The 288,358-nt window shown below is 40.1% G+C and overlaps 1 protein-coding gene across 1 annotated transcript; it reads right to left on the bottom strand.

Moving 5' to 3' along the window:
- Window positions 1-16,762: 16,762 nt before the first annotated feature.
- Window positions 16,763-233,783, bottom strand: RGS6 (regulator of G protein signaling 6). Its single transcript, XM_036735239.1, is given in 18 exon segments — window positions 16,763-17,107; window positions 17,110-17,235; window positions 27,928-27,994; window positions 56,347-56,400; window positions 61,081-61,170; window positions 91,175-91,361; window positions 116,764-116,889; window positions 124,322-124,432; window positions 136,059-136,120; window positions 138,342-138,440; window positions 140,647-140,721; window positions 142,400-142,481; window positions 145,061-145,137; window positions 149,320-149,384; window positions 155,201-155,252; window positions 155,425-155,531; window positions 167,947-167,997; window positions 233,687-233,783. Coding segments are annotated over 18 exon segments (1,662 nt in total). The 5' UTR covers window positions 233,766-233,783; the 3' UTR covers window positions 16,763-16,955.
- Between the last annotated feature and the right edge of the window lie 54,575 nt (window positions 233,784-288,358).

Here is a 288,358-nt window from a genome sequence, read left to right on the forward strand (position 1 = left end):
CCCCCTTTATGGCCAGAGTGGATTAACCTGTTGAGATTTTTTATTTATGTCTGAACCCTACCAAAGAGCCCTTTGGAAATTGGAAAGTGCAGCCTTGGGAGATGAAGCAGAGTGGGATAGTGGAAAGAATACTAGTTTTGAAGTCGGAGGAGCTGAACTAGACTTTTCAATATGCTACCTGGTAACCTGGTGACTGTGGGCAAGTCCTTCTACCTCTCAGGTCTCAGTTTCTTCATCTGTAAAAATGGGTGGTTAGAATAGATGATCTTGGGTCCCTGCTAACTCCTAATTCCATGCTAATTTACCTACCACTTGGGCAACATTAATTCTCATTAATGAATTCTCTTTTTGAGATTAGCTTGGCTGCTAGTCGTCACAGAGGCTCAAGAGGAATGAGTTGCTCATTTCTTTGAGCAATTAAAATAAAATTATTTGTGTCTTCAGAATGAGCAAGACCTGGATTTAATTCCATACTTGCTGTGTGACCCTAGGGAAGTTCCTTAGTCTCTCAGTGTCCTAGTCACCTTTCACAATTGGTCATTAAACATTTATTAAATGCCTACTATGTGCCAGGCACCATATTAAGTGCTAGGGATGAAAAAAGGCAAAAGACAGTCAGATGGGAGAGACAACAAACAAACAGCTGTGTACAAATAAGCTCTAGACAGGATAAATTGGCAATAATCAACAGGGTAAAGGAACAAACTGCTGTGAGCCAGGATTCTCTGATATAATCCAAGGATTGTTTGAGTTAACATTACCTCTAGGTGGATACATCTGAAACCAGCTGTGGGCCCTTTGGGCAAGGAGTAGATGATGACCATTCGATGTTTGAGAGAGGAGGCTTCTAAGAGCTCATGGAATCTCCTTATGGGGTTGCTCTTATCTGAGGGTCACTGGATGCATTGTTAATAATTTAATCATTTGTCTGAACTCTTGGGCTCCAAATGATCCATTGTTTGGATTTGGAAGCCTTCTCGTGTTATTGACTGTGACCGATCTCGCTGCCAGGCCTGGTCACCAAAAGGGGGGAGGGGTAGAAATGTCCTTCTCTACTTCCTCAGAACCCACCAGGGTCCAAAGGAAGCAGGCTGTGACTCACCTTCCTAGGGTGCTGAGATCCAAAGGAACTCTATGGCCATGCATCACCCACTACTCAGCCACTTAGTCTCCAGTGTTTCTCATTGGCAAATGGATGAATTAATTTCATGTGGCTCACCAAACCTTGGTGTGCCTGGCCTTCAAGCTTCCCACGAGCTAAAGAGTATGTGTGTTAATAAGACCATCAATTTTCAGCTGGAAGGGACCTTAGAAGTCACTGAGTCTATCACCTTAATTTTTCAGATGGAGGCACAGGGAGGTTATAAAGCAGACTTACATTGCAAAATGTTCACACTGATTAATGATGTCTGCACATAAGTTCAGATATATCAACTGAGAAAACTTAACATGGGGCAGGTTGTAAGATCAGTGTGGTGCAGTGTGATGAAGGAGGACCTGGGTGAGAATCCTGGGTTGTCCTGTCTGGCTTTGGTTGTGCAATTAAGTCATTTAATCTCTATGGCCCTCAGTCTCCATATCTGTAAAATGAGGGCCTTGGACTCAATAGGCTTTAAGGTTCCTTCCAGTTCTAAATTGGTCAGCCTAGGATTTGGGCAGAGTGGTTTGGGTGGTTGTTTTGCTTTTCATTTTAGTGAGATCTTGGTAAGGAATTTTCTCTACCAATTCATATCTGCTTAATGGGCACCTTCTCTGCAACTAATAGGCAGGAAGAATTTCCTCTTCCTTCTTAAGAGTGGGGGAGTTAACTCCAACTGCCTAGGTTCTGCATCATAGCATCCTGGTCCATTACAGTTGATGTCAATCATGTAAAAACCAATAGTCCACTTTATAACATGTAGTTTTCTTCTGCCAATAGGACTAAAAGCAAATTTTAAAGCTATCTATCTAATCCTTCACTTGAATTTGGCACACAGAAACAAATAGCTTAATTGGACTCACTGCAATAACTTTCAGTCATTCTCCTGAGCTCTAGTTTTAAATAGTCAAAACCTTCCATTTTTTTTAACCTGGGATGAACAGTGAGGGGAAAGGAGAGGAGATTTAGTGGTGGACCCTGAAAATGAGCCTTAGATGGCACTTGGGGGAAAGGAGGTGGCTGCTGGAGAAAAAAATATTCTTTTGGAACACCCTGAGATTTTTATCCTGCTAAAAAGTGCAGCTCCTGAGGGGAAGATGCATGTGCCTCTGTGACAGATGGAGTTGAGCTGGGGAGAAAGGCACCCCTCCTCCCCACTCCCCCCGAGGAAGTGCCTTTTAAATTTTCCATCCTGGAACAAAGCCCCGACTTACTCATTCTGGTGGTAGCTCTGGTTCTGAAAGGTTCTATCTCATTTTGAGTGGAAGCTCTGACTTTCCCATCCTATTTCATACCTCTCTAAGGCTGCAATAGAGCAATGGTTTATTCTTCTTAGGTCTTTATTTACATGGAAGGAAGCCCTGAACAGCTGTGGGCCTAGCACTCCTGTGGAACCTCAGTTCTTAATCATAAACTGAGAGCTCCATTTACAGGCCAGACCATGAATAAGATCCTAATGGATATGGATGTTGAGAACAGAAATTGATTGCCCCTACAGGGCAAGGCCATCACACTCTGAGGGTATGACATTTTTGCTGCATGGGGTCACCGGGATAGGATAAAACAGGGTTGTCCCTGTAGGACCAGAGACAAGCACAGCAATGTCAGAATTAGGACATTGTGCTCTTGGAGAAATATTGCTTCTGTGGTCATCTTGTCGGAATATTTCTACAGATCTAATGCTAGTGCATTGAATTTGTTTCTGGACACTTTGGAAATCACTGGGGTTGTCTGCCTTTATCAGTTCACAAGAGCTTTCCCCTGTGTAACCCCTTCACTTCATCTAAGCCAATCTATTGGTCCTCCACATACACTAGGCACTTTTTTGTCCATCTTTTTTGTTGTGTCATTTTTTCAGTCATGTCTGACTCATTGTGATGCCATTTGGAGTTTTCTTAGCAAAGATACTGGAGTAATTTGCCATTTCCTTCTCCAGCTCATTTTATAGATGAGGAAACTGAGGTAAACAGTGAAATGACTTACCCAGGGTCACACAGCTAGTGAATGTCTGAGGCTCGATTTGAACTCAGGTCATGAAGATGAGTCTCCCCGACTCTAAGCCTGGTGCTCTAACCACTGTGCCACCTAACTGCTTCCTTTCTTGTCCATCTACCTTGACTCATACTGGCACATAGTTAGCGCTTAATAAATGCTTATTGACTGACTAGAATGCTCTCCATCCCCCTATAAGACACTACCCAACCTTTGAGAGCTGGCTCACCTCTCACCTCCTCCTTGAAGTCTTCCCTGATGACTCCAGCATATGTGGATCTCTGCCTCCCCCAACTCCTAACTGCTCAAACTGCTCAGTTACTGTAGGTGAGCATTTTCACAGACTGTCTCAGTGCACCATAGTGGAGAGAGCCCTGGGTTCAAAGCACACCTCTGACACTTCCTAGATGGGTATCCTTGCCATTCAATTGCCACCAGCCACTCTGCTTGGGTTAAACTCCAGTAGCATCATGGTGGGACCTTCATAGGATCATAGATTAGAACTAGAAGAAACCTTTGGAATCATAGAGTCCAACTTCCTTATGTTACAGATGAGGAAACTGAGGTATAGAGAGGTTAAGGGGTTTGCCCAGGCTCACATAGCTAGCAAGTCTTTGAGGTCAGAATGGCTTTCCATAAAGATTCTCCCTCTACTGGTTTTTGATGTTCTCCTATTGTGATGGATATAAACAATATCTACTGAGTGTAAATCTAATTATAGGCTTCAAAGATGCTAGTCGCCTTAAGAAGCACCATGTATGTAGAAATCCAAAGGCAGGAAGACCTGAATTCAAGCGCTGCCTCTCACACATACCATGAGGACCATGAGGAATAATCACTTAACCCTTCAATCTCTCAGACAACTTCTAAGATGATATATTACAGATGAATCACTCTTCTACATTGATGTGGGAATCAGAAGTTCCCTATGCTGAGGAAATCACATATGGGCCAAAAGTGTGTGTATGTGTGTGTATACATATGTGTGTGTATGTGTGTGTGTGTGTATGTGTATGTTTGTGTGTGTGTATGTGTATGTGTGTGTGTGTGTGTGTGTGTGTGTGTGTGTTAACAAGCCAAGAATCGACAGACAAGCAACAAAATGGACTGGTTGAATTTTATTGAGAGTAATAGGAAGGACCTAGGAAAAGAGTCTCTAGGGGGAGATGCTTATTAATCTGAGGGCACTTTGAGGATGAAGAAAGAAGTGTAATTCCATTTAAATGGATGTGTTTAAAGGATAGAGATAGGGACTGGATCTGTGATTTAGTACGTGGAACTCTTTGGTGAGGAGACTCTCTTCATAAATGCAGGTTAGCACATAGAGTCTTAGAGAGTTGCCAAGATCAGAAAAGTCATGTGACTTCCTCAGGGTCACAAAGCCTGTAGGTGTCAGGAATGGGACTTAAACCCACCTTGCTGGCTTCTAGGCAATCTCTCTATCCACTATATAATAATACTGCTCAGTAAGCAATAAGGAGGGAAACAACCTAATAAAAAAAATCAAGGGCAGGAAACACCCTCCAGTAGAGTTTTTCCAAAGCTGGAAAGGTCTAGGGCCTCAAGGCCACATGTGGCCCTCTAGGTCCTCAAGTGCAGCTCTTTGATTGAATCCAAACTTCGCAGAACAAACACCCTTAATAAAAGGGTTTGTTCTATAAAACTTGGACTCAGTCAAAATGCTGCACCCAAGGACCTAGAAGGCCACATGTGGCCTTGAGGCTGTACATTCCCCACCCCTGGTCTAAGGAAAAGGGGATTATTAGAGGTGGTGGGTAGAATCCTGAGGAACCACTAGATTAAAGTGATAAAAAGAGAATCCATTGGAAAATGAATACCGTCATTAGGGACCAGAAAAAAGGGAATGATTTTCCCCCAAAACTGGGGGCTAAGCGGCTGTTGATGATGTTAAGAGCCTGAGTACTAATCTGAGTAAGGTAGGGTTTGGCTAAGTTGTATGCCTGTAAATAAAGATTGATACCTATATTTGGTTTGTATCCTGAACCTTCTCATAGTAGCTTTGACTACCGTTGAACTGGCTGTGTTTGGTAGACTGATTGCCTGCTATTGACAGAGGCCTTGGGACCAGGTGGCATCTCAGTCAATTTAAAGAGGACGTCTTGACTTAACTCCTTCAATTTCTGGAAAGAAAAAGAATCAGAAAGTGAGAGGGTATAGGCCTCAGATAGATCTTCCCTTTGAGGATATCCTGGATGGTTTTGCTCCTCAGCTTTACTAGGACTCCAACCGAGACTAGAGACTCTCAAAGGAAGAAGGCAGCAACCAACACAAGCCATGGCCATATTGAATTGGGTTCATCCGTCTTCTAACCCAATCACGGAACATTCTGTCTCTGACAGTGGGACCTAAGAAGACATTGCATGCGGAAGCAGAGAGATTATTTTCGCTGCTGTTGCTCTTAGGGATGAGGGATCTTGCCCCAGAAATTCCTCTTTCCAAAATTAGCAGAAGGAAGGAGAATTGGTGAAACTAATTGTCAAGGAGGCTGGAGGCAGGTAAGTTGACTATTTGTGTGCCTGGGAAGGGAACAACTATCTAGACAAGCTCTGAATCAGACTCCAGATTTAAGGGAGAGTTTTCTAATTTAAACTAATAATCATGAGAACCAGTGCCTTTTAAGGAACCCAAAATACCAGCAGCTGTCAAGCGTTACCAGAGGAGGGTGTGACTTTTCTTTTGTCAATCTACAAGCCTTCTCTTTAGGTGCTTTTCAGGGGTGACATGCTGTGGTTCTCTCTCCATCCCCCTTACTATCTTTAGACTGAGATTCAGCCTTTGCTTTGAATGGGCTGAGACAATCTGTTGCTTGGAGAGGAGGTTAGCTCTTCTGAGACAGCCTGGATTGGGAGTCATTCCTTAAGTTAATAGCAGGAAGGGGTTTCTTTCTTTTAAGTATTGGGCTGAGTTCTGTCTAGGGAAACCAGAAAACACAACCCGCTTTTTTTTTTTTGCAGACAAGTAGGCCTAAGCAAGTGTAACCATGGTGATCTGGCCTGTGATTCTTAAAGGCCGGTCATAGGTAGAGATAGGATGGACAACTCTCCCTGGGGGAGTTGCCAAGAAATGGTTGACTAATCTAATTTTTTTTAACCATTTTGCTTGGCTGACATTTCTTCTCTTCCTTTCTTCCTTCTTTCTTCTTTCTCCCACTGGTATAGGTAACTCCTAATGAAAAGACTCCCCACACCAATGCAGATCATCATTTATTCTGCAACCTAATGTCCTAGACAGGGGTATGGAACCTGTGGCCTCGAGGCCACATGTGGCCCTCTAGGTCCTCAAGTGTGGCCCTTTGACGGAACCCAAAGGGATTTGTTTTGCGAAATTTGGATTCAGTCAAAAGGCCACACTTGAGGACCCAGAGGGTCACATGTGGTCTTGAGACTGCAGTTTCCCCACCTCTGCAAGAGTTACCTGGTGGCAATGAAAGGTCAAATGATTTGTCCAAGCTCACATGGCAGGTATGTATTAGAAGCATGAGCTGAACTCTGGTCTGCTCTATTCCAAGGCTGGTTCTATCTACAATACCATTTAACCTTGCTGTTATCTAGTGATATTTCTGTCACTACACTATTAAGAGGGTAAAAATGAAAGCTGTGCTATAGTATTAGGGGGCAGCTAGGTGGTGTCATAGATAGAATGCTGTCCCTGGAGTCAGGAGAATCTGACTTCAAATATGGCCTCAGACACTTACTAGCTATCTGATCCTAGGCAAGTCACTTAACCCCTGTTTGCCTCAGTTTCTTCATCTGTAAAATGACCCCAGGGGTCACAAAGAGTCAGACATGACTGTAACAACTGAATGACAGCTGAGAGGTGGGTATATAGAAGATAGGACTGCAGGCACAGGAAGAGTGGGACTGAATAGATCAGGAGGATGGGAAGTTTAATGAGGAATGAATTGACTCACCTAAAGATGTGGAAGATTAGTACTATGTCTCCCTCATTGTGTCAGCTGTGGAAAGGCTGTTGGGTTCAGGCTCAGAGGGTCTAGGTTTGAGTCTTGGCCCTATTTCTGAACAGTAAGAATGGCTCTTAGGGGGCAGCAAAGTGGTGCAGTGAGGAGAGGACTGGCCCTGGAGTCAGGAGGACCTGAGTTCAAATCCAGCCTCAGACACTTGACACACTTCCTAGCTGTGTGACCTTGGGCAAGTCACTTAACCCCAATTGCCCTGCCTTCCCCCTTCCAAAAAATGAATGGCTATTAGGGTGAGGAAACTTGGAGGGGGAAGAGAGAAGGAAGGATGGCTTGATTCAATTTGGGGTGAGAATAGGGTTTTCCTGTATTTCTATTTCTTCAAGGGAATACAGAGGGTGCTAGACAGTCATTAGAGTCCCCTTCAGCTTCTGATCCTTTGACTGATGTCTGTAAGTCAGGTACAATGACCAGATTCCATTGTTGGCATCAGTTATGAAGAATACATAGATTCTGTTGCAGGAAAAATGATGAGAAGGTAGGAAGGGGCCAGGTTGGGAAGAGCTTTAAATGCCAAACAGTACCTGCTGTTTAGTAAGAAAATCCCGAGTCATTAAACAAAATCTGAACTATGTTCGATATTCTGTTTAATATATTTTAGAAAGGTCTTCCCAAAATGATTATATATTTTTTAAAAGTTTCCTTCCTGAAGGAGGATAAGCTTCAGTCATTTGGAAAATCAACTTATGTAGAACAGTCTGATCACTAAAGATGAATTTCCTCGAGGGGCTTCAGTGAATAGAACACTGAATTTAGAGTCAAAACATCTGTTTTTGGAGCACCACTTCGACTACTTACTCCCCGTGTGAAGCTGGGCAATAAATAAATATCAACTCTCTGGGACTCAGTTTCCTCAACTGCAAATGAGTGGGTTTGACTAGATGATCCCTATGTTCATTGCCAGATGTAAACATCATGATGATGACAATGTTGATGATGATGCTGATGCTGCTAGTTGGCTTTTACATGGCACTTTGAAGTTTGCAAAGTGCTTTAGAAATATCTCATTTTTTCACAACCCTGGAAAAATAGACACTTATGCCCATTTTTAAATGAGCAGACTGAGGTAAATAGAGGTTAAGTGAATGGGTCAGGGGCCCATAGCTAATATTTGGAACAGGACTCGAACTTGGGTCTTCCCAACTCCAGAACCAGTTCTCTCTCTACTGTGTAGTCTCACTGCCTATGCAATAGAGTTATTCTGGTTAAATGATGCATTTGCTCTTTAATTTTTGTGTTGGAAAACTGTTTCTTCATCTTAGAAATGATTGGCACTTTCTCTTTCTTTTTTTCCATCTTGAAAAAAATGCTGATTGTTATATGGGATGGCTCTCTGGGAAGGAGGGAGGGATACAGGGGGAAATAGCAGTGATGTAAAAAAAACCAACCCCCAAACCAAAGATAGTTACTGGATCTACTTTTTGGTTAATCCATATTTCAGAGTGACATTATCTGGTACACACACATATCTTTGGAGGAAAAGAGACACAGAGTAATTTTTTTTGGCCAGGAATTAAATGTTTTTTTTTTTTTGCTAGGGAAATGGGCGGATGGACACATGTGTGCACTTGTGCTGTATTGTCAAACAATTTCAGAGCAGATACATCACAGAAATGTATATTCTGGTTTGTTTATAAAGGACTCAGAGGAATTTCCATAAAAAGAACTATTGAGAGAACTCAATATGTATTGTTTAGAGAAAATTGGAAAATGTAAAGTAACATGAAGGTTACATAATACAGAGGAAAAGAAGACTGGAACTGGAGCCAGGAGAGGAAGGTTGCAGTCATTAGCTGGAGATCAGAACTATGACAACTCTTTTGTCTTTTCTGGGATTCCATTTTGTCATCTATAAAATAGAGTTTTGGAGTGTATTTGCTAAGGTTCCTTTCAACTCTAATAGGCTACGTATGATTCCACGAAACACAGAGAGGCTCAGTTTATCTAAACAAAATCCAGATTGGTGTCTCTCATCATCCAACTCTGTTGCTTCAAGTCTTAAGATCTGTTTTCTCATCTGTAAAACAAGGAAGTTAGACCAGGTAGTCCCTGGATACAGACTCCTGATTCTGTGGTTGTACATAAAAGCCCACCTGCAGAATTCCACTGAAATAGACCTTAAGGAAAAAGATTAATTCATTATGAATAGTTGGAAAAATTAATTCAACATGGTTGGTTGGAGTTTTCAACCTGTAAGTTATGGCTGATCCATTTTGATTTTATCTCAGATCTGGGTTTTACTTCATGAAGCATAAAATGGAAATGAATGGGACTGTAGGATTACAAATATGGAAATTCATTTGGTTGACAGTATTAGGGAAAATGGCAATTCCTTATGGTGAGAGAATATTGTATTTATGAGGGAATCAGTCTCTTTCTTAAAAGAGAAGTGGGAATCTCTTTACTCCTTCTGCTGCATCCTCTATCAGTCAAGGTACAGGTGAAACCAAGAGCTCAATCAATATTTTATATGTCTCTCATATCAACTTACTTGGAAACCTGTTGGATCCCTACAGTAGAATGTAAGCTTCTTTAAGTCAGGACTTGTCACGTTTTTGTTTTTGTATTCCTAGTACTTAGTAGAGCGCCTTGCGTGTAGTTGGTGCCTAATAAATGCTTATTGATTGATCTGAACAAGAACAATGGGTCTAATTATGGAATGATTCCAGATAAGACTTATTTAAGGGGAAAAAAGTCTTCAATTCTGCATTAAATAGCTACTTAATCCTTGGGAACAAATGAGAACCTGGTCAGATCATGATGCACTTCAATTGTTAGGCATCTTGGTGAATGGCTGGCAAGACATTTAAGCAAGAACTTGTTAAATGAGGCACTTTAGCTTTCAAGGGGCTACTCCCTTCCCTTCTCATCTCCCCCCCTTCTCCCTGAAATATATAAATGGACTCTCCTTTCTAGTACTCAGTTTTCCTCTCTATCAGACACAACTTAAATCTATTTGTCAAGGCACAAGGTGGCCTACAGTGAGGGAACCTGGGCCTCACTGAGTGGAAGGGATTAAGGGACTACCTATCACAGGCAAAGAGAAATGTGTGCCTCCTAAATCAAAGAAGACCAAGGATATGGATCTGGAAGAAGGGTTATTGGAGATCTTCTAGTACAGGACTTCACATTCTTTTTGGTTCAATGGACTCCTTTGGCAGTCTGGTAAAGCCGTTTTCCTTAGAATACAGTTATCCCTCCCACATTGTAGGGGCTAGGGGTGCGGAACCCCTGTGATCTGGAAAAGTCATGTAAAATCCCCAAGGGTAGACCCTTCACCTTCATTTTCCTTTAGGAAATCATATAAGGACTTAGTCTTTTCTCATATGATGCCAGTCTACTGCAATGCCTTTTTTTTATAACAATCCTGCATTTCTGAGTTTCTAAACTTTTTCTGTGTCATCTGCTGGCTTTCATGTGTCATCTGCAGCTTCTGCAAAACTCCCCCAAAATTCCCATTTAGTTTCTTATTCCAACTGGTGATATATTGAAACCACGAAGGGGGAAAAGTTGCTATGTGGAAGGTATAACTGTAATGTATTTTTAAAAACTTCATAATTGAAGGAAATGATACATTTTAGTTAAAGGCTAATGAAAATAAATAAATATGAGAATAAATTTTTTTCCATCCAAATTAACAGACCCCCTGAAATCTGTGGACCCAGGTTAAGAGCCCCTGAACAAATCCAATCCCCTCATTTTATGGATAGGGAAACTGGGACCCAAAGAAATTAAATAATTTTCCCAAGGTTGCACAAGTAATAAGGAGGATTTGAACCCCAGCTCTCTGACTCCTTCCATTGTACTATGATTTCTTCTCAAAAGATAAAACATTTAAGGCCTCTCAGGGGAGACTGGCACCCCCCAATCATGGGCCCCAGAAATAAATTGATAAGAAATGCTCACTATATAACATTTGCACCAACATCTTAGGTTTTTTTTTTCGATGGCCTTCACTGCCTCCTAACTCCCCACTTCAGGCTTAACAGAAGGTGTGAGGTGAGACCTTGGCAAACTGACACCTTTTCCACAAGCCCCACGCCTGAGAGAGCTTGTCTTTTGAGACAAATCTCATCTGGCAGCCAGGCCTGCTCTGGGGCTCTGATGAATCAGGGATGTGTATTAATGTGGATGAGAGGATCCTCAGATAGTCCAGGGTCTGGGTTTGCAAATGCCTGAGTAACCCTAGCTCCCAAGGGCTGGATGGTAGCCAGGACTTACAGTGAGTTAAAGCCACTTTAATATGAGGTGGAAATGGCCACTTCTGCATGGTCCATGAGATTCATTTCCAGGGTCTCAATTTAATTCAGAGACTGAGCCTAATCCTTCGGCCCCCCAACCCATCGATGGCATTTAAATGCCTTGTGCCGTGAAAGGAAATGAAACTGCTAGCAATCGAAATTCCCATCAAATAAGAGTCCCTTCATCAGGACCTTATTCTTTCTGGGAGAGAGTTTTTCTCCCAAGATGGTAGACGTTCCTAGGAGCAGATTGATAGTGCTTTGTGAGCACCCCTTTGCCGCGTATTATTTTTACCTTTGGCAATAAAGTTTCTGCCAATATGGCATGTCCTTCATTAGAAGGCATCCCCTTCATTAATAAAGCAGATAGTCTTGAGATTTTTTTCAAGTCTTGCTTGTCTGATTCACAGGCAGTCTAATATCCCGAAGCCTGAGGCTTTAGTCAGTGATGAGACCGTCCATCACCCAGGAAGAGTGAACTCTCATTGCTCAATGCCCAGTTTACATCAGTGTTTAAGCCTATGACTTTATTCAAGGGCAGATCTGTGACATCTCCAACTACTCTTTTGGCTTAGTAGGTGGTCAGGTTTATGTCTGAGCATAAACAACCGGGAAAAGAAATCACCTAATCATGAAAACCTAGATATCTGAAGTCCCCAGTGACACACAGTACCTTCTTAAGAGAAACCAGGGCATCCCAGTGATTTAGAATTTCCAGGCTGCTGGGCACATGGCTTTTTTCCCCCTTTGTTTGTTTCAGGCGAAAGAAAACAGATAATTGGATGTGCGGGGGAATATTGTGTTTTGCTGGAGATAAATCACTGCCCAAGAAAGCTAGCTCCCCCACCCATCGAGTCATACAGAATTAGCTGGGTAGGCGGTGGGGTTAGAGTTGTTTATTTTCAGACCACACTAGCAAGTTTGGTTCTGGAGTCCAATTGCCCCCAAAGTCCATAATAATAAATTACTGAGAACCACATGCAGTACAGTGGAGACCATTCAGACATGTCCTTTTACCACACAGCAAAAAAAAGTAGAGTTTGTAATACTTGAATCTGACCTATGCTGCTGAGCCCTGGTGCCTCGCCTTCCACCATTTGTCTGCTTCCATGAAAATCTCCCCTGTAGCTTTCTCCAAGGCTTTCTGACTCTAGTAACCTGGCACTATTCCACTGTACTAACCTGTGCGACTTTATTGCTACAGAGTCTATTTTACTACATTAGGACCCTAGAACTGCCATCTGGTACTGTCCAACAATGCCTTGATACCACGTAGTGTTAACTTCTAGGTTGTGGGCATCGGCAACTCTTTGGCAGAATCACGGGTCGGGTAAATATTGCATTGTTTGTCTACTACTTGTCCATACTACAGACTGTGGTATTTATTGATGCTTGACTTCAACGTCAGTGCGCTTTTGAGGGGCTCATTACTACCCTTGCCTAGAGAACTTGAATACCATCTTAATTATCATTCACTGAAATGGCTCAGCGGGAACAGGAAGCTTTGTGAAACTTTGCTGGAAAGAGTGAGAGAGCTCAAAGTCTCTAGTCTGTTTCTAGCCTCCCTGCGTGGATCTCAGAAGTAGCTTTTGAAATCCATGCGTGTGAAGGGGGATGGGAGAGATGGATTAAAAAAGAAAGAAGGCAAAATAGCAAAGAAAGTAAGCGGGCGGCAGTTTCCTAGTGCATCAGCTAGGAGGTGAGGTAGTTTGAACATACCGAGTTTATTGACTAGGAAGAGCTCTATTGCCAGGGCAACTTTTGGGTTCCCTGGAGTACAAGCAGCATCTTGGAATCTCACTGGAAGGGCTCTAGTTTTGACAGAGAGAGCTCAGGATACTCCTAACACTCCCAGCCAATGGATGATACTGATTCTATTGACCTGTGGCTATGGGAAATCCATTCAGATCACCTGGTCCTACTTTGTTTCTGGTTCTCACCAACATCTGTTTAGCAGAACCAGAGGAGCACAGCTTTCTGGATTCCCAGAGAACCCTCCTCACCTTGCTAGCTCAGAGGAACATATTATCTGATGCCTTATGAATTCCTACTGATCCTTTAGAGCCCAACTCAAATATCTTCTCTTCTAGGAGTCTTCTCTGATTCCTTTTGTTGGAAATTACCTTTTCCCTTAGACCTCTCAAAGCATATTTTTTTATACCTCTAATGTGTTGATCATGAAATGTGTATTAGTTACTTCTGTGTGTGTCTTACTTATCCCTCTGCTAGACTATAAGATCCTTAAAAGTAGGGATCGTGTCTTATCTAAATGTATCTAAATTTGATACTTCCTCCAGTGTCTAATACAGTACTCTGTAGGTGGGAGCTAATTAATAAATGTCATTGTATTGTATTGATATTGGTATTGTATTGCCCTCCAATGGGATTTTTCTAGAAGAAATTAGGAATTTGCCTACTGGTAACCTATGCTTTTTCTACTTTCTTTCCATTGGAGAAAGGCAGTATAGGTATCCTTTTGTCCTAGAAATTCTGCCTCATGCACTGACATCCTGAGAATTTACTTTGCCTACTGGGTGGAGGTTGTTTCTCTTGACAGTGCCTCAGTATTCCATTCCATAGGAATACTTGTGGGGCACACCCTAGCATGGAGAAGAGTCTCTGGTTTAAAGTCTGGTCCCACTGAGTATGTTCAGTGTTGTCACAGAAGTTAGGGACGGAGGGTAGACAAAGGCAATAAGAAATTTGTTTTGATTCTGGTCTGGTGCTACCCTACAGGCCTCTGGGAATACACAGAGGTCAGGCTAGTGGAGGAACTGGCCCAAGGCTAGACACTCTGGATGTAGCACTCCTGTGTTCACTTTGTACCACATTCAGCAGTGGCAACCCATGCTCTGCCTTGCATCAGAATGCCTTTTGGAACCCTGCTCTATAGCTCAACAATCTTTAGTTCAGGGGAGGGGAGGAGGGATTTCTGTTATCTTCCCTGCCTTAGGAGGGGTAGGACATCCATCATAAGTTCACTTAAGGAACTCAAGCCCACTCACTTTGAGAATCTTGGTTGACCTTTCATCTACCTTCCTCTCCTTGGAGGTCTAAGGAGCTTTCTCAAATGTGCTGAGTTCACAAAGATCAGTGGCCGACTGTCCTTGACTGAGACTCCAGGACGTCTTGCGGGGCCCTGGCTAAGTTCAGCAATAACACCTGTGACCAAGAGGGAATCCCATCCATTCAATGGAGTTTTGATTTCAATAGGCAGCAGATAATTCCAATGACAACATGACCTCGAAAGCCCACTTTAGAGTCATGGAAAAGTGCCAGGAAACCCAAGCCATCTGGGGCTTGAGAAAGCCTACTGTAGTGCCCGTGCTCAGGGACCAGCTGTGGAGGACTTCACTGATTTACCCATAGCACCTCCCCTGTAAAGGCTTCCCCTTGTCCCTAGCAAGTTCTGTTTGCTCTTGATGGCCTATGAAGGCAGTGAAGGCAATGTGCTGTGCTTTGGGCCTGTGGGAACATGCTAGCTGGCTCTGTGGCTGAACTCAGAAATGGTTTAGTTGGATGTGAGAGCAAGCAGGGTGTGAAAAGCAGTAAGATGGGAGGGGGGTGTCAAAAGTCAAATGGGAGTATGTGCCTTAAGCAGTTCATGCACACAGAAGAATATAAGAAGGACCCTGTGGCCTTTCCCACAGTTAGGCTCAAGGACAGGGCATGCACTGTCTAAATTATTTGGAGTTGATCTCTATAAAGAAACTCCAAGGGACCCATTTTTGCTTCTGTATCCCAGACCCCAATGCCTGTAGTTTTGCTTTACTTGTTCTCTGATGCAGGGTATACCCTGGGTCCGTTGGATTGTTGGCCCCTTCTGGCGATCTGCTGTTGCCATCGCATGTGGGACAAGGTCTCATGTACTGTGGCCCAAGTTCATCCCCACTCCAGCCTAAGTTTATTTCTGTATATCTGCTCTCCAAGGTGCTCTGAGAATGTTTGTAATTATTGCATGATTTCCCACTAAGCCCACCAAATGGGAGCAAATATGCTTATTTCTCCATTTTGCAGGTAAGAGAAACTGAGGTACAGAAAGACTGGAAACTGGAAGCCTGCTGATGCCCATCACAGCTCAGCCATTGAAGATGGAAGGCTGGTACCCCTGGGATCTGACTGGATAAAATAAAATCCGTTACAGGGCACTGATTCAACAATTTGGGTCAGGAATGAAACAATTAACAAGTCAGGGTTGAGGGGTGGTAGGGGTAGTGGGGGTGGTGGGGGTGGTAGGGGCGGTGGTGGTGGTGTGAAGTCTGAATACATCCTTTGGTCACCACTACAAGATTGCATGTGCAAATCAAGAAATCACCAATGATAATTATTTTATTTCTATTGCTCTTTGTTTATAATATCTAAAGGGATGTAGCTGAAAATCAATCAGAGAGATAACTGAACAATTGACTTGGAAAAGCATAGTCTTATTGGGCTATAGATTTATCAATGGTCTTATCTGGGGGTCACTAGGGAGCAGTATCATTCTGGCAAATAGTAGCTTATGACAGGCATCCATGGGGGATAGGGATTGTGAAGAAATCTAGACCCAGTTTGTCCATGTTAGTTTGGTTTTCCCACCAAATAATTGGCATCATTTGGTTTGTTTCTCCAGTTCTTATGTGTGCAGCACAATATTGAGACGTATTGCATGGGTATTGCCAATTTCTTTCCCACTAGTGCTTTCTGGGCATGGCTGAGTCCTCATTGAGAGATTTGACCATACCCAACCCCGCTTGAGTGAGGGAGTTGTTGGCCAGTCAAATATCCAGTTGACTTCCCAAGACCGGGAGTCTTCTCCTCCTTTCGGCTTTCTCTTGGGTTGGTGAAACCTGGAGAACTCCAATATCCCCAGAGTTCCTTCCAGACCTCAGTCTTTGAATAAAGCGGGAGGGCACATACTTTGGAACAAGTGTAAGAAGTAAATGATAAAATGAAAAAAGTCTTCTTTCAGGCCTTAAATAACAAATCTATGGCTCTTCTTTATGCACTGATGCTTTCTCTGGAGAAGGAATCATGGGTGCTTTGATTTTCTCCATCCAGGAGACAACAACCATAGAGAAAGGCAATCAGAGCATTTTCTATAAGCATGTCTGAGAGGGAGTGAAGGGCTAGAGAGGGTGGGGGAAGGGAACCCCTAGAGTAGTTTCAGAGTGCAGAAGAAATGACTCATACTTGTTAGGTGGAAGCAGCTTCTGCTGACTATTTTCTTGTGCCTAGGGAGCCGAAGAGTGGGGATGGATGGAGACAGAAGGGTGGTTGTGACAGTAGCAGGCTGTACCTGTTACAGCTGTGGGTGTGCCAGAGAAAAGGGAGAATGGTACTTAATACTGATTGTGCTCAGTCTATCTCTCTTCTCTCTTCTTTCCCAAAAGGGAGGATATTTTGGACAGCAGTAGTAATAGTGATGGTCTTAATAGCAATGACAACAGGAAGAAGTAATAATTCATAGCAGGAAACCTTCAGCCCTGCAAAACCCTCCATTCACAGTGAGGCATTCTTCCCTTAATTCAGGTGAGAAGAAGCAAGGACCTCACAGAGAACTGAGGGTCATAACAAAGCTATACAGGTAAGAAAATGTTGATGTAAACTATAGAAAGTGGCATCTCTGCAGCTCTGCTGTTGGTTGCTGTTTCTCCTCTCCATTTTCTACCCCATCCAGTCGCAGGCAGGTTCTCCTTTCCTCACCCTCCCTTCTTCCCCTCATTCTTTTTCTTTCACAGTAACCAAATCGCCCCTTGACGTGAGTCTTTCTGCAGATGTGGAGCGGCGCCGCCCATCCACTTGGTCAGCGGCTCCCGTCTCAGCTGGCGGAACTGTCAGGAGGACTGCATCAGACCCGTGAGACGCTTGCCCACCAGTGACTTTCCCTGCAAGAAGGACAACCAACAAACATACACATATATACAGACAGACAGATAGACAGACAGGTGGGGGTCAGTTCCATACAGGCAACAGAAACAAATCATTCTGCCCACCACTTTCCAAGGGAGGGGCACTTTCACATGGGACTCCCCAAGTTTGGAAGGCTTAATGAGGAAGGTTCAGATCCATTGGGACACTGGATGGAGCTGGGTGAACCCAGCAGTAGTGATAGCCTAGGGATGGTGTCCTGAAATTGGTAGTGGAAGGGGGAGAAAATTAGGGCTGTACAGGATCTTACTTACCCATGAAAGGAGGCTCTTTAATTATCAAGTCAGAGTTTTTAATACCTGTGGACTGCCCTAGAACTTGATTTTAGTCAAGGTAACTAGATATGTTGGGAAGTACTGAGGCAGGGGAGGGCTGGATGAGGATGGGGATTATTGGGAAATTATAAATATCATATACATATTCTTAAAAAGCCCCAAACAGTAAGATGTGAACAGCCCCTTGGTATGAAGCACTAAGTAGAGGGTAGATGGATTAGAGCACTTTCCATGCAGCTGTGCATATACGGTTTGGTTCCAAGATGATGGTGGTAGCTCCCTCCTTGGAAGCCACAGATTTTTTTCCCCCAGCTGGTTGCGAAGAGACAATGAAGAATCACTAGGTGCAAAAAAACACTAGGAAGACAGAATGAATGTGGCCTGTAATCATGGCTCTTGTAATACTCAGAGGAGCATCGGCTGTCCTTTACCTAGAATGAATGCTGGTGAATTATTTGGCTACCCATTTGGTGATAGAGTTAGGGATATCCTCATATACCATAAACATTCCCAGTCTCAACTTGGCTTCTGCATAAGGACTGATCAAACTTTTTATACCAGACCCTGCCTAAATTAAAGAAAAAACAGCATCGATAAAACCAGGCCCAAGTGATGCTTCTAGGAGTACATGGGGCTGATTCAACTCAGACTCCTGAGTCACATGGCTTCAACTTTTCTGAATGAGTGTGAGGGCACAACTCCCAAGGTATACTCACAGGCAAGTCAGATATACCCAAAAAAAGACTGTTCTGATTGCAAATGCATAAGAAGTACTCAACAAGTGCAGCAATCAATTGGTCTGTATCTAAAAAATATACAACATTGGCTGTGCTCTTGTCAGCCCTAGGATGGTATGTCATCTATCTTGTTCTTCTACAGAGGCAAAAACCATTATAGATGCTCACAAGCTTCTCTGTATCTCCTTCAGTGGTTTGCCTACTGTTGGTATTGACCCTTCCTGAAACTCTACTTCCTTGTTCATTTTCCCCCTTACTCCACCATTTTGATGAGTAAATAAACCCCAATTCTTTTTCTTCTTCTCCCTGTTCTGCCAGTTGCCCCAGCATCAGGTTTTTGAATTTTCAGGTTATGCTAGGCTTAATCTATAGCAATAGAAACGTAAGGAGGGTATAAGCAGAGGTGTGCATGAACCAATTGTTAAATTTTCAGTGTGAGCATTTACACTTTGAAAATGAGTAAACCCTACAAATTAGAGCTTGAGTCATTGTTTTGTTGACTTCCTAGACTTAAGAACATGATAGAAGAACATGTTTACAATGCAGATTAGGCTTGAAAAGTGTTTCATGGGACAGCTAGGTGGTACAGTGTATAGAGCACTGGCCCTGGAATCAGTAGGGACCTGAGTTCAAATATGGCCTCAGACATTTACTAGCTGTGTGACCCTGGGCAAGTCACTTAACCCTGACTGCCTCAAAAAAAAGTGTTTCATGTGTCCTTCCACCCCCACCCCAGAGACCTGGATGTTAAATGTTTACCAGCATATTCTTGGATATGTGAAAGATTTTCCTAGATAGAATGCCCTATAAAGTCTAGAAGGCTATGAAATCTGCATCCTTAGAGGTTTTTAAGGATAGGATAGTTACTCAGCCTAGGGATAGTTTAAGTACTTTCTAGAGATGCTGAGACAAAGGGCAAACCAATCACCAATGGTTCCATATTGCCTTGTAGTCTGCTGATTGTTGAAGCAACTAAACACCTTTTCTTCCTTACTCTTCTTCTTCCTTCCTACTCCATCCACTGGCCCAGGGTTATAATCACACATCACATTCCCAAACAGATGTATTCTGGGAGTGCTCTACTTGGCATTTGGTTCTCCAATTTAACTGGCAGGTATGAAATAAAATCATAGATACTTAATAAAAGATAGATATCGATGAGTATTAATAGAGTAAGAAACATTGCAGCAGCAGTTCTGCTATTCTAAGGACTGAAAGAAGCTTGCTTCTGGATAATTTTAATAATAGCTAGCATTTATATAGCACTTTAAAGATTGTAAATCACTTTATAAATATTATCTCATTTGATCCTTAGGACATAACCCAGAGAGGTGCGTGCAATTATTATCCTCATTGAGGATAACTGCGGCAAGCAGAGTTCAAGTGACTTGCCCAGGGTTCAGTTAGTGTCTGGGGTATAAACTGAACTCGGGTCTTCCTAACTTCAGTTTCAGTGCTCTACAGGCTCAGGTTTTTAGGGTATACTACCAACTCTCCCCCCATCCCTTGTGATAAGTATATCTGAAATTCTAATTTTTAGAGTCCTTTCCTCAATATTTCTAGTTGTTTAATAAGACCTACAGCTAGCCCATCCCCTGAAGATAAGGTAAAGAGTAGCACCTAATGGAAGAGACCCCATGTTTGTTTTCAATAACCTACCATGGTGTCTCTGGCTACTTTTGCTTTGCCATCCTCCTCCCCTTCACTGACCCCACCCCAAGTTTAGCTATGTTGTTAAGCAACAACAATAACAAAAGCATAGCGTTTATAAGGGGCCAAATGTGCTGTGAATAGTAGCACCATCCACCTCAGCCCATTGGCCAATGTTGCCCGCAGATGGATGGAGCATCCTGAGGGGAGCACTTGCTGCTCATTCTGCCCACAGACATTGCTCAGGTGCCTGCCATAGGGTTTAAAGAAAGAAAGTAGGTCATTCAGCTTGTTCATTAGCTGTTTTCCCTCTAAAGGAATAAGATTCCTAAGGAGTTCACCAAGGATCAAAGCCACCTCTCACTAATGACAGCAGCCCCCTGCCTAGGAGAACCACCCGTGTTCAGACAAGCTGTCACCAAGATTCTGCTTGCAGAGTCACAGAGCTCCTTGTGATGAGCCATTTTCACTCTACAGGCAGCAAGAGGAGAGAACTTCCCAGCATGGCCTGTGACATTGCCACATACACCTTCTTCTCTCCCCTCCCCCATCCTAATTGTTTAGCATTAACAAAGTACAAACCCTAGAGTCAGAGGGGTACATCCTACACATGTCTGATGCTTGGATAGACACAGAAGCTTAGGGGTGGGGGTGAGGAAGGAAGGGAAGAATCTTTTTATAGGTCAGTCTGGAGCATCTCATGGTACCCAAAGCAATTCAGCCAGACCAGCCTAAGGGATCAGCTGAACTACCAATGGAGGCTAGCTAAGGAGGAAGACAGGGTGCCTCTAGCAGGTGATCTTGAAATGAAATGGAATACACTGATTAAAAGCTTAGATAGGTGAGGTAAGTTCCAGAGATATCATGTGACTACATCTTTGTGCATAGACAAAGTGGTTTTTTTTGCCTCCAATAGACTTGGTAAATGTTATTCAACAGTGTTCAGGAACCTTTAATTTCATGGCCCATGCGCTTTGTGCTATGTTCACCAATACCCATTTCATTCTTATCCTCATCTGACTGGTGCTCCACATGCTAGAGAGATCTCCTTGGTGTTATGGCTGTCTTGTCTTCATGGCTGGGGGGCCAGAAGGTCATGCAGTTCTTATATTTATTATCTTCTTTAAAGGCACACACACACAAAAGGAAGGATTCCCCTTTTGTGCAACATGTGTGTTTTTTTAAATCAACATGCTGTTTGACATGCTTTGATTCTGTTCATCTCACTTTCAGACATTAATTGACAAAGCATGCACTGGTCAGGTGACCTAGAGCTCCTGCTACTTACCTGAGGGCTTTTCACAGGGGGTAGGGTTCTATGGAAAACTGGAGGAGCAGATAGTGCTCCATGCGCTGTGGTATTATGCCCAGGATGTGACTGACCTCTGGCTCAGTGTGGCTTGGTAGGGAGGGATAGTTCAATTTAAATTGTTTAAAAGCAGGATGCAATCTTTGCCTGGGTCACTTCTTAGAAATTTGCACACACTCTTCTTTGTTTGGTTACTTGGTTTTATCTCAATTTGAGGATAAATTTTATTCTCTCTTTCTCTCTCTCCCTCCCCCTCCTGTTGATTTGGGCATCTATTCCAAGCTTCTAGGATCAGGAAAAGTGATTGCTTTTAATCCACCCCATCTGAAGCACTCTCCTCCTCCTGCTTCCCCTTCCCACTTCTCTTTCTCCCTTTTATTCTGCCCCATCAACTAAAATGACTTGGGAATCATACCATCCTCTTGTGCCACTGAAGTGTTTTTCACACTTGCTACTGAAAAATTTTCTTTGGCTGAAAACACAGTTTGAAAGGATGGGGAGGTTTTTTCCTTCCCTTTCTTCCTTATTTGTTTCAGCAAAAGAATGTGTTTGATTGAATCAACAAGTGACTTCAGCAGTCAGGAAGTTAGAAGCTCAGGGGGTGATTCTGTTATATAGTGGTAAGACATCCATGTATAGTAGTAAGACATTCAAATTTGCATTGGATTCCCACACGGCTTTGGAAGGATAGAAATCACCACAATGTCTGCAGAAGATAGCAAGAACAAAGAGGAAAAGTTAGATGACCTGGGAGAGCTGAGCTAAGGAGGAAAGACAAGGAAAAGAAGACAGTCTGTCACAATCTGAAGGGTGATTTGTGTGGTGGGTACTATCTCCTTTCTGATTCCCTCCACTGATGAGAGAAATATACTCAAATCGAAGCAGAAGGAATTTCCGTTATGACAGTAATTTCACATCAGTGAGCTATGGAATGGTTAAGGAAGTCAATTAAATTTTTTTCCTCAATGTTCTTTAAGACTTGGGGACACAAAGCAAAGATATGGGATACACTGGTTGGGTGACAATGGGCACGAAGCACTGAATGTTAAAATGCTGTTCAAAGTACCATAATAATTCCTAAAAGGAAAGGAAATGTTATTTTAGAGCTCTACAGTAAAATTATACCTCAGACTTTTTTTTTTGATAAGTTGGTTAGTCTTGCTGAACTTTTTTGCCCTCCTTTTAAAAATTCTTCACTATAAGGGATGGTTCTCTAGAAGAGGTAGGGGGAGTGATATAGTGGGAAAATTCAGGTGATATAAAAAACAAAAAAATAACAAAATTTATTTTTAAAAAGGCTTAAGAAGAGAGAGGATATTCCATTTGTTTGGGGTTGTTTATGAAAAAGTGACTGAGTTAGATGATCTATGGTGGTTCCATCTAGGCCTGTGACTAGAGGAGGACTACGTACATTTATTACTAAAAACAATATAACTATATCTTTCTATAACACTCTCTATATTTCAACGTACTTTCATATTGAATATATCATTCGATCATCCCAATATCTGAATTAAGTAGAGTAGATGTTGGGCGATACTGTTACTATTTTACCCATGAAGAGACTGAGGAAATGGATTGTGGCTTGTCAAAGGTCCCACAGAGCAGCCAGACTAGGACTTGGGTTTGGGGAGAACTGTGGGGAACTCTCTTTGAAGATTTGGTTGGGGGGTGTAATGGCAAGAAAAGTAGGACTTTCTGCTGTTTTTTCTTTTGGAGTGCTTCTCAGAACTAAGGCAATCAAGTGCCTTTGATTGAGACTTGCCTTTGATTGAATCGAGAGTCTTTGATGACCTGCTTAAGTCACAAGAAAGCCTAAATCACATGAGTTTGAGTCACATGGTTATGACGCCTTCTGACCCTGAAGAAGTGTATGTATACTCCGAAGTTAGCATTTTGTTTTGGGGCTCACTCTTTGGAAGAGACTCTAGGTAGCTGTTAAGGAGTCTCCTGGCTTTAGATGTTGTTTCTTTTCTCTCTCTCTCTCTCTCTCTCTCTGTCTCTCTCTCTCTCTGGTAACTATGTGTGTATTGCTATGGACAGACAGTTAGGAGCCCTGTCAGCTGATTTGTGTTATTTGCTGTTTGCATAATTTCAGCCTGTAACTTCTGTTCGTGTTTTCTCAGAAGTTCAGGGTGCTGACTTTTTCCCCTGAACCAAGTGAATGATATATGTATGTTTAATTAAAGTGAGATTGTTAACCCCTTAAAGGTGTTTTCCTTAGAAAAGCAGATCAAAGAACCTGTGCTAGCAGCCCTCCTATGTGTTGGTGTAATTGGCCTGATATTTCCACAGCACCTGCAAGCAGCATTGGGGGTATCTTATACTGAATCCCATATTTTTAGAAAAGGGGCTGCCTTTTCGAAGCATAGAGAGTCTTGATACTGGAGTAATGAGGAGACAGCAATTTGGCCAGTTTTCCTTTGGTCTAGATTTTGCTCCCTTACTTTTACCAAGTCATCTGATCTCTCAATATCTAATGAGAATTTTAATTTGTTTTTTGAAATTCTCTTTATTATATTTTTTTCCATAAGTAAATGTACTATAAACATAAAATAAGAGAAGCAAAAAAGGAAAGGCAAATTATACATGAAAAAAAGAGTTTTTAAATAATCCACTGAGGGAGGGGGAAGAAAATACTAATAAACAGAAAATCAAGAGATACAAACAAATTCACATAAATTAAAACCAAGTTGAAGTTACAGGGAATTATCTATTGTCAAAATAAAAATAATGGACATAATCCTTCAAAGAGTTTGGTTTGCTTGACTGAACTGACTATATAACAGACTATGTATATTCCTGGTTATGTATTATGACATTTGGCATGTTGCTTCTCTCCAGATCACTTCATTTTCTGAAAATTTCTCTCCCAAACCATATTGACAGGCCTATCAGAATATTAATTCGCATTCCACAGGTAACCTATCATTCACTCAACCTTCAGAATAGTTTTTCTCTTTAAATCACCCAAGACAGGCCTGTAAGAGCTTTCTTTGATCTGGTGAAGCTACAGGTTTCTTAAGGAAGACAGATGAAGGTCTTCAAGCAAGAACTGTCCTTTGGTGGGGAGGTAGACAGGTCTTGGTCCTAAGACATTTGATAACAATGAGCTTATCTTGGGGCAGGTCAGGATGCCTTACCTACTCTCTGAGGCATAAACTTTAGATAGCCAACACTCAGGCAGGTTCTGTTTGAAGTCTTCATCACATCCCTCCCACTCCTTATTGGAGACTGCCAAAGGAGGGGTAGGTACAATTATATAATGGCCATTGAGTGGTGGGGAAAGCAGAAGGATTCAATCTATTATGGCCCTGAGATAGAAGATTATTCACTCAGCATGTGTGTATTTAAAGGGGGGAAGGCAGGGGCAGGAGATGAGATTAATGAGTTAACTAACTAGACCAGTTAAATTGTGAAACACATTATTTACCATAATCAAATAGGTCAGTAGTTATGCACATCTATGTCTGGCTCTGTCACCTCAGAGGGAATCTGAGTGTCCTGAATACCATTGATTTCTGAGCCTGAACGGAAGGAAGGGAGAAACCTCATAATGCCTTGAAACTTAAACCTTGCTGAATCATCTCCCTGACTCTGTTATTTCCTAAGGAACCTAAGGAAGTTCTCATTGATGGTGTTTGTATTTCTACAACTTTTCTACTTTGTATAGGCTACAGTGGAGCCCTCTCCTTTCCTCTCTTCTTCCTCACAGTCAAGGCTACTCTTTTCAAAGGCTGACCCTCTGCGTCAGCTTTTGCCAGGGGGTAGGAGACTTCTTATCTACCTGGCTCCCAGGTGTGCCCAAAGAAATCTGGCAATTATGACTCCTATTTCTCTAGTGCTCTATAGTTTCCAGACTGGTGTCCTCACAACAAGGTAGCTGATGCATCATTATTCTAAATTCCGGTATGAAGAAACTGAGGCTGAGAAGAAGCTTGGCCAAGGCCACATGACTAGTAAGTGATAAAGCAGAGGCCACGGCCCGGATCTCCTAACTCCAAATCCACTGCTCTTCCATGTGAGGCCTCTCAATGAAAAAGGTAGGAAAGCCCTAAGCTGCAGCAAGAACCAGCAAGTTCCTTGAATATTTCACTTTCTTGGTAGTTCTTCTGACCCTGTTTTACCGGGTTGTTGTGTTTGTCCTTGGTTTTCGAAGGGGACCATGACATCAGGGAAATGATTCCTACTGGTCATCTACTATTTAAGTCTCTTTGCTCTTTTCTTTCATCAATAATAAATGACATTATATATTTGAAAGGATTAGCAAGTTGAGCATAGTAGATTTGCAGTTTCATGTACAGTCTTTTTTATTGTTCTATATTATATATACATTTATTATGTACTACATTTTATTGTGTACCATATTATGTTTTGTGTACTATATTATGGAAATGCTTGTTTTATTATGTATTAATGCAATAAAAATAAAAGGGAAAAAATGAAAAAAGAACCCCACCTGTGTTGGACTTAAAAAAAAAAAGAACAAATGGCATTGTCTTTCTCCTCTTCCCCTCCCCCCTTTTTTTGTGATAAAGCTCATCAAATTTGATAGCAATTAGTGTTGCTAATTTTTCGAATATGTTTTTCAAATATGATCTCACAACGACCCTGGAAGGTAGCTGTTATTATTATCCCTTTTTTACATATGAGGAAACCAAGGCAGACAAAAGTGAAGGTGGCTTGCCCAGGGTCACACAGCTAGTGTCTGAGGCTGGATTTGAAAACGCAGGTCTTCCTGACTCCAGGGCCAGTTTTCTAACAACTGTGCCACCCAGCTGCCCCTTGCAAAAGGACGCTACATTAAGCAGAAGGTCAGATAGCTCTTACCAGAGAACCTAATGAGACAAGGAAGGCACCCAATCTGGCAAAGGGCTTTAGTCATAGGCGACTTTTTATGGCAGGCTCTTCCTAAGTCCGGACTCCCCCTTCTAAGACTTACTCTGGCCCTGAAGGTTCAGTTCATCAGGACAGAGGTAGATACTGACACAATTCAGAAAACATGTCAGCGCTCTTCAATTGTGCTGCTAATGGTTATGGCTACAATACAGTGCTATCTGTTTTTCTCATCTAGGATGTTAGAGGAATTCCTGAACTGGGCTGTGGAAAAGATTGCAACTTGAATTCATTCATAAGGATAGGGATAGGGACCTGACCCATGATTTCGCTGGTATAGGGAATTCTTGATGAAGAAACATCTTTTATATTTGTGTGCAGATATGCATTCACAGAGAGTTGCCCAGAGCACTGAGACATTAAATGACTTGCCCAGGGTCATATGGTCATTCTGGGTCAGAACAGGGACTCAAGCTCTGAGGCAAGCTCACTCTTTTATTCTGTGTTGTCTCTCCTGAAACTTCCTATAAAAGATCAAAGAGGCAGCCACTTATCTTAGGGATCCTCAGCTCATTATGCAAGGTCTAGCAAGATGGAATTTTCTTAAAACCCAGTGGGATACTCTCCACCCGTGTGTGTGTGTGTGTGTGTGTGTGTGTGTGTGTGTGTGTGTGCGTGCGCGCGAGAGCGCCTCCTGGGTTTCTTGTTAGCCAGCCCTCCTGCAGCTTGTGCCTCCAAGAGCCAGAAGGGCCATATCCCAAGCAAAGGTTAAGGTCATCCTGCTGAAGCTCATTGGTGCAAACATATCTGGGGCAGGGCTCTCTCCCCTTCCTTATTTTTCCCACCCTGGAATGTGGGGGATCAGAATAAGATCAGTTTAGCATCTACCAGAACCATCCGCAGAAGCAGTAGAATAAGTATGGAGTAGGGGCTTCCTTAGAGTGGCATTTTGAAAGTTTTGCATTTTCAAAGCAAACTTAGTTGTCTAATTGGATGTTCTTTGTTGGTTTTGGTCATTCCCTACAAAGCCTTTCTAAAGAGCTGCCAAGAGTTTCTTTTGATTCCAAAGGGAAAAAGCAAGGAATCTCCAAAGCTCATTTTGCCAGCAATCCAGCAGTACGGGACAGGGACATTTATTTCCTAGAGTCCTTTCCTACTGAGATTCACCTGACAGAGGAGTCTTAAATCCTTAACAGAGCAATGGTAATGATGGGGGAAGATACGGGATTTAAAAGATATTCCATAAGTGGATGGACTTCTGCCTGACTTTGTTAGTGGAGTGGATGGGAAAGGTGCTAAGTGATCTCAGCACATTGTATTTTAGAAAGAGCAATGGATTTGGAACCTGAGAACCTGGCTCTGTTATTGTGTGACCTTGGACAAGTCCCTTAACCTCTGTTCTCAGGCTCTTCATGTGTAAAAAGAGGAGACTGGACTCTGAGGGCCTCCAAGGTTCCTTCCAGCTCTACATCTGTGCTCCTACGATGTGGTGAGCAGCTGAATTCTCAGGTCCTTTCCAGCTCTGAATTGGTGGTGCCTAGCTATGGACATCCTTTACTCATCTCCTGACAACAAGTATCCTGAATGAGAAGCTCACACCAAAGTCACTGTCTTGGATGTGAAGGTGGAGAAGTAGTCATCAGTGTCAACCAGGGCAGGAAGCTATGGTGAAACAGACCAAGACACAGAGGAATAAATGCGTGAGAAAACACATCTGTGGAAGCGGGGAGGGAAGAGAGGAGGCAACAGACTGAATGATCACTCTTTCTATTTCCAGAGCACCTTCCATCCAAAGGATCCCAAAGCACAGGACAGACCGTTAGAGACATAGGGATCACTCACCCGCTGCTGGAAGGTAGCCACCTCTGGGGTGAAACGCGGTAGCCAGTCTTATTCTGCGCCAGCAGCACTACGCAATTGGGTTTTTAGGAAGGGAAGTGAAGAATAACTTATCCAATGGCAACTGTGAATAGCTACTGTTCTAGAGGAGCCCCTACATTGATACCAATAGGCAGCAGGCATGCAAAACAATGCAACAGGTATTTACAGCACATAGAAGCAGCATATACAGGCGATGCTCATGCTGATATAGAGTATATGGTGTGCTCACTACCATACACTGTACATATAGGATGATAGCTCAACCGAGCACAGCAGGTGTCGCAAGCACATATATACATGCAATATGCAAATATTTGTCATAAACGCATGCAAATGAATACAGATGCATGCATTTGCATAAATGTTATGGGTAATCTGTATAAGCAATAACATGACCGATTATGTAGTTGAGGTGCAGGCACCCAGGATGCCAGTCACTGAAAAATAGCAGTTCTATATAATTTACTGTTGTTGTTCTGTCCTGTCTGACTTTTTCTGACCCCATTTGGGGTTTTCTTGGCAAAGATACTGGAGTTGTTTGTCATTTCCTTCTCCAGCTCATTTTACACACAAGGAAACTGAGGCAAACAGGTTAAGTGACTTGCTCAAGGTCACACAGGCAGTACGGGTCTAAGGGCAGATTTGAGCTCAGGTCTTCCTGACTCCAGACTCAGTGCTCTATCCACTATGCCACCTAGCTTCCCCAACCCTAGCTCCCCTGTCTGTGTTGTCCTCCTCCATTAGAACATAGGCTTCTTGAGGGTAGGTGCTCTCATGTTTATTTGTATCTATGTCCCCAGTCCTTAGCACAGTGCCTGACACATAGTAAGTGATTTGTGCTTCAATTATCTATCTATAATATGTCCCTAGAAGGACTTCATGGCTCGAACTTTCTCCTCCTTTGATCTTCTAGACTGGAGTGGCATTTACTCTTCATAATTTAACAACTGGTACTTTCTTTACCTCCTTAAAATGAAATAGGCCCACATGCCCACTAGTTTAAGGAATCAGATCTTAGAGACAAAGTTAGTCTTTGCAGCACTTTAGTCTGTCTTCTCCTAGGCTAGAACAAAAAACAGAGCTCAGTGGCAGCCTCAGTATCCTTCAAGAGACATGGGTCACTGGGGTGGAGACATGAACATATCCTGTTGTCTTCTTTTACCAACAAAAATGCTGCTTACAGAGCTGCTATAGCCAGCCAGGAAGAAAACTACAAGATGGCTCATGCTTTATTCATGACTTTTTGTTTTTAATTTAGAGACATTGTGAGGTAGATGAACAGGGACAAGGTCAGTGAAGAGGCTTGATGGACCTCAAGGTAGTGAATCGGCAGCAGCCAATTAGAATGTTTTCCCCAACATCCCACTGTTCAGTGAGGACAAGACAATTATAGCATAGGCCAGGGGTGGGGAACCTGTGGCCTCGAGGCCATGTGTGGCCTTCTAGGTTCTCAGGTGTGGCCTTTTGACTGAGTCCAAGTTTTACAGAACAAATCTTTTTATTAAGGGGATTTGTTCTGTGAAGTTTGGATTCAGTCAAAGGGCCACACTTGAGGACCTAGAGGGCCACAGGTTCCCCACCCCTGGCATAGACCATATTTTATTAAACACATCATGGTGTAGAAAGATCCAAGAAATAAACAGCTTGCTAGCCATGGATGTATTATGAGGGTCAGCTCACTGAGAGATTTAGAAATGAGGGAACCAGAGACTGGGCTAAATAGCCAATGTAGCGATCAGAGGTGACTGAGAAGTAATATAGCAGATACAAGAGGAGTCTAAGGTAGAATTGTCAAATATGCTCAACACTTCTGAGTGCACTGAACCAGATTAAAATGTAATTCAGAAATATTTAAAAAAATAAAAATACAACGAAACAGAAAATGTTAAGGTGGTTTTCTAATACGCCTGCAATAATTCTTACAGTATTTTCTGTTACTGAGGCATAGAAAGTATCCTTTCTGGTTGTTTTCCTTAGGAAAATACTGATACAGTGTAAGAAAATACATTTTACTCCCCTATACAGCAAACTAGTGGGATCAAAGATAATATCCCCTGTTTGGCTTTAAAAGCTGTTCATAATCTAGCCCCTTCCAACTTTTCCAGTCTTTGTACACCCTTCCATAAACTCAATGATCCAGTGATTCTGGTCTTCTTGGTATTCCTTGCACAAAACACTCCATCTTCCAACTTTGTGCACTTCATTGGCTGCCCTTCCAGGCCTGGAACTCTCTTCCCTCTTCATCTATGCTTTCCGGCTTCCTTCAAGTCCCAGCTAAAATCCCGCCTTCTATAGGAAGCCTTTTTCCTGATTCCCCTTAATACTAGCATCTGCTTATCCCAAATTTGTCATGTGAATATCTTACTTGTACATAGTTATTTCTATGTTCTTTTCTTAGACTGTGAGCTCCTTGAGGACAGGAACTGTTTTTGTCTTTCCATGTATCCCCAGCACTTAGCATAGTGCCTGGTACATTGTCCGTTTGGTCATGTCAGCAACTTTTCATGACTCTGTGGACCATACTGTCTATAGGTTTTCTTGGTTTGCCATTTCCTTCTCCAGTGGATAAAGCAAATAGGGGTTAAGTGACTTGCCTAGGGTCACACAGCTAGTAAGTCAGATTTGAACTCAGGTCTTTCAGACAGCAGAACCAGCACTCTATCCACTGAGCTACCTAGCTGCTTCCAAATGCCTGGTACATAGTACATAGGTACTTTCTAAGTACTTGTAGCTTTGCCTTGACTTGACCTTTGGGATCACAAATGATAAGAGATGAAGCTGTGCTATTACTTTTGTCTGGCATATGAGTGTGCCAGAGAGATCATATTACTCTCAAATAGCAGGATTAAAATCTCTACATATTTAGAAGCATACTGTACTGGGTCTATTCATTATCAGATAGAGTAGGACTTTTAATATTTCTCAACTTGGAATTTACAATGGCCTATAGGAAAGTTACGGGAAAACTAATTGCTGAAGATGTCTAATTTGGTATATATTTTGTATGATCTTCTCACAAGTTCTCAGCTTTATGTGTAAGATAAATGCCTCCTCATACCCAACTGCATGCATTTAATCACCCTCTTAATATTATTCAAGCAGTATTTTGGATGCTGGGCAGAAGGGGGCCATCCCTCTATGCCAGCCTCTCTCTGATTGATTTTTAATCCCTTTTCTTAAAAATATTTGCCTTTAGATACTCACTGCTTCTAAATATGGCATGACTAAACCTTCACTCCAGAAGATTTAGGGTCATGGTGGGAAATGGGTTTCCCCAACCCAATGAAAGAGTCTGAGAGTCCTTATGAACTCCTTTTCCTCCTCCTCCTCCTTCCTTCTTCCTTTCTTCTTCCTACATCCTCCTCTTCTTCCTCCTCCTCTTCTTTCTCCTTTTTTCTTCCTTTCTCTTTCTTTCTTTCTTTCTTTCTTTCTTTCTCTTTCTTTCTTCTTCTTCTTCTTCTTCTTCTTCTTCTTCTTCTTCTTCTTCTTCTTCTTCTTCTTCTTCTTCTTCTTCTTCTCCTCCTCCTCCTCCTCCTCCTCCTCCTCCTTCTCCTCCTCCTCCTCCTTCTTCTTCTTCTCCTCCTTCTTCTTCTCCTCCTCCTCCTCCTCCTCCTCCTCCTCCTCCTCCTCCTCCTCCTCCTCCTTCTCCTCCTCCTCCTCCTCCTCTGTCTCTTGTTTTTAGGAATGAAGAAATGCTGACAGAGTTGAAAGAATGTCTGAGAATATGGTAAAAAAAACCACCATACTGACTGGACTTTTAAAGTTTACCTTTCAAAATGTCTTATTAAAAGTTAGCTGACTTTACTGGGATTACCATGTTTAATAAGAAGCCTCAAAGACTTTAGGCATAAGGAATGAAAAGGGAAAATAGAAGCTTTAATAACCATAATTATGCAATCCCATGATTAGCTCAAAGCATTTTTGAAGAAGCCTGAGAGAAGAGGTAGTGTCATTTTCATCTGGATTGGTTCCTCCAGAAAGTTGCAAAGCGAATACGTGAAAAAGATGATTCTCTTCCATGCTCTGGTTTGTGCCAACCACTGGGCTAGGTAGGGGATGGGTTTCTAAGGCAAGGACTCATTAGTTGTAGAAGAAAGACTATAGCAAGCAGGGGGTCCCAGGATGGGCAGCCTCACATGGCTGAAGAACTAAAGGTATGTTCCACCTTAGCTCTTCTAAAATCTAAAATATTTACTGCTCCTAAATTGTTTACCTGATACCTGGTACTGGTAATGAGCCAAAAGACAAATGGCCTCTCTCTCTCCCAGAAGATTCATAAGAAAGAACCTTTTGTTCTTTACCTCCTGAGCCAGGCTACCCAAAGCCAGCAAGTGTCCACCCCTGACCACACCCTACCGATGCTGGCCACCCCACTGTAGTGCCTCTGCCTGAGCCTCCCCTGCCAAAAACAACAAAAATAATACAAAAACCCAACCCAAAAACGAAGGCTCCTGGGTTCTGGCTCAATGATCTCATTTTCGCTCTTGGAGGAGACAGTCCCACAGTTTAGAGCACAGCTCCAGCTGTGACTTTGAAAAAGGCATGGCTGACATCTGAAGACAGGACAATCTACTTCCCAAAACTGTCCCTCCTGCCTTGGTTGGACTGTTAAGGACCAAATGAGAAAATATTTGTAAAGTTCTTTGCAAACCTCAAAGAGTTCTTCAAATGCTAGCTAGTTATGGTTGGTATCGTTAGTATCCTTGCTGCTACTGTTATCTGGCTTCTCCTACTGTAAACAGGCATATATTAGAGAAGTAGTCCTTGAGGGTAATCCACATCTAACCCCAAATGCCAGCATTCCACCTTCAAATGATACAAATTAGTTTATAATACTTTAGTACAATATTGACAATTCATATGCTGAAACACAGTAGATTTCCTCAATAAATATTTTTGAATCACAAAATCCTAGCTTTAGAAAGGATCTAGGCTAGCTACATGGCGGGAATGCCTTCTCCAAGTAAGCACTTCTAGTGATAGGGACCTAGGTTTTGGAGGAAACTATTTCACTTCTGGGCAGTTCTCATTGTTACAAAATTCCTCCCTATTATTAGTCCTGTGAGACAGACTGAAAACTCCTTTGGTATTTAAATCTTAGAGTCTCCTGGGTCATTGAATTCCTCCAGGTCACATAGTGAGTATGTGTCAGAGTCAGGATTAGGAGCCAGGTCTACCAGACTCCAAGGCCTGCCTTTTATGCATTGTAGCACTCTGTCTCTGTCTTTGTATACAGAGAAGTTGACTTCCAAGTCACTTACACTTTCTGATCCTACTTTTACCCTCAGGAGGAAGGGAGAATAAGTCTAACTGTATTTTGATGTCAACTCTTCAGTATTTAAAAAAAAAAAACCATTCATGACCCAACAAGAGATAGAGAGCATTACAAAATGCAAAATGGATAATTTTGATTATGTCAAATTGAAATGTTTTTGTACAAAAAAAGCCAATGCAACAAGAATTAGGAGGGAAGCAGAAAATTGGGAGAAAATCTTTGCAACTAGTATCTCTGATAAAGGCCTCATCTCTAAAATATACAGGGAGCTAAGCCAAATATATAGGAATACAAGCCATTCCCCAATTGAGAAATGGTCAAAGGATATGAACAGACAGTTTTCAGAGGAAGAAATTAAAGCTATCTACAGGCATATGGAAAAATGCTCTGGATCGCTGCTGATTAGAGAAATGCAAATCAAAACAACTCTTAGATACCACATCTCTCCTGTCAGATTGGCTAAAATAACAAATCAGGAGAATGATAAATGCTGGAAAGGATGTGGGGAAATTGGAACATTGTTGCATTGCTGGTGGAGTTGTGAGCTGATCCAGCCATTTTGGAGGGCGGTGTGGAACTATGCCCAAAGGGCTATAGAAATGTTCATACCCTTTGACCCAGTAATACCACTTCTAGGGTTGTATCCCAAAGAAATCACGCAAGCGGGAAAAGGACCCATATGTACAAGAATATTTATAGCAGCTCTCTTTGTGGTAGCCAAGAATTGGAAAGCAAAGGGATGCCCATCAATTGGGGAATGGCTGAACAAGCTGTGGTATATGAAGGTGATGGAATACTATTGTGCCATAAGAAATGGGGATGATGCAGACTTCATAACAACCTGGAAAAACCTACACGACATAATGCTGAGTGAGCGGAGCAGAGCCAGGACAACGTTGTGCACAGCCACAGATATGTGGATTCCGTGAGGACCAACCCTGACATACTGCGCTTCTCTCAGCAACCTAAAGGGGCAAGGACAACTCCAGGGGACTCACGATGGAGAATGCTATCTTCATTCAGAGAAAGAACTGTGAAGTTTGAATACAGACTGAGGCACACTATATGCTCGCCTTTTCTGCTTCTCTTTTGTTTTTGTTTTTGGGGTTTTTTTTTTGTTTTTTTTTTTTTTGGTTCTGTTTCTTCTTTCTCATGATTCATTCCATTGGTCAAAATTCTTCTCCACGACTTGACTAGAGCATAAATTAATTCAATGCGAAGTTATACATGACAGTTATATGAGACTTCATGCCATCTTGGGGAGGGAGGGGGGAGGGAGGGGAGAAAAACTGGAACTCAAAACTATGTAGAACCGTGTGTGGTAAACTAAAAATAAATAAAGAAAAAAAAATTTTCAGAAAAAAAAAAGAAAAAAAAAAAGAAATATTTCCTAACTGTGGATGAGTGGTAGGGTGTGAAATAACAAGCCACACAGTATTAACAGTATCTTACTCTCCTCTTTTAGAAATAGTTCCCTGAAAAAAAAAAACCAGTTTCTAACTTCCACCACTGTCTCATTTCCTCTGGGCTAAGTATCCTCGGCAGGACACTCATCATCACCATAATGATAACTAGCATTTAAGTAAAGGTTGGGCAGCTAGGTGGCAAAGTGGATACAGTGAGGATCTTGGAGTCAGAAATCTGACCTCTGAAACTTGCTAGCTGTGTGACCCTGGCCAAGTCACTTAACCCTGTTTGCTTCAGTTTCCTCACCTATAAAATGAACTCGAGAAGGAAGTGGCAAACCACTCCAGGATCTTTGCCAAGAAAACCCCAAAGGGGTCATAAAGAGTTGGAGGTGACTGAATTTAACAACAGCAAAACTAAAGGTTGGTGAACATTTTACAAATATTACCTCAGTTTATCTTTATGACAACTCTGGGAGTTAGGTGCTATAATTGTTGTTATCATTATAATATAATACAGTGACTATTATTATTATAGATGCTTCAATTATCACCCCCATTTTATAGATAAAGAAACTAAGGCAGAAGTGAAGTGACTTAACCAGGATCACCCAGCTAGCAAGTGTCTGAGCCCAGGTTTTCCTGACACCAGGCCCAGTGCTCTATCCACCATGCCACCATCTTGCTTTGCCCTTTTAGATCGTATTAAGATGAGACCTCCATACTGAACATTGTGATACACACACACACACACACACACACACGCAATGTTGTAGGGGATGAAGGAGCATTATTCCCTTGTAGAGCACAAAGGAGGCATTACTTCCCTTGAGCTAGACACTATGTTTCTATCAGTGATAGCCCAGTATCACAGTAGCCTTATAACAAGCACACTGCTGTCTCATGCCGAGCATGTAATCAACTAAAACCTTGAGGTCTTTTTATATGAAATTGCCGTCAAGCCAGATACTCCCTATGCTGAACTCGCACAAATGATTTCTTGAACTCTGTTCAATTGCTCGGGATTTCTGTGTGGAGAAAGTGCTTAACAAACGTATGTTGAAATACAAAAAGAGAACTTTGCATTTTCCTGTTATAGTTTATCCCTCCGCCCCACTCTCCACTTTTTAGCTCGTTTGTTTGTTTGTACCCATTGGTTTCAGCTCATGGAGATTTTGAGTTTGGATTCTACTTCATCAGGGATGAGGGGAGTGAGGACTTAGAACTGGAAGGGGCCTCCCAGGTGATCTAGGTCTGAAGCAATGTGATGCAGAGGAACAGGTCCTAGATTTGATACCAGAGGACCTCAGTTTAAATCCAAGCCTTATCCTTTACAACTGCTTTGGCCCTCAGTTTCTTCTTCTGTTAAATTGGGGAATTGGATTGGATGACCTCTTAAGTTCCCTTCTGGCATAAAATTTATGATCTAACCTAACCTCATTTTGACAGATGAAGAAATTTAGAGAAACTAATTACCTTCCTCCAAGAGCACCCAGCTCACTGACCTTCCCAGTTTATGTCATCTACCTGGATTCTGTGTCATCTTCCAAGTCAGATTAAAAAGGCTGATTGATCCATGGAGAGAACCCTTTGGGATGATACTAGTGATCTCCTCCAAAGGTGTCAGGGATCCACTTGTCGACATTCAGCTTAGTCACATAAACCATACTAATGAAAGATTCACTGCTCCCTATACAGACACATAATCTGGTCTAGGTGGATGGGCCAGCACAATTTTCAGACTCTGGTCACTTGGACAGGAGGATTAACACATTATATCAGAGGCCTAGAAGGGAGGGTATTACTGGCCCTGTGCAAACTCACCCCCTCAGAGCACAGCACTATGCCACAGATGGCACAGATAGTTTCCACTGAGTGTTGCCAACATTGCAGTCAGCTTCTGCTTCAGGGTCATGTTACCCATATCAATATCCTTCAGCCCCACATAGTCATGCTCCCACTGCCTTTGTCCAAATATTTCAAAGAGATTGGACATCCATTTAATCTTTGAGCACCTCCTTCCCAGAAAGGGCCAGACGTACATATCACACTGTCTTGCCTTTCTTTCAGGAGATTATGGAGCGTTTGGAGGCCCTTTGGTCAATTTCCCAACATTCATCTTGGCCTCCAGTGTATTAACCTTCTGTCCAAATTTCCAAACTAGAACTCCTGGTGAGCAACCCTATACGCCTCTTAAGTTATTTTCCTGACCATGACGTAATTTTGTTTCAGAATACTACCTTTACTGAAATTCTTTCCTTCAGTTCCAGACCTCCTGCCTCCAAGGCCACTATTCTTCAACCATACCATCATGCCCATTTTTGACTTAATCAATCAAAAAATCGTTTAAGTGTTGACTATGTGCTGGGCATCATGCAAATAACAACAAAAATTGCAACGATGATTCACATCAACAAGATGCTTTAAAGTTTGCAAAGCACTTTTCTCACAAATCTGCAAGGCAGTGTATCATCTCCATTTTACAGATGGGGAAACTGAGGCTTAGGGAAGTTAAATGGCATGTCCAGGTCACACTGTTAAGTGTCAGAACTGGGACTCCAACCCAGGTTTCTTAGTCCCAAGCCTGGTGTTCACTTCATCCTTCCATACTGTCACATACTGTTTGTTTTATCCTGCTCTATATTATTACTTAATTGTAGTGTGGGTCTCGAGTCTTCAAGGAGAGTATTGAATTCCTTAGTCTTTTATGATCCTAGGTTTTGGTTTCAATCCTCGGTTCTGCTGATTAATAAATGTGTAGTGTTGGACAAGTTGTCTCCCTCCTCTTATTCTCAGGTTCCTCATCTTTAGATGAGGGGACTGGACTAGATCAATTACTTAGTATTTTTTTTAATTTAAAATTTTTTTCTTTTATTTTTAATTTATGGAATAAAACAAGCATTTCCTGTCAATCTACAATGCACAATTTGCTATTCCTTTCAAATATACAACAAAATGATTATGTAAATTTCTTTTTTCCTCCCCCTACCCCTAGAGATGACTACATAGGTGTATGTATGTATGTGTGTATATATATGTATATATATGTAAAATTATTCTATATATACTTCTATTTATCAGTTCTTTTTCTGGAAGCAGATAGCATCTTTTTTTCAAATGTCCTTTATAGTTAATTTGGGTATTTATAAGAGACAAAATAACTTATTTGCGATGGAATACTGAGCATTTTTAAAGTGCTTATTACCCGTCTGATACTTGACATACACATAGACCACAGTGAGATAATCCCAGTCCTTAAGGAGCTTGCATTCCAATATGGGCATATGACACAGTCCTAGATAAAGGAAGACTTTTAAAAATACCAAGCAAAGGAATTTGTATTTTACCCTAAGGACAATGGGGAATTACTGAGTCTTCTTGAGAAGGGGAGTGATACTTTAAGAATGTCAATTTGACAACTGTCTGGTGGATGGATTGAAGAGAAGAGAGGCCAGATGCCAGGAGGCTAATTAGGAAGGTATTGTAATAGTCTGAGAGAGAAATGATAAGGGTCTAGATGAGGGTGTTGGTGGTATGTGTGCATATAGGGTGATGTGGCTATTCCCATCCTCTTCCCACCTGCCCACTCCTTTTCACCACCAGTCATTTGATGAGAGTTAACCCTTCTCTCATTCCCATTTCACAACCTCTTGACATCACCCCTCATCACCTTTGCCTTTAATCTCTCATGAACATACGGCCCTTTTCCTCACAAAGGCAGCCCTTCTACACGTATAGCTGATCTCATCCCCTCCCCTCTTGTCCAGCAGATTTTACTTCACCATTACCTTTACTTTACAATCTTCAATCTTTCCCTATCCATTGACTCCTCCCCTGATGCCTACTAAGACACCCACATTGCCCCATCAGTAGATCCTCCAATCCCCCATTAGCTTTAATCTTCCTTTAAATCTCCTTCCCCTTTCAGCTAAATTCCTTGAAGAAGCTATTTACAATTGGAGTTTCTACTTCTTCTCTCTTCATTCTCTTCTAAATCCTATGGAATCAGGTTTCTGATACCATTAGAACTCCAAATGTTCTCTCCACAGTTAGCAGCGATACCTTAATGACTAAATCTAGTGGCCTTTCCTCCACTCTCATCCTGCTTGATCTATCAGGTACACTTGACAATGTTGACCAATTTCTCCTCCTGAATATTCCCTTTTCTTTGGGTTTTCATAAAACCTTCTCTCTCTTCATTCTCTTTCTGCCCACCTGACCATCCCTTCTCAGTCTTCATTGCTAGATTTTTATCCATGTCCCATCCCCCTCCCAGGCTCTGTTCTGGATTTTTTTCTCTTTTCTCTCTCCACTCTGTTCTTTGGCGACCTTATGTAATGGCAAGCAAAGTGGGACTTTTGCTATTTTTTTTCTTTTGGAGTGCTTCTCAGCACTAAGGCAATCAAGTGCCTTTGATTGAGTCTTGCCTTTGTCTGAATCAAGAGTCTTTGATTAAATCAAGAGTCTTTGATGGCCTGCTTAAGTCACAAGAAAGCCTAAGTCACATGAGTTTGAGTCACACGGTTGTGATGCCCTCTGTGGGCTGACCCTGAAGAAGTGTATATATACTCTGAGGTTAGCATTTTGCTTTGGGGCTCACTCATGGGAAGAGTGTTTGTGTGATGTAGCCAGATGAGACTCTGGTAACCATTAAGGAGCTCCCTGGCTTTGAAAACCCAGATGTTGGTGCTTCTCCCTCTGGTAACTATGTATGTAATGCTATAGTCAGACAGTTAGAAGCTTGTCTGTTGATTTATGTTATTTTCTCTGTAATTTCTGTTTGTATTTGCTCTAAAGTTCAGGGTGTTGACTTTTCCCCTGAACTAAGTGAATGATATGCATATGTTTCATTAAAGAGAGATTATAAACCAGTCTAAGTTGCTTTCCTTTAGAAAAGAAGATCAAAAAACTGTGCTAGCAGCCCTTCTGTGTGCTGGTGTTGTTGGTCTCACACATCCGCAGCAGCTGCTAGCAACATTAGTGCTACACCTTATCAGCCCATGTGTTCAGTTATCAACTCAATACTGTTGACTCTCAGATCTCTATACCCAACACTCACCTTGCTTCTGAGCTTCAGCTTGCATCACAAATTGCCACAGGACATTTTGTACTAGAAGTCCTACAGGCATCTCAAACTCGTTATATCCAAAACAAGACTTATTGTCTTTTCCCAAAAATATATCCCTCTTCAAAACTTCCCTATTACTATGGAAAGTATCATCCTTCCAGTTACCTCAGTGTAAAACTTGAATCCTCGCTCTTACTACCTCACATGGTGATGGTCTAATCAATTGCCAAATCTTCTTTCTATCTACCTTTCTATCTCTTATAAACCTCCTCTTATCTTGAATCATAGCAACTACCTTGCAATAACTTCCTAATTCATCTCCTGGATGCAAGCCTCTCCTCACTCCAATCTATTTTTCATAGAGCTCCAGAGTGATTTTCCTAAAGCACAGGTATGGCCGTTTCTTACCCTGCCCTTCCCCCCAATAAAGTTCAATAGCTCTTTGTTGTAGTTTTTGTTCAATTGTGTCTGACTCTTTATGACCCCATACCACTCCCAGCCTCTCGATCCTCCACTATCTCCTGAAGTCTGTCCAAACTCATGTTTGTTGCTTCCATGACACATCTATCCATCTCATCCTCTGCTGTTTCCTTCTTCCTTTAATCTTTCCAAACATCAGAATGTTTTCTAGTAAGTCCTGTTTTCTCATTATGTGGTCAAAGTATTTATGCTTCAGCTTCAGTATTTGTTATTCTGATGGACAGTCTGAATTAATTTCTCTAAGTATTGACTGATTTGATCTCCTTGCTGCTCAAGGGATTCTCAAAAGTCTTCTCTAGCACCTTTAAGAAAAATATAAATTCCTCTCTTTGGCAGGTAGCATGGCTTTTCACAACCTAGTCCCTTTCCATCTGTCCTGTCTTCTTAAACATTGCTCCCTGTCACACGATCTCCACTCATTATAATGAGATAACTTGACATTTCTCACACATGATGCTCTATTGTCCAACTCTGTACTGGCTATCCCCCAAGCCTGGAATATTCTCTTTTCTCACTCCCACCTGGGCAATCCCTGTTTCCTTTAAGACACAACTCAAGCCTGATCTTCTGCATGGGTCCTTTTCTATTTCCTCTCCTTCCCAAAGTTAATGGTATATTCTCCTACTTTGCACCTGTTTTTGTTTGGATCTTGTATATATCTATAATAATAACTAATAATAGCAATTATATAATACCTACTATGTGCCAGGCACTGTGCTAAACACTTTACAAATATTATATCATTTGATCTTCAGGACAACCCTGGGAGGCAAGTGCTATTATTATCCCCATTTTACAGATAAGGAAACTGAGGCAAACAGAAGTTAGAAGTTAAGAGACTTGCCCAAGGTCACACAACTAATGAGTGTCTAAGGCTAGATTTGAACTTGGGTCTTCCGGACTCCAGCCTAGACTCTATCCACTGGGCCATACCTAACTGCCTCTGTACCTATGTCTATATATGTGTATATCTATATCTATATATATACATACATGTGCGTGTGTTGTCTCCTTCGTTAGAACGTGAACTCCCTTAAGGCAGGGACTATTTGCTTTTATCTTTGTCTCCCCAGCACTTAGCACAGTGCCAAGTGCATAGTAGGCTCTTAATAAATGCTTATCAATTGACTGAACACTAGAGATGTTGAGAAGGTGGAATCAGGACTTAGCCACTGATCAGATATACAGTAGTGAAGTATTACTCCTAGGTCTAAGAAACTCAGGTGATGGGAAGAAGAGACGCTTTTATCAAAAACAGGAAAGCAAGAAGAGAGGACATACTAAGTTCCAATTTGAGATGTCTAGGGTCCATCCAGTTAGAGAGGTCCAAGAGTTAATTGGAAATGTGAGACTGGAGATCATAAGGGAGATGGGAGCTGGATATGTAGCCTTGGGAGTCATCTACATAGAACCGATAGTTGAATCCAGGAGAGTTGAGGAGATCCCCTAGAGGGAGATGGTTCCTAGAGTCCCTTCCAGCTCTGTTCCTTAGTCTTCAGTTGTGATGCTGAGCAGCTTTCCCCTTATCCTACTTTATCTTAAAATGAACAGCTGCTTTATCCCTTGGGTTTGTTCTTTTGGTCTGCCTGTGCCTTTACTTATACCTAGATACCTTCATTGCTCCTGCCCTTCCATTTGAGATCATAGTCTTATCTTCTCCTTAGCCCCCAATATAGCTTACATTCCTGTCCTCAATGAAGGTGGTAGTTATATTGCCTGATTTTCCGTTTCCTGCTTAGCTGCCTTGATATTGAATAGATCAGACTGAATCCTTATGTTCTTCATCTTTTTATGTATGTATGTATGTATGTATGTATGTATGTATGTATGTATGTGTGTGTATACTTCCCCCTCCCCCAAAGACCTCCCTAAGGATGAGGTAGAAACTCATGTCTTTTACAACCACAGCTTTTGTTTGTGAACAACATTTTTTTTTTTTTTTGCACAGGACTTGTAATTAGGAAGACCTGGGTTTAAATCTTGCTTAAGGTACTTACTAGTTGTGGGACCCTGGGCAAGCCATTAAATTTCTGAGTCTTTCCTCATTTGTAAAATAAAGAGAATGGACTTGATGACCTTTATAGGTCTAAATCTATATTCCTAGGATGCCAAACAGACGGAAAATCCTCCCTTCTCCCCACAGGAGCTACTAACACCATGACATATTCAAGGAGAAAGTCTCTCCTGAGATGAGTGAGGGAGGAAAATAGGTCATGGGTTATCTCTTTAAATAGATTCCCCCCACCTCATCTCCCCTCCCCCTCCCCCTCCCCCACCCCACCTCCTCCCACAAGCCTTTCTCTCCAAAACAACTGGCAGGATCTGTTTGGGAGTTTAGATCAGCTGCTGCCAACATACAGCTGTGCTTTTTGGCTCAGAGGGGTTGGATTTGTACTTGACTGCTCAGAAAATTAGGGCTGGGGAAAATACAGGCAAGGGACTTTAGAGTCACATGTGAAGGAGAAAGAGGGAATGGGCTAGTTAGGGGAGTAAATGTAGGTTTTGGGAGCTTCCCTCTCACAGAGGCTACGCTACCTTCATTTCTTGAATAATCTGGTTCCCCGACCCTTGAGGCTAATGTGTCGTCGTGTTTTCTCTTAGAGTGGACATGGTGGAAGGAGAGAACCGTTTGGCTGCCTCTCCACTGGCACAGGTTGCAGCATCAGTTGTGAGAGAGCTCCTCCTTTCAAGAGAGGGAATCACGGGATCAAGGGAATTAGAATCTTGGAGGATAACTCAGATCCTTTGGTTACTAATTCTGACTTCGCTGTTGACATCGTCCAGGTTGATTCAGCTTCTCTAGACTTCCCTTCATCTATTTCTAAAATGGATGCAGCAAAAAGCTAGTCCAAAGCTTCCTCTCCCCAAGAGGGAAACTAAACATGGGGGTGGGGGGCAGGGTTGGGAGGAACTATTATTGCTGAGGCTCTCAAATGCCCATATTCCATTCACTCTGATGGGTGATGGGCCCCTGGGAACCCAGGATGCATTGAGGCAGGAGGAAAATCATGTGGCAGTTCTGAATATGCCAAAGGCAACTCTTCCCAGATGGCTCTCCTTCAGCATGGCAGGGCATTCACAAGCTATGCTGCACATATCTTACTTCCCCAGTGAATACTGTGGGTGGCTGGGGACTAGAGTTGCGCAAGGGTAGGCAGAGTGGGCACTGACTCCTTTCTGGGAGCTATCGTCTGCAAACAAGCTGAGTTCCTTGGGGAAAGGGCTGTGCAAATCCCATATATTGCCATTTCTTTATGAATATATCTTTCAGCAATTCTGATTTCTCAGGCAGGGCAGCATTCTATCCATATTTTACTCCCTTGCCTTAAATTCTGGCAGAAACATGAAAATGCTGCACCATTATTATCACATGTCCAATTGGGCACTGGATGCCTTCTGAACTCTGATCATCCATCTTTGTTGTGGCTATAATCTACAACTTGAAAACAGAAAGATTAATGGAATCATAGAATATCTGAGTGGTAAGAAACCTTAAAGAACATCCTAGACTATACAGTTTAGTGAAAAATGCACTGAACTAGGTCAGGAGACCTAGGTTTCTGTCCTTGCTCTGACACTGGCTGTGTTGTCATGGTTAACTCTCTTCTGCCTGCCTCACAGGCTTGTCATGAGAAAAGTGCATCGCAAACCTGAAAGCGTTATATTCAATGTGCTTATGGTATTAATATTATCATTTAGTCCAACTCACCTACCTTAGAGATGAGAAAACTAAAAGAGAGATGGTGAAGTAGCTAGAGTGCTGGGCTGGAGTCAGGAAGATCTGAGTTCAAATTCAGCCTCAGACACTAGCACTGTGATCCTGGGATATCACTAACCTCTGCCTGCCTCAGTTTTCTTAATTGTAAAATGGAGCACCTACGTCCATTTTTTGGAGGGTTAAGTGACTTGCCCAGGGTCGCACAGCTAGTAAGTGTCTGAGGCTGTATTTGAACTCAGGTCTTCCTGACTCCAGAGCTGGTACTCTATCCACTGTGCCACCTAACTACCCCCCAGCCCAGATGAGATATGGACATCTCAGAATCTGTTTTCTACAGCAATAATAGAAAGAAATCATAAATTTCAATTTGAGGCTAGTGAAAATTGAGGTAATTTTTCCCCCAACCAAGTTTATAGATCCCCTGAAATCTATCCACAGAGTCCCTGAAATCCAAAGACCCTCTTAGGTTAAGAATCCCTTCTAGGAGATTCAAAAGAGTCCATGGAGAAATTCCTTGATGCCCATGGAGGGCAGCCCCATCACCAAAAAGAGACAGGAATGATCCATTTGGGACTGCCTTTGGAGGAAGGAGTTTCAAATAAAAATAATAGCATATAAATAATGCTTTAAGGTTTGTTTGCAAAGCACCTGGCATATTATTTCACCTGGTCCTCACAACAACCCATTATCCCTCGGACAACTGATAGTGGAAGAAAGAGAATTGTTTGTTTTTTTTCATTCGAGGCTCAGATATCTTCTAAGAAGTCTTCTATAACACCTACCCTCTAACCTCAACCCCTACTTCTTGTTCTCTCTCTCTCTCTCTCCTAATGACTTCATATTTATTTCTCCATGTGAAGGCATTCTACCTATTCCCCCCACCCCAAAATAGAATGCAAATTCCTTGGGGGAAGAGATGCCATTTTTTTTGTCTTTGGATCCCCTCAAATCCAGTCCAGTGCCCTGTTTAAAAAATGCTTGGATTGAAATGAATTGTTCTTGCATCGAGGGCCCTTTTCTTCCTCTTTCCCTGCATCTTGCCAGCCCCCTTTTACCCACTTCCATTTCTGGCTCAGCAGCTGGTATCGGCACCAGGGTCGAGTTCCTGTGCAGTCACTGAGGAAGGGGGTGGAATGAATCCGACCCTTTGCTCCCCTTAGTTCTCTCAGCACCTCTTCTCTCACTGAATGGGGACAGTGACACCTGGCTCTACTTGGCTTTCCTGCTCCTGCCACATTCCTTGGCATACTGGCCAAGACAGTCAGATGGATGGCTGTAAGGCAAAGAGTTCTTGTGGCCTGCAGTCTGGTCACAGCCCATTTTGGTCATTTAAACTCCAAAAAAAGACACTTAAGAAAAGAGAGTTATGATGTGATTCTGTAGGAGATGTGTCACCATCTCCCCCCTACCTCCCAGCTCACAGTCCCTGCTCATTCACCTGCTCCTCACAGCTAATAAAAAGGAAGCAAGCATTTAATAAGCACCTCCTGTATGCCAGGCATTGTGCCAAGCACTTTACAAATATTATCTCATGAAGGGAATATGCATATATATGTATATATGTTTATATATATCTATATGTGTGTGTATGTATGTATATATGTATGTGGGGGGGGAGAGAGAGAGAGAGAGAGAGAGAGAGAGAGAGAGAGAGAGAGAGAGTGGGCCCAGGGTGAGTTGAAGATGAAGGGAAGATATCTAAAAGAAATAAAATCAAATTAAGGAATGAGAGAGGAATATATTGAGAGAGGGAGAAAGGGAGAGATAGAATGGGGTAAATTATCTTGCCTAAAAGTGGCAAGAAAAAGCAGTTCTGTAGGAAGAGAAGAGAAGGCAGGAGAAGGGGAATGAGTGAATCTTGCTCTCATCAGATTTGGCCTGAGGAGGGAATACCATATATACTCAATTGGGTATCTTACCCCACAGGAAAGAAGGAGGAAGAAGCTAAAAAAGGGGGGATGATAGAAGGGAGGGCAGATGGGGGTGGAGGTAATCAAAAACAAACACTTTTGAAAAGGGAGGTCAAGGGAGAAAATTCAATAAAGGGGGACAGGTTAGGAAGGAGCAAAATATAGTTAGTCTTTGACAACATGAGTATTGTGGAAGGGTTATCCATGATGATACGCATGTGGCCTATGTTGAATTGCTTGCCTTCTTAGGGAGGGTGGGTGGGGAGGGAAGAGGGGAGAGAATTTGGAACTCAAAGTTTTAAAAACAGATGTTCAAAAACAAAAAAAAAAGTTTTTGCATGCAACTAGAAAATAAGATACACAGGCAATGGGGCGTAGAAATTTATCTTGCCCTACAAGGGAGGAAGGGAAGGGGGGATGGGAGGGGATGGGGGTGACAGAGGGGAGGGCTGACTGGGGAACAGGGCAACCAGAATATACGCCATCTTGGAGTGGGGGGGAGGGTAGAAATGGGGAGAAAATTTGTAATTCAAACTCTTGTGAAAATCAATGCTGAAAACTAAATATACTAAATAAAAAAAAAGTTAACCCCCCCCCCAAAAAAACCAAATATTATCTCATTTATTCTCAACCCTGGGAGGTAGGTGCTATTTTACACCCATTTTATACCAGGTAGGTCCTATTTTACAGTTGAAGAAACTGAGGTTAAGTGCCTTGCTCAGGGCCATACATCTAGTGAGAGAAGTTATTACTAATAACCAAATTTTAGGCGACAGCCAGGTTTTTTCCCTGTCCTATTCAAAACCCAATCTTTGAAGGACATTACTGATCTCTGCCAAAAATCCACCCCACTTAGATCATCTTATCTCAGGTGAATTCCTGCCCATTGTGTTCCACTCAAGGGAGTCTGGGTGTAGGCAGATCCTTTGTCTAGATTGCCCAAGGCTGGGGGTAGTCTGGGTGCTGAGATAGTCCCTTTGTCCAAGAGTGACAAGATGTCACTCTTAGCCCCTCGTTGGAGTGAGCCCACTTCCCACTTCCCATTCATTCTCTCATTAACTGTTAACCAATCAGAGTTGATTGGCACCCTCAGGAACAGCCACTCTCCCAAGGGCATATATAAACTGTGAGCCCCCTACCATGAGAGGTCTTTGGCATTTGAGAGTGCCACTGACCTGTTTTATTAATGGAATGCTAGCATCATTAATAAAATCACAAATTACCAAGAAACTATGTCTCTCGAACTTTTAAAATGTCACACGATAGTGATTGTTTGAGATGGGATTTGAACTCCAGTCTTCCTGACACCAAGCCCAGCCCTCTATCTACTACACCATCTAGCTACTTTTATAAAGATAAAGATAGGAGTTAGACCTGTGATTTCATTGGTATAGAGATGAAGTCCTTCACTAGGGTCTGAGAACTTTTTTATTTTGATTTTGATGACCATATTTCAATATAATTTGTTTCCTTTGCAACCTTCTGTATTTTATTTTATGCATTTAAAAGTATTATTGTGAGAAAGGGATCACAGGCTGCCAAAAGGGTCTATGACTCAAAAAATTGAGGAACCCTGTTATTGGCTGAAGAAACTCCCTCTACCAAAGCAAACTGCTACCTTCTTTGAAATATCTCTTAGAAAGTTGCCCAGAGCACCAAGAAGTAAAGTAAACTGCCCAGGGTAAGTAAAAAAGGTGGGATTTGAACTCACAGCACTGTCAGCACCAACCCCCTTTCCTGTTCCTTTACTCCACTTACTTCTATTATCTCTCTATATATCTTGCATGTACCTGGAAATCTGCATTTTGTCTCCCCCCATTAAAATGCAGCTTCTTGAGGGCAGGGACTATATTTGCTTTCATTTGTATCTCCCATTCTTAGCACAGTGTCAGGCACAAAGTAAGCATTTAACAATGCTTGTTGACTAATGTTACAACTAGCAATGTGAAAACCAGATTAGGGGCTTCTGTTCCTGGGCCTAATTAGTATTGCTAGAGATCCATCTCTCCTGTAAAATATATGAGGAAAGCTAAGCTCACTAGTTTATCTTGTTGGCATTCAGACCCATAGAATGCAAAACTTGGAGTGGGTTTTAGAGATGATGTAACCTCTAATTTAGAGATGCTCAAACCTCTAATTTTTCAAAGGAGGAAATTGAGGCCTAGTGACTTGACCAAGACCACACAATTTCATTACTGCCTAGGTGGTATTTCAACTATGGTCTCCGGACTCCTGAGTCCAGAGTTCTTTCTTTGACTCTATGCCGATCTGTCTCCCATGCTGCAGTCCCTAGTTTGGGATAAGGAAGCAAGAGGGTGAATATGTGTGTGAACATACATTCTTGGGTAAACCTACATGAATCTAATGGAATATCATTGTGCTGTAAGAAATGGCAAATGTGAGAAACAGAGAGAAGCATTAAAAGACCTTCATGAACTGATGTGGAGCAAAGAGAAGAGACAGGAAAACGATGTACACAATGACCATCACAATATGAGCGATAAAGAATCAAAAGTGAACGCTGGGAAATTTTAAAGAACAAGCATGGCTGGAAAGAAAAGGGAGGATGCTCCCAACCCAGCCCTTGGCAGTGGCGGGAGGTCCACAAGGGTTGCCCGTTACACGTGTTTTCAGACTTATTCAATGTGTCAATCGTGTTGATCCTTCTCTCTTTATCCCCCTCTCTCTTCCTCCTCGTCCTCTCTCTCTCCTTCTCCTCTTTCTCCTTTCTCTCCCTCCCTCTATCTCTCTCTGTCTCTCTTTTTCTCTCTCTCTGAGCTGGGATTTGAACTTATGGGCTCTGACATTAAATCCAGAACTTTTTTCTATGCTGCCTCATGATGAGGTTTTTTTTTTTAACCTGATAGCCTTATATAAATGTAATCTCTAGGGGACACTGTTTTTGTTTTTCAGTCATGTCCTACTCTTTGCGACTCCATTTAGAGTGTTCTTAGCAAAGATACTAGAGGGTTTGCCATTTCCTTCTCCAGCTCATTTTATAGATAAGGAAACTGAGGCAAACAGGGTGAAGTGACTTGCCCAGGGACATATAGCTAGTAAGTATCTGAGGCTGAATTTGAATTCATGAAGATGAGTCTTCCTGATTCCAAGCCGAGTACTCTATCCACTGCAGCCCCTAGCTGCCCCCATGGGATGGTGCTTTTAGCTGTTGACAAACTTCCTTCCCACTAGCCTCTATATCAGCCACAAATGCAGAAAGGCAGAAACTCTCACTTGGCATATTTCTCAGAGACAAATGCTCTCCTCCTTTCAAATATGCCTCTATAATAGGTGGCGCCCAATAATGTGAAAAGTTGGTGGTAATAAAATGCAGTGACCAGCCAGATGTTTCCGGCTGTGGCTTCTTTCTCTTGCTGAATGCTCTGGGTGAGAATCCCCAAACCTCCCTTTGAGCTAAGGCTCGACTGCAGAACTTAGAAAACAGTCAAAACATCCACTTGAGTTGATGCCAAGGTGCTGAGCTGACTTAACATTCTGCTGTGTAATAAAGTGTTTACTGTAATTGGCTTCACAGAGTCTCACAATGATGGTCTGGTCTGAAAGCTGCATTTTCCATGTCAATCTGAGCTGGGATTTCCACAAACTTTACAGATTCGACCTACCGAACCACAGCACACCCTCAGCTGAGTTTCGTTCTGACTTTGAAGGTTCTAGGTGACTTAGAATGAAACTTCAGATAAGCATGTGCTATTGGAAAGAGAGCTCAACCAATGTCACCTTGGCTAAGAGGATGATGGGTCACATTTCACACCCTACCACTACATCCTTGAATTGCTTCAAATTGAGTCTTTTTTTAAAGGCATCTTTAAACACTCAACAGAAATTCTCTCTCTTCTCAGGGCTTCCTGAGGATTTAGGGAGAATATTTTAATTTCTAAAACATTCTTTTGCAAAGTCTTTCCTTGGCAAATGAAAAAAAAAATTCCAAGGTTCCACTTTTGGGAGGGGGCAATTAGGATTTTTAGGATTTAACCTTAGTCTTGACCAGGCTCTAGATACTTGTGCCAACTGATCATATAACTCAGAATTCTTTATCAGTAATTAAAACCTTTTGTTTTCAGGGTTTTTTTAACTCCATAAAATGAGAAGATTGCAATAAGTGACTTCTAAGGTCCCTTTCAAGTTCTATGAAACCTAGTCTGACCTCAGGTCTGTGGGCTAGCATCTAACTACAAGGCTGAATTAGCTTTATTCTCTTGTTCTTGTTAGCTCTATGTCAACATAGACAGGCTATTTATACTTACAAATCCTTACCTTTTCTGCATGTGACCTGGGAATTACATTGAACCATCTCTTCAGTTCTTGTACGGCTATTTTTATTATTTTTCCATGTCTGTGATTTTATTTGTGGTGGGATTAATCAGACATCCCCCTTGATCCACTTGTTGTATAAAGTGAATCTGGGGGAGTGCCTCATCTGCTTTGCTAGATCAACCTTGTTATATATTGGTACAGGGAATTCTAGGTGAAGAAATTCCCTCTATCAATTATTCTGCAACCTCTAGCCTTAGAAAGCTGGTTGGAGGCAATGAGAAATTAAATGGGTTGTCCCAGTCAGTATATGTAACTGAACTGAAGTTTTCCTGATTCAGAGGGCAGGCTTTCTACCCACTAACCCTTGCTGCCTCTTCTGCTATTAACATTTGTAAGATTCTTTCATAAGTCTCAGATGAAATATTCATGCCACATTTCTCTTCTAACAATTTCTCACATTTGGGGTATTGGGCATCTAGAAAGTTGCTAGAAAATCGCAGATTATGTGGGCAGTTAGTTCCATGTTAATGAGACTGAAGTCTGGAATTCATTCCATTCCTGACTGAGCACTTGGATTTCCTGTTTCAGGATCACAGACTATATCTCTGACCCTGCCCACCTATCTATTAAAAATGTATTATGGGTTACAAGGAATCAACTCCAAGGCATCAACCCACTCAATGATACCATAGTCTACATAGAGTTTAAGGTATGTTTAAAAAAGAGGGGCGGGGCATCTTTAATAATTCCCTGTTGCCTGAGGAAGAAAGTTCAAACTCTTTTATCTTAGCATGGTGCCTGGCACATAGTAAGTAGGTGCTCAATAAATGTTTATTGGACTGAATTCGTATCCAATGCTCTCTTCAATCCTATGTCAATCTATCTTTTTAAAGCCTTATCTTTTATTCCAAATTCTAAAAGTTTAGAGGTTGGGGAAATATTTTGCTTTCAGAATGCCCCAAAATACACATGAAAGTTTTCCCAAATGGGCATTTCATATATTTGGCATGTGTCTGTTGCTTTTATATTCCAAATACTTTGTTACTTGAACATGGTGGCCTCTTGAAATAGAACCATTTTGAGGACAAAAAGACAAGCAGTAAAAGTTACTCGCATGAGTTACTCCTTCATTCAGTTCATTCAAAAAACATTTACTAAGAGATTACCTTGGGCAGAGAGGGCAGCTAGGTGGTACAGTGGATAGAGCACTGGGCTTGGAATCAGGAAGACTCATCTTCCTGAGTTCAAATCTGTCCTCAGACACTTAGTAGCTGTGTGATCCTGGGCAAGTTACTTAACCCTGTCTGCCTCAGTTTCCTTATCTGTAAAATGATCTGGAGAAGGAAATGGCAAACCACTCCAGTATCTTGGCCAAGAAAACCCCTAATGGAGTCACAAAGAATTGGACATGACTGAAACAACACAACATTGGGCAGAGAACTGTCCTAGGTGCTGGGGCAGAAACAAAGGTTGGATTGTCCTCATGGAATTTGAAGTTTAATAGGAGAAATAACTCTAACAGATAATTATAATATGTATGATTACATGAAAAGTGCATCAAAGTACCACTGATGGGCTAGAAGAGATCATTACAGATACAAGGAATTAGGAAAAGCTTCATGAAGGAGGGACCATTTGAACTAAACTTAAAAGGAGTAGAAATTCAACAGTTAAAAGCCAAAGAAGACACACTCCAGGTATAGTGAATAGTGTAAGCAAAGGCACAGAGACTACTGGTCAAGGCATCCTAGGAGAGTTTGGCTAGATCACAGAGGGAAGATATATAAGATAAGGCTGAAAAGGTAGGGTGGCATCAGCTTGTGGTAGGCACCGAATGTCAGGCAAGATCATGAACTTTAATCCCTAATCAAGGGAGAGATTTGAGGTTTTTAAGCAAGGGTATGATACATCCATATATATGCATATAGAAGGTTTTTATGTGATGGCATGAAGAATGGATTGGTTGGGAAAGAGGACAAGTTGAAAGCCCTCTTAGGAGAAAGAGTTCAGGGAGGCGGTAACAAAGACCAGTACTAGTGTGGGAGCTCTGGGGACAGATGTGACAGATGTTGCAGAAATGTCACTGGTAGGACTTGTTAAGTGATCAGAAACAAAGATAGATTCTGAAACCTAGGAAAAGGTCTTGGGGAGATTTGGGGTTGTTTGCTCAAGATACCAGGCCTCCTCTCTCATATCCTTATTCCTATCTTACCCATGTTAGGTGCCTCTGTAAAGATTGACCTTCTTTCAATTTGTACCTAAGAATCTAGGCTGCCTATTCATTCCATTTTGGACTTGGTTGTAAAATCCCTCAATGTCATCAATAGAGAGCCAATCTGTTCTGGAGGGAGAGATACTGTCTCCTGCCTCACCCCAAGTGTTCCAGTTAAGGGTGTGGGACTAAGTCTTATAGACCTTTGCCTTTTTTCCCTGCTGACCTGAACTCTTAAAATGTTCATATTCAAATAGTGGTTTAGATGATGATGGTGATGATGATGATGATGATGATGGTGATGATGATGATGATGATGGTGGTGGTGGTGGTGGTGGTGATGATGATGATGATGATGATGATGATGGTGGTGGTGATGGTGATGATGATGGTGGTGATGATGATGATGATGATGGTGGTGGTGGTGATGATGATGGTGGTGGTGGTGGTGATGATGATGATGATGGTGGTGATGGTGATGATGACGGTGATGATGATGATGGTGGTGGTGATGATGATGGTGGTGGTGATGATGATGGTGATGATGATGATGATGGTGGTGGTGGTGGTGATGATGATGATGATGGTGGTGGTGGTGATGATGATGATGGTGGTGGTGGTGGTGATGATGATGATGATGATGATGATGGTGGTGATGGTGATGATGATGGTGGTGATGATGATGATGATGATGATGGTGGTGGTGGTGATGATGATGATGATGATGATGATGATAACTAGCATTTATATGGTGCTTTAAAGTTTGTAAAATCCTTTGTATTTGATGAGGCAGTATGTCACCTCAAGTCTTACCTGTGACATGTACCAGCTGTGTAGTCCTACACAAATCACTTTTCCTTTCAGTGTTCTAGGCATCTCTCTAAGGTTACAGGTTGTATAAAAGGTATCTAGGTCTGCATTGGAAGAAATAATTTCCTTACCCAGGAATTCCTTATACGAAATTCAATCACAGGTCCATTCTTTCTCTGTCTTTCTTAGAATTCAGTATTTCATAGGATCATAGATTTGCTGTTGTTTGTCCTTCATTTTCAAAGAGGACCAATGACATCCCATGGTGATGTCTTGACTTGCATTTGAATTGGATTTAAGTGAGGCAGAGCTGCACAAAGTTGTCAGCCTCAATCTCTCTTCCAGAGTCATTGAAGTCCAGCGGGCAAGACAAAAGTTAGGATGACTGGCAATGGCCCGGGATACAATTGATGACTTGATATCTTCAATATCTGACCACGTTCCAAGTGTCCTGCAGTTCCTGCTTCAGCCACTTTCACAGCCATTGAAACAAATTATTCTTATCCACCCATTCTGTTGCAGGGGGATGTCTTTCCATGCTTGGGGTAGACATTCTCCTAACTCACCAATAGGTTTGAGGTCTGTTGACTCCCTTCAACCTGGTTTAGCCCATCTGCTGAGATGGTTTTACTGGGGTGTGGCCACTGTGCATGCTACAGCTTCTTGGAACCACAGATGAGAGTTGGATGAAAGGTGGACACCGAAGGTGGATGAGCAGCCCTGAAAAGGGCTCTGCAAGCCCTCACACATGAGGACTCCCCCAAGGACCTCACTGAAGACCCCAAATACCCCAGAATCTTAGAGTTAGAGCTCTAAAGGATTGTAGAGGTCACTGAATCCAAAACCCACCTCTTCCCACTTTGCAGATGAGTAAATTAAGCCACAGATGGGTTAAATATCTTGCTCAGGATCGTACAACCAGTAAGTGTATGTGCTGGGATTCAAACCCAGGTCCTCCTGACATTTTCCTCATAAGTTTGTGAGAAAGGTTTTACAAGAACTATTATTCTCATTTTACCTAGGAAGAAACTGAGGATCAGAAAAACTGGTTTTCCCAGATGCTGGGACAAAAACAAAGCTCAGACATGACACGGTCCCTGGCTTCACGACCGCTTCCTAAGGTCACACAACTTATATAGGTTTTTTTGAGATGAGACACAATCCGTATCTTCTGCCTCCACAGAATCAGTGATGATAATAACTAGAGCTAGGGTTTATATATTGCCTTAAAATTCACAAGGCACATTACCTCCATCATCTCCTTTGGTTCTCTGAACAACTCTGTGTGGTAGGTGCTAGTATTATCCCCATTTAAAAGGTGAGGAAATTGAGGCTTATTGAGGTTAAATGACTTGCCCAGGGTCACACAGTTAGTGAGTGCCTGAGGCAGGATTTGAACCTAAGTCTCCCTGTCTCTAAGTTCAGCTCTTTATCTGTATCGCAGAGCTGATCTTTCTAATATTACCATGTAACCTAAAGTGGGGAGCTGAATAAGAGGATGCATTTATGTGGAGTGGCGGTGAACTAGAGGGACTCTATATCTATGTGTCCCCCTATCTTATGAAAAAATGAGAGAGATAGAAAGCAGGAAAAGAGGATCAGATACCTTACCTTAAGTATTATCTATTAATTCTTTTGTTTACTCTTCATTCCATGTCAAGCAGTGTAGGAGAGGCAAATGTCTGGGTTGCATTCACCTCCAGCTTCTTAGAATTTAAACCAGAGGATCAAATAAGGACCATATCAGTATTTCCTGCAATGGTTGGGCTTTATAACACCTTTTATTTTTCAGACAGCTGGGGGAGTGGATAGAATACTGGGTCTGGAGCCGGGAAGACCTGAGTTCAAATCCAGCCTAAGGCTGTGTGGTTCTGAGCAAGTCACTTAACCTTGGTTTGCCTCTGTTTACTTAGCTATAAAATGGAGATGATCACAGCACCTACCTCTCAGAGCTGTTGTGAGGATCAAATGAGAAAATATTTGTAAAGTGCTTAGCACAGTGGTGGGCACATAGTAAACACATAATACATTTTTGTTTCCTTCTTTCCTTCCTTTCACAGGAAGAAGGAAAAGGACCATATCTTCCCTTAAGAAGGAGCACATCAAGTTCAGGGTCACTGATCCCGAATTTCAGTCTTGGTCCCTTCTAATTAGATTTGAGCAGTGCAAATGCAGTATTTTTCTGTCCAGGTTCTTGCTTCTGGTCATTTAGCAAATGACCTAATAAGACAAGTACCTTCTTGATACAGGACACAATGCCAAGTGTTGGCAAGAGACAGGATGGAAGGAGAAGTCATGATCCTTGATCACTTTCACTAACCTGGAAGACCTACCCACCTCTGATTCTTTCCCACACTACCATTTGAGCCTCTTGTGCTAGGTTGAACCCATCTATTTACATTATGGGTGTGTGAGTGAAAGGTGACCAATCTAGAGAGCCAAGTGGACTTCGCCATCCACTCTATTTTGAAAGTATAACAAGCGAAGCTGACCAATAAGCAACAGGCAGACTATCCCCTACTTCCCATAACGGTCAACGCTATTTGCTGTGCCCTCATCTCCCAGTCACTCTATGAAGAAGAAGAGGGATGTACTCTTGTTAAGAATTCATGCAAAACACTACGGTGGATGCACGCTAGATGACACTTTTCGAAGTCATGCGCCATTACTGCTCTATGTACACGTAGCAAAAGCAAGTAGCGACAGCAATGTCAACTTGGGACTGATCCCAGCTTTGCTGCCAGAGTTCACAGGGGGAATTTCAAGTTGTTGCTATTTTTTTCTTTTCTTTTCTTTTTTGTTGTGTATAGTTTGATTCTTATTAAATTTATAAATGAGCTATGACATTTGGCCAATAATTAACTTTTTTTTGTGCACGGAAATGACCTTTCTGGGTTATTGCAGAAAAGACATGAGCTACTGAGCTCGTAGAGGCATATGGATATTTCCATTCCTCTAAAAGCAAGGGCAGAAAGACCACACACCCAGGCCTGAAACTCAGTAGCTGTGCAGGCAGCTTTTGTAAACAAAATAATTTGCTCTTTTGCAAATCCATCCCTAGAAGAGAAGCTGCAAATAGGGTACAAGGGTGTTGGAGGCAAGAAAAGCACCAAACTCCACCCCAGCCCAAATTAAATCTCAAAACAACACAAAAACAAACAAAAAAACCAACTTAAAAACCAAACCAAAGAAAAGGTGGAGGGGGAAAAAAACCATCTGAACTTACCACACTGCGAGTGAACTTTTCTAGGGAAGTTCTACGACCTTGCTCATTTTCTGGCTTTGGGGGAAAAAAAATTGGGAGAAAAATACAGGGAAAAAAATCTTCAGCTTAGATGCAGTTTTCAAAGGGCAGCAAAAGTCAAAGAAAGAAGCCAAAAGAAAAGCAAAACCAAAACAACGACAACAAAAAACCAGGGGGGAAAAGCAGCCAATGCTGTTTGCAAGAGGAAACGGAAACTCTCAAAGGAAAATGTCACCAAATTCTTTGCCTGGAGGGGAGAAGGACTGAATATTTAATCTTTCTCCAGGTTTCATAGCCTTCCTTAAATGCATAAATCAGAAGCTACCAACCCTTCTCAGGTGAGGCCAAAGACCTGGTCAGCTTACTCTAGAACTCAGTTTTCCCATTATCCTTTGTTTATAAGATAAAGCAGGCTGCCATCTTGGACACCCCCCCCACCTCCCCCACTCCAAAACATTTCAGGCCAAGCACCTCAAGTAGAATTTTTTTTTTTCATCTCAGTGTAACATCAAGCAGAAAAGTGTCACAGCAAGAAGAAATCAGCCCAGTGGATTTTAGTAAAGAGCACCACAGAAAGCCTTTCTTTCCCTGTAGCAACATATCCTTCCCAGATACTCAGAAATCTGGGTTTTCCTCCACTCCTAATGACTTCTACTGAAGGGCTTCTATGTGAATCTACCACACTCCCACTGTGGCATGGCAGGAAGCAGTAGGCTGATCTTATCCATGCCCTTTTCTTAACAAAAGGATAGACTCTACCTTAAAGGGCCATCTTCAGCATTGTAATTAGAGTAGGCCAATGCAGGCTTTTCCCCCAGGGCCCTGATAATACTTGTAGTCTTTCTGCACTTTTAAAAAAATAGGGCTTAGCACCTAGTTAACAAAAATAATTAGTTAAAATTGGAAGCTACCAGATGCTTCTCTGTGAAGCAGATCCCAGATGATCTCTCATCCAGCCCACCACTTCCCCTTTTCCCTTCTGTGGCTTTCTTCCCCCAAGTGGTACCCCAAGCATCACTTAAGGGTGAATCTGATGCTGCTTGTTTTGGGTGTCATGGATGGTGACTCAGACCTGGGGGAAGAAATCCGCCAGCTCTGGGAACTGGGCCCTTTCATCCATGTGAGGAAAAGCTGCTGAAGCCTCCCTGTGGTCCTATGGAATATTCTGCTATGCCTAAACACTGCCACTGATTAATGTCCATCTAGTGTTCTGGAAACTGGCAAAGCATCACATGGGCCTCACTCAATGTTGCTTAAGCAACAAACCTGGAATGATGGGGATGGGGTTGGGGGCAGGGAGTAGAGGAAAGAAATTAGGAACAAAGACCAGGAAATCTCCATGCTCTGTGGGATGGATGGGTGTGCATGCTACCAGTGTGGAGGTACAGGTGTGTGTGTGTGTGTGCCTGTTGATTGAGCCCCTCTCTAGAATTTTCTGCCAGTATGATTCAGAAGAGTGTGGTCACAACCCATACAACTGCTAATTTGCCCTCAAGCTCACTTCCTGGGGCCTGTGTTTGAGGTAGCCTTACAAAGTAGAGGGAGGGAATTCTGAAAAAGGAAAGGAGAGGAGAGGAGAAGAGAGGAAAAGGAAAGGGAAAGGGAAAGGGAAAGGAGAGGAGGGGAAAGGGAAAGGAGAGGAGGGGAAAGGAAGGAGAGGAGAGAAGGCTAAAGGAGAGGAGAGGAGGGGAAAGGAGGGGAGGGGAGGGAAGGGAGGGAGGAAGGGAGGAAGAAAGAAATAAAGGAAGGAAGGAAGGAAGGAAGGGAGTGGGGAAGGAAGGAAGGAAGGAAAGAAGGAAGGAAGGAAGGAAGGAAGGAAGGAAGGAAGGAAGGAAGGAAGGAAGGAAGGAAGGAAGGAAAGAAGGGAGGGAGGGAGGGAGGAAGGAAAATGCTACCACACAAATAAAAAAAATTAAGGCAATGAAGAAGCCAGGTGTCTGTGGGTCTGCAGGATATAGTGACAGCCTAAGGAGTGGGCCAAGGACACTCATCTGCTTGCACTGCAGATGACACATACTGGCATACCGGGCCCCAGCATGGAAGCAAAGTCACTCAGCAGGAGGAAAAACAGATACTGGAAGGAAGTACACAAGTAAAACAGAGAAACAATAACAAGAAGACCATGGTTGAACATTCTTCCAACATGTAGGTAATGAAAACTGTATGCCCGACCCCAGATAACATGACAAGTCTCCTCCCCTTTGGGGTGACAGATAATTCAGCTTCAGGCTAGTGGCTCAAAGGAAGGATATACATTCAGCTCAGAAGAGAAAATTCCTAGTTCCTACTGCTAGTTTACTGCCTTGACCAACTTCTTATCCCTGGTCACTAAGTTGTTTATGCACAGAGAGGTTTGTTACACGCCCAACTCTCCAGACTTCCCTTGGGGAGGTGGAAAGGGCCTTGATTCGGAACAAAGCTCACTCCCCTGGTTAAGAGTTCTTGTTTCCCTGGGGAAGTCATAGTACTGTTATTTCATAAATCCTGGGAAGCATACTAAGAATGACTTGAATCCCTGGTCATCTGTCAATGCAGCCCAAGGTTACATTAACTTTTGGGGCTGCCATATTACATTGTTGACTCATGTTGAGTTTGCAGTCTACTAAGATTCCAGGATCTTTTTCAGAGGATCTGGCTTACCTCTCAAGGAACCTGTAGAGGATCAGAAAGACATGCCTACAAATGCTGTCAAGGGACTTTTCATAGGGATAACAATTGAGGAGGAAGACTTATGTATCGACTCCTTTTCTGGAATAAGTGACCCTTGTAAGGAGGTGTGTAGGATTTCCACCTCCATCCTCTTTTGGGTTCACGTGCTCCCCCCCCACATCTGCAGTTCCCTATGACATGAATGCTGTTACAGAGAGTGTGTATTTCCTACATTTGGCACAGATGCAGTGGATAAATCAGATCCACCGCAGGACATCCACTGGAAGTACAGAAGCCGAAAAAATAGTACAAATCTGGTCTTGTATAGGGCTTAATGCCATTGTTTTTGAATGTGACCATTTTCTGGACACTAAACGGCTTGTTTGAAAGAGCTATACACTAAAGGAAGACCTGGTGAAATGTGGTCATTATATTGTTATAGGCAATCCACAGGGAGGCCAAAAAGTTTCTTCTGTAAGCAAATAAATATTCTCCGATGAATTTACACGTTTAACCTGAGCATCTGGGAGTAACTTAGATGTTCTTTTTACCATTTCTCATGCCTTTAGTGGACAAACTTTCTCCCTTCCCATCCATATCTCTACTATGGCCCAAAGGAGTGTTTTATCTTTCCCTTTCTTAGCTTCCAAATAGGCTCAGATTAGCTTACTCTTCACTTACACAACTCTGGACTTCCCAGTAAACACACCAAGAAATGGTGATTATTTAGGAGATCCCAAGCCCACTAGGAACTCACTTTGACCTTCCCTGGTGAGAGCTGAATTAATTTGACCTCTCCCTTTATAATAACACTGAAAGAAAGGGCGTTGAAGGTATTTACAGGAAGCACTGCCTCCCTCTCTGCTTCTCTCTCTCCCTTTTCCAATCAGAACTTCTTTTAGGCTAGCAGGGATCCCCTGCAGCAAGGACACTGCCATACATACTGAAGAGGAGAAGGAAGGAAGAAAAACACGATCAAAGACCATGGAGTTATGTACCAAACAGTATATGGAGACAGTATAATAGAAACCCCACAAAGCAGCAGCCAGTGTCTTAAGCACGTACAAGGTGGGCTACACAGTTGAGAGGGATACCAGCAAATAGCAAGTTGATGGAAAACCAAGAGCTTCAGGAATAGGGTTCAGGAGGAGAAAGATGGAAAGAGAAAAGGTGGGGAGAAAATATTTGTTCTAAAGTGGCATGGAAGTAGACTTTGGTACAAGAGGGCACCACGCTTCATCATATGGAAGACACGGGACTATGCGGGAAAGTGTAGAAAGCATTTAAGCATAGCCTGATGAAAAACAAAGTCAATTCTTCTGCTTCCTCTCTTTCACCCCATCCACCCTTGCCCAGAGGACCATCTAGATTTCATTAGAGTTTATCTTTGTTACAGTCACCCTTCCCTCACCTGCATCTTTCAGGATTCCTGGCCCCCCAGTGGACTGCAGAGAATCATGGCTTAGTTTCAAAGAAGGAAAAAGCCAGGCAACTAGATTCTATGCAAGACTTAAAGGTTCTTCCGGGTTAAAATAAAAATGCTTCAGGTTTGGTGGGGGTGAGGAAAAGGGTCAGAGGGGATGTTATTGCTGTAAGGATGATGTGGGTCATGGAGCCAGCAGAATTTTCTAGGCAAAGAAAGTTGCCAGTCCAATTCCTTTACCATCAAATGGCCTCATTCACCTCCCTGTGAGAGTCAACAAGAGGCCAAACTCTGTATCAACTTCTCCTTCCTCTCTTCACTCATCTGCTGAATGGGATGCTGGGCTTTTATGACCAACACTGATTGCAACCTTTCATCTGTCCCCCTTTTCCCTCTGTGGGTAGCACATGCAGAATATGGGAACATGGACACAGTGGGAAGGATTTCATATCTTGGACCTTTGTGGTTAGGAAACAACCATTCTCATTCTTTCAACCAGAAAAAAGTAGCTGATAGGAGAGGAGAAGGAGGAAAAACAAACAGAAAGCTCAGGAAATAATAGTCTCATTTTTACACTCACAGCAAGCAGCAGGCAAGAATCAATAAGTGCTAAGAGAGGCAAGCCTATCTTTCCCCCCAAATACCTTCTTCTTTGCCTGTAGTAAGTCCTGGTAAGCATTAGACCGAAGAAACCTGGTATAGCTGTCACTCTTCATCAGCTTATAAATGTGCTCCTGGAAGAGGAGAGGAGGACAGGGAAGACATCAGAAAGAATTGTCATCTAATACCAATCAGAAATTACCAAACTAATTCAGTTAATTAAAAGATGTGGGGGCGGGGGGAGGGACAGGGGAAGATATGCTCAACTATACTAGCAGATGAGTACCTCGCATGATTTTTCAGCCAGAAAAATAAGTTTTCCTTCATAGAGTGAAAGCTCCTACTGGTCAAGGAAGTTGGATGTTATAAATGTTTTTTTTAATTCAATTTTATTTTACTTTCAGGCCCAAATTCTCCCTCTCACTTTTAACTCTCCTTCCACGTTGAGAAAACAAGTAAAATTAAACCCTTTAAAACATGTATTAAAGCAAATTCCCACATTAGCCATGTCCAAAACAAAAAGCAAAAAGAAAAATTTACCCTCCAAATCTATCACCACTCCATTTAAAGGTGGGTAGCATGATTCATCAGGGACAGCTAGATAGTATAGTGGGTACAGTGCCAGGCCTAGAGTCAAGAAGATTCATCTTAGTGAGTTCAAATCTGGCCTCAGACACTTACTATCTGTGTTACCCTGGGCAAGTCATTTAATCCTGCTTGCCTCAATTTCCTCATCTGTAAAATGAGCTGGAGAAGGAAATAACAAACCACTCCAATATCTTTTCCAAGAGAACCCCAAATAGGGTCACAAAGAGTTGGACAAATGAATAACAAAAGTATGCCTTATCATGAATCCTCTGGAATTGGGGTTGGTCATTGTGTTGAAGAGTCTTTTAAAGTTGTTTGTCTTTACAATATTGTTATTATGCAAATTTTTTCTCCTGATTCTGTTCGCTTCACTTTGCATCAGTGTCTACAAATCTTCCCAGGTTTCTCTGAAATCATTCCCTTCATTGTTCCTTACAGCACAATAGTATTTCATCACATTTGTATACTATAATTTGTTCAGTCACTCCCCAATTGACGAGTATTCTCTCAGTTTCTAATTTGTTGCTATCACAAAAAAGTATTACTATATATATGTTTATACATATGAGTCCTTTTCCTCTTTCTTTTATTTCTTTGGGGTATAGACTTAGTAGCAATATCATAAGGCTAAAGACTATACATACATACATAGTTTAATAACTTTTTTGGAATATCTCCAAATTGCTTTCCACAATGACTGGACCAAATTAATAGCTCTACCAATTCTATATTAATGTATCTGTTTTTCCACAGCCCCTCCAACCTTTGTCTTTTTCCTCTTTGTCATCTTTGCCAATTTGATGGGTGTGAAGAGGTGCTTCAGAGTTGTTTTAAGGTTTGTTGTTTATTTGTTCAGTTGTGTCCTACTCTTCTGACCCCATGGATGATAGCATAATAGGCCCTTTTATCTTCCAGTATCTTCCGGATTCTGTCCAACCTCATGTTTGTTGCTTCCATGATACTATCTATCCATCTCATCCTCTGCTGTCCCCTTCTTCTCTTGCCTTCTATCTTTCCCATCACCGGGGTCTTTTCCAATGAGTCCTGTCTTTTTGTTATGTGGCTAAATTATTTAAACTTCAGCTTCAGTATTTGACTTTTGAGTGAATAATCTGAGTTAATTTCTTTAAGTATTGATGGACTTGATCTCTGTTACCCAAGAGACACTCATAAGTCTTCTCCAGCACCACATTTTGAAAGCATCAATTCTGCAGTGCTCAACTTTCCTTAGGGTCCAACTCTCATACACATTACTACTGGAAAAACTATAACTTTGACTATGAGGACCTTTGTTGGCAAGGAAGTGTCTCTGCTTTTTAGTATGCTGTCCAGATTTGCCACAGCTTTCCTTCCAAGGTGGAAGTGTCTTCTAATTTCATGGCTACAGCCATCATCTGCAGTTATCTTTGAGCTTAAGAACATAAACTATGACACTGCTTCCATTTCTTATCCCTCTATTTGCAAAGAAATGATGGGTCTAATTGTAATGATCTTAGTTTTTTTTAATGTTAAGCTTCAGGCCAGCTTTCATACTCTCCTCTTTCAGCTCCATCAAGAGGCTTCTTAATTCTTCTTCACTTTCTACCATTAGAGTGGTATCATCTACATATCTGAGATTGTTGATATTTCTCCTGGCAACCTTGATTCTGACTTTTGATTTGTCCTGCCTGTCATCTAGCTTAATGTACTCTGCATATAAGTTAAATAAATAAGGTGATAATGTACAGTTTTGTTGTATTTTTCCCAATCTTAAACCAATCAGTTGTTCCATGTATGGTTCTCGCTCTTGTTTCTTAGCCTGCATACAGTTTCCTCAGGAGACAAGTAAGATGATCTGGTGCTCCCATCTCTTTGAGGACTTGCCACATTTTGGTGTGATCCATGAGGTTAAAGGCTTTAGTGTGAATGAAGCAAAAGTAGATTTTTTGCTGGAACTCCCCTGCTTTCTCCATAATCCAGTGAATACTGGCAATTTGGTCTCTAGTTCCTCTGCCTCCTGGAAAACCAGCATGCTCTTCTGGAAATCCTGAATATCTCTGAAGTCTAGCTTGCAAAATCTTAAGTATAATCCTGCTGGTATGTGAATTGAGTGCAATCATTTGGCAATTTGAACATTCTTTGGCTTTGCCCTTCTTTAGGATTGGGCCACAAAATGATCTTTTCCAATCCAGTGGCCACTGTTGGGTTTTTCAAATTTGTGGGCATATTGAGTGTAGCACTTCAACAGCATCATCTTTTAGGATTTTAAATAGCTCAGGTGGAATTCCAAAACCTCCACTAGCCTTATTGTTAGCAGTGCTTCCTAAGGCCCACTTGACTTTATTCTTCAGGATGTCTGGCTCTAGCTCAGTAACCACACCATCATGGTTATTGGTGATGTTATGATCTTTCTTATATAATTCTTCTGTATGTTCTTGTCACCTCTTCTTAGTCTCTTCTACTTCTGTTAAGTCCCTGCCATTTTTGTCTTGTATCATGTGCATGTTTTCATGAAACTGCCCCCTTGATATCCCTAATTTTCTTTTCTGTTTTTAATATTATTTTATTTTTCCCCAGTTACATGTCAAGAAAATTTTTAGCATTCATTTTTACAATATTTTGAGTTCCAAATTTTTCTCCATCCTTCTCTTCCCCTCTTCTGAAAATGGTAGGTAGTTTGATATAGTTTATACATGTTCTATCATGTAAAATTTTTCCATATTAGTCACAGTTGTGAAAGAAACAGATCAAAAGAAAAAAAAATGAGAAAGAATAAAGTGAAAAAAATATGCTTCGATCGCATTCAGAGTTGATCAATTCTTTATCTGGATATGGATAGCATTCTCTTTCATGAGCCCTTTGTACCTAGATCATTGAATTTCTGAGAAGAACCGAGTCATTCATAGTTGACCATCACACAATGTTGCTGATACTGTGTACAATGTTTTCCTGGTTCTGCTTATTTCACTTTGCATCAGTTTGTACATGTCTTTACCTGTCCATCATTTCTCATAGTATTCCATTATATTCATATACCATAGCTTACTCAGCCATTCCCTAATTGATGGGCATCCCCTCAATTTCTAATATTTTGCCACCATGAAAAAGGCTGCTATAAATATTTTTTGCAGATGTAGGTTCTTTCTACTTTTTTGTGATCTCTTTGGAATAGACCTAGTAGTGATATTGCTGGATCAAAGGGTATTCACAGTTTGGTTGCCATTTGGGCATAGTTCCAAATTGCTCTCCAGAATGGTTGGATTAGTTCGCAACTCCACCAATAGTGTATCAGTTCCCCAATTTTCTCACATCTCCAACATTTATCATTTTCCTTTTTTTTTTGTCATATTAGCCAGTCTTATAGGTATGAAGTGATATCTCAGAGTTGTTTTAATTTTCATTTCTCTAATCAAAAGTTATTTAGAGATCTTCTTCATATGCCTATATATAGCTTTGATTTCTTCATCTAAAAACTGCCTGTTCATATCTTTTGTCCATTTATCAATTGGGGAATGGCAAGTATTCTTATAATTTGACTCAGTTTGCTATATATTTGAGAAATGAAGCCTTTATCAGAGACCCTTGCTGTAAAGATTGTTTCCCAGCTTTCTGCTTTCCTTCTAATCTTGGTTGCATTGGTTTTGTTTGTACAAAAGCTTTTTAATTTAATATAATCAAAGTTATCTATATTTTGTAATACTCTTTTATCTCTACTTTTCTTGAAGAGATGTTTTGTTTTTTCCATCCTATTGTTTTTGTTTATCTCTTTACATTGCCTGTTTAAGAAAACCTTCTTATCTCTCCTTGCTATTCTCTGGAATTCTGCATTCATTTAGGTATATATTTCCCTTTATCCTTTCTCTTTCCCTTTCCTTTTTGCCTCAGCTATTTGTAATGCCTCATTAGACAGACATTTTGTTTTCTTGCTCTTCTTTTTCTTTGGATTTTTTTTTTGTTGCTGCCTCTTGTACAATATTATGAACCTCTGTTCATAGATCTTCAGACACTCTATCTATGAAATCTAATCCCTTAAATTTATTCATCACCTCCACTTCATATTCATAAGGGGTGCTCTTTAGGTCATACTTATACAGTCTGATGGTTTCCTCTACTTTCTTGAATTTAAGTCAGAATTTTGCAATAAGAAGCTCATGATCTGAGGCACAGTCAGTTCCAAGTCTTGTTTTAATTGACTGTATAAAACTTCTCCACCTCTGGTTGCAAAGCGTATAATCAACCTGGTTTCTATATTGACCATCTGGTGATGTCCATGTGTAGGGGTGCCTTTTGGGTTGTTGAAAATGAGTCTTTGCTGTGACCAGGGAGTTATCTTGATAAAACTCTATTATGCCCTGCCCTGCTTCATTTTTTTTTGTTTTTTTTCAATTATTTTTTGATTTCCTCCTTTAGCATTCCAATCCCCTATGATGAACATGACACCATTTTGGGGTGTTATTTCCAGAAGATGTTATAGGTCTTCATAGAACTGAGTAACTTTGGCCTCTTCAGCATGAGTGGTTAGAACATAGACTTATATTACTGTGATGTTGAATGGTTTATCTTGGATTCAAACACATAGCATTCTGTGGTTTTTAAGATTATCCTTCAGTACTGCTTTTCTCACCATTTTATTGACTATGAGGGCCATTTCATTTCTTCCAAGGGATTCTTGCCCACAGTAGTATATGTAGTGATCACCTAAATTATATTCACCCATTCCTATCCATTTGAGTTCACTGACACCCAAGATGTTGATGTTTAATCTTTCCATCTCCTATTTGATCATATCCAGCTTCCTTTGGTTCATAGATCTTACTACAGGTGCCTATGCAATATTGATCTTCGCAGAATTGCACTCTCCTTCCATCACCAGACACAACCGCAATTGAACTTCCTGTTGGCTTTGACCCAATCACTTCATTCTTGCTAGAGTTACTTGTAGCCATCTTAACGTTCTTCCTCGGTAGTGTGTTGTAGACCTCCAAGCTGAGTGGCTCATTTTTCCAGTGTCATATCTTTTATCATTTGGCAAAGATACTGGAGTGGTTTGCCACTTCCTTCTCCAGCAGATCACATTTTGTCAAAACTCTCCACTATGACCTGTCCATCTTGGGTAACCATGCACAGCATAGATCATAGTTTCATTGAGCTACACAAGCCCCTCCACCATAGCAGGAGTGAAGGTTTTTATATGTATTTCTCTAACTATTAGTGATTTAGAACATTTTTATATGACTATTAATAAGTTGGATTTCTTCCTCTGAAAAATATCTGTTAATATCCTTTGACCATTTCTTAGAAATGTTTTTCAGGGAGTTTGGTATTCACTGGTGATTATAGTTACCACCCTTATCATTATCATATGACTATATGGGTCTCCATATAAAAATTACATTTTTCTGCTACCAGTAAAGCAGAATCCACTAAATATAGAATCATAGGTCATAGATTTAGAGCTAGAAGGGATCTTAGAGCTTATCAAATCCAACTCCAAACTTTTGCAAATGTATCTATAGAAACTAAGGCAGAGAGAGGTTAAATGACTTGTCTGGGGACAAACAGCTAGTAAATGTTTGAGGCAGAATCTGAACCTAGGTCTTTCTGACTCCAAGTCCTGTGTCTTATCTACTATGTTATACCCCAAAGTCTAAAAACAGTTGTGTGGGTGTATTTGGGGATAGGGTAGTAATAGTTATGCATTAAAAAAAGAAAGAAAAAAGCATCAAAGAAAACATTAAATCTATCTATCATTTATCTATCTATCTATCTATCTATCTATCTATCTATCTATCTATCTATCTATGATAGATCAGAAGGAATTTCAGGAGACAAAGGCCAGCAGGGCAGTGTTGATGCTACTGTGTTAAATTTAATGTACACATGAAAAATAAGCTCCCTGCAATAGAGATTCACATTTCTGCATACAATCCTATTTTTCTGTTCTTTGTATACTGAAATGTTGATGATTAAGGTCATCACAAAAAAAGAAAATTTCTTTGAAGTCTAAAGATATTTGAAAAGTGGAGCTTTGTCACTTAGCTATTGCTTCCCTAGTTCACCTCCACAGTAGCTGCAGGGTCTGATGGAGTAGATCATAGCATCACTGAATCAGGAAGGTATTTTTGACCCAGTGGCTGCTATGGAAATGGTGTGCCACTCACAGGGGAGCCATTCTTCAGTAGGGTAAAGGGGATAAGGAGAGAAAGGAGAAAGCAAGAAAAGGCCTGGTAATATGTTGGCCCTCTACCCTGCCCCCCTCGCTCCCAAACACACCTAGTTTCCTGGTCAGTTTAACTCTTCTTGACATATAACCACATTTACAAAGCCCAAGGCTAGTAAAGATGGAGTTATAGGGAGGGAAGGGAGTGCATTCTGATGAGGGATACAAACAAGATGATGAGGGGACTGGAGAAAATGCCAATGATCAAACAGAAGAAATGTGGATGCTTAACTTGCAGAAGAAAAGACTTAGGAGATAAATGATAGCTATGTTCAAGTATTTGAAGGACTCATGTAGGAGAGTCAGTCAGTCAGTCAATAAGCATTTATTAAGTGCCTACTATATGCCAGACACTGTGTTAAGCACTGAGGATACAAAGAAAGGCAAAAGACAGTCCCTGCTATTGAGAAGTCAAGTAGGGGAGACAACATACAAAAAAACCAAAACAAAAATCACATACAAATAAGATACATACAGGATAAGTTGGAAACAATCAACAGAGGTAAAGCATTGGCCTTGAGAGGGATCAGGAAAGACTTCTTGAAGATGAGATTTTAGGTGGGTTTTTCTGTTTGGCCCCGAAGAGGACAGAACTAGAAGCAACAGGTAGACGGTGAAGAAGGTATGGACCTGGACTTAATGTGAGGAAAATTCGTTGTTGTTGTTGAGTCATTTCAGTCATGTCCCCTGCTTTATGACCCCATTTTTAGTGTTTTCTTGCAAAGACACTGGAGCTGTTTGCAATTTCCTTCTCCAGCTCATTTTACAGATGAGGAAACTGAGGCAAACAGGGTGAAGTGACTTGCCCAAGGTCACACAGCTAGTAAGTAAATGTCTGAGGCTAGATTTGAACTTATGAAGATGTCTTCTTGACTCCAGGCTCAGCACTCTATCCGCTGTACCACCTTGCTAGGAAGATATTTTCCAACACTTAGAATTATCCAAAAGTAAAATAGACTGTTTTTAGAAATAGTGAGTCCTCACTTTCTGAAGCTCATCAAACAGAGGTGGGCTAACAACTACTCCATGATTTCACAGAGGCGGTTCCTGTTTAAATATGAAGTTGGACTTGATGATCATGGAGGATCCTTGTCATTCTAAGATATTGGGATACTGGGATATGGTCTGGATTCATCAGTCCTTTTACTCAAGACTTGATTTCTGCCAATCACAGTGGGTATGGAAGGCTACTGGGTAGCAACTGTCACTATTTTGGAAAGAGCCTGTGGGTAGGAATGCATAGGTCTCTTGCTCCTTCCTTCCTGCAAATCACTTAACCTCTGTTTGCCTCAGTTTTCCCAACTAGAAAATGGGGACAATAACATCGCTGACTTCGCAGGGTTGTTGTGAGGATCAAAGGAGATAATATTTGTAAAAGTGCTCAGCACAGTGCCTGGCACAAGGTAGGTATGATACAAATGCTTATTCCCTCCCTTCTCCCTATCTCACCTGCTGGAATTGCTGGGGACATTCATGGGCTGAACCCATTACTGGTAGGCATATTAACCTGCTCTGTTTCTAACCTGGGCCAATTTACCCCTCCTTAGGCAACTCAGTGGTCCCTTGTCAGATGCTCCCAGGGGCCAACAAATTAATGTGGAACTCAATAATGCAATTGGTTTAGCCCACTGCAGCTCATAACGATGAACTCTAGAGATCTACCAGCCTCTGTCTCCCTGGTAGCCGGGATGACTGGCAAATGCAACTATGCTCAGCTTTTTGCCTGTTTCTTGAACATGAGAACACAGAATATGCAAGATGCCCCACCCAAACCCACATCTACACTCAAGAAGTGGGGGAGTTCTTTACATCTAGGGGTGTGTGTGTGTGTGTGTGTGTGTAGGGGATGTAATGAAGTAGGATGTGAATGTTTAAAACCATTAGAAAGCTTCTTATTGAAAAGAGTAGGCACCTGTTGTAATGGAGGAAAGGTGGATTTGCCACAGGTCAAGGACTAAAGAGTACTAAGCCATGCTAATAACCGTCCCCACCACCGGTTCTCCAAGGTAGAGAGGAAGTCATGCCCCGGTAGCGGCTGACAGTTACAGTGTAGGGAAGTGAACACTGATAAGATCTTCCACTACTATTTCCTTTTCTTAGGCTGAGGCCTTAATAATGAAAGGCTCATTTACTCAGAGGGGTAAAAGGGAATCCAAAAAGGATGCCGTCTGAGGGACGTGTGAGAGCTGAATCTAAGCTGCACCTGCTACAAATCAATGTTTTGCCTCAAGATCCTTCCTTCCTTTACAGATAAACAATCGTGACCCTCAGAGGAACAGGAGAAGGCAAGCAGCCAACTACCTGGGACCTTGGGAGGATGAGGCAAGGATGTCAGAGCAGCTGAACCATTTAAAAATAACTTTGCATCCTTATCTTTGCTTTGGAGACCAAAAACAGAGGGGGACTCATTTGCCCTGCTTCAATATATCCTCTTAGAAACCACTCAGATGGAGGATTGCATAGGAACCAAGAGTTCTCATTAAGATTCAGAAGGGCCATATTTTTCTTTCTGCAGGTGTAGCTGCCTCCCACCTTCTTTTCACTCCCATAAGCTTCCTGGCATAATATTGGAAGTTGCAGGAGTTTAAGAACTTATACCCAAGAGGAAGGCAATGCTACCCTTGGGTGACAAACTGGAGAGAGTGCTGGGCCTAGAATCAGTAAGTTCAATTGCAGCCTCAGACACTCACTAGCTGTGTGACCCTGGGCAAGTCACTTAACCTCTGCCTCAGTTTCCTCAACTGTAAAAATGGGGATAATAACAGCACCTAGCTCACAGGGTTGTTGTGAGAATCATATGAGATCACATTTGTAAAGTGCTTAGCACATTTCTGATACATAATAGATGCTTAACAAATGTTCCCTTCCCTTCTCCTCGAATCTCAGTTCAATGGATAGCCTCTGAGATTACTGCTAGATATAGTTTGATGAACCCATGATCATATACTTAATATCTGTGTCAACCCTTGTACAAGTCAATTAAGTTCTATAGGCCTCAGTTTCCTTATCTGTAAAATGAGGAGTTTGGGCTAGTTGGTTTCTGAGGTCCCTTCTAGCTCTAGGGCTAGGACCCTAGGATCCAACAACTCTTGTATGGATATTGTACAGGTACTTATCAGGCAGCCAGGTCATGAGGTGCATAGAGTGCTTGGACCAAAGTCAGATAGACTCTTCCTTGTGAACTCAAATCCAGCCACAGACGTTTACTAACTGTGTGACCCTGGGCAAGTCACTTAACTTTATTTGCCTCAGTTTCCTCATCTGTAAAATGAGCTGGAGAAGGAAATGGCAAACCGCTCTAGTATCTTTGCCAAGAAAACCCCAAATGGGGTCACGAAGAGTTGGACATGACTGAAATGACTGAACAACACGACACATTATCATTGTTAGTATACTCCAGAGTTGTTCTTGAATGAATTACTGGGACTCTTGTCCAACCTCCTTATTTTATTGAATAAGGGTCAGTCACAAGGTTTCATTAAGTAGCATCTGATACTGCCATTAAATGAAATAAAGGAAGTTAAAAGTGCTTTAGAAATTATAAAGCTCTAGACACAGGTAAGGTCATTATCGTTGCTACAGCTGGATTCTACCCTCTATGCTGACCCCTAAATTATACCCTCTAGAAGGGTGGCGCAGTGGATAGAGTGCCCAGCTTGAAGTCAGGAAGACTTATCTTCTTGAGTTCAAATCCAACCTCAGACGCTTCCTAGCTATGTGATCCTGGACAAATCCCTTAACCCTGTTTGCCTCAGTTTCCTCATCTGTAAAATGAGGAGAAAGGAGTGGCAAACCATTCTAGTATCTTTGCCAAGAAAACTCCAAATGAGGTCAAAAAGAGTTGGACATGACTGGACAACAGAAACAGCATCATCATTGCTAGAGGTAGGGGAGGGATCCATCTCCATAAAAAGAAGTAGGGAGTCTCCAGGGGACTGGCAATAGTTGTACTGTCTTGGTTGGCAACATTCATCCCCGTGAGTTAGTTACTTCTAGGTGAATGCTCTGTGGACAAAGTGCTGTTTGGAGTTCTCTACATGAGGCACAAAATCCTGAGCCCTTATCATCATCAGAATAGGCCATCCTCCTGGGAGGCTCCCGGGCTAGGAAGTCTGACCAAGATCATACTAACCATTAAAAATGGACATTTCTCTTTTACTGTCAAATGAACTTCATAATTCTCTTCTTAATATTCATTTTTACCTACCAATATGGGTTGTGATAGCAATAGCAGAACAGGCAGCTTGTGGCCCAGGGAGTAGAATGCTGGGCCTGGAATTAGGAAGACTTGAGTTCAAATACCACCCTAGACACTTATTAGTTGACGCAGGGTAAGTCGCTTAACCTTTGCCTGCCTTCATTTACTGAACTGTAAAGTGGAGACATAATAGTGCTTATCTCCCTGGGTTGTTGTGGGGGTCAAATGAAACGATATTTGTAAAGTATTTAACACAGTGCCTGGCTGGTATATGCCTGTAAGCAAACATGTTAAAGTATTTCATATTTGTGGGTTACTGTTGACTTATATCTTGAGGATGCCGAAGGCATCCAAGTCTCAGCAAGCTGATACACACATTCTCTTTCACTTGACGTTGTTACAAAATGTCTCTCTTTCGTGCACCCTCTGCCCTTCTTTTCAGCAGGAAGTCGACAGAATGTTTGACGATTCCTTGTACACATGGCATTTTTAGATAAGTCTAAATCCATTTTATATTTTATATAATATTGCAGAGTTAGGCTTATGAGTCATAAAACAAATCCCCGCCTCCCATCCCATCTTCACCAGCTACTGAAATAAATGAAACATGAAAAAAACATTTCAAAACAGTCTGATGACTTCTTTTCTTCTTATTAGAAAACCAGTATTTGGGGTGGAAGGGAGAGGGAGTGTTGATGGGGGATTAGGGGATGGCATTAGTTATGATTTTTAGGTTTCAGAATGTTAGAGTTGTAAGACAGTAGTATAAAATTTGAATAGAAGCAGGGGCCGCTAAACTGCCCATAATGCTCTGTTCAGGCTGCTGTCACTTAGAAAACCACACATTAACATTACCTATGTTCTATTGAATTTTTATTTTGACTTGCCTAAAGTCACTCATTAGGGATAAGAATCAATATTTGAACCTAGATCATCTGATCTAAGTAGATTATTCTTTCAACTGCATTCATTTATCATTTAACAGAAATCTTTTTTGTTTTCCTGAGAGAAATTTAATACATCTACTTAGATTTAGGGGATCAACTGACAATGTCCTCTCCACCCTAGAATAGCCATGAAGATATACTGGGATCCTAGGAAATAGTAAATAAGCTCTTGATTCTGACCTCCTATGAATCTTCTATGTGCTGGAAACCACATATATTCAGACCGGGGCAGAAGCAGAGAGTAATAGCAAAGTGGACAATTAATTCTCTACTATGTCACCGTTTGGCATCTTGACCAAATCTCAGAATGTCTTGCAATTAACAGCCCCATTTATTTCCATCCAGGAGTCATCATTTTGGGGAGAATATTGACCAGGTGGAGCATTTCTAGACAAGGGTGATTACGACATAAAGAAGACTGGAAACCACACCATATCAGAATCAGTTGAAGCAACAAGGAATGTTTAACCTGGAGAAGTGAAGACTTAGGGAGGAAATGATAGCTACCTCCAAGAATTTGAAGTACTGTTATGTGGAAGCAGGATTAGGCTTGTTTTTCTTGGCTCTAGATGATAAGAACAGGAGCAATGGATGGAAGTTACAGCCAGATAGATTTCTGTTTGATATAAGGGTATCACCAGGAGGGTCCTGGTTGCCCTAACAAGGTTAAAAGATGCCTTTTCCCTCCCTTTGGCAATATTTCTCTATTTGAGATCTGAATACCCTCAGTAACATCACCTTTGGAATTATAGGATCGTGGATTTAGAACTGGAAAGGATGTTAGACGTCACTGAGTCTAACTCCCTCAATTTACAGATGAGGAAACTGAGGCTGGAAGAGGTAAAATGATTTGTCCAGAGTCACAAAGTCAGCAAGTTTCTGAGGCAGGAACTTAACTCAGATTTCCCCTGACTCCAACCCCAGCACACTACCACTGTCCCACCTAGCTTAATTTGTTCCTATGTCCTTTATAGGTTACAAAGAGTACTTTGACCCTGAGTATCTGTTAGCTCACTGAGTTAGGTGGCACAATGGAGTCAGGAAGACCTGAGTTCAAATCTAGTCTCAGATACGTATTAGCTGTGTGACCCTGGGCAAGTAAGTCACTTAACCTTGATTTGTCTATAAAATCAGGATAATAACAGTACTACCTCCCAGCGTTGTTGTGAGATAACTGTAAAGTCCTTAACACAGTGCCTGGCACGTAGTATCCACTATATAAATTTGTTGTTCAGTCATTTTCATTCATGTTCTACTCTTTGTGACCCTATTTGGGATTTTCTTGGCAAAGATACTGGAATGGTTTGACATTTCCTTCTCCACCTAATATATATGTATGTGTGTATATACATATATAATACTATTATTATATTGTAATGTTATATATTAATATAATATGCCACATTATTATATAATATATGTATATATACATACATACACACATACATATGTGCTATAATTATTATTACATGGAAGATAATTGAGTCCTATCGTCTGAAGATGTTTGATCGAGTCATTTCTGGCCAGTCCTTGGATCTGGTCTTTAAGAAGAAACAGATCCAGAACTGGAGGATGGGCAGAGTACCAGGCTAAAGGGCACAGATCAGAGAAGATTTAGATCCCTGGGGATGGAAAGCCTGCTTATCTAAACATCTTCCTCCCAGGAATCCTCTTCCCCAGAGATAGAAATAGTAGACAGGTAGCGGCTGAAAGGTTAGAGAACCCGGAGGAAGGAAACAAACACTTATTAAGTGCCTACTATGTGCCAGGAATGGTGCTAAGTGCTTTACCAATATTGCCTTACTTGATCCTTGCAACAAGATGGGAGGTAAGTGTTATTATTATCTCAATTTTAGAGGTGAGCAAAGTGAGGCAAACAGAGGTTGTGTCTTGCCCTTATTCATATTGCTAGTCATTGTCTGAGACAGGATTAGAACTCAGGTCTTCCCAATTTCATGCCCAGAGAGCACTCTGTCTCTCTCTTAATATATGTGCGCATACATACATATTTGTGTGTATGTGTATACATACATAAATGATATAAATGTAGGAAAGAAGGAAACAAGCATTTATTAAGCCTTTACTATGCCACTTAGTTACTTATATGCCATATATGTGTATGCTGTTGATATGATGATAAAAATTAGCTCTCGATCCTCTATGGAATCATTAGGAACTTAAATACATCCATTATCTTGGTCCATGGATGGGAGCACTGGACTTGGAATCAGGAAGATTGAGTTCAAATTCAGGCTCAAACACTTCCTAACTGCGTGATCACTTAGCCCCTGCCTCAGTTTCCTCATCTGTAAAACGGTAATAATAATAGCACCTACCTCCCATGGGTTGGTATGAAGATTAAATGAAATATTTGCAAAGCGTCTTGCCAACCTTTAAGTGCTATGTAAATGCTAGCTAATATTATTGTTACAGTACGGAAATTGTTTTTATGGATAGAATGTACCACTAGGGGGAGATGTAATTGATTAATCGTCATTAATCTGCGTTCAGTTCAATATAATGGAAGTTTGCATGCTTTGAACATATTTACATCACTCTTCTAGGCAGAAATTGCTACAAAGATCACTGGTGATTTGCCTTCTAACCCAAACAAACGTTATAGGAGTTGACTTAGAAAAGTATTTTCTTTTTTCCCTGCTTGTAGGGTCACTGAATTTTGAGAAAAATCTGCATCCTGGAAACATTAAAGGACAGGGCCAAGAGAGAACTAACTATAGAATTTAATTCTTTGATTCAGGGTGCAGAAGAAGACATATTTTTTGGGTGTGGCCAATGCAAGAATTTATTTTCCTTGACTGCATACTTACCTAAAGACTAGTATTTTTCTATTTTTTTTCCAATAGGGGGAGGCATGAGCGGGAGGGAGAAAACATGGATTTTTGTTCATTGAAAAAATAAAATTTTTAATTGTAAAAAGAATTCAATTCCTTGAAGATGTTTGCTTGTAGAAGAAATAGTATAATAATCAGACCAAACTCATAAGCGAAAAAGAATTTTTTTTTTAAAAAGCATCCCTTTTTCTCCACCACTTGCTCCCTGTCTCACCTAATAAACTACCCACAAGATGAAATAAGAATCTGTCAGGGTAGCGGCATTCCTTATTAAAATATGCTTGGCTTGGGTGTATACCAGGAAATGCCCTCCAATTTAAAATTAATTTCAGGAAACATAATGTAGTCTTATGATACTGGTATACAATGGCCCCTGCCCCCACTGTGACAACAAAGATTAGTGGCCTTTGGGAGGCTGGAGAGATTTCCATTTGTTGGAGATCTGAGAAAAAAGGCACTTTGGAGTGTTTTTGGTTTAAGTAAATGATAGAAATTGTATGCTCAAATGAGGCCTCTTTTGAAAATCTGCATTTGGACATCATATTCAACAATGGGAAGCTGAGAGGCTCCACCAATACTTAAGGGAGACGGTGGCTTGTCAAGTTTTCTGAGTATTTCTTAGCTCATGCTCTACCACTGGTCTGAACAGCGTCTCCTTGGTTACTTCATGGAGCTAATGATGGCTGAGTACTAGAAATGATGTACTGTTACATGGAAAAAATGCTTGACCCCAGAATACTTGGTATGGAATGTATCTTTGCTTTCAAATAGGCTTCAATCCTGAGCAAAAAACCGCAACAAACCAACCAAACAAGCAAACAAAAAACAACGGACATCTTACTGTTCCTCCATTTATGTATATATTAGAGAAAGCTACAATTTAGGCCTCCATTGTCAATTAAGCAATTTTATTGAATATCTATGATGCCCAGTGCTCTCTGTAGCTGAGGAATTAAATAAGATGTAGAGAAAAGACCTTTGTCACTGAGGTGCTTTCAAACCCAAGTGAAGCAGGAAGATTAGGATGGGTTGGAGGCCCAAGATTGCAATCTCACCAATTGTTCTGTGTGTTTGAGACATGTTGGTAAAGCTGGTTGGGAAATCTTGGCAAGGAATGAGATGTCAAGAGAATGCCAGATCTTTTAAGGAACAACGAGTGAGAGTTAGGTTGGTTCCAGGTAGAATACACATATGTGTGTGTGTGTATATATGCGTGTGTCTATATATATATATATATACATATATATATATGTGTATATATATATACGCATATATATACATATATACACACATATACAGTGACTATAACAATATAAATGGAAAGGACAAAAAAGACCCAAATTCTACATAATGTAAGCTTAGTCTTGGAGAAAAGCTGCAATTCCATCATCTCAGAGATGAGAATGTGTGGGTATGGAATATTACATATAATCTTAGACATGGTCAATGTAGAGTGGCACAGTGCCCTAGACCTGTATTCAGGAAGACTGGAGTTCAAATCCAGCCTCAGACGCTTACTAGCTATGTGATTTTGGGCAAGTCACTTAAGCTCTGTTTGCCTCCATTTCCTCATCTGTAAAATGGGGGTGATAACTGCACTTATCTGAGGGCTGTTGTGAAGATCAAATTAGATAATAATTGTAGAGTGTTTATTTTCACACAGTGCCTGGCAAATATATATACTTACATAGCAAATGCTACATAAATGTTAGCTATTATTAATGATTTGTCTCTTTTAATCTTTGTTGTAAGAGCCAGATTGCTGGGTAATTGAGGAAATGAATGTAATGCAAAAAACAAGAGACATCGATAAAAATAAGATTATACTTCAAACATTTCTTTTCAAAGATGGGCCTTTGTTTCAGCGAGAAGCTTGGGGCCTTTAAAAGAACTTTACAATTTCCCAAAGGCAATCCAGGCAGCTCTCCTATTCACTTCTGGACCTCACTGTTCAATTTATTGAGTCTTATACATAGGAGCCAAAAAATATTTATTGATTAATTCCTCCCCATGGGCCCTCTTCCAAAGACATCCACAGCAGCATATTTTGGAAATGTTTCTTATTGAACAGAGGGGCATTCCTGGGAAATGTCTAGGCTACTATTTTCTTCTCCTCCATTAATTTTGCTTCTTGCATTCGTTTTTTACTTACTAAAAGCACTTTCAGGACTATCATTCAGACAACTCCATAAGGTACATGGATAAGGTATAATCATCCCCATTTCACGGAAGAGTACATTGAAGATCAGAAGAGGAAAGTTACTTGCCCACACAATGCTGTGTCTAGAACTTGGGGCTGCTGAATCCTAGAAGAAATCAGACTGAAGTCCCTGGCAACAAGCATGGGGCCCATGAAAGAGAAATATCATGTCCGAGAGCAGAGAGACTAAGTTGCAAACCATAGAACCTTAGAGAAGGTTGGATCTTGCCCCCACTTTTGCAGGGGTGGGGAACCTGCAGCCTGCAGGAGGCTACATGTGGCCTTGGGTGTGGCTTTTTGATTGAGCCCAAGTTTGTAGAACAAATCCTTTTATTAAAGGTTGTAATTAAGCAAGAAGTCTTTGGTTCAACAGATATTTCACTAGGCATTTAGAGCATTGCCCTAGGCATTGGAGGAAGTTATTATTTAGATTAGTCCTGAGATTTCATTAGTATGGGGAGTTCCCTATGAGGAAGTGCAGATCTACACCTATTCCCCAACTTATCATGTAAGAGCATGGCTGTGTTTCATGGGGCACTGAGAGGGTCACATAGCTGGCAGGTATCATAAGCAGGACTCCAAAAGAGGTCTATTCAATACAAAAGAAGATTATAAAGATTAAATCAGACATGACCCTGGCCTTCATAGAGTATACAATTTAAAGTGCTTAGAGGCTCTATTCGTCATTTGGAGATGGTCTACTGGAGTGAAGAGAATTTACTAAAGTTGGATGTTCTGGGGTGTGTGTGTGTGCGCGCGCGCGCGTGTGTGTGTGTGCATGCATGCACATGTGACTGCATGTATGTATATGCATGTGACTGCATGTGTTTATAAGGCTCTTTTCCTCATCATCACCTCCTTGATCCATATTTGGATCACAGGCAACCTAAGAATGTTATAATGGTCTGAAAAAATCAAATTCACCCTTTACTACATTTCTGTCCTACTCCACTTATTTCTGAACCCAATTTTCTTCCATTATTTTCCACTCATTCATGCATTCTTTTGGGGGACATCTCGGATAAGATCTCCTGAGAAGAGGAGTAATTCCTTTCAATAAAGCATCACCTTGTTCATATGCTATAGCTAAATATAATGTATGCAGACAGAAAAGGATCCAGCAGATATATGCATGGTGATTCTGTTTAGTTGTTTATTGCCAAATCTAATTAGGTAAAGACTTCTTATTTAATTATAACCCTTAACCACTTAAAACACCAACAAGCATTTATTAAGGACCTACTATGTGCCAGGCAGTATAACTGGTGGTGGGGATGTCAATAACAAAGTGAGACAGTCTCTAACCTCAAGGAGTTTATAGTCTATGTTTGGGGATTCGGGAGTGGGGATTGAGGGGGAAGAGCAGAAGAATACAATATTTCCGTTAAGCAAATATATGAAATAAATACAAAATAATTAGCAGTGGGGGCACTAGCAACTAAGGGAATCAGGAAAGGCTTCTTGAAGGAGTCAGCTCGTAAACTGAACCCTAAAAAATAGGGTTTCCAAGAGGCAGAGGGGAAGGAGGTAGACAGGGTAGTACATCTTGATGCTCTAAACTGGAAAGGTGAAGAATTGCCCAGTTACAATTGTAGGGAAAGGCTCTAGAAGCAGCAAGAAGTACACCTATCTCTCTCTTGGTCTGATGGATTTGCTGGTATTAGAGAAGAGCAACCAGGTGGCAAAGCAGACAGGGATTTCTTGGAAACTAAAGACCTGATTTCAACCATGTGACCCTGCTGAAATCACTCAACCCTTCTCAAACTAGTTTCCTTATCTGGGAAGGAAGGAAAAAAAAAAGGAAGGAAGTGAGGGAAAGAAGAAAGGAGGAAGGGAAGGAAAGAAGGAAGGAAGGAATAAAGGGAGGAGGGAAACAGACATTTTTTAAAAGCCCTACTATGTGCCAAGCACTAAATGCTTTACAGATATTATCTGAGTCCCACAACAATCTTGGGAGGTGTTATTATTAAACCCATTTTATAGTTCAGGAAACTGAGGCAGACAGAAGTTAAAGTGACTTGCTGAGGGTCACACAACTATTAAGAGCCTGAGGCTGGATTCAAAGCAAGATCTTCCTGACTCCAGGCCCAGTGTTCTCATCCACTTTGCTACCTAAATGAGGGTAATAATGGTACCTACTTCATAGGACTCTTGCAAGGATCAATCAAGTGGGATAATACATATACATATACATATACATATACATATACATATACATATACATATACATATACATATACACATACACATACATATACACATACATATACACATACACATACATATACACATACACATACATATACACATACACATACATATACACATACACATACATATACATATACATATACACATACATACACACATACATATACATATAAACATACATATACATATACACACATATACATATACACATACATACACATATACATATACACATACATATACACATACATATACATACACATACACGCATGTATACAAATATATATGCACATATATGTATGTCTTTGCAAACGTTATTATTATTACATCCTGGCAGGTTGTATTCTCTTGGCAAAGCCAGCTTTCTGTGACTGTAAGGAGGATGGCACAAGAGGAAGGGTTCTAATATGAAAGGCAGTTCATTGGAACAAGCTTCCACAGTGCACAATGGAAAAGGAAGGGAAGGGTTGGACAGGGATCTGGAAGGAAAAAGACTGCCATGGATGGGTATGAAAGAGTAGGGTTTGGTGGCCAGGGAAGGCAGATTTTATTCAGGCAAACTAGGGCTCAGAATCATACGAATTTTGCTCTTCTGGACCAAGCTGAAGGCAGTAATCATATCCCCTTCCCCACAAATCTTTTCTTCTCTAAGATAAATGTTTGCATGTCCTTTGCTTGCCTTCATATTTTAAGTCGTCATATTTGTTACTCCCATGACTCACAAGGATTATGAGTGGAGCCATCAGGCAGTAGACCTATGATATCATACTCAAATAGAAACAGGTGCCACTAAATCATTCCTAAGGATCCCTGTGGGCCATGTAGTGACTTAGAAAGCCATAAATCAACATTATCTATGTTTTGTTGTGGACAGCTAGGTGGTACTGGCTGTAGAGTACTGGCCCTGGAGTCAGGAGGACTGGAATTCAAATCTGACTTCAGACACTTACTAGAGCACTTGGGCCTGGAGTCAAGAAGTGAGTTCAAAAAATGGCCTCAGACACTTGCTAGCCATGTGACCCTGGGCAAGTCACTTAATCCTGTCTGCCTCAGTTTCCTCTTCTGTAAAAATGAGCTGGAGAGGAAATGGCAAACACTGAAGTATCTTTACCAAGAAAACCCCAAATGGAATTGTGTAGAGTTGGATACAACCAAAAAAAATGACTGAAAAAAAAGTTTTGTTGCATTTTTATTTGCTTTGTTAACTATTTACCAATTACCCTTTAATCTGGTTTGGGCCACACCGGTGTATTCATGTTTCAGGTTTGATATTTTTGTAGAAAATCATTATGTTTTCCCAGTAGTAATGGTAATATGATTTGATTATCATCTCTTGAGTAAGAGGTGGTTTGCTAGGCCCTAGTGTCACTAGTGAGATGACTGGAAACCATGAAGTTCAGTTTGAGGTCTGGGTAGTTTTAGGAAACTGAGGTACGGTTTGACTTAGAATCCAATCCGCTGCTAAATCAACTCTTTAGCAGAGCCTACCACAAAGCTGAGTGAACTCGGTCCCTTCCAGTTGGGGGTGGGATCACTGGAGGTGTAGATCCTGGTTGTGAAGAGCGGGTATTGGTAAGATACCAAGTTAGTTAGGTCTAGCTAGGATGAAACTCAAGTGTGGTTGAATTGAGTTAGGTATAGAGGGCTGAGGTGTGACTTGACTTAACCTCCAGTTTCTCTATTCTTTTATGTGAAAAGGTGTTGGTTGACTTTGAGCCATATCATGAAGTGTAAACCTTGTCTATGATCTCCCCTCCTATGAAGCATGGTAGATTTACGGAATCATGGAATTTCAGTGTTAGACTTTAGACATAATCTCATTCCACCCCCACCTAAAGTATGACTTCTGTCCCCATTATCCCTGATGAGTTATAATCTATCATCCCGATGCTTTCTGACAACCTCCAGTGAAAGGGAGTTCATTACCTTTTGGGATACTCCATTCCACTTGAGATAGTTGAAATTATTATGAAGTTATTTTTTATACATTGGCAATGGGGCTAGAAAGTCTTAGAGCAATTTTAAGTGTTAATAAGCTCTTTTGAAGCTTTAATAAGCCTAAAACTTTACTTTGCATCCTCATATAACCTATCCATTGGTTCTAGTTCTCGTCTTGAACCATGTTGAAGATGGTGAACACGAGCCTTCTCCTCTCTCCCTCCAAAACTTTTCTTCTTTAAGATAAGCATTTCTAGGTTCTTCAAATGATCTTCATTTTTTACGTGTGCTCACCAGTCTTGTTCACCTCAACCTCCTCAGAAGATGTGGTTCCCAAACTGTGCGCAATGCTCCAGGTATGGCATTTTCAGGGAAAAGCACTGTGGGACTCTTTCTCTCAATCTGGACACCATTGTCCCATTGCATTATCTTTTCAGGGGTATCATGTTATACTGTTGACATGAATTACGCTCATAGTCGCTTAACAAATACAAGGCTTTTTATGTTATTTTCTATTTAGTTACAATTTCTCTATTCTGTACAGTTCATTTTTTACCCTAAATGCAGTACAGAAATTTATGTCTATATTTCTGAAACTTCATCCCATACAATTCGGTCCATTGTTCCCAACGGGCCTAGTCTTTGATTCCCGATTCTGCCTTCCACTATATGAACTGTTGTTGTTGTCTGGTTGTATTCAACTCTTGGTGATCTCACTTGAGGTTTTCTTGGCAAAGATACTGGAATGGTTTGCCATTTCTTTTTCCAGCTCATTTCACAAATGAGGAAACTGAGGCAAACAGGGTTAAGTGACTTGTTACCCAGCTAGTAAGTGTCTGAGGCCATTTTTGAACTCAGATCTCTATTTACCGTGCTACCTAGCTGCCCTATATGACCTGTACCACCCAACTTTAATATCATCCCCAAATTTAATAATTATGCTATTTAATAAAAATGGCTAGATATTCTATATTTCCATCTAAATCACTGATTAAAATTTTGACACAATAGGGCCAAAAACTCTATAGTCTGATGTTTGAAGCTTCCCTTTAGGTTGATACCAATCCATTAATCAAAACAGTTGTTGTCTGATTGCTCAGCCGTTTCCAAACGTGGCCAGATACAATATTATTCAGCCCATAAGTCTCCATTTTGTCTATGTGGCATCCTGAGTGACTTTTTCCAATACTTTGAGAAGGCCTTTAACAATTAGTCTTTAGAACAGGAGGCTAAATGAAAGCATGATACATTAATTTAAGATTGCTCTCTTTTTGCTGTGTCTATTAGCCAAAGTTTGATCTTTGGTTTACCAGTATGGGTATGTATATCTGTACCCATTAGCTTCACGTTTAGGAAAAACAGTGATCTAAAATTTCTCAGCACTGGAAATGGCAAATGGTATCAGGGTGTTGTGTCTGAGCATACTTTTTTTTTAAAGATGGAGCAGTCGGCTACCTTTGGAGGGCTGGCCTCCGTTAAATATGCACAGAGAGACAAAGGGTCTGGGAAGGTCATCAAAAAAGATGGCAACCAGCTGTGCAATAGTCAGTTCTTCATAGGCCAAATCCATACTGATATTTGGGTACTTTAAACCCTGGGTTATTTGTTAGTGCAAACATAGAAAGAAGAAAACTGACCTCAGGAAGAGACAAGGCTTTCATTATCTATCCTTACCTCCAACCCCCATAGAAGGACCGCCACCACCACCAACTCTTTGCTAAGGTATACCACAAGTGGCCTGTTGTTATTGTTCAGTTGTTTCAGTCATGTCTGACTCTTTGTGACCCCATTTTGGGGTTTTCTTGGCAAAGACAGGAGGTGGCAAAGTAGAGGTTTGCCATTTCTCTCTTTGGCTCATTTTACAGATGAGGAAACTGAGGCAAAAAGGGTAAAGTGAGCCGCCCAGGGTCACACAGCTAGTGAGCGTCTGAAGCTGGACTTGAACTCCCGATTTCCTGAATTCCAAGCCTGGTGCTCTATCCACTGTATTACCCAGCTGCCCCACAAGTGGCTAGACAGATATTCAAAGAAAGGCAGCTAGAGCACTCTAAAGGACTGAGGTCATGATGACTCACCGCATCAGAAATTCTTTCGTATTCTTTTTTTCAGCCTCTCGACTGGGAGTTCATCTATGAGACAGCTAAACAACAGCTGCTGTCAATAGCCCTAATGAAAGCTTCAGCTCCTTTCACACTCTCAGGATATTCATCCTACACTCACAAAATGACGGTGGTCAGTCTAGAAATACTCATTGCTGCTTCTTATCTTAAATGAGTTAGTTTATTCCACCCAGCCAGTAGAGAGAGTTCTAAGTATACTCCCTGGAGAAGAGGCTTTGCTTCTTTCTGTGCTTCTCACAGAATCAGGTTCCATAATTTCTCCCCATTACTGCTGACAGTATTTAAAACTATTTTCTAGACTATGGCCTAGACTAATCTAAAGTATGGATTCAAATTTCATTAAACCCTGCAAAAAGTGGGGAGCTATCTAAAGAGACAAGCGGCATACAAGAACTCATTAACCAACTTAGACTGTTAAAAGTGATGTACAGAAGATGGAAGGAGGGATGAATACCTAGAGAGGAAGAAAAAAGAATGACAGTCTGGTAAGAAGAGCATCAGGAAAGCTAAAGGTCAGAGCTAGCCCAGGCTTACAATGAGTGCTAAGGAAAAGAAAGGGGCTATTTTTTTCTTTTGGCTATGTTGGGGCAAGATGGGAATGTTGGTTAGAGTGAATAGGATGGCAATAATGGGCAATGGAGAGAAACAATAACTACCCAGCTCTTATTTTCCGTCTATCATTTTTCTTTATCAAGGAGAAAGATCTTCATACTGGGAAGATCAAAGATGATTATTGGAGTACTGAAATCTAAGATAAGTGTGGCAAAAGTAAGAGAAAAGTGTCCTTAACGAGTTCTATTTAACAGCTTCAGACAATGATTTCCTAGGATTTCAAAAGAACTTGAAGAGATGATGACTGAGCAGCTTTTGTTGAAATTTGAAAAATCTCAGAGAAGGGGAAAGATGTCACCGGTGAGAAAAATGAGCTACTTTCCAAAAAGGAAAGCAGGGTGATTCTTCTTACCATAAACCAGTGAGCTTGGTAAAATTATAAAATGTATTACTGCAGGGAAGGTATGTACGCATTTAGAAAGGGAAGCAGTGAACATTGTAAATCAGTATAGGTTCATTAAAAATAAGATAACTCTATTCTCCAAACTCCCCATATTTTTTTGAAACAAGGAAATGTAGTAGACATGATATACCCAAATTAATGAAAGACTTCACAAAAACCTTTACAATATCCTCATGGAAAAGATGGAGAGATGGCTGCTGAATGATAGTATAGTTAGGGAGATTCGAAACTGAGTGAATGACTGGACCAGGGGAGGGGAACCTGTGGCCTTGAGGCTACATGTGGATGTCTAGGTCCTCAAGCGTGGCCCTTGACTGAATCCAAACTTCACAGAACAAATTCCCTTAATGAAAGGATTTGTTCAGTAAAAAGGCCACACCCAAGGACCTAGAAGGCCAGGCCACAGGTTCCCTACCCCTGGACTGGATCAAAGGGTAATCATTAATGGGGTGATGTCAGTCTGCTCAACATTTTAATCAATGGTAACCAATCACATCTGGTGTATTTTATTTACTTCTGAGCATTACATTTTAGAAAAAACATTGACAGACTAGAAGGTACACAGAGGTAGGCAACCAGACGGGCATTCAGGCTGGAGACCAAAATCTCTTGAAGGAACTGGGGATATTTATCTAGAAAAAGGGAAGATTTAGGATGGTGGTGGGAAAAGATGGGATTGCTGTCTTCAAATACTTTAAAAGTCATTGTGTGAGAAAGGCATTAGACTTTTTCTGTTGGCCTAGGAGTATAGGACTAGGACCAAAAAGAAGAAGTTATTGGGAAAGAGATCTGTGCTTAAGGTGAGGAAGAGCTTTCTAACAATTGGAATTGTCCAAAAATGAAATGGCTACCTGGGAAACAAAGTGTTCCTCATCACTGGAAGCTCTGAAGTAGAGGCTGAATAAGGTGTAGACAGGATTCATGCTTTGGGATTTAGGCAACATGGCGTAATAGAAACAAGAGCTAGTCAGTCAAAAAGCCCTTTTTATATGTCAGACACTGTGCTAAACATTGAGGATGCAAAGAAAGACCAAAACATGTCCCCAGCTCTGAAGGGGTGGGGAGAGACAACATGCAAAGAACTATGTACATACAAGATGTATAAAGGGCAAACTGGAGGTAATCTCAGTGGAAAGATATTAGTAGTATGTGTATGTATGTGTGAGAGTGGAGGTAGAGGGGAGTGGAGTCCATGGAAAGCCTCCTGAAGCAGGAGGGATTTGAGCTAAGTCTTGAAGGAAGTCAGGGAAGCCAGGAGGTAAATGTGTGGAGAGAGGATGTTCCAGGCATAGGGGACAGCCAGTGAAAAAGCTAGGAGTCTGGAGGTGGGTTTGCATTCATTCAATTCCAACAAAGCCAATGTCTCTGTATCACAGAGTATGTGGAGGTGAATAAGGTGCGATAAGATTGGAAAAATAGAAAGGAACTATGTTGTGAAGGGTTTTATAAGTTAAAACAGGATTTTATATTTGACTTGGAGATAATATTGAGTCCCTGGAGTTACTGAATAGGATGGACGTCATGGTCAAACCTCAGCTTCGTGAAAATGACTTTGGCAGCTGATGGATGATACATTGAAATAGGAAGAGAGACTGGAGACAAGAAGACCAACCAGAAGATTATCGCCATAGTCCAGGAATGAGGTACTAAACTAGGGTGATGACTGTGAATGAAGGAAAGGAGACATTGACAAGAGATATTGTTAAGGTAGAAATTACAAAAAAATGGCAATGTATATGAGCGATGAGTGTGAGGAATCAAGGATGACATCAAAGTTGCAAGCCTAGCAGAGAACTGGAAATTGAAGGGATGCCCATCAATTGGGGAATGGCTGAACAAGTCGTGATATGTGATTGCGGTGGAATACTGTTTAAAATTAATTTATTTCTTTTTAGTTTACATCACTCAGTTCCACAAGCTTTTGAGTTTTAAATTTTCTCCCCCTCCTTCTCGTCTCCCCTCCTCAACATAGTGTGCAATCTGATATAGGCTGTACATATACATTCACATTAAACATATTTTCATATTAGTCATGTTGCAAAGAATAATTATAACCAATGGAATGAACCCCAAGAAAGAAGAAACAAAACAAAAAAGAGAGAGGGCAAATAGTATGCTTTGATCTGCATTCAGACTGTAATTCTTTCTCTGAATGTGGGTAGCGTTTTCCATCCTGAGCCTTTTGGAGTTGTCTTAAGTCCTTCCATTGCTAAGAAGAGCTAAGTCTATCAAAGTTAGTCATTGAACAATGTGGCTTTTACTGTTTACAGTATTCTCCTGGTTCTGCTCACTTCACTCAGTATCAGTTCATATAAGTCTTTCCCGGTTTTTCTGAAGTCTGCCTGCTCATCATTTCTTATAGAACAGGAACAGGAAGACCTGAGTTCAAATCTGGCCTCAGACATTTATTAGTTGTGTGACCCTGGGCAAGTCACTTAGCCCTGCTTGCTTCAGTTTCCTCACCTGTCAAATGAGCTGGAGAAGGCAATGGCAAACCACTCCAGTATATCAAGAAACCACTCTAATATATCAAGAAAACTCCAAATGGGGTCATCAAGAGTTGAACACAATTGAAATGACTGAACAACAACAGCAAAAGAGATCAGTCTGGCCATCCACACTGGAAAAACAAAGTGGATGGAGAATATACATTTGTGATATGCAGTTGAATGGGAAGCCCATTGAGCTATTTCACCAAAATATATATGTGGGACAAACATATACGTAGACAATGATAATGACCTAGAATTGGATAGGAGGAAAGTTGGAAATTGTGGTGCCTTAAGTGATTTCAAACTACTTGCCTGATACAAAAGCTCATCTGATTAATGTTACTGTTCTTCTGGTGCTGCTATATAGCTGCAAACTGTGGAATGTTATGATCTCAGAAGAATCAGAATCATGGGTCACTCAAAGTACAATGGAAAAATGTACAAAGGCTGTAAGTAGACTACAGCATATCTGTAAGTGATGACTTTGGTGCAAAAAATGGAAGAAAAAAAGACCTCAAAGGCATCTATGACTAAAGAAGGATGTGAGCCTGTTATTAAATGAGAGTGATAGTTAACAGGTATATAATCTGAGGACTACAGTGATATTCATACATTAAAAGAATCAGAGGACCACTGGGGCTGGGATTCTTAACCTGAAGTCCATGGATAAATTTCAGGGGATCTGTGATCTTGAATGAGGAAAAAATTATGCTGTTTTCCCCTAACAAGGCAGCTAGGTAAGAGGCACATAGAGTGTTGGGCCTGGAACCTGTGAAAGACCTGAGCTCAAATCCAGCCTCGGACACTTACTAGCTGTGAGATCCTAGTCAAGTCATTTAACCTGTCTGCCTCAGTTTCCTCAAATGTAAAATGGGGATCAAAAATGGCACCTACCTCACAGGGCTGTTGTATAAAACAGATGATGCAATATTTGTAAAGCATCTGGCAGAGCAACTGGCACATTGTACTTTCTTTTTTTAAATTATTTTTTTCCTTTTTTTCAGAGGGGGGAAGGCAGGGCAATTGGGGTTAAGAGACTTGCCCAAGGTCACACAGCTAGTAAGTGTGTCAAGTGTCTGAGGCTGAATTTGAACTCACATCCTCCTGACTCCAGGGCTGGTATTCTACTCACTGCGCCACCTCGCTGCCCCACATTGTACACTCAATAAATACTTGTTCTATCCCTTCCACTAATCTCTAAATGAAATTTAACATCTTCAACTATTAAAAACATTTTTTTGAGGCTTCATCAGATTGCCAGAGTGTTCTGTGACACAAATAAGGTTAAGAACTTCTGATCTAGTACGTTGGGTAGATGTTCTAGAGAATATTTACAAAAAAAGAGATGTGGACAAAAATGAAAAAGAATGAGAAAGTGGGTGGTGGTTATAGCCTGAACTAGTCTCCAACAGTTCAGAGGGTTCAAGGATCTGCTGAAGTGCGTGAATGACCACTGAAAGTAGAGCACTGGGCCGGATGGCTAAAGTGACCCACTGTAATTCTGGTCTTAGACTCTTTGTGCTTTGGATTAAAGATAGAACATGAAAGGTTCTGCTTCAAATATCTGTGCTACAAATGATCCCTGTAGGGATTTGCCAGTAGCCTACCTTACTGAATAATCTCAACCTATTCTGCAGCCTCTTCATTCAGAAAAAAATACTCTTTAATAGACCACAAAATGGACTCTAGGAAAGGAAGCCTAGCTTGATTATATGAAACAAGTGGACAAGAAACAACAGAATGAAAACCAGCTAAGCGCAGGCATGTATCTGTGACAGAGGAAGAGCAAAAGGTGCTGGGATTCCCTGAGTCAGCAATGTTATTCATTTAAAGTGGTTGGGCCAGGGATATTCTCCTCAGCCTGAAACTGCTAAAATCCAACCTTCTGCAAGAAGGCTTTCTTGGTCCTCCATCATCTTCATCCTTTCCTTCTAAGATTGCCTCCAATTTGCCCTGTATATATCTTATTTATACACGGTTGTTTGCATGTTGTCTTCTTCCATTAGACTGTGAGCTCCTTGAAGGCAGGGATAGTGTTTTGGCCTTTCTTTGTATCCTCAGCACTTAGTACAGTGCCTGGCACATAATAGATGCTTTATAAATGCTCTTGACTTGACTGAGGAACCTAGCACTCCTCCTGTCAAGGATCTCTTCCCTTAGAGCAAGATGGAGGATTGGAATGGCCAGTTCAGAAAATCCATCTGAAAATTCAGTGAGAAGGATTCATTAGTGACTAGGGACCCTAAAATGATCACTGAGGCCAAGCATCAAGACTGACTTGCTATAAACTGCTACTTCCACCCTCCCCTCCTAACAAAAGAATATTTTTTTGTTGTTTTTTTGTGAGGCAATCAGGGTTAGTGATTTGCTCAGGGTCACACAGCTAATAAGTGTCAAGTGTCTGAGGCAGGATTTGATCTCAGGTCCTCCTGACTCCAGGGTTGGTACTCTATCCACTGTGCCACCTAGCTGCTCCTGAGAATATTTTTTTTAAATGATTGTTTGGTAAGCATAAGATTATGTATTTTGGTGCTAGGGGATCCATAGTCTCAGTGTTTGGTGAAAATGGACCTGAACGGAAAGATAAAGTTTAGGAAGGAGAAAAGTAAGTGTTTAAATCATGCAACTTAATGCAAATTACTAGGCAAAGCATGTGTTTCCCAAGCCATCATTTATATTACTATACCTAGTGCTCAACCCTGGAAAACAACTGGAAAACATTCATTTCAAAAATAAACTGGAAAATAGAATACTCATAACCTATTCTTTGGTTTCAACACTGCCTTAACAAAGAAGTACGGATTCCATAAGTGCTTTGAGATCCCCGAGTCCCCAGTGCAACTAAACAGGAAAAAGATTTCTATTATTACTATTTAGTCACTTTATAATTTAGCAAAGTGGCAAACTATTAAAATAATAAAATGTATTGCTTAGTCACATTACGACTTTGGGTGGTGAGACTAGGAGGTGGTTTCATTGGTACAGCAAAGAACTGGTATATCAACTCCCTCAATTGATGGAGATTGGCCAATTCATCTCTAATTTACACAGTTAGAGAGTTGCCTTGGGCACTGAGAGGTTAAGTGATTTGCCCAGGGTCACACAGCTAGTATGTTTCAGAGCTGTGAACTTGAACTTCTTGACTATAACAGCCATGTCATGCTGCTTCTTCTTAGTTGAAATGATAGACTTGGGATAATACAAAGTCCAGAATGTTATTCTGTGCTTTTTCTGAATAGGTCCTGGCCATAGCCTTGCATAGAGTAAAATCTGAACTAAAAATTAGCCGAAGTACCTTGGTCCCTTGTTAAAGAGTTGGCCTGGGGAGGGAGGCAAATGAACACCTGGCATTTGGATCAGTCAGGTAAATGAGCAAACCTGTGCATCCTCGTATGTGTATCGCCCTGGGTCTTTGACATTTTGACTTGTTTTCTCATAGCTGTGAGAATCCAGGTTGATTGCACTTTGGGCTCCAGGAGCCAGAAACTCTTGCCAAATTTCTTCCACTCGAGTTGCCACATCCTGTAAAGGTTGTTTCTTGAGATCTTGGACAGCCAACCAAAACCTTGAATTGGGAGCATAAAGATACTGTTAATTCCTATGAGGCAGACACACAAATTCATAACTCTTGTTTTTCTATGGAGTCAGGTTCTAGGGCTGACAGCCTATAGCATTAATTCTCAATACAGTCCTGTCTGGGTCATCTGCTCTAATGTCATCTTGTGGAATCTGTCTGCAATAGAATTGATGACGTTACAAAGGATTGCATTTACTGCTTGGGAGACCTGGGTATATATGTTCCAAATCTGAGCCATGGCAACATTTTGCTTAGAGAAGGGAAACTTCCCTTTCTCTACATGTCCTAATTTGTGACTAAATATATGATGCAAGTATGTCAGGATAACATTCTATACGACTACAAGATTGTAAAGAAAACAATTGTGAGATTATGATCATCTGTGATCAATGCAATGGCCAATTAGAACTCCAGAAGACTGATCATGCTTCCCATCTCTTAGAAGACAGGTGATGGACTGGGGTGTAGAATGAGGCATACGTTTTCAGACACAACTAATACATCAATTTGTTTTATGTGACTCTATTGTAACAAGGGAGTGCTATTTTTTCTTTTGGAGGTAAGGAGAAATGAGAGGGGAGTGGGGAAGTATTAAGGGTGATCCCCCCAAAAAAGGAAGAAAAGAATATTGAGGAATCATTAGAAAACAAATGGGACAGAGTAGAAGAAAATTTATAAGGAGACACCGACAATCAGGGCAGTATCAGAACTATCATGCAAAACTTGAAACATATCTTACCCCTCTCCCTAAACAATAACAAAGCCAAGCTGAGTCTATGCAGTGTGGCTTCCTATGCAGTCCCTCCTTGTTTTCTTTATATAGAGAAATGTTCATGCTCATTGATGTTTAAGTTCAGAATCATAAAAGGAAAATTTTTTGTTAAAATAACCAAAAAAGTAGTTAGAATGAGTTACAAGAAGAAGTATAAGAAGGAAGATTTGTGTGAACTGATGCAGATCGAATAAAGCAGAGCCAGGAGGGTAATATACACCATGCCTATAGTAATATAAATGAAAACCCCACTAAAAGCTGAACTTCAATGAAACATATTTCACTCCTCTCAGTAAAGTGAGGGCTGTGGGTCTGAAATGCTGCTAATGCTGTCAGATGGGGTTGCTCAGGATGGTTTTTTTAAAAATTATTTTCCTTTGTTACAAGGGAGGTGGTGTGGTGTGGTGTGTGTGTGTGTGTGTGTGTGTGTGTGTGTGTGTGTGTGTGTGTAAATATATGGGGAAAATGACCACAGTGTAAAAAATAAAAGTCTTCAATAAAACTTAAAAAAATAAACAAATGAGGAAAAGTAAGGAGGACCATAGGGAAATTTAGAGCGGATGGATCATTAGAATTCATCCCTTTGCAGATAAGGACAATAAAATAAAAATGGAATGGATTGACAAAGCTTCTTTTTAGAGGAAAATGGGCCAAACAGGTGTAGCACTCTCTTGGACACGGCAGTGCTACATGGGAATCAATGTTGAAGGTGCCTGTGGGGAGCTAGGAGCAATAGGAAGGAGGAAGAAGCACTATGATTAAGTACTCTGCGGGGGAAGGCAAAGAGAAAATTCTCCTTCCTGCCCTCCTCTTTCTCTCCCATTAGCCCTACAAAACCAACATACTTGTTAAGAGAGCTGGGCATCAGCAATCAAAGCTGAATCCTTGACAGTGGCATCCTGTCCCCAGTGATGCCCCCAAAGCACATACAGTCAGGAACAAAAATGTTCTTGTTGGTGAGGTTGGATGATATTAATAGCTGCAACTATTCTCATGCATACAGCACTTTTCTGTTTACAAAAGGCTGGTAGTTGTTGCAACAGGTAGAGCATTGACTGGCATCAGGAAGAACTGAGTTTAAGTTCTACCTCAGATATCTGCTAGCTGTGTGATCATGGGCGAGTAATTTAACTTGTTTCTGCCTCAGTTTCCACATATGTATAATGAGGTTATAAAAGCACTTACCTCCCAATGCATGTAAAACATTAAAAAAAACCCCTCAAGTACTCTATAAATATTAGCTATTATTATTAATGAAAGTGTTTTCCTTATAAGAACCCTGAGAGAACTGATTCAGAGAGGTTATGAATTCAGTCACACAACTAGCTGGTGGACAAGTTGGAGACTTGAACTCCATGTCACGGGGTCTTAGGATTGATATCTGAAAGGGATTTCAGGGATCATCAAGTTTAACTACCTCATTTTATAGTTGTGGAAATGGAGATCTAGGTAGGTGAGGTGACCTGATGAAATCATCTAAGTAGTAAGGAGAAAAATCGGTATTTAAAGTCAGATCTTTTGACCTCACATCATTTGCTCTTTTATATTTGGGGTAGGTGGGGTATATCTTCAAGACTATGGATGGGAGGCGGTGTCACTGGATCGACATCAGTTAAAGATGAGAACATGGAGGCTGGAGCTGTGATCCATCCCTAACAACATGAAACGGAACAGCACAGATGGAGACAGGGCTCCAACTGCATCAACAATAAAGTCGATGATGAGGATGACAATAGTTATCATCCTTATGATCACTGGCATTCTCATCTTCATCATTATAGTACCATAAGGTTTATAGAGTACTTTTCTTACAACATCCTTATGAGGTAGATGGACTCTATACTCCAGTACCAGTGACCAATCTGAATGTTAAGAAGGTGTATTCTAATCTTCATCTTCAGTAAAACCTACCTGTTTTCTTTTAAGGTTAACTATGTTTTCATTTCACAGATTTTCGGAGTCATCTGCACATCGCTAAGGTGACGCCCTGTGGCCATTTGAGGTAATTACAATCTCCCTTATGGGAAGAGATAGCAGCTGAGTAATCAACGCTAGAAAACTCATGCAGACGATCTACAAGTTTGAAGTCTTTATTTCCTCCTCCTCCTCCTTTTATACCTCACTCCAACAGGGAAGAGGGAAAGAGAGAAAAGAGGAGCAGAGAGCTCAAAGAGAACCCTGGTCATGGTCACACTTTAGACAGCAAAGATAATTTAGTGGGAAGAGTCAATATGTAATATTTAAATGTAATAGCCTAACAGGTGTAGAGTAGGGAAACAGAGTTCTGTCACTGATGGGCTATATGGAAAATAAAAAATTTGGAGCACTGGTTCTGATATCAGACCCGGGTTCCAATCTCCATTCTCTACTTGGATAAGTCATTGAATTCTTTGGGCCCTGGCTTCTACATCTGTACAATGTTCTCTTCCTTCTTCCCCTATATCCTATGATATGATCTAATTTGCTTAACCATCATGGTCTCTCATAGGTAGCTAGCTAGAGGCAGCACGGATAGCCTGGTTCTGAGAATAACTCAGCTCTAGTTTTGGGGCTGATTTTCAGGAAATACCTACAATTCAGTTAGGCAAGGAAGCGTGATGGTGGTACACTGGCCAACCTAACCTGATACTCAAATCGCTACATAAACCACAGAGACAACACAGTGTTTGTAAACACGGTGCACACCTTCAATCAGGTTCCATCTTATCTTGGAGCCCTGGACATTTCTCATTGTGAATTGCATCTGATTTCATTTTAGGCCTGTAGCCAGTATTCCTTTTCCTGTCCTCCACCACCACCTCAAATTCTTTTACTCTTTTCCTGTCATTGTTCCTAGGTATACTTGTTCTTCTGGGAGTGGGGGTGAAAGAAACATGCAGTGGACTCCCAAAGGAAATAAGATGGGAGAATTCTAATCAGACAGTGAAACTGCAGAGCTATCAGATAACTACTGGGGCTGATTTCCCCATCTCAGTGGCATCGTTCCCTCAAACTCATGAGCTGTCCTCTTGTATTCTTTTCCTCTTGGCTTCTAAGATCAGCTATGATACAAAAGGGGGTACAGTTGGAGCTGGGACCCTAGAGATAGAAGAGAAATCTTTCCAACTCCCTAATTTTATACATGACAAAACTCAGGTCCATGCCAAATCCAGCTCTTTTTCCATCTCGCTACACTGATACAAATTGATTTTTGATAGTGGTGTCACTTGTGAGAATAACTGTGGGGTTTGTGTTTTTATGAAGCATGTTGGGATACATGGAAGAAAGTATTTTAATGATATTTGCAAATTACCACTCAAGAAACAAGTTAGGAGAGACTTTCAGTTAAGATGTGAAAGGCTGTAAAGGAAACTAGGTCTCTCACATAACCTCCAGAAATGATCAACAAAAGGCACCAGATCAAATGGTGATTAAGAAATCCAGAGAGAAACAAAAGTAAGCACTGTCAGCTAGCTGAGGACTGCATAAAAAGACAGCCAGAAGCCTGCAGGCATTAGGAGAGGGATCCTGTCAGGGATGCCAACATGAGCTCAGGTAAATCACCCAGAAGCCTGTCAACACTATTATGGGGATGCTCCAGGAGGACTGAAACCTGCTAGCACTCTGAGCACAGACACACCAGGAGATATGGAGGCCAATGGCAGGAACCCAGGAAATTTAGTTAAGATGAAAACAAGGCCTGAAAACCCCATTCTTGAGTGTAGGATGGGGGTGTGTGGGTGGAGCTAAGATGGTGAAGTAAAGGCTTTCCCCCAAATCCCTCCCAATACCTGTAAAAATTACTCTAAACAAGTTTTAGAGCAGGAGAACTCGCAAAAAGACAGAATGAAACAAATTTCCAACCCAAGACAACCTGGAAGGTCAACAGAAAAGGTTGTTGCACCAGGCTGAGAAAGGAGCACCGTTCAGCACAGACCATGCCAGCACAGACAGGGCCCCAGCAAACCCAGAGCAGGCCTCGGGAGACAGAATCACTGGCAGTTGTGGTGGTTTCCAGACTTCTCAACCCACAAACAACAAAGACAGCTTAGAAGGTTGGTAGGAAAGGTCTGTCAGACCTGGGTGAGAGCGGAGTGTAGTCCAGCCCAGGTCCAGCTCCAGCAAAATAGAAGCAGGCCTTGGGAGTGACTGAATCAGCAGCAGCAGCAGTGGCTGCTTCTAGAGCTCTCAGCTCACAGATGGTAAGGGGATAAAGCAACTGGTAAGAAGGAGATTACCGGGGTCTCTTTGCTAGCACTGAGACAGGACTCGGTTGCTTTGTCCATACTTAGATCTGGGTGGCAGCCCTGGGTGGCAGTCGTGGGGCAAGGAGGAACACTGGCATAGCAGAGCTTGCATCAGCAGTGGAGAGGTAACCCTCCCCACAGTTCCAGGACAGATAAGAGTGTTTGTGGTTGCTCACAAGTCAGAGCACAGGCCAGGAGAGGAGTAAACACCTCTCCTTAGATCATGCCACCTTAGAAGGACTGAAGACTTATAAGTCCCTATAAGTATCTCTGAAAATAGTTGCACAAGACCCCTGAAGCTTGGGATAGTATGCCCTCCACACTGGAAGCAGAGTACTACCTTAGCAAAAAGTTGAAAAGTCAAGTAATTGGCTGGGAAATTAGCAAACAATGAAAAACTCAGACTATAGAAACTTGCTTTGGTGACAAAGAGCAAACCATACAACCAGGAGAAGACAAAAGAGTCAAAGGTCCCACATCCACAGCTTCCAAGAAAAATATGAACTGGCCTCAGGCCATGAAGGAGCTCAAAAAGGATTTTGAAAATCAAGAAAGAGAAGTTGAGGGAAAATTGGGAAAAGAAATGAGAGTGATGCAAGAAAATCATGGAGAGTGTAGGATGGGGAAGAGCCTAACTTTGACATAAAAATCCCCAACTAGAAACTAATGCTGGAGATGTGACGAAGAGAAGAAGACACTAGACACAATGAAGAAGGATCATGGGTCAAAAAGTACCCAAGAAGTAAAACCAGAAAAGAATAACTCCACAATAATGACAAATATAGTCTCAGAGGAAAAAAAATGGCTCGATCACAAGTACCACACAAAAAAGAAAAGGATAAAAAATGAAATGAGAATTCTAGAGGAAATAATAGAATAAAGAGCTAACAACAAAATATAGCAAACTCATTGAAAATCAGGATGGAACAAACAGAACTCAAAGATTCTATGAGACAAAAAGAAATACTGGGAAAAACGAATTAAAAAAAACGGAAGAAAATGTAATGTACTTGCAATCATAAATAACTGACTTGGAAGAAAAGATTAAGGAGAAGCAATTTAAGAATCCTCAGACTCCCTGAAAACATGACCAAACAATAAAAACTGCACATAATACTTCAAGAAACTTTAAATACAAACTGCCCAGACATATTAGAACCACAGGGCAAGGCACAAATAGAAAGAATCTACCAATTACTTCCTGCAAGATAGCTCAAAATGGAAACTTTCAGAATATCATAGCCAAAATTCATACCTTCCCTGTCAAAGAAAAAAAATACTATAAATAACCAGAAAGAAAAGAATTAAGTACCTAGGAAGCACATTTAGAATCACACAAGACTTGTCAGCAAATACTCTAAAAGAGAGAAATCCTTGTAATATGACATTCCAAAAGACAAAAATTAAAGACTAATAACAACAAGAGAAAAAAGGATCTTTAATAAAATAAGGACTTCTAGGTATTTCTGATAAAAAGTTTAGAGCTGAATGGAAATTCAAAATGCAAACTCATGAGTCAAGAGAAACCTAGAAAGGTAATTCAATTTGAGCAAGTAAAAATAGCTAAGCGATTATGAAATTATTATATTCTAATAAGGGTTAAAGAGTTAAGTGCTCCTTTAGAATCTTAATAGGGTCTTGGAGATAAAAATGTTAAAAATACAGGGCTTGAGTGTGGTTTTGTTCTGCTTTGATGGTCTTAAGAGAGTAAAGAAAAAGGAATGGAAAAGGAATATACTACGGAAGAAGAAAGAAGAACTATTATAACTGAGGTATGCAAGAAATATATGCAAACATCAAAAAGAGGTGGGGGAGTGGGCATCATGTGAGCCTTACTATTATATGAACCAAAAAGGTATGCATACACATACACACAGTTACTCTAAAAATAAGTTAAACTTATGAGGGCATAGACAAACAGAAGAAAGGGTAGGGTGTAAAAGGGAGGACAGATTCAGGGAAGAAAAACAAAATTCAGCTTCAGAGGTGAATAATAAAGGAGGGTATCAAAAAGAAAGAAGGGTAAGAACCAAAAGATTGGAGTCTGGGTAAAGTGAAAGGAGGAGTAGAGGAATGGAAGCTGGATATGTCAATTACTTCTGTTTATCACAATCCTCTTTAACCACCTTCCTTCTAAAGAGGGATGTGGGGAGCAATGGGAGGAAGTTGTATATGAGGATATGATAGAAGAAAATATAAATTTAATAATAATAACTGTAAACATGAACAAGATAAACTCACCCATAAAATAAAGGAAGGGAATAAAAGGGATCAGAAAACAGATTCCAACAATAACGTGTTTATAAGAAACGCACTACATACAAAGATTTCCACAATTGGAATGAAGGACTAGAATAGAATTTATTATGCTCCAAGTGACTTTATAAAAGTAAAGGTAGCTGTCATAATCTCAGACAAGATAACAGTAAACTTAGACATGGTTAAAAGAAACTGCATCATGCCTAAAAGCACCTTAGACAATGAAATAATATCAATATTTACTATATATACACTGTATGACAAAGTATCCAAGTATTTTAAGGAAAAGTTAATCAACGTACAGGGTAAAATAGAAAACAAAACTCTAATAGCTGGGGACTTCAATGTGTTCTCTCTCCTTTTTGTTAGATAAATTTAAAAAGATTAAAAAAAATAAGCTAAAGACCTGAGTAGATTTTTTTTAAAAGGTAGACTTGATAGGTCCTGGCAATTATTGAATGTGAATTGTAAGGAATATGAATCTAGTTCTGCTATTCATGGTACCTTAACAGAAGCTATGTGCTGGGGTATAAAAACTTTGTAAACAAATGCAGAAAAGCAGAAAGATTAAGCATATCTTTTACTGACCCTGATGCAATAGAATTATCATCAATAAAGGGCATCTGAAGAAAGGGTTCAAACTTTAATGAAGACTAAATATTTTAAGCCTAAATATTGGCTGGTCAAAGAATAAATCAAAGAAGCATAGGTGAACTTCCAAAGGAAAAAAAAAACATCCAGAACCAAATGAATTAATAAGTAAATTTAATCAAGCTTTCAAAGAACAATTAACTCTAGCATTACAAAAACTGTTTGTAGGAAAGGGATGAATTCTAACAAATTCTTTCTATGGATTAAATATAGTTTTTATGCCTAAACCAGGAAGAGACAAAAAAGAGAAAACTATAGAATAATATATTCCTAATTAATATCAACAAAACATGAAACTATTATTAAAAGGCTATAGAAAAAGTATTTAAACTATAGCTAGATTGTATTTATACCAGGAATTCAGGGTTGTCTTAATTTTATGAATTATGAACACAATAGACATGACAAAAAGAATCATGTGGGTTTTTTTGAGGTAATTGGGGTTAAGTGACTTGCCCAAGGATCATATAGCTAGTAAGCATCTGAGGCAGGTTTTGAACTCAGGTCCTCTTGATTCCAGAGTTGGTGCTCTATCCACTGTACCACCTTGTTGCCCTGATGTTTTCAACAGATGCAGAAAAAGCTTTTTAAAAATTACAGTACTCACCTATGTTAAAACCATTAAGAATTATAGTAATTTTTTTACTATCACAAATAGTATCTATTTAAAACCAAGAGCCAGCTTTATTTGTAAAGGAGAAATGCTAAATGCCTTTCCATTAAGAACAGGGGTAAAGCAATCTACTCATTCACGAAAACGATTTTGGTACTATACGCCCCAAAAGTCCTTTAACTGTACATGATCTCTGATCCAGTGACAGCACTACTACTCATATATCCCAAAGAGACAGAGAAGGAGGGAAATATCCCACATGTACAAAAATATTTGTTGTGGCATGTGCAGTTGTAGCAAAAACCCAGAAACTAAAGCAGTGCTGATCAACTGAGGAGTGGCTGAACAAATTATGTTATATGGATGTAAGAGAATACTATTGCATCATAAGAAATGGTGAAAAGGGCAAAATCAGAGACTCTTGGGAAGCAATAAAAATGGATACAGAGTGAAATGAGCAGAACTATTCATACTATAACTGCAACATTGTAAAGAAAAATAACTTTGAAAAACTTAAGAACTCTATTTTATAACATAGTGACCAGTCATCACTATGGAAAACTGATGAGGAAGCATGCTTCTCACTCCTTGTCAGAGAAGTGATGAATTAGAGGTACAGAATGAGACAAATATTTTCAGACTCAGAAAATTTTTGGATTTGTTTTTCTTTGCTATGCTTCTTTCTTTTTTTTTTTTTAAGGAAAAACATTTTGTTTGGGGGAGGGAAGAGTTGAGAGGGGGAAGGCAGTTATGGTGAAACCAAAAAGAAAAGAAATTAGAGTATCATTGAAACATTTTTTAAAATTCACAGAATAGAAGGGAATCTTCTAGAGGGGAATACATAAGCAGGACAGCTCTGGAACTAATGCAGTGAATTTGTTATATAATTTTTTAAAAACCAAGAAATTTCAAATACGGGTTTGTGGTTCACTTACAATCCTCATTTTCTATTCTTTGTATATGAATATGTTAATGTTGATATTTTGTCAAGTTCAGAATAATGAAAAATTCAAATTAAAATCCTATTAAATAATAAAAGAAAAAAACTATCAATATTTCTCTAAAGGAACAGAAAGGGTTCTGGAGAACAGGCCTCAAAAAGATTACATCATGACTTGTTTTGAGCCACAGAATGCTAGTACCACTGCTGTCCTGCTCTTTATGTTACAATGCTTGCATTAATAATAACAAAGGTACATATCTCTTGGTCTGCCTCTACCTAATAATGCATGCCATTTCAGTTTTAAGTAATTCTGTGAATAGCATGTAGCACTGCTGGCAAACAGGCTGTGTACTACACTTGAGACCCCTGATGCTAAAATATTCTAAAATACCTCCAAATACCTGTAAAAATGACTCTAAACAAATACTAGACCAGCAGAACCCACAAAAAGACAGAGTGAAACAAATTTCCAGCCCAAGACAACCTGGAAGGTAGACAGGACAGGTCTGCTGTGCCAGGTTGAGAAAGGAGCACAGTTCAGCACAGACGACTCCAACCCAGACCATGCCAGCACAGACCACTCCAACCCAGACCATGCCAGCACAGAGCGGTCCCTAGCAAACACAGAGCAGGACTTGGGACTGAATCACTGGCAGCTGTGGCAGTTTCCAGACTTGAAGATATAAAATATAAAAGATTAAAAAAAGATTAAAAAAAGACTTGCCCTTCAATTAAATTCAACAAATATTTACTACTTAGAGTACCCCAATAGAAAGACAAAAAAAATGGTCTTGACCTCAAGGAGTTCACATTCAACAGAAAGAGATGATAGGTATACAGATAAGTAATATCAAATGTATGCGAAGTAAAATGTAAGAAATGCAAGAGGAAGAGAATACAAACACCTGGAGGTTCAGGAAAGGCCACATACAGGAGGTAGCACCTGGGCTATATTCTAAAGGAAGCCAGGAATTATAGGAGGTGGGGTTGAAAAAAGAGTTCACTCCAGACTATGGACCATTTGTACACAGGCACAGTGGAAAGAAATAGAATGTTGCTTATGAAGAATTGGCTATCAAGCCAATTTGATTAGAATTCAGAGTTCCCAAAAGGGAGTATAGATTGGGACCCAAGAAATGAAGGACTTTAAAGACAGGCTGAAGATTTTAGATTTTTCCTAGGGGCAATAGGGAGTTACTAAACATTTTTTTTGAGGGAGCAACATGGTCAGATTTGTGTTTTAGAAATATCAATTTGGATGGGCTGGATGGGAGAAAGGATAGATTTGAAGCAGAGAGACCATTTAGGAGGTAACTGCAGATGTTAAGGTGAGAGATAATGAGGGTCTCAACTAGGATAGGGGCTGCATGAGTGGGGAGAAGGGAATGAATAAAAGAGATGCTAGGTGTAATGTAAGTAAGATAGACAAGACTTGACAACAAACTGACTATGGGAGTGAGGGAGAGGCTAAGGTTACAATCCTGGGAAGGAAAACTGAGGCAGTGCTGGGAGGCTGGAGGACAAACTTCCTTTGGGCCACTGCAGTCAGCATCATTAATGCAGGCATTCTTCCCAAAGACTACTGGGGCTGTGCAATTTCTCACACAAATGGCGGACATCTGGATCATTTCCTATCCTCATTACAGTCCCAAGAAGGCATTCATCTTGCGCAATTTTCTGTCCCTTGTGCCCTGGATGAACTACCGGGTCTTCTGGGAAGACCTTTAGAAGAAGTAAAGGACCAGACTGCTCCTGACCTTTGCCTGTCTCCTGTCGTTAGAGACTGCCCCAATGCTCTCTGTTGTCTGGGAGATTCTGTACAGTGTGCTATATAACCCAAGGGAACGAAGGTCCAATTTTTCATCTAACCATGAATTTTAAAATAATCTTTAAAAAAAAACAGTGAAATTCAAAATGTTGAGAATCTATTGGGAAGCCAAAGTGATAATGATGTAAGGGATAAAAATTGTACCACAAAAGGAGAACTGGATATGGCTGTGTGGGTCTCTTTCCCCTGGCATTTCTTTGCTGGGCCCCCCACTCAGCACATATCATGGGCGCTCTCCTGTCAGCTGCCTGCATTCCCCTGAGATGACCTGCCGCATCTGGGCTATGGTCACACTGACAAAGCTGTCAAAATGGCATCTGGCCATGACTTCAAAGGGGCCTTTGCTTGTTTTGAAATTCAGGGCAGTATCTGTGGTTTTGTTGTGCTATCTTTGAGCCCCACAGTCCTGAGCTGGGACCCTCAGACCCCTGAATCTCCAAACTCTCGGCTCCCAGGCAAATATTCCCATGAAAAGGATAACAGAGCTACTCCCTCAGTGCCTGATGGGTTGGGGGGGGCATGGTCCTGGTTTCCTTCACATTCAGCTCTTATCAAAGGACTGCAGGTATCTTCCTCTCCCTAGATGCCAGCAGGGAATCAGCAGCAGAAAACCCACCCGCCCAGCACTAAGCCTCTTCTACTTAATGCAGAAGGCCTGGAACGACTGTTGAGCCACAAAGACACATCCGTATCATGGAGAACCACCTGTCCTTCCCTTCTCAGAGTCATTGCCAGTGAACAGCCATCAACCAGTGTGCTGGCAGTTTGTACAGCCCTAATGAGCTCCCCCAATTCAAAATCCAGGACTCCAAAGAAACCTTTTTGGGGAGAAGGCAGGGAAGGGAGGCTGAGAGGAAGATAGGCTAAGGGCAAATACCATTAATACTGGGGCAGAAATTTAAACATCCACACAGGCAGGATCAAGTTAAGTTCAGAGCCAGGCTTTTATTTCCTCCCAGCCTGGATCCTGGCATTTTTAGTCCCTTGCCACAGGAGGTGGCTTTTAAAACTGGTTACAGAATTAGGAACTCCCCATGGTGGCTGGCAGTTCTGAAAATGCTGCCAGGAAGTTCTGCCTGGTACAATGCGAGAGCTCCTGGCTCACAGCATTTTTCGTAACCAGGCACTGGAGTGTGTAAAACTGCTTCAGCAGCTACGGAAGTACTCAGCTTAGTTCCCAAGCAAACTCCTTTATAAGAAAAAGAGTTTCCATGCCCTCTGCTGGCCAAACCTGGACACAGGCAGACCAGACTGAACTTGAGACACTGGTTTGTCTCTATGTCTTTGCAATCTTTCTTTCATAGCAACATCAAGGATGTGATTCTCTGTTACCTTGTCTGTAAAATGGGGAGAGTCATAGCACCTCCTTCATGGGGCTGTCATGAGAATCAAATAAAAATGAGTTTACATAAAGCGCTTTGCCAACCTTAATTATACTGTTGAATCATTTCAGCCATGTTAGACTCTTTGTGACCCCATTTGGGGTTTTCTTGGCAGAGATACTGGAGTGGTTCACCATTTCCTTCTCCAGCTCATTTTACAGAGGAGGAAATTGAGTCAAACAGGGTGAAATGACTTGCTCAGGGTCACACAGCTAATAAGTGTCTGAGATCAGATCTGAACTTAGAAAGGTGAATCTTCTTGATTCCCAGTCCAGTGCTCTATCCACTGCACCACCTAGCTTCCCTTTACTAACCTTAATGACTGATCATGATGTGAATGAATGCTTAGTTCCATTTGTTTTGTCATGGCTGAAATGTTTCAGAGTCCTACCACTTTTTTCTCATTTCTTTAACTACTGGTGATATTTGGGCTAGGAACAAATTCCACTGAGCACAGAGTATACCCTGTGGTCTTGACAGGACTTTGGGGGTCCCTGTGCTAGTTTGCGTCTCCTAGGGGGTAAACTTGGAGCTTCCCCCATGCTTTCTTTTAATTGCTTCTTCTTTCAGCTGACACCGTGTGGAACAGGGGTAATCAATCTGCAGGTTAGAAGAACAACTCCATTCTCTCAGGAGATGGAACAGCTCATAAAAAATGTAAGGGGTTCTCTTTCCTGCCTGTTTTGGAGGTTTTAACTCATGCCCTGCCATCTTAAAAATTGTGCTAAGCTAGAGAAAACCAAAATAAGAAGTATAGGGGACATTTCAGAGGGATGAGACAGAGAGAAGAATATGTGAAATTATTTAGCTTGGCATAGAAGGCCTTCTAGTATCTCGTTCCAACCTACCTTTGTGGCTTTATATTACATTATTTTCCTTCATGGACTCAACATCTGGCCATAATGAGCTACAGCTGTTCCCTGAGTTCCTTGCGCCATCTCCTGCTTCTTGGTAGAGTATTGACATAGGCCATTCCAATCCTGCTTCGTCTCATTCTATCAAAATTCTTCTTTTCCTTCAAGACTCATCTTTGGTGCTCCCTCTTCCATGATCCCCCAAGCTGAAACTGATCTCTCCTTGAATTTTCCTAGAGCACTTTGCCCGGATCTCTCCTTTGCTCCATCAGTCAACAATCATTTATAATAATCACTCTATCTAGTATTATAAATATCAGTACATGCTATATATATGGATATATACATATGCGTGTGTGTATATATCTATATATGTGTGCACATATCTGTCAGTCTATCTGTCTATCTATCTGTCTCTGTCTGTCCATCTGTTCGTCTGGCCATCCACCTGTCTGGCCATCCATATCTATCTATCTATCTATCTATCTATCTATCTATCTATCTATCTATCTATCTATCCTCCCTTACCAGAGTGAGAACTCCCTGAGGACAGTGGTCTTCTTGTTTTTTAAGTTAATATCTGCAGCTTCTGGTGCTGTTGATTTCTGCGCTACCTACTCTGTGTCTTGCACATAGCAGGCATTTAACAAGTGTTTGCTAATTTAAATTCAATTGAAGAGAGGGAAAATTATAAAGTGTTTTGATTCTCCTGTCATGAAAACACTGAGAGAAAGGAAAAGAAGTAGAGATTTGGATTGAAAGAGATCCCACTAGGCCCTCTCATTTCTTTTTTCAAATGAGAAAACTGAGGTCCAAGAGGGTTTAATGATTTGCCCAAGAGCACACAGCTAGAATTTATTTGAACTTAGGTTCTCTGGGCTCCAAATCTAACCATCTTTTCCACTGTTACAGGAAGAAAGGCCTAATTTCTGTTCACGTTTTAGGTTATGGGAGGTTGCTATCCTGGTCTGTGAAACGGGGTCGCATTGATTTCAGAGGTGACAGTATGTCTCAGGGAATCAAGCAAAAATTACATCTGAGTTTTAACTGAAGCTCCTATATGGTCACAGTCAAGAGTAAGCATTGTGTGTCCTGGCATGAAGGAAGAACTGCTTATACTGGCAAGGAAAAATGTGTTTACTTATCTCTTGTACTCCCTGGGGATAATGTTGTTCAGTTATCTTTTCAGCCGTGTGTGACTCTTGGTGACCCCATTTGGGGTTTTCTTGGCAGAGATGCTGGAGTGGTTTGCCATTTCCTTCTCCAGCTCATTTCACAGATGAGGAAATTGAGGCAAACAGGGTCTAGTGACTTGTCCAGGGTCACACAGCTAGTAAATGAGGCTGGATTTGAACTCAGGAAGAAGAATTTTCCTGACTCTAGGCCTGGTACTGTATGTACTATGGTGTTCCCTAGCTGCTCCAAGCCTCCCTTGTCTCACAGGACCATTAAGAAGAAAAGTTATAACATAATAATAATAATCATAACAACTCACATGTAAAAGTTCTTATAGAATATAAGTTATCTGAAGGCAGGGACTGTTTTATTTTTGTCTTTGTATTACTAGTGTGCAGCATTCAGAATGCCTGGCACAGAATAAACAGTTAATAAATGTTCATTAATTGATATATGTACAAGACTTGACAGCTACAAATATTGCTTCTTACACATGCTTTGTGCCATTTTTACAGATGAGAAGCCAAAGCTCAGAAACTTACCTATAATGAATAGCCCAGAGTGAGAACTTGAACCCAGGCCTCAAGTCCAGTGCTCCCTTCTCCCACTCCTCCACCCCCCATGATATGTCCTATCATGTTGCTTTTCACTGTAGCTACGACTTCAAAATATGCCATAAATCAAGTGTCCTAGAGATTCTTACATCAAATAAAAACAAGTTTGGTTTACAACGGTGGGAGCATTGTATTCTTTGTCAACCTCCATTCGGCACTCCCAAACATGGCTGGAAACTCAACTAACTGGTGATTGAGCCTTCAAAGTAACTGCACCTGGCTTTGCTAGGGAGGTGTATGTAGCCGGGGTTAGTTGAGATCCATGAAGCAGGTTTGGACACAAATATGTTTCACTTCTGACATCCCACCAGAAATGATAATGTGGTATACACTGACCCAAGGAATCATTATCTCATAAAGCAGATCCCACCATTCTTCCAACGAATACTTCCCAGTCAATGCTCATTTTGGAGGCACTCTTAGAAATAGGTTATAGCAAGAATTTCTACTTATAGGTCTAGAAAATGTAAATCTATTTAATAATAACTTCAATATAATCTTCCCATTGCACCACCTAGACCAGGGGTGGGGAACCTTTAGCCTGGAGGCCACATGTGGCCCTCTAGGTCCTCAAGTGTGGCCCTTTGACTGAATCCAAACTTCACAGAACAAATCCCCTTAATAAAAGGATTTGTTCTGTAAAACCTGGACTCAGTTAAAGATCCAAGTAAAAACTTTTGACTGAGTCCAAGTTTTACAGAACAAATCCTTTTATTAAGGGGATTTGTTCTGTGAAGTTTGGATTCAGTCAAAGGGCCACACTTGCGGACCTAGAGGGCCACATGTGGCCTCCAGGCCACAGGTTCCCCACCCCTGACCCAGACCTTTGAAAACCATTAGGAACATCCTATATTTGGATGGAATACATGGATCTGCAACTCTGAGGCTTTATCTCACAGCAAACTGGCAAAGATAACAAAAGAATAAATGGAAATGGTCATTGTTGGAGGGGCTGTGAAAATACAGATACCATAATATACTGTTGTCATAGCTATGAATTGGTCCAATCATTATGGTGGTATGCTAGAAGAACAGCTAAAACTTCTCTCTCTCTCTCTCTCTCTTTCTCTCTCTCTCTCTCTCTTTGTGTCTCTCTCCATCTCTCTCTCTTACACACACACACACACACACACACTCACAACTCTGACCCAGTAATATTGCTGCTGGACATTTATTAATTTATCAAGCATTTATCAAGCAGCTCAGACAGAGGGAACAGTTCCATGTATACCAAAATATTTGTAGCAACATTGTGTGTGTGTGTGTGTGTGTGTGTGTGTGTGTGTGTATGTGTGTGTAGTAGTAGTAGTAGTAGTAGCAACAAACCTAGTATCCACTGATGAGAGAATGGCTGAATACATTATGGGCATATGAATACAATGCTGTATTATCTTATTGCTGCCATAAGAAATGAAGGTTAGGAAGAATCCAGAGAAACTTAGTAAGAATTATATGAACTGATGGAGAATGAAGTAAGGAGAACCAAAAGAATAATATACACAGGAACACAACACACAGCGATACAAAGGAAATAACACAAAGAGACATCGGAACTCAGATGAATACAATGAGCGATCTTGATTTCACAGGACTGAGGATGCAAAGTATCTCCCTTCTGTCAGCAAAGAGGTGGCAAACTACAGTTGTGGAATGAAGCATATACTGTTAGACATATCCAATGTGTCAGCTTATGGATACACTTCTTGGTTAGAAGGGAGGGACTGTTCGGGGGGGAGACAATACTAAACATATTAACAATATTTTAAAAATTAAAATAATTTTTAATGAAAAAAGAAAACACATGTCCACATTTTCAAAAAGTTCCTGCTCACTTATAAATGAGGGTCTTAACAAGGGCTTGGTGTGTAGTCTTTTGTATTATCAAGAACAAAGGAAAATACTTGGTGAGCCAGGAAGCACAGGACATGAAAATAGAAGAGGAAAAAATCTGCATTGTTCCTGGCAACCAAAAGAGTCTCAGTGATGAGCGACTGTAAATTGAGCTTCTCCCCAGATAACCAATTCTCTTGAAGGTAGTGGGAATAGCGATGGAATTTGGGACCCCTGAGAGAATTTTAACAGCTCTTAGGGGAATTTCTCAGCTCCAGCTGTTCCATTTTCTCGAACCTTGTTCCTGTCAGGGATCATTAGAAGACCATTTCTAACTCAGGGTTATCATTCTCTCTCCACACATATGCATGCTGAGCACACAGAAGTCCAGGCACATTCACAAGTCCTCCTGAACACACACACACACACACACACACACACACACACACACACCCCTTGGCTCAAGGTTAAATGGAGCCCTTCTTTGCATGGGAGAAAGGGGCTGGCAGTGACACACAGAGGCGGTGGCTTGATTTCCAGTTATGGTCCCCTTTGGATTCATTTGAGAAGGATGAGTGTCTGAACACCTGGCAGAGACAGACTCTCCTGCCCCACACTGGGGTTTAAGCGCATGGCATATTTCATGAAACTAATCTGAGCTAATATGTGGTTTCAGTTACACCCAGAGCTTTCCTGGGTAAAGAATAAAATTATGTTTCTCATTTAGAGTGCAAGGGCCCCAACTGGACCCAGAAGAAGCTGAGCCAGCAGACACTTCCATTTCTGTGCCCTTCACAATAACGTAATACTTCAGCAACCCCATAATAGTGCACTGAGGGATATAGGGTAAAGGATGTAGCTGTTTACAGAGGTCCTACCCAGTAAGGATGAGAAGTAGTAGGTCAGTGAAAACCCTACAGCAAGTTATCATGGGGATGTGGAAAGGGAAGGGGGTACTCAAGGGACTGATTAAATGGACAGCAGCTGGACAGGGCCTGGGGCTGAAATGACCCTTGAATAGCATTGCAACCCATCCCCCCACCCCCTCAACACTCAAGCAAACCCTGCTGTGGCTGATTGTAATGCTGCTGCTCTACCTCTCAGGCTCCGCGATGTTTTTACTTCCAAAGCATCTCCCAGCCTCTGATGACTGCGTGCTAGGCAACTCTGCTACTGTGATGAGGAGTCGGGAAGGCTAGTAGCTTTCAGCCTGAGGTACTTAATTGGGACTTTTAGACAACCATCAAAGATTTATCCAGCATAATGCTTCAATATACTCAGAAGTCAAATAGTCAGTGTAACCCGGTTTATGATATATACATGTCTGTATATAAAGATTTAACTGATTTAGGCTTACTTATGTTATGCTCAAAAAAGACCTCCTTCTGAGACACAATGGCACAGAGGAGTCCCATTTCTCTGCTTTTTCTGCCCCATCTCCCTTGTATAGAATACCCATCTTCCTCCTCACCTTGTCAAACCTACTCCCTGAGGCCCTCTCTCCACATTGGGGGCTCTCTCTTAGGGAGCCACTATTTAAGTTAGCGGTGTTTTTCCCTCGTTCTTGCTTTGACTCACACTGGATTTTCCCTCTTCTTCCCTTGCCTGCCTCATTGTCACCCTCAGAAATCTCTGCTCTTCCTGCCCCTCTCCAACCATCTCCTACTAATTGGAATTCAACAACGAACAGAGGGGACATCACATGGTCATGTAAACACTGAGAGAGAAGAAAAGAAGCATTTCTTCTCCCACACCCCACTTCCAGATATCCCTCTATGTGCTGTCTTCCCCTATTAGAATATAAGCTCCTTGAGAGTAGGGTTGTCTTCCTTGCTTATACTTGTATTCCTAGTGCTTTAGCATGGTGCTTGGCACATAGTAAGTTTTTAGCACTAGAAGGACTCAACTGTGTTGATTAATGCAAGAATTTTAAAATAATTTTTAAAAAATAATTTTGCTATAATTTCATATAATTTCTCCTAATTATATAAAGGCATCTTATATGTAACTAATTACAAGAAGATATAATTTTACTTTGAAATAAGCATTTTCATCCTATTATCTTGAGTACGTGCAAAGGCATCATGCTAGTTAATGCAGCTTGGTCCTTTGAAGAACTTTTAAACTCAATAAATGCTCTATATATCATCTATCTATGAACCTCTCTAATCCTATGCTTTCAACTCACAGATCCAGTACCACTTCTTCCATGAAGTCTCTCCCTATTACCCTGGTCCATGGTGCTGTTTCCCTTTCATAAACCCCATTAACACTTACAGAAGATGAGGCAGGTATATATTGGCCAGAATGCTGGATTCAAAGTGAGGAAGACCTGGGTTCAAATCTCCTGCCTATTAGAGAAAGTCCCTTAACCTCCATGTGCCTCAGGCAATTCTTAGGACTTGTTCTTATGAAATTTCAGATCCTTATAGTGTAGTATTTGTAATCTGTGCCAGGACTTGGCAGTTGACTTTGATTTGAGTGAGGGAGGGCTGTGAAAGGTCACCCGTCTCACTTTCTCCTCCAGAGCCATCTGGGTCCAGTGGCCTGATATTCATCAGGATGACTGGAGATGGCCCAGGATGCAATGGGAGACCCTTTTAGGGTAAAGCCTTTTCAGGTTCTCACTTAGAGTGAGGTAACACCCATTCAGCCAATAGGCCTCTTTAAGAAGTGAATCAAGGTGGGGGCCGAGCCAAGATGGTGGCTGAAAAGCAGGGACTTGCATGATCTCCCCGCCAGGTCCCTCCAAAAAACTATAAAAAATGGCTCGGAAAAAATTCTAGAACTGCAGAACCCACAAAATAGCAGAGGGAAGCAGGGATCTAGCCCAGGACAGCCTGGACAGTCACTGGATGAGGTCTATCACGCATGGAGCAGAGGGGAATGGAGCTCAGCGTGGGCAGCGGCAGGACCAACCAGACCAGCAGCAGGCTGGAACAGGCCCTAGCACCCTGAATCAGTGAGCTGTGGCAGTTACCAGACTTCTTAACCCACAAACACCAAAGACAACAGAGAAAGTTAGTGGGAAAATCTGCGGGGGACAGAGTTCACGGTTTGGCTACTGCCCCAGGGGCAGCGGGGGAGGTGCAGCTACAGAACTACAGCTGCAGTTACTTCTGGCCCCAGGCCCATGTGGTGGGAGGAATTAAGTGGCGGATCAGAGCAGGAGTGCAGAGCCTGCTGAAGATTTGCGTCAGGTCCAGGTTAGTGGTTCTTGGGGAAGGAGGAGTGCTGGGGTGGTAGAGCTGGCTGTATAGAAATAGCTCTGAAATCAACAGCACATCCTCTCAAGCTTGGAACAAAGTACTCTTTGCTCTACAAGCAGTCATGCACTGACAAAAAGCTCAAGGGTCAAGTAAGTTGGCTGAGAACATGGCCAGGCAGCAAAAACGCACTCAGATTCAGTCTCAGACTTTGGATTCTTTCTTTGGTGACAAAGAAGACCAAAACATACAGCCTAAAGAAGTCAACAAAGTCCAAGAGCCTACACCAAAAGCCTCCAAGAAAAACATGAACAGGTCTCAGGCCATGGAAGAGCTCAAAAAGGATTTGGAAAAGCAAGTTAGAGAAGTAGAGGAAAAATTGGGAAGAGAAATGAGAAGGATGTGAGAAAACCATGAAAAACATATCAATGACTTGCTAAAGGAGACCCAAAAAAATACTGAAAAATACACTGAAGAAAACAACACCTTAAAAAACAGACTAACTCAAATGGCAAAAGAGCTCCAAAAAGCCAATGAGGAGAAGAATGCCTTGAAAGGCAGAATTAGCCAAATGGAAAAGGAGGTCCAAAAGACCACTGAAGAAAATACTACTTTAAAAATTAGATTGGAGCAAGTGGAAGCTAGTGACTTTATGAGAAATCAAGATATTATAAAACAGAACCAAATGAATGAAAAAATGGAAGACAATGTCAAATATCTCATTGGAAAAACCACTGACCTGGAAAATAGATCCAGGAGAGATAATTTAAAAATTCTTGGACTACCTGAAAGCCATGATCAAAAAAAGAGCCTAGATATCATCTTTCAAGAAATTATCAAGGAGAACTGCCCTGATATTCTAGAGCCACAGGGCAAAATAGAAATTGAAAGAATGCATCGATCGCCTCCTCAAATAGATCCCAAAAAGAAATCTCCCAGGAATATTGTCGCCAAATTCCAGAGCTCCCAGATCAAGGAGGAAATACTGCAAGCAGCCAGAAAGAAACAATTTGAGTATTGTGGAAACCCAATCAGAATAACCCAAGATCTGACAGCCTCTACATTAAGAGATCGAAGGGCTTGGAATATGATATTCCGGAGGTCAATGGAGCTAGGATTAAAACCTAGAATCACCTACCCAGCAAAACTGAGTATCATGCTCCAAGGCAAAATATGGATTTTCAATAAAATAGAGGACTTTCAAGCTTTCTCAGTGAAAAGACCAGGACTGAATAGAAAATTTGACTTTCAAACACAAGAATCAAGAGAAGCATGAAAAGGTAATCAAGAAAAAGAACAAGAAAAAGAAATTGCAAGGAACTTACTAAAGGTGAACTGTTTTGTTGACATTCCTACATGGAAAGATGATGAGTATGATTCATGAGACCTCAGTATTAGGGTAGCTGAAGGGAATATGCATACATATATGTTTATGTATATATATATCTATGTGTGTGTGTGTATATATATATATATATATATACATATACATATATATATACATACAGAGAGAGAGAGAGAGAGAGAGAGAGAGAGAGAGAGAGCGTGGACACAGGGTGAGTTGAAGATCAAGGGAAGATATCTAAAAGAAATAAAATCAAATTAAGGGATGAAAGAGGAACATACTGAGAGAGGGAGATAAGGAGAGATGAAATGGGGTGGATTATCTCGCATAAAGGAGGCAAGAGCAAGCAGTTCTGTGGGAGGAGGGGAGAGGGCAGATGAGGGGGGAATGAACATTGCTCTCATCAGATTTGGCTTAAGGAGAGAATACCATACATACCCAATGGGGAATCTTACCCCACAGGAAAGAAGAGGGAAGAAGATAAAAATAAATGGGGGGGATGATGGAGGGGAAGGCTGATGGGGGTGGAGGTAGTCAAAAACAAACACTTTGGAAAGGGGACAGGGTCAAGGGAGAAAATTTAATAAAGGGTGATGGGTCGGGAAGGAGCAAAATATAGTTAGTCTTTCATAACATGAGTATTGTGGAAGGGTTATACATAATGATACACATGTGGCCTATGTTGAATTGCTTGACTTCTTAGGGAGGGTGGGTGGGAAGGGAAGAGGGGAGAGAATTTGGAACTCAAAGTTTTAAAAACAGATGTTCAAAAACAAACAAAAATGTTTTTGTATGCAACTAGAAAATAAGATACACAGACAATGGGGTGTAGAAATTTATCTTGCCCTACAAGAAAGGAAGGGAAAAGGGGATGGGAGGGGAGTGGGGTGACAGAGGGGAGTGCTGACTGGGGAACAGGGTAACCAGAATATACACCATCTTGGAACAGGTGGGAGGGTAGAAATGGGGAGAAAATTTGTAATTGAAACTCTTGTGAAAATCAATGCTGAAAACTAAATATGTTAAATAAATTAAAAAAAAGTATCAAGAAAAAGCGGTTCTCTAGGAAGGGAAGAGGGGGCAGGTGAGGAGGAATGAGTGAATCTTGCTCTCATCGGATTTGACCTGAGGAGGGAATACCATACACACTCAATTGGGTATCTTACCCCACAGGAAAGGAGGAAGAAGATAAAAAAGGGGAGACGATAGAAAGGCGGGCGGATGGGGGGAGGAGGTAATCAAAAACAAACACTTTCAAAAAGGGACAGGGTCAAGGGAGAAAATTCAATAAAGGGGGACAGGTTAGGAAGGGGCAAAACATAGTTAATCTTTCACAACATGAGTATAGTGGAAGGGTTTTACATCATGATACTCATGTGGCCTATGTTGAATTGCTTGCCTTCTTAGGGAGGGTGGGTGGGGAGGGAAGAGGGGAGAAAATTTGGAACTCAAAGTTTTAAAAACAGACGTTCAAAAACAACAACAAAGAAAAAAGTTTTTGCATGCAACTAGGAAGAAAGATACACAGGAAATGTGGCATAGAAATTTATCTTGCCCTACAAGAGAAGAAAGGAAAGGGGGATGGGAGGGGAGTGGGGTGACAGATGGGAGGGTTGACTGGGGAATGGCGCAACCAGAATATACGCCATCTTGGAGTGGGCGGGAGGGTAGAAATGGGGAGAAAATATGTAATTCAAACTCTTGTGAAAATCAATGCTGAAAACTAAATATATTAAATAAATTAAATAAAAAAACAACAACAAAAAAGAAGTGAATCAAGGGATGGCTCCTTTAAATAAAGAAAAGGAAAAAAATCAAGCTGGGAGGGGAAGACCCTCAGGATTGCTGTTGGACCTATTGTTATCCAATCTATGAGCTTCAGAGTGAACTGGGTTGAAGGAAGGAAGGAAGGAAGGAAGGAAAGAAGGAAGGAAGGAAAAGAGAGAGAGATCTAGCCACTAAACCCCAAGTTAAGTGGGTAGCTTCTGGCCATCAAAATTTGTCTTCCTTTGGAGAGAAGAAGGCGAAGGAGAGGGAGAAGGAGAGGTGGAGGGAGAGGGAGAAGACGAGTTACCCAGCTAGCTGGGTCTATTCACAGGTCCCTGCCCAAGCTCCACTTAATGGCTATATTTTGGGTCCTCCTGGTTTATAGTGACTGTCAATAGTAACTGTTTCTCTTTGGAACAGCAATCCTGAGAGTCTTCCCCTCTCAGCTTGATTTTTTTTTCTTTTTCTAATTAAAAGGGCCATCCCTTGATTCACTTCTTAAAAAGGCCTTTTCACTGAATGGGTATTAAGTGAGAACCTGAAAAGGCCTTAGCCTAAAAGGGCCATTTCTCCCATTGCATTTTGGGTCATCTCCAGTCATCCTGATGAATATCTGGTCACTGGACCCAGATGGCTCTGGAAGAGAAAGTGAGGCTGGTGACCTTGCACAGCCCTCCCTCACTCAAATCAAAGTCAACTGAAAATCATGTCATCATCACCCTGATACCATGGGGAACTTCGATAACTGAGGTCAAAAACAATCTGTGCCATACAATTTAGCATTTAATAACACATTATTTTGTTTTGCTCTTTAATCTCCCATCCCGCCAACAAGATGGCAAGCTCCTTGAGGGCAAAGACCATGTCTGGTTTTGGTCTCCTCAGCAGCTCACAGAGTACTTGCCATGTACTAAGTGACTGAGGTGATGATTGTTAAATCATTGATGATTTCAGATGATCTTAATTCTGAAGCAACAAACTGGATTTTGCATTTAAAAATTAGGGGTGCTGAAATGTGATTACTACTCTTTGTTGTTGTTTTTATTTTAGTTTAAAATTCTCTCTCTCCTTCCACACCCTCCTTCACCCATGGAGAAGGCAAGAAATAAGATACATATGAAGTTGTGCAAAACATTTCCGCAACTAAGTTGTGAAAAAAGCAATAAACATAAAGAATGTGAAAAAATGCTTCCATCTGCACTCAGAGTTCAACAGTCCTGTCATCATGAGTCTTTGGAACTGTTGTGGATCACTGTATTAACCACAGAGTAGCTAAGTCTTCCACAGTTAATTATTGTTAAAATATTGCTGTTACTGTGTCCAATGCTCTCCTGGTTCTGCTCACTTCACTTTGCATCCGTTCATATAAGACTTTCCAGGTTTTTCGGAAACCATCCCCTTCATTATTTCTTACTACACAAATGTATGTATTCCATTATAATCATATACTACAACTTGTTTAGCCATTTCCCAATTGATGGAAATGTGAATTCTACTCTTTAAAGTTTCTAGGTATTGCTGAATTTGAAGAAAAATCTTTCTATATAGAACCTGTCGATTCAAGTCAATAAATAATAAAATGAAATAACATTTGTAAAGCTCTTAGCACAGTGCTTGGCACATAGCTTAATAAATGTCATTTCCCTTCCCCCTTTCCATATCTGTTGAGCATGGTTACTATGATCAAGACACAATGCTAGGTATGATGGGAAGTAATTAAATAAGCTTAAACAATTATAACAATCAATTGCTTATTAAAACCATAATATAATTAGTTTTAATATATTTGGGGGATTAAAAAAGGGAGAGAAGGAAAAATGAAAAGGAGGAGAGAGAGAGAGAGGGAGGGAGCAAGGGAGAGATCCTGTAAATGTATTCATTCACATACACTATACACACAGTTCAAAACTTGTCAGAGACTTGCCTGAGGTTTTCTGAACTGAATTCCGACTCCAGAAAACGTAGGAACTGGTCTCGTCCCACTTGGTCCTTTAGTACCTCATCAATGGAGAATCCCCATCTCTTTACACGTTGTTGGCTGGGCTCTTTGCTTTGAGAATAAAAGATTTATTTGTCTTTTTAGAAAAAAGATAAATGGGAGGAAAAAGCATGTGTCATACATATTTGGGTTAACATTCCAAATGGGCTGGACATTCAATGCAATTGTGTGCTCTATACATTTAGAAATCAGCAGCAGTCTCCACTGTCCTGGTCCTCTTCTCTTCTCCCTCCATACAATTTCACTAGGTGATCTCACCTATTCCCATAGATTTAATTATCATCTATATGCTTACCCTGCCCTAACCATTCTTCCGATCCCCAGTATCGTATCTCCAAATGAGATTAGACATCTCGAAATGGATGTCCCGTGGATATCTCAAACTCGACCATCCCAAATAAACTCATCATTCCCCCCAAACTCTCCTCTATTTCCAAACTTTCCCATTATTGTCTAGGGCAGTGCCATCCTCCCAGGCCCCTAGGCTTAAAACCTAGTTACTATCTTTGGCTCTTGACTCTCTGTGCCAGTACTCCCCATATCCAATTGTTGCCAAAGCTTGTCAATTTTACTTTTGTGATATATCTCATATATACCCCCTTTTCTCCTCTTATACTGCCACCACTCTGATTTAGGCTCACATCACTTCACACTTGCAGCTGTCTGATTGTTCTGTCTGCCTGTGTTGGTAAGCAAAATGGGCTCTTAGTACTTAGTTGGCCTTTGTTTCCTTTGAATAATTCAGTGTATTTCATTGAGCCTTACTAGGTGCTAAGCCCCAGACCCAAACCCCTATTAGGTGTGGAACCTATGTGGGTGTGGATTGGTGACTGGGGTGGGGCCCAAGGTGGGGCTGGCTAAGGGGAGGTGCTAACTCCAGAGCCATGCCCGTCTTGAGTCTTACTGAGTGCTAAGCCACCCACTCCGTTCCACTTCATGTTGCTTGTCATGTACTCAGTTTGGGCTACTTGCCTCAGGTACAAAAATTGCCAATGACAGCTCTACTGTGAGTAAATACATATACATACATATATATATATATATATACACATATATATATATATATATACACACACATATACATACATACATATACATATATATGCAAGCCACAAAGAACATCAAAGGAGCAATTTAAAATGGAGGAAGTTGAGGTGGAAACTGAAACCCAGAGCAATCCTCGGAACATGGAGCTCATTGCAATAGAAAAAGAAACTCCATCAAATAACAGATAACCTATGTTCATACCATTTGCCTTAACAATAACAAGGTGGGAAAGACAATGTAGAAAAGTGGAGAGATGGTCTTGAAGTCAGGAAGAAGGGGGTTTGAGTTGCACTCCTGACACCTTTAGCTGTGTGACCCTGGGCATAGCTTAACCTCCCAGCAGCCCAGGAAAACCATACATTACAGATAGGTTGCTGACCTGTATGGGCAGAGGGAGTTTCCCTACCACCAATGGTTGTCTACACCAATGAAATCACAGGTTTGGAGCACAAAGAAATAAACAAATAAACCAATAGCCGAACGAATAACCAAGGTGGGCCAATACTGGAGAGATAGGAATGTGGATATAGAACTTTTTCTAAACTTACTTCAAGGCATCATTCCCATTAAATGGCTTCCAGGGTGATAAGGAGGACTATTTTTTTTAAGAAATGCCTTTGGGTTTGAAGCTACCAATAATTTTAGAAGCCTGGGTAGCATAAGACCAGTAAACCGTTTGAGTTCAGAACACAAGCTCTGGTGTGGATGTCACTGGGTACTTGTATTTTGAACGAAGGTTTCAGGCAGACTCTGATAAGTCTTAGAGATAGAATTACAACAGTGACAGTTACATCTGGTAACAGCTGCAGCAGCAAATTGAAGCCAGAATGCAGAGGGAAAGGACTGTCAGTCTTTGGGGTCACTCTCTGGTACACAGATAACAATTCAGGCCTTCTTTTGCCATTCTTTGTATTCCTAGCACTTAGCATAGTGCCTGGGATATGGTGGCTGGCTTGTCCAGCCTTTGTACAAAGAACACCACCATCTTTTTTTTTCTTATGTTTGTTTGTTTATTTATCTGGCTTTGTAGAGGGAATGTTTGTTGTGGTCATCCAGAAAGCCTGAGAGTCAATGATAGGTGAAACCAGAAATGCTGGGGAAGGAGCAATGATATCCTTCAGTGAAAGCAAGAGCTCAGACTCAAGAAGTCATAATGGGAACCTGCCTTTATGAGAAAGTGCCTCTCTGTGTCCATCAGTGGTACTCATGCTATCAGACTGGAAATTCACTGCAGGTTCTGAGAATAATTAGTCACCAGAGGAGTTTTTAAGTCAGAGTTCTGTAGATACAAGTAAGAATACCTGTCCCTAGGTCCCCCAAATACATTCAAAAGGCAGTTCCCACCTCAGCTGCATAGTTTTGAAGGCACAACCCTTTTTCAGGGCAGGATGATCAGCTTTATAATCAAGGAAAAGAACATGGATAATTAGTACTAAAGAACTCACACACATATGTATACAGTGTTGTTGAATTATTGAGACCCTTTATGGCCCCATTTGGAGTTTTCTTGGCAAAGATACTGGAGTAAGGATTAAGTGGGGCCTGGGGTCACACAGCTAGTAAGTGTCTGAGGCTGTATTTGAATTCATGAAGATGTCTTGCTCATTCCAAGCCCAGTTTCTATCCACTGTGCCACTTAGCTGCCTCTATATATATTTGTGTGTATGGGTATGGGTGTGGGTGTGGGTGCATGTATTCTTTTGTTCGTTTTTTTGGCAGGGCAATTGGGGTTAAGTGACTTGCCCAAGGTCACACAACTAGTACATGTGTCAAGTGTCTGAGACCCGATTTGATCTCAGGTCCTCCTGACTCCAGGGCCAGTGCTCTACTCACTGCACCACCTAGCTGCCCCTATATGTGCATGTATTCTTAAAGAATCCTAAATCCTATAAAACTGGGATACTTGGTTGGTTACAATAGTCGTTGGATGCCCTATGCAACAAACTTCCCTCTCCTAAATGCAAGCTACAGGTATCTGAGCACCTACATGAGCTTGGTGATCAATCATGTGGTGCTTTGTGACCACTCCCATAATGCTCTTAAACAACTTTTCATGTACCCATCTTGTCTTTGCTTTCTCACCCCTATTCCCAGGTGGCTGGGCATTACTGAAGACAGCTGAATAATGGAGCAGGTTTCACCAAATACAAATTTCTGATGTATATTCTCAGCTTGATCTTGCCTGTTGCTTTATGCATCTCTTTTCTTTCTAGCGAACTATAGACACCATTGCAAACCAATTCCATTCTCTTCAACAACCTAACCATATTCCTGCTTTCTGACACTTAGAAGGTAACCACGTTTACTATTCCACTGAGAGCTGTCTGAGACCACCTGCCAGAGAGTTCCCTTAGATCTCCTCTGTAATTCCCTCAAACTTCTCAGCATTGTCATCCACTGTCCCTTCCTTCTTATTACTGGAGTGACCTAAGTCTCATACCTTGACCTATGCTCTTTATCCAACTCATAGACTCACAGATTTAGAGCTTGCCATATAGCAACCCTCTTACAGACCTGTAACCTTAAAGCCAACCCTTACAGACTAGGAAACTGAGGCCCAGATGACTTGCCTAATTTCACAGAGGTGGTAAGCATCAGATGCTAGGTTTGAACCCTGGTTCTTTGACCCTAGACCCATATTTCCTTTTCCACACTCATACCTCCAATAGACATCCTCTCTTTATCTTTAAACTCCTCCTCTCATCTAGCTCCTTCTCATCTGCCGCGAAAAACACCCATAGGTCTCCAATTCTAAAAAATGTTTTCCTTTGATTTTTCATACTCCATTAACTTTTGTTTCTGTAGCTCTCCTCCCTTTTCACTGCCAAGCTCCTTAAAAAAGTTTCCCGTGCTTGATGTTTCTACTTCTTTACTATCCACTTCCCAACTTCTTAAAAAACTTTTACCCCCACCTGAAACTGCTCTTTCAAACATCACCAATGATGATGTTCCTGATCATTTAATCCAATATCCTTTTTGAGTATTCATCCTACTTGACCTTTGTAGATTTTCACAGTGTTGACCTTGACTTCATAGACAATAGTCTCTCCTGGTTCTTCTCCCACCTAGCTAAGCCCTTCTCTGTCTATTTTCCTAGTTCTATGTCCTCTTTTTTGAAGGCGCAAGGTACATGTTCCCCAGAGTTTTGTCCTGGGCCTTTTTCCATCCTCATTCTACATACCTTAATAATATTATTCACTCCTGCCACTTCACCTGTTAGCTCTATGCAGGTGACTTGTAAAACTTCATTTCTAAGACCTACATGAACTGATGCGGAGTGAAGTGAGCAGAACCAGGAGAACACTGTACACAGTAACAGCAATACTGTAAGATGATTAACTGTGAACGACTTAGCTATTCTCAGCAATACAATGATCCAAGACAGTTCTGAAGGACTTGTGGTGAAAAATGCTATCCATCCCCAGAGAAAGAGTGGATGGAATCTGAATACAGACTGAAGCATATTTTTTTTATTTTCTTTATTTTTCTTGTTTTTTATCTATATTTTCTTTTACAACATGACTAATATGGAAATATGTTTTGCATGACTACACATGTATATCCTATTTTAAAGTGCTTGCCTTTTCAATGAGGTAGGTGGGAAGGAAGGGAGAGAATTTGGAACTCAAAACTTTAAAAATGAATATTAAAAATTGTTTTTACATGTAATTGGGGAAAAATGAAATACTAAATAATTTTTAAAACTTCATTTCCAGTCCTGATCTTTCTCTTAAGTTCACTGTCAAATGCTTATAAGCTATCACTATCTGAATGTCTAGCCCCACCTCAAACTTAACATATGGAAAACCACATTTATCTTTGCTGTTATTCCTTCTCCTCCTTCTGATTTCACTGTTTTTGTTAATGGTACCATCACATTCATCTTGGTGATAATCTTTAATTTTTTCTCTCATACCTACTCAGCTACCAATTCTTGTTCACTTAACCTGTGTAGCATCTTTTGAGTCAGCCTCCCCTACCCCAATATGGCTTCTTTGAAAACAGACCATGGCAGAGGAACCTCATTTCCTTTTTCTTTGAAGTTAGATTAACCAAGCTGGTAGATCAGAGGAAGCACTTGACAACATCTCTCATGCCAACATTATGGATAAGATAGGAAAGAGGGACCCTAGATGACAGCACAGATAGGTAGATTCAGAATTTGTTGAATGACCAGATCCAGAGAATAGTCATTGACCAGTTGATAGCAACTAGGGGGGAGGTTTTTAGAGGAATGACCCAGGAATCTGGCCTTGGCACTGTGTTGCTCAAAATTTTTATGAATTAATTTGATGGAGTCATACAAGGAATGCTTATCAAATCTGCAAATGACCCAAACCTGAAAGTGGTAATTAATATGATGGATCCTGGACACAGCTGGGATCCAAAAAGATCTTGATACCTAATAAGATTAAATTTAACTGGAACGAGGGTAAATCTATGTCCGGATTCAAAAAATTAGACAAATATGAGTGAGATATGAGTGACCTTGGAGAGGGGAAGATTGGGGAGTTTTAGTGTCTTGAGTGATAAAACAACCAAGAAAGCTAAACCTATCCAGCTACAGGGCAGCTAGGTGGCACAGTGGATAGAGTGGTGGGCCTGGAGTCAGGAAGACTCATCTCCCTGAGTTCAAATCTGGCCTCAGACACTTGCTGGCTGGGTGACCCTGGGCAAGTCACTTAACCCTATCTGCTTGAGTTTCCTTCTCTGTAAAATGTGCCGGAGAGCAAATGGCAAACCACTCCAGTATCTTTTCCCAGTGACTTTCTCTTAGGGAAAATGTCACTGAGGGACCCTATACACTAGAGGGACAAAGAATGCCAACTGATATAAAAATGTCCTTGGTTCTTTGTCGTATTCTTAAATTCCAGTCCTTCTCAATACCCCAAGTGCTACTTGGCCTTCAGAGATGACATAACAGTTTAGGAAACATGACTGTGAGCCCTCCATTGTACCTGCTGTTTTTATGGTTCATGAAGTGCAACCTACCACTGCCTTTGTCATAATGGCTCAGGCCAGATTTGGGGTGGCATTGGCTGAAGGTGGGCTCTTCTTTCAATGCAGGATGGAGAGAGAGAGATGGATGGAGGGAGACACACACAGACACACACACACAGATCAAGACAGAGACAGAGACAGAGACAGACAGAGACAGAGAGAGAATCACTAAAGAGAGAGCTAAATGCATGTTCCCATGAAGAGAGCAATTACCTAATTAACCTCTCTTGTGAGACTCTTCTAGGCTTATGAATGAAGTCTAATATTTGCATTAGAGCAAATAATCTGGTTGGGTACTATAGTATGAATGCCTTAGGCAGATACCAGTTATCTAGTGCAGCAGGACCAGGGTACTCCTAAGGTCCTCTGGGCTCAGGGCCCTAAAATTAAGCCCATTTAGAGGGGTATGAATTCTAGCTAGTTGGGAAGAAACAAGACACTGAGTTATTCTAGTTCAACTAAACTGAGGCTTGCCTCTTCTCTGACTTTGAAAACCAACAGAAACGGGCATCATTTAAACTTGTTTTGTCAGCCTTCATGTTCCCATGTACCTTTTCAAGCCTGATATAATTTCTATGATCCATTAGTATGATAAAGGAGCCCTAAGAACTATTGGTCCCATTGAAGGCAGGGACCATCTTTTGCTTTTCTTTGTACGCCCTGTGCTTAGCACGGTGCCTGGTGCATTGTTGTTCAGTTGTGTCCAACTCTTTAGGACCCCATGGATCAACTGACCATGAGGTTTTCTTGGCAAAGATACTGGAGTGGTTTGCCATTTCCTTCTATAGCTTTATGTAGGCAAGGGTTAAGTGACTTGCTCCGGGTAACACAGCTAGTAAGTATCTGAGGTCAGATTTGAACTTTGGTCTTTTTGACTCCAGGCCCAGTGCTCTATCCACTTCACCACCTAGCTTCCTAGAATGCTTACTAGGTGCTTAATGAATGCTTTGTTGACTAATTGACTGACCCTCAGAAGTCTAGTTCAGACCCTTCCTGAAACATGAATCCTATATACTACATCTGACTGAGTCACCCAGTGTGATAACCAGTCCATATTTCTCTACCTTGTCTCCAAAGTTACTCGCTTCATTCACCAAATGTTTAGTAAATGCCTACTAAGCGTAATGCAGTTACACCCATTACGTATAAGGTAGGTATATGACATACCAAGTGTATTGTAAAATGCCCTGCTGAAAAAAGGGATAGTATGCTAAAATCCAGATCTACCAGTCTAGCAACCTTGTCAAAAAGGAAATGAACATAATCTGACAAGTTTTGTTCTTAACCAATTCTTCAATGGCCCTCATTAGCCCAAAGACAATGGAAAGCTGCCTTGAAGAGTATTATTTGATCTTATGGAATTCCCAATCTCCCTCCCTTCTGAAAAACATTAATTTTTTGCTCCCTCAAGTTAATATTATTATTATTTTTATACCTCATCTCTATGTCCCATAAAGTGATGTCATCACTGATCCATGGATTAGAAGGTTCCGCTGGAGTTATCAAAGGATCATATTCCACATACTGTTCCGTGTAAGCAATTAAGCTGCGGCCAGGAGGGAAGGGAGAGACAGAGGAGACAGAGTCACCAATCACCATAGCAATGTCATGTCAGGGTCACAATCTTGTACTTCAAATGGTCAGTGCACTTACCTCACTGGATGCTGGGAATGAGAAGCAGTTAGCAGGAGACTCCATCTCATTCCCCAAGCAGTGAGGGGGCCATTGCACAGTAAAGGGAGCAGATAGCCCAAGGTTTATTTCTTCCTATCTAAAGCTGGGTTCATGTTCATTCCTTCAAGGAATCTGAGATGGATTTGAAGTTTTAGAAGGCATCTGACCTATTATCACTTTACTTCTCCATAGTGAGAAGAAGTAGAGGGATTCTGGCATTGGATGTAGATTATAACCTCCAATATTAGAGAAGTCATCCTCTTTAAGACATCAATACCAGGAATGGAGGACGGGGGAGCCTTTTAAAAGAAAGTATGATGGGTTTTGATTGAACTACTAATTAGCCCATTTAAATTTGCCAGCAATGCCACGTGCTGCTCATGTGATCACGTAAAACTAAAACTGCTTATGTATGATGGACTTGGGCAGGAGTGTGCTGGCAAACGTTTAACAAGTGGCTCTCTGAAAAATGTATGAGTGACACGCACTTTTAAGTTTAACCTGTATTATTAATATTTTCTCTGCCCCTTAAATCTAAACAATCAACAGAACAATAAATCAAGTCCTGATCGGTAGTGTTTGAAGATTTCTGAGGTGTAAATGCTCACACTGAAAATTTAACAGTCATCTCTCTGTTCAAGCTGGTTCTAACACACCCTGGAGTTCACGTGGAAGTACCACTGACTTTGGAAGTCCCTATCCCATCATGGATGGAGTTGGGCTGGCTCAACTGAATCCCCAAAGCCTATTAGGAATTTCTCCATCTAAAACCTCATCTCACATTCCCGCTTAAACACACAGAAATAAAAAGGCTTCTCTTTAGCCAAGCTTAGAGTAAATAGCTTCAAAGACTTTGGGAGAGTGTCTATGTTTGCTCTCCCTTTACATCATCCTCCCCCAACCCCAACACCTTTCATTTAATCAACAAGTTAAAAAGAGTCATGAGGAGCTATTGATAGTTGAACAAATAACAGGAGGTTAGTGCTAACCATTTGTAAAAGTTCCTTACTCTAATAGTGAGAACTCAGAATGAAACTTGGGCTAGAGTAGAATTTTCACAGTATAGTAGAAACAGTATTGGATTTCCATTTAAAGGAACTGAGGTCTAAACCCAACTCTGCCACTTATTTGACTTTGGGGAAGTCACTTGACCTCTCCTGAGATCTGATCTATAAAATGAAGGGGTTGGATGGTCACTAGATGGTCACTAAGGCTCTAGTAAACCTCCCAACTTTAAATGATCATTATGACCAAATATAACAGGGGGAAAAGAGGGTAGAGTCATAATGGGTAGCATTTACATAGTGCTCTGATGTTGTCAAAATGTTACAAATATGATCTCATTTTATCCTTGCAACAACCTTTGGTGCTATTCCCCATTTTACAGTTGGGAAAACTGAAGTCGACAGAAGTTAAGTGACTTGACCAGGGTCACACAGCTAATAAATGTCCAAGGCAGGATTTGAACACAGGTTCTCCTGACTCCAGGTAGAGTGCTCCACCAAATTAGAGTGAAGACTCTCTTGTAGAATAACAAACAAGGAGCACACATTTAAAATGCAAGTGGTGATGGAGGAGGGCAGAATTTAGAGGCCTTCCCTAAGGCCCCCAAATGCCTTGTCCTATCTCTGGGGAACATGAATCCCCTGAAAAGTAATTTGTTTTTCAGTCACATCTGACTCCCTGTGACCCCATTTGGGTTTTTCTTGGCAAAGATACTAGAGTGGTTTGCCATTTCCTTCTCCAGCTCATTTTACAGATGAAGAAACTGAGGCAAACAGAGTTAAATGACTTGATCAGGGTCACACAGCTTGTAAGTATCTGAGGCCAGATTTGAACTCAGGAAGATGAGTCTTCCTGATTCCAAGCCCAGTGCTCTATGCATTATGGCACCACCTAGTCGCCCACAGAAAGTACAAGGGGATGCTAATCTGAAGGGGCTGGAGAGGTGCTCCCTTGATTAGTGCTTTCTCCACATGTGTGAAAGTCTAACAACAACTTGAAAAGAAAGCTTTCTGTCTGTTCTTTTAAACCAAACCACATTGCTTTGTAATTATAAAAGAAGGAATAGAATGTGCTAAGAAAGGCTTACAGAGAAGACTCAAACAGTGAACTTGAATCAAGGGAATGTCAAAGATGAGAGTTGGAAGGATTTCTGTTTAAGACAATGTAGGAGATGGGTTGTTATACAAGTTGGAAAACAACAGTCTATGAAGGCATGAATGTGAATGTGACTAGCATCCTTCAGAATTCCAATAGACAGAATGGGCTTTATAAGATGCTGCATCAACTTTTAGTTTATTAAACTTTTTAGATGATTACATGACCACCTTGGGGAAAAGGAGGGAGGTCAGCCAGTCACCTTAAGAATAGAGATGAATGGCTTTGTTAATGAGTACAATAGGTGAAGGAAAATTAGGGGCTGGCTCAGGAGGAAGGGCTCATGAGCATTAAAAGGTTCTCCATGGAGGACTAAAATGTTGTATTTCCCATTATGGGATGAGGTGCAAGGAGGCAACTCTTTGCTGGTGAACCCAAAGAATAATCTTAAAATGTCAAAAAGTAACTAAGAAAATGTGATGTAAAGCTGTGGAGGCAGCTGGCACCAAAGTCCCCAAACTAAGTCGGAGAAATGGTGCGTTGCTCCAGCCATCTTAAGAGAAATAATAGAATGTGCTGAGAAGAGCTGGTGTGGAGAAAATGGCTGGATTAAGAGGTGAGCCTGGATCAAGAAACTGCAAGGAAGGATTTTCTGTGTAAAACCATGTGAAATGTGGGATACCATCTAAGCTAGAGAGCCACAGCCTATGAGAACATTGTGTAAATGTGACTAGCATTCCAAGAGTGATTGGTCACACTAAGAAAGAAAGAAAGAAAGAAAGAAAGAAAGAAAGAAAGAAAGAAAGAAAGAAAGGAAGGAAGAAAGGAAGAAAGAAAGAAAGAAGGAAGGGATGAAGGGAGGAAGGAAGGAAGGAAGGAAGGAAGAAAGAAAGGAAGAAAGAAAGAAAAAGAAAGAAAGAAAGAAAGAAAGAAAGAAAGAAAGAAAGAGAGAAAGAAAGAAAGGAAGGAAGGAAGAAATAAAGGAAGAAAGGAAGAAAGAAAGAAAGAAAGAAAGAAAGAAGGAAGGGATGAAGGGAGGAAGGAAGGAAGGAAGGAAGGAAGGAAGGAAGGAAGGAAGAAAAAAAATAGACAAAGGTCATAAAGAGAGGGAGATGAGGATGTCCATAAGGCTCTTAGCTGTGTGTATTGGCAAAAAGACACTCTTAAAGAAAAATTGCCAGTCTTAGGTTAATACAATGGACAGAAGTCAGTAGGGAACATGAAATGGAAGTAGAATAGAAAAGGCCCTGGAATTCAGAGGATCCAGATTCAAATCCTGATTGCCACTATGTGGCCTTTTGTTCAGTTGTTTTTCAGTGGTGCTGACTCTTCATGACCTATTTGGTGTTTTCTTGGCAGAGACACTGGAGTGGTTTGCTATTTCCTTCTCCAGTTCATTTTGCAAATGAGGAACTGAGGCAAACAGGGTTAAGTGACTTGCCCAGGGTCACACAGCTAGTAAGTGTCTGAGGCCAGCTTTGAACTCAGGAAGAAGAGTCTTCCTGACTCCAGACCCAATGCTCTATCCACTGTTGTATCAGTAATTAAGGTGGGACTTTTTTATTGTTTTCTCTTTTGGATCAAGTGCCCTTAATGAGTCCTGCCTTTGTTTCTTTGATTAAATCTGGAGTCTTTGATGACCTCCTTACCTCAGGGAAAGCCTAGCTTACATGGGTTGGAATAGCATGTTGTGATTCCCTTTGACCCTGAACAGGGTATGTAAACTCAGAGATTGGCGTTTTTTCCTTTGGGGTCCACTCATGGAAGGAGTGTTGAGACTTTGGGCAAGCCGTTGCAGCTGCCCCCCAACTTTGCTAACCCAGACCCATTGATGTGTCTTTTTTTGGTAACTATGGATGTGATGTCTTGATTAGACAAAGCCTGTTGATATTTTCTGTTTGTAATTTGTATTTGCTCTGAAGTTCAGGGTGCTGGCTTTTCCTCCTGAACTAAGTGAATGATATATGTATGGTTTGATTAAAGTGAGATTGTTAACCCCTTAAAGTTGCTTTCCTTAGAAAAGCAGATCAGAGATTCTGGGTGCTCCCTTAAGGTCCCATCTAGTGATAAATCTGGAAGGACTATTCTCATTAAAAAGCAATAGGAAGGAAAATTGGAAACCAAGGAAATGGTAGAAATCTTTTGGCCCACAAACCTTCTTTTGATCTGACAGTTTCTGTCAGGTGATGCATAGGGCAAAATGAAATCTGATTAAGACGGAAAATGGTCAAAACTCTGGAGATGCAGAGAGGAAAGGAAACAAGAGAATTTGGCACTCCAGCCTTGTTAGTTTTGATTATAAAATTACTTGACATTTGGTTACATACAGTAGCACTTTGTAGGCTACAAGGCCCCAGAGCAGTGAAGCATTTCTTATCTTGTCACCCCAGAGAAATCTGTTCAATAAAAATACTTATGAGGATAAGGGAGATAACATGGAAGCGGTCACAGCTCTCTGGAAAAACAGGGCCACTCCAAGTCCAAGACATTGTGGCTATGGCTGTTCTTGCTCGATTGATGCTGGCCCCTGGTTTAATTGCAATTGACTCGGCCATAACATTACCTCTGGTCTTTCCTTAATTACTTAAGAAGGATTGAAAGAAAGAATGGAGTTGTAATGACCTCACTTCTGACTTCATTTGGTGGTGGTGGTGGTTGTGGGTATTTTTGTCCTAGAAGTTATCATTGGTCATTAAGATGACACATTTCCATCACCATGGCAGGTTTTTAATAGACCCTTAGGGTCCTTAGTCCCATGCTGTCTTATCTCATTGCATTAATTACATTTCATGACTGCTGTGGGTCAGGAGTCAGAGTAAGAAGCGGCGGCAATCCCAGAGATGGGTTAGTGAGACTGAAAAGTGAGGTTGAAAAGAAACCAATTCCATAGTTGGCTTTAAAACATAAATAGTACCTAATAATCTGAACCAGGATGAGGGGAGTTGAGCGGCCAATGCAGAAGGCAAGCATTTCCATTTAGGGGTAGGGTAGTGTGATGACTTTAAGCAGGACTGGACCTTATCTTGGTGCCACTGTGAACACTCGGACCACTCGGGGGAAAAAACCACAGAAGACAGATACACAGGAAAGCACAACAGCTTCTCAGACAGTTTGGGAAAGTCACAGGATAAAAGCATTAGTCCTGCAGGGGACCATAAAGGTCCTTATTTTTCAGATGAGGAAACTCAGGCCTGGGGAGATGGAATGATTTATTTAGCATTGCACAGGATGGCTGTAGCAGAGATAAGATTTGAACTCAGATCCTCTGACTCCAAGTTCAGTATGCTTTCCACTGAACCACCCTGCCTCTCCCACAATGATGATAGTAGACTCAACCTTCCTTAATTTGCCTTATGGATTCTTCATGTGAGCAGACAAAGTGGCTCAGTGGAAATCAAGAAATCCTAAAAAGCTGTTATTTTGGAGAATATTATAACTTATATGCTGCAACCACGCACAATGACACACAGTTTTCCGTGTGTGTATGTGTGTGTTTAGCAGACAGCACAGAACAATGAAAGGATGGTTGTACTTGAAGTCAGAAGAGAACTGGGTTCAAATTCTGCCTCTAACACTGCCAGCTGTGTATCCATGGGCTTATCAGCTCTAAGCCCCAGTTTCTTCACCTCCAAAATGGAGATAATATGGGATGATGAATGTAAAGTGTTTTGCAAGCTTTTAAAAGCACTATACAAATGGCATTTAAAAATTAGTTTTATTATTAATCTTGTTCTTATCTTTTTGGTGAAATTCAGGAAAATTCTGTCACAAGTTTCTTTCATATTTTATATTCTTTTATAATTAATCTCCCTCCCTCCCTCTCTCTCCCTCTTCCTCCCTCTCTCTCCCTCTTTCTCTCTCCCTCCCCCCCTTCTCTCTCTCTCTCTCTCTCTCTCTCTCTCTCTCTCTCTCTCTCTCTCTCTGTCTTTCTTTTTTCTGCCTTTCTTTCTTTTAAATGGTGCAGTGGATAGAGCACCAGACCTGGATTCAGAAAACTCATCTTCCTGAGTTCAAATCTGCCTTCAGACACTTCCTAGCTGTATGAACCTTGTCTAGTTACTTAACCCTGTTTGCTTCAGTTTCCTCATTTGTAAACTACTCCAGTACCATTTCCAAGAAAACCCCAAATTGGGTCACAAATGTCAGATATAACTAAACATGACTTAACAACGTCTATCATCTCTGTAATATTCTTTTATGCTTAGTGTCCTGTGGAGCACTGTATAGGTATATAAAGTAAGTGCTTTCTATAACTGAATATGTCTTAGGACCTCATCTTTGGTCAAAAAAAAAATGTTTTTGGGACAACCCCAGAGGCAGACAGAATGATGGGGATGCTATAGACTTTCTCTTGTTCCCACATAAGTTTTATTCCACCAAAGCTCTATATGATGAAAGTTCTTTTTAAATTACATATAGCTTGGGGATTATGAATATTTGTATCATGACATCTATTAACATATCGCCCTTAAGTTTTTATGGATCAATGTCAGCTCTAGGAATTAGAGGAAATAGCTCAATCTGTGTTAATGGTCCAGTTCTATTATTATTATCTCAGATAGAAACAGTCCTGGGACACGTCTTGGAATTTTTCTGTAATTTTGGGTGGCAGTTATCTGAAACCTGAATCATTACCATAAACCTTTTCATCTCTCTAAAAATAAAATCAAAAATAAACTCATGCCTCGTCCATTGGACACTACTTGTTATTAGGTGAGTACACATATATCTATTATCATAATTGTTATTGGTCCATGTGTGCACACACATACACATCTCTGTATTGGAGCATTATTTCCAACTACAGTAATACCCCAGAGTTCATAGGGCTGACAACCTCAATCATTCAGACTACATCAAGCATAAGAAAATAAACAAAAAGGCCTTGGGAAAACCAAAATAAATGTCCCCAAATCCATGTGTTAAAGCTCAGGTACTATTTTTGTCCAGTCATTCAGTCGTGTCTGACTCTTCTTTACAATACTATCCATGGGGTTTCCCTGGCACAGATCCTGGAGTGGTTTGCCATTTTCTTCTCCAGCTCATTTTACAAATGAGGAAACTGAGGCAAACAGGATTAAGTGACTTGCCCAAGGTCACACAGCTAGTAAGTGTCTGAGGCCAGGAATTGGCCTTCCTGAATTGAATCCAAGAAGATAACTTCCTGACTCTAGGCCCAGGGCACTGTCCACTGTGCCACCGAGCTGCCCTAACCCTGTCCCACAGTTAGCAAATAGTCATGGCATTTTCCAGAAACAGGACTGCATAGTTTAGCATATGTCACATCTCCTCTCTTCTCCCCACAGATTGTGAGCTCTGTGAATTCAGAAATGGCCTTAATTATCATTGCGTGTTTCCTAGTACTAAACAGTGCTCGGGTGCACAGTCAGTGCTTATGGAAAGATTGCCTATATTCAGTAGGACCCGAGTTCAAATCTGACCTGAGACATTGGCCGCGTGACCCTAGGCACATCACTTAACCTCTGCCTGACAGTTTCCTCATCCATAAATGGGATGATAATAATAGCACCCACCTCCCAAGGTCGTTACGAGATATTTGTAAAGCGCTTTGCAAACCTTAAAGTGCTATGGAAAGGATAGCTATTATCCCTCTTATTATTGCTTTTATTTATGAAGGTAGGGAGGTGTGCAGGACCTTTAGAAAGGCTTCCATGAAAAAGGGCTAAAATAAAAAAAAAATTGCTTCTGAAATGGAAAATTTCTTCCTACGAGAGCATGATGACTCACGATGACTTGTTGCCAACGATGCCACCGAAAAGGAGTTCACAATGAAAGAAAAGATAAGCACTGACAGTAAGCCCAGGTTAGGATAATTTTGTTTTTCCAGAAATCCTTTTTTTTTGGAGGGGGGAAGGCAGGGCAATTGGGGTTAAGTGACTTGCCCAAGGTCACACAGCTAGTAAGTGTGTCAAGTGTCTGAGGCTGAATTTGAACTCAGGTCCTCCTGACCCCAGGGCTAGTGCTCTACTCACTGTGCCACCGAACTGCCCCCTTTCCAGAAATTCTTAAGGGATCCATGGATAGATTTCAGAGGGTAAAACATTTGGGTGGGAAAAATCATTACATCTTCATTTTCATTAGACTCTAACTGAAAATTGGCATTTCCTTCAATGACGCATATAGGCAACAAAGCATTATTCTGAGAAGGGCCCATAGGTTTCACCAGGCTACCCAAGGGAACCATGCATGACACAAGAAAGGTTAAGGACCCCTAGTTTAAAGAGGGTTTCTCAGAATCCAAAGCTGCCAAGATTAGGGAAGAGGGTAAAGACATTACCGCAGAAAATGAGCCACCATGTTCTCCTCATTCCCTGCTTGTTCCAGTACCAGACCAATCCCCTCCCCCCCTATTTATCCGGTTCCTCCTGCTTTTCCTGAGAAGCCCCTTTATCTCAGCTGCAAAGGCCCTCCATATCTCTACCCAGCTATCCCCAAGGCCTATCCTCTGTGTTCCAATGAAACTATGTGAATAACAATGCCTTTGTCTACTGGGGATGAGGTCCTTTGCCTGATGGCTTTAGTTTAATTAACACTTATCACCTGGAGCAGACCCAGGGAAACCAGATCCAGGATGTGTGTGTGTTCACCTGTGAGAAGCTCTGCTTACACCTCAGGTGAGCAGTAACACCCAAACACAGCTGCCAGAATGATACCCATTAGCATGGCCGGGGATAACCCTCTCCCTCTCCGCGCCCCGCCAACCCCTTTCCATAGACACTGACAAATGGTGAGTCTGGGATGCTTTATCTCTTGCTAACACTCCTCCTTTCCTTTGCCCTTTTCTCCCTGGGAGTTTCCTTATGGCTCTCATGAAAAAACCTTTGTGTCACTTTGAAAAGTTGCCAGTTGTCACCGCATCACATAAAATCTGGCTTTCACTGGGCGGAGACCCCTGAGAGCTCTGTGCTGTGAAGTGAGAAGTAGTCAGTTGGAATAATCCCTTCAATTTGAGCAGTCTCTCAAGCATAATTAGACCATACCAGGTGAGGGATCCTCACTGACACTAATATAAATAAACAAACACTAGGACTGTGCCAATCTGCTCTTCCTACTCCCTGCCCCTCCCCCTCTTTCTCACCCCCACCTTTTTCCCCTCAAAGGAAGAAATACCGTAATTGGTGCCATAACACACATGCATGCCGCTCTGGATGAGGCCCCTATGGTATTAAGTCCTCTTCATAATGACTGGGGTAACAAATGCCTACCCCAAACCAAAAAGCAAAGAAATTAGATCATATTTATTTGAATGAGGGCCTGAGCAGAATATGACTGAGGTCCACAATAAAAAGGAATGCTGGAGATGGTACAGAATGCAGGTGACAGATTCATTTTACAGATGAGGAAACCAAGGCCCAGAGAGCTCAAGTGATTTGCCCAACTACCTCGGTTCACGTAAGAGACCACAACTAAGGAAAGGTGATCAACAGACAAAGAGAAGCTCTCAGCTGTTATGTCACGAAGCAGTATTTTGTGGAATTCTGGGAGAAGGCAATGGATGCATTTAATTGGTCCCCAGACACCCTAGGTTGTTTCCCTCACAGAATTCTTTCTGCATGAAAGGAGCTAGCTACAGCAACATCTCTAAAGGCAATTGTAGAAAGCCTTTTGCCACAAGACCAATATGCTCTTAAGAAAATATCAACATGGCCGCAGAAGACACAAGTCAGATCCCAGACTTAGCTGAGGTTACAATGTCGGAGCAAATGATACCCATGCTACCAAATGATCTGTTGTCCCCAATAGCATTTGGGGTGCTTTTGCTTGAGGAATACACGAACAGGCACGCACTGTAGAAAAAAATGCGTTAGCCCCAAACCAGCAAGTACCTTAGCGAGGGTGGAAGATTCACCTCTCAGTTTAGTGGAAATTTTTCCTTAGTTTCATTATATTTTTAAACTTGGCTATTTTCACGACTATTTAACATAGAAAACAAGTACCTATGAGATATCAGATTTCATCTATATGTCTGAAAATGATGATCCTATGGAATAAAGAGTCATTCAACAAATGTGATGAGGCTACAGGGCAATTCACATGGAACGTAGTAGATTAGAAATGCCTTAAAGGCAGGGACTGTTTTCAAATTGATAAGCATTTATTAAGCTCCTACTATGTGCCAGGCACTGCACTAAGTGCTTTGGTCTTTGTCACACCATTTCCTGGCATGATGTCTGGCACATAGTAGGCACTTAATAAGTAAATGTATACTGATGAGTTTTGAAAGACAACTCTGATGATGCCATGACTAACCACGATTCCAGAGGACTGATGAGGAAGCATCAGTCTTGACAGAGAGGTGATGGTCTCAAAAAACACAATGACACATGCATTTTTGATATGGCCAGTGTATGCAGCATAATTATGCATATTTGTTACAAGGGCTTTGTTTTTGTTTTTGTCTTTTTTCTGGTGAAGGGAGGTGGGAGAGAGAGAAAATAAACACTTGTGAATTGAAATTTTTTAAAAATATGAAGTTAAAAATGCTTGTTGATTGAGAATGTGGACATGTGACACTTTGAGAGGACTGGGGACATCGTATAACTTAATCAAGATGATCCGGGACCTCCCCAGATCAACCCAAATTTCCTATGTGAAAGAAAAAAGAATATATTTTTCTATTGCTTCTAATGAATATTTGGATTTGATTTACAGTCTTGGTGCCTTTAGATATTAATGATCTCAGGGGCAGCATATGGACCAACAAATGTTCAGTTTGGGGTAGTCTGGATAGATTTACTTCAAAAAATTCACCAGGTGGTCTGCCTTGAGTTGAAAAACAGCCTATTTAGTGGGCAAAATTAAGTCTCCAGCAAGCTACCTGGGCAGAGCTGGCTAGCCATGCAGCTTATATCCCAAAGGTATGTGCCAAGTGTATCTAACTTATTCATGACAAATGTTTTCTTTACAGAGGTTTTATTGGACGCAATCCAATTAATGGTACATCGGAATTTAATAACTTTTGATGATCACACCCCCTTCTGCTTATAGAAATAATGCCTCAAAGGACACACCAGAGTTCTTTTCCCCTATAAAATGAAACATGGAGAGGGAACAATTTTATTTAAAGAAATCAAGAAAGCCAATCAGACAGCTTATGAGAGACTGCTTTTTTCCTTCTATGACCACTGGTACCTTTTTTTTAAGATTTTAGAGTTTAGGTATTTTTTCTTGTGACACTAGAGAAGGATAATAAGACTTGTCACCTGAAATAAACTGGTATCAGTCTATTGGACTTGATTTTTGATTCAAGAGACCAGCACTGACTCTTGTCTGACTCTTGGAATACCCGTGACATCAAGTGCCCTTGATATCCTGATCCTGGCCCATGCCCATTTTGTGAACCCAGAAGAAAGCAGAAATATTAACAGCAGACTTACCTTTCAGCTACTTTGGACATCTTTAAACGATGTCTGTCTATCTGTGCGCTCAAAAATGTTATCTGAGGAAAGAGATGACAGGAATATTAATGCTGGACCAGAATGCTTTTCCCCTTCCCCTCCACCAATCCAAAGCCAAAATTCCTTTTAGTTTCAGCTCAAGACACTCCAAGAAGCTTTCCCCAACAACCTCTGTTTATGATGCTATTTTCCTTCACCTCTATCACACTGATGAGTAACTGATTTTTCCTATAGTTTTCCATTTTATACATGATTTTACATGTATAAATTTGGCATCTCACGATTGTTAGTGTCTGAGGGGCAATGTCTATGTTTTATATATCTTTTGGATCTTCGGCCTAGAACAGTTGCTAGTCCTCTGTTAGCCTTTTATTTACTCTGAATCTCATCAGCATTTACACCCATAGTCTTATTTTGTGTCTTCCTTCCTGCCTTTTTTCCTTCCTTCCTTCCTTCCTGCCTGCCTTCCTTCTTTCGTTCCTTTCTTCCTTCCTTCCTCCTCTCTGCCACTCTCTCTCTATCTCTGTCTGTCTGTCTCTCTCTGTCTCTGTCTCTTTCTCTCTCTCTTGACCAGACCTATGATTTTATCAGGTAAGGAACTCTCAGTATGGAACTCCTTAGACCAACGAAGAACAGCAACTACTCTGAACCATCTGATCACACAACCTTTATGGGTCAAAGGCTATACTCAAACCCAGGCCTTCTAAGTTCAGCTCTGACAAGCTGCAATTCATACCATCTTTTCTACATTTAAACACACACACACACAATTTAGAGATAATTTAGCCTAATCTCATTTTACGGAAAATTAAAGTTAATTCAATTCAATAAAAATATAATAGAGCTCAATAAAATATAAACTCTTTGAAGACAGGGATGATTTAATTTTATATCTGCATCTCTAGCACTTAGCATATGGTAGGTGCTTAATAAATGCTTGCTGACATGAATTAAATAGCTCTGTTGGTATACATGTCTTCTCTTCTCAAAGAGACAATAAGCTGTTCAAGGGCAGACTTTGTTTTCTTCCTTTACATCCACCTCGTATGATGCTCTGTATACAGTAGATGCTAAATTGTTGAATAGGATTTGTCTGTCTGAGGCCACATGGCATGCTTTTATGAGTGAACCACTATAGCAGCAACACAGAGTGTCACATGTAGTTAACTCTGTTAATCTTCTTTCCTTGGACTGATGAGTGCCTGGCACTGGTACGCATTTAATAAATGTTTATTGATAGACTGACCGAACTACTGACCTTGGTGAAAAATAACACCCACTGAATGGATTCTGAAAGGGGAATAGGTAGAATAGTAACAACCAATTTTTATCCCAACCCTGAGACTCAGAATCTTAGAAACAAAAGCGATTGGTCCCAACCTGTTGTTTTCCCTAGAGAGCATAACCTTTTCAGAAATTTTTTGAGGAACAAAACATGATTATATCTTTGTAGAAAAAGCAGAGCATAGTTGGAAGAATTTAGGAGAACAACTTTGCCCTCTGTAGCCAGCTTAGAGTTAGGAAGACCTGGGTTCAAGTCCTCCTCTGTAATTATGGCTGTATGACTGTGAGCACTTGGCAGCTAGGTGCTGTCGGGAAGATCTGAGTTCAAATGTGGCCTCAGATGCTTTCTAGCTTTGTGACCCTGGGCAAGTCACTTAACCCTATTTGTTCAGTTTCCTCATTTGTAAAATGAGGTGGAGTAGGAAATGGCAAGCCACTCTAGAGCTGGTCTTTGCTAAGAAAACCCCAAATGGGTTCACAAACAGTCAGACGTGACTGAAATGACTGACCAAGACCATGAGCACAACACTTAGCCTTTCATTATTCCAGGCAACTTTCTAAGATTAGTGATTTCACCAGTGAGGGGGGAACTCCTGGTGTGAAAACTCTATCTACTAATGTAGATCTGCACCAATTCCCTTTCCCCCCCAGCAACAATGTAGTGTACTTACTGGAAGGCCTCAGGCCAGCTATGTTCCAAAGAGGATCATTGATTTAGAGGTGGAAGGTCCCATTAGTCCAATCCCTTCATTTTATAGATGAGCCTCTGTGAGGCTCAGACAGAACCTTTGACATATACAGCAAAGAACCTACATTGGCTGCTTCCAAAGCCAGTGTATTTCCACTGTACTACACAGCCCTGCAAATGTCCCCAGGAACCCAGGAACTTGCTCATCTTTTTTGGACCTAAACATAACCAGAGTTTCCCATCCTTCCTCTGGGGTGTTAGGAACTGCCATGAATAATTCACACACGCACCTGTTTTCGGATGTCCTCTTTTGTAGTTTTTCTGATTGGCTGGGCAGGTATATGCACAGGACTCTGGGACTGAGACTCCTCTGTCACTCCATACACTGACTAGAAAAGAAGAGAAATATGAGGGATTCAGGTGCTGTTGGGAATCAGTGCCTTTCTTTTCTGCAACACCAGACACATTTCTCAGGCACAGAAATGAAAGGAAGAATTTCACATCTGCTCATAAGACTATGATGATTTCTAGCCTCAGTTTCTCCCCAGTATAGTTTTTAAGGATAAGTGAGGGTTAAATTGTAACATAGCACAGTCTTAGGGAGGTTAAATTGTGATACAACATGATTTCAGGGAGTAATCTTATAATTCCTTAGGTCCTGCCAAGAACAGGTGCATGGACTGGAACCAAACCTAAATAGATTGTTCTGCCAAAGTTAAGCCAATGTTATTGATGAACTGAGGTCATGATAAACTTGACCAATAAAGAAATAACAGGATGACAATTCTGAAAATAGTTGTATTGAAATAAGTTCTGAGAAATTTTTCTTCAATTGTTCAGTCATTTGCAACTCTTTGTGACCTCATGGACCAACTGTCCAAGGGGTTTTTCTTGGCAAGGATACGGGAGTGGTTTGCCATTTCCTTCTCCAGTTTTATGCAGGCAAGGGTTAAGTGACTTTTCCAAGATTGCACAGCTAGTAAGTGTCTAAGGTCATATTTGAACTCTGGTCTTTCTGATTCCAGCCCCAGTGTTCTTATCCACTGCACCACTAAATAGCTATACTGAACCATGTTCTGAGAAATAGTTGTATTACACATGGGCTACTACTTGACTATTTGTATAAAAAAGTGCCCCAATGGATTTCTCTTATAGTCCCTTTGACAGCCTGCTTATAAACACAGACTCTGAAAGCTCCTATTTTCCCCTTTTCAATAAATGATTATCTCAAGGATTGTCTACACGTAGGTTCATTTTAGCCTAATAAATTGTAGCTGTGACAGAGACACTTTACCAAAAGGATAGACCAATAAACCAGGGACTCTTCAACATGGAAAGACAAAAGGCTTGGTGGTGTTATGACCGAATTTTATCAAGTCCTGTATACAGATAGGGTGGAGAGATATTTGTCTATCAACTTCTGGAGTACTTGTTGCTCATCCTTTGTTCTCAAAGAGGACCAATGACAACACGAGGGGAATGTCTTGACTTCTGTGTGACTAAGGAAACCTTCTCAAAGGCTGAAAAGAGTAATATTTGGAGAAATAATAATGGTTGATAATTTATATAGCATCTTAAGTTTTGTAAAGTTATTCACATATGTAATCTCATCTGAGCCCCACAACAACCCTGTAAAGAAGGTACTATTGGTATTATTATCATTGCCATTTCACAGATGAAGAAACTGAGTCTCCGACAGCTTAAGTTTAGCATCCATGGTCCGGCACGCAATTAGCACTGGAGGTAAAATTCGGACATAGAACTTCTTGTTTCCAAATTTAGCACTCTTATAAATAGGCTATCATAAGCAAAAGGATTATATCTCTATATTACACAGTGGAGCATGTTACAACAGAACTCAAATACTCAAAAACGCAAATGGATCTGGGATTTCATCAATGTAGATATTCCCTCCAAAGATGCAGATTGCAACCCATTTGTGCCTGCCTATCCTGTGAGACTTTCGTCCATGTCTCCTCATAAGGCTGACACTGTAGGAACAGGACTTTGTTATGTGAGTGAAGGGTAAAAATAGAGAGTCAAGAATGGCTCCAATTTTATGACTAGGTTTCATAGTGGGGAGAAGAGGGATATTTTAGGCTTTACTGCTAACCTTATGAGGTTTAGATTATAGCTTTACATACAGTACTCGATCATTATCAATCGCTTTTAACCACATTATCTCATTAATTTCTCATGGTAGCTGGGTAAGGTAGATAGTGCCAATACGAGGTCTCCATCTACTAATGAGGAAACTGGAGTTTTGAGATATTAAGGCCATAGAAGTCAATAAGTGGCACAACTGGTACTCAAACCCAATTCCAGGGTTCTTTCAGCTACAAATAAGTCTTCTAATAGTACATCTCTTAGGACCATAGTCAGTCAGAATCCTGGGTTGGCTGGACCAAGGCTTAAGCCCCATATGGTGTTTTAATGAAGACCTGTCTAAGCACCCTTTTCACCTCTGGGTGACAGTCACAGTTCCCTAAAAAAATGAAACATTCCTTGGTCTTCCAGTCTATTGTCCAAGCAACAGGAAGCTTTAGAGGGTTTTCTTGACATGGAAACATTTTACATTCAGCTAAATGAGCTGACCTTTTTGACCTTCTGGGGATTCTTCATCCGACGACATTTTCTGATATCCATTTCTGTTGTATTCACACAACCTGGCTGAGAAAGGAATCAGTGTAAAAATTACTCATTGAAGTTCTAATTGATCCAAATGAACTTATTACTACCATTAAGTCAAATCAACAATGATCTGTTTAGTGATTATTTTCGCAAGGCAACATGTTAAGCACTGGGGATACAAAGAAAGGCAAAATTCTATTAAAATATATAAGCATACAAATATAGGGTGTCCCCAAAGTCTTTGTATGGTTTTAAGTTATTAATAGCTTAAAGTATTAAGCTAGTGTTAAGCTATTAATAGCTTAAAGTGTTGAGCTAGTATTAAGTTATAAATAGCTTAGTACTGCACAAAGACTTTGGAGATACCCTGTATATGTTGATTTTCTCCAATGCACAAATTAATTTTGTTTAGTGGATCTGTGCTTGCCTTACGCCAAATGACAGATTTTAATATGATCAGGAAGATGATATTTACAAATGGCTTTTTAACAAAGATGTGTTCTCTGCTGACTAATAATAATAAAGGGAAGGGAAGGCAACAAGCATTTACATAGTGCCTGCTATGTGTCAGGCAATGCACTAAACTCTTACAAATATTGTCCTGTTTGATCCGCACAACAACCCCGTGTGGTGGGTGCTATCACCATCCCCATTTTATAGTTGATGAAACTGAGGGAAATAAAGATTAAGTGACTCATCCAGGGTCATATTGTTGTTCGATCATTTCAGTCATGTCTGACTCTTTGTGACCCCATTTGGGGTTTCCTTGGGAAAGATACTGGAGTGGTTTGCCATTTACTTCTCCAGCTCATTTTGTAGATGAGGAGACAGAGGCACACAGGGTGTAGTGATTTGCCCAAAGTCACACAGCTAGCAAGTGTCTGAGGCCAGATTTGAACTGAGAAAGATAAGACTTCTTGACTCCAGGCCCAGCACTCTCTCCATTGCGCCATCTTAAGGTCCTCCACCATTTGGGGACTGAATTTTTTGTGCCCATTTTTGGAAAATCTTGGCTTGAAGACTTTATTTTTAATTATGTGAAAAGGATAAGAAAAGGACCTGTCCTTAGTCCACCCTCCTGTTTTATGAAGGGATATGTAATTCGTTTTGATTACACGGAATTTTTTTAAAGTCTTGAAAAAGACTGTCACATTTAAGTATCTGTGAAAATGGAAATGTTTTTACTCTGAAAATGTGAACTGTGCTGTTTCCCTGAGAAAACAATTTGCTCTCCCCATGGACAGAGGGGAAACCCTTGTATTTTCAAGGATATTTTAGAGTCAACTTTGTGTGGCTTTTAGGGAAAATAAAATAATTATATGAATGGATAAAGGCAGGTAAGTGGAACATTTGCTAGAGCTCCAACCCAGAGTCAGGAAGACTCATCTTTGTGAATTCAAATCTGGCCTCAGACACTTACTGGCTGTGTGACCCTGGGCAAGTCACTTAATGCTGTTTGCCTTAGTTTTATCATCTGTAAAATGAGCTGGAGAAGGAAATGGCAAACCACTGTAGTATCTTTGCCAAGAAAGACCCCCCATTTAGGGAGTTATGCAGAGTCGAAAATGACTGAATATGACAGAACAAAAAATGAATGAAAAATAAAATGGGTGATCATCCATTTCCCAAAAATGGATGTTTGTAGGCTAGACTGCCTTTGGTCTTAAGAAGAAAAGGAAAATGAGAAAACCTATAAAACTACACAAAACTGTCTCACCACTGGCCTGTGAACATCCCAGAAGGCTCGTTCTTGACTATCCAAAATTTTTCTTTCTGTTTTATCTTTTTTCCGGTCAATCCTAAAAAAGGAAATAGAAAAGGGAAATGATTTGCATTTGTCTTTTTTTCTTTTTAATTTCTTCTGCCCACCCCTATTTGTTATCATTTCTAAGGAACTAGCACATCGCTTGCAAATGGAACAAATGTATTTACTGTGTTCATTTTAAGATCACAAGGCCCGTATGTATAAAATGATGGTGACCTCCTTCTTCCCCTCCACTCTGCTCCACAGTGAAATTAACAAAAGAAAATATGTTTGGGCCCCAACTTACAAAGAAGTCTATAATGGAGAGAAATTGCATATGATGCTGGGGAAAATCAGTTGGTTGGAGTGTAAGCTAAAACATACACTCCTCCAGGTTGGGGATTGTTTTAGTAGGTGTTTAATAATTGTTGAATTGGGGTGGTGTTTAGTGTTGTGAAATTTAAATGTAGGCCAGTCCATTTTCCATCCTTAAATTTCTAAGTTTGCTTTAGGTGTAACTTGATGTAATTTTAAAACTTCAATTTAAGCTGAGTCTCCTCCCACTCCACCTTTCCCCCAAATCAGAGGAAGGACCTCAGCACATGACAGGATCTAGAAATCAAATATCACCCCCATTTTGATTTTACTAGCCCCAGCTGGTAGATGAACAAATTGTGAAAAGTAAATTACAGGTGACAAAAGAAATACTTTGTTTTCTAATCAGTAGCCCAGATGAGAGGCTTTTATTAAAACAAGAAAAAAAGTGTATTGCTTCATATTCCTTCTGTAAGTAAGAAGTAACTCAGATTAATTGCCATGTACCAGGGAACTTCTAGCTTTCGAATCTCACGGGAGCACTTTAGTTTACTGGACTGAAATAAACCTATAATCACCCTGTGATTTTCATGATAATTACCATGTACTTAAATGGTCCACAATTATAAAGTAATCACAGAGTTAATCAAAACAGTTAATCGAGAAATACCATATGTGTATCAAGTGACAATTCCCCCTCCTTTTGTAACATGTGAGGCTCTTCTAGTCTGCAAGTACAAATTAACTTTTCTCTTTGTTTTCCAGGATCTTCTGGATGCAAAGAGATTATAAACCTTGTTATTCCTGTTCCAATTTCTGCCCCACCCACTATCATCAGATTCTCCATGGCCACGGCTCCTTCTGAAGCAGTAACTGACTCTAGAGTGATATACAACACTGTGTAGAGGGCACCTAGCTTGCTAAGGTTACTGAGAGAGAGTGATGAGATCTTGGGCGAGAGGCAGAGCATAATGAATTGTGGGAAGGAAGAGGAATGCAGGAGAAGGGTCAGATGGATAACCTGTCAACAGAACCCATAATATAGAAGTTAACACAATGGCATCCTAAGAATCATCAATTTGAACAAAGTCACTACCATTTTTCTCTTTTACTGTACCATAGGGGGCTGTAAGGGTTGGCAGCGGGAGAGGATGTCATGAGTGAGACTGGCTGTAGTGAAAGTGGGGCTTTTCAGCCTCATTCCACAGTATACATGTCTATCTACATCTATCAGCATTAATCTAAAAAGGGGGGCAGTGACAGGGAAAGGAAAAGGGGGACATGGGGTACCCTGTAAGTGGGGGTATAAATATGCTACCAGTAAGAATGGGAAGGATGGGGAGACAAGTCTTTAGAAAGATGGCATTTGGCCATGCTAATAGAAGGAATCAGGAGAGAAGAGAGTAGCAGTGACTGGGGAGAAATTTAGAATATTATAGATCAACCCCTTTACCAAAGTGAATATCCAGTGAGTTCCAATTTAGAAGGATAAAATGATGAAAGATAAGGGGGATACAGGGCGATGAGCTGGAGTGGTTCATGACAGTAGTCCATGCAGAGATGCTCCTAGATCTTATACTGTAGGACAAGGAAACCTTTGAGTACTACGGGCTGGGTTACTTCTTGGAGTAGGAGTCCTTAACGCCTGACTTATGGGATGCTTGTCAACAGTCTTTTTTGTATGTAAGCTATAAGTAGAATGCCCCAGATCCACAAGGGTGGCTACACCTTTCCAACCTCCTACTTCTACAAAGAATTTCTTGTACCCACAATGTCAGCCAATCTGAAAGTACTGGAAGGGAAACTTCCATGCTTCTGCATTGCATCCATCTCTGGTACTCAGTATAACCTGTACAAATGTAAAGGCTCTTATTTGGGGTGGGGGATATGCCTTGTTAAAATCAAAAGAAATCTCCAAAAGTCTAAATGCATTTCCACACAGAACATAAAGTGGTTTGGAAATTATTTGGGCAACTACAGATTGTTCAAGTCAGGGGTATAGGTTAAGAAAGAATAGAGGAAGGATTTTCCCATAAGTATTCTAGAATACCCACTTGATAACTTTCCTAGTGTGAAATTAACCAAGAAGAAGACACACATCAAATTACAAGAAAAAACACCATCTGGGCTGAAAATTCAGAGTGATTTCTAGGCAAATCCTGGCCTTTATTTCTACAAAGCTGTTTTTATTAGAAAATAGGGAAGAGAACCAGAAATCCTAACTCTGGTTGCCGACTCCCTTGAACACATGCAACGAAGACACACATTCGGAATGAAACCCCTTCTTCTCCTGGAAGAGGCTCTGTTCCATTCACATACTTCACTTGGGCTTCCGCTTGCATAAAGATGAATTCCCACTTCCTTGCAAAGGCCCTCTGGAGTCTTGCTAGGTTTTCCTGATAAAAAATGAAAATCAATGAGGGCATTAATCATAATAAGTATTGGACCATGGCTACCATGCTCATTACATGTGCGCCCATCCATATTGGTTAGACAGAACAAAATAATGGTCCCCCGTTTTAAATTCAGTAGACTGGAACTTGATTTAGCTTTGTACCGTATTCTGCTGCACAGGAATGCACTTCCAATCATCATCAGTATGCCAACTAAAGGAATTATCTGACTCAAGTTTGGAGGGAACCACTGGAACCTTTCTTCCAATAGGTCTCATCTATGTATGTAATACCCACTGCTTGGCTGCATATCCAATGTAAGCTGGGGTCTAGAGGTATGCTCGAGTTTTCCATTTGTGCTCTTTGAATCTGGGGATAAATGATGCCTGCTGGACATTTCTGTAAACAAAAACTAGGAGAATGGGGGTGGTTTCTCTGGACTTATCTTCTATTCTTAAAACTAGGTCACTCTAATAGAGAAGCCTATGACACCAAGTTAGTTTTCTAGAATCTGACCAATGCAGAAATGGAGTCTCTAGCATTATAGATTTAGTGCTGGAAGGGGCCTTAGAGGTCATTAATTTTAACTTGTCTCTTAGTCCATATACAAAGCAGATACAGCAGGTTGGGGTAAGGCAGGCAAGGAAGGGAAGAGAATTTCATTTTCTAATTGAAAAGTGCAAAAAAAGGCAGAGTAAAAAAGAAAAAAAATGTTTCATTAAGTATCTCCCCCAAAGAAAAAAGAGAGAAGTGTTCTTTTTAATTCTTTAATTCAGTAATATTGCACATAGTGGGCAGTAGATAAGATAGTTAGCTGACAGGCCCGCTAATCACCTGCCTAATTCTGATTGAATGCAAGTCCAGAATTCACATTCTGCTATGTATTTTCATAGAGTTGGTGCCAACACCTAATTGATTGCTTTTATTAGAAGGTTATTAATATAAAAGGGGATTAAAATGAAAAGTACCTGTATGTACAAATAGGCACAGAAACCAAAATGACCCTCGGAATCTTTTCTTTTCTTTTCTGGTCTTTTTTTTTTGAGAATCCTTTGAGCTTTTTTATAGTATTTAAACTTCACTGGGAATTGGTGCCACTATCTATTCTGAACATTCTTTTACATGGAAAATGGAAGATGTGAGTGAGAGATCCAAAGTGGATCATGACACTTTTGGCCCTAAGGTTAAGGAAGTTACATAGACAAAAATTAAAAGTATAAGTAGTCCAAAAACCTTTACACCCAGACCACAAATAAGGAAAGGTTTCAAAACAGCATAATCTTGATTGGGGGTGAAGTGTCTAGTTACAAGGAACTCAAAGGTGCCAAAGTCTGCTAGAATGTGAGAAAGGACAGACATAGGTAATATCAAGAGCTTCCCATGTGTCGGCCATGTCTAAGTGCTTTACAAATACTATCCTATTGAATAGTCACAACAAACCTGACAGGTAGGTGCTATTATTTTCCCCTATTTCATAGTTGAGGAAACTGATGCAGAGGGAGGTTAAGAGACTTGTCCAGGGTCACACAAGTAATAAATATCTGAGACTAGATTTGAATTCAGGTCTTCCTGACTCTAGGCACAGTGCTCCATCCACTGAGCCACCTAGCTGCCTCTAGTGACAATTTTACAGTTTGGTTAGAAAGCTCATCAAAGTCAATGAATGACACTACAGATAGATGGATAAGAAGCTACATGGTATTAGTAGAAAGAATGATAGACTTAGATTCAAGAAGGCCTGAGTTCACATCTTGCCTCTGATCTATATTAGCCAAGAGTAGGGACAAGTTACTCACTCCCTCTGAGCCTCAATATCCTTATCTATGAAATGGGGATAACTACATGTAGTGTACTTCATGAGCAGGTTGTGAGGTTCAGAAGAGACCATGCATGTTAAGTTCTTTGCAAACTTTAGAGCCCCCTCTAAATGTTACTTATATTATTACCTACCTAGTCCTGTTGTTAGAGTCAAGTGAGACTATACAGTCAGTGAAAGTGCTATGGAAATATAAAGTATTATTAATACTGCTAGTATAAAGAGACTACTAGGGAAGTCCCTCATCAACTGGACACGATTATTTAGAAGCACCTAAAGGGAGCTCCTCTGATAGCTTCCTAGTGACAAGGGTTACCTCCAAGACGATTGGGAACTGAAAGGCAGGGGGGGTGATCTCTTACTGGAGGAGCCGTCCCAGGTGGGGATAAGGAGCCAAAGAGAGAAACTGACCCTCCTTTATTGGACCCAACCTGTATGAGCCCAGAATCTTGGAGCTGCCCAGACTATGAATAATACAACTGTCATTGCCCTGTCTACATGGAAAAGTTTCTGAGATAGCATTAGTGACTAAAATTTATTTTATTTAATTTATTTAATATATTTAGTTTTCAGCAGTGATTTTCACAAGAGTTTGAATTACAAATTTTCTCCCCGTTTCTACCCTCCCGCCCACTCCAAGATGGTGTATATTCTGGTTGCCCTGTTCCCCAGTCAGCCCTCCCTTCTGAGTGACTAAAATTTAGTCCCACTTCGTTATTTTTAGTACTTGTGTCCCTAGTTCCTGGGGACAATGCCGGATACACAGTAAATGCTTAATAAGTACTTCTTGTTGTTATGGCAACAGTTTTGCATTGACCTCCTCGCTATTCCTCCAAGACATTTGACCTCCTGAGTCTGGGCATTTTCACTGGCTGTCCTCCATATCTGGAATGCTCTTTCTCCTCATCTTTGCCCCCTGGCTTTCTTTAAGTCTCAGATAAAATCCTATCTCCTAAAAGAAATCTTTGCTCATCCCACTTAATTTTTGAGTTGTTATTGTTCAATGATTTTGTCTTATCTGACTCTTCATGACACCATTCGCAGTTTTCTTGGCAAAGATACTAAAGTGATTTGCCATTTCCTTCTCCAGCTCATTTTACACATAAGGAAACTGAGGCAAACAGGGTTAAGTGACTTGCCTAGTGTCTGAAGTCGAATTTGATCTCAGGTCCTCCTGACTGCACCACCTAGCTGCCCCCAGTATCTTCTTTCTAGTGTCTTCCTTCCTAAATCTTCAATTTATTTTGTATATAGCTTATTTCCACATATTTATTTGCATGTTATCTCCCTTATTAGTTCATGAGCTCTTTGAGAGCAGGGATTGGTTTTTTGCCTTTCTTTGTATCCTCAGAACTTAGTATAGTGCCTGGCACATAATAACAGGCACTTAATAAACGCTTATTGACTGACTAACTGACTGAGACAATCTGTCTTGAACAGTGAGCCTTAGCGTGGGCATAGCAGAGCATGGGTAGGGCTGGCTGGCCCCTGTGCCCAACAGGCTGTACTGGGCCTCAAGTTAACTGTGGAAGTCCTGAAAAGCAGGAAGGAGAGGAGAATTTGGTAGGTGGGTGGATTTAAAGGTAGGGATAGTGTTTGATTATACAAGAGAAAAATTATTCCCGGCCTTCTCTGCTGCCTCTCTTCCCTCAGCTGCCAGCCCTTTAGCCATTTCACTGTTCATTAGTACCTCCACAGGAGGGTGGGTAGGGAACAGAGGAGGAGGAGGAAGACTTAAAATTAGCCTTATAAAGATGGGTTTGGTGGAGGAGGTGGAAATTATTGGCTACAGTTGCATTTTTTATCATCTGTGTTGATTTTGTATTTAAACTTCTCTGAACTTCATTTTCCACCTCTGTGAAATGGGGGCAACCCTATTGGGAACAGAGTTCCTGGGACGATCAAAGGAGAAGACTGATAATTCTCCTCTTGAACAGTAACAGACCATGGTATAACATGTGGCCTCAAGGCTGGTAGGGAGGCGGTGTGGGGGATCAAATTCTTGGAAGGAATTATGGAGAGAAATCATGAATCTGAGATTTGGAGTGGGAAGAGGGGCATTTGGAAAGATGTCACATGAATCACACAGATCCTATGGGCTACATCTACCCTAAGCATCTCCCTCTGATACCAAGAACTGTTGAATGTGCGGGATCACAATTTTATCCTCAGAGTCACAAAAACTGTCAGAGTGAGGCCATTTAGAGCTGAGAACAAGGGGTCGGGGTGAGCTTTCCTTCCCTTCCCCATTGTGTCTGCAAAGGCTGAGGGCTGAAAAGGGGGAAAAGAAGGTTCAAACCCAGATAGACGCAAAGATATCTTTTGACCCTCCTCCTCCCACACCTGTTCTTGGAGCAAATTATACTTACAGCTTCATAATCTGCCAATTCCAATCTTGCTTTATTCTGCATTGTCCTCTTACACAGGTAAATGGCTAAGAGAAGAAGAGAAATAACATTGCACCAAAACCATGAGTGTAGCATCAGGCAAGGTGGGTGGCACAAGACCAGGGCTCAGCATCATGCATTTCAAGCTGAAAGGATCTTAGAGGTCATCTAGTCCAACTTCTTCATTTAACAGGTAAGGAAACTGAGATCCAGATAGGTTAATTGATTTTCCCCAAGGTCACAAAGTAATATCTGAGTCAATATTGGAACCCAAATTTGAGCCAATATTTGAATGCAAAATCTAGCCCTCTGCACCATTTGCATTCAAAAGACCTGGATTTTAATCTCATCTCTTCTACTTACTAGTCATGTGGACTTGAATAGGTCTATTGATCAATCTAAGGTTCAGTTTTCGCCTCTGCCAATTGGAAATAATACCTGTACTACCAACTTCAAAGGGCTATCCCAAGAATCAAACAAAATAATGTAAAAGTATAGTAAAGTGCTATATAAAAACAATTAGCAATAAGTAGCATTCATACAGCAATCAGTCAACCAATCATATATTTTTTGGGCACCTACGTGTCCTGTACTATGCTAGACACTGTGAGAAATGTTAGAAAAGCAGAAGTCGTGAATAGCCTCTACTCTTAAGGAGCCATGTATCATGTCAGGATTTGGTCATCAAGAATGGAAATATGAGCCACTTGGTGATTTCAGGACATAGCATGACACTTCCATCCCCTGTCCTGAAACATATGTGCTTCTGGTACAATGTACCCATGGCCTAGTAGAGTGCACATAACAGGTAAATACTTCATGAATGAATGACGGCATCTTAGAAGCAGAAATAGAATAGGCTCCTCTAACCTCCTCCTCACCTCCTCTAACAACAAGTTTTAATGATTTCTTCAAGACAGCTCAAATTTCATCCTACTCTTTGTGGCTTCTCTGGTCCTTCCCACCCCAGCAGCTAATGCCTTCCCTTCAGCGAATGTATTGCGCCTACTTTGTATATATCTTCTATCTACTTATTTTCCTGTTGCCTCCCTCCTTAGAATGTGAACTTCTTGAAGGCAAGGATTATCTTTTTGCCTTCCTTTAAATCTCAACTCTTAGCACAGTACCTGGAACATATTAAGCACTAAATAGATGCTTGTTGATTCCTGGACAGCTAGCTAGGCAGGACATGAGACCGGTTGGTAAATGGAAGGGGGAGACTTTTCATATTGCAAGCCCAATCAAAACTGATCCAGTCTCAGGATATCTAAAAGTTAGGGATAGAGAACAATCTGGAATTATGCCCAAAGAGTTACAAAACTATATGTACCCTTTGACCCAGCAATACCAGTATTAAGCCAGTTTCCCAAGGTGATCAGGCGAAAAAGGAAAAGAACCTATATATTCTAAGATATTTATAGGAGCTCTCTTTGTGATGTCAAAGAACTGGAAATTGAGAGGATATCTGTTAATCGGGGAATGGCTAAATAAGTTGGGGCATATGATTGTGATGGAATACTACAGTGCTGTAAAAAATAATGAGCAGGTTGGTTAAAAAAACAGGGAAGGACACATGAAATGGTGAGGAATGAAATGAGCAGAACAAAGAGAACGTTGTATATAGTAACAGCCATGTTATTTGAAGAATAACTATGAGTGACTAGTTATTTTGAGAATTAGAAATACTCAAATCAACTACAAAAAACCTACAAAGGAAGATGCTGTCCACCTCCAGAGAAAGAATTAATAAATATAAGTATGCATAGTATAGTTTTACACATGTATGTGTATGTGTGTGTGTGAAATTATGGCCTTCTCTAGTGTGGGATGGGGATGGAGGGAGGGAGACAGTTTAGAACTTAAAGTGGAACAAAATATCACTCAGATCTGAGAGCAGGAAGAGGCAAGAAAGTGGATATGTTCAGAATTCCTGCTACTACCACTGCTTGGTTTTGACCAGCATTGTTTGGAAAACCCAGGATGTGTGTGTGTGTGTGTGTGTGTGTGTGTGTGTGTGTGTGTGTGTGTGTGAGAGAGAGAGAGAGAGAGAGAGAGAGAGAGAGAGAGAGCCCAATAGCTTGTAACAGTGTCAAACTCAAATAGAAACAGTTACCTGCAGGCTACATATTGACTTAGAAAACCATAAATTAACATTATCTATGTTATACTATATTTTTACTCATTTGTTAAACATTTCCCAGTTGCATTTTAGTTGGATTCAGGTTTCATTAGGGAGTTTTGCAGATCTTGAGTTTGACCTCTCTGGCTTATACCACTTCTCCAGACTGTGAGGAGGCATGTTGAGAAGATGAACCAATAACTCCTAAGATGTGGTCAAATGAGATTCTCTAGGTTATAAATAAATATCTACTTCTTCGTATATAGGGCTGATGCTACTCATTTCACTGTCAGGAAGATATGTTTGTTATCCTTCTAGTAGTGGTGATATATTGCACTGAATCATCCACAGCCTTTTACCCCATATCTCTTGTGACTAAGGTCCCAGATGAGGAAGTCTGCTGGTTAGAATAAGGCAGGTAGGCTGTATTTGTGGAATTTTTCCCCTGTGTAAACCTGTGAGATCCAGAGAAGTTGAGGCAAGATCACATAGGTAGTAACTGACAGAGATAGGAATTTGAATCCAAGTCCTCTCACTCCAAATCTAATGACCTTTTCATAATATTATTCTGCCTCCGTCAGTAGATATATTTTACTATATGTATATGTATACACACAAATACATATGAATAGAACTACATATGTACCATGTGAAATACATCAGTAGATAGATTTTACATACAAGTAAACATAAAGTAATTTTGGTGGGTTAATAACCCAAATGGGTAGTCATGTAGGATGTGGTACTTGAGGTAAGTTTGGAAGGGAGCTAGGGATTCCAGGAGGTGGGAAGCCAGAAAAAAAGAACATTCCATGCACAGGTTATAGCCTGGGCAAAAAGCATGGACATGGACACTGGATTTCACATATAGGCAGCAGTAAGCAAGCCAATTTCATCATTCTGATCTGCAACGATTTCTCTTTTGCCTCAAGCTGTACCTTATAATCTGTACCACAACAATTAATACTTGGTTGTAGGCTGTTTTAAAATATTCTCTAATTGTTTCTTGTGCATTTCTTATCTTAGGAAGAAAGACCATATCTTTGACTTCTTCTGAATTCCCTACAGTGGCTTGCATATTCATAGAATCAGTTTGAGAGCTGGAAGAGACCTTAGCCAATTAGTCCAACTCCTTCATTTTATAGGATAGAGGTTCAAAATACTTATTGGTTGAATGATTACTAGTTCTTCTTTGTGGATGAAATGAGTACTTTGCTATTTTTGATCCTTAGTGACTTTATCTGTGAAATGGGAATGAAAGTGTTGAGGCAAAACAATTCAAAATGATAATTTGATCTCGAACAGTGGCACAATATTCATAGTGTTGCTATCAGTGAATGTGATACATATTTAAACTATGAATGCTAGAAAATGTCTTGAAAAAGGAAAAACACATGATATAGATAGATAGACAGATAGATAGATAGACAGATAGATAGAATAGATAGATAGACAAATAAAGTTAAAGTTTAGTCTCTTACAAGCAGAAAACACACACACATACACATATTTAAACTTGGAGCCCAGACTTTCCAAATTTACATATACATACATACATACATACACATATACATACATACATACACACATATTGGTGCTTTCTGTTTGTAAGAGACTAAACCTTAACCTTGACCCTCTTGTGTCCATGGCCCTTGAAAACAGTCTCTCTCACATTCATAACAAGTCACATTCATGACAATGACATGAAAAAACAGAGACAAAGTAATTTTCTCTAGAACTGGGCTTTGATGGGCCATATTTCAGCAGCTCCAGAAGCTTCTAATTTATTATGAGCCAAACATAACTCCTCTTCCTGGCCAGAAGCATCATGCAGAACCATTGATTATAGCATTTAAGGAGTGGGTTTTCAGTGAAGTGAGCAATAACACATGTAGACAGCTGAAGAGCCTTTCCCCTTATACACTCGTGCTGTCCACAGCTATTTGGAAGTCTAATAATCTGAACTTTATTAGGCTATAAACTATTGTTATTCTATTCCTTCCACTGCTACCATTTAATAATTTCCCCTTCCTTCAAATTTATCTACTGCATAAGTTATAAGGTTGAGTAGTAGATTGACTGCCCGTTGGTCAACCAATCAAATGAATCAGTCAGCATCTGCCAAATATTAATTCAGCTGCAGACCCACATCATTCGACCTGCAGCTGGAATCCTCTCCCCCTAACAGACAATAATTTTCTGAACTGTCTTGAAAGAAATGGGATTTGATTGCCCCACTACCTCAGGAGAGGAATTATCTGGGCTGCCATAGAAGCATTTACTTAAGTCCTACTTCATGTTCTGATAGGTTCTACCAAGCTGGAAAGAAAGGCTTTGAATATAGGTCCAGTGATAGGTTCTGTGTCTGGCCTTAGAGGACCAGCTTAATTAAGTTTGAAGAGGATTGTCAACAGAAGACCAACTACTAATGATGACTTTTTTTTAGCCACAACTGATTAAGGTAATTTATTACAAAGCAAGAGTCTGTTCTTCCTTCTTTCTTTCCTTGTTCCTTCCTTCCTTCCCCTGAGGCAGCTAGAGGGTACAGTGAATAGAGCATGGGGTTAGGAATCAGGAAAGACCTGAGTTTAAATTTGACCTCAGACCCTTACTAGCTGTGTGACCCTGGGAAATGTCACTTAACCTGTCTGCCTCAGTCTCTTCAACGGTAAAATGGGGATGTTAATAACAGCATCTACCCGACAGGGGTGTAGTGAGGATTAAATGGGGGTAATATTTGTAAAGCACTTAGCACAGTGCCGGAAACATAGTTAGGTGCTTAATAAATGTTTAGCCCTTTCCCTTGTTGTCCCCCCTCCCTCCTTTTTGTACCATAGATCCCTTTGACAGTATAAACTGTATAAGATAAGCATGGGGTGCTATAATAAGTGGAAGTCTATGAACTCCTTTTCATGATAATGTCTTAAAATGAATAAAATAAAATATATAGAATTGCAAAGGAAATTTGATCATATTAAAATATAATTTTCAAAATATTTTTAAAAAAATTCATGGGACCTCTGAAATTTATCCACAGATTGCTTAGGGGTCCATGTACCTCAGGTTAAGAACCCCTGGTGGAGCGGGTTCATTACCTGAATTGGTGGAAGGAGTAGCCAGACTGATGATCTCATATTTCTCCGAAGCATTAAAGTACCTTATTACTAAAGGTAATGGTAATGAAGTGTCAGCTGTCACTGCTGCCTAAGCTAGTGTATATCCATTCTCTTCCATTAAGGATATGAAATCAGATGAGCCTTAAAGGATCTCCTTGCTCAGATATGATCTAATTGTGCCAAATCAAATAACTTATTCCCCTGAGTCAGGGTGAATTCTACTCCTATCTCTCTCTAAGTTCCTCCAAGGATTCTTGTTATGCTTTTCCATAAGCCTATGAAGTTGCATGCGGAAGCTGGTCATTATCGTCTTGGTCCGGCCTTCATCAGCCACATGGCATCAGTGAAAGGCTCTGGGATCCCATGTATTGAGTGGCCCTTATAAGAACTTCTCTCCTACTCCTCTCCTGGGACTTCCTCGTTTTCTGTGTGCTGTGTGCCTCCTTCCATTATGAAGAGTTCCCAAGAGTTGAGGGCTTATTAAATGTCAACTAAATGAAAAAAAGCCAAACATGGGAAACCCCCCAGGACACAGACAAATTACTCTACAGTTGCTCAGACGCTAAGCATTTATCTTTCAAGCTCCCAGCAGTAACCTGTAAGAACTGGAGGTTGCTTCAGTTCTCACCATAGTCAGTGTTTTCAGGTTCCCAGCAGTTGGAGGGCCAGAAGTATGGAGCCTGCAAAACAACAGAGGGTTAGGAAACAGGAGCCCCCTGGTATCATTCCCGTTTCCCCCAAGGCCCTGAACTGTGTTCTACCTTCCCCTTTCCAAAGTTGTTCCATTCTGATCAGATGAGGTGAAAATTGACAAAAAAAGGTGCTTGGGAGAAAGGAAGAGAGCTGACTTACCTGGAATCGATAAAAGGTGCCATCATCCTTCAGGGTAAGGACGTGGTCTGATATGGGAAAGATGTAACCCTGAGCAGCTACAAGGCTTCCCAAGTGTATTGCTTCACCTGCAGATCAGGGTACAAGAGAGAAATAATTAGAAAGCTATTAGACTCAGCACCTGCCACTCAAATCTAAACTGTGTAAGGTAAGCACGGGGGGAGGGGCGATGCTATAATAACTTAATAGCTATGTTTATAACTTCAAAAGGGATAGAAGTTATATGGAGAAGGAAAGTATTAGGGAGAAGGATCTTGACAGCAAAGAAAAGCTTCAAGTTTACTGTTGCCTCTCTGGTCTCTAAGGTTTGGTTTCCCAGGAATATAGATCTGCTGCTCCCCCCGATGCCCTCACCACCCTCTTGCCTCCTAATTGGTATCTCCAAATTCCTTTCCAAACTCCCCTTTTTAGTATTCCAAACTTCTCTTATAATTATGAAGCCAGGAATCAACATTTATATAATAAGGTTTCAGACTAAATCAAGAGGAGGGCACAAAAGCTTCTAGCTGGCTCCCATCGGGAGCGGTGAGGGCACCATCTTTAACAGTGATACCAGGGTTCCTTTGAGTCTTATGCTGCATACCCCTCCTATAGCTCCCCCAAAACAGCAGTAGAAATGAAATTTAAATCACCTCTATCCTATGGATATAAAATAGAAATTCCTACCTCAGAGTCTGGAGGAAGGAAAGCATAGAGAGACTATTATGATAGTTCAAAGTCATAACGGGATACTTTCAGACATTCAGCTTTGCTACTTTAAAACAGAAAGTATCCAGTCGAAAGACTGCTGGATTGTGAACCAGAAGACCTGGGTTTCAGTACCTGCTTCCTTAGGCCAATCACTTATGTACAGAAGGCTTAATTGACCTATGGGGACCGCCTCAGAATGTGTGCACCCTGGAACTTCTAGGGACTCCAGAAGCATGGTGTGATTAATCACTGCAATTCTTATACTGTTTGACGTTATAGTTAGCCTAAGTGACTCCATATTGGAATCCTATAATCATAAAGCAGATGAGCAAAGACAAAGTTGTATTTTTCCACTGTTCTGACCTATGTTAATCTTGTGACAACCACTTAATGCTCACAGCTTCTGATTGGTTAAGACTCCTGGCCTGTAAGCTATTCCCCTTCTGCTGCCTGAGATAGCCAACTCAAAATTTCTCCCATTTTCTGGTTGAAATAAAGAAACTCCCCCTATCCAAGCCTCACCCAAATTTGGTATAATAAGTGGTCCCGACAATTTCTATTACATCTGTGTCTGATTAGGAATATCCCCTCCCATATCTAGCACCAAATACTTATTCTCAACCAAGTCCATTTTGGGGGTATAAAACTTTCCCACCTGAGCCCCAACTTTATGGATGTACTTTCTCTTACATGACTCCCTGCCCCTCCTTCTGAATGAATTTCTTATATCCATGGGAACAAACCTCTGTCTGACTATATTGCCACATAATGTGTGTGTGTGTGTCCTTTTACCTGCTTGCTGCACCATATAATTATAAAGTTCTTGTTTGTACTAGCTTCTTGAGTCTCAGTTTCTCATCCCCAAGCCCATCTTTGCTTTAACCTGAGTCCTGAAGCCAAATAAAGTGCATGATAACTCAGTATTAGGGCATGTTAGAGATGGTAGATTCCCTGGCTACTACTGGCCATGTGATGACTCAGCACTGAAGAACAAGGGTGCTTTGAAATAATGAAGAAATCCCCTCATTATCTACTGGACAAGAGAAGCTGATGACTCATTGGAATTTTTAAAAGGAGAAAGTTTCTGCTTCACTTGCTTTGCTCTGATTTTCCTGTGTAGCACATAGTTCTCTCTGTCTCCAGACTCACTGTGAGGAGGTTGTGGGTATGGGCTACTCTCTTTTCCCTTATACCACTGGCACTCCTAAAGTAGAAACAAAGACCTAACACACCTAGGCCTCTGGTTGCCTTTCCTAATTTTTGTTTCTTTTCCTGAACAGATGATTGAACATTATTCTTGAGGTGGACATGTGCAGGTTTGGAGATAACCTTGTGAGTTTGAGAGGTACAGAAATCCTGGGTCCTGTTGGTCAACTAACAGAAAGAAGAGGAATCTTCATCAATCACTCTAGTACTCTTGGAGGAGATCACCTCCAAGAGGACTGGCCCAAGCCTGGTTTATTTTATCAGAAGATGTGAGCTCGTTGTTGTTTGGACAGTGCAGAGCTCAGGTGAAATGCAAAATAGCTAATCAGCAGTCTTGCAAACTACTCTATATCCCTACGAGGTTTAAGTATCAGCAACCGAGAGTATATAATAGTAATTTTAAGTTGTCACTGAATTCTGTTCTAAGTTGTTCTGTAAATGTGTGTTATGAGTCTTTTGTGTGTAGGAAATAAATACCTGTCCCATACCTGATTGACTATCTCTTTTTACACCCCTCTTTTGAGGAGGCCCTAGACATGATCTAAAACCTGGTCTTTAAATAATTTGTCTCTAAGGCAACAGGGTGGGGGTTTAATGAGTCATAGATTGTAAGAAACAAGAGCCCTTTCATTAGAGACTAGACTTCCTAGGATTGAACGTAGCCTTAGCCATATGCTTGAGTACAGGGTAGAGAGACCTCTTATTGGAAAGAAAATGAGTACAATGCCCCAGCCTTCTGGGTCTGCCATTGATTCCTCAAAATTAGACTTAACTTTATTTAGTTCCAGTTTCCTTGTGTGCAAAAAAGGGATAAATAATTACCCTACCTACTTCCCAGAGCTGTCATGACAATCCAGAGTGACAATTTGTAAGCAATTTTTATTATGTATAAAATCAGATGTGAATGGGTATTGAAAGGTAAAATGAAGAAAACTAATGAAAAATTAATTTCCAGTAAGTCTACATTATATATTAATGTTGCATAACAACCTCTTAACATTCAAAAATTAAATGCTAAGCCGAGAAATGGAAAACATGTTCAAGGAACCTTTAATTTCTTGACTTGTCAGTTTGAAAAAACAACTTGTTTCAACTTAGGATGACAGAATCATAGCCCAGTGATCAAAGAAGGAGTTAGAAGGGACTGCAGAGATCAAGAAATTACCTAACACAATCCCTTAATTTTACAGGTGAGGAAACTGAAGAGGCGAAGGGACTGTTAAATTCACATAGTGAGTCAGTGAGCACCAAAACTCTAACCTCGATATTTTGAGCTCTCAGTCTGAAGTTTTCTCCCCTATACAATAAGGGTATCTATACACATATAAATCAACATTCATACATATACAAGCATTTGCTCTATATTTATGTAGAATATATTTACTTATTTAAATTTCTGTTATATCACATTTATATCATTTATGGATTTATTATAAATATTTATGTTCTATTACATTTATGGCTGTTATATATACATCTATATGTATGTTTATATATGTGTATGCACATATAGATATATAAATATGTATGTGTATGCACACACATATATATTACATATATATGCATAATCAAGCTTTTTCTCCAATAAAAACCACATATAGAGTATGTGAATTTGATCATAAATTCTGAATTGGCAGAGTCTGGGTTGATGAAGTTTTTCTGAACTCTCTTTACTACTTAATACTGACCTATTTGTCTTTTTAAAAATTCAGTCACACAAGTCATTGGTTTAATCTCTTTTGAAAAAGCTGTTACCAAATATTAAAGACAAAAAACCATCTACTGTCTCCTTAATTTCCCTCATAATGAAGAGCCTTCTTTTGTTGTTGCCAAAACTATCAAGGAGTTTGCTTACTTATCTGGCTATGGGTTGACAATTTCAAATTGTCTTTTGAATAGATTAAAAAAAAGCTCATAAAACTAAGGTGTTTTCTTTTAGTCAACTCTAAGACAGTACCCACACACAATCCAATTATGTGTCTTCTTAAGATGTGATATAGTTCTCAGCTTAGATCACTGCCTTGCTGAGTGGAAGAAACTACTGTGCTCAGAATACTGGCAAGTTAGAGAGAACCAGGAGAGGGAACATGAAATAGTAGGTTGAGATTTGGCCTTAGACTCAAGATCTAGGTTCAAGAGCTGCCACAGACAGCACTAACTTTGTGACCATTGGTAAATCACTTAACCTCCCTGCTTCAAGTCTTGGGGCAGCTAGGTGGCTCAGTGGATAAAGCACTGGGCCTGAAGCCATGAAGCCTTCCCTTTATGAGTTCAAACCCAGTCCCAGACACTTACTAGCTGTGTGACCAGAGGCAAGTCACTTAACCCTGTTTGCCTCATTTTTCTTCCTGGAGAAGGAAGGAAATGGAAAACCACTCCAGTATCTTGGCCAAGAAGACCCCAAATGGGGTCACAGTCAGACATGACTGAAACAACTGAACAACAAGAACTCAAGTCTCTCCCTACTCCAAATCCATCCTCCAGTAGACTGCCAAAATGATTTTCCTAAAGTATACGTTGCATTACATCATGACCCCTATGATAAATTCCAGTGGCTTCCTGTTATCTCCAGACTCCTGACTTTCATAACCTGGCCCCTCCCTAACATACTGGTCTATTTTCTAGTTCTCTTGAACAAACGATGTGTTAGAACCAGCTACAAATAGCTCTCTAGAGCTGATTGTTATATTTTCATTGTGAGCATTTACACTTTGGAAATTGGCAAATGCTACAGATCAGGACTTCATTTATCATCCTATTGATCGTCTAAAGTTAAGAAAGTGATGAAAAATGTTTATGTTCTATATATATATATGTATATGCAAAACACACATACAGACATATATACACACATATATATGTGTACACATACGTATACACATACACACATATGTGTATATACATATACGTACACATACATGCACATATATACCCATACCCACCCACATATATGTATATGTGTGTATGTATATGCATATATACATACACACATATATACATACATACATATACACACATACATGTATACATATATACACGCATACACACACACACAAATATATGACTTTAAAGTAAGCCAGAAATACTTTTCTCCCCTGGAGACTTGGCTGTTAAACATTTAGCACCAGACCACATGTCCATATCCCATCTTCCAACTCCTTTTCACTGCCATCTTTCATCCCTGGAACACTCTCCCTCTGTATTTCTGCCTTTAGTTTCCTTGACCTCCTTGAAGACTTCTGCAGGAAGCCTTTCTGGGTCCCCTTAGCTACTAGTGGCTTCCCTTCTCAGATGATCTCCCCACTCTTCTGAATCTTTCTTGTATCTACTTATTCACATCACCTTTGTTCTAAAACTGTGTTTTTTGAGGGCAGAGTCTGTTTTTGCCTTACTTTGTATCCCTGCTGCCCATATCCCCATTAGTACATAATAGATAATAAATGCTTATTGACAAAATGACCGAGGACATCTCAGCAATTAGGCAATTCTCTAACTCATTGGCATTCTGCTGACCTGCATCCAGTGGAGAGAAGGAAGGAAATAAGCATTTATTAAGTGCCAGGCACTGTGCTAAACACTTTACAAATATTATCTCACTTAATCCTCATAATAACTCTTAGAGGTAGGGGTTATTATTATCTACCCTATACAGCTGAAGACGCTGGGGCAGGCAGTGGTTAAATGACTCAGTCACAAACACACCATACATGTCAAGGTCTGATTTGAACTCAAATCTTTCTGACCCCTGGCCCAATAATCTATCCACTGTATCACGTAGCTACCACTATATAAGAGATCTTTACATCTGTAGACCTCCTTCTCTCCTCCTACAAAGATAAACCCTATGAGAGCTTCAGACACACAATCTTAGTATCCTGAGGGGCAGAAATAGGACAACTGGATGGAATTTTCTAATCTGCTATAAAAGAGCTATAAAGAAGGCTTATCTTACTTATGATTATGATTCATTTATTAGCCACTCTGACTTCCTGATGCTTCAACCACCTGGAATACAGCTGGGAAACCCTAAAGTTATAAAATAAACAAATGCACAGGTATAACACATTGCTTGGGGGCAAAGAGCAAAATGTTAATAATAAAGGTCAAAGAGAAAACAGTAATATATACTCTACTCTTTAGTGAATGGACTTTATAACATCAGGTTCTCATTCAGAGGAGAGGCCTGACTTATATTGGCAATATATGTTATTTTGCACACAATTTTAAGATGTGTTGTTGTCTATCTATCTGTAGTGCTGAAGCATAGCCACATTGGAAGCATCAGATTAGAATAGGGGAGACTTTTAGAGGCAGTCATAATGATAACTGTATGAAAGTGTACCATAAAATCGGACACCTAGGGAGGAGGTATAAAAATCTGAAGTAAAAAAAAAACAGCACTTAGGGACCATTTAATTCAGGGGCAGATAGCCCTTCACACTCTAAGGATATTATTGTACTGTGGTACAGTAGTGTTTGGTGTGTATCATAATAACCCTAAGGCAAAAACAAATGGCTATATCATATTCAGTACACTATGCTTAAGAAGGCAAGGAGATGTGAAATATGTTTTAGAAATGCCCTATTCTGATGTTCTCATGGATCTGTGATCTCATCAATGGGGCACTGATTCTGGTGGTGCAGATAAAAATACTTCCATGCCTTCTCAACCTGTAAGACTCTTGACTATGTCTTCCCATATATTCTATACAGGGACCTACTAAATATAACAGGAGCCTTTCTCTGGAGATCTTGACCCCATGTAGATGCCAAAGAAGTACATAGGCTTTCTGCTGGTTAAGGCTTATTCTTGATACATGACCAGCCTACCTCCTTACCCAGTCATATATTTCTTTTAGAGTATTTTCACATTACCTCTCCTGTGCAATTTTTCATTAATAAGATGCTATGCCCTACTCACAACACCCTAAGCCTCCCTCCACTGCCCTTAGGGTGGCCTATAGTTTTAATTCTTTGGAAACTGTGATATTCTATGCTTTGTAGCCCTATAGTATCACCAGATTATTGGTGATTTAAAAAAATGGGATTCTGTTTCAGGGAGAAACTTCAGGTCATTAAAAACACTTCACAATTTCCCAAATGCAATCTGGAACATTCCTTTTCTTAATCAAATGTGAAACTAGACCACTGTTAATCTGTAATGTCTACCCTAGATATGCTAATGAGCTCTATATATTATCCATCAATCCAACTGTATATATCATAGTCTAGACAATCAGCTTGTTTCATTCACTTGGTTTTTCTGGTGTAAATAACTATTCTAACAAGAGGCTAAACTCTTTTTAGTGGTTGTGAATATAATTCAAAAGGCTTTGCAATATTCCAGGCCTTCCTTGAAATGATTAGTACAATTTCATTCACAAATAGGAGCATCAGGAGAGCCTCACCAATTTCTGAGAATTTCTCTTCTATTAGGAATCTTTGATGAACAGCTTCAATGAGAGTAGGAAACACTTATGGTAAACATTCATCTCCCTTTTTTCTACCTTGCTTGATATTTCTAATCAGACAATTGTTGAATAAAATTATCTCTCTTGTATCTTTCAAATGATTTTGTATTATTTTAATATTTGAGGAAGACATCTTATTGGAGGAGAGAGTTTAAGGTTGAATTTAATTGAATGCTTTTTATAGTAAACAAATGAAAATAAAAAGACATTGTTTACTGTAGAATATTGTTTGCTAAATCCTGTCTATTCTCTTTGCATACTTTCTTCAAGGATACTTTTGATAATTGTGCAGACCGTAGGCTGTAGTCATACATGTTTTTAAGAGATGAAACGGTCCGAGGTTATTGTTTTCTTGATCACTTTTTTTAGTAATGCAGGATGTCCCAAACATCTTAGTGTAGTTTTAAGATTTAATAGTGTTTTAAAAGCTTTAAGTTTAAAAACAGCACTAAGACATTTGGGATACCTTGTCATGCTCAAGATTTTTTATGTCTTTTATATTGTATTCTCAGCTTGTGAAATGATCTCTCAACATTATTTCAATTGTGTCCCTTTCAGCATGAATCATTTATGTTTCATCTGTATGAATTGTCTTAGTTTTATTTAGTGACATTTCTACATCTTTATATAGTACATTAGGGACTGTTTAGTTAGAGTCTAAAATGTGGTGATTTCACTATCATTGATAAAAACAGTTTGTTGAAAAACAATTTGTTGTAACAATCTTGACAGATCTTTTCCATTTTTGTCTCTTTGCTATATTCCAAATTTTACCTTTAAATGTTCTCAGGATGATCTGGCTTAAACTGGATATCTTGCCAAGCTTTTTGCAAGCTTGTTTTTCTATTCATTCTTTGCTTTTTAAAAAATGAGATAACACTGCTCATAATCTTCCAATATCCACTTCTGAGAGATTTTACAAATGAGTTTCTCATACAAACTGGTGTTGCTCTTGGCTGCTATAACTCTCTTCCTACCAAGGAGATCATGTCTTTTAGCTAAAGAAATTTCTAATTACTTTTAGTTTCCTCAATGTAGTAATTGACCTGCATTACTTAAACTGCCTTAGGAAGTGGAGATAGCCTATTTCAATGTCTGTTCCCTTATCTACTTCCCAATTTTCAGCCATTTAAACAGGACAGATTGCTGTTAACTCAATCATTTTAGTCTTATTCTTTTTCATTTGTCATTGATTTAAATCTTTGTTCTAACTGTTGATACTCTGATTCTACATATTCGACTTATCCAGAATGACAAATAGTCATTTCCTATCTATTAGCATAAGAACAATTTCATTTTGTGTGTATCATTTTTTTTTAGTGCTTGCCACATTTAGTGCCTCCCAACTGTATCCCCAAAGAAATTATTCATGATACATATGTAAGAAGCTTCTGTGTATTTGGCATGCCTTTACTATCTAATTTTTCACTTCTGAACCATATTTTCCAACATTTTCTCTGCCTCCATTAAGTTCACTTTTGTATTGAAGTAGCTGAATATTAAAATTAAATCGAATTATTTTGGAGGGGCTTATTAAGTTCCCCATAAAATTTCTTTTGTTGTTGTTTAGTTTTTTCATTCATGCCCGATTCTTTGTGACCCCATTTGGGGTTTTCTTGGCAAAAATACTAGAGTGGTTTGCCATTTCCCTCTTCAGCTCATTTTACAGATGAGGGAATTGAGGCAAACAAGGTTAAAAGACTTGCCCAGGGTCACACAGCTAAGTAAGTGTCTGAAGCTGATTTTGAACTCAGGAAGAGGAGTCTTCCTGACTCCAGACCCAGAGCTCTGTGCACTGTGGCTCCACCTAGCTGTTTCTTCATGTCTTCATTATCTGCAACAAATATTGGCATATTAGCTGCTAATGGTATTTTTTTTTTACAAATACTTTTGCCACAATATGACATCATAGGACTGTAGATCATAAATTTGGAGCTCTAATGGGCCAAAAATTACCATTGCCTTCCCTGTTGCCATAATAAACCATGGCATGATCCATGTTCATGATATGGATCCATGAAAAGAGGAAGATGGAAAAAAAATCAGCAAAACTGATCAATACATCAAAAAAATACCTAACAGTATATGCACCTATGTACCCCCACATCTCTGCAAAGAAATGGGAGGAGGTATCTTCTCATATCTCTTCTTGATCTTTGTAATTTTCCAGTATACATTTTCAATTATTTTAGTTATTTTTTCATTCATATTGCTGTATTATTGTCTTTGCTCTATCTTCTCATATCTCTTCCTTCATCTTTGTAATTTTGAAATATTTATTTTCAATTATTTTAGGGTTGTTCTTTTCATTTATATTGTTGTATTTTTGGTTCTGCTTACTTCACTCTGTATTGGTTCATCTAAATCTTTCCGTGTTTCTCTGTATTCATCACATTCATACATTTCCTATAGCTCAGCAAAATTCCATTACATCTATGTGTCATAATTTGGTTAGCCATTCTCCAAATGATAGGCATCTTCTTTATTTTCTGTTCATTGCTACCATAAAAATGCTACTCTAAGTTTTTATATAGTTTCTTTTTATCAATGACCTCCTTAGGGTATGTGCCTAGTAGTAGAATTTCTTGGGCAAAGAATATGAACATTTTTGTCCATATAATAAGCTCTTAATGAGTGCTTGTCAACTGATTTATGAAAAAAATGGCCCTCAGTTCTGTTTGGCCCCATTCCATTCCTGTTGTGGCAATGGCAAAGAAGTAAAAATGGGGTAGAAGTTACTGATAATTATAAATCTAGAACTGAAAAAGCCCTCAGAGGCCATCTAGTCCAACACCTCATTTTATCATGAGGAAACAGGTAGAGGCAAGTTATGCCAAGGTCACCTAACTAGCAAGTGTCAAGAGTAAGATTCAGAAGCCAGGTCTTCTCACTCCAGAGTCAAGGCCTTTTTCCCATTGTATCTTGCCCCATCTCTTGTTTTTAGATTCTCTATAAGCAATAGTTTGACTGTTGGAATTCTAAATGTGAAGAAGAGATATGAGAAGATACCTCCTCCCATTTCTTTGCAGAGACATGGGGGGGCATAGGTGCATATATTGCCAGATATTTTTTGATGTATTGATCAGTTTTGCTGATTTTTTCCATCTTCTTTTCTCTTTTCTTAAAAAAAACATCTATAGTATGGCTCTCGGGGAAAGGGCAGGAAGAAGGAAGTGTAGGCTATGAAAAAGCAAAAGATATCAATAAAATTTGTATTTTTTTAAAAAAGTTTACTGTATGAGAGGTACCCTGCTAGGCACTGGGGATACAAAGACAGATAAAGAAAGGAAGGAAGGAAAGAAGAAAGGAAGGAAGAAAAACAGAATCTGTTCTCTAGGAACTTACATTCTACTTGGGAGAGATATATGCCCAGATAAATAAATATTAAATAAATATAAAATAAATATATTTTTTATTGGATGGGTGAATCATTCATAACTTATTTAAAGCCTTTATAGATAGTGGAATTTGAATTGAGCTTTGAAAGAACCTGGAACTTTCTAAAGGTAGAGGTAAAAAGAGAACACATTCTAAATATGCAGGCCTGACCATACAAAGACATAATGATGGGTTCAGGTGATGGGATGGTTTGGGGAAAAACAGGTAAAAATATGAATGAACACATAAAATATATGAAAAATAAATTCAGGGTAATTTAGAGGAAACAACGGCAACCAGAGGTGAGAATCAAAAGGGCTTCACACAGGAGGAAGTGATTGAAATGAACTTTAAAGGATGTTGGGGAAAGGAGGAATTGGTGAAATAAAAATGCATACCAGGCATGAGGTTCAGGGTTGGAATTTCATGTACAGAAAACAGCAGGTGAACCAATTTGGCTGGAACGTGGAAAATGAGAAGGGAAGCCTGGAAAGGCTAGCTGGAATCAGACTGAGGGGGTGGAGTCAGATCCATTATCCCAGTGGCTGACCCACTGATGATGACATTCTCTATCCTTAGCTAGGCTGGTCCATAGAAAACAGACACAGATCATGCTCAAGGTCTTTCTAACTTGGTAAGCTCTGCCACAATTTGTAAAACATGGAGCATGAATTGTGGAGAGCTGCCTCCTGGTGGATGAACTAAGTTGTTTGTCTGGGGCTCTCAGGTAAGGCAGACGTGGAGGGGAAAGGGCTTCTTTGAAGAGGAGATATGGACTATTTTCCTCCACCTCCAGTGTTACTCAGACAGGACAGAAGAACTGTGTGAGCCACTTCGCCTTGGGGTTATTGGGTAGGCTTTGCAAGGCCCCACGGAGCTATGCTCAAAATTCATTTTTTGCAGTAAAAATAACCACCTGATTAAAATACTGCATCTCCAAATGGTCAGAAAGACTTCCCTCTCAGAACTTTCTGAGAACTTAGAGTCAACTACACACCATGATAAGACATCAGAATAGGACTTTGAGAAAGAAACAAAAAGCTAGATTGGTTTAAAAGAAGTTTTTGGGAGGCTGGGTCTTTTGGGAGAGGGGGCCTAGGTGACAGAGGGGAAAAGCAGGCTTAAGAAGGAGGGAGGGATAGAATTTAGAATTCAGAACCTTAAAAATGTAAAAATTGTTTTAACATATAACTGGGGGAAAATTTTCAAAAAAATAAATTTTACAACTTAAAAAAAGACAGCACAACTGAAATCAAAGAGAAAACCTCTTCTCATTTCATTTGTTGACTTCCTATGGAAGCAAAAAACCCCAAAATAAAACGAAGTGAGGCATCTTAGCAAATAATTAAACATCTTAATTGTGGATCAGGCAATAGCGTTTTAATGACTGACACTGGAATGATGTTCAATGACAATGCTTATCTTTACTGCAGTTATTGAGAATTCATCTTGCTTCACTAAGATCTCTTACTCTTACTGCCCTCTCTATGGTAATCAGCATAAAGGACACTCTTTCAGTTCCCCATAAGGTGATCTAACTTTCACGACATATACTTGGTTGAGAGGGGTGGGGATGGTGGGGGAAGAAACATTTTTTTTCAATAGAGTTATTTTTAGTGATCAGAACACTTATAAACCCAGCCGCGAGAATGGTTCAATTCCAGTTCTGCAACCTGGTTATGGGGAATCAATCTACCAATACAGGGGACACATAGCCAGCTCCACAGAAATCAAATACCTGGATCCTCGATGGCAAGATTCTTCATAAACCACTGCACAATGTCGGTACCTGTAATGACAAAGCATTCCCATTTCAAGACTTCAAGATATTTTAACATTTGGAAAGCTCTTAGAGTTCTTGACAGTGAAGAAATATTCTATATGAGAGACTCAGACTGAAATCCTGAGGTCAAGTTCTCTGTTGGAGAGTTAGTGCATTGCATGGCCAAGGAAATGTTTTTATTCTGTTTGCATACTTTTAAGCCATTCCAGTTATTTCCAGATATAGTCCATTTCTGATGTCCAGTGCAGTGATCATCTACCCCCTGTAGTTCTTAACTGGGGGGTCCATTAATTTTAATTTTATTTTTAATTTATGGTATAAACAAGCATTTAAAAATATATTTTGATAATATATTTCAATATATTTAGTTTCCTTTGTAAGTCTATCATTTAAAAAGATCATTTTAAGAAGCGATCTGTTGTCTCCACCAGACTAATAAAGAAAGTGAAAAACCTCTGCCTTAGATAAAACCTATGTGTGCCTGGGTGTGCCTAAACTTGGGATGACACATACAGTGCTTTATGTGATTTACATACAATATAGTCTTGTAAGGTAGGTGATATTATTATCATTCCCATTTTGCAGATGGGAAAATGAGGTTCAGAAAGTTTAAGTGGCTTCCCAAGGATCATACAACTTATTAGGATCCAGGGTAGGATTTGAACCTCGGTCTTACTCAAGATCCAGCATTCTATTGAATGGTTGTACTGGGCAAATTGCCATGATGCCAAGTCATAAGGCACATTCCAGAGAATCAGCCCACAGTTGTTCTCTCCTATTGCTGGGAAAAAAATGTATAAAACTGCATCATGCCTAGGAAAATATTTCATTTCCCCCTGATGTTGTATCCCTTCTCCTTCGCCCACCTGGAAGCCCTCACTGAAAATACAGGGTGGATTTTTAAAAGGACAAGTTCATTAAACAGAGGTGAAATGATTAGACTGAATCTAATCTGCAAGAGGTAGCTTTTCCAGGCAACTGCCTTTTCCTTCTAGTGTAGTAGACCTATGGGCCTGCTGTTTATTGAGAGTGTACCCAACAGGTAACAGGTAGGTTTTGTGTTTTCCCAGGAGGGAAGGAACAGTGGAGGTCTTCTCTCTTTTTGACTATCACTTTAGTCTTCCCTTGATCCTTAAAAAAATTGAAGAGATCTCCTCCATCCATCCTAAATCACAGGTCTTACCATGTTTGTCTCTTGGTCAAGAAGTTTCAGAGGTTGGCTCTCCATCACCTCTTCACAATCTGACTCCAACCTATCTTTCCAGGCTGATTACACATTACTTCCCCTCAAATACTCTGTATCAGGGCTGTCCAAACACAGTGTGATTTTAAGCAGCCCGCCTGTGGGTTTTAATTTTAATAAGAGAAAAAAATAAAATAATAATTTGCATGGAATGCGTATTAGATTTTTTAATTCCATCACTAATAAATAATCTTGTTGATGCTAATATCTTTGGTGTTTTCAAGCAGTTTTACAGACAGAACATATCACACAGAATTTTCAATCGATCTGTGGGATGCGTTCCTTCTGTACGATGCAGACTAGTCAGTATGCACCTACCTTTATACTATTCTGTTGTCGCTTTGTTGTTTTGTGTTTGCTTTTGTGTTTCATGCCTTTGCCTGTTGTATTGGTGATGTGTGTTGCCCCACTTTCTATTAGTGTACTGTATTTTTTTATTCTGGGTGCGACCTTTGAATAATTGTTTTATTTTAATGCAGCCCTAAGATAACCTAAGGTTGGAGGGCCCTGCTCTATATGCCAGTCAAACTGGCCTATTTGCTGTTCCCTGGGGCATGACTTTCCATCTCCAATCTTTTGTACAACTTAGATGCAGGGCACTCTATCTTTACTATCTCACTTCCAGGAATTTTCACCTCCTGGAATTTTCAAGGTTTGATCACTTCCTAAAAGGGGCCTCATCCAATTCCCCCAGTTGCAAGTGCTCTCCCATCAAAAAGTAACAACATGTTTACTTTTCTATGTACTTATTTCTCCCATTAATATATAGGCAGTGTCTTTTTCCTTTTTTCCCTTTATATTTCACAGCTTGGCATTGTACTTGATACATAGTAGGCTCTTCCCCCCCACCAATAGTGAACTGATTTTTTTTTCATATTTGATTTATTTTTAATTTATAGAACAAAACAGGCATTTCCATAACAGCACAATAAAAAGACGATTGCACATGAAACTGCAAATCTATTATGTACAACTTGCTATTCCTTTTAAATATATAGTAGACTTAATACACGCTTATTGAATATGATGGAATCAAGCCTCATGAAATCAATAAACATTTATTTAGCACCTACTCTGTGTCAGGGATTATGCTAAGCATTGTGTTATTATTTAGTCATTTCATTTAGGTGCGACTTTTTGGGACCCAACGTGAAGTTTTTTGTTGTCGTTTTTATTTTGTTTTTTGGCAAAGATACTGAAGTGGTTTACCATTCCCTTCTCCAGCTCATTTTACAGATGAGGAAACTGAGGCAAAAAGTTAAGTGACATACCCAGGGTCACAAAGCTAGGAAGTGTTTGAGGCTAGATTTGAACTCAGAAAGATGAGTCTTTCTGACTTCAGGCATGACACTCTATCCACTGTGCCACCTAGCTGCCCCGTGCTAAGCATTGGGGATACTTCTTGCTGCTGCTGGTGTTTTTTATTCTTCCTTCTAGAAGAGGGCCTATGGCACCATGAGGGTGATATCTTGACTTACAAAGAAAGGTAAAAAGCAATCCCTGTTCTCGAGGAGCTCACTGCCTGATTCTGAATATCCATCTTCTGAGATTCGTTCCTCAGCCATGTTCCATGGTAATATTTCTAAACTAAGCACCCGAAGGCAAGTCTCCATATTTATTCTCCTCCATGGAGTTTCTATGCCCAGTTCCTCAAACTATACAAGTTCAACAGTTGTTCCAAGAAACAAAGGAAAAAAGGCTGAAAATAAAGTGAAATTTTTCATCCTGAGACCAGAGGAGGGGAGTCTAACCTGTTTATTTCAGAAAAAAAGAAAAATAGTTCTTTCTTCTGTGTTGCCTAGGAACTGGACGGTTTACAACAGGGCTCCAGCTCTCCCCAGGGCAAGAGGATTATCTTTCTGCTGAGCTTGCGGAACCATTATTTATCACCTGCCAAGATTGATTACTCACCCCGGGACAATGACAGGCCTTCCTTTCTCCTGTTAATTACTGTCATCATTAATATCCATGTCACTAATTAGTATTCATTCACATTGAAAATTCCTTCTCTGCTATCATCTTGGCTCTCCCCTAGGCCCCCCAAACCCAACTTCAAGTTTTAATACTATCTTCCACTTTTCAGTCGGCATCATGCCCATTCTTCCTTATATACCTGTTGCCTTTCCTCCAATCTCCTCTCAAAGGGACCCAGGGTTCCTGCATAAGCTACACAAAAGGAACTGCTATTAGGATATTAATCCAGGAAACCTTTCTCTTCTTCATATTCTTCCTAACATCTGGCTTCTCTTTTATGATGTTGCCATACTCTGTAAGGGAGGCAGAGCTCTCATCTGGAGACTCCAATGACTTGAGCCCAGACGGCCTTAAGGTTATCCCTTTGCATGGACCCTGGTGAATTGAGATTGGCCACTAATTTACTTTGAGATTGTCATATCTTGCCTTTGGATTTAATCAAACTAATTTAGGGATGGCCGTCCAGTAGCCGTAGGACCACATGAAGCTTTTCTGAGCGTCACGCATGCCCCCTGAAACAAGCAGAAAGAAAAATTAAATGCTATAATGAATCCTAAAGGAAAGAGGAAATGATGCCATTTACTTTGAGAGACTGAAAATGATGCTTTGAAGTAACTGTAGCTGTTGTTTCTAAATTTTATTATGGTCTTTTAGTAATAGTATTGATTCTTATGAATTTGGGCTTCTTCCCTTGGTCAGAATGACCATCTTTGGACTAATACCTAATATTTAAATAGTGTGTGAGGGCTTGCAAAGAATCGTATGTTCATTATGTTATTCAAGCCTCTCAACAACCTTTATGAGGTAGGTACTATGAGTGTTCTTATCATCACTTTACAGGTGAGGAAACTGAGGATCAGAGGTTGAATAACTTGTCTGGGGTCACAGTGTTTTTACTAAAGCAAAAAAGTGATGATACCCCACATTCACTCTGAAAATTCAAGAGGGCTTTTTCAAAGTTCTTTTGGGTGTTAGACTACCAAAACATTTTCTAACAGCCCACTAAACACTGAATCATACTTGTGGAAGGGTGTCTCCCTTTCAGATTTTGGAAAGTTTGTTAGTCATAAGGGGCATGGATGGGTACAAGGTGAGGCTTTGAATAACTAATTTATGAAGCTAGGAGACCAGCAAAGACAGTGGATTTTGCCCCCAGTGCATATACTGCCTCAGTACCTTGTTTTTCAGCTGCTCATTTGGAGGAGACCAACAGGAGAAATTAAGAGTTAAAAAAACCCCTGGAAAACACTGAACCAATTCAATTTTCAATTCACTAAATATCTATTAAGTGTCTACTATGTGCCAGGCACTGAGGATACAAAAAAAGCAAAAAACAGTTCTTGCCATCAGGGAACTTACAATCTAATGGGGGTAGCAACATGCAAACAAAAACATACAAAGCATGCTACATATACAGGATAAATTGGAAATAATTGACAGGGGGAAGGCACTGAAATTAAGACGAGTAGAGCAAGGCTTTTTGTATGAGGTGACATTTTAGCTGGGACTTAGAGGAAGCCAGGGAGGTTAGTAGTTGAAGTGGAGGAGGGAGAGTATTCCAGGCACAAGACACAGCCAGAGGGAACGCCCAAAGCTGAGAGATGTGAGTATCTTGTTCATGAAATAGCCAGGAGGTCAGTGTCACTGGATCAAAGAGTTTGTGTGGGGGAATAAGGTATAAGAAGACTGGAAACATAGGAAGGGGCTAGATTATACAAGGGATTTGAATGTCAAATAGAGCCCTTTGTATTTGCACCCGGAGGCAAGAAAAAGCCACTAGAGTTTATTGAGTAGGAGGGTGGCACTAACCACAAAATTATTTGGTGATTATTAGGCAAATGGTTCTGGTCTGTAGAGATGAAAAATTAGGAAATATGCAGGATCATCACCATAAGTGAGCATGAAGTCTCACTGAAGAGTCCCAGTCCTGAGCCAAGAATGGTTGTTAGACAAAAGAAAATGAGAGTCTATACCTTTCTGCTCTGCTACTTGCTGCGTGGTTGGTGGAAACAAATATACCTCAGAGTCCAGTTAAAGGACCAGAACTGGATGGGCTTCTGTTAATCCTGAAACACAAGAGGTCAAGGCTTCAACTGAGCCTGAAGTAAGGGGCAGAGACTACAATGATTTATTCAACTTAGAAATGATGCCCTATGAGGAGCCATCTCAGACCCAGAGTGGAGCTAGCCAGCTTAGCAGCAGGGTCAACTATTTAGGGGTAGAAGGAGAGCTGAAGGAAGGGTTAGCAGAGAAAGCACTAAGGAAATGCAAAAGAGACTGCTAAAAGTTTTTTTTCCACTTGGTTTTTTGGGGGGGAATATCAAGATTTGGTATTCCTTTTCTGGGGACCTCACCCCCAAACCCAATACGGAAAAAACCTTATGCTGGAGTCAGGGGACATGAGTGTCAAATGTTGTAAGAATATAGATGCAATCTGGGGCAGACATTGCTACTATTTGTGGTAGAATTTATGTATTTCTTAATCATTTAACGTGTACAAAGCTGTGCTGCCACTTTTCTTAGTTTCCTATCTTATTTATATATTGTTGATAAAAATTTTAAGTTTTGTGCTCCCAAGCCCAATTTTCCCATAAATCCTGTGGTTTTTATTGCACAAGACAGAATTTTTTAAAATTTCAGGATACTGTACATCACCCCTTAAAAAAACCATTTATTTTGGCCCTCAAAAAAATCTCAGAATAGTACCCTCTATTTTCAGGACATTATCTGCTATTTGTGCTCCATACATCAGAGATTATTCCAGAATTTTTAGTACATATGGAAAGAATATGGAATACTAGGATTGTTCCAAGGAGTAGCATATTAGCAAGGGTTTCTTTAAATCGTATAGAAGATTTAACCCTCCGGGGACTTTGCCCAAATGTTACATGCTTCTAAAAATCACTTTTTAGGTCAAGGGAAGCATACCAAAGCAAAAAGGCAGAAAAAATTCTTCCTGGTGAATTCTGGATGGCAAAAATTGGGCCCAGAGGATATGTCCCACTGAATAATGTGGTATTAGTTAGCTACCTGCTATGTCCATTATGGATATACCTGTGTTCAGGGTCAATGCCTATGGTTTTGTTGTTGTTCCGTTGTATCTGACTCTTCATGACTCCATTTGGGGTTTTCTTGGGAAAAATACTGGTTTGTCATTTCCTTCTCTAGCTCATTTTATAGATGAGGCAACGGAGGCAAACAAGGTTAAGTGACCTGTCCAGGGTCACACAGCTAGCAAGTATCTGAGGCCGGATTTGAACTGAGGTCTTCCTGACTGTGCCAGGCACTCTATCCACTGCATCACCTAGCTGCCCCTTGATGCCTGTGGACTGGTAGCCTTTCCAGGTATATTGTTGGAAAAGGAGTATGGGGATGTGGACATAGGGGATATAGTTCTTTGGATGTCCAAATATACTTCTTTCACTTATCTCAAAGAATAGAAGGGAATCTATGGAACCAAAATATGCAGGTCCTTTTCTTCTGGTCAGGAACCTGAGCCTTTTAAGATATTGTTCTCATCAATTGTTTCCACTCAGAAATTAATTGAGATTTTAAAAAAGAAAGCTTTAGACTGAAATAATGGGGATTTGTAAACATTTCTGTTGTTGCTTGCTTTTAAAAGTCCTCATTACATGTGGAAAGAAAGGAGTATATTTTTTAAAATTAGGGACCAATTTAAAGCCTCATCCCTGAGAATGACAAAGGACAAAAAAAAAGTCACTCTAGCTTGAAGTCCCTTGGGAAGATTTGTAAACTCCCTCCCCTCAGAGCTTGGAATAGACTTCTCTGTGTCCTGAGTCTAATTTCCCTGCTCTCTAATTCAATCGCCATGTTGTAGCACTGAAATGCTATTTAACTTACTCAATCCATGCAGCACTTCTTCCTTTCTAAACGGAAGACCCACTAAATGACAAGGCTTTGAACTGGTCAGAAGGATTAAAGCCAGAAACACCTAACGTCATTTTGCTCTCACATGCAGAGACGAGTAACATTACTGCAAATGTACCCAAAGCACAGTGGGCTGGCAAAGTCTCTCAAGGGAGCCGTTTGTGGGCCAAGTTAATCACCTTGATCTTTTCCATCAGCATGTGCCAACTGCGCCACTCAGTGCTATTCAGCTTACACAACAGGAAGACAATCAGCCTCTGAAAATGACACAAGGCTCCCCCCCCCCATCCAGTTTCAACCATAACCCTCTCTCCCTCCCACTTCTCTGTAATTTAAAGCTTCCTAGTGCATTACATAAAATAATAGGGGGCAGGAGACCAGGCAAGGTTATTACTAACTCATAAATCAAGTGGGAGGCTTTTAGGGGTGGTGGTAAGGTATTTGAGATGGGTTCTCTTGGTTTGTTATCTCACCAAAGCCCCCACAATTGATTCATAACCTCATAATCCTTCTGTGTCTGCATCCTAAGTCTTCTATCTAATTGTCAGCAGCTGAGTACATGATTTGCACGAGGGATGCTAGATGGCAGCAGATGAGGGGGTGGAGGAGAGAGTTTTGTCAATCAAAAATGTCCAGGAGGAGGCCTAAGGCACGTGGGATTTAATTAAACAATCAGCTTACTAAAGGAAAGATGAAGTATTGTTTCATTGATTAAGCTTCAATACTTGGAAAAAGAGGATCCCAAACTGAGTTTATTATAACCAAAGTGCTATGGGAGAAAGTATGGTATCATTTATTACCATCTAAAGCTCAAAGCACAACAACCAACAAATATATGTATACCCAGTGCCCTGGAGAAAGGAAAAAAAATTCAGCACTATGCACTTAATATAAACAGAAGATGAGGGATTATGAATGGTTTAGAGATTGTTAAGAGTTCAGTAAAGGAAAAGAAGAAGGGAGAAAGGAAGAGTGGAAGGCAGAAGAGAGTCGAGAAGGGACCTATTTATTATTGCCTCATGTTTGTCTCATTTGTGACAATTCTATTCTTAAATGTGGCTCAGAAGCATTTTATGTTTAAATTGATCTGGAGGCAGACCCCTTCTTGAGCAGGACAGAAAAAGAGAGAAGTTCTCCATTATGAAACAAAAGAGTGCCACGTGTAGTCGCAGGCCAGCAATCTGATAATACTAATAACATTATTAGGGTAATAGCACAGACAACACATTCTTGGCTGGGTATAAGGTTCGATTAAAGGCTTGCAAACAATTTCTGGGATAAGTAGGGCCAACTGTGACCAGAATCTGAAGCAGATTAGCAGAAGACACAGGAGAGAGTGATTTGTACACAGCTAGGTAAATCTGAGTTTTCCATTCCAAATATCTTAGTCACACCAGACTTTCCAAAAGACTTACTAGTAAAAAGCAATGCTGAACTTCCGCCAGTCTGGTTATTCCTTCATGAGGGCTACCTCTGGGGCCCTTCTCTTCCAAATGACTCCTATTGCTTGAATCTCTCCTCTATGAAATCTAGCCATCACCTAATTGTCAGATTGATCTACAGATCTGAGAGTTAGGACCTTAAATATGATCTAGGTAAACCCTTTTACTTTACAAATAAAGAAACTGGGCCCAGAGAGGGGAATGACTTGTCCAAACGCACAGAGCTAGAAAGTAGTGAATGTGAGATTTCCAAATCCAGGTTCATGAATTCCAAATTCAGGGTTCCTTCCACTGAATCCACTTCTTTGCTCAAAACTCTTCAACTGGTTCCTTCCACTGCCTATTGATCAAAAGACAAGCTCCTCAGGATGGCATTTGAGGGCTACTATTGTGATCTATATCTCATATTTTTGTTGCTGTTCTGTCATGACCCCATTTGGGGATTTTGTGGCAAAGATACTGGAGTGGTTTCTTTCTCCAGCTCATTTAAGAGATGAGGAAACTGAGGCATGCAGGGTTAAGTGACTTGTCCAGAGTCACACAGCTAGAAAGTGTCCGAGGCCAGATTTGAGCTCAGGAAAATGAATCTTCCTGATTACAAGACCAGTGCCCTATCTACTGTGCCACCTAGCTGCCCATATTAAACCCCATCATCTATAATGAAATGAAATTAAATGACAAAAAATTCTACCAATGTGAAGGAACAGCTAGGTGGCACAGTGGATAAAGTGCCAGACCTGGAGTCAGGAAGACCTGAGTTCAAATCTGATCTCAAACACTTACTAGTTGTGTGACTCTGGACAAGTCCCTTCATCCTGTTTCCCTCAGTTTCTTCATCTGTAAAATAAGTGTTGGACTAGACAATTTTTCTTTTTAAAAATTTTTTATCTCTTTTGTTTTAACATCACATTAGTTTCTGAATATATATCCCTCCCCATTTCTTATCCATCAAGCCATCTCTATTATAACAAAGATTAGAAAACAAAAAGAGTGGAAAGCCTTTTAACAAAACTTATCAACACATCAAATATATCTGTAAGTAGGTATAATGCTCTATGCCAAAAGTCTACTACCTCTGTAATGAAGGGAAGAATGTACATTTTCTTAACTCTTCTCCAGGTCCAAGCTTAATTCTCATAAATGCACCACAGTAAATTTCAGGTTTTTTTCTTTTTGTTGTTGTTATCATTCTGAAAAATTGTTTTACCAGTTCTCTTTACTTTGCATCAGTTAATATGGGTCTTCTGATGATTCTCTGAATTCTTCATATTTGCCATTTTTTACAGTATAGTAAAATACTATTGTATTCTTGTTTCATAGTTTGTTTAGCCATTTCCCAATCAGTGTGCAACTAGTTTGTTTACAATTCTTTGCTATCACTAACAGAGCTACAATGAATACTTTGGTAAATCTAGGACTTTTCATTTGTAGGGTGGAATGGTGATAAGGGTAGTTCATATACTCCTATTTGCCCCATTCCCCACCCCACCCTACTGCAGATTCATAACTTAGATGAATTTTCTAGTGTAAATGCTCCTTCTTTGCACTGGGAAATTGTATCAAGGGATCCGTAATTCATGATTTTATTATTTTTTTTAGCTCCAAGCCCCTGCCAGAGATAGTGCTGGGTAAAATGTTTCAGTGTTAGATCTTTCTCTCTCTCCCTCTCTCTTCTTTCTGTCTCTGTCTCTCCTCCCTCCTTTCCTATTCCTCTCCCTTCTCCCCTCCTCTCTTCTTCTCTCCTTCTTTCTTACTTTCTCCTTCTCTCTCTCTCCCCAGTTCCTACCCCTGCCTCTTTCCAAATGTATTTCCAGTGATTAGACCAATACTAGTCAGTGCCTGTGGTTAAAATGTTTATAAATGTTGTCTACCCTCGCTATCACCACTTTTCTCACTCACTTCCTACTCTCACTCAATAGAGGCCAGTGGGCCTGGAGTCAGGAAGACCTGAGTTCAAATCCAGCTATACTCACTTGCTCACACTTACTTGCTGTATGACCGTAGGCAAGTCGCTTGACTTCTGCTTGCCTCAGTTTCCTCAACTGCAAAATGGGGATGATAACAGCACCTTCCTCTTAGAGCTATTGTGAGGATCACGTGACATGTACTTAGCACAGTGCCTAGTGTGTAGGAGGTACTATATGAATGCTGATTTCCTTCCCTCCACACTCCTCTCTTTGCTTCTTAAGCCCTTGCAGTCTGTCTTCTGACATAATCACTCAATTAAAATCGCTCTCTCCAAGGTCACCAATGATCTCTTAATTGCCAAATTTAATTGCCTCTTCTCCAGTCTCATCCTTCTTGACTTCTGTGAAGCATTTGACATCGCTGACCATCATGTTCACTTTGACATTCCTGTTTCTTAGGTCTCCTCCTACCCTTCTGACCATTCTTTCTCAGTTTCTGTTGCTGGATCATCATTCATGTTTACCTCCTAATTGTACGTGAACCCCAGACTCTGTACTGTGCTGCCTTCTCTTCTTTCTCTGCACTTTTGGTGGTCTCATCAGTTTCCATGGGTTCCATTATTATGTCTCTGCGGATAATTCCTGGATTTCTATGTCTGGTCCTGGCCTTTCTGCTGAGCTCCAATCTTGCATCACTACATACTTATGTATATTTCCAGATTGATGACACATAGGCATCTCTAATTCAACATGCTCAAACATAACTTATTTTTCCCTTAAAACTCATTCTCCTTCCCAATTTCCCTATTTCTATATCACCAATCTTGAAGTCACCCAGTTTTGTAACATTGGTGCTACTCTTGACTCCTCACTCTCCCTCCATCAGTCATCAAATCTTATCGATTGTATCTCCATGGAATCTCTCACATCTATCCCTTTCTTCCCACTCACACAGTTATCATCCTAGTTCAAGACCTCATCATCTTTCATCTGGACTATACCAATTGCCTCCTAATTTAGTCATCCTGCTTTTGGTCTCCCCCTTTTCCAATCAAATATAGCTGCCAAAGTGATATGTTTTTTTTTCCATTTTATTTTATTTTTTTTATTCTGAACTTAACAGACATGAAAAAATGAGCATTTCTAAATGCATTGAAGGACAGAAGGAGAGGACTCTGTATGAAATCACAATCTCTCTTACGTAGTGTTTGCTTTTATTAGGTATATAATAAATTCAGCATGTTTATAACTTTCAAAGCTGTCTTGCTTGTCTGTGTTTTATCTGACCTTCCTTCTGTTCTCTTCTCATGTCAGGAAGGTGAACTCTATTTCCAACTCCCTTTCCTCCTAAATTCCCCGTTAAAAATGAAAAAACTCTTACATGTATAGATCTTTTAAAAAGTCCTTTATTGGCCATGTCCAGAAATGCATATTTCATTTGTATCTTGAGTACGTCACTCTTCTATCAGGTTGTGGGCATGCTTCGTTATCAGTCCTCTGGAATAATGGCAGGCCATTGCATTGATGAGAGTTCTTAAATCTTTTAATGTTGTTTACCTTTATGATGTTATTGTTCTTGTACATAACACATGGCACATAGAAGGTGCTTAATAAATGCTTGGTGATTTATTGTCTATAACTTATAATTTTAAAGAGTCTCTTGAGCCACCAAGAATTAATTCCTTATGATCACAAGGCTAGTATAGGTCGGTGGCAGGTCCTTCTCCCTCCAAAGTTGGATCTTTATCTATTATGCCAAGCTGCCTCTCACCTTGTACAGAGGAAGGTGCTTAATAATTATTTGTTTAATTTTTAAAAATGAGAAAACTCATCAAGAATGGTCACTGTGATAATATAATGTGACAGGAAGTTTCTGGTTCAGGGCTACAGATTTATCATCTATGAAATCAACCTCTAGCACATTCTGAATTCTAATTTAGGCAGATGGTAGTAGGATATATTGGGGCAGCTAGATGTTGCAGTGAATAGAGCACTGGGTTTGAAATCAGCAAGACATCTTCATGAGTTCAAATCCAGCCTCAGACACTTACTAGCTGTGTGACCCTAGGAAAGTCACTTAATCTTATTTGCCTTAGTTCCTCATCTGTAAAATGAGCTGGAGAAGGAAACAGCAAACCACTCCAGTATCTTTGCCAGAAAAAACTCCAAATGGGGTCATGAAGAGTCAGACACAACTGAAATGACCAAAAACACCAAAAATGGGTAGGGTACTCAGGGAGACATTCAATAACAAAATATTCAAGAAATGTTTATTAACTACAAACTATGTAAAGAGCATGAAGACACTGTGTTAGACTCTGAGGAAGATGAAAAATGTAGATAAGGCATAGTTGCATAAGATACTCACTTATAAAGTAACCACTACACACATGGACAGTAAGAATGCATATTTCTTTTGGTCCGGGATGATTTACAGACCATGGCTGCCATGAATTCTGTTATACAGCATAACTGACTTTAGTGATATTTGCTGGAAGAGGACTTCACTTTCAGGGACTAGCTTTGAGTGACCATTGCTTATTCCTTGAACTTGGTGTTTCTTTCCGACCCGATGGAAGTGTGGAACCATACAAAGTCCGCCCGCTTTTAGAAGTATTAAGAAAGCACTGGAAATTATCCTTGGACTAATCTGAATATGAAACCCTTATCAGTCTTCTCAAGCTCTCAATTCTGAAACTTTACTTACTTTGAATTTATCAATTCTTTTACTTTGGGTTGCATAACCATATTTGTTATATCGTAAAGTTTCCATTTTTATAGATAGACATGTCCAAAGGCATGGGGGAAGAGGGTTTTGGTTACATGTGGGCACTTTTCTCTTCAAGTAGAACACTGTTTATATTAGAATAATGATAATTTAATGCAAATTATTTATGGAAGACTTGTGCCCATAAATCAGAGTACTGTATTAGTATTTTTTTTCCTTTGACAGAAGGCAAATATTTGGGTGAGATGTATGATTACAGAAAGAGCCTTAGAAGAGGAATCAAGAGACATGTTTTCTAATCCTGGTTCTGCTAGCTATTAACCAGCTATCTCAGTCAAGCCAGTACCTTTTTTTGGAATCTCAGTTTTCTCCTCAGCACAACGAGGGGGTTGGACCCGCCGATCTCTAGTGTTCCTCCCAACTCTAACCTGCTACAACTTGGGGATTAAATTCAATTCAACAGACATTAATTAAACATCTACTGCACATGGGGCATTCTGATAAGTGCTAAGAATATAACGACAAAAATTTTAAAAATGAAACATTTCTTATAGTCAAGGAGCTTACTCTTACTATGAGGATGTAATGTGAACAGAGGTGAATAAACACGAAGTAACTCGAGGAGGGTGAGAGCGCTATCAGTCTTACATTATGTATAATTATATCATGTCTTCAGGGACAGGATTTGACTTGTGATTCAACAGCAACCATCTAATAATCAGTCAATCAGGTCCTGTGCCACTTTTTTTTTGATTCCCACTCCCCTGTCTCCTGCAACAAAAAAGACAATTACCAATATTTATAGAAACTAACTTCTCTGCCAATAGCGAGACTAAGGAGACAGCAGAGATGCCTATTTTCTCCTTTGATTTTTAATAAGTTTAAATTTGTTTTCTCGCTTTTCGATCATTAAATTACAGCTGGCTCACTGAAAGCAGCTTGTACAACTTAAGATCTTGGCCCATTGCCAGACTCTAATGTTTAGACACTGCTGCTCAAGCTGTCACAATAATTCAGCTACCAAACAATAAGGGAAGTGACTTCAAGACCCCAGATTCCCACAGCATTAAAAGACTTTGGTGTTCAATTTCATTCATTGGGTTCCATGCATGTTTCCAGTATCTGGCACCCATTTTGTGTGGCCTCACTCCAAACCAAGAGCAACTAGGTTTCATTTAAAAGCACTCTTCCACTCCCTTTACCAATATTAGGAACATTCTTTCCAGGCAAAAGACAGAGGAAAAGCAAATATTTTAAAATGTTAGAAATCTAAATGAACAATTATTGTATTGAAGACTTCTCAGGGAAAAGATGGTATAATCTCATCCTTGTAACCCCAGAGATTCTGCAGCATTCCACTGTTTTATCCTGTGTGACTGTTATTCATGCTTTCTATAGATGTTCCACGCAAAGCCCACCTAATATCCTGGAGGCTTTCCTCTAGGTGTTTTTGAATTTCAAGACCACCCCTGGAATTCTCCAGCTGTTAACATGGTATTCCTTACTCTTGCCACCTAACTGGTTGATCTTTTCTGTCTTCATTGGAAATGTGCCGGAGCATGCCATGCACAGACCAAGCAATGGATATTGCTTTTGAGTTGACTCCATCAACAAATTTAACTCTTAAAAGATGCTGTTGAAACAGTAATAGCTACATAGCATCATTGAAAGCACACAGGGTATGCCAATATGAATTCAATGAAATGATCACCCAAATGCATATCATAATTGGGGCAACAGGCATTTTTCATCCATTTAGTTTTTCCTGTATGCATTGTTAGGCAGATCTCTTTTGAGTAATGGATGTCTGGAAATACAGAGATAAAATAAAACCATTCCTATCCTGAAGGAATTTCAAACTAGCATGAAAAACTAGACATATATACTGGGACATATGACACATACACTGAAAGCTAAAATGAAAATTTGTATATGATAAGTGCTTAGGAGAGGTAAGAAGTGTCAAGAATATTCAGAGAAGGGAGCTATGGGGAGTTGGGGATGGAATGAGTAAAAGTTTCTTGGAGGAAGTAATGTCTGATGGATGTCTTTGAAAGAAGGGAAGAATTTTGACAGGCAAAAATAAGGAAGGGAATACTTTCTAGGTGCAGGTACAGCAGGAGCAAAGATAGAGACAGAAGAGGATAAAATAAAACTCACTGACATATGTTGTATCCACAGAGATGAGATCAAGAATCGATAGAAAACATGAAATAAGTAGACCTACGGCCTGCGTTGATGCCCTACGCTAATAGACATTTGCTGAATGGAATCCAAGACATTATCACAAAATTCCACAATAATCTATTTTATTTGTGCTGTTTGTGGTTATCAATCAACAAACATTTATTGAATACCTACTATGTGATGAGCCTTGTGCTAAGAAGCTAGTTGGTACAGGGGATAGCTGAACCTAGTGACGAGAAGACCTGAGTTCAAATTTGCCCTCAGACACTTACTAGATGGGTGACCCTGGGGAGGTCACTTACCTTTGGATGCCTTAATTTCTGCATGCGCAAAATTGGAATAACAGTACTTACACGTCAAGGTCATTATTCAGATACAATGAGATATTGTCAGTACTTCGTAAGTCTTAAGGCGCCGTATAAATGATAGCTATTATTGTTGCTGTTCTTAGAATACAAAGACAGAAAATTAATAGTGACTGCCCTCAAGGAGCTTACACTTTATCATGGGAGACAACATACATACATATAAGATTATACAAAATATGATACAAGGTAATTTGGGGAAGAAGGTACTAGCAGCTGAGCAAGATCTAGGAAGGTCCCTTGGAAGAAATTCCATTGGAGCCAAGCTTTGAGAAAAAAAACCCAACAAATCGAACCTAGGGATTCTACGAGGTGGAGATGAGGGAGAAGTACATTCCAAGTAGGGAAGACTGGCTGTACAAAGGCATGGAGGCTGGAGATGGGAACGCCATGTACGAAGAACAAGATCGAGAGTTTGACTGGGCTATATATGGTTGCTATAAGCTCAATACTATTTTCTATTTTTTACAGTGGACTAAGGGCTTTATCAATGAATACAACTCTAATTTTGCAAAAGTTGCTTTATAGGATATCTGTCCAGCTTGTAAATTAAGGTTTGCTATATTGTAGTTAAAGATATATAGCAGATACTGCACCAATTAATCACCAAGTCTGTGAGTATGCTCAGGTATGAAAATACATAGACACAAATTTAGCATGTTCTCTAAGCCAGAGATATCAGACTTGGCCAGTGTGACTACATGAGGTCCATAACACTCCCAAGGGAGGCCTGAACCAGTTTAAAATGTAATTGGGAAATATTTGGCAAAATGAATAAAAATACAATAAAACATGGATAACATGGAAAACTAAGTTAATACTTACTCTTGGTTTAGTGTTTTCATTTCTATTTGAGTTTGACATTACTGTTCTAAATATTCTGTTCTCAGACCCAGTAAGACTACTTTCTTTTTTTTATTTTTTTATTTTTTATTTTTTTAATTTAAATTTATTTATTTAACATATTTGGCCTTCAGCATTGATTCCCACAACAGCCCAAATTACAAACTTTCTCCCCACTTCCACCCCTCCCCCACTCCAAGATGGCTTACATTCTGGCTGCCCTGTTCCCCAGTCAGCCCCCCCCTCCACCACTCCCCTCCCCTCTCATCCCCCCCCTCCCCTCCCTTCCTGCAGGGCAAGATAAATCTCCATGCCCCATTGCCTGTGTATCTCATTTCCCAGTTGCATGCAAAAAAATTTTTTTTTGAACATCTGATTTTAAAACTTTGAGTTCCAAATTCTCTCCCCTCTTCCCTTCCTAACCACCCTCCCTAAGAAGTCGAGCAATTCAACCTAGGCCACACATGTATCATTATGTATAACCCTTCCACAATACTCATGTTGTGAAAGGCTAACTACATTTTGCTCCTTTTCAACCCATCCCGCTTTATTGAATTTTCTCCCTTGACCCTGTCCCCTTTCCAAAGTGTTTGTTTTGATTACCTCCACCCCCATCTGCCCTCCCCTCCATCATCCCCCCCTTTTATTTTTTTTATCTTCCTTCCTCTTCTTTCCTGTGGGGTAAGATACCCAACTGAGTATGTATGGTATTCCCCCTCAGGTCAAATCTGATGAAAACAAGGTTCACTCATTCCCCCCTCACCTGCCCTCTCCCCTCCTCCCACAGAACTGCTTCCTCTTGCCACCTTTACGTGAGATAATCCACCCCATTCTATCTCTCCCTATCTCCCTCTCTCAGTATGTTGCTCTCTCATCCCTTAATTTCATTTTATTTCTTTTAGATATCTTCCCTTCATCTTCAACTCACCCTGTGTCTGCTCTCTCTCTTTTACATATATATATATACACACACACACACACACACACACATATATATATATATATATATATATATATACAAACAGACATATATATATACACATACATACACATACATACATATACACATAGACATATACATACATACACATTCTCTTATATATATATATGTATATATATATATATACACATAAACATATACATATATATATGCATATTCCCTTCAACTACCCTAATACTGAGGTCTCATGAATCATACACATCATCTTTCCATGTAGGAATGTAAACAAAATAGTTCAACTTTAGTAAGTCCCTTGCAATTTCCGTTTCTTGATTACCTGTTCATGCTTCTCTTGATTCTTGTGTTTGAAAGTCAAATTTTCTATTCAGTTCTGGTCTTTTCATTTAGAAAGCTTGAAAGTCCTCTATTTTATTGAAAATCCATATTTTGCCTTGGAACATAATACTCAGTTTTGCTGGGTAGGTGATTCTAGGTTTTAATCCTAGCTCCATTGACCTTCGGAATATCGCATTCCAAGCCCTTCGATCTCTTAATGTAGAAGCTGCCAGGTCTTGGGTTATTCTGATTGGGTTTCCACAATACTCAAATTGTTTCTTTCTGGCTGCTTGCAGTATTTTCTCCTTGATCTGGGAGCTCTGGAATTTGACAACAATATTCCTAGGAGATTTCTTTTTGGGATCTATTTGAGGAGGCAATCGATGGATTCTTTGAATTTCTATTTTGCCCTGTGGCTCTACAATATCAGGGCAGTTCTCCTTGATAATTTCTTGAAAGATGGTATCTAGGCTCTTTTTTTGATCATGGCTTTCAGGTAGTCCAATAATTTTTAAATTCTCTCTCCTGGATCTATTTTCCAGGTCAGTGGTTTTTCCAAGGAGATATTTCACATTGTCTTCCATTTTTTCATTCCTTTGGTTCTGTTTTAGAATATCCTGATTTCTCATAAAGTCACTAGCTTCCACTTGCTCCAATCTAATTTTTAAAGTAGTATTTTCTTCAGTGGTCTTTTGGACCTCCTTTTCCATTTGGCTAATTCTGCCTTTCAAGGCATTCTTCTCCTCATTGGCTTTTTGGAGCTCTTTTGCCATTTGAGTTAGTCTGTTTTTTAAGGTGTTGTTTTCTTCAGTGTATTTTTCAGTATTTTTTTGGGTCTCCTTTAGCAAGTCATTGACTTGTTTTTCATGGTTTTCTCGCATCCTTCTCATTTCTCTTCCCAATTTTTCCTCTACTTCTCTAACTTGCTTTTCCAAATCCTTTTTGAGCTCTTCCATGGCCTGGGACCAGTTCATGTTTTTCTTGGAGGCTTTTGTTGTAGGCTCTATGACTGTGTTGTCTTCTTTAGGCTGTATGTTTTGGTCTTCTTTGTCAGCAAAGAAAGATTCCAAAGTCTGAGACTGAATCTGGGCGCGTTTTCGCTGCCTGGCCATATTCCCAACCCACTAACTTGACCCTTGAGTTTTTCAGTGGGGTATGACTGCTTGTAGACTAATGAGTTCTATGTTCCATGTTTGGGGGGGAGGTGCCAGCTCTGTCAGACCCGCACTACTCCTTCCCCAAGAACCCCCAATCCCGAATCTTCGGCAGTCTGTGCACCCCTGCTCTGATCCGCCACTTAATTCCTCCCACCAGGTGGGCCTGGAGCCGGAAGTAACAACAGCTGTAGCTGCCCCACCTCTGCTGCCCCCGGGGCTGGAAGCCGAACCATGAACTCCTTCCACTCCCGCAGCTTTTCCCACTAACCTTCTGCGCAGTCTTTGGTGTTTGTGGGTCAAGGGGTCTGGTAACTGCCGCAGCTCACTGAATCAGGGCGCTAGGGCCCCCTCCGCCCGGCTTCTGGTCTGGATGGTCCACGCCGCTCAGGCTGGGCTCTGCTCCACTCCGTTCTCAGCTCCCAGCTCCCAGCTCCCAGCTCCGTGTGGAATAGACCTCACCCAGAGACCATCCAGGCTGTCCTGGGCTGGAGCCCTGCTTCCCTCTGCTGTTCTGTGGGTTCTGCCGTTCTAGAATTGGTTCAGAGCCATTTTTTGTAGGTTTTTGGAGGGACTCGGTAACGGAGCTCACTCTAGTCCCTGCTTACCAGCCGCCATCTTGGCTCCAACCCCCAGTAAGACTACTTTCTAAAGGCCTCTATTTGAATTATCAGTGATGAGACAAAAAAGGGTAAGAAAATTCCCAACTTCATAAAAAGACCTGCTTTTTAAATGCAATGGATTCCTTTTCAGTATAATTTGTGGTTAGTCATTTCAGTCATATCTGACCCTTTGTGACCCCATTTGGGGTTTTCTTGACAAAGATACTGGAGTGGTTTGCCATTTCCTTCTCCAGCTCATTTGACAGATGAGGAAACTGAGGCAAACAAGGTTAAGTGACTTGCTCAGGGTCACATAGCTAGTAAGTGTCTGAGGGTAAATCTGAATTCCGGAAGATGAGCTTCCTGATTTTAGGGCCAGCACTCCATCTACCGTGCTACCTAGCTGCCTCTCAGTATGATTAGATAAATCAAATTCTATGGTTTAAAAAAAATGAACCTCAACACCCCTCAAAAGAGCATTTCCACATACACACAAGAACATATAAAGAGGTTTGTGTATGTAACTATGAATTTCCGCTTCACACCCCTTGGGGTGAAGAAATTTAAGAGATTCCAAGGAAGCAGTTTTGACGATGCTTTAAGAAAAAAAAAAGAATATCTCAGTTAATCTTACCTACTGAAAAAGGGAAGCAAGATGAAAAAAACTACTCCTTGATTCAGAGCCTGAGTACTTGTATTAGAATTTGACCTCTATTGCTTACTAAGATCTGTTGCCTTGGTTTTCCTCATTTGTAAAATGAGGTTAGTGATATCCTACTTCCTACTTCAAAAGTCAAATGAACTGTTCAGGATAAATCAATATGAAGCAGCCATAGGCAAGAAGGCCAGAGACAAGTAGTCACAAGTCAGAGAATACTGAAGGAAAGGCTTAAACCAGGCAAATAGCTGGGAGAAGGGAAGCAGATATAAAATGCCAGGGATAATAGGAAATTCTTTGGAAATTGAAGCAAGACCTACCCTAGACAGGAATCTTCTTATATTTCTACTGCAACAGAAGAGTAGCTAGGTGGAGCAGTGAATAGGGTGCCACTGAAAGTCAGAAAGACTCATCCTCCTCATGAATTCAAATCTGGCCTCAGACACTTACTAGCTGTGAGATCCTGGACAAGTCACTTAACCATGTTTACCTCAGTTTCCTCATCTGTAAAATGAGTTGAAGAAGGAAATAGCAAACCATTCCAGTATCTTTGCCAAGAAAACTCCAAAGAGGGTCAGGAAGAGTCAGACACAATTGAACAGAATGAACAACACTGCAACAGAAGCCATTGATCTACTTTCAAAAGAGGACTTAGCCCGCATGAATGCTTAGTCTGTTAATGAAGTAAACTTTCGTTCTACTTGAAGATCCTGACACTAATCTTTCTACCTTAATTATAAACTCCTTTCCTATTTCCTTTTCCATGTTATGTAACACAGGGTTTGTTTACAACCTTGGTTTTTAATAAAGGTTTATTGAATTAATGAATCAGGGATCTAGTAATTTCATTGCTAATATTCAGGTTTTCATCTGCCTACTTATGATTTTGCTCTTCTAGTAACAAACACTAGGGAGCAGGAATTATTGTCAAGTCACTTAATTCCTACAGACCAAATAAGAGACACTTTCATAATTTATTGAATATCGCATGGGTACATAATATTTCACTAGACTGGAACACAAAGAAAATTCGATTTGGTTTGTTTTGCTTTTAAGAAGTTTTCTGTTTAGAAAATTAGAGTAGGGTGAGACAAGAGACACATGTAGGAAACCAATGCACAAAGAAAACATAGAGAGGAACGAACCATTGGTGAGGGAGAAACTGGAGAGGAAAAAGAGCAATTGATGAGGCAACATCCTGGAGAACGTAAGAGGAGATGGGATCAAGAGCAAGGGTGGAAAAGGAGGTTGGAGGTTGGAAGCTAGAAGAGACTTGAAATGGTTTGGAATAGGTTCCAATGGGATAAAAAGTACACTAGAAATGAATGAACATTGCCAAGCAAGCTTAAAGGCCAAGAAAGGTTTAACAAGATGACTTTGTCATGGAACCAACTGTCCTGGTTTAATGACTTTTTTTCATCAACTCTTCCAGATGGCGCCATGTTAGTTTTAAAGGACTGAGAGTTTGCTTTTAGAGTAAGCTTCATCTATTCCCTTTGATTTTCAAGAATTCATGATTTCATCAAATAAAAAATGAATGGTTCTTATGGAACTTTGGATTGAGCTTTGGTTCTGAATTTATGAGAAATAAGGGGCTGAAGTTCTTTACCAGTGACCTAAAAAACTGTATATGGTGAAGAGCAAGCTTAAAAATGAAATTGAATTTTGAGACAAGTAAATAAGTCAACAAGCATTTATTACCTGCTTTTATATGTACCAGGCACTGTATTAAGGGCTGGGGACACAAGGAAAGTCAAAAAAATAGTTCCTGCCCTCATGGAGCTTATGTTATAATGGATGTAAAGATGTAAAATAACTAGGTGGACAAGAGATATACAGGGTAAATGGAAGGCACTCTGAGAGGGGAAGGAGACCATAGTTGGTGGGACCAGGAAAAGACCTCCTGGGGTAGCTGGAATTTGAGCTGAGTATTTGTTTTGGAGAGGGAAGGCAGGGCAATTGGGGTGACTTGCCCAGGGTCTAGTAAGTGTATCAAGCATCTGATTCCAGATTTGAACTCAGGTCCTCCTGACTCCAGGGCTGGTGCTCTACTCACTGTGCCACCTAGCTGCCCCTTGAGCTGAGTATTGAAGGAAGTCAGGGAAACTAAAAGGCAGAGGTGAGGAGCATAGCTCCTACAATGGCACAGAAATAGGAGATGGGTTGTTATATTTGAATAACCATAAGTAGTCACTGGAACACAGAATTTGTTGAAACTAAGTGTAAGGAGCCCGGCAGGAAGAGACCAGGTTATAATGAGCTTTAAATACCAAACATTTGATCATGGAGGTCATAGGGATCCACTGGAGCTCATATATCAAGGGAAGAAATAGGAGTGGACCTACGTTTCATTTTTTATTTTATTATTTTAACAGACTTACACTTTAGGAAATTACCCTGGCTGGTGAGGGTAGGATAGACTGGAGGAGAGGCTTGAGGCAAGTAGAACAGTTAGGTGAGAAGCAATGAGATCCTGAATTAGGACTTTGTATGAGTGGAGAGAAAGGAATATATATGAAAGATAAGAGTATAGAAGTGACAAGATTTGGCAAAAGATTGGGTCTGTGGGATGAGTGAGACTGAAGATTACAAGATGGCATTGAGGTTGGAAGCCTTGGCAATGGGAAAGATGGTGGTGCCCTTGATAGTATGAGGCCAGATGGGGGGAAAGACAGGGTTTGTGGAGGGAGAGAGGGAAGGGAAGGTATTAAATTTTGTTTTGGACATACTGAGTTTGAGATGCCAGACGGACACCAGTGGGCAGGGAGAAGTGTTCACAGCCAGCCTGCTTGTGACCATATGGTGGCTCAGCACTGAAATACCTGAGAACTTCAAAATGATGAAATGATGTCCCTCATCGGCTGCCAAGCTAGAGGACTGAGGCAACAGCAGGAGAGGCTGTTGATAGAGTAGCAGCAGCAGGAGCTCCACATTCAAGTAATTGAGGAGATGGAATGCCAGCTTGAGCAAGACACTGGAGATGGAGGGGCTGAGTCCTTAGGTACAATAGCTTATGGAGCCCTTCTGCTCTAATTTCCTCCATTTTCGGTATCCAGAATGGTGGTGGTGATTTGACTTTCCATTTGGGATGAGACTGTCAAGTATAATCTCCTTTCCTTCCCTCTCCTTTCTACCCAAGTAGTGCAGAAGACCATTCCAAAGAGTATTCTGTTCTGTTATCTTTCTAGTGCAGGCCCTTAATATCTCTTGCCTGGATCACTGAAATAATTGGTTGGCCTGCCTGTGACAAGTTGGTTGGCCTACCTGTGACAAATCTCTTCACATTCCAGTCTATCTTCCACCCAGCTGTCAAAGTGATCTTCCTAAAGCTCAAGTCTGATCACATCACTCCCCCTACTCAAACTGCAGTGGCTCCCTATTGCCTCTAGGTTTGAATATAAAATCCTCTGCTTTAGCATTCAAAGCTCTTAATCTGTTCCCCCAACCTTACTTATTCTGCAATCCAATGACTCTGGCCTCCTGGTTGTTCCACGAAGAAGACACTCCATCTCCTGATTCTGGACACTTTTAAAAATAAGTTAATTTATTTATTTTCAGTTTTCAACACTTACTTCCAAAAGTTTTAAATTTTCTCCCCCTCCCCAAGACGACATGCAATCTGGTACAGGCTCTGCATACACATTCCTATTAAACATATTTTCACATTAGTCATGTTGTATAGAAGAATTAGAATGAACGGGAGTAACTATGAGAAAGAAAAACAAAAAAACCCAAACAAAATAAAGAAAATAGTCTGCCTTGGTCTGCATTTAGACTCTGGATTTCTTTTTCTGGATGAAGATTCTGGGCGCTTTCATTGGCTGTCCCCCGTGCCTGGAATGTTCTCCCTCCTCATCTCTACCTTTTAACTTCCCTGGTCCCTTTAAGTCCCAACTAAAATTTCTTTTATAAGAAATCTTTCCCAGGCCCTGTTAATTCTAGCACATGCCCTCATCTACTTATTTCCTATTTATGCTGCATAGAGCTAAACAAGCTATCTTCAGGAAAAAGAAATATGAACAAAAAAATAAGTATGTACAAACATACATGTCTGTATGCTTGTCTCTCCCACAAAGTTATGAGCTTCTAAAGGGCAGGGGCTGTCTTTAGCCTTTCTTTGTGTCTCTAAGGTTTCACATATAATAGGTGCTTAATAAATGATCTGACCGTCTAAGTAATTTGAATATCATTTGTCAACTATATAAACCCAGTTGATTTAACTGCATTGATCTATGTGTTGCCATATTTTTGAAAAGGGGAGATACAGCACAGAGGAAGTGTTGGGGTTTTTGTATGTAGAGATGCAGAAAGGGCCAGGGTTTAAGGTCCAGCCCCAAAGTGCTAGACTTTTTCCTGGCTGGGAAATGATACAAATTGATAGAGAGAACACTATAACACTATTCATTAGTAATTTCTGGGTAAACTTCTCAAAATTGAATTCAGAGTTTTCTTTCCTTTTCTATAGGCTAAAATTTAGTCAGAGCATCATTTTGCTATCTTGGGCAAGGCTACTCTCACTTACCCCTTCTTCCCTGTCTCATGCATAGACAGAGAAATCTCTCTTTAAGAATGGAGTCAAAGATGGTTACTAGGGACTTGAAACTGCCTGGTGAGATGAGAAAAGATATGGCTGACTCAAGCCAGCAATGCCTACATTTCAAAGGATCCAGAGGAAGGAGCGATTCCTTTTTTCCTTTTTGCTTCACCTCTTACGTCAAGCATTGTCCAATCCAGATAAGGGTATCAGGACATATTAGTAACAACCCTTATTTTCTTCCATTTGCCCTGAGGTATTATAAGTACATATTCATCTTTCAAAGACTCTTCTGGAAGATTTCAGGTACTAATTCAGGACACTATAGGTACTAGCTGATGAGAACTGTGGGACCTAATGGAAGGAGCCAACATAAGTTGCTCTATGTTCTTCCTCTTCTCATCCTCATTCATTACCTTGTGGGTAACCCCTGGGTAACCCTTAGTAAGGGGGAAAAAGAGGTTAGGGTTGGGCGATGTTTTAGAATTGTTAAAAAGAATAAGAGGATAAGAATTTCTCATTTAGATTAGACCCAGAACTTTAGACTAAAATAGTGCACTAATATTTTGTAAAATGATGCCTATATACAATTGGGTGGAGACAGGAGGTTCCATACTTCCACATAACCAACCAAGCTTTTTATAAAACTGTTTCTATAAGAAAATATATCCCACTATATTGGCTAGGCTTGTGTTCATTTCATAACTCTCCTCAGAAAGCTTCAACCACCATTCAATGGAAGTTCATGTTACACTTGAATTATCAAGGAGCCAGAAGACATGTACTGGAGAAAGAGATCTTCTACTAATTAGCTGTATGACCTTAGGCAAGTCACTTAATTTCTCTGGGTTTCAGTTTCCTTATCTGCAAAATGGGCATAATAGTCTCTTTCCTGCCTATTTCACAAGACTGTTGGAGGAACAAATGATATAATATACCGACCAAAGGGCCATTTGGGAAAGGTTCTTTGTAAGCGTTGGAATTAGTGTCATCTACAAGTCATGATGGATACACAATAATTGCATGACCATGAATAGGTCATTGGATGTCTCAGTGCTCCCAGACAACCTTCTAATAATACAAATTACAGAAATTACTATCTGTATCAATGGAAGGAATTTCTGTAGTGGGAGTCCTCCACTTGGAAAAAAATAACAGGATTTGATTTTTAAAACCCTAAAGGGCTATAAATGTAAACTACTATTATAATCTTCATTATCTTATTGTAGAGAGAAAAGGGAAATAAGAAATTCAGTCAATAAATATGTGTTAAGGGCCTACTATGTGCCAGGCACTGTGCTAATCTGGGGATACAAAGAAAGGCAAAAGACAGTCTGCTTTCAAGTAGATCATGGTCTAAAGAAGGAGAAAATAGGTAAATGACTATGTAGAAAAAAGACTTACAGGTTAGAATGGAAATAATTGTCAGCCAAAAAGCTCTCACTATGTGACAAGCACTGTACTAAAGAGCATCTTAACGCTGCTTTTAATGCTGTTGTAGTCAGATCACATTTCCTTTTCACCCATTTGGGAATAAACTATAGGAAATATCCTTGGTTGAAAGGGACCCAGAATTTATCAAATGTGTGGGTTCTTGTTATAGGATCATAGCTGTAGAGCTGGAAAGAATTTTAGAAGCCATCGAGTTCGATGCCCTAATTTTACACTTTTCCTTCCTTTCTTGCTCCTGTTGAATTTGCTCTATCCCCTCATTGCATGCTCAAGATCTCTTTCAATTCCCCTGGAAGCTTTCTTCTGGCTTCTGTTTCTTCCATAAACAGCAATGGTTACCAAGGTGGACAACTTAACCAGAGCTCTTATTAATTTATTTTTAAATTTTTCTTCAATTATATGTCAAAACAATTTTAACCTTCATTTTTTAATATTTCCTTTCCAAATTTCCTTCTTCCCCCCCCCCGACCCCAGAAAGCAAGCACTTTGATATCGATTACAGGTGCACAGTCATGCAAAACATTTCCGTATTAGCTGTGTTCCAAAAGAAAACATATACCAAAAAATCAAATAAAAAAGAAGGAAAAATAAAGTTTAAAAAGTATGCTTCAATCTCCATTCAGATTCCATCAGTTCTTTCTCTGGAGGCAGACAGCATTTTTCATCCTAAGTCCTTTGAAATTTATCTTGCATCATTGTATTGTTGAAAATAGCTAAGTCATTCATAGTTGCTCATCATGCAATATTGCGGTATATCATGTTTTCCTGGTTCTGCTCACTTCACTTTGTATTAGTTTATATAAGTCTTCTCAGGTTTTTCTGAAACCATCCTGCTCATCATTTCTCATAGTACAGTGGTATTTGATCATAATCATAACAATTTGTTTAGCCATTCCCCAATAGATAGGGATTTCTAATTTCCAATTATTTGCCAACAGAAAAAGAGCTGCTATAAGTATTTTTGTATACATAGGTTCTTTTCCTTTCTCTTTGATCTCTTTGGGAAACAGACCTAGTAGTGGTTTGGCGGGGTCAAAGGGTATGCACAGTTTTATAGCCCTTCGGGCATAGCTCCAAATTGCTCTCCAAAATGGTTGAATCAATTCACAACTCTACCAACAGTGCATCAGTATCCCAATTTTCCCACATACCCTCCAATATTTATCATTTTTCTTTTCTGTCATATCAGCCAATCTGATAGGTGTTATCTCAGAGTTGTTTTAATTTGCATTTCTCTAATTAACAGTGATTTAGAGCATTTTTTCACATAATTATAGATAGCTTTGGTTTCTTTGTCTGAAAACTGCCTGATCATATCCTTTCACCACTTATCAGTTGAAGAATGAATCATTCTTATAAATTTGACTCAGTTCTCTTTCTTTTTTTAAGTTTTTTTTTTATTTAATATATTTAGTTATCAGCATTGATTTTCACAAGAGTTTGAATTACAAATTGTCTCCCCATTTCTACCCTCCCCCCACTCCAAGATGGTGTATATTCTGGTTGCCCTGTTCCCCAGTCAGCCCTCCATTCTGTCACCCCACTCCCCTGCCATCCCCTTTTCCCTTCCTTTCTTGTAGGGCAAGATAAATTTCTATGCCCCATTGCCTGTGTATCTTATTTTCTAGTTGCATGCAAAAACTTTTTTTTGTTTTTGAACATCTGTTTTTAAAACTTTGAGTTCCAAATTCTCTCCCCTCTTCCCTTTCCACCCATCCCCCCTAATAAGTCAAGCAATTCAACATAGGCCACATGTGTATCATTACATATAACCCTTCCACAATACTCATGTTGTGAAAGACTAACTATATTTTGCTCCTTCGTAGCCTATCCCCCTTTATTGAATTTTCTCCCTTGACCCTGTCCCCTTTCCAAAGTGTTTGTTTTTGATTACCTCCACTCCCATCTGCCCTCCCTTTTGTCATCCCCCCTTTTTATCTTCTTCCTTCTTCTTTCTTGTGGGGTAAGATACCCAATTGAGTATGTATGGTATTCCCTCCTCAGGCCAAATCTGATGAGAGCAAGGTTCACGCATTCCCCCCTCACCTGCCTTCTCTTCTCTTCCTACAGAACTGCTTTTTCTTGCCACTTTTATGCAAGATAATTTACTCCATTCTATCTCTCCCTATCTCCCTCTCTCAATATATTCCTTTCTCATCCCTTAATTTTATTTTATTTCTTTTAGATATCTTCCCTTCATCTTCAACTCACCCTGTGCCTGCTCTCTCTCTATATCTATATCTATACACATACATATATACATACATACACATCCACTTATACATATATATACATATACATATATATATATATATATATATATGCATATTCCCTTCAGCTACCCTAATACTGAGGTTTCATGAATCATACACATCATCTTTCCATGTAGGAATGTCAACAAAACAGTTCAACTTTAGTAAGTCCCTTGCAATTTCTTTTTCTTGTTCTTTTTCTTGATTACCTTTTCATGCTTCTCTTGATTCTTGTGTTTGAAAGTCAAATTTTCTATTCAGTTCTGGTCTTTTCACTGAGAAAGCTTGAAAGTCCTCTATTTTATTGAAACTCCATATTTTGCCTTGGAGCATGATACTCAGTTTTGCTGGGTAGGTGATTCTTGGTTTTAATCCTAGCTCCATTGACCTCCAGAATATCGTATTCCAAGCCCTTGGATCTCTTAATGTAGAAGCTGCCAGATCTTGGTTTATTCTGATTGGGTTTCCACAATATTCAAATTGTTTCTTTCTGGCTGCTTGCAGTATTTTCTCCTTGATCTGGGAGCTCTGGAATTTGGCGACAATATTCCTAGGAGATTTCTTTTTGGGATCTATTTGAGGAGGCAATTGGTGGATTCTTTGAATTTCTATTTTGCCCTGTGGCTCTAGAATATCAGGGCAGTTCTCCTTGATAGTTTCTTGAAAGATGATATCTAGGCTCTTTTTTTGATCATGGCTTTCAGGTAGTCCAAGAATTTTTAAATTATCTCTCCTGGATCTATTTTCCAGGTCAGTGGTTTTTCCAATGAGATATTTCACATTGTCTTCCATTTTTTCATTCCTTTGGTTCTGTTTTATAATATCTTGATTTCTTGTAAAGTCACTAGCTTCCACTTGCTCCAATCTCATTTTTAAAGTAGTATTTTCTTCAGTGGTCTTTTGGACTTCCTTTTCCATTTGGCTAATTCTGCCTTTCAAGGCATTCTTCTCCTCATTGGCTTTTTGGAGCTCTTTTGCCATTTCAGTTAGTCTATTTTTTAAGGTATTATTTTCTTCAGTATTTTTGGTGTCTCCTTTAGCAAGTCATTGACTTGTTTTTCATGGTTTTCTCATATCCTTCTCATTTCTCTTCCCAATTTTTCCTCTACTTCTCTAACTTGCTTTTCCAAATCCTTTTTGAGCTCTTCCATGGCCTGGGACCAGTCCATGTTTTTCTTGGAGGTTTTGTTGTAGGCTCTTTGACTTTGTTAACTTCTTCTGTCTGTATGTTTTGGTCTTCTTTGTCACCAAAGAAAGAATCCAAAGTCTGAGACTGAATCTGGGTGCGTTTTCGCTGCCTGGCCATATTCCCAGCCAACTAACTTGACCCTTGAGTTTTTCAGTGGGGTATGACTGCTTGTAGAGTTTAGAGAACTATGTTCCAAGCCTGGGGGGATGTGCCTGCTCTGCCACACCAGCACTCCTCCTTCCCCAAGAACCCCCAACCCGGACTGGACTTAGATCTTCAGCAGGCTCTTCACTCCTGCTCTGATCTGCCACTTAATTCCTCCCACCAGGTGGGCCTGGGGCCGGAAGCAACTGCTACTGTACTTCTGTAGCTGCCCCACCTCCTCTGCCCCCGGGGCGTGGCCAAACCGAGAACTCCTTGTTAAACTCTGTCCCCAGCAGCTTTTCCCACTGACCTTCTCTGTTGTCTTTGGTGTTTGTGGGTTGAGAAGTCTGGTAACTGCCGCAGCTCACTGATTCAGGGCACTAGGGCACACTCTGCCTGGCTCCTGGTCTGGTTGGTCCGCACCACTCACGCTGGTTTCTGCTCTGCTCAGCTCCCAGCTCCGTGCGGGATAGACCTCACCCAGAGACCATTCAGGCTGCCTTGGGCTGGAGACCTGCTTCCCTTTGCTGTTTTGTGGGTTCTGCAGTTCTAGAATTGGTTCAGAGCCATTTTTTATAGGTTTTTGGAGGGACTCGGTGGGGAGCTCATGCTAGTCCCTGCTTTCCAGCTGCCATCTTGGTCGAGTCTGTCAGTTCTCTTTCTATTTGAGGAATGAGGTCTTCATCAGAGAAACTTGCTGTAAAATCTTTTCTCCTGGTTTCCTGTTTTCTTTCTAATCTTGGCCATATTGATTTTGTTTGTGCAAACCCTTTTTAATTTAATGTAATCACTATTATCCATTTTATATCCTGTAATGTTCTCTATCTCTTATTTGGTCTTAAATTCTTTCCTTATCCATAGATCTGAGAGGTAAACTATTTCTTGCTCCCCTAATTTGCTTATGATATCACTTTTTATATCTAAATCATGTACCTATTTGACCTTATCTTGGTTTATGATGAGAGATGTTGGTCTATATCTAATTTCTGCAAAACTCTTCCAGTTTTCCAAGCAGTTTGTGTCAAATAGAGAGTTCTTGTCCTTTGCATTTATCAAACATTAGATTACAATGGCTACTTAGTACTATCTTGTGTATTTAACCTATTTCAAGGATCTACCACTCTATTTCCAGAGTTATCAGGCTGTTTTGATGATTACTGCTTTGTAATACTGTTTGAGATCCCAGTACAGCTAGGCCACCTTCCTTCACATTAAAAATATTTAATTGCCTTGATATTCTTGACCTTATGTAATAATTTTAATAAATAAAAATTTAATAATTTTTGTAGCTCTATAAAATAATGTTAGTAGTTTGATTGGCATGGCACCAAATAAGTAAGTTAATTTAGGTAGAATTGCCATTTTTATTATGTTGACTCAGCCTGCCCATGAGCAATTAATGTTTCTCTACTCGTTTAAGTGACTTTATTTGAGTGAAAATTGTTTTTAATTGTAATTAATTCCTGGTAGACTCCAGTATTTTAGAATGTCTGCAGTTATTTTAAATGCAATTTCTCTTTCTATTTCTTCCCATTGGACTTTGTTGGTAATATTATTTTATGTCCTGCAACTTTGCTGCAGTTGTTAATTATTTCAACTAGTTTTTTAGTTGTTTCTCTAGAATTCACTAAGTATATTATCATATCATTTGCAAAGAATGACAGTTTTGTTTCCTTGTTTCCTATTCTAATTCCTTCAATTTCTTTTTCATCTGTTATTTCTGTGGCTAGCATTTCTAGTACAACATTAAATAATAGTGGTGATAATAGGCATCCTTGCTTCATGCTTGATCTTACTGGGAAGGCTTCTAGCTCATCCACAATATAGCTAGTGCTTGCTGAGGGTTTTAGAAAGATATTACTTATCATTTTAAGGGAAGCTCCATTTATTCCTATACTTTCTAGTGTTTTAATATGAATGACTTGCATTTTGTCAAATACTTTTTCTGTATCTATTGAGATAATCATAATTTTTGTTGTTTTTGTTATTTATATGTCTAAATATGCTGACAGTTTTCCTAATATATAACCAGTGTTCTTGATGACATCCTTGCCTCATCATCCTGCCGCCATGCCTAATCCTGAGTAACACTCAAGACTACATTTCTCTGTTTCCTCAGGTCTGGGGAAAAACATTTTTCCATATTTGCTGATAATGGTGGCACCTGCATCTTGGAGATGGATCCATTAATGGACTGGTTAATGGTGACCTATATCTGAGAGCAGCATACTCTCAATGGCAAAATTATGGTCGATTCACTTTAAACACTTAAAGAAAAGCATAGACTTGTTCTCGTTAGTGGGCTAGAGGTGGCAGAAAAGAACCCTGAACTTCAGAGTCAGGAAATCTGGGATTAGGTCCAGCTCAGTCACTTACTAACTGTGTGTCAATCAATTCTCAGCCTTAGTTTCCTCATCTGCAAAATGGGGGAAATAATATTCTCATTCCGGACTTAAAGAGTAGTTGTGAAGAAAGTATTTTATCGGCCATACGATGCTATCCAGATGTGAGGTGTTACTATCCTAAGGGCCAAAATGGTCTCCTCTATTTTCATAGGCTGTTCTCTAAGAGAATATGCTGGCTTTAGGCATAGGATTAAAATCTGGCTTCAGGCAGTTTAAAATATGATTGAAAAACCTATCTTTGTAAGGCTTAGATTAATATTGATATTAATGTGTGAGAAAGGCAGCATGGCATAACAGATATAGAGATGACCTTGAAGCTAGGCAGACTTGGGCAGCCTTGGGTTCAAGTCTGCCTCTGATGCATACTAGCATTACCACTCTGGACAAATCACTTAACCTTTTTGTGCTCTCTAGGAAATCCTCTAAGACGATCATTTGCAGAGAAGGTGCCAACCTGCAATGGTAGAGGGAATGTCCTCATCTAGGATTTTCCTATACCAATGAAAGCCCAGTTCTAGTCCCTATGCCCTCTAAACATTAATTTTCTATTTATATTAACATAACATATGCCACAGACTATGACTGTGGATCTGTGTTGGGATTAAGCCTGCATGGAGCCACACTCAGGTTTCAGGGCTTTGTGTGTATCAATGAACAAATATGGAAAATTTTATTTAAGTATGAAGACCCTAAAAATTAGGTCTCCAAGGCAGGGAGGATACCCATGGTATGTTCCTAAAGGTCTCAAAAACACCATGGGAAAATAGAGTATTTGTGTTCTATAAGCCAAAGAAATTAAATTGTTACTGATATGGTTTTTCATTTCATTAGGTCAAATGCAGATATTATCTCTCTCCTGAGGCTCTTTTTACAATCACTTTGAAACAAAGAATCCCAGCAAGTGAAGAATTATTATTCACTTGACAGTTTTAACAGAGACAATCCCACAAGTGAGGTAATAGGACCCTAGGGTCAATCATTACTTGACTGAGCTATTGCAAGTCAACTTAATGTTGTATTACTGAGCAACAAAAAAAGATTTCCTTTTAAGTTTTGGTTCAGAATCCTGGCATACAGAAGGCCAGCTTTGTTTAGCTTTCTAGTTGAAAAAAACAGGTAAATGAATGAATGAATGAAAAAAAAACATTAAACACTTTGCTAAGTGCTAGGGATACATATAGAAGAGTAAGACAGTCCATGCTTTCAAGGAACTCACATTCTCATAAGAGAAGATGGCACCTAAGGAAGGTTTCAGCTGCAAGTCAGATGGAAAAGTCCTATGGCTTTTATGGTACAGTGGCAAAACAAATGGAAATACCTCTTCTTTCATGTTACTATTCCCAGAGTTTTGGGATTCAAGGTCCTTAGTAATTCCTACCTGGGTCTTAAGGGAGATGGTAGTCAAGGTATTAGGGTAGTTTGACTTAACGTGGCATGAATTTCCTCCTGTCTCCCCCTTAGCTGCCTTGTTTCTTCGTCTAGGATAGCTTGCCTGCTGTGTATATAGCAATTCATTAGCCACTGGTGGAGGTGGCTGGCCCTTTTCTCACCAGGGTTGCTTTCCTAGATGAAGGCTGTGAGGGTTGGACCAGAAGCAGGAATGTTGGTCTGGGGGTGCGGTGGGGTGGATGCTGCTATTCCCAAGGCTCCTGAACCTCTCTGTCTATTGGTGGCATTTGGTCAGCAGTTTTTGCTTGTGGTGATGAGAAAGGTAAGTCCCCTCCTTATGATGATTTCTCCCTTTACTGATGGATGGGGAGCTTTGGCTTAAAGCAGATTTGATGGTTTGGGGGGCACTGTTGTAGGTGGCCTCGGTCACTGCAGAGATGGAGAAACAGCATTTGCTTCTTACATAAAGGACCACTCAGCCCAGTACAGAGTATACTCATTCAACCTGTGTAACCAGAATGGATAAGACATTTACTGCACAGGTCTACAGTATAAGCTGAGTCATATAGTAGGGAGTGTACTGAATTTGGAGCTGAAAGACCAAAGTTAAAACCTCAGCTTTGCTCTTTGCCACTTCTGTGATCTTGGAAAGGTCACTTCCCTTGGCTTCCATTTCCTCTTTTGTAAAATGACTTGGTTGGACTAAATAATCTCTAAAATCTCCTCCAGCTCTATTAACCCACAAGAATGCTGCCACTGACCAATAGATAGGTGACTTCTTTGATGTGAGCACTCCCTCTAATGGCACAGATCACAACCTATTCATGCTTTCATATCCTGTAGGATTTGCCTTCTCATAAATCTTCTGTAATAACTGACCAATGTTATCTATCCCTCATTCTCCCTACGTGACTGGACTATTTCCTTTTTCAATTATATATGGCAAGTTTTTCCTTACTGGCAAGCTGTATTTTTAATCGGTTAAAAATAGCATCAATGGGTTAAACAAACAAAAAAAGACAAGCCTTTGTTTCTTGTTTTGTTACTTTACTCTTGAATCTTTTCATGTGTGGCCAAGCATAGGAAAGCTAGGTAGCACCTAGGCTGCAACTTGCACAGGTGTGAAATAAAGGATGCTTGCTAATATTATTTTTAAAATAGGTGCTCTAACCTTGTTTTTAAAATGTTTTTGATGATTTTTTGTTTTTATATCACTTTGTTTTTATAATCTCTTTTCCTCCCAGAGTCATTACTTACAATAAAGAACATAAAGAAGTTTTTAAAAATGAATTTAATTGAAATAAATCAATTTGTCAGCTACATCCAACATTACATAGGGTGTCCGAAATCTTAGTGTAGTTTTAAAATTTAATAGCTTAAAATTTTAAAAATCTATAAAAAGCTTAAAACTGACTAAGGCTTTTGGGGCATCCTGTTATTAATGTTCCACACCTATGTTCTGACATATCCATAAAAAAGAGGAGGAGATGTAAAGGCTTATATTTTCGGTGCCAGAAAACTCCACTTTTTGGGAATATGGGCATTTATGTTTTGATAAGTCACATAACACGTATTACAGTGAAGGCTCAGGGTCTCTGGCATGCAGCAAGTACCCAGTGGGTACAATTTTCAATATTCAAACACAGAGGGTCACAATTTTCAAAGTTAGATAGTGCCATGGACACACACATGACTTATTCTGGCTTCACAGACAATAGTAGTTTAAATGATACATAGCAAAATTAAAGGATCATCAGAGGAGACAGATTTCATGTTTAACTTGGATCTTTAAAGATTTTAGAGATACCTTTTAGATATTTAGTATTAATTTCTGTTTCTTTCAAGTCTAGAATTACATTACTCTTTTGGATAGAGCAATAGACTTGGACTTGGAAAGACTTTGGCTAAAATCCCTTTTCTGACACTTAGTAGCAAAGTCACTTAAGTGACCTTGGGTAGATCAATTAAGCTTGAGCCTTTGTTTATTCATCTCTAAGATAAGGATGGTGACACCTCTAGTACCTACTTCATAGGACTATTGTGAGACTCAACAGAGATAATGTGAATAAAGCACTTCATCAATTTTGAAGTGATATATACATTTCATTTATTATTATTATTTCTTCTTTTCATCTATAATCTACAGATCAGAGTCAGGGATAGATAATGGGTGGGCAGATATCTATCCATCTATCTATCTATCTATCTATCTATCTATCTACTTACCTACTTCTATCATCTATGAGAGTTTTAATCTCAAGAATTTCCTTAATCTGCCCATTGATGGGAAGGCTTGGGTATGGACTTTCCAGCACCTTTTCCATATTCTTTCTATTTAGTTACTTTCTCCCTGCTTTCCTTTTTCTCTGTACATCTCCTCTTATACTTCACTCAGTGTTTATGTATTCCATAACAAATACTTTTTAGCTCAGAATCTTGGCACACGGAATGCCAGCTATATTCAGTTCTCTAGATGAAACAGTGGAATGGTTCCAAGCAGAAGTTATTTTAGAGGTGAGTGGAAGGATGGCACCATCTACTTCCTACACTGCATATCACCTTGCCTGAAATCTAGCTCCCACCTTAGATTAGTTGCATTGGGGTTGTATTTATGATATCGCCACATAGTGGCACTGTTGTCCCTGAAAGAGAACAGCTTTCCATAGGCAGCTGACTGATTTGAGGCTGCTGGAAAATTTTCCAGAATCTAGGATGAGGTCATTGATTTTGCATTTCTTTTAAATCATTGGGATTGTGAACACTACTCAACTTCTTAGCTATAGAGATGTTGATCTGAAATCTGCTGGAAGTCAATCCATAGGATTTTCTAGAAGTGAGTGATAAAATTGGGGAGGAGGGACCTTTAGTTATACCTAAAGTTTCTTGTGAAAGCTTTTTAAAAGTGTCACTGACACATTCCTAGAGAAAATTAACATGTTCATTGCTGAGACTCACCTTTTACTGAGAGGTAGAAGGGGGCAGGGAGCAGTGATAAATTCTTTCCCTACTAAATTCCTTTTTGTTTTTCAGTCTTTTTCAGTTATGTCCAACTCTTTGTGACCCAATTGGAGTTTTCATGGCAAAGATATCAGAGGGGTTTGCTATTCCATTCTTCATCTCATTTTACTGAGGCAAACAGGATTAAGTGACTTACCTAGGGTCACGTGCTACTAAGTGTCTGAGACTGGATTTGAACTCAGGAAGATGAGTCTTTCTAATTCTAAGCCCACTGCTCTATCTGCTATACTACCTAGCTGACTGAATTCTCATCCATCCTTTAAAAATCAACACAACTGTCCTCTCTTCCATGAAGCCTTATCTGCATTTCATGTTTGTGAGAGTTTTATTCCTCGGAAGTTATATAATACTCTGCTTTGCACCTTTCTTTTAAAAATAATGGGCCAGGCTCAACACTTACTGGTCTAGTGGTTCAGGCTCCAGAGTGGAACAAAAAAAGCTTATTTAACAATGGTATAGAAAGGGAGCAAATATATAAGACTGATTCCGTTGGGCCTCTGAATTTGATATGGTGGCATACTTTGTGAAAAGCACTGTGAAAAGTCCCCTACTCATTCACTGAGTGGCTCTTGTATTTAGGCGACCAGGAAACTCTACCAACAGTTTCAACCCTGCTTGGTTCCTTTGGAACAATTAAGTTTTCAAGGACAATTTCATTGGCTTTTAAGGAAAAAAACTAGCCTCACCTATGTGGCAAGGTCCTTGACAGATGTTCATCCTATCATTCCATTTCTTGGTGGCAAGGTCCTGAAGGTCCTCTAGAGAACAATCTGCCACTTAAATGACCATAGGACTGTTACTAGATAACTCTAGTCTTGGGGAAATGAGAAGTCCGATATGGACAGTGATGGAGGAAGAACTTAGTTTGGGTAAAATAAAAACAGAAATAGAAACCCCCTCCTCCCAAAAAAAAGCTAACAATGTAATTACTTCCTGAAGAAGTGAATGAATGTAATGACTGTCCTTTTTTCAAATATGGCCGAGGGCACCCACTGCCAGTGCCCACAGACCAGGGTGTCATTGTTCCTAGCTGGTCTACCATGTTGATAGCAATGTAGAATGGTTCACGCACCTCACCCAAGCAAGCAATTAATCAATGAACATTTATTAAGTGCCTACTATGTGCCTGGGATTGTGTTAAACTCTGGGGACAGAGGCAAATGACAGTCTCTACCCTCAAGGAGCTCACAATCTAAAGAATGTAGCAACTCCAAGGGTTTACACCAGGGCTGGGGCTCCTCGTCTTCTTGATGGTCAAATATGGTTCCACTGACTTTTGAGGAAAAACTAGCCTAGTCTACATGAGAGGGATTTATTAGCTGCTACTCCTCAACATTGTTTGTTTTTGCTTAAAATAAAAATCTCTTTTATTGATATCTTTCTACACGAATATTGCTTCTTCTTCTTAGTCTAGTTATTTTCATTAATTTCATTTACATTTGTAATCTGCATATGACACAAGGAATCGAGAGAGACTAATTTATGAAACATCCACTGAGCCAGTGAACCTAATAGACATGATCATAACACTTGATACACGGAGTTTCCCTAGAAGCTTCCCTAGAAGCTCACTCCCTTTGGATGTGTGGCTCACCTTTCCAAGCACCTCACTCTCATTCCCTTTCGGTTTGTGTGGTTTGTTTTTCAAGATCCAGTGAGGCAAATGAAAAGAGCCAGAAAACAAAAATTGAAAGGAATCAAAAGTGCAGCTTTTGCTTTTTTGTAAGCAGATTTTTTTTATCAGCTTATGATTTTATTTCTAGAGGCATATGGATTTCAAATTCAAGCTTGAATTTTATTATAAAATTGTGATATAATCATAATTGATAACAAGGTATAATAATCACAATAATAAATATTGTACAATAATAAATATTGTTAAGCTTGCGCAGTCCAATACCAATTTCTCCTTATTGCTTAACTGTTCTAGATTAGCTCCAAGCCTCCGGATTGGTTTTAGCTGACCACATAGCCTTCTAGGGATCAGGTCTTTCCAGGAACTAGTAATCTACCTTCCTTTACTTTCTTATCTCATCTGAATAAGAATCAAACTATGGGAAACATCTTCAATTATCTTGGCTAATGTCTTTAAGAATGTATAGCACAGAGTTAACAATAAGATGAGAAAAGTCAAAGCATAAACATTTCTAAACCACCTATCTGCTTTCTGAAGTCCCCATGCAACGTTCAGTAGAAGCAGGGGGAGCTTTCTCTCTCTGTGGAGGGAGTGGTGGGAACTAAGGCACTGTGGCTCAGGGTCCTTCCTTGTAAGCCTCACCTGTTTGCAATTACACTGTGCTCTGCCCACATGGGCTTTCCACTGGTCTGCCATGCCTCTTTCATCCTTTTCTCAGTTGCCACAGAGGGTGATCTACTTCATCTCCTTTCCATTCTCACATGGTTTCCTCAGGAAGGATGTGATAACCTTCTCATATTTTCTTGCTTGGGATACTTTTCCTATCCCATACTCCTAGACCTGGTGCTCATACCCTAAGCACCAGACTTGTAGTCAGGAAGACCTGAGTGAAAATCTAGCTTCAGACACTTAAAGTTGCGAGACCATGGGCAAGTCATTTAACTCCTGTTTGCCTCCGTTTCCTTATCTGTAAAGTGGGTGTAATAATAGCACCTGCCCACCAGGATTGCTGTGAGGCTCCAATGATATCATAATTGTAAATGCTTAGCACAGTGCCTAGTTCATAGCAGACTCTACACAAATGTTAGCTATTACTACTACTATTACTAACATGACTATTCCCATGGTGATGATCAGTGGTACTCTGGGGTAGTCTGTTCCTAAATCCAATCTGAAACTGTTTTTGGAGATGAGGGAATCCTGTCTTCAGGGAAGACTGTCCCACTTGCAGACATTCTCTGCCTGTTACCTCCTCTTTGTTCCAAGGACGTATTATCACAGCAGTGCTCACTGCTCTCCTCAAACTACATTTTTAAATGACTCATATTCCTCATTTCTTATACCAAGATAATTTTACTTTATATTCTTAGACCACAATTTGTTTAGTCATTCCCTAAATGGATTGGTTCTTACCTTTTTCCTACTTTTTTTTAACCCACTACATCAAAATGCTACTCTGTGTATTTTGGCATGTATGGAACTTTTTCTCTACTCACCTTAGGGTACCTGTCTAGCTGTGGGACGGCTGGCTCAAAAGACATGAACAGTTTAGCGCCTTTTCTCACATGATTCAAAGCTGTTTTCCAGATCAGCTGGACCTATCCACAGCTCTGCAACAATATATTAGTGTTCCAATTTGCCCATAGCTTCTCCAACACTATTTCTGACTTTCATCATATTTACCTATTTGACAGGTGTGAAACCTAAGAGTTGTAATTTGCATCTCTTATTAATAGTGCCTTGGAGCATTTTTTACACAGTTGTTGATGGTTCAAAATAATCTTTTGAAAAGTTTGTTCATATCCTTTGACCATTTATTGATTGAGGAATGGCTTAAAAATTTTTTGTCAATTTATAAATAATAAATAAATTTTATAAACTGCATCAATTCTCTATGAATCTTGGACAAGAGACTTATACCCAAGATATGTGATACACAAGTTTCTTGTCTCCTCTACAGTTTCTTTTCTTACTCTTGTTTTCTCAGTTTTCCTTATGATAACATTTTTAAGTTTTATATAATGAAATTGTCTATTTTGTCATTACTTTTCTTTTTTACCAATTATTTGGTTATAGATTCTCTTGCATATTAGAGATCTGCAAGATACTTCCTTTCATATTACTCTACTTTTTAATGCTGTGACTTTTTAAACTTAGGTCACTTGTCCATTTGGGATGTATTAACAAAATAAAAATACAACAGAATACAGATAATGTTAATATGTAGTTTTCTAAGTCAATATGTGGCTCATAGCGATCCTTATGTAGGCTTTAGTGACTTTTGTTTCTATTTGAGTTTAACACCACTGGTCTACACCATTCAAATAAGATCTTTTCCAAATTGGAAAAAAAATGCATAGGTATGAACTAAAAAACAACCTGCTGTAGGCCACATTCAGTTTTCTAGAAATCAGAGTTGAGGAGCTGAAAAATATAGACTATATTGATATAATACATTATCAGTATGGAATCCCATTCTGTCCAAAGGCGTAGTCCAGGACTTCCACTATTTTGGCATCTTTTCTGGGCTTTACATTTAGCACATTTGTTCTGTTGGTTCACATGGAGGTATGTATGCTCTGATTCACAGGTGGTAGAATTTTGCTACAGACTTCTTCACCTTATTCATGCTCCCTTTGCCTATGATCACCATCATAACCCCCAAACAACTGGAATTATTTACTGACTTTCCTTTAAAACAAGGAAAAACAGTAACAGACATCTTGATAAATAATCTCTATGTGCCAGCTCCAGCTCCTTTCCTTTACCTCCATTGCAGTAGGTTATAAAATGGGCAGTCCAGAATCACATTAACTCCCTGGACTGCTATATCTCACTTCCTGTCACTCACTAGCAATGTGACCATGGGCAAGCCCATTAACTTCCCTGGCCTGTAGTTCCGTCATCTGCAAATGAAGTCATTGGGATTGATATTTGGTCACTTCTAGCTTTAAATCTATGATTCTCTGATGTTGAATTTCTAATTAACTAAAACTCCCAAATCTTTTTTTTTCCAAATAAACTCCTGTCTAATCATGTCTCTCTCATCTTGTGAAGAGAATTTATTTTGAGCCTACTTTTTTAGGCCTGCTGATATACTGGCCTTATCCCTAACCATTGTTTCATATTGTTTTTGCTGTCTTTCACCTGACTGCTTGTGAAATGCATAATTTCAGCAGGTCACTTTCTTCATCAGTTGAGATTCAAGGATGGAAGGAAAAAAAGGAAAAAAAAAGATGAAGTGAGGTGAAAAAGGAATAATCCCAGTGTATAACATACTGATTTTGTGCTATTTCCAAAGTAGGATGGTTGGAGACATCCTATCTCAACCTCAGATCTTAGTTCTGAATGGGTCACTGATCCTTCAGCAGCTTTATCACTGAAGGTGACTTCCTGTCATTGGACTCTGCTTTCCTCAAATTACAACTGAATTATCTACAGAAAACACATTTCATTCCTGATCTAATTCCTTCTCAATCTCCTGTGACCTCTGGGGAAATCCTACCCCTCTGCTTCTAAGTCAATAGTTTAAAAGTTTCTTGCAAGATTAGGTACCAGCATCAACAGGTGATGTTATATTCTCCAAAGACTTCACTTTCAGTCTCAGCAAAACAAAGCCAAGTGGTCTGTGCCCATGGGCCCAACTTGGCACCCTTCTGCAGTGTAACTAAAGTGATTTGGAGGAAGGGAAGTGGAAAGTGGTAGAAGGAGAATAGGTAAGGCAATAGAGATGCAGATCTGAGGATTCCAAGCTGGGGTATGCCAGTAAATGTTTAACAACTCACTAGGGGAAGGGGAAGGGGAAGGAAAGGAGGAAGAGAGGCAGAATGTGTGCATTACATATGTTTAAGTTTAATCTGAATTATGAACTTTTTTCTCCATCACTTTCTTGAGTTTAGACAATCGACAGAACAATAAACCAATGCTTCTGCCTCAGTTTCCTCATCTCTAAAAATGGAGATGAGAATAGCACCTACCTCCCAGGGTTGCTGTGAGAATCAAATGAGACGATGATTTTAAAATGCTCAGCACAGTGGCTGGCACACAGTAAACACCATATAAATGTTCACTACCATTATCATTATTATTAGATAATGTCAATAAAGCAATTCTTAAATCTTAAAACACTAGGTGTTGTTATTCAGTCATTTTCAGTCATGACCAACTCTTCATGACCCCATTTGAGGTTTTCTTGACAGAGATCCTGGAGTGGTTTGCCATTTCCTTCTCCAGTTCATTTTACAGATGAGGAAACTGAGGCCAACAGCGTTAAGTGACTTGCCCAGGGTCACACGGCTAGTGAGTGTCTGAGGCCGGAATTGAACTCAGGAAGATGAGTCTTCCCAACTCTAAACCCCGGACTCTATTGTGCCACCTCGCTGGTGGGTCTAAACCTGGGACTCTATCCACTTTGCCACCCAACTGCCCAAAGCGCTTGATATATGTCAGTTATTATATCCTTGTTTGTAAAATAAGAGAGTTGAATCTCTATCAACTCTAACATTCTGTGGTTCTAGTGGGATACTAGGGCCATGAAAGCACTTAGTCAACCACTGGGTGGGTTCTTAGTATATAATTATAATTAATAGTCAAATATTCTTTGGAACATATCCAATAACCCAAATGGGCCCCCTGGGACCTTTGTTATTTGTTTGCTCTGTGCAGAGTATCATCATTTCTTAATCCTGGGACTATTTAAATCAATTAAAACACATTAAAATGTGAAGAATAGAAAACCCATTTCTTTGACTAGCAGTCTTAGCTCATGAGCTAGTTTTGTTCTACTTTCCTTTGATGGTTGATGGTATCTGGATCATAGAGATTTACAGAGAAAAGGAAACACACCCTTCTTCTCCCTATATTAGAGTTGAGGGCAAGGTAAATAGGTAGAAAAAGAAGAGAGATTTCTTTGGTCCCCAAGAGACATTGCTTTTATAGGAAGAACTCTCTGGCTTAATATGATCCAGAGCTCAGATGGACTAATAATACAGCTGAGGCCTAAACAATCATATCAGTAAGATATATAGCATAAGATGGGAGTACATAGGGTGTCCCAAAAGTTTTAGTGCAGTTTTAACTTTTAACAGCTTAACCAGTCTTAGTGCAGTCTTAAGCTGTATTTTAGGGAGCTTATTTTAGGATTTAGAGCCTCTCCTTCAATCAATTCCAGGCAAATTGGCATACTTAGATAGATAGATATATAGATAAATATCTGTTAATTGGTTACTATGTGCCAGGCACTGTGCTAAATGTTAAGGATCTAACAAATATTAAGATAGTCCTTATCTTCAAGGGATTTACTCCCTTCTCATCCTCCAAGGTAGCATGGTGAGGATACTGCCAAGAAGTGGCTTGGAGGCCTGGGCACTAGCAAGATGAGGTAATGACTCACCCACAAGAAAAAGGGACCCGGGGGTAGAGTCCAAATTATCTGAGGAGTGGGAAGTGAGGATGGTGGCATACTGAGATGACATCCATGTGCCATTATCTCCCACATTCTTTCCTTTGCCCAGCCTATGCCCATGCCCATGCCTGGAATGAAATCATTCCTTGCCTATACCTCTGAAAATTCCTGCCCTTTCTTCAAGGCTCAGCGGTCAAGCCACTTCCTACAGGAAGGTGGTCCCTCACTTTGTCAGTACTGTCTCCTATCTCAAATGACCAGGTAGATGCTTTTCTGTTGACATACTGTATCTCCCCAGCATAAGGTAAGCTCTTTGGGGACAAATTTAATTTTTCCTTTGTGTCTACAGTGTCTTCCACAAAGTAGGTGCTTGTTGGAGTGGATCAGATTGAGTCACAGAAAATATGGTGTTATTATCAATTATAAATCCCTGGTATTTCCACTTAAGAAAAACTAATAAACAGAACAGTAGAACAAAAAAATCAGAATGAAAATTCTGTACTACACTTTATTTAAACATGAAACACACAAATCTCGAGATTCAAAACTGCTAAACAGGTCAGTAGGAAAACTGCTAAACAGGTCAGTAGGGGGGTGTCACTCATTTAAAAAACAGTTCATTATAGGATCCTTGATGAGGTAGGTTGCAGTGATGAATCTGAAACAGATTCAGTCTGAAAAAATATTTACATATGACTTTTTCATGAGGCTGTTACATATGGTGAATATAATTTATTATTTTGTTATAGGTAATACGTAAAGGGTAATCCACATGATTCTAAGAGTCAGAAAACCTGGATTCTTATTGTGCCTCTGCTTTGGACTATGACCATGAGCAAAATCCATTTTTTGCACCTCACCATCTACATCTGAGAAATGGAAATAATATCTTCTGCCTTCCATAGCACCACTGTAAAGATTGAGGAAATAATAGATGAAATTGTCTTAAATACTTGACTTTTGGCTTGTGGGTAAGTTTCTGCATTTACACTTAACTACCCAACTGCCTTGTTACTTCTATCTTCTCCATCAAGGAGAACAATCTTCAGATTGTACAAAGTAGAACAAAGACACAGATAAGAGAGAATTGAAGGCAAAAGTAAGAGATGAGATTGTAACAGCCCATCTAGTTGCTATAAATGAGTTTAAGTCTCTAAGACCAGAGGATTTATATCCCAGAGTACTAAGAGAACTTGCTGAAATGATCAAAGAATCACCGTAGAGAATTCTTCTTGATAAGGAGAGGGGTTCAGAAAATTGCAGATGGGAAAATGTTGAGCCAATTTTCTAAAAGGAGAAAACAGATAATTCTAAAAACTACAGAACTATTAGCTTGATGTCCATCTCCAACAAAACTCTAGAACAGGCTACTAAACAGATGGTCTGTGAACATGACATAAAAGTGATAATCTCTAGGACCCAGCCTCAGTTGCTATCCAACAATGGAAGAGGATGCCTTGTAGAGTAAACAGTAAGCTTCCTGTCACTACAATTACAGAATCACAGGATTTTAGAGCTGAGAATGACCTCAGTGACCATACAGTCCAACTTACACTTAAAAAGAATTCCAATTAGAGAAAACTTGACAGGTAGTTATCCAGTCTTTGTTAGAAGACTTCCAATAAAAGTGGGGGACAACCTAATCAACTTTCGGATACCTTTGACTGTTATGGAGTTTTTTTCTGACATCAAGTCTAATTTTCTTGTTATTCTTATTTTTGAATAACTTTTACTCAGTGCTCTTGTTTTTGCTCTCTGGGGCCGAAAAGAACGAGTCACGGAATCACAGAATTTGGCAGTTAGAAAGCACCTTAGTTTCTATCTATTCCATGAAAGGATTCCTTACTATATTTTACCTGACAGGTGACTACTCAATTTCATTCTTGAGAGTTGCACATCTCTCCTGGGCTGACTTCTCTTGTAGAAATTTAGTCCATGAAAGCCTACCTATCCAAAATATGTTTCCCAAAAATCTAGGGCATATGTCAGACTAGCTTTTCTCTCCTCTATTCTGAATTCTAGGAGGGAATGGTAATGTTCTTTTCCACTCAAGATTCACCTAATTTCCATCCTAGCAACCAATAATAACTCCCTGATGGTAAGAATCAGATAAAAAATTTATTCTCCCTTTATTGACTTTTCCTACAGCCTCTATCTGTACCTACCCCCAACCCTGAACACACATGCTTTGGGGGAAAAAGGTTCTGTTGGCTGAGATGGAAATTCTTTAGTCTGGTATGATCTATGGATTCCAGAGGAATTGTATCTTAGAAAGACAGCACTGCTTTCCTTATAGGAGGAGATCTCATTAGAGGTAGGACATGCAGAGTAGTAAGGTGAGGTGAGAGACCACCCTTGGTGAACTATTCAAGAGATGACAGGTAAGAGGAAGTGATCAAGAGAAAGTTTCAACAGAATTAAGACTAGAGCGGGAGACTAGAGGGTAGAATACTAGAGACTAGGTGGAGAACACTACTGTTCGCTCCTAAAGTTCATAATGAGAGAAAAGCTAGTCTGACATGTAGGAGAAAGGTGTGGAGGTGGAGGCTGGCAGTGAGCTGTCATCAGGAGTTCTACTGTAGCTGCCTCTGCCTCTCAAAACTAATGAAGGAATCAAAGATTCCAAGGAGAGATTGGGTGGTGATACTTGGCTACCTTTTCCTCCTACTTTCTCCTACAAGGGAGAGCAATTTGTCAAATCCAAAGCATATCTGTTCTTTAAAGTTTGTTTAATTAGTATAGAATGCTAGCTTAAGATAAAGTTTGATTGATCATGGGGCTTTTGATTTGCATACTTCATAACCATGAATGGAAAGCTAGAAAGGAAGGCAGTGCTCTCTGTTGGAAATTGTTGGGATATCTTCCACCAACCCCATCTGGAGCCCTGGAGAGAAAATTCTATTGATTTTATATTTTATAAACTTTCCAATGTAGGGTAAGAGAAGAAATCCAGTTTCTTGTCTCCTACTAAAAACAATAACTCAATAATAATTGTTGTCAGTGGATTACAGCCTCAGGTATCATTACTTTCTCCACTGCTTTTCCTCCATGTAAGTCATACATTCTTCCCTCTGTGGGGTGGATCCCAGAAAGAGCTTAGATGACAAGGGAGAAGGTAACACTGGGTAGGAGAAAAATGGAGTGACTGAAAAGTCACTGGTGACAAACATATTCCAAGGGTAGAGACCAGAGGAGAGTGAGAATTTTACTCCTCATGAAGGTGTCATATGAATATTTTGTTATGTACTTAGTCGTGAACAGCTTAGTGAAAAGATTGAACAGTTCAGTACATTGTCTCACATAATTCCAAACTCTTCTTCAAAAGAATTAGAAAAATTGAGGGGTGGAACCAAGATGGCAGAGAAAAAGCAGGGACTTGCTTGAGCTCTCCACCAAATCACTCCAAACACCTGTAAAAAATGACTCTAAACAAAGTCTAGAACTTCAGAACCCACAAAATGACAGAGTGAAACAAGTCTCCAGCCCAAGAAAGCATGGATGGTTGCTGGGAGGGGTGTATTGCATCATGTTGGGAGTGGAGTGCAGCTTGCTGGCACAGACCAGGCCGGAGCAGACCAGGTGGTGCAGGCCTCAAGACACTGAATCACGGAGCTGTGGCAGTTTTCAGACTTATCAACCCACAAAAACCAAACACAACTTAGCAGGTCAGTGGGAAGACTCTGTTGGACCTGGGTGAGAGAAGGGTGGGGTCTGGTCCCACCCCTAGGGCAGCAGAGGTGGCTACAGCTGAAGCAGCAACTGCTTCTAGAGCTCCAGGCCCACATACAGTGGGGAGAATCAAGCAGATGATCAGAGTGGGAGTGCAGGGATCTCTTTGCTGGTGCTGAGGCAGGATTCTCTTGTTTTGCCCTGGTTGGATCTGGGTCATAGTCCTGGTTGGTGGTCCTGGGGTGAGGAGGAGCACTGCTGTGGCAGAGTTTGTGGTGGCTGTGGAGAGGGAGTCCTCCTAGCAGTTTCAAGGCAGAAAAGAGTGCTTGTGGTCACTCACAGACCAGAGCACAGGCCAGGAGAGGAGTAAAAACCTCTCCTTGGATCATACCACCTCAGAAGAACTGAAAATTTACAGGGGCCTACAAGTAGCTTGAAAACAGAAGCGCAAAACCCCTGAAGCTTGGGACAGAGCACTCTCCACTCTGGAAGCAGAGTCATACCTTGACAAAAAGTTAAAAAGTCAAATAATTGGCTGGGAAAATGAGCAGACTGCATAAAAAACCTCAGACTATAGAATCTTACTTTGGTGACAAAGATCAAAACATACAACCAGAAGAAGACAACGAAGTCAAATATCCTACATCAAAAACCTCCAAGAAAAATATGAATTGGTCCCAGGCCATGGAAGAGCTAAAAAAGATTTGGAAAAGCAAGTAAGAGAAGTACAGGAATAGTTGGGAAGGGAAATGAGAGAGATGCAAGAAAATCATGAAAAACAAACCAACAGCTTGCTAAAGGAGACCCGAAAAAATACTGAAGAAAGTAACACCTTAAAAAATAGACTAATCCAAATGGCAAAAGAGCTCCAAAAAGCCAATAAGGAGAAGAATGCCTTTAAAGGCAGAATTAGCCAATTAGAAAAGGAGGTCCCAAAGCTCACTGAAGAAAATAATTCCTTAAAAATTATAATGGAATAAATAGAAGCTAATGACTTTATTAGAAATCAAGAAATTATAAAACAGAACCCAAAGAATGAAAAAATAGAAGACAATGTGAAATATCTCACTGGAAAAACAACTGACCTGGAAAATAGATCCAAGAGAGATAATTTAAAAATTATTGGACTACCTGAAGACCATGATCAAAAAAATAGCCTAGATATCATCTTTCAAGAAATTTTCAGGGAAAACTGCCCTGATATTCTAAAACCAGAGGGGAAAATAGAAATGGAAAGATCACCTCTTGAAAAAGATCCCAAAAGGAAAACTCCTAGGAATATTGTAGCCAAATTCCAGAGTTCTCAGATTAAGGAGAAAATATTGCAAGCAGCTAGAAAGAAACAATTCAAGAATTGTGGCAACACATTCAGGATAACACAAGATTTAGCAGCTTCTACATTAAGGGATCAAAGGGCTTAGAGTATGATATTCTGGAGGTCAAAGGAGCTAGGATTAAAATGAAGAATAGCCTACTCAGCAAAACTGAGTATAATACTTCAGGGTAAACAATGGATCTTCAATGAAATAGAAGACTTTGAAGCATTCTTGATGAAAATACCAGAGATAAATAGAAAATATGCCCTACAAATATAAGAATCAAGAGAAGCATGAAAAGGTAAACAGGAAAGAGAAATCATAAGAGACTTACTAAAGTTGAACTGTTTACATTCCTACAAAAGATGATATTTGTAACTCATGGGACCTTTCTCAGTATTAGGGTAGTTGAAGGGAATGTATACACACACACACACATATACATATATATGTATGTATGTATATATAATATATATACACATATATGTGTGTGTATATATATAGTACACATATATATTATATACATACACACACACATATAGACCTAGGGCACAGGGTGAGTTGAATATGAAGTGATGATATCTAAAAAAAATTAGGAGAGGAATATATTGAGAGAAGGAAAAAGAGAGAGATAGGATGGGGTAAATTATCTCACATAAAAGAGGCAAGAAAAAGCTGTTATAATGGAAGGGAAGAGGGGGGAAGTGAAAGGGAGTGAGTGAACCTTACTCTCATCAGATTTGGCTTAAGGAGGGAATAACATACACATTCGATTGGGTATCTTACCCTAAAGGAAGGTAGTGGGGAAGGGGATAAGATGGGAGGATGATAGAAGGGAAGACAGATTGGAGGAAGGGGTAGTCAGAAGGAAGCACTTTTGCAAAGGGATGGGGTCAAGGAGAAAATTGAATAGGGGATGGGATAGGATGGAGGGAAATATAGTTAGTCTTTTACAACATAACAATTATGGAAATGTTTTGCATGACTACACATGTATAACCTACTTTGAATTGCTTACCTTCTCAAGGAGGGTGGGTGGGGAGGGAAGAAGGAAGAGAATTTGGAATTCAAAATACTAAGAGCAAATGTTAAAAGTTGTTTTTATATGCAACTGGGAAATAAGACATACAGGCAATGGGGTATAGAAATCTATCTTGCCCTACAAGAAAGTAAGGGGGAAGGGGATAACAGAGGGGAGTGGGGTGATAGAAGGGAGGGCAGACTGGGGAAGGGGGCAATCAGAATACATGCCATCTTGGGGTGGGGGAAGGGGAAAGATGGGGAGAAAATTTGTAACTCAAAATCTTGTGGAAATGAATGTTGAAAACTAAAAATAAATTAATCATAAGAAAAAAAGAACTAGAAAAATTCACAACACCATAATAGTACACTAGTGTAACTGTTTGCCAATAGCCTTTCCAACACTATTTCTGTCTTTTATCCATTTTGTCAATTTTGTGGGGGTGAGGTTAAATCTAAGAATTGTTGTAGTTTGCATTTTTTTTATTCTTAGTGGTTTTAGAACATTTTTTCATGTAGTTTTTGAAGGTTCAGAAACTTTCTTTTGGAAATAGTTTGTTCATAACTGATGACCATTTATCTACTGGGGAATGGCTCTTAGTCTTATGAAATTCCCTAAATCGCAGAGACAATAGACTTTATATAAAATATTGGTGCATTTTGTTTTTTTCCCTACTCATCAGTTCCTATTCATACTCTAGTTATATTGTCTTTGCTCATGGAAAAGCTGTTTAACTCAGTGATAACCCTACTAGGACTACATATAAAAGAACAAAGAACTCACATGTACAAAATATTTTAGCACCTCTTTTTGTGGTAGCAAACAATTAGAATCGGAGGTGATCATCAGTTGTAATGACTGAACAAGTAATGCTATATGAATGTGATGAAATTCTACTATAGTATAAGAAATGATGAAGGAGCTGATTTCAGAGAAATCTGGGATGACCTGTATGAACTGATACAGAGTAAAGTGAGCAGAACCAGGAGAACAATGTATACAACAATGACAATATGATAAAGACCATCAACTTTGACAGACTGAGGAACTCTGATCATTACAATTACAATCGCATTTTAGGTAAGGAGAGAAAGCATTCCTGACATGGGAGAAAGCATGGTATAGTGGATAAAAAGCTGGTCTCTCCCATGGAATGAGCTATGATCAACAGGTGATACAGTATGGAAGGAGAAGAAAAGAAGGTCCAGGGCCACGCCTTGGAGTAAACTTATGGCTAGGGTATGGGAGGATGATGAACCAGCACCTGGAGAGGGGGAAGGCCAGGAGAGATTATTGTCACTTCTAAAGCCAAAGGAAAAGGGAATATCCAGAAGGAAGGTTTGGGGACAGCTGAAAACTCTTCAGAGGTCAAGGAGGAGGAGGACTGAGAAAAGGCTATGGGATTAAGCAGTTAAGAGATCATTGATGATCCGTGTGGAAATTGCTTCTCAAGAGTCATATTCAAGTTGGTGAAGGAATGAGAAAACCTACAAATGTATTTGTATACCTTTCTTTTTGTCTGCCTACACAGACATTCCTAGGGATCATTTCCTATCTTTTAAAAGATTTTAATCATGTTTTTATTGATATGGTAGAATATAAACTTCTTGAGAGTAGGGATTGTTTTATTTTTTTGTATTGATGTCCCAGTTCCTAGCACACTACTTGGCACATTGTAAGGACTTAATAAATACTTGTTTATTGGTTGAATAATAGATTTTGGCAGCAAGAGAACTCAACAGATGTCTGAATAAATTAATCTCCAATCATTATTACATTATGCTTCTGTACTAGGCTTGTGGTCAGTTTCCCAAACTCCAATTATTTTCTCTTTCTGTGCAGGTGGCCAATAGTCTACTTTGATAAAAGTATCATTTCTCTTTCTTCTTCCACTGATTTTCACCCAAATGCTCTCCACTGTGCTTCCTTCCTTCTGATCCTGGAATTTCTTCACATATGCATACCTTCTTAATATATTTAACTATCAGGTATGGAGTCCTATGCTAATCTTGATGGATTGATCATGACCCTCTGGAGCAGAAGAGCTGAGTCAATGATGAGCTAACTATGGTTGCATGAGAACCATCAAACCTTTGTCCCTCAGCTCTGTCTCTCTCTCACTACTGGTGACTGCACACAGTATTAAGGATATTGATAAAAGGATTTCTGGATTGGAGGATGTTGGACTGGATGATATGGTCTCCTCCAACTCCTGATTCTGTGATTTTATGTATATAATTTACCTATTCTTGTGTAATTCTGAATAAACTATGATGTTTCCTTCTACTTTGTTTTGTCTCCCCATCCAAACTGTCAAGATATCAATAGATTTTTGATAATGATGATGATATACCCCATGTCTCTACTGGTCCAGAGACCAAAGAACCACTCATCTAGAGTGGGTGGATTAATGGACCTACCCAATCAAATTTGTCACCCCCCACCTCTTTTTGACCATGTGTAACAACAATGTTGCTAGCAGCTAGTGTGGCTGTGTAAGACCAGTAACACCAGCACACAGAAGGGCTGTGAACACAGGTTCTTTGATCTGCTTTTCTAAGGAAAGCAACTTTAAGGGGTTAACAATCTCATTTTAATCACACATATATCATTCACTTAGATCAGGGGGAAAAGCCAGCACCCTGAACTTCAGAGAGAATAGAAACATACACTATATAAACAGAGCAAATAACACAAACCAGTAGACAGGCTTCTAGCTTTCTGATGAGCATCTCAGTACATAGTTATCAGGGAAGCACCTACATAGTTACCAGGGAAGCACCAACATCTGGGTTTTCAAGCTGGGGGGGCTCTTAACAATAGCTGCCCAGTGTCTCATCTAGTCAAATCACAGCACACTCCTCCAGGAAGTGAGAGCCCCAGACAAAATGCTAACTTCTGAATTTATATTCCCTGTTCAGGATTAAAGGGTGTCACAACCATGTGACTCAAAACCATGTGACACTTCTTCAGGCATCACAGCCATGTGATTCAAACCTATGTGAGCTAGGCTTTCCCTTGACATAAGCAGGTCATCAAAGACTCTGGATTTAATCAAAGAAATAAAGGCCAGACTCATCAAAGGCACTTGATTACCTAAGTGTTCCAAAAGAGAAAACAGTAAAAAGGTCTCACCTTAATTGCCAATATACCATGCTATACTTGAAATGAATGCTAGCCCCATGACCTTTTCATATTAGATGTGGTTATCCTAAGGGAGAGGTAGGTGGAAGAATAGATAGAGTACTGGGATTAGAATCATGAAGATTCTTCGGGAGTTCAAATCTGGCTTCAGACACTTACTGGCTATGTGACCCTGGGCAAGTCACTTAATCCTGTTTGCCTTAGGTCCTTATCTACAAAAAATGATCTGGAGAAGGAAATGGCAAACCACTCCAGTAGCTTTGCCAAGAAAACCCCAAAATGGGTCACAAAGATTGTGATTCCCTGGTTGAGGCTCTGAGTAGCCGTATGTTCAGACCTCTTGACTGTGCAGATGTAAAGGCTCTATTGATCCAGTGATGTATATAAAGTGTATAGCAATATTGCTTTGATTCAGGCAGTTAAGAGCCCTGTCTGTTGGTCTTTATGCTAATTTCTCTGCTTATATTTTCTCTGAAATTCAGGGTACTAACCTTTCTCCTCAACTAATGAATGTAATTTAAAGTAGGATTGTTAACCCCTTTTTGAGCAGTCTTTCCTAGAAAAGCAGATTAAAGGACCTGTGCTAGCAGGCCATACTGGGTACGCTAGGGTGCTTGCTGTTATACCTGGGTACTTCTTGGTGTTTCAACAGCTATTCTTCTTCCTTCACTGTAGCTGCTCTTTATAGTATCTATGTTAGTGGATATACACTGGTGGTTTTCTTCATCCTCATTCTTTTTTTCATTTAAAGTTCTGCTGACTTGATTGTCAAAATCCCTCATGACTACATTCTTATGGACCTTTGTAAAATCCACTCCCTCCTTGGGTCAAGAGTCTATCATCCCTATATATTAAGACACAGTCCAGAGACCAAAGTACCAAAGCAGATTCTCAAATATCACCTTCTTAGCCAGATGTTCAATTACCAAATTAATTATTTCCTTCTGCATCCTTTGCTTTCAATAGGCAGCAGTGAAAAAAAGCACAACTTATGTCCCTATGGTATTTATTTCTTTGTTCAACACTATGTAATCTTAGGCAATGCTTTTTTAGGTTCCTTATCACAGTTTCATTTGTGTCCCCATGAATCACCAGAAATGGGTAGTATCCATTTAAAATTGACAGCAGGGGCTGGGTGATTGTCCACAGGATCAAGGATACTGCAGAAAGAATTTCTGGATTGAGGGAAGTTGGACTGGATGATGTAGGCTTCTCCAACTCTTGATTCTGTAATTTTATGTATATAATTTACCTATTATTGTGTAATTTTGAATAAACTGTGATGTCTCCTTTCACTTTGTTTTGCTTCCCTGTCCAGACTATAAGGATATCAACAGATTTTTGATAATGATGATGATATAAAGCTCAAGATTTTAAAACAATAACAATAATCTGTCTGCATGTACATGTACTTTGTTTATGGGCCCATGGACCTTGCATACAGAAAAGTAGAAATACCCCAGTCACATATAGCAACTATGGGTGAGGAGAAAGTGAAAATTTCCCGGTACAAAAAGTGATCACCATAGGAACAATGAGGTTTTCACATGTAAGACAAACCTGACAGCTGCTGGATGCAACTGTCGTAACCCCATCCCACAGTCCCTTGATGGACATCTGCAAAATGCAACAGCCTGGACCATAGAGTAGCACACATGCCTTTCTATTCCCTGGCCACCCACGGCCGCAGATTTCTGCCAATCTTTGCAGTGATTTTCACAGCAATAAACACTTCAGCTTCTTGCAATAAATCGCTTAGTTGATGTCTTGCTAAATAACATCTTCCCACTTTTCACTTTGTCAGGCAATAGCTTTTCCTCTGGGTCCTGTGATAAAAGCCTCAAAACGCCCGCGCGCGCGCGCGCGCGCGCGCGCACACACACACACACACACACACACACACATACACACAAAAGCCCCACAACCACCACCACCACCAACAAACTGCCTCTACCTTTTAACTTCCTCTCCATTTATTTTATCTGATCTTCTGAACTCACGGAATGGCCCCAGCTGTCAATTTACCTTATAAATAAATTAAATGAGCAAACAGAGGTAAAGGGAATTATAACGTAGTGGATACAGATCCTGTCCCATGCTGCCCACATACTGGCCACGTGGATCCTCACAAGTCACTTAACTTCACAGTTCCTCTGGTAGCTTTAACACTATAAGTTGAAGAGCAAATGCAAATCCTCACTGGTAAAGGGAGTTTCCTCACTGGGTATGCTCTAACGAAATCGAAGCTCCAACCCATATGTGCGTATATACACGCACAAATACATACACCATGTTCCTAAAGTCTGGACACATAGGCAAAAATGCATATTTTCAAGAAATGAAATGAATGAAATTTTCAATAACATTTATTTAATTGGAATATTAACAAATAACATTTTCAATATGATTTCCATCATTTGTGATATAAAGGTTGATGCGCTTTGCAAGATTCACGTGAACTCAATGCAATAACTCTACATTTCTTATGTGTCCAGACTTTAGGAACACCCTGTGCATACATGGTCCATGTATGTTTATATGTATGCACATATTTGTGAGTGTATACTTACATATGTATATACTTAAGTCTATACATTTTATATTTATATCTATACATACACATATACAACTACCCCTTATATATTTCTACATTATATATTATAATTATTAAATTACATATAGTGACTAGCTATTAAGTGCTAGCAAGATATATACATTTTTCATGACAACAATACTGCAATGCACCAACAATTCATTCTTTTCTCTGTGTGAGGACTCCATCAACCTGTGCAGCTTGACATTTTTCTTAATCTTTGTAGATAGTTTTTGTTAGTTGTGGCAAAAAAAAATCATTGCTTGTTAGCCTCCTAGTGATGGGCTTCTCCAAGTTCAGTGAATAAGCTTGTTCTACAGACAACAAAGATTCGGTCCTTCATTATTGTGTTGTTGTTCAGTCATTTAGGTCATGTCCAGCTCTTTGTGACCCCATTTGGGGTTTTCTTGACAGAGTTATTGGAGTCGTTTGCCATTTCTTTCTCCAGCTCATTTTACAGATGAGGAAGCTGAGGCAAATAGAGTGAAGCAACTTACCCAGCATCACACAGCTACTAAGTGTCTGGGGAGAGCTTTGAATGAGTCTTTCTGACTCCGGACCCAACTCTCGGTCCATTGTGCCACCCAGCTGCCCCTGTCTTTCATCATGCCCATACTTAAAACCCTTCTAGCTTGATAGGATCTACCAGAGTTCAAAATTTACTCCTATAGCCTTCGAGATCCCATGATGCCTGGCAAGCCATGATACAGTATGAATATACTTCTATCCCTTCCGTATTACGGGGATTAGGGGTGTGGCGCCCCCATGATCTGGAAGATTCATGCAAAATTTTTTTGGCCCTCCCTTCATACCAGAGAATAAATCTAAATTATTATGGTATTAAAGGAGAAATTAAGTTGATATCATATAATATAATACATTTTATGCATTTCTGAGTTTCTAAACTTTTTCTGTGTTGTTTGCAGCTTCTGCAAAACTCCCTCCAAATTCCCATTTAATTTCTTATGCCGACCTGTGAAATATCGAAACCAACATGGGGAAAGTCACAATGTGGAAGGGATAATGGGAGTCTCAAAGTGGAGAAACAAGAGAAAGCCCACATTTATTCACTATTTTCAGATTCATAAAGCTCTTTCCTTTCAACACTTTCAGATGGTTGGTTTAAGCATTAATGGCTCATTTTAAAGAGGAGGAAACTGGGCCTCAGAGAGGCTTATTGTTAATGGTTAAGTACACTGTCTAGGGTTATACAGCTAGTAAGTTTTGACTCAAATTCACATCTTTTGACTCTTCCTGAAACACAGTGCTGCAGGTCAAAACCTGGAAAGGTTGCCTCATATATAGACTAAAAGCAAGAAATAAAAACAAAGAACTGAGAGAAAGATTGGTATCTCCAGGAGATTCTACTAAAGGGCTTTTGACACTCAGTCTTTCCTTGCACTAGAAACGAAAGGATATTGAAGTTGAGAAAACTATATGGTCACAGGCTCCATCAATAAATTCCATCTTATATACATCAGATTAGCAATGGACATTAAAAGAAAATTAGTGATAATTATTAGAAGGACTTTAGGAAGACCAACACAGTAATGCACTGTTGGTGGAGCTGTGAATTGATCCAGCCATTCTCCCAAAAGCAATTTTGGAACTATACCCCCAAAGTCACTAAACTAGGAATATCCTTTTACTCAATGGCCACACTAATGGCCAGATAACCCAAGGGAAGCAAAGAGAGAGATGCCCCATATCTACAAAAATATTTACAGCTGTACTTTTTGTGGTAGCAAAAACCTGGAAAATAAGGTAAGTGTCCATCAATTAGCAGCAAGGTGTGTGCTCTTTAGCTCTGGGTCTGGAGCCAGAAAGATCCGAGTTCAAATTCCACCTCAGGCACTTACTAGCTATGTCACCCTGGGCAAATCACTTAACCCCTATTGCCTCAGTTCCTTATCTGTAAATACGGGCTCACACAGGAGAAGGAAATGGCAAACCATTCCCGTATCTTTGCCAAGAAAACCCCAACTGGGGTCATGAAGTCGGACATGACTGAAAAATGACTAAGTATATGTATATATATGTATATATATATATATATATATATATATATATATATATATACTTAATATATATACACGTATATATACATATATTTGCACATGTATATATACGTATATATATACATATATGTATACATACACACATATACATATGCACACATACACATATATACATGTGTATATGTGTGTATGTGTTTTTTTGAGGGAAAAAAGATAACAGTGGTGTTATCAAAATAAAAAAAAAGAAAAGAAAAAAAGCAAAAAGGTTCATTGAAGCAATTTTTTAAATGCCCAGAAGAGAACAGGAAGTTGAGAGGAAGACAAAAACAACAAGGCAGCTTCAAAATGAATGTTTTTGGTTTATTATATATCTATTTATATATATTATAAACAAGCAGTATATGGGAGATTCACAGTTTCATATCCAGACCTTATTTTCTGTTCTTTGTATGTTGAAATATTAATGTTTATTGGCATTTGTCAAGTTCAGATTAATAAAAAATTTAAAATTGCTAAAGCAGCCCCCCAAAACAGATGTTTTATTACATCAATGACTTCTCTGGAGCCCTGTCAATGTTCTCATTCCATAATAATAATCCCTTACATTTGTGTAACCTTTTATAATATACAAACACTTTCATGCGGACAATCTCATTTGATTGTCATGACAAGCCTCTGGCAACCACTGACTCAGATTTAGAGAATAAGGAGCATTTGAGGTTTAATTCTAGCTCTGTCACTTCTGTTTTGAGTGAACTTGGGAAAGTTACTTGACATTGCTGAGACTCAGTTTCTTAATTTGTAAGAACAGAGGGTTAGAGTAGCTATTCTCTAGGGTCCCTTCCAATTAGATCTATGGTTCTATGATTTCCCACTTTACAGATGAGGAAACTGAACCCCAGAGTTCCAAAGTTACTTATCCAATTTCACACAGCTATCAAGTTGAGTAAATTACAAGTACAGGTCTGTTGCTTGATGTGATTACAATGCTAAATGAGTATTCTGCTGACAGATTGATTGTTACATTAAAAAGATGCCAAGCATTAGCATTTTTTTTGCCTTCTGTGGCACATCTATAAAATTCTAAGTTTGACATGCACATATTAAGGGAGAAAGAGGAAACAGGCTCATTGATGTAAACTGTGCATTTGTGCATCAGTAAATCCCCACAGGAATGGGGTGAGGGAATATAAATGTTGGTGGAATGGATGATGGGGATCAGATGATAGAGATGAAGGATCGATTGGGAGGGGTGAGAGGAGAGAGACTCAAGGTACAGAGGTTGTCAGAAGGGATTTGAAATAGAAAAGCAATCAGACCTCTTCTGCTTGACCCCAGAGAGGAGAAGCAGGACCAATGGGGAGATGGTAACAGGCAGGCAATTGTTTCAATATAACAATTATTTTGAGCTGTCCCAGAATGGAATGGGCCTGCCTTGTGAGGTAGTGAGATCCCTGGTCACTAGAGCCATTCAAGCAAAGGCTGGCTGGGTGACCACTTGAAAGGCGCATAATAAAGGGTCTTCCTATTCAGGCAATGGCTGGATAAGATCTGAACTCCTGGATCCTCTGGGTCTACTGGAATAACCCATAAGAATATCAGAGTCAGAGCTGGAGTTATTAGGGAGAGGGGGAGACAAGACCAGCTAGGTAGCACACATTGTTGCTGAGATATTTGAGATCCTCCAGTTGGGAATTCCTGATTCTTGCAGCTGTTGCTGTTGTCGTTCGGTCATTTTCCAGTCACGTCCGACCCTTCCTGACCCCATGTGGAGCTTTTTTGGCAAAGACGCTGGAGTGGTTTGCCATTTCATTCTCCAGCTCATTTGATAGATGAGAAAATTGAGGCAAACAAGATTAAGTGTCTTGCCCAGGATTGTCTGAGGACCGATAGGAACTCAGGTTTTCTTGATTCCAGGCCTGGTGCTCTCTGCATCACCTAGCTTCCTTGTAGATGTTAAATGGGAACCCAATAATGTGTTATTATTTCAATAAAGCTACACTTTACTTTTCATATGAAGATCTAATTTTTTTTCTTTTTCTTTTTCCCCCTCCATTTCATATCGCTTGATTTAAAAATATGGGAGTTGGAATAGATCACCACCAAGACCTTGTGTCTCTTCTTCTGACATCCCTTCCATCACTTAAACCTAGCTTTCTCCGGAAAACACCACATACTTTGGCTCCCTCTATAAGGCTTGGCAGCTTGTTCCCTCATACCTCACGGGTCAGGAGGAGGAATTGGGGTACTCTCTGTTCCTACTGCCACTTTCAGACCCTCTCTTTGACGCCATCACTTAGCAACTACTTCTCCTCCTTTAGAATCTGCTCCATTCTGCTCAGTTCCCTGTTGCTGCTGTCTATGAACACCATGAACCTCTCTGTTCGGTTTCCTCATCTGTAGAATACCTGTGGTGCCTAACTCTTGGGTTTTTCATAAGGCCCAAAACAGATACCACAGTCAAAGTGCTGTATAAACTTGGAAATGGAGGGAATAAATGAAATGCTCAGCTCCCTCTCACTCTTTGGTGGGTGAATCAGGACTGAAATCTGTGTCATACCACAAATGTTCAATGTTTTCAAACACACCACTCTGGCACATCCACAATAACGGTTTTAGCATCCTAGCTAGAGGCAGCTAGGTGGAGCCATAGTGCAGAGAGCGGCAGGTCTGAAGTCAGAAAGACTCATCTTTCTGAGTTCAAATCCGGCTTCAGACACCTCCTAGTTGTACGACTCGTGGTGAGTCGCTTCACCTTGTTTGCTTTAGTTTCTGCACCTATAAAATGAGCTGGAGAAGGAAATGGCAAACCACTCTGGTATCTCTGCCAAGAAAACTCCAAAGGAGGTCACAAAAAGTTGGACGTGACTCAACCACAACATAACACTGGAGATAAGCTTTTAATGACACAAAAGCCAGGAATGTCAGAGTTTTTCTTTTAACCTTCACAAGGTAATTGGACACTATTTCAGATGTGTTAAGTTATTGAAGTTAACACCATAGGAAAGAAGTGAAAATACTAGATACATTTAAAGAAAATGTGTTAGTCTGGGTGAGTTAAAATCACTATGGAAACTACAACATTTTTCTAATTTAAAACAACACATTGTAATAGACCCATGAGAGTTTAAAAAAAAAACATCAGCAACATTCTATGACTGGTTTTGAGGTGTTAAAAAATAACAAGCATGATCCTAAAAGTATGAGATTCAGTAAACATTTATTAAGTGCATATTATGTTTGAGGCACTGTACAGGGTGTCAGGAATAAATAGACAAAAACAAAACTATTCTTGTCCTCAAGGATCTTACATTCTATGAGGCGGGGGGCAGGGGAGAGATACCAAATACAACATTGGTGTTGTGGGGGAATGGAAACTTCTGCCAGTGTAGAGCAGCAACTCTTCTGTAACTTTTTGTTTTAAAGAGAGAGTGAAGGGGGTGGGGAGGGTTTGGCTCTGAGAGGTGAAGTCATTTGACCATGCTCACAAAACCAATGTATCTTAACATAAAGATTCAGTTGTTTTCAGTCATGTCTGACTCTTCATGACCCCATTTGGGGTTTTCTTGGCAAAGATACTGGAGTAGTTTGCCATTTCCTTCTCCAGTTCATTTTACAGATTGGGAAACTGAGGCACATGGGGTTAAGTGACTCGTGCAGGGTCACACAGCTAGGAAGTGTCTGATTCTGGATTTGAACTCAGGAAGATGAGTCTTGTTATCCTAAATCCAGTGCTCTAACTACTGCCCCACTCTGCTGCTCAATGAATCTGAGGCAGGATTTAAATCTAGGTCTTCTTCACTCAAAGACCAGATCTCTACCCATTGTCTATAATTAAACATGAATACTTAATACTTCCATAGGCTAGCAGCTTGACAAAATGCGTTCCTAACTGTCCTCTCTGTGATTTACTTTGTTCATTGACAAAATGGAGATAATGGCACTTGAGCCTTCGCTTTTTCCCTCCCCCTTCTCCAAACTGACATTATTCCATCCTCCTTTCCTTCTTTCCATTCAGGTTTTAAAAGCTCTGGCTGTTTTTGCCTTCCCTCCACCTCTCCCCATTCCTACCAGTGATAAAACCTGTGCTCTGGAAGGACCGGTTAAGCTCATGAAGGCTAAGATGCTGCATTTCCTAGACCCCTCCAGCCTTGCTGTCTCCACTAGTGCCAGACCTCCATAACCTCCCCACTGGAAAATTGGACTCCATCCCTGACAGGTTCCCTCCCTGGGCCTTTCTCTTGCTTCTTTCTGGGCCTCCACAGTCACTCTACCACATCTCCAACCATGCCACTGCCTGAGTAAACCATCACTCCCACCCCAGGCCCCCACCTAAGCTCTCATTTATGTGTGGTCTTCCACAACCACAATGAAAGGTCCTTGAGGGCAGGGGCCATCTAGCATACTTTATTGTATCTGCAGTACTAAAGCACAGCACTTTGGTATATAGAAAGAACTTAAAATAAACATTTTATCTCTCTAGCAGCTTAAGATACAAATGGCAGACAAAAGGTACTCCTGTCAAGGGAATCTGAAGAGTTCACTGGTCTGTCATACCCTTGAACCTAAAAGATTAGACCCTTCCAGACTATTATAAGATTTTGCCTGAGGGAAGGTTTGTTTTGTTTGTTTATTTTTGAATAGTGGTTCTTGTGGATTCAGGGAAGGTAGGTGGTGAAGTGGATGGAGTGCTAGGCCTGAAGTCAGGAAGACTCAAATTCCTGAGTTCAAACCCGGCCTCAGACACTTACTAGCTCTGTGACTCTGAGCAAGTTGGTTAACCCTGTTTTTGCCTCAGTTCCTCATTTATAAAATGAGCTGGAAAAGGAAATGGCAAACCACTTCAGTATCTTCGCCAAGAAAATCTCAAATGGAGTCATGAAGAGTTGGACATGAATGAAACAACTGAATAGTGAGTGAATTGTAGTTTCCATTAAAGTCATAATATACAATAACTGGGAGAGCATGCTTTAGAATACTCATCTTGATTCTCAGTTCAGTTATCTTTTCATTGTACCATATCACCAAGAGGCAGTTAAAGAAGTTCCTCTAAAAGTTTATCTTCAAAGAAAACACTAGGGGGGACGGAAAGACCCATTTTCTCTTTCTTTGTAGACACAAAACCAACTAGGTTGCCTGGAAGTGACCATTCTTCTCCAGGCCCCCACCATCTCCTCTGTGACACCATCCTAGGATGGATATCTGCCTATAGCTGGGCCCTGCCATGCAGTCTGACACATTTCTACTTCTGGCATTCTCTGCTGAGGAGAAACCTGGCACTAATGTGGCGTGCTGCAGATAGGGAAGAACGGTTGCTGGCAACAGGAGTGTATGAAGCAGCTTGGGCACCACAGGCCCAAACTGTTCTTGGCTCCAGCTCTGACTCTGCTACTGACTCTTCCAAAAGCCTGGGAGCATTTGAGGATTCCTCTCTCTTATGCTAGAGCTATGCACTCAGGATGCCTTCTCTGTGAGATCAGTGAAGGGGGAGGCATCTGAAGTCTGAGGCACTCAGGTGTATGGCAGCATTTCAAGCAACATCATAGACAGGGATATCAAGGTCATGCTCAGGTGTGATGACTAGACATCTTGGCTAGGGATGGATGGCTGGATAGTGGTATATTCTCACCTCCTGAGCTCCCTGATGTATCCTGAGGCAAAATGTCTTTCAGAAACATTCTAGCCACCTAATGTTGGGATTATTAGTCTTTTTCTATTGAGCTAGCCTAATTGACCTGCTGTTGCACATTCTCTTCCTTTCCTCCCTCTCCTTCCCTTCCCCCTCTCTCTCTTTCTCCCTCCCCATTCTCCTTTCTCTAGTTTTCCTTCCTTTCTTTCCTCCCACTTTCTCTTCATTAACTTGTCAAACTATAGCCCTCATATTTCCCAATTTAATTCTGGAGTGACTGTTGTGGGGACAGGGTTCCTTTACCCTCTCCAAGGGGCTTCCCTTGTCTACATGTACCTCTTATCTAGCTCCATGCAACTTTCCAGGCTGAAGTCTCCAGCTTTAATGTCAAGGTCAAGGTCATCCACTGCCAGTCATATTGACTTCTGTCCTGCCACTGAAGTTCAATGACTCAGGAAGAGAGAGTGAGGCTGACGACTTTGTGCAATTCTGCCTCCCTTAAATCCAGTTCACACTCAACTGAAGACATCACCCCATGAAGTCACCAATCTTCTTTGAAAGTGAGGGATAAACAACTTCAAATCCACTAGTGAAGCCAGGAAGGGATAGTATGCCACCTCCCCCCGCTTCCCCAACAACTCAACCATAACAGCAAGATCCATCAGGTACAAGCTCTGGTCTACTGAAGTCATTGGGCAGGATATTGGTATGTCTCCTGGGGGACAGAAAACTTGAGTGGCACAAATATTTCTTGTTGTTCTTGTTTTAGTCGATTAGTCATATCTGACTCCTCCTGACGCCATTTGGGGTTTTCTTGGCAAAGGTATTGGATTTGCCATTTCTTTCTCCAGCTCATTTTACAGATGAGGAAACTAAGGCAAACAGGGTTAAGTGACTTGTCCAGGGTCACACAGCTAGTAAGTGTCTTAACTTGGATTTGAACTCAAGTCCTCCTGACTGTAGGCCCAGTACTCTATCCACTGTTCCACTCTATCCACTAGCTACCCAATTATTCTTTGGAATCTTTTTTTTTAAAAGGAACCAGTTGAGTGGTTTCATGACCACAGTTGGGAATAGAATGCAGGACTATAGATACACTCTTGGGATCTCATGAATGCAAATGAAAATGTATGGCAGCTGAGTTGCTGAGAATTGTGAATCATTTGGCAAGTTCAGAGATCCTAGGGGAGAAAGAAAGCACTCTACTTTACTGTAAACTGAGAAAATCATTTTCTCCCTCAATTAGGAACAGATGACTTTCTAGTACTTTAGACAACTAAAGGAAAGACACACCAAACAATGCCATACAACTAAAAAGAAAAAAAGGTCCAAGTTATTATTTATCATTGCTGGAGGACCACTTCCTAATTACATTATCCGACATGTATTATATCATCTATTCATTAAGGCCCATACATAGAAACTGACTCATATGCAAATTTACAGGCTGGAGCTGCCCAACTAAAAAAGTTGATTTTAACAGTAAGGAATGCAAAGAAATATGCAATATTTTTATTGAGTTAAAATGAAATTGATATAAAATATATGGGATTTAAAGTACTAAGATTTATTAGCTGTTTCTGAAATTCATCAAAGGTTTTAAAATTAATTTAAAAAAACACTCTTTCTCCTTTAGGACAATACACTTAGACTCATGCACCTCTCACTTGCCAATCTCCTGATGAGAAGGTTGGTTTATAAATGGTCGGGTTTCTCCATATGGATTTGGACAAATAGCAAAATCCTGTTGAGTGTAAATAATGAGTCCCCTGAAATGGTCTCATGTATTCATATTTGCACAATTCAAAGTTATAATTATCCAAAATAGGCAAATGGCTCCAACCCAACAGAGATATGCAGTATGGATACATATATTTGTATTTATATATACATACACACACATATATGAACAGTGTGACCAGGAGATATATATATATATATATATATATATATATATATATATATATGCATATGTATGTGTGTGTGTTTACATGTATATGTGTGTATAGATAAAATATATGCATATATAGATCAGTTAATAACCATTTGTTAAGTGCCCAGTGTGTGTGTGTACATGTGTATATATTTATATGTGTGTGTATGTCTCTATAGATAGAAAGAAAGAGAAAAAAGAAGGAAAGAAAGGAAGGAAAGAGAAGAAAGAAAGGAAGGAAGAGAAAACCTGGTCACCCTGGCTTCATAAATGTGTGTGTGTGTGTGTGTATACATATACACACACACATTATATATTTATATATATATAGCAAGAGAGAGAGAGAGGAGGGGGGAGATCTCGAGTCTGGTTATACTGGCTTCATAAATGTAAATAAACACATAAGTATGTATACAAATATACAATTCACAGACAGATAGATGGATAGGTAGATAGACAGACAGATAGAGAGACAACAGCCTTTTTGCTCTTTACCATAAAAAAGTAAAGATAAGCTTCAGGACTAGGTCACGTTTTAAAGTAAAGATCACCTTGTCAGTAATAGCTTTAACTTTTAAAACTTCTCCTGCCTTCAACCTCCTCCCTCAGTATTTTCGATATTAGCTTCTGGTTGCTACTCTATTCTGTGGGTCATGAATGTTTTAGTATGGTTCTTGCTTACCTGTGACAACGCTGGGGATTTTTGACAGAAAGCTCTTTACTGTCCTGATGGGTACCCCACCTGTCTTGTCATCCTGCATCTTTGTAATGATGTCTTCAATCTGTAAGGGAGCAAGAAGACCTTTAAGTATCTTAGTCTATACAAAACTAGGGCCATGCTGTACCCTCATAAGAACAAGTATATGAACTTGGACATCAACTTTGGATACACTCTAAAGTTTCCATCCACTTAATCAACTAACGAATATATGAGAATCTACTACATGTACACCATTGTCCTAGAAAAAGGCAAGGGATACAACCCCATGAGAAAATTAGATTCAAATGCCTGTATCAATAAGGGGAGAATTACAAACTTTGTGGACATATGTGATAGAAGATATATTGTGTAATAAAGTGGTTCCTCTTTCCCAAACTGGAGTTATTTGTATTCAAATTTGAATGTCTATTTAAAAATACTAAATTGTAAAATATAATAGGATATCTTATCAGAAACTGGGACCTAGGCAGGCCACAGTCATATTCAGGTCTGACCTCTCACCCCACCTAGCCAATAAAATCCAGTGGCTCCTCATCCCTTCTGGGGTCAAAGACAAAGCCCCCTTTCTGACATTAAAAGTCTTTCATAGCCTATTCCTGCCCTTTCTGGTTTTCTTACACCTTACACCTGCCAATGTAGTCTTTGATTCAGTGACACTGGCTTCCTGGCTGTTCCAAGAACAAAACTGCAACTCTTGGCTGGAATCCTTTTTTCAGACTGTCCTTCATGCCTGGAATACTCTTCCTCCTCACCTCCGAGTCCTGGCTTCCCTGGCTGCCTTCAAATCCCAAGTAAAATCCTACCTTCTATAAGAAAGCTTTCCCGATCCCTCTTAATTCTGGTGCCTTTCCTCTGTTAATTATTTCTTCCTGGATATAGTTTGTTTATACCTATTTGTTTGCTTACTGTCTTCCCTTTTAGACTGTGAGCTCCATGAAGGCAGGAGCCCTCTTTGTATCCCCAGTACTTAGCACAATGTCCAACACGTAGCAGGTGCTTGTTGTCGTTCAGTCATTTCAGCTGAGTATGACTCTTTGTGACCCCATTTTGGGTTTTCTTGGCAGAGATACTGGAACGGTGTGCCATTTCCTATTCCAGCTCATTTTGCAGATGAGAAACTGAGGCACACAGGGTTAAGTAACTTGCTCAGGGTCATACAGCTAGTAAGTGTTTGCAGCCAGAGTCAAACTCACAAAGATAAGTCTTCCTGACTCCAGGCCTAGAATTCTATCCATTGTGCCACTTAGCTACCCCCAGTAGGCACTTAATAAGTGCTTATTAACTAACATTCAAATAACAGAGACAGAATTAGGATGGTGGGATGAAAGGAGATCATAACAGCAGAAGCAAGAAAAAGGTGGTATCTGAGTCCTGAGGAGTGTAACGATAGTCACCATGAGGAGTGTAAGGATGGTCACTATGACCCAGGGTTAAGAACAGAAACAAGGTTCAAAGCTGGGGACATTTACAAGAAACTGAGTCAGCATGAGCCATTAGATAATGGGTAGGTCTATAGCACAGAGAGAAGCACACTGGAATGAAGAGGACACCTGTACATGAGGAAAAGGAAGCAAGATTTCACTAAATGTTAAAATCCAGCTGTTATCCTCAGACTAGAATGCAAATTCCATACTAGAACCATGAAAGGTTGAGTTGGCAGAGACCAGTTTCTGATTTGGAAGAAATGCAGCTTGTATCTGGTCTGCTAAGGTAGTTGTGAACCTTCCTTTGTTGGGAGAAGGATGGCAGAAGAAGGAAGGGGTGGAACCTTGAAGTATCACTCCCCTTTCTCCTAACCAAGAGGGTTAATATATTAGAATGGATTCTGTTTCCTGTTCTCAGATACTATGAGAAAATGTTAGAGTTGGAAGGGGCTTAACAGTCACAGAGTTCAATTCTGCCATGTTGTACATGGGTAAACAGAGGATCAGTTGTCTAAAGCTACACTACTAGTTAGTGATAGACTGAGGAAAAGGGGAAGACACAGAGGGATAAATAGCTAAGCAGGGAAATTGCATCTTCAATCTGGGGCAGCTAGATTGCTCAGTGGATAGAACACAGAGCCTGATGTCAGAAAGACCAGAGTTCAAATCCAGCATCGGACACTTCTAGCTGTGCAACCCTGGGCAAATCACTTAACACTGTATGATTCCATTTCCTCATCTGTAAATGAGATGGAGTAGGAAATGGAAACCACTCCAGTGTCTTTGCCAAGAAAACCCCAAATGGGGCCACAAAGAGTTGTACATGACTGAACAATAATCACCACAGATGGATTTCTTTAAGTAGCATGGTGAGTCAGAAATGTCCACAGTGGGCAGAGCAGGATCATTCCACTGGCTCAGGCAGCCTGAGATGTCACATGGGACACCTTTCAGAGTAGGCAAGAACATACCACACAGCAGACAAAGCCTTTCGAAGGCCAGACCAGGTTCTTCCAGGTAAGAAGAAAATGCCAATAACTTGTTTAAATGAGCTAAACCATTAAGGGTAGTATATGTCACATCTGGACAGCACTTTCACAATTTTTCAAAGCTCCTTTAGAAGTCATTTAATTAATTCTATCTAACAACCACATGACATAGGTAGGGCAGGAAAAATAATTTACCCATACACAGATATTTGTTTTGTCTCTCAAAGCACTTTATAGATGCTCTTCTCTGGTCTTTATTATACTCTAAGACAATAGGGTAGAAGCAGAGTGTCCTGGATCTAGCAAACTGGCTCACAAGAGCCAATTGTTTAATTTTCAGCGTAAGCATTCAGATTTCAGACACTGGCAAAACTACAAGTCAGGGCTTGATTTGTTGTTGTTTTCTTGATTGTCTGGACTAAAGAAAATGATGGAGAAAATGTCAATGATGTGGTTTAAATTTAAAACATTTGCTGTGTGTATATTTTTCCTTCAGAGAGCCAACTGTTAGATACTAGTATACCTCTGGGCAGAGGAAATACTTTTCTAAAAATGGTATTTTATTTTTTTCAAATTACATCATGTAAAGACAAATTTTAACACTCATTTAAAAACGTTTTTGAGTTCCAATTTTTCTCCCTTCTTCCCTCCCCTTCCCTCTTCCCTAAGAGGGTAAGCAATTTGATATGGGTTATATATCTGTAATCATGTAAACCATATTTCTACATTAGTCATGTTGTGAAAGAAACAGACCAAAAGAAAAAAAATGAAAAAAAAAATAAAGAAAGCAAAAATAGCATGCTTCGACCTGCATTCAGACTTCATCAGTTCTTTCTCTGGATTTGGATAGCAATTTTCCTAATGAGTCCTTTGGAATTATCTTGGATCACTGTACTTCTGAAAATCGTCATTCATTAGTTAACTGCCACACAGTGTTGCTGTTACTGTGTACAGTGTTTTCTTGGTTCTGTTCACTTCACTTTGCATCAGTTTAGGTAAGTTTTTTCAGATTTTTCTGAAGTATGCCTGCTCATCATTTCTTATAGCATAATAATATTCTATTATGGTCATATTCAACAACTTGTTCAGTCATTTCCCAATTGATGGGCATCCTCTCAATTTCCAATTCTCTGGGAGGCGGTACTTTGAAGAAATCTATGATTTCATTGGAGTGCATCTTCTTTCCACAAATACAAAAAGAAATTGCCTTGGACCTTCCAATATTCTGAAAATTTTGTTTTCCCTATCCATCCTCCTAAGAGCATTTAATCTAAAATACTAGAGACCCTTTTCTTGGTAGCTTTAAAGAATAGTATCTCAGGCATACTAGTGAGCCACTCGTAGTATCCATCTATCTGTCATTCTTAATAAACGTGACCAACTTTCTTCCCAGTAACAGATAATCTCACTAATGTCTATTAGTGACACTGTTTGTACATTATACTGCTGCAGCCTGATTATGCCCACTCTAATAATAATTGATGGCATTTAGATAGTGCTATATAATAATTACTAGCATTTATATAGTGTGGTATATAGTAACTGATTAATAATAATAATAGCTTGCATTTACATAGAAGAGAACTAGATGACTCAGTGAATACAGTATTGAGCCTGGAGTCAGAAGACCTGAGTTTGAATCCAACCTCATACATTAATTGCTGTGAGACCTTGGGCAAGTCACTTAACCTCTGGTTTGCCTTCATTTCCTCACTGGTACAAGTATATAGCACAGCATAATACAATTAGAAATAATAATAGCACCTACCTCCTGGGATTGTTGTAAGAATCAAATGAGATAATATTTGCAAAGTGTTTGGCACACAGTAGGCACTCTAGCTATCATCATCATCATCATCATTATGCTTTAGGGTTTGCCAAGCACTTTAAAAATATCTTATTTTCGCCTCACAACTAGGTTCTATTACTATGCCTATTTTACAAGAATATTGGAAACTGAGGCAAAGAGAGGTTAAATATCTCAGCTAGGAAGTGTCTGAGGGGACATTTGAATTTAGGTCTTCTGCATTCTAAGAGTTGTGCTCTGTCTGTTTTGTCACTTAGCAGCCACTATGAATTATTCCATTCACCCACGGATTACTTATCAATTTAATTCTTCTGAAATTGTAGGCATGTGGCCTCTGAGTATGACCTTCTTTCCCTCCCCCCACCCCACCCCAAAATCTGACACCTCTTTGTTTTGCGCCTCTCTAGAATGCATTACACAGTTATCTCTGTAACTGTCACATTCTCCAACTTAATTAGAAGCTGTATCAGGTCCATATCTTGCAGAAACTTGGCATCTTCCTCAGCCCATACAGAGTGATCAGTAATTGGTAGAAACATAATAAATGTACATTGAATTATGGTATCTCATGATTTAAAGCCACACGGCCAAAATGGGAGAACATTGAGGTTAAAAAGATCAGCTTTTGCAGAAAGGACTAGTTTGGGATTATTGAAAACACTGTGCAATTTCCTTAAAGTAGTTCATGATTGGTGCCCAGGCACTTGGCTGGTGACTGAACGAGTGTAAACTCGCTCGCTTAGATTGGGACCTGAGGACAGGTAGCAGATACAGTAAGCTATGACTTATCATCACATCCCAGTGAGCTATCCAGGCAGGCCAGCTTGTCCTCTGTCTGCCACCACATATGGAACTCCTCATTTCCCCATTCCCCCTTTCCACCTTTTGTTCTGATCACAGTAATCAAATAAAGTGCTTTTGGAAAAGGGTTAAACATAAATTCCCCATCTCTGTGACTTGCTAGACCCAAACTGCTGTCCTTGGCCATTATTTGCCAGTCTTTGCTTTCTTCCCTTGTTAGAATGTAAGATCCTTGAGGGCCAGAACTTTCTCTCTTTTCGTATTCGTATACCCAGTACTTAGTACGGTGGCTAGCACTCAGATAAATGCTTAATAAATATCTTCCCTTCACCTTTCCCCTTTCCCTTTCCCTTCCCCTTTCCCCTTCTCTTACTCCATCCCCCCTTCCCCTTCTCCTACCGCTTCCCTTCCCTTTCCCTCTCTCTAAACCTTTTCTCCCCAGTTCTAGCTATTTTTTCTTCTGCAGCTCCAGTCCAGGATACAGATATTGATGGACTAATGTGAGCATCTGCCTAGCCAGATGCATTTCATAATCTGAACAACAAAAAGCTTTCATCTACTTTGTTTTTCCAGTATGGAGATCTTTTATATGGATTTCACTGAGGAGACCTTGTAGTGTTCTGTGGGCTCAAAGCTTTGAGTATGTCATCTGTGAATAGGAACATTTGGAGAACCTTTTCAATAGTAGGAAATTGCTTTCCTTAAATCTTATGCAATTCAACTCAGTAAATACTTATTAATAAGTTGCTTCATCTTTCTGGGTCTCAGTCTTTTAATCTATAAAATAAGAGACTTACACTAGAGACCTATGTTAAGGTCCCCATCAGCACAAAAACCTTTGCTATATTTCTAACCATATCTGCTGCTACTCCCCAACCCCAATCCAATTCAGCCCATTTGCTTATTTCTTAAACATATTTCTGTGTTTTCCTATTTGCATGCTTTGCTTATTATATTCCTTTTATTTGCAATTCTCCTTTTCCCTATCTCTAATCAGAACCTTAAACATCCTTCAATGATAAACTCAAATAGCACCTTGTTTATGAAGTCTTTCTGCATCTCCGCTGCTATATGTGATCTTCCCCTCCTCTGAACCCACACAGAACTTTAATTTTATCTTTTTATGGCATGGGCAGTATTTAATGTTTTATTTTTATAGCATCATTTAAAAATTTATTTAATTTTTAATTTATGGCATAAAACAAGCATTTCCATAATACAGCATAATAAAAAGACAATTGCACATGTAACTACAAGTTTATTATGTACAATTTGCTATTCCTTTTAAATATATAATGAAATTATAATGTAAATTTCTTTTTTTTCTCTTTTTTTCTTTCCTCCCCCCCTGCCCTAGAGATGGCTGTCATTAGACACAAATAGGGGAGTGTGTGTGTGTGTGTGTTTGTGTATATGTAAAATCATTCTATGCATACTTCTATTTATCAGTTTTTTCTCTCGATGTAGATAGCATCTTTCTTCAAAAGTCCTTTGTAGTTAATTTGGGTATTTATAATAGTCAAAATGATTTATTTGCTCAAAGTTGTTATTAAAACAATATTGCTGTTACTGTATACAACGTTCTCTTGCTTCAGCTCATTTCACTCTCCACTCATGAAAGTCTATCCATTAAGCTCATCATTTCTTATAGCACAGTAGTGTTCCATCACAATCACATACCACAGCTTGTTCAGTTGTTCCCCAATTGATGGGCATCCCTGCAATATCCAGTTCTTTTCCACTACAAAGGGGACTGCTATAAATATTTTAGAACATATAAATGTTTTATTATAATTATTCATCTAATGGTTTATCCCCACGTTATAACTTGCATTAGAGAAGAAACCATGGCTAGGTGGTGCGCTGGATTGAGAGGTATGCCTGCAGTCAGGAAGACCTGAGCTTAAATCTGCCCTTAGACACATACTAGCTGTGTGACCTTGGGCAAGTCACTTAACCTCTATTTGCCTCAGTTTCCTCCACCATAAAATAGGGATAATAATAGCACCTACATCTCAGGTTGTTGTGAGGTTCAAATGAGAGAATTTGAGATAATGTTTTTTGTCTTTACTCTGGGTACTATCGTTTATATCAAGCATTGCTATTTTAATAGGAGTATAGTATAATTTAACTTATCAACAAAGCTATAGAACAAATAATTGCCTTTGAAGTCCTGGATTATAATCCATAATAAGCAATTGACTTGTACGTCAAAAACCTGTCAAGAGATTGTTCGTGCTGACCCAAGGTCATGTTTCTGGTTGTGTTCTGATTTTTTTCTGCAGTAATAAATTGTGCCTTTGTTGTGATGTGAGAAAAGTCATTCCTTCTCATGGAACTGCACTTTCTCTGAGGGTTCTGATGGGACAGTTGATTCTTCTAACGTGTTCGAGTAAGTGTTGTTATTCGGGTCCTGGGAGCTGCCATTTTGTCTGTATGGCCAAACCTGGAATAGCCCATAGAGCATACACTTTCCTCTTCTGTCACGATAGATGCACAATGGCCACTGGTCATATGTGTGTGAAGTGCTTGGCATGGTGCCTGGCACACAATAGGCATTATCTCTTTGTAACCCTCACATCTTCTAGCGATGCGCCTCATTCAACAAATATTTGGGGAGGGGAATCATGTGCTGGTGTTGAGGTCCATTAGCAAAAGGAAAACAGCATAAACATTTTCAAAATGATACATGGTTTGGGTCCGATGAAATTTCGGAGACTAGAATCATAAATTATATTTACACCTCAAGTGATCTAGATGGAAATTCAGTGACAACTAAAGAAATGAAAAGAAACACAACACTCGAGCCATTAAGTCGGTCTTTGATGGAATCACTTCTAGCCTGTACTGATGTGGAGAGGATTTAAAGGACTGATTTAGACAAGAGACTCATTTCCAGGCTGCTGAACAATCTATCTCCTATGATAAGCCTGAAAAAAAGCATTTATTGTTTATTTTCTAAGCATCCCCCTTCCATATTTGTCCATCATTTCCTAAGACTAAACATCCCTCTTAAACTACTAGAGATAGAAGCCCACAAGAAGAGATTATCTTTATTCCTGTTCATTAATTTGTTAGGAAAGATGAACCACTATAATAATACCTCATATTTAAATAGTAGCATTTCAAATAATTATTCAGCAAACATTTATTAGATGCCTATTGTATATAAGTTGGGGGCAGATAAAATGCTATTTTTTATGTTTGTAGCATCCATCTTAGTTACTAAATAGGTATTACTAAGTATATCAAATGTATACTTAAACATTATATATATTAAATATATTAAGTAAATGAAAAGACATGCTAGGGATGGTGGTTTAGCCACACCAGATATTAAACTGTACTACACAGCAGCAGTCATCAAAACTGCCTGGTACTGGTTAAGAAACAGGGGTGTGGATCAGTGGAATAGGATAGGTACACAAGTAGGTGAAATCAACAAGTTTAGCAATCTACTCTTTGATAAACCCAAAGAAGCCAGCTTCTGGGCTAATAATTCACTATTTCACAAAAACTGTTGGGAAAATTGGAAAATGGTAGGGCAAAAACTGGGCATAGACCAATATCTTACACCATATACCAAAATAAAGTCAAAATGGGTTCATGATTTAGGAGTAAAAGTTGATACTCTAAGTAATTTGGGAAAGCAAGGAATAGTTTACTTATCAGATTTGTGGAAAAGTAAAGAATTCATGACCCAACAAGAGATAGAGAGCATTACAAAATGCAAAGTGGATAATTTTGATTATGTCAAATTGAAATGTTTTTGTACAAAAAAAGCCAATGCAACAAGAATTAGGAGGGAAGCAGAAAATTGGGAGAAAATCTTTGCAACTAGTATCTCTGATAAAGGCCTCATTTCTAAAATATACAGGGAGCTAAGCCAAATATATAGGAATACAAGCCATTCCCCAATTGAGAAATGGTCAAAGGATATGAACAGGCAGTTTTCAGAGGAAGAAATTAAAGCTATCTACAGGCATATGGAAAAATGCTCTGGATCGCTGCTGATTAGAGAAATGCAAATCAAAACAACTCTTAGATACCACATCTCTCCTGTCAGATTGGCTAAAATAACAAATCAGGAGAATGATAAATGCTGGAAAGGATGTGGGGAAATTGGATCATTGTTGCATTGCTGGTGGAGTTGCGAGCTGATCCAGCCATTTTGGAGGGCGGTGTGGAACTATGCCCAAAGGGCTATAGAAATGTTCATACCCTTTGACCCAACAATACCACTTCTAGGGTTGTATCCCAAAGAAATCACGCAAGCGGGAAAAGGACCCATATGTACAAGAATATTTATAGCAGCTCTCTTTGTGGTAGCCAAGAATTGGAAAGCAAAGGGATGCCCATCAATTGGGGAATGGCTGAACAAGCTGTGGTATATGAAGGTGATGGAATACTATTGTGCCATAAGAAATGGGGATGATGCAGACTTCATAACAACCTGGAAAAACCTACACGACATAATGCTGAGTGAGCGGAGCAGAGCCAGGAGAACGTTGTGCACAGCCACAGATATGTGGATTCCGTGAGGACCAACCCTGACAAACTGCGCTTCTCTCAGCAACCTAAAGGGGCAAGGACAACTCCAGGGGACTCACGATGGAGAATGCTATCTTCATTCAGAGAAAGAACTGCGAAGTTTGAATACGGACTGAGGCACACTACTACATGCTCGCCTTTTCTGCTTCTCTTTTGTTTTTGGTTTTGGGGTTTTTTTTTTTGTTTTTTTTTTTTTGGTTCTGTTTCTTCTTTCTCATGATTCATTCCATTGGTCAAAATTCTTCTCCACGACTTGACTAGAGCATAAATTAATTCAATGCGAAGTTATACATGACAGTTATATGAGACTTCATGCCGTCTTGGGGAGGGAGGGGGGAGGGAGGGGAGAAAAACTGGAACTCAAAACTATGTAGAACCGTGTGTGGTAAACTAAAAATAAATAAAAAATAAATAAATAAAAAAAAATATATTAAGTAGTTAATAAATCTTAAGGGTCAGCTTGGTGGCACAGTGGATGGAGTACTGGACCTGAAGTCAAGAAGATGAATCTTCCTGAGTTCAAATGCGGCCTCAAACACTTCCTAGCTCTGCGACCCTGGGCAAGTCACTTAATCCCGTTTGCGTCAGTTTCCTCATATGTAAAATGAGCTGGCGAAGGACACGGCAAACCACTTCAGTATCTTTGCAAGAAAACCCCAAAATGAAGTCATGAGGAATCGGATGTGACTAATGGACAGAATAGCAGCAATGTGCAAAGCACCGTGCTAGCGCTGGGGAGACCAACAGAAAAGTCAAGACACTCCCTGCTCTCAAGCAGCTCACAATTTAAAGGGTGAAGGTCTTGGTGGCAGGGCGGATGGAAAGATCCTTAGGGTTCAGAGGGGAAGCAGATGATAATGCTCCTGCTCAGGCAGCTAGGTGGCGCAGTGGAGTCAGGAGGACTTAAATTTAAATCTGGCCTCAGACATTCACTAGGAATTCACTTAACTGCTGCCAGCCTCAGGGACTGCAATAAGAGCACTTACCTCCTGGGGCAGTTGTGAGGATCAAACCATACATCATATGTAAAGTGCATTGCAAACCTCAAAGCATAATGTGAATGCTAGTTTTTATCATTGTTATTATTTATAGTCCTTTCTACTGATAAAATCCTATCAATTTCTGATATCAAACCATTTGACAGTGCCAAGGCCTTTTCTCTTGGGTCTTCAGTAGCTGGGGCAGTAGCACCTGGAGGAGCAATGGCCAGGATGCATCTCTACCATGGCTTTTTCCCAGAAGGTTGGGAAGGTGAGGACTGGGCTTGATGCATCGCTATTTTGGGTCTTCGGTAGCTGGGGCAGTAACACCTGGAGGCAACGGTCAGGATGCATCTCTACAATGGCTTTTTCCCAGAAGGTTGGGAAAGTGAGGACTGGGCTTGATGCATCGCTATTCCTGAGGTTCTTACATTCAGGGTCTGGGGATGTCTCCATGAAGGCCTGAGGAGCAATGGCAGCCAAGGTGGTGGTATTAGTTTGACCTGTTTGGCTTTGCGGTGCCTTCTGTCTCCCTCCCAGGATGACTTGCTAGTTACATGGATGGCAGTTGGTTGGCAGCTAGTAAGGATGACCAGCCCTTTCTCCGTGGGAGTTGCTTCCCTGGACAATGGCCATAAGGGCTGGGCTTGAGGCAAGACCAATTACCTGGGAGGGTACCACAACTCTCATGATTCTTGTGCTTCTCTGTCTGCTTGGGACAGTTGGTCAGCAGGTCTTGGCGGTTCAAGAGGAAAATCTGCCCCTTCTCCACAATGATTTCTCCCCTCAGTGATGGAGGCTGGGTTAGACATGCCTATTCCCAAGGCTCTTGTGGTACAAGAGTGGAGGACAGCCTAGGCAAAGCGATGGAAATGTGATGTGAAACATTACGTGTGAGCCACAGCAAGTAGGCAAGGATGGCTGGATCACAGAGTATTTGAAGGTGAATAAGGCATTTAAAAGACCAAAAAAGACAGAAAGAGCTCAGGTTGTGAAGAGCTTTAAATGACAGAGGGATTGATATTTGCTCATAGGTAATAGGGAGCCATGGAAGTTTACTGTGTAAAATCAATCAACTTGTCATTTCTGTGGAGGATGGAATGGAGTGAGGAGAGAGCAAAGGGAGAGAGTCCAATTAAAAAGCTATCATTAATAGTCCAGCTAAGAGATGATGACAGCCCAAACTAGGATGGCAGCTATATAAGTGGAGAGACAGGGAAATGTGATATATGGCATATAGAAAGAAATTATAAGGTTTAGCAACTGATTGGATATGTGAGGTGAGTAAGAGTGAGGAGTTAATTTTAATCTATATGTCTTTCTATCTATCTCTATCTATCAAAGGCAATCAAGGTTAAGTGACTTTGCCTAAGGTCACACAGCTAGCATATCTCTGAGGCTGGATTTGAACTCAGATCCTCCTGACTCCTGGGCCAGTATTCTATCCACTATACCACCTACCTGTGTAGAGAGAAGAGTTAAGAATGATACTGATTCCGATGACTTGGATGACTTGAAGGATGGTTATAATTTTAACAGTAATAAGGAAATTATTCAGAAAAGAGGTATATCATAGGGAGAAATATAATGAGTTTTGTTTTGAAAATGTTGAGCATGAAATGCCTATGGGATATCCAGTTTAAAATGCCCAAAAGGCACTTAATTTGGGATGGGAACTGAGGAAAGAGACAAGGGCTGGATAAATAGATGTGGGGCTCATCGGGCACAAAGATGATCATTGAACCCCTGGGAGCTGACAAGTGAGATTAAGTGAGGGAGCACAGTGGAGTTCTCTTTATCTACAAGGCTTATCTATATCTACAAGCTTATTTTTTTTAAATGTGCTTAGAAATAGCTCCTTATAATCCATTTTAGAATTTTTATGGAGATAACGTGAAGCTTATCAGGACATGGTTTCTAGCATCCACTTTTCTTCCCTTTTTTAGAAAAGTGGGACATTTTCCCACTTTCTGAATGATTGGATTATCAGTATTCATAGGTCTTATCTGATCATTATGGTTGATACCTTTGCAAAAAAAAATCACCCTTTGCCCTGGTACCACATGGCTGGTTTCATTTCATCCCAATTCATCTTTGTTCCATCAGGAGAAGAAGTAGGTGTAGAATATGATTTTGTTGCCTTGGCTTTTCTAATTAGTTAGGATCTCTGCACAAATCACTTCTCTTTGGGTCTCATTTTGCTCTGGTAAATCGACCATCCGTGTTGGACAAAATTGTTTCAAACAGTTAGTTGATGAGCCTCTAAATTCCATCTTATTTCTGTGCCAACTCTTGTTCCTGAATATGAGCAGAATCAATTCCATTTCTTTAATAAAGAAAGCTGTAAGCCATTGAGGCCTAAAATTTTCCATACAGATCAATAAGCAAGTGGCTCTTATATGGCATTTAAGCATTAAGCAGTACAGAGAAACCTCTTATTGGCGGTCGATACTTTCGCTGATACTGATTGGATCGACAGAGACCTCGGTACTTAAAAGTGTCTTGGGTACTTTTCTCAGAGGACCACAAAAGACTTTGCTGGCCTGATGGTGACCTTCCTCCACTAACAAGAGAATGTTACAAGCAAAAAAACTACTCACTTGGAAAATATTGTGTACGTGTTGGTGATGCGTTTTTAAAGGAGAAATAGTTCATAAATGTAGTTCACTGAAAGGGGTCCTGGGGTGAGGAGGTGTATTAATATTCAAGGTTATATCTGAAACACAGGACAAGAAAATGTGTGGTATAGTGAAGGAAACATTGGACTTGAGGCCTGGCTCTAATAATGACTAGCTATGTGATTATGAACAAGTCCCTTATCTGAGGTTCAATGTCCATAAAATGGGCATGAGGGCCATGAGCCTTTGCAGGCTCTTTTCAGGTACCGTAAGCTTTGCCACTCCCCCTTTGATATCTCCAGTGCTCTTCTGATGCCTTTGAGCTTCAGGGTGATTACTATGGTCTGACACTAGTTGAAGGGGGTGATAACAGGAGTTAGAAAAGCAAATGGAATGGAACAGTAGTACTTTCTGCAGCCTTAAAAATATGGAAACAAAATGGAGGGCACATCACCTGCACCCTATGGTGAGGAAAAGGTGAATGGAATCTGGGAATCCTGACTCAGCTAGGAGTGATGGCTGGGGACCTTTGGTTGAGATGGGACATCACCAGGTCATCACATCTGCCTTTGGACAGCATGCCAGGCAGGAAGGATCATGAGTCTGTGTAAAACAAAAAGATTTGGAAATGCTTGCCCTACCACCCTGCCATTGGTTCTGGCTATTTTGTTATAAACACTGCGATGCTTCCTCAAGGAAAGCAAAGGGAACTAGGATTGATTAAGTACTTGCTATGTGCCAGACACTGTTAACCCTTTACAAACACTACCTCATTTAGTTCTCCCAACAACAACCTTTGGAGGTAGGTACTGTTATTATCCCCACTTAACAGATCAAGAAACTGAGGCAGACAGAAGTGAAGCAGCTTGCCTAGGGTCACACAGCTAGGAAGTATCTGAGCTGGATTTGAACCCAGGTTTTCCTTCACCATGACATCTAGCTGCCTCAGAGGGAGTGGCAGTACATTGCCAGGTTGGAGCATTCTACCCTTCACGGGAGTGAGGGACTGGAGCAACATGGAACTACCCAAGCTGCGGTAGGAGGGGGACAGAAAGGGAAACAGTGAGAAAGTAGAGGAGGGGGATTTAGAGTAAGGAGAGGGAGAGGTGGAAGAGAAAGGCAGAACGAGGCAGGGAAGGGGAGAGAGACCATGAGGATGGAAAGACGGAGGCAACAGAGTCATAGAATGTCAAAGGGGAAAGAGAGGAAATCCCCTTTCCCAAAACAAAAGAAGAACCTAAAACTGAAGTTGATGGAGGCCTAAAACCACAACATGGAGGAAATAACTCACATCTTACTTGTTGCTGGTACCGTGTGATTCATCTTTTCCCTTTATGGAGCTACAAACTCAGGGAGCTATTTCTCTCTCTCTCTCTCTCTCTCTCTCTCTCTCTGTCTCTCTCTCTCCCTCCCTCCCTCTCCCCCCCCTCTCTCTCTCCCTCCCCACCTCCCCTTCCTCCCCTTCTCTCTCACTCTCCCTCCTCCCCCCCCATATGTCTATCTGTCTGTAGTGAATCTATAGATCCAGAGAAAACGTGGGCCTCAGCGAAAGGTGTGTTTCTTAATTCTCAATCATCCCTGGGTGGGTCACTGAGTCTAAATCATTGTATATGTCCCTGAGTTAGTTAACACCTACCTGAAGAGAAAGGTCCTTTGTGTTTATAAGTGTCTATGTGTTCAGGCGTAAGTCCTTTTTAAAAAAAAAAATTTGTATACAATATACTTATTTTATGGGCCTTGCTTTGTTGTTACTTGATGCTTACAGGAGAAACTGTATATCCCTAGAGAAAAGCAAGAAATAAGTCAAATACAGATGTTCCTAGGGCATCTGGATGAGAGGAAGTAAACCTTAGATTTCTATTGAGGGGCCCTTCAAAGTTTGAACCCAGTCCATGTAAGCCCACATCTAGGGGGTTTGAGCTGTAGGATTCTTTTGGATAATAATACTTAAGCTCCACTCTGGTAGCTGCCTCTGAGTGACAGCACAGTAGAGTGGAATAGAGTGCTGGGTTTGAATGCAGAAAAACCTGGTTTGAATCTTGTCTCCAACACTTAGTAGCTGTGTGACCATAGGCAGCTCATTTATCTTCACATTTTTCTCATCTTATATAAAATAAGGGGAATGAACTAGAATATCCCTAATAGCCTTTCAAGCTCTGAATCATATGATTCTTCAAAGCATAGAATCTTAGAGCTGGAAGGGGGATTAGAAGTCATCTAAGCCTTGCCCCTTATTTTATAAATGAAGACAATGAGGCCCAGAGATGAAATATACTGCTAAAGGCATAGTAGAAGAGGGAATGGGGGGCATTTAGGAGGTTCTCTTTTTGATTTTGGAGGAAATGCAACAGGGAGTTAGGAAAAAGTACATTCTCAAGTTCAAGTGAACACTCATTTGTTTATTTTTTTCTTTTTATCCTACATCATCTGTCTGTCTCTGCTTACAGAGGATGGATTTACACTCCTGACCAGAAACAAAAAATAGATGGCATTTTTTTTGTTTGCTTAGATGGATCATTAAATGAATTAATTGGCTTACCCTCCCCAGGTCTCCTCTGCAAAAGATGAAAACGCAAGCAAAATCACATCGAGATGATAGAAAAGTTCTCCTGCAGCAACTTAACAGAGAAAGGCAGTGTGTGCCTCGGGCATGAAGGTCCTTTCTACTGAAGCGTTTCATCTTGACTTTGCAATCAGTTGTCTATTTCTGTCTGCTAATGACTGTCACGTCAGCTCCTGCATTTCATTAGAGAGACTCCTTCTGTTTTGGTGTCTGTGAGCAAGTGGATGATGACTCCTTGGACATATCTCATCAGCCCAGGAGGCAGAAATCAGAATGGGAAAATGATAATCATATTTCTTAATCCAAAATGTGCAGGCTTCACTGAACTTGGTTCAGTCCCACATGCTCTCCAGTAAGTTCAGAACATCTTTCTCTTTGGGGGTCTTAAAAACAAAAGGCACTGCTCTTCACAACTGATTGCCAGAGTGATTGCTGGTCATTCACATTTCTGTCTGAGGTATGAGTGCTTGCCTTCCTGGGTCAGTTTTCTAGAGCAATTTTAAGACATTTCAAAGTGTGGCTATTTTGAGACCCAAGAATATAATCACTGTCTTATTGTGAATCTGGAAGCCATGTGTCAAATCTGTCCTTTTTCTCTGAAATCCATTCCCTACTTCAAGCCAGGTTACCCTACTTTAATGGCTCCCTAATGTGGTTCACTTAATACTATTTGTAGGACCTCATTTTCCCACATTCTAGATTAGGCTTTTGTCCAATAGGAAGCATAAAAGAGACTTCCTGTTTGAAGTAGGGATTGCCTGAGTTTCAGGCTCTCCCCATCATAAGTACTCCATAAGTGTTGTCATATCTTGGTTTCTTGTAGTCGAATGTATAAATACAGAAATCCATGCTGCATGGTCTGGTGCAAAGTGTGAATATCAATAGCTAAACTGTTCTCAGGACAAGTACAGAAAAGATGTACTTTTTGTAGCAAAGACCTGGAAACTAAGACAGAATCCCTCTGAATAATTATGGTATATAAATGGAATTGAATGTTATTGCACTGTAAGATATAGTGAAAGGGATGGATTTAGAGAAACCTGGGAAGGCTTGTTTGAATGGACCTAGAATGAAATGAGCAGGACTAGAAGAACAATTTATATAATGACTACACCTTTGTAAGGAAAAGCAACCTTAAAAGACTTGTGAACTCTGACCAAACCAATGACAAGCCACTATTCCAGAGGACCAATGATTAAGCATGATTCCTATGAGAGACGTAAAGAATGAGATGGGCATAAGAAGACATGGTTTGTTTTGGTTTTTTGGACGTGCCCAATGCATGAATTTATTTTGTTTGACTGCTATAAGGGAGTTGGTTGGTTGTTTATTTTCTGTGGGAGAAGAGATGATATTGGGAGAGGGGAAGTGGACAGTGATATTGCTGCAAAAAAAATGAAGAGAAAAGGATGATCAATGTTAAGGAAGCATTTGGATTTTTTTTAAAACATTTTTAAAAATGTAAAGTTCTGAGTTCCAAATTCTATCCCTCCCTCCCTCCCCCCACTCAAGACAGCAAGCAATATGATATAGGTTATACATGTGCAACCATGTAAAACATTTCCATATTAATCACTTTGTGAAAGAAGACAAGAGAGAGAGAGAGAGAGAGAGAGAGAGAGAGAGAGAGAGAGAGAGAGAGAGAAAGAGAGAGAGAGAGAGAGAGAGAGAGAGAGAGAGAGAGAGAGAGAGAGAGAGAGAGAAAGAAAGTATGTTTCAGTTTGTATTCAGACAATACCAGTTTTTTTTTCCTCTGGAGGTGGATAGCACATTTCACAATGAGTTCTTTAGGATTGTCTTGGATCATTGTATTGCTGAGACTAGCTAAGCCATTCGCAGTTCTTCATTGTATAATATTGTTTGTGTATAATGTTCTCCTGGTTCTGCTCATTTCACTACGCATCAGTTCTTGTAAGTCTTTCCAGGTTTATCTGAAATCATCCTGCTCACCATTTCTTATAGCACAATAATATTCCATCACAATCACATACTATAGTTTGTCCAGCCATTCCTAATTTAAGGTCATCCCCTTGATTTCCAGGTCTTAGCTACTACAAAGAGATGCTTATATTTTTGCGCAAATAAAACCTTTCTCCTCTTTGAAAAATTTCTTTGGGATACAGATCTAGTAATGCTATTACTGGATCAGGGGGCAGAGCCAAGATGGTGCTGTGAAAGCAGAGACTTAAAAGGGCTCTCTTACAAATTCTGTCAGATACCTTTAAAAAAGTGAATCTGAGCACATTTGAGAGAGTTAGAAGCCACTAGTAAATTCAGTGTGGCAGGAGCACCAGGTGCAGAACCACACCAGACTACACCAGAACAGGAGCAGCAGTGGAACCCAGCCAGTGAACCAGGCTGAGAGAGCACTGGGTGCATGGAGTGGGAACAGGAACAGGCCCAGGGTTGAAGTGCAGGCTATGGTGGCAATCCCTAGGCCTCTCAGCCCAGGATGTGAGTCTGTTGGAGCTACAGGAGACACTAGCACAGAGCCTGTGGCCATGAGGGCAGCTACTCCTGAGGCTTCCAGCTCACAGTCTAAAGGTTTGAAACTTGCCTTCTTGAACTTCTGGGAGCCATGATACCCAGGTAAAACAGCTCTCATCCCTTCCTTCCTCACCCAGATTATACTCCCCTGGGAGAAACCCTGGAATAGAGGAGGCAGAAGTGGGGCTTCAGTAGCCTTTTAGCTTGGGAAGCTGAGGAGAGGGCCTTTCTTGTGGTGGCAGAAGGAGACTAGTGCAGGAAGAGAGGTGTCCCAGCAGGCCCTGCCTCAGCAGAACAGTGGGAGTTTCTGAGCCCCGGGGGGTGGAGCAGCAAGCATCCACATCAGGACACCAGATGTTCCTTTGCACAGCCAGGAGAAGTGGCAGACACTAGCACAGACAATAGATAAGACCACCCATGCTGTGGTGCAGCCCTAGGGGAAGAGGAGACTTCCAGCAGCTAGACCACTCCTCCACGACACCTCACAAAACCAGAGGCCACAGCACACAAAGCCAGTAACTAGGCCCACAGTTCCAAGCACAAGAAGCTTGGGACAGAGCCCCCTGAGCTCCAGAAGCAGAGATCCACTTTAAAAAGCCAAGAAAAAGACAAGCATCATGAAAGAACAATCCATAAAATCAAGGACTACTGATTCGTATTAAGGAGACAGGGAAGATCAAAATACCAATTCAGAAGAGGACAGCATTGACACTATACCCACATCTGAAACCTCAAAAGGGAATGTGAACTTATCTCAAGCCCAAAAAGCATTCCTGGAAGAGCTCAAGGAGGATTTTGGAAACCAAATAAGAGAGGTAAAAGAAAAATGGAAAAAATTTCACCAATGAGAACAAATCTTTAAAAAATAAAATTGGCGGGGGGCGGAGCCAAGATGGCCGCATGAAGGCAGCGTCTTGCCGGAGCTCTCTCACAAGATCTGTCAGATTCCTATAAAAAAGTGAATTTGAGCAGATTTGAGAGAGTCAGAAACCCCGAGCAGTCTGCATGGGGCAAATTTCCGAGCCGGGAGAGTTTGAAAGGCCGGAGGAACGAACCTGCAGGCTCGGAGAGTGCCCGGTGCGGAGCTGTTCCAGACCAAGGCGGAAGCGGCTGGCCGGGAAATCCACGTGGGAGACGGGCTGGGAGAAAGCTGGGCGCCCGAAACCGGCAGAGATCCTCAGGACTCCCAACACAGGACGGCAGTCTGTGGCAGGGACGAGAGGCAGCGCAACGCCACCAGCCGTGAAAACACCACTCCTGACGCTTGCAAAACCCAGGAACTCGGCTTCTTGAACTTCCGGAAGACTCAATGGCCAGGTAAACGGCTCTAATCCCCCCCCCCCCTCACCCAGAGAATTCCTCGGGGAAAAAAAAAAAAAAGAGAACTGAAACAGAGGAGAGAATAGTGGGGCCTCACAGGACAAATACTAGAAGCAGGGGTCAACGCCAGGAGCCCAGACGTAACCTTGCTCCCCCAGGGGAAGTGCCAGACATCAGCTCAAACAACAAACAGCTGAGACCATTGCTGAAAAGCAAGTGCTGGAGAGCACCCACAGGGAGTGAGACGCCAGGGAGCCAGACCCCTCCCCCACACCTCAGGAAACTGAAGGTTTTAATTCTAGACTCACAACCCCCAGAATAAGAAAGCTGGGACAGAGAGCCCAAAGATAGAAATTCGTTGTAACGCCAGGAAAAGGGAAAACAACAAACATGAAGAAGAATACAAAAAAACCGAGGACAATAGATTCTTTTTATGGAGACAGGCAGGATCAAAATATCGATATAGAGGAGGACGGCATTGACACGGTAGATACATCAGATACCTCAAAAGCTAATATGAACTGGTCTCCAGCCCAAAAAGCACTGCTGGAAGAGCTAAAGGAAGATTTTAAAAACCAAATTAGGGAGGTAAAAGAAAACATGGAAAAAATGGAAAAGTCCCTAAAGAATAAGATTGGCGAAATGGCTATGGAGATACAGAATCTAAAGAGAGAAAATGACACCCTGAGAGGTGAAATCAACCAATTGAAAATAGAGGCTCAAAAGCAAAATGTAAACACTAACTCATTTAAAATTAGACTTGAGCAAGTGGAAGCTAATGAATCTATGAGGCATCAAGAAGTAATAAAACAAAACGTAAAGAATGAAAAAATAGAAAAAAATGTGAAATATCTGATTGGCAAAACAACTGACCTGGAAAATAGATCCAGGAGAGACAATCTGAGAGTTATTGGTCTACCGGAAATCCACGATGAAAAAAGGAGCCTTGACAGTATCTTTGAAGAAATTATCAAAGACAACTGCCCAGAGGTCCTAGAACCAGAGGGCAAAATAGTCATTGAAAGAATTCACCGATCACCCCCTGAAAGAGATCCCAAACTGAAAACACCAAGAAATATTATAGCCAAATTTCAGAGCTATAAACTCAAGGAGAAAATACTGCAAGCAGCGAAAAAGAAGCAATTCAAATATCGTGGAACTACAGTCAGGATCACGCAGGATCTCTCAGCTTCCACATTAAAAGACAGGAGAAATTGGAATATGATATTCCGAAGGGCAAAGGAGCTGGGACTACAACCAAGGATCAACTACCCAGCAAAACTAAGCATAATTTTCCAGGCAAGGCGATGGACATTCAATGAAATAAGGGAATTCCAGACCTTCCTGATGAAAAGGCCAGAACTCAATGGAAAATTTGATCTCCAAATACAAAACTCAAGAGAGACATAAAAAGGTAACCAGGGGGAAAAACCCCACAAACCTCATTAACCAATAAGCTTAGGTTGTTTACATCTTTAAGTGGGATTATATCATCTTATGTATGTTTTTTATGTATATATATATATATATATATATATATATATATATATATATATATATACACATGTATATAAGTCATTCTTGTGAATGGTACAACTATTATGACAAATGAAAGGGATATACATAGGTTGTGAATGCCTGTATAAATTAACCGATGTAAAGATATAAAATATAAATAAGAGATACAAAGGGAGGGCTATGAGGGAAGTGGTAAGGAGGTAGTAGATAAGGGTAAATTACACCAAAGGAAGTGGCAAAAAAAACCATATTATAGTAGAGGGAAAGAAGGGAGGGAGAAGAGCAGTATTTGAGCTTTACTGTCATCTGATCTAGTTCAAGAAGGGAATAACATACTCTGATAAGTTTAGAAATCTAACTTGTCCTACGGGAAGTGGGAGGGAAAGGGGGGAAAAAGGGAGGGGGGAGGGCAGAAGGAAGAGGAGAAGTAGCAAGTGGGTAATGGTTAGATAAGGGAGGGGAATAAAGAGGGAGGGTTAACTGAGGAAAGCGGTGGTCAAAAGCAAAACTTTGTTGAGGAGGAGAAGGGGAAAGGGAGAAATAAAAGCATAAACAGGGGGAATTAGGATGGAGAAAAAGACACAGATAGAAATCATAACCCGGAACGTGCAGGGGATGAACATTCTCACAAAACAGAAGCAGATAGCAGAATGGATTAAAAACCATAATCCTACAATATGCTGTTTACAAGAAACGCATCTGAAACAGGGGGATACACATAGGGTTAAGGTAAAAGGCTGGAGTAAAATATATTGTACCTCAGCTAAAGTAAAAAAAGCAGGTGTAGCAATCCTAATCTCAGACAAAGCAAAAGTAAAGATAGATCTAATTAAAAGAGATAAGGAAGGACATTATATCCTGCTAAAAGGCACCATAAACAATGAAGCAATATCATTGCTTAACATATATGCACCAAGTGGTAAGGCATACAAATTCTTAGAGGAGAGGTTAAGGGAGTTACAGGAAGAAATAGACAGCAAAACTATAATATTGGGAGACCTCAACCTCCCCCTTTCTGAACTTGATAAATCTAACCTCAAAATAAATAAGAAAAAAGTTAAGGAGGTAAACAGAATTTTAGAAAAGGCACATATGATAGACCTCTGGAGAAAACTGAATGGGGATAAAAAGGAATATACTTTCTTCTCAAAAGTACATGGCACATACTCAAAAATTGACCATGTACTAGGGCATAAAAACCTCACAATCCAGTGCAGAAAAGCAGAAGTAGTCAATGCATCCTTTTCAGATCATGATGCAATAAGAATCATTTTTAATAAAGTACCATGGAAAAATAAGCTAAAAACTAATTGGAAACTAAATAATTTAATTCTAAAGAGTGGGCCAAAGAACAAATCAGAGAAACAATTAATAATTTCATTCAAGAGAATGACAATAATGAAACAACATACCAAAACTTATGGGATGCAGCAAAAGCAGTTCTTAGGGGAAGTTTTATATCTCTAAATGCCTACATGAATAAAATAGGGAAAGAGGAGATCAATGATCTGGGCAGACAGCTGAAAAAGCTAGAAAAAGAGCAAATTGAAAACCCCCAATTAAATACCAAATTAGAAATACTGAAAATCAAAGGAGAGATTAATAAAATTGAAACCAAGAAAACTATTGAATTAATAAATAAAACAAAGAGCTGGTTTTATGAAAAAACCAATAAAATTGACAAACCTTTGGCCAATTTGATTAAAAAAAAGAAAGAAGAAAATCAAATTACCAGTATCAAAAATGAAAAGGGTGAGGTCACCTCTAATGAAGAGGAAATCAAAACAATAATTAGGAATTATTTTGCCCAACTGTATGCCCATAAATTTGACAACCTTAGAGATATGGATGAATATCTACAAAAACATAAACTGCCCAGACTAACAGAGAAGGAAGTGAAATTTCTTAATGACCCCATATCGGAAAAAGAAATTGAGCAGGCCATCAACGAACTCCCTAGGAAAAAATCTCCAGGGCCAGATGGTTTTACATGTGAATTCTATCAAACATTTAAAGAACAGCTAATTCCAATACTTTGTAGACTATTTGGGAAAATAGGTGAAGAAGGAGTCCTACCAAATTCTTTTTATGACACAAATATGGTACTAATACCCAAACCAGGTAGAGTTAAAACAGAGAAAGAAAATTATAGACCAATTTCTCTAATGAATATTGATGCAAAAATTTTAAATAAAATATTAGCAAAAAGATTGCAGCAACTCATTACGAGAATAATACACTATGACCAGGTAGGATTTATTCCAGGAATGCAAGGCTGGTTCAATATTAGGAAAACTATTAGCATAATTGACCATATCAACAACAAAACTAGCAGAAACCATATGATCATCTCAATAGACGCAGAAAAAGCCTTTGACAAAGTACAACACCCATTCCTATTAAAAACACTAGAAAGCATAGGAATAAGTGGAACCTTCCTCAAAATTATAAATAGCATCTACCTAAAACCATCAACAAGCATTATTTGTAATGGGGATAAACTAGATGCATTCCCAATAAGATCAGGGGTGAAACAAGGATGTCCATTATCACCCCTATTATTCAATTTGGTACTGGAAGCATTAGCTGTAGCAATAAGAGAAGAAAAAGAAATTGAAGGAATTAGAATAGGAAAAGAAGAAACTAAATTATCACTTTTTGCAGATGATATGATGATTTATCTAGAGAATCCTAGAGAATCAAGTAAAAAACTACTTGAAATAATAAACAACTTTAGCAAAGTTGCAGGATATAAAATAAACCCACATAAATCCTCAGCATTCCTATACATTACTGACAAAGCCCAACAGCAAGAGATAGAAAGAGAAATTGCATTCAAAGTTACTGAAGGCACTATAAAATATTTGGGAGTCTATTTGCCAAGACAAACCCAGGGCCTATATGAACATAACTATGAAACACTTTTCACGCGAATAAAATCAGATCTAAATAAATGGAGAAATATCAGTTGCTCATGGTTAGGCCGAGCTAATATAATAAAAATGACAATTCTACCTAAATTAATCTATCTATTCAGTTCCATACCAATCGAACTACCAAAAAATTTTTTTACTGAGCTGGACAAAATAATAACAAAATTCATTTGGAAAAACAAGAGGTCTAGAGTATCTAGGATATCAATGAAAAGACATGCTAGAGATGGTGGCTTAGCCACACCAGATATTAAACTGTACTACACAGCAGCAGTCATCAAAACTGCCTGGTACTGGTTAAGAAACAGGGGTGTGGATCAGTGGAATAGGATAGGTACACAAATAGGTGAAATCAACAAGTTTAGCAATCTACTCTTTGATAAACCCAAAGAGGCCAGTTTCTGGGCTAATAATTCACTATTTCACAAAAACTGTTGGGAAAATTGGAAAATGGTAGGGCAAAAACTGGGCATAGACCAATATCTTACACCATATACCAAAATAAAGTCAAAATGGGTTCATGATTTAGGAGTAAATGTTGATACTCTAAGTAATTTGGGAAAGCAAGAAATAGTTTACTTATCAGATTTGTGGAAAAGTAAAGAATTCATGACCCAACAAGAGATAGAGAGCATTACAAAATGCAAAATGGATAATTTTGATTATGTCAAATTGAAATGTTTTTGTACAAAAAAAGCCAATGCAACAAGAATTAGGAGGGAAGCAGAAAATTGGGAGAAAATCTTTGCAACTAGTATCTCTGATAAAGGCCTCATCTCTAAAATATACAGGGAGCTGAGCCAAATATATAGGAATACAAGCCATTCCCCAATTGAGAAATGGTCAAAGGATATGAACAGGCAGTTTTCAGAGGAAGAAATTAAAGCTATCTACAGGCATATGGAAAAATGCTCTGGATCGCTGCTGATTAGAGAAATGCAAATCAAAACAACTCTTAGATACCACATCTCTCCTGTCAGATTGGCTAAAATAACAAATCAGGAGAATGATAAATGCTGGAAAGGATGTGGGGAAATTGGAACATTGTTGCATTGCTGGTGGAGTTGTGAGCTGATCCAGCCATTTTGGAGGGCGGTTTGGAACTACGCCCAAAGGGCTATAGAAATGTTCATACCCTTTGACCCAACAATACCACTTCTAGGGTTGTATCCCAAAGAAATCACACAAGCGGGAAAAGGACCCATATGTACAAGAAGATTCATAGCGGCTCTCTTTGTGGTAGCCAAGAATTGGAAATCAAAGGGATGCCCATCAATTGGGGAATGGCTGAACAAACTGTGGTATATGAAGGTGATGGAATACTATTGTGCCATAAGAAATGGGGATGATGCAGACTTCATAACAACCTGGAAAAATCTACACGACATAATGCTGAGTGAGCGGAGCAGAGCCAGGAGAACGTTGTGCACAGCCACAGATATATGGATTCCGTGAGGACCAACCCTGACAAACTGCGCTTTTCTCAGCAACCTAAGGGGCAAGGACAACTCCAGGGGACTCACGATGGAGAATGCTATCTTCATCGAGACAAAGAACTGCGAAGTTTGAATACAGACTGAGGCACACTACATGCTCGCCTTTTCTGCTTCTCTTTTGTTTTTTGTTTTTGGGTTTTTTTTTTTTGGTTCTGTTTCTTCTTTCTCATGATTCATTCCATTGGTCAAAATTCTTCTCCACGACTTGACTAGTGCATAAATTAATTCAATGCGAAGTTATACATGACAGTTATATGAGACTTCATGCCGTCTTGGGGAGGGAGGGAGGAGGGAGGGGAGAAAAACTGGAACTCAAAACTATGTAGAACCGTGCGTGGTAAACTAAAAATAAATAAAGAAATTTATTAAAAAAAATAAATAAAATTGGCAAAATGGTTAAGGAGGTTTAGAATCTAATTGGAGAGAATGACTCCTTGAAATGTAAAATTAATCAAATGGAAAAGGAGGTACAGAAGCAAAATAAGTAAAACAATTCATAAAAAAATAGAATTGGGCAAGTAGAAGCTAATGACTCTATGAGTCATCAAGAATCAGTGAAACAAAATTTAAAGAATGAAAAAATAGAAGAAAACGTGAAATATCTAATTGGAAAAACAACTGACCTGGAAAACAGATCCAGGAGAGATAATTTAAGAATTGCTGGTCTATTGGGAAGCCATGATGAAAAAAAGAGCCTGGATAGTATCTTCCAAGAAATCCTCAAGGAAAACCTCTCTGAGGTCCTAGAACCAGAGGGTAAAATAGTCATCGAAAGAATCCACCGATCACTGCCTGAAAGAGTTCCCAAATTGAAAAGTCCAAGGAATACTGTAGCCAAATTTCAGAATTATCAGGTCAAGAAGAAAATACTGCAAGTAGTCAGAAAGAAACAGTTCAAATATCACGGAACTACACTCAGGATCACACAGGACCTTGCAGCTTCTACATTAAAAGACAGGAGGAATTAGAATATGATATTCCAAAAGGCAAAGGAGCTTGGACTACAACCAAGGATCAACTACCCAGCAAAACTGAGCATAATTTTTCAGATAAGGGGAATTCCAGACCTTCCTGATGAAAAGGCTAGAGCTCAATGGAAAATTTGATCTAAGAATATAAAACTCAAGAGAGACAGAAAAAGGTAAACAGGGGAAAAACTTTGTTATTCAATAAGGGCAAATTGTTTACATCCTTATATAGGATTATATTGTTTTATATATGTTTTATATATGATGTACATATATGTCATATATATATATATATATATTGAGAATGGTACAGTTATTATGACAATTAAAAGGGACATACATAGACTGAGGGTGTTAGTATAAAGTAACTGATGTGATGATAAAAAACATAATTAAGGGGTTCAAAGGGATTATTCTGGGAGAGGAGGTAAGGAGGAGGTAGAAAAAGGTAAATTATACCACATGAAGAGGCACAAAAACATATTACAGTAGAGGGAAAGAAGTTCAGGGAGAAGAGCAGTGTTTGAGTTTTATTCTCATTGGATTTGGTTCAAGGAGGGAATAACATACTCTGATAAGCATAGAAATCAAACTTGTTCTACAGGCAGTAGGAAAGGAAAGGGGAAAGAAAAGGGAGGGTGGTTAGAAGGGAGGGAAGAAGTAGCAAGGGGGAAAGGGTAGGATAAGGGAGGGGTATCAATAGGGAGGGAAAATTGAGAATGGTGGTGGTCAAAAGAAAAACTCTTTTGAGGAGCGGAAGGCAGAAGGGAGAAATAAAAGCATTCCAGACCTTCCCTATGAAAAGGCCAGAGCTCAATGGAAAATTTGATCTTAGAATATAAAACTCAAGAGAGACATAAAAAGGTAAACAGGGGAAAAAACGTTGTTATTCAATAAGAAAAAGACACAGTAATCATAACTGTGAATATGAATGGGATGAACTCTCCGATAAAATAGAGGTAGATAGCAGAATAGATTAAAAACCATAATCCTACAACATGCTGTTTACAAGAAACACATTTGAAACAGAGGGATACACACAGGGTAAAGGTAAAAGGCTGGAATAGAACATATCATGCTTCAGGCAAAGTAAAAAATAAGCAGGGGTAGCAATCCTACTCTCAGACAAAGCAAAAGCAAAGATAGATCTAATTAAAAGAGATAAGGAAGGAAACTATATCCTGCTAAAAATCACCATAGACAATGAAGCAATATCATTACTTAACATATATGCGCCAAGTGGTATAGCATACAAATTCTTAGAGGAGAAGTTAAGGGTGTTACAGGAAGAAATTGACAAGAAAACTATACTAGGGGCAGACCTCAACCTCCCCCTCTCTGAAATTGATAAATCTAACCTCAAAACAAACAAGAAAAAAGATAAGGAGGTGAATAGAATTTTAGAAAAGGTAGATATGATAGACCTCTAGAAAAAACTGAATGAGGATAGAAAGGAACATACCTTTTTCTCAGCAGTACATGGCACATACACAAAAATTGACCATGTACTAGGGCATAAAAACCTAACAACCTGGTGCAGAAAAGCAGAAATAGTCAATGCATCCTTTTCAGATCTTGATGCAATAAAAATTATTTGTAATAAAGAACTATGGAAATACAAAGCAAAGATTAATTAGAAATGAAATAATCTAATCCTAAAGAATGAGTGGGTCAAAGAACAAATCATGGAAACAATTAATAACTTCATTCAAGAGAATGACAATAATGAGACAATATACCAAAACTTATGGGATGCAGCAAAAGTACTTCTTAGAGGAAGCTTTATATCTCTAAATGCTTACATGAATAAAATAGAGATAAAGGAGATCAATGAATCGGACATGCAACTGAAAAAGCTTGAAAAAGAAGAAATTGAAAATACCCAATTAAATACCAAATTATAAATACTGAAAACCGAAGGAGAGAAAAATAAAATTGAAATCAAAATTAAACTAATAAATAAAACTAAAAGCTGATTTTATGAAAAAAAAACAATAAAATTGATAAATCTTTGGTCAATTTGATTTAAAAAAAAGAAAGAAGAAAATAAAATTATCAGCATCAAATATGAAAAAGGTGAATTCACCTCCAATGAAGAAGAAATTAAAACAATAATTGGGAATTATTTTACCCAATTGTATGCCCATACATTTGACAATCTTAGGGAAATGGATGAATATTTACAAAAATATAAATTGCCCAGGTTAACAGAAAAGGAAGTAAAATACCTAAATAATCCCATCTCAGAAAAAGAAATTGAGCAAGTCATCAATGAACTCCCTAGGAAAAAATCTCCAGGGTCAGATGGATTTACATGTGAATTCTACCAAACATTTAAAGAACAGTTAATTCCCATACTTTATAGACTATTTGGGAAAATAGCAAAGAAGGAGTCCTACCAAATTTTTTTTATGACACAAATATGACACAAATACTAATACCTAAACTAGGAAGAGTCAAAACAGAGAAAGAAAATTATAGACTAATTTCCCTAATGAATATTGATGCAAAAATTTTAAATAAAATATTAGCAAAAGATTGCAGCCACTTATCACGAAAATAACATACTATGACCAGGTAGGATTTATTCTAGGAATGCAAGGCTAGTTCAATATTAGGAAAATTATCAGCATAATTGATCATATCAACAACAAAACTAGCAGAAACCATATGATCATCTCAATAGATGCAGAAAAAACTTTTGACAAAATATAACACCCATTTCTACCAAAAACACTAGAAAGCATCAGAATAAACAGAGTCTTCCTTAAAATTATAAGTAGCATCTACCTGAAACCATCAGCAAGCATTATATGTAATGGGGATAAGCTAGATTCATTCCCAATAAGATCTGCAATGAAACAAGGATATCCACTATCACCCCTATTATTCAATTTGGTACTAGAAATGTTAGCTTTAACAATAAGAGAAGAAAAAGGAATTGAAGGAATTAGAATAGGCAAAGAAACAACAAAGTTATCACTTCTTGCAGATGACAGGATGATTCATTTAGAGAGTCCTAGAAAATCAAGTAAAAAAACTATTTGAAATAATAAATAACATTAGCAAAGTTGCAGGATATAAAATAAACCCTTATAAATACTTGGCACTCCTATATATTACTAACAAAGCCCAACAGCAAGAGATAGAAAGAGAGATTCCATTTAAAGTTACTGCAGACACTATAAAATATTTGGGAGTCTACCTGTCAAGACAAACCCAGAACATTTATTAACACAATTACAAAATACTTTTCACACAAATAAAGTCAGATCTAAAGAATTGGAAAAACAGCAGTTGCTCATGGTTAGGCTGAGCTAATACAATGAAAATGATAATTTTACCTAAATTAATTCACTTATTCAGTGCCATACCAATCAAAGCACCAAAAATTATTTTACGGAACTGGATAAAATAATAAGAAAATTCATCTAGAAGAACAATAGGTCTAGATTATCAAGGGAATTAATGAAAAGAAATGCTAGGGAGGGTGGCCTAGTCATATCAGATATTAAACTGTATTATAAAGCAGCAGTCATCAAAACTACTTGGTATTGGCTAAGAAACAGTGGTGGATCAGTGGAATAGGTTAGGTACACAAGATGCAGTAGTCAATGACTACAGCAATCTACTTTTTGTTAAAACCAAAGAATCCTGCTTCTGGCATAAGAATTCACTATTTCACAAAAACTGCTGGGAAAATTGGAAAATAGCATGGCAGAAACTGGGCATAGACCAATATCTTATACTGTATACCAAAATAAAATCAAAATGGGTTCATGATTTAAGAATAAAGGCTGATTCTATAAGTAGTTTGGGAGAGCAAGGAATGATTTACCTGTCAGATTTATGGGAAAGGGAAGAATTCATGACCCAACAAGAGACAGCATTACAAAATGTAAAATGGATGATTTTGATTATGTTAAATTGAAAAGATTTTGTACAAACAAAGCCAATGCAACAAAGATGAGGAGAGAAGCAGAAAATCGGGAAAGAATCTTTACAACCACTGTCTCTGATAAAGGCCTCATCTCTAAAATATATAGGAAATTGAGTCAAATTTATAGGAATACAAGTCATTCCCCAATTGAGAAATGGTCAAAGGATATGAAAAGGCAGCTTTCAGAGGAAGAAATTAAAGATATCTATAGGTATATGAAAAAATGCTCTAAATCACTACTAATTATAGAAATGCAAATCAAAACAACTCTTAGGTGCCACATCTCTCCTGCCAGATTGCCTAACATGACAAAACAGGATTATAAATGCTGGAGAAGATGTGGGAAAACAGGAACACTGATACATTGTTGGTGGAGTTGTGAACTGATCCAGCCATTCTGGAGAGCACACCGATGACTTCTTTCAAGCTATGCCCCAAAGAACATAGCTCCAGATTGTTCTCTAGAATGGTTAGATCAATTCACAACTCCACCAATAGTGCATTAGTGTCCCAGTTTTCCCACATTCTCTTCAACATTTATCATTTTTTTGTCATATTTGCCCATCTGATACGTGTGAGGTGGTACCTCAGAGTTGTTTTAATTTGTATTTCTCTAATTAGTAGTGATTTAGAGAATTTTTTTCATATGACTATAGATAGCTTTGACTTCTTTGTCTGACAACTGTTCATATCCTTTAACATATATTCTAATACATTTGACTCAGTTCTCTATATATTTGAGAAAAGAGACCTTCATAAGAGATACTTGTTGCAATTTTTTTCTCCGGTTTTCTGCTTTTCTTCTAATTTTGGTTGCACTGGTTTTATCTGTGTGAAAACTTTTCAATTTTATACAATCAAAATTATCTGTTTTATATTTTGTAATGCTCTCTATATCTTGTTTGGTCCTAAATTCTTCCCTTATCCATAGATCTGAAAAGTAAACTATTTCATGCTCTTCTAATTTGCTTATGGTATCATCCTTTATGTATAAATCATGTAGAAAGCATTTATTTTTACTGCACTAAAGTGAACAGAAGGGAGGTCAGAGGGAAACAGACAAATGTGACAGATTTGGAAAAGATGTGCTAAATTTATTATGTACTTAAAATTCCCAAGCTATAGAGAAACCTAGCAGTAAGCCACATGAGGAAGGAAATCCTATGCTACCCAGCCTATTCATGACTTTGGATTTCAGGCTTGGATATCTGTGGTCTCTTTAGGGCCTGTGGGCAGTACATGTCATCTACTCTTGTCTTAAGACTCCTGTTCTCCTGGATTAAGTGGCTTCTCTGCTACTCTCAGGGCTGCTGAAATAGTGTTAAACTCTTTTATCTAATGGTAGTCTTAAACCTAGGTCTGCAGAATTTGCCTAGGTCTGCTTCTTTAGGTAGTCTCTGAGGCAATATAACACTCTTTGAGTGAAAAGCAGTTCCTTTTAATCCTTATATTTATGTTGGACTTCTATAGCTTTTGAAGGGTTTTCCCCTTGTTGGTAAAGGACAGGCTTCTGAAAGATTTCTGCTCTCTCAAGCTATAGAATGCATTAGCGAACAAGGCACAGCAAAGGATTACCCATCAGCTTTCTGCATCAAGGATTGCCCATTAGATCAGTTCCCTCCATCAATGTCAGGGCCTTCCTATCTGTAGTTAGGCTCAGTTGTACTGAGCTCCTATCTCATACTCATCTTCTTAGCACCAGGCATTTCTGTGCCTCTTTTTCTTTTAGCAGTATCTTTAATTGGCTTCTTCGAGCCTTCTCAAGGTTACCTAAGTGTCTCCTCAATCTGTGGCTTCTCACTGACCTTTTGGGGAAAAATCTGCTTCTGTCAGTCAGCCAGGCACGATTATATGCCAGGCACCTTGCTAAGTGCTGGGGACACAAAGAAAGGCAAAACAAACAACCAAAAAACCAGTCTCTACTCTCAAGGACCTCATAGCTTAACATGGGAGATATTATGCAAACAATAATGTCCAAACAAAATACATACAGGATAAACTGAAGATAATCTTAGAGCATCAAGGAAAATCCTGAAGTGTTTCTTGGAGAAGGTGAGATTTTAGCTTAGGTTTGAAGGAAGCCCAGGAGGCTGCTGTAAGAAGGGACAGAATTCCAGGCATGGAGTTCCAGAGGACAGCCAGAAAAAAATGTATGGAGTAGGAAGTAAGATGGCATATCTTTTTTTTATTTAAATTTATTTATTTAACATATTTGGTTTTCAGCATTGATTTTCACAACAGTTTGAATTACAAATTTTCTCCCCATTTCTACCCTCCCCCCACTCCAAGATGGCATATATTCTGGTTGCCCTGTTCCCCAGTCAGCCCTCCCCTCCATCACACCCCTCCCCTCTCATCCCCTTTTCCCTTCCTTTCTTGTAGGGCAAGATAAATTTCTATGCCCCATTGCCTGTGTATCTTATTTTTTAGTTGCATGCAAAAACTTATTTTTGGTGTTTTTGAACAGCTGTTTTTAAAACTTTGAGTTCCAAATTCTCTCCCCTCTTCCCTTCCCACCCACCCTCCCTAAGAAGTCGAGCAATTCAACCTAGGCCACATATGTGTCATTATGTATAACCCTTCCACAATACTCATGTTGTGAAAGGCTAACTACATTTTGCTCCTTCCCAACCCATCCCGCTTTATTGAATTTTCTCCCTTGACCCTGTCCCCTTTCCAAAGTGTTTGTTTTGATTACCTCCACCCCCATCTGCCCTCCCCTCCATCATCCCCCCCTTTTTTTTATCTTCCTCCCTCTTCTTTCCTGTGGGGTAAGATAATCAACTGAGTATGTATGGTATTCCCTCCTCAGGCCAAATCTGATGAGAGCAAGGTTCACTCATTCCCCCCTCACCTGCCCTCTCCCCTCCTCCCACAGAACTGCTTCCTCTTGCCACCTTTATGCAAGATAATCCACCCCATTCTATCTCTCCCTATCTCCCTCTCTCATCCCATAATTTCATTTTATTTCTTTTAGATATCTTCCCTTCATCTTCAGCTCACCCTGTGTCAAGCAGAGAGAGAGCATCTCTCTTTTACATATATATATATATATATATATATACATACATAAAACAAACACATAGATATATACACATACATACATACACACATAGATATATACATACATACACATTCACATATATATATATATATATATATACACAAACATATATATATGCATATTCCCTTCAACTACCCTAATACTGAGGTCTCATGAATCATATACATCATCTTTCCATGTAGGAATGTAAACAAAACAGTTCAACTTTAGTAAGTCCCTTGCAGTTTCCATTTCTTGATTGCCTTTTCATGCTTCTCTTGATTCTTGTGTTTGAAAGTCAAATTTTCTATTCAGTTCTGGTCTTTTCACTGAGAAAGCTTGAAAGTCCTCTATTTTATTGAAAATCCATATTTTGCCTTGGAACATGATACTCAGTTTGGCTGGGTAGGTGATTCTAGGTTTTAATCCTAGTTCCATTGACCTCCAGAATATCGCATTCCAAGCCCTTCGATCTCTTAATGTAGAAGGTGCCAGATCTTGGGTTATTCTGATTAGGTTTCCACAATACTCAAATTGTTTCTTTCTGGCTGCTTGCAATATTTTCTCCTTGATCTGGGAGCTCTGGAATTTGGCGACAATATTCCTAGGAGATTTCTTTTTGGCATCTATTTGAGGAGGCGATCGATGGAGTCTTTCAATTTCTATTTTGCCCTGTGGCTCTAGAATATCAGGGCAGTTCTCCTTGATAATTTCTTGAAAGATGGTATCTAGGCTCTTTTTTTGATCATGGCTTTCAGGTAGTCCAAGAATTTTTAAATTATCTCTCCTGGATCTATTTTCCAGGTCAGTGGTTTTTCCAAGGAGATATTTCACATTGTCCTCCATTTTTTCATTCCTTTGGTTCTGTTTTATAATATCTTGATTTCTCATAAAGTCACTAGCTTCCACTTGCTCCAATCTAATTTTTAAAGTAGTATTTTCTTCAGTGGTCTTTTGGACTTCCTTTTCCATTTGGCTAATTCTGCCTTTCAAGGCATTCTTCTCCTCATTGGCTTTTTGGAGCTCTTTTGCCATTTCAGTTAGTCTATTTTTTAAGGTATTATTTTCTTCAGTGTATTTTTCAGTATTTTGGGGGGTCTCCTTTAGCAAGTCATTGACTTGTTTTTCATGGTTTTCTCGCATCCTTCTCATTTCTCTTCCCAATTTTTCCTCTACTTCTCTAACTTGCTTTTCCAAATCCTTTTTGAGTTCTTCTATGGCCAGTTCATGTTTTTCTTGGAGTCTTTTGTTGTAGGCTCTATGACTTTGTTGTCTTCTTTAGACTGTATGTTTTGGTCTTCTTTGTCACCAAAGAAAGAATCCAAAGTCTGAGACTGAATCTGGGTGTGCTTTTGCTGCCTGGCCATATTCCCAACCAATTAACTTGACCCTTGAGTTTTTCAGTGGGGTATGACTGCTTGTAGACTAACGAGTTCTATGTTCCACGTTTGGGGGGGAGGTGCCAGCTCTGTCTCATCCGCACTACTACTTCCCCAAGAACCCCCCGCCCGGGCAGGGCTTAGATCTTCAGCAGGCCGTGCACTCCTGCTCTGATCCGCCACTTAATTCCTCCCACCAGGTGGGCCAGAAGCAGCAGCGACTGTAGCTGCCCCACCTCCGCTGCCCCCGGGGCTGGAAGCCGAACCGCGAACTCCTTCTACTCCCGCAGCTTTTCCCACTAACCTTCTCCGCAGTCTTTGGTGTTTGTGAGTCGAGGGTTCTGGTAACTTCCGCAGCTCACATATTCAGGGCGCTAGGGGCCCCATCCGCCTGACTCCAAGTTTGGTTGTTCCACACCGCTCAGGCTGGGCTCTGCTCCACTCCATTCCCAGATCCCAGCTCCCAGCTCCCAGCTCCCAGCTCTGTGTGGAATAGACCTCACCCAGAGACCATCCAGGCTGTCCTGGGCTGGAGCCCTGCTTCCCTCTGCTGTTCTGTGGGTTCTGCCGTTCTAGAATTGGTTCCGAGCCATTTTTATAGGTTTTTGGAGGGACTCGGTACGGAGCTCACTCTAGTCCCTGCTTACCCACCGCCATCTTGGCTCCGCCCCCAAGATGGCATATCTTATGAGAGGAACAGCAAGGAGACTGGTGCCACTGATCACCAAGTATATGTGCACATATACATGTACATAATTGTATTTATTTGCATGTACATAAATGCACATATATTTGTTATTGTTATTTGTCCTTCATTCTCAAAGAGGATCAATGACATCAGGAGATGATGTCTTGACTTGCAAGTGAATTGGATTTAAGTGAGGCAGGGCTGTGGAAAGTAATCAGCCTTGCTCTCTTCTCCAGAGTCATCTGAGTCCAGGGGCAAGACATAGGTCATTGGCCAACAATAGGTTCCATGCCAAGCCCCACTTGGTCATTGTTTGGGCCCTCATTGGCTCATAGAGAATGTATATAGAAACTGTTTCTATTTTGGCCAGAAAACCCAAGGGTCTTCCCCTCCCAGACTGATTTTTTTTTTGATTAGGTAAATGATGCCATTCTCTGCCTCATTTCTGACCTAGCCTTAATCACAGAAGGCCAAGGTCTCCCACTGCATCCAGGGCTATCTCCAGTCTTACTGTTCTATATCTCACCATTAGACCCAGATGGCTCTGGAGGAGAAAATGAGGCTGGTGACTTTACACAGCCCTCCCTCAGTGAAATGCAATTCACTTGCAAGTCATGGCATCACCTCCCTGATGTCAGGGTCCTCTTTAAGAATGAAGGACAAAAACAGCCACATTGTGTGATGACTGACCTTGATAGACTTAGCTCTTCTCAGCAATGCAAAGATCCAAAACAACTCCAAAAGGCTCATGATGGAAAATGCTATCCACATCCAGAGAAAGAACTCTGGAGTCTGAATGCAGATGGAAGTATGCTGTTTGCTCTTCTTTTCTTTTGTTGTTTTATTTTTTCTTTCTCGTGGTTCCTCCTATTAGTTCTAATTCTTCTTTACATTATGACTAATGTGAAAATAGGTTAATATGAATGCATAAGTAGAGCCTACATCAGATTGCATGCCATGTTGCGGAGCAGGGAGGACAGGATAGGGGAAAAAAATCAAAACTCAAAATCTTATGGAAGTGAATGTGAAAACTAAAAATAAATTAATTATTTAAAAAAAGAATGAAGGATAAACAACAGTGATGAGCTTTATCAGAGCCTGGTTTACCAGGGCTATATTTCAAGAAATCATGAATGAAAAGTACATGCGACAAAAGAGTTGATTGTCCCAATTTTTCAAGGGAAAAAAGATAGAATAAACAAACAAATAAATAAATAAATGGGGGGAGGGGATCTAGACCTCAAGCAACAAGATATAGGAAGAGGAAGAGGAAGGTAATACTAGCACTTCCCAACTGGTACTGGCCAGCTGGGTCCTGGGGGGTGGGGGAAGAGAGGGCGCTGCTACTATTATTCACAGATTGTTATTTGTCTTTTGCTCTCAAAAGGGACCAATGACATCAGGAGGTGATGTCTTGACTTGCAAGTGAATTGGATTTAGGTGAGACAGAGCTGTGCAGAGTCATCAGCCTCACTCTCTCCTCCAGAGCCATCAGAGTCAAGTGGTAAGACATAGATCAGGACGACTAGAGAGGACCCAGGATGCAGTGGGAGACCTTGACCTTTTTAAGCTAAGGTCTTTCCCAGATCTCAGTTTGTCTGGGGCAACACCCATTCAGTAATTAAGACTAGGTAAGAATTGAGACAAAAGATGGTATATATTTGTATATATGGAACACACATAGAAAGTTTGTTCTATAATCAATCATGAAGTGGAGAGCTGGTTGTATATACATACATGTAATTTCTATAGGCTGTCTACACACAGAGACACACACACACACACACATATCAGCACAAATAGATAAGTTAGGTCTAAAATTAAGCAGAAAGAGGAGTACAGGCTAAATTTCCTTCAGGAAATTACAAAGCTCCTTTAACGACCCCAAATTTCTCCCAGAAACAAAGCCCCATATTTTTAATACCAATATTCTCCTGGTGGTGCTCTATGGCTACAAGCCAAAGAACACATTATTGTCCAAAAAATCAAAAATGAATATCATGTAGAGGGCAACAGAGCGATATAAGGCAAGGATGAGAAGCCAGAAGATCGTAACATATAACAAATGAGGAATTTGGAAGAACAGACATAAATGATGTCAAGAAAATGTAGGCTAGTAAAAGTGGTGGCCCAAATATTCCATGGATAGTTTAGGGAGGTAGGGTTGGATTGGGATTGGCATCATGAGAAGAAACATCCAAGTGATCGATGAGATCACCAATTCATCTGAATATAAAGTATGAATAAGACCACCTTTAGTATCTACCTTGCAATGGCTGTTATAAGGCTCAAATGAAACAGTATAAATATATTACTTCACAAACCTTACAACAGAGGTTTCCAAATTTATTTGGCCTACCACCCCCTTTAAAAAATTACTCAGCACCCCCTGGAAATCTTTAACCTTTCAATGTTAATTTTTTAAAAAATTTCTATCATTTCAAAAAATATAATTTTTTTAAATGACACATCTCAAATTTAATATTTTATTGCGAATTTGTGGGTTTTCCTACATTGAAATTTTGATGATGCACTATCACCTCATGTATTCATACAGTATCCTATTGTAAACAAGTCATTACACACACATATTCCTGCCGATGAATGCAGGACTTCCCAACAATGTGCAACACGCTCACCTGCCAACATTTGCTTATTAAGACCTACTGGCAGACTTGACCACTGATTTGTTATAACTTACATTTTGCGTGTTATTTGGAAAATAATGTAATCACTATGACTTTAACTCTGTTACACAACAGATGAAGCATGTACAAATGGTTTTTCAAAATTTTCTTCTCTTCTTTCCTTATGCTTCCACCACCCCCTTATTTTTATTAAATGCCCACCCATTGCACCCAAGGCTACTATCACCCGCCTGGATCATTCTGATGCCCCGCCCCCGGGGTGGGAATCACCCACTTTGGGAACCTGTGCAAACAATGTTACGTAAGTGTTAGCAATACATATATGTAGCATACATTATATTATTATACTTTACATATATATTGTGGAACTAGATGTTGCAGTAGGTAGTGGGTATGGAGTCAAAATGACCTGAGTTCAAATACAGCCTCAGGGGAACAGCTAGGTGACACAGTGGATAGAGCACTGGCCCTGGAGTCAGGAGGACTTGAATTCAAATATGACCCCAGACACTTACTAGCTGTGTGAACCTGGGTGAGTCGTTTAACCCGAATTGCCTCCAAAACCAACCAACCAAACAGAAAACCTAAATACAGCCCTGGGCACATTACCTAGTCTCTTTTTTCTTCAGTTTCCTCACCTGTAAAGTTGAGTAATAATAACACCTGCCTCTCAGGGTTGTCCTGAGGATCAAATGAGAAAAGAATTGTAAAGGGGCAGAGTAAGTCAGTGGTGGGACTCAGCCGGGTCACACGTCAGCGGTGGGGGTGGTGCCTCAGCTTGGTTCGGTGGAGAACTGGTTGTTAATTCATTGGAACCCCACCCCTGGAGTATGTGCTATACAAGTGTTGGTTATCATCATCACCATCATCATCGTCATCATCATATTGGTGTAACCAAGTTAGTCAAATACAGGATGGTCAGTATTTTAGTTCCTACATAAAGCATGGACTAGGAAAAAAAATGGTATGTTGGCTAGACTTCCCCTTCTGTTAGTAGTGGTAACCCAACGACAGTAGGGGGAAAAAGATTTTCTGGACATGTTAAAGCAGAGATAAACACAATATTCCAGAGGAAGGAGTTAGATGGAATAGAATGAGCATCTTCCCTAAAATAAAGAAAATCCCTGGAGTGACAAATAGCTCTCCCAGGGCTCTGGGAATTCTTGATGTCAGCTTGAATTTCTAGCCAGAGTAATGAGGGTCACAAAGTAGTGAAGTCAGGACACAATGACTGGAAAAATCAAATAATCCTGAGAATCCAAAATGTGAGAAAGGCAAGCAGAAGAGTGGTTTTCTTGCCTTATACAGGTGAGGGGTTAAGAATAAAATTTGTGTTTATGCCCCTCAATGTGACTTTGTGTGCCTCAGCATCTTTCCTTCCCCTCCCTGTCACTTAATGCAGTTTTGGATGTAGTTACAGAAGATAATTCCCCCTGTGTTAGATCTATACAGATCTTGTCTCCTCCCACACTTTCAGAAGTTTTTGAAGACCTTAGAGTCACAGAATGTTATACTTGAAAGATATTTCAGAGGTCATCTCTTTCTTGAAGTCAGCCCTCGGCTATCACACTTGGTGTGTTAGTCTTCCCAGATGTATTTGTCTTTTTACAGTGAAAAAGCTCCTAACCTAAAAGAATAAAAGTTCAGTTCGGGGATTTTAGCCACCAGCAACAGAACAATGGAGGAGGTAGTAGGACCTCTTCTGTCCCATAGTTTCACTGGTAATTTGGATGAAGCCACAGATAGCAATGCTTTGTCAAATTTGCTGATGATAAGCTAGAGGGCATAGCTAACACAGCCAAAATAATCCAGATCTAAAATATCTTTAGAAGCTTGAATCAAGCAATCAATAAATATTTATTAAGTGCTAGGTTCCAAATGTTATTCTGAATGCTGGGGTTACAGAGAGAAAGCAAAAATGGTTATTGCTGTCAAGGAATTTACATTCTAATGAGGGAACCAACATATATAGGTACATATAAGACATATACAGATACAGATTAAACAGAATGTAGACTCACAGGGGAGGGCACTAGCATCTGGGGAATCAGGGGCTTTAATAGGCAGAAGTATAAAGTCCTACATTGTTGTTGTTGGGTATTCAGTTGTTTCAGTCATTTTCAAGTCTTCTTGACCCTGTTTGGAGTTTTCTTGGCAAACACTCTGGAGTGGTTCATCATCTCCTTCTCCAATAAAGTCCTACACTTTGGTTCAAAAATCAATCCCATAAATGAAAGATGGGAGAGTTGACTAGACAATAGTTAATGTAAAAAAGATCTGGGAATTTTAGGTGGTTCTTAGGGTACACTGGTCAGGTAGATGACAAAGCCCAGGAGTTCTTAGGGTAAAAAGGCAGGTTATATGGGAGCACTCAGGAATCCAGAGGGCACTCTGGGATGGTAATGGGCACTGGTAATTGAACAGTGGATGGTAAGGACTGGTAGATCTGAGGAAGCACTGACAGGTCAGATGGTAAGGCTCAGTGGTCTACCATCTTGTCAGGATTTGAATTAGAGGACCCTTGTTATGTTAGATTGGGGTCTGGAGATCCCAATCCAACTCCCATCCATTTGCTTTCTGCAGCCCCCTTCGGAACATAAAAAAGTAGAAATTCCTCTACTGAATTCTACAAATACCTTTTAGGAGATCATATTTCCTCTATTATACAATGGGGATCATTATAGCACCTATCTCCAAGGGTTATTGTAAGGATGAAACGAGATAATAGCTGTACAGCATTTAGTGCAGTGACTGACACATAGTAGGCACTTAACAAAGGTTTATTTTCCCTTTCCTCTTCCCTATCCTTGGTCTTAAAGGCTAGATATATCCCAACTAGATAATGCAGTAAAACCACTTAAAAATTCTCTAAACCTTTTACATTACTTCTCCTTATCAGAGGGGTAACTACTAGGTGATGAATTCTGGGGAGTTAATGCAATTCATGAAGCTACCATTGAGACATCGAGGGCTGTGTGGTCTGTATCACTGAGGGATACAGATGAAATAAAATCAGCTCCCCAACTTTTTGGAAAATCACAGAATCTCAGATTTGAAGTGACCTCAGACCACATTTAGTCCAACCCATATTTAAATAAAAGTCTTCTCTACAATATCTAAGGAATGGTCACTCCACTTTTCCTTAAAGGCCTCCAGTGAGGCAGAAATCTAGTATGTTTTTGTATAGCTCTAACTGTTAGGAAGTTTTTCTTTACATAAATCTATAATCTGCCTCTTTCTACCACTTTTATCCACCGATCCTAGTTGTATCTCAGGAGCCGAGCAGAATGAATCTCTGTCCTTATCACTGACCTCTGCCTCTCTAATTGGTGGGGGGAAATGAGGGGAAGGACATGATCTGTTGCTGTTTTGTCATGTTCGACTCTTCATGATCCCATTTGGAGTTTTCTTGGCAAGGATACTGGAGTGGTCTGCCATTTCCTTTTCCAGCTCATTTTACATTTAAGTGACTTGGTCAGGGTCACACAGCTAGTAAGTCTCTGAGGCCAGGCTTGAACTCGGGTCTTCCTGACTCCAAACCTGGTACTCCATCCATTGTACCACCTAGCTGCATGATCTACAAATCTCCATTTAAGGAGAGGGCTCAGTTCAGGCATTTTATTTTTCACCTGGTTTCACGACTTTGAGACTTCTCTAACTGACCTCTTCACCAAGCCCCTCTGTTACATATTCCCCTCCTTCTCCCTCCCTCCCTTTTAGCTTTTTGTGTTTTGTCTTTCTCTGTTGGATTGTAAATTCCTAGTGGGCAGAGACTTTCCTTTTTATTGTATTTGTATCATCCAGTACTTAGCACAGAGGTTGGCACAAAGTAGGTACTTAATGAATATATATATGAATGACAGGCTACTCAAATATATGAATATAGCTATCGCTTCCTTCCAAAGTCTTCTCTTCTTTACACTAATCATTCCTATTTCCTTCAATCAATCTTCAGATGTCATAAATTATCCTGCTTGCTCTCCCTGGTTGTGATCCAGTTTTTACTATGATACAGGTCAAATTTCTCATCAGATGGGAAAAATGAGTTATTAATCTACCTAAATATCATATACTCAAGTTTCAAAAGATACCCTCTCTAACCCCCACCCCTTCATTCAGGATTTGATCAACAAATCTGTGCTCATCTTAATTTTTTTGTAGCTTTCAGGTTTTCTTTTTAAAATAAGCTTAGGAAAAATGGACTGATGAATGGACCATTTAAAATACAAATGCCTACTCAGAGAGAGACAAAATATTAGCTTTTCCCTAAATTTTATTTTGCCATTTCCTTGGCGATCTTTTTTCTTTTTGATCACAATTGTAATAAGACTGACCACGTGTTAACACAAAAGACCTGGAGACTTTCAATTGTGAACGGTTAATTAGACCACACAAAACACTGCAATTGTGGTTTCGTTCTCCCCAACAATGAGTCCAGCACCTATAAATTCTTTCCTTAACACTTTAAATGAGTTTTGCGGTATTGTTCCCAAAGTAATTCATTATTAGTTTAAAATTCAGTGACAAACCTTACCTTCCCCTTTGTCCTTATTTTTAAGCAGACGTCAATATACAAGGTAATTTGCAAAAGGATCTCCAACTCAGGAACAAGTTTAGATTTCACTTTCTCATTAAGTGCTGGCTGCTTTTTAAGTTAAAATTCTAAAATTAATTTAAAATTAAGTTAAAAATGATCAAGGTCTATTATGGATTCCATTTATCCTGCTTTGGGGGGAACTGAGGCAATAAACTCTGAACACAAATATTAGGCTCTGAATAAATTGCCTCTTTTACCTCTCTAGGATATAACTAATGGCAATCCCCATCACTCATACCTTCAATTGTCTCAGTTCCTCTGGAACATCTTGAGATCTTTGACATGGTTGATTCAGGTAGGAATTGGGAAAAAAGGGTCTTTATAGGACCTCAAGTCATAGACCTGTGGGATGGTTAGCATTCACTACACCTGACATGCATAGTGGTTTGGGGATAGAGATACTGAGGAGGAGCTCTAAGTACTTAAGTTCTTAATTAATGAGGTCCCAGTATCTTTTCTTTTTCAACAACTTAAGGCATTTTTGTCTACTTATGTTCCTGATTCAACTTCAGCTACTCTCCATCTAACACATAATTCCTTTTTCTGAGGTTTTTGAGTACTTGAGGGTTGTGGGGAAGAATAAAAAACCTACTCTGCCATCTTGTAGGTCAGACCATGATTCAAATGTTCTTCTTGAAGATGCCCCAAGACTTCTGCTAACTGTTTTTGGTTGTGACAGTTCAGCAGGGAAATGTCCTTCAGGAAAAATTTCAGGGTTCCTTTTATCAGTCACGAGTAGGTTACAGCTACTTATTTGATTTGTAGAGTTGAGACTATTAGTCAACCTACACATCACTTGATATTTTCCTCACATTAAAAATCTACCCGGGCAAGAACAGAGTTGATTTTGGACTTAAAAACCACACCTCTGACACACACTGACCATGTGACCTTGGACAAGTTATTTAATCCCTCAATGTCTCAGGCAATTCTCTTAGAGTATAAATTTCAGAACAGTTGTCCATAAGCATTGGTAAAGGGTATTTCCTCACCAAGAGTCTTCCACATCAGTGAAATCACAGATCCAAATTAGAAACAATCTACTGCAATGGAAAAGTGGTGGTAGTAGTAGTGGTAGTGGTAGAAGTAGCAGCAGCAGTAGCAAAAGTAGTGGTGGTGGTGGTGGTGGTAGTAGTAGTAGTAGTAAAAGAAGTATTAGTAATAGCTAACATCATCATTGTTGTTGTTCAGTCATTCAGTCATATCTTCAGGAACCCATGGACCTTATTGTCCATAGGGTTTTCTTAGTGAAGATTTTGGAGTGGTTTGTGATTTCCTCCTCCAGTGGATTAATGCGAAAAGAGGTTAAGTGACTTCCCCAGGGTCACACAACTATAAGCATCTGAGGCCAGACTTGAACTCAGCTCTTCCTGACTCTAGGTCCAGCATTCTATCCACTGAGCCACCTAGCTGCTTGCAACATTTATACAGTGCCTACTATGTGTCAGGCACTGTACTAATAGCTTTACAAATATTATATCATTTTATCCTCACAACAACCCTGGGAGGTAGGTGTTATTATTATTCTATTTTTACAAATGAGAAAACTGAGGAAGAGAGAGGTTAAGTGACTTGCCCAAGGTCACACAGCTAGGAATTGTTTGAGGCCAGGTTTGAACTCAGTTCTTCCTGATTCCAGCTCCAATGTCCTGTTGGAGCTCTACTGTACCACCCAGCTACATATGAATATTCACTGAATGTTCAGAGAAACATCAGATGACTTTTTTCCCACTTACTAGTATTTTATTTTTTCAATTACATACAAAGATAGTTTTCAACATTCACTTTTATAAGAGTTTGAGCTCCAAAATTATTTCTTCCTCCCTCCTCCCCAAGATGACAAGCAATATGATATAGACTATACATTTATAATCATATTAAACGTATTTCCACATTAGTCATGTTGTGAAAGAAGAATCAGAACAAAAGGGAAAAACCACAAGAAAGAAAAAACAAGAAAAAGAGAAAATAGTATGCTTTGATCCTCATTCAGACTCTATAGTTCTTTCTCTGGATATACATAGCATTTTCTATCATGAGTCTTTTGGAATTCCCTTCAATCGTTTGTATTGCTGATAAGAGCCAAGTCAATCAAAGTTGGTCATCGTACAATGCTGCTGTTACTATGTACAGTGTTCTCCTGGTTCTGCTCACTTCATTCAGCATGAGTTCATGTTAAGTCTTTCCAGATTTTTCTGAAATCTGCCTGGTCATCATTTCTTATAGAACAATAGTATTCCATTACATTCATACGCCACAACTTGTTCAGCCATTCCCCAATGGGATGGGCATCCCCTCAATTTCCAATTCTTTGCCACCACAAAAAGAGCAGCTATAAACATTTTTGTACACAGGGGTTCTTTTCCCATTTTTATGATCTCTTTGGGATACAGCCCTAGAAGTGTATTGCTAGATCAAAGGGTGTGCACAGTTTTATAGCCCTTTGGGCATAGTTCCAAATTGCTCTCCAGAATGGTTGGATCAGTAGAAGACATATTAGAGCTGATACGCATGGAAGTAAGGACAATTGTGAGTAAAATATACTCAATGACCATAAGATAAATACAAATACCAATATGAAATGATACATAAATCTTGTCCAATCTTGACCCTGCAGAAGCCGTGAAAAATTCTACTTCTTTCCCAGAAGAGTTAGAATATGCTGTGTAAGGAATGATGTATAGACTGTCAGTTTTTGTTTCCATTGGTTTTTTAAAGCATTTTTTGTAAGGGAATGCAGGGTAACTCTGGAAATTACTGTGATGTAAAAATAAAATCCATCAATAATTTAAAAAAACCCTACCAATCACTTCTCTGCTCATTCACGTGGACTCAGTCTTTTTGTAGTTGATCCATTGGCTTGGCTTTGCTTGCCACATAAATTCACCTAGCCATCACAGATTTTTCATTTTACTTCCTGTCTGAAGCAGCTAGATAACCACTGAACTGTTTCCTGCATCAAGAGGCAAGTGATTTGACCCCTCTCCCACCCCCACAAGGGCAGCTATTTACCAAAGGTCTCAGAGGAAGATGGTTTAGGACCACAGAAAGGTTCCATTTGAAATAAAGCCCACTAAAAGCCACAGCACAGTTAATAGGTCCTACTTTGATCAGGCTGCCCAGTACAAGAGAATCTGATTACTTCAATAGCCTATAAGGATAGATATACTTTTCCTAAGCTACTTCTCCCACTCTTTCTTCTCCCACCATAAGCTAAATAGAAATTCTGTGACTGATAATGGGAGTAGTTCTTTTTCCAATATCCATGTATAACTATGACGCTAAGGTGGGAGCTGTCTTTTTAAGTACTCCCCAGCCTTGGACAAAATATTTGTCATTATTTAATCATTTGGTCTGCTTTTGAGTAGGCTTTGATTGAAAAAGAAATTTATTTAGCCTCCCCAAGGCATTTGAAAAGCAAGAAAATGAGATTTAATAAAGTACATGTTTATCTGATTTGATTCTGATTGTAATCGGACTTGGAGTGAACACAAGGATCCAAGGGAATGTGGAATCATCCGTTGACTCTACAAGAAAGACCCGAAAAATAAATATTAATATCTGGAAAATATAATCCTGCAGTCAGCCCCTTGTGAAAGCTATGAGAGGTTAAAAAAGGTGGGGGTGGCATTTATTGTGGAGATGAGGTGGCTTTTATAGTTTGTTTTCCTGAGATGTCTTGGCAGTAGGGCAGGAAGCAAGCATCGAATGTTCAGAATCAGCTGGTCCTCAGTTACTGTAGTAATAGTAATAACGATAATAGCATTTATGTAGCACTTTAAAGCACTTTGCAAATACTTCATTTCATCCTCACGACAAGCATTTAAGGTAAATGCTATTATTATTACAATTTAACAGATGAGGAAACTGAGGCAGAGAGCAGTTAAGTGGCTTGCCCAAGGTCACACTGACAGTAAGTATCTGAGGCTGGATTTGAACTCAGATTTTCCTGACTTTAGAGCCACCCTGCCTGGGTGTACTATATATCAGGTGCTCCCACTTAGGGGCTGAAGAACAAGGGTAGGAGAGGGTGAAAGGAAACATCCAGAGAAAATATATTTAAGAATGTTAAATAGGATTCTGCCTTGAAAAGCTGTGGAAAATGGAATATCGAAGTTGTAAGAACTTCAGTGGTCACAGATCCCTTAATTATCAAGAATTTCCTACATTAGCAACATCTGTTCAGCTTTCATTTGAAGAATTCCATTAGCATGGAATCTGTAATCTCCCAAGGCAGCCCATTACACTTCTGAGTTGGTCTAATTCTTAGGAAGTTTTTTTTTCTTTGCAAGGAGCCTAAATCTACCTTTCTGAAATTTCCATCTATTGTTTTTAGTTCTGCCTTCCATGAGTCCAAAAACCAAAAGCCACAACAATGCCCACAAATCTAATCGTTTTCTAATCTGTTTCCAGGATATGGAGAAAGAGCAGGGATTTTGAAGGAAACATCTCTCTTCAGATAAGGAAGGATGTGTCCAAAAACTAACTAGTGGTTCTGGGAATTGCAGTTCTGGACAGAAAGCATCTTTGTCAATTCTGGGAGAGACTGAGGCCATTATAGATTCTGAGTAAGGTGGGACTCCACAATGTGGCAGACATTGTCAACTGGACCAGAGCCAGCATCCTACCTTTATACTGTTGTGTTGTCGCTTTGTTGTTTTGTGTTTGCTTTCGTGCCTCGTGCACGAAAGCTGTAGCCACACAAAGCAGGCTAGAGATAGGAGAATCGGGATACAAACAGAAGTTTAATTAATTTCAGACAGAGGAAAATGGCATTTGCAAATGGAAGCCCTCCTCCTAAGAAGGAAAGCTTAGCGTTGCTGATGCTGGGGCCACTTATATACATGAAACGGTTTGGACCACAACACAATCATTCTTAGGTCTTGAGACAGTTCACAGGGTTGGCATTTCTTGGGACAATACAGGCATTCTTGGGTCCCGTGGGAACAGTCATTGTCTCAAGTCTTGAGGGTCATGATTACTCTGCAGGGTACAGAACCAGAGTTCTGTGATGGGAACGGGAGTGCAGTACCTAGTAGTTACAACTCCAGAATATTTTGACAAACCTTTTGAATCTCTGTGACAAAGCAGGAGGAAGAAAGAGGCAATTGAGTTGAGAGGGTGTTTTGTGGTACGAGTTTTGGGACTAGAGACCAAGCAAGGAAGATTGGCTTCAGTGACCAGGCTTCCATTTTATGGAACAAGAACTCAAACAAGTTGTAACTATCCTTTTAAGAAGTGTGAAAATCTGCAAAAAATTGACTCCCAGCTCCCCTTACACTTCACTTTCACTCCCAGGTGTCTCTTTCTACCAAGTACCTTTACATAATTTTCTCACTATTTCTTCAAGCTGTTTCTACTTTTTAAAGTGGTTTAATAGAACAACTGTGATCAATCATAACTTATTTGTGATGCATGTCTGTATATTAATTGTGTTCAAGAAGAAGTCAATGGAGGATGCCAATGAGAAGCTAGTTTTACACAAATGTAGGGCAGAGCATTAGACCTCTGTCTTGATGGTCAGGATTTGATCCTGATCTGGGGATTCTATGAGCTAGCTCCAAGTGTGAGAGGATCTTACGGTGATGATTTTTATTAGTAACTTTTTACTAGCTCCTAAAATGGGGGGGGGAGGGAAGGAGAAGGGAGACAGAGAGACATAGACAGAGACAGAGAGACAGAGAGAGACTGAGACAGAGAGAGACAGAGAGAGAGACAGAGATTGAAAGAGAAGAGAGAGACAGACAGATAGACAGAGACAATCAACATGAACAGGGACAATGATCCCCTAGGTCAGATGTTCTGGAACTTTCTTAGCTCACCATGCCCCCATGCAATTGGAGTCTCAGAAATTTTTTCACAGCATCTTTAGGCCAAAATACACACCTAACAGTTTAGCTGTTGTTGTTATTAAGTTGTTTTCAGTCGTGCCTGACTCTTTGTGACCCCATTTGGAATTTTCTTGGCAGAGATAATGGAGTGTTTTATCATTTCCTTCTCCAGCTCATTTTCCAGATGAAGAAACTAAGGCAGACAGGATTAAGAGACTTGCTCAGGGTCACACAGCTAGTAAGTGCCTGAGGGCAGAATTGAAATCAGATCTTTTTGACTCCAGGCCCAACGCCCTATACCAGGGCTGTCCAACCTTAGGTTATCTTAGGGCTGCACTGAAATATAATTATTATTCGATGGCTACACCCAGAATAAAAAATACAGTACACTAATAGAAAGTGGGGGAATGTGTGTCATCAATATGACAGGTGAAGGCACGAGGCACGAAAGCAAACACAAAACAACAAAGCGACAACACAACAGTATAAAGGTAGGTGTATACTGACTAGTCTGCATCGTAAGGATGGAATGCATCCCACAGATCGATTGAAAATTCCGTGTGATATGTTCTGTCCATAATACTGCTTAAGAACACCAAAGAATATTAACATCAACGAGATTATTTATTAGTGATGGAATTAAAAAATCTAATACGCATTCCATACAAATTATTATTTTATTTTTTCACTCGCGAAAATTAAAACCCACAGGCAGGCCGCATAAAATCGCACCATGGGTCGCACGCAGCCCACGGGCCGTATTTTGGACAGCCCTGCTCTATACGCTGCACCGCCAAGCAAAAACTTAATGAGTATTTATGTCCTAACAATTTGAAAGAAATAGCTGAAAGAAAAAATAATTTAATTCCATTCTTAAATAACCGTAACTACTTTGCAATGGAATGCGTGTATCTATTGGGCAGTACACAGTTCCCCAAACCTTGGAATCAGATCGACATTCCCACCCCCAGTTCCACACTGATTTTCCCTTGCTACTTGCTTCAGATAGTCAGTCAAAAAGCAACTATTAAGTGACTACTATATGCCAGGTCCTCTGCTAAGTGCTAGGGATACAAAGAAAGACAAAACAAAGAAACAAACAAAAAATAGTTCATGCTCTCATTGAACTCACAATCTAATGGTGGGGAAGGCATCAGCAAACTGGTGCATACAAACAAGAAATGTGATGGTTCATCCTACTGAGATTTTGTTTGTATTTTGGATTCTAATTTTGTCATACAATATATGTGACCCCTTACAGCTTTGCATAGTCTGAAGATTTAATAAGCATTCTCTCTATTCTTTCGTATGAGAAAATAAAATAAACACTACACAAGAGATATCCCTCTAACTTGATGTTGAAGTACTAGGGAAGACTTATTGGGTTTTAAAGACTTATTAGAGTCTTTTCTGATTCTCCATCACCTCATTTTGGCTAAGATACTGGAGTCATTTGTCATTCCCTTCTCTAGCTCATTTTACAGATGAGGAAACTGAGGCAAAGAGGGTTAAGTAACTTGCCCAGGGTCACACAGCTAAGTAAGTGTCTGAGGCTGGATTTGAACTCATCTAGATGAGTCTTCCTGATTTCAAGCCCAGTGCTCCATCCACTGCACCACCTAACTCCCAATGCATTGGGTATAGTCCTTTAACCAATTCTGAATCTTTATAACTGTACTATCTTTCAGTCCACATCTTTCTATCTTATCCACAAGGGTATTTTGAGAGACTTTTAAAAATACTTTGCTAAAAGGTAAGTAAACTATAGCATTCCCCTGATTTACCAGTCTAGTGACCCTGTCACACACAAAACAGAGAAAATGAGGTTAGTCCAACATGACCTATTTCTTGATGCAGTCATGCTGGCTCACTGCTTCCTTTTCTAGGTATTCACAAACCACCCTTTAAAAGTGTATCCTAGACCCTTGACAGGAATCTGTCAAGTTCACTGATGTATATAGTTTGCTAAATCCTCTCCCTCCCATAAAAAAAAAAAACAACGTGGGACATTTTCCCTTCTTCAGTCCCATGACAGCTTTCCTATTCTCCATCATCTTTCAAATGTCACTGAAAAGTAGCTCAGCCATTTCATCTGCCAGTTCTCTTGGTAATCTAAAGCGTAGTCTGTCTGGGACTGCTTAATTTAAAGTTATCTGGAGCAGGGAGGCGCTATCATTATGTCCTTCCTGATCTTGGGTTTTAACTCCCTATTGGCATTTTTTTTCTATCTCTGCCAGTCCCCAGATCCTTCTCTTTAGTAGAGAAAATGGAAGAAAATCAAGAAGTTCCATTTTCCCTCATTATCTTTTATCATCACCTCTTCTAGCCCAAGCTGTATCCCTTTCCTTAAGCCTCAATACAGTTAAAACAAGAGCAAGGACAATGATGCTTTCAGTGGTACTAACTCACTGTTTACTTGAGCTCATTCTGACTTTAAGGCCCATACAGGATCATGCCTGCATGCATTCTTTTTGCATTCATCCTGCATTGCCTGCCCTGTCTGCATCTTCTTTACCTATCTTTGTAAAATTTAAATTGGCCAGTAAGTTCCCAGAGAATTAAAACTAATTTCTTTAGACAATTTAACCTTATCCTACTAATCAGTGTTACTTCTATTTAAATCTTCTGAATTTTTAATTCTTGAGAATTTCTCATTCATTAGGAGATGACTTCCCAGTAGAATTTTAGGCCATGAACTCCTATTTATCGTTTCAAGTTTTAAAAAATGCACTTTCTCCAAATCCAGGCTCTATATCAGACTATTCTCTGCTTTCCTCTCTTCTATCACAAATTCTAAGAGTCACTTCTCCCCAAGGTTTCCATCATTTCTATTTCAGCTACCAATTCTTCTTTGTTGGTAAGAATGAAGGTTGAAATTATCATTAAAGCAAACCAAGAATTTATTAGCTACTCTCCTCGTGGTGATGGTACTTCTGGCCAATGTCCATGTAACTGAAGTCCCTAATCACTACTCTACCATGATTGCCAAGCTAGTGATTTGTCTTCCAAATTTATCTATTTTTCTCCTGTCCAGGTGGACTGTCACATACTTTCAAAATACCATTGGTTCTGTTTTTACCTGTTAAACTTTACCAAATTCTGTCTCTACTATACAGCTCTTTTACTAGATTTTCTTATAAGAGCATCTCTAATAATCTCTAATGATGCTCCTCACCCTGCCTCAAATTATTTGTTCTGTTCTTTTTGATTAAAATATATTTTATGCTATATATCAATAGTATATATCAATCTGGAGAATAATCCTTCCCAAGTTTAAGTGATACCTCTGTGGAGGAGGTAGATAAACATAAGTACTCTGAGATTTGGGGAAGCATCTTCCCTAGAAAAAGTAATCTCAGAGGCCAAAGAAATAGAGCCATGGGGTTTTGTAAATAGAGACCCTCCCATTGCATTTTATTCACCTCCTTACTGAAGGCAACGGGATGAGCCAGAATGATTCTATCTTGAAAGAAGACTACTATATTAGAGATTATTAACCACAGAGAAAAGCATTTTCTCACAAGATCTCGTCTGATCTTTATCAACTCTTATAACTCTATGGCTTACTTACATACTCCCTCCATGTCTTTTCTTTCACAAATATCACTGTTTAGCTGTGTACTCTGAACAAGCATAAAAAGTTACAAATTGGGACCCTAAGAGGCTGAAGCTGCTACTAACCTGAGTAGTCTTCCTTAGTGTGCTAATAAATCTTTTCTTCTTTTCCATTTGGCTACTCACTTTTTCATTCCCAGGCTTCCAGGCATCATGATGGATGAGAACCTCCATGGGATTACCATGGAACCCAGGCTAAGAAACTCCCACAACATCTCTATGGGGTCAAATTTGCTTCTTGTGTCTAGCTTGCCTTTTTGCCCAAACTTGGGGCAGTTTTGTTGACACCTGATGCCATTAATTTTACTTTGAACTCCCTTCTTGGATTTTATTTCCTTTGTGTTGTAGCTACTTCTTAGGGTATTTAGTTTGGTAGATACCACATAGTTTTCTCCCTCTCTTTGGCTCTTTTCAGCTTAAAGCCCTTTTGATGAGGTTTGCAAGATTCCAGGCAAATATATATTTTAATAGCCCTTTTTGGGTGGTTTCTGTCCCTGATCAAAGGAAGGGTAATTCCTGTTTTTTACATGCAAGCCTCATGCTGTCTTAAGATCTTCAGTTTCTTTGCTAGGACTTCATCTCACGATGTGTGTGAGGAACCTTCTGGTACTATTATTTGTTTCCACATGAGTCACTAGAAGTAGATAGTCAATATCAGGTTCATATTAGTCGTCGTCGGCAACATAGTAGTCAACATCAAGTCTTGGGAGGTTCTCTGCTACATCTTGAATACGTGGTCCAGAAGGGATGGCAGACCTCATTTGTTAATGTCGGGCCAAGAAAGAGCTGCCTTAGTAACTTCCCTCAGCCACTCTCCATCTCTATGGCTTCTTTCTTTGACCCTTAATGGATATTCTTTTACTTCATAGCAAATGTCTGATGCCAGATTTGAATCCAGGAAGATGAGTCTTCCTGACTCCAGACCCACAGCTCTATGTCTACTGCTTCTGCCTGATCTCTTGATTCAATAAAGGTGTTCCTCACCTAATTAAAATGAGATGAAGAAATGGAGGCAGAGAGAATTTAAATAATTTGCCCAGGGCCAGACAGCTAGTAAATTTCTTAGTCAGGACTGGAACTCAGGTCATCTTGACTCCAGGTCCAGTCCTTTAAATATCATGCTCACTGCTGCTATATATCTGTGAAATGAGAGGAGTGGACAAGATAATCTCTAAGGTTTACAGACTTTAATCTCATAATCCTGTGTACTGAAGTGGGATTGAAATGGTAAGGGGCAAAAGCCCAGAGACCAATTCCATAACTGCATGACAGCTAGGTCCCAATTAGTGTGAATAAGGAATCCCCTGAAGAGGTTGCATCATTCAAATTTGCATGGCATACTTCCATTGGGGCAGAGCCAATTATCATATTTTACACAATTATAACTTTAAGTAGTGCAAATTCTGATACATACAAACACTTCAGGGGATTGTTTTTTAAGGACTTAACAGAACTCCAAGAATCTGATCAGGCCCTGGTCCATCTGTGTCAGTTACATAACAATGGCATATTCCTACTTCCCAGAGCCACTTCACTGGACTGCTGGGCTTTTTCCCCCTTCCCTTGGTTCCTATTAATCTCCTCAACTGACTCCACAGATCCCTGAAATTAATTTTGCCAATTCTGGCTTAGCTTCTCCTGCCCACCTCTCTGAGCATACACACTCCCTCAAGGCAAGTGGGCGATGATGACTAATTATTTTCAATTTAGACAGTGTCCTGCATTGCCAGAACGACTACATGTAGAACGCCTTTCTCTTAGGAAACTTCACAACATGTTATCCAGTAGCTACAGGGATTGATAAGTTGAAGGCATTATTATTTCTAAGATTAGAGGCAGCAGGGTCAGTTGCCTATCGGATATAACATGAGGAATACCAAAAGGCCTGCCTGAGCAAAAAGAAATTTCTTCCATCAGCCAACCAGTATGCCTGAAATTCCTACCATTACAGTCACTCCTTGGATTAGAGTATGCTGTTATGAATGAATGAATGAATTTAAAAGTACTTATTAAGAACTCACTATGTGCCAAACACTGTGCTACATCAGGGATTTTTGTGTGTTTTTGTCGTTCAGTTGTTTCAGTCCTATCTGAAACCCTATTTGGGGTTTTCTTAGCAAAGATACTGGAGTGGTTTGCCATTTCCTTCTCCAGCTCATTTTACAGATGAAGAAACTGAGGCAAACAGGGATAAATGACTTGTAAGTGAGGCTAGATTTGAACTCAGGAAGATGAGGTTTCCTGACTCCAGGCCCAGCACTCTATCCACTGCCCTAACTTTGGGGATACAAATACAAAAGCAATGACAATTCCTGCCCTCAAAGAGCTGAAATCCAAATGGGAAAGAGAAAACATGGAGTGAGGTGGTAGACAGGAGGGGGTGGGGGTGGGGAATGCTCTTGGGTCTGGAAAGTTACAGAAAAAGTGTGTGGAGCTG

This window comes from Trichosurus vulpecula, chromosome 8, assembly GCF_011100635.1.
Source record: "Trichosurus vulpecula isolate mTriVul1 chromosome 8, mTriVul1.pri, whole genome shotgun sequence".
Classification (NCBI taxonomy): Eukaryota; Metazoa; Chordata; class Mammalia; order Diprotodontia; family Phalangeridae; genus Trichosurus; species Trichosurus vulpecula.